General features: G+C 40.0%; 1 protein-coding gene, 1 long non-coding RNA gene and 1 pseudogene across 4 annotated transcripts; 2 read left to right on the forward strand and 1 right to left on the reverse strand.

Annotated features, from left to right (window-relative positions):
• Window positions 1–20861: 20861 nt before the first annotated feature.
• LOC144336386 (uncharacterized) lies at window positions 20862–21895 on the reverse strand. Its single transcript, XR_013408129.1, has 2 exons — window positions 21753–21895; window positions 20862–21103 (listed from the first exon to the last, which is right to left on the reverse strand). It is a non-coding gene; the product is annotated as an uncharacterized LOC144336386 (long non-coding RNA).
• On the forward strand, window positions 21127–219206 carry ARHGAP28 (Rho GTPase activating protein 28). 3 transcript variants are annotated; one of them, XM_077974761.1, is made up of 19 exons: window positions 21674–21976; window positions 47093–47220; window positions 124618–124820; window positions 134804–135021; window positions 155461–155553; window positions 164234–164323; window positions 172858–172942; window positions 175605–175747; window positions 178111–178276; window positions 178385–178476; window positions 180843–180920; window positions 186331–186493; window positions 191320–191402; window positions 194082–194279; window positions 194626–194739; window positions 199060–199116; window positions 200718–200842; window positions 212344–212408; window positions 215511–219206. In XM_077974761.1, the coding sequence occupies exons 2-19, from the start codon at window positions 47204–47206 to the stop codon at window positions 215603–215605; spliced, it is 2085 nt and encodes a 694-aa protein (XP_077830887.1). In that variant the 5' UTR covers window positions 21674–21976; window positions 47093–47203; the 3' UTR covers window positions 215606–219206. The 3 variants fall into 3 exon arrangements, with proteins under 3 accessions (XP_028694045.2, XP_077830887.1, XP_014977057.3); XM_028838212.2 differs by lacking the exon at window positions 47093–47220 and having other exon boundaries at window positions 21127–21976; XM_015121571.3 differs by lacking the exons at window positions 21674–21976; window positions 47093–47220 and adding an exon at window positions 66640–66882.
• On the forward strand, window positions 85578–86606 carry LOC707342 (large ribosomal subunit protein uL30-like 1 pseudogene; annotated as a pseudogene).
• Window positions 219207–237240: the final 18034 nt, after the last annotated feature.

Raw genomic sequence — 237240 nt, forward strand, 5'->3', positions numbered from 1 at the left:
TTTGCACGGCATGAAAGTACTTGCCATGTTCTTGAAAAGGTGGAAGAATTCCTTTGTCTGGATCATCCACCCCAGGTGCGTTTCAGGGAGGAAGGGATAGGAGGACTCAGAGATAACTCCTATAACAAGGGCCAGGAAACTTTTTCTTAAATGTTCAGACTGGAATATGTTAAGCTTGCAGATCGTACGATTTCAGTCACAATTAATGCAGTTTTGCTACTGTACCATGAAAGCAGCCACAGATAATATGTAAACAAATGAGTGTGGCTAAGTTCCAATAAAACTTTATTTACAAAAACAGGTGGCAGTCTGAATTTGGCCCATGTGCCATGGCTTACCAATGCTTTAATTAAAGGATTGGGGTGGGAGAGCAAGTGGGGATATAAGGTGTTAGAAGTACAGCAACGTCTACAAAGTAAAGACAAAAGTCAAAGTAACATCATTGTCTCTATTTTAGTACCTCAAAAAGCTAAGACTTCTAGTATGGCTGTTACCACTTATATAATTTTATAGAAATAACATGATTTCTATAATTTTATAGAAATAAATTTTGGATCAGAATCCTCTTGACCTTTTTTATTGAAAAACAAGAGTTCTGGGAATCAGAGAAGAATGATCTCATTTTTGCCTTGCCCAAGTGGGAACAGTAAATGCTAAATCTTCCAGAAATTTGGGTAATCTTCATGCAGTTATGAGTAAGTCCCACCCTGTGCCAGAACTCTCCCAAAGTGGGGAATTCTGACTTTGGAAATCATCCTCTTAGGTAATTTAGTCAGTAGTGTCATGCTGTTAGTTCAAGTTATAGGAAGCATAAAGGCTGTGCAAGCATTAGATGAAAGTCTGGGCCGGGCGCGGTAGCTCAAGCCTGTAATCCCAGCACTTTGGGAGGCCGAGACGGGTGGATCACGAGGTCAGGAGATCGAGACCATCCTGGCTAACACGGTGAAACCCCGTCTCTACTAAAAAAATACAAAAAACTAGCCGGGCGAGGTGGCGGGCGCCTGTAGTCCCAGCTACTCGGGAGGCTGAGGCAGGAGAATGGTCTAAACCCGGGAGGCGGAGCTTGCAGTGAGCTGAGATCCGGCCACTGCACCCCAGCCTGGGCGACAGAGCAAGACTCTGTCTCAAAAAAAAAAAAAAAAAAAAAAAAAAAAAGAAAGTCTGATGTATTAGATCTGAGAACAAAAGGGAAAAATCTCTTGATGAATTGAATGAAATGGCTAAATTGAGTCTGAAGGTGGATTAGGTGGGGTTTTTTTTTTTTCGAGATGGAGTTTTGCTCCTGTTGCCCAGGCTGGCGTGTGATGGCACAATCTCGACTTGCTGCAATCTCCGCCTCCCAGGTTCAAGCAGTTCTCCCGTCTTAGCCTCCCAAGTACCTGGGATTACACGCATGTGCCCCCATGCCTGGCTAAATTTTTTTTTATTTAGTAGAGATGGGGTTTCACCATGTTGGTCAGGCTGGTCTTGAACTTCTGACCTCAGGTATCTACCCGCCTAGGCCTCCCAAAGTACTGGGACACAGGCATGAGCCACTGCACCTGGCCTGATGGGTTCTAAATATTCTTCAGACTTGCAGATTCCATAAATAGTGACAGCTTATTAAACAGTATATGAGAATGTTTGTTTTTGACTATCATGGAATGGAGAAATTCAGTTGTGTAAATGAATCTTAATTTTGGTAATAGTACAAATAATTATTGATGATCTGTTTCAAATAATCCATCAGTCTGAGTACAAATCTTATTAAGTCACAAGGATGATGATTGTTAAAAATTTATTTTGATCCTAAAGATTAAAAATTTTAACTCTCCACCCCTGAAGGAAAACAATTTAGGAATTATTCAAATGAAAATGGCAATTTTCATCAAGGAGCCAATGATGTTTTCATAATTACTGGTTTTTACATAAATGTTTAAGTCAGTCAATATATAATCACACTTTAATTTCTAGAATTCACTAGAGACAGTGAAGTTAGTTTTTGAGCAGGACAGCTATTGAGAATGTCAGCCAGAAAAAAATTATCTTTCAACAAGATGAAGTTTTCGTGTTAATGATAAGTGAAATCCTCCAATATGTCCCCATATGTTGTGATATATAATTTTTGAAATATAGTGATAAGTAATGGCCATCACATGGTTTCTTCTTATTATTTGTTTAATTTGTCAGGAAAGCAGACATAAAGTGTTTTTTCTTTTTTTCCTAATTATTACTCACTTTGCCTCCTTGGCTCTTTTCTGTCTGCATTATTCTCAACAAATAAGGTTTTTCCTTGCAATAACATCTATTTAAGCTCCCCAGTAGTCGGTGGTCTGTGATCTGGATAAAGGTTTTGCAAGTGATCTCTTGCTTAAACTATCCATTGTTTTTTAAATGTTCACCTCCTAGGCTGCCACCTAAAGATCTCTGATGATGGAGGTGGGGTTGGTGAAGGTGTGGTGTGAGCCAAAAGCTAGAAAGTGATGTTAAAATAATTAACTGGGAGGCCATTTCACTGAAGCAGCTCCAGTGCCGTAGGGACTTGCCTAAGCAAAGCAAAACCCAACACAGTGTACACCGTAAACGGAAACTTAAGCTTAATCGTTAGTCAGAAACCACCAACCAACCTCTAACAGGAAATTTCCACTGGAATGATCCAAAGAAGACTACTGCTTTACTTTAACCAATCAAATATTTTATTTGCCTTTGCTTCTGAGTTCACCCTATCAAAAAAAAAGCCTTCCCTGAACAGTCCTGAACTGCTTGTGGTCTGGAGTTGTCTGCTTCAAGCATTGCTATTTGCTTACTCTTTAATATTTTCATGTGCCTCAGTTTATTTTTCAACAGTAATTGTGAATTAAATATATATTATATCCCAGGCACTAAGTTAAACTCTTTTTATATAGATTTCATTTACTAATCATAGCAACTTGATAACTTAGGTATAATTTTCCTCTTCTATAGGTATAGGAGGCCATGGTTCTGAAGATATTAGAGGAGCTATAGTAAGATGTATCTGATACAAGCATACAGATTGTCTCCATCTTTGTTTTAATGCCTTGGCCAGGACATCCAGTACGATGTTGAATCTGTGTTTTATATCTCATTCAAAAAAATTAAGGCTGGGTGCAGTGGCTGATGCCTGTAATTCCAGCACTTTGAGAGTCCAAGGTGGGCAGATCACTTGAGGTCTGGAATTCAAGACCAGCCTGGCCAACATGTTGAAACTCCACCTGTACCAAAGCTACAAAAATTAGCCGCGTGTGGTGGTGGCCACCTGTAATCCCAGCTACTTGGGAGGCTGAGGCAGGAGAATCGCTTGAACCTGGGAGGCAAAGGTTTCAGTGAGCTGAGATTGTGCCACTGCACTCCTGCCAGGGTGACAGAGTGAGATTCCATCTTAAAAAAAAAAAAATTACTAATGAGTTAATGCATATAGTAAGTGATAATTTCATACCGCTGTTCAGGGCTTCCTCTTCATTCTCTTCTATTCCCCAACCCCCATTGCAACCCAGCACCCAGTAAAATATGCATACTTAAGAATTTCTTTATATCACTTCAAAAGACAGAGTATAAAAGGAGATAAGATGAAGCTAATGAGTAATCACTGTCCAAGCTGGGGAGCAGGGAGACTGGCGTGTTATACTAGTGAGCTTGGTAATAGGGACCAATGGAAGGGCTTTTCCCAGTGGAGTGGCATGATCTGACTTGTGGTTTAGATATATTACTCTAGCAGAAATGTAGGGGTAGGATTTGGGGGGGCCAAGACTGGTAACCAACAAGACTGGTGTGAAGGCTTTTGTAACATCTACATCTGAACGGTGAGGCCTGCACTGGTAGAAGAGATGGAGACAAACAGATTTGAAAATGAGTCAACTGTTATTGAGTGGGGAATACAGGAAGAGGAAAAAGTCAACAACACCTTTCAGATTTCTGGCTTGGATGACTAGGTGGATGATGGTGCCCCTAACTGAGGCAAAGAACACTTCCAGACTCATTAAATGGAACAGTGTTTTCAGCTTTCAAAGTTGGAAATGAAGAGTTGTCTTGTATAAAGTAGCTCTGTCCAACAGAAATATAACGCAAGCAACATATATAATTTTAAGTTTTCTAGAAACATTAAAATAAATAAAAAGAAGCTGGTGAGATTAATTTAAACATTTTATTCAACTCAATATATCAAAAATGTTATAATTTAAACCTGTAACCAATGGAAATTTTTTAATGGTGCATTTTTATCTTATTTTCAAATGAAATGTTTCAAATCTGGCATGTGCTTTTACACGTACAGCATATCTCAATATGCATTAGTTACGCGTCTAATGCTTAGTAGACACATGTGCCTAGTGGCTGCCATGTTGGACAATACACCTGTAATAGGAGAAAAATATTCTTTTTCTTCTTCTTTTTTTTTTTTTTTTTTTTTTTTTTAGAGACAGGGACTGTATCACCCAGGCTGGGGTGCACTGGAACAATCATAGCTCACTGAGGCCTCAAACTCCTGGGCTCAAGTCACCCTCTTGCCTTGGCCTCCCAAGTAGCTGCAACTACAGGCATGCACCATCAGGCTTGGCTGACTTCTTTTTTTTACAGACAGGATCTATGTTGCCCAGGTTAGTCTTGAACTGGCCTCAAGCAATCCTCCTGCCTTGGCCTCCCACAGTACTGGGATTACAGGCCTCTGTGCTCAACCAAGAAAAGCATTCTTTTTCATGAAAGAATCATATAGCATCTGGAAATTGACGACTGCTTAATTAACTAAGATAGGTATTCAAGTACAATAGCTCAGAAAGAAGCCATTCAACTTAACAATAGAATATATTTACAGGAGATGTAATATCTGCTTTCAATTATAATATGGAAGTTGTGTGATTGCTGGTAAGTTAATTTTTTCTGCACCAGAGTGAATCTAAGCTCAGGATTCTTTTCACAGTTTACTTTTACTGACTCGAGGTCCGTGAATTCGCTACATTGTGCGGGTACAGCAGCAGCAATTGTAGTGGTGGTGGCGATGGTGGTGGTGTAGTAGTCATTAAAATGTCACACCTTATACAGCACTCACTGTGTGCCAAGCACTGTTTTAAATACTTCAGATATATTAACCAGCCTAATTATCACAACAACTCAAGGCAATAGATTCAGTTATTATGCTCATTTCACAGGTCAGGAAACTGAAGTACAGAGAGGTTACTAAACAACTAATAGAGCTAGTAGGTTGCAGTTTGGGGTTTCAAATGCAGGTACTCTGTTTCTTCTGTCTGTGCCCTTAACCATTGAGCTATATTGTTCTCTTAGAAGGTAAAAAGAAAAAAAAAGGTATCATTTTCTTGTAAACATCACAAACTTAAATTTTTTTCAAATGTGTGAAAATAATTTCAAAACCACCGCTAGTAAGTTTTGGTCCAACACACTGATTTTCTTGGTTAGCACAGATAATGTGATATGTGCATATTCATCCTTAAAAACACTTTTAATTGTAAAGAAAATAAATTGATTATTACTGCTTTCTCTTTTCTGTAGCAGTTTTGAAGCCAAGCTCTCTTTAAACTATGAAAAGCAACAAGGGCCAATAGGTGGAGTCCAGAAAGTACATATTTCTTCAATAAAGAGATAAATGTCCTCTCAAGAGTTAAAACAAAACAAACAGCTCTTCAGAGCCTGTATGACTCAGCTTCAGCACAGTACTGGCACAACTATGGGGAGCTTCTAGGCTGACCTGTATAGGAGCAGTATGTGGAGGAAGTCACATCCCCAGCCTAGGTATGCAGGAGATTCAGAACCACTGTGAGACTGCACACTTGGAAAGATAATAGGGAATGGGAGCGTTAGAGGCATAAGTAAATATAGCCCATTTAGTGTACTCATCAAAAAGAGAAGAATCCTGCAAGTGCTTCTTTACCAGACACTTGATTTTAATAACCAGTCAGAATACAGGCAGAGAGGGATATTTAACTTGGATGTTTATGGAAGCATCAAAAGCATTTATTGAGGATGACTAAACCCATACTCTATAATAAGGTCTCCATATGATTTAGTACATGGAAAATTAACTATAAAGGAGGCAGAGAATGTTTCGTGCAGCTATCTGTTTCTTCCTCACTGAGGAACTGATGACAATGCTTTATCCATTGTGATTTATTGCTGGCTCCAGCCCCTTTTTCTGCTGCATGCTCCCACATTGCTGCCATAACTCAGAATCTGCCCTGTCCTGGGATGTCTGCTTCTTGGTTCAAAGTCTCTGGTACAAAATCAATCCGTTTCTTCAACATTTGCCCAAAGCCTACTCTGAGTCCTGAGCCTTGTCTGTGCAAGGGGAGGCTGTGGCAGTTTGTAGCTCTTTGAGTCTTTTCTATGACTGCTCCACGTGGACAGTTTCCCAGTACTGTGGTTTCACTGGGGAATGAGTATTCTTCCACCACTGCATCTGGGTTCTCTCAGTATCTTGTTTTAAAACGTTTTGGAGGAACACCTCGTCTTGACTGGTGTCTGTTCTGAAAACAGATGCCCTATTGCCGGGACATTTATTGGGCAATACCGGTAAACGCAAACCCTGCCCACCCCTGTAGCACATGCAATACATACAAATACCTGGAATTGTGCCACTTCTGAAATCATGTGCATTTTACTGGGCCAAAAAAAAATTGGCACAATGAGTCAAACCTCTGAGTCATCCAACTCACTTTTTAGTTTTTTTTGAGTGGGATTGAATAATGGCTGCTGACTCTTTTAATATATATTTTAACTGATAGAGTTCAATCTGTACCCTCTTAAAATTTGCATTTCTTGATTGATTTATCATCTTGATATTTCTTTTCATAAAGCCTCATTCTCTGCTTAATTAGATTGCCCTTTTCTGGGCTTTCATCCCACTCTACTCTGTTTTTCTCAATTGGCATCACATTTCTGAAGTAGGACATTAGCACCTCTGCCCTAGGCTTCATCTACTCTCATTTTAGCCCCATAGGCCCAATTTATAAGCATGAAATGTATTTATTCATTAAAATGTCAATACCAATCATATGCAAAACTTGTAAGATAGAAACTTCTGGCTTCCATGGCCTCACCTTATAACACACTGCTAGATTTTATCCTATTTTTTAATTTCTCTTATTTTATGTATCTTATTTATCTTCACCCAATAGGTTTCACCTTTCTAATATAGTCACAAATCAGATGTATAAACAGTACAGCTATATTCATCTGTCCTTGAACTCAACTTAGCTCTAGGACTATCACTTCAAAGACGCTCAGTCTCTTCCGATTTAAAGCAGGCTTTTTCAGGAACTCATTCAGTTTGCATTTAAGCTCATCAAAGTTCCAAGTTTCTATCATAGTTCTTCTCCCCTGTGGTGGGTTCTTGTCTTCTGCTTGATCTCCTGAGGTTGTACCTGGGCACAGGGGACATTATGTGACATTGTGAGGATGATGCCGTCCTCTAGACTTTGCTCATCTGCTTTAGCTTTTGGTGGGTAGGGGGCTCTGTCCCCACTGCCCCCACTGCTCATGGAGCTACTTGTTCCCTCTATTAGCGTAAGCAGTGCTCCTCAGGAACTCCAACATTTCCCACTGCTCACTAGAGTCCCCACTAGGGATCTCCCGTGGCCTGGCTAGAACTACTCTTTGACTCCTGGCTTGGGCAATGAAATCCTGAGACCATCAGCCACAAGGTCATTTCATCTTGGACAATAGTGATTCCTCAGAGAGTTTGTCAGTCAGTTCTTGCTGGGGGCCCTGGGAAATTCTGGATCCTGTCTGTGCATTTATGAAGGATTCCAGGAGGTGCAGTCTATCTTAGGGTCTCTGCAGGGTTACCTCATCCCAGAGTTTCAGGTGGGCATGGCATATAAACTTCTCCAGCCTCAGGCCCTCAAACCTATTGCTCATATTACCGTGCAACCCAGGAAGGGGCAGATTTGACAGCTCCTATTCCTCTAACACACACCCCCAAAGTATCCTTTACTCCTCTCTTTGCCATCTCCCCAAGATGTGGCAGCAACACTGTCCTTCTCTTTACATCACTGTCTGGTTTTTTGTTTGTTTGTTTGGTTGGTTGGTTTTTTGTTGTTGTTGTTGTTGTTTTTTGAGACAGAGTCTCTCTCTGTCACCTAGGCTGGAGTGCAGTGGTGTGATCTTGACATCACTGTCTGAAGCCTTTCTCGTGGTGGATAAAAAGTTTGGTTCTAGATATTAATGGGAAGGTTTGTTGTTGTTGCGTTTTTTGGTTTTTTGTTTTTTTTGCTTTTTCTTTTTGAGTTGGGGTCTGGGGGATATGTTGCCTACGCTGGCCTCGAACTACTGGGCTCAAGAGATCCTCCCACCTCAGCCTCCTGAGTAGCTGGGACTACAAGTGCCTACCATAGTGCCTGGCTTAATGGGAAGTTTTTAGAATTTAGAAAATCTCAAGTGCTGAGCTCTGGTTATTGAAAGCCCAATTTTCTTGACTAATGTTTCTGGAATGTTCTTCAAGAGCTTATCTTGGAAGTCAAAATCTGAACATCAAAGGTTTAGTCATTTCTCCATTCCACCTGTGACAACTCTATCAATTTCTACATCTGTAAATGTAAACTGTAACTACAGTCCTGTAGTCACTAGAAAATGAAACTATAGGACTGACACCTTACTATGGCTTTCTCAAAAAGTGTGAGGACTCAAAAGTTATCGGAGAGCAGTGCCAGTGGGGCTCAAACCCAGAGAATGTGATACTGTGTAAATTATGCCCATGGATTTGTGCAGTGCAACCTGGTTAGAATGACTTTGAAGTCAGGACTGTAAGGTGAAATTGGCCAGTTGTTGTAGTAATACAACTTCTGTTGAAGGGAGAGGACAATTCCTATTTCTGCTCTGTCACTTGCTAGCCATGAGACTACTACATATATGTTTGGTCTTTACCTGATCCCTCCTTTTGGGGCATCACTCTGAGAGCCTTTATACAGGTACTGTCCTCAGGCCATGTGGTTTGGATTGGGCAAACCCAGCCCTTCTGTCTCAGAGCTTATCACATGACCCAGACCTGGCCTGGCTTATGGCCTGGGTTCAAGAATGGATATGAGACCAAAGCTGGACCACTTCCTTGAGACCTCTGCCATATCTTCAAAGCAAGAACTTTTTCTTTCTCCGTAAATATAATGCATCCCTGGGGCTGCAGGTGGCCACCTTGTGACCAAAAAGCCTATCTGACATATCTGGAAGCCAAGGGGAAATAAGGCTGAGATACTGGGGAGGTTCCTAAAAGCATCATTGGAACCTCTGTTGTAAAGCATTTCTGAAGCAAATACTGCCGCCACCTCTTCTTTTGTTGCTTACGCTAGTGTGAGTTGCATTCTCATTACTTGCAACCACAAGAATAATACCAATAGCTAGCACTTATGTGGCACTTTTAGGTGTCACTGTATTGTTCTAAGCACGTGACTCATCCAGTCCTCACAACAGCTCTATGAAGTAGGTCCCATTATTACCATCCTCTTAGAATCCTCTCCACTTTGCACAGGGGAAACGGAAGCCCGGAGATGTTAGCTTGCCCAAGGTCACAGACCTAAAAAGAGATGTAGGTGGGATTCAATCCAGGTAGTCTGGCACCAGAGTCTAGGGACTTAACTACTCCAGGCTGCCTCTTAATCCTCTAGACTAACACTGTGAACCTGGACAAGTAACTTAACACCTATGAGCCTCCAATGTAAGGAGTAAATGACACAATACTTACCATGGTGGACCCTCAGGAAATAGTTGTGGTTCTAATATTTGTAATTATTTCACAACTTCATGCCATCAGAATTCCTTCTGAATGGTGCTTGGTAGGTGGAAATAAATGAGTTTATGTTTACAAACAGTTTTGAGGATTTGGAATGAAAGTTGGATACTAAGAATTATGATATAGTTTGTTCCCTAAAAGCAAGTAACACTTTTGTTCCTTTATACAGAGAAATAATGAATCACAGTTTGGAACTGATAACTTGATTGTGTCTCTTTCTTTCACCATCATATGTAGGATTAAATGATCACTTGAGGCTTGGCTGTTTTAAAAAAATTCTCCAGAAGTGACTGAAAAGAGGCCTAAGATGATGAGATATTTGAGCAAGAGTTATTATACCCTTTACCACAGTGCTTCAAATAATTTAAAATCTCTTTGTTCTGAATTTATTTCAATAGCCAATGGTAGAAAATGGTACATTTCCTAAATTATATGAATACCTATTATCTACAGATCCCAAATCTGATCCAAATGAAATATAAATCAAAAGGTAATTTAGTAGCAATTTACCTAGGCAACTTCAGACATTTAGAGTCTACTTCATTCATGATTTTTTTTATTTCTGCTCTTGCCCCATTCTTTTGAATCTATTATCCTCTGCAGACACAGGACAAACTAGCTACTTCCCTCTCCTTTTCTGGTTTTCACCTCCAGGTCCCCAGGCAATGAGGAATGTGCTCAGTGCTGGGGCATTCCTGCGGAGAGTCATTTGACTACAGCCATTGAATGGAAAAACCACCCTAATTACTTCCCTAACTATAAAACTACAGTACTAGGGGGTGGGGAGGATACTATATGCAGCTCTCCACTCATTGATTGATTGATTCATTGATTTACATACTAAACATGAGTTTATACATTATACGTTTCTTGAGACCACATATGGCAGACACTATTATGGGTTCTGGGATACAAATGCAATGAAATAACATTACCAAGTTTATTCACATGCTTTCTTTTTTGTATTTCCCAATATCATATTATTCTGACTCACTCAGAGGTTAAATTGCTTTAGTGTGGATTCCCCAAAGGAAGGGATTACGAACAGACAAAAGTAGTATATGATCTCTTGGCTAGCAATTGCCAGAGCAGTGATCAGAATTGTCTTCTCCCTCCAATAGAAGTTTTATTACTACAGCAACTGTCGAATTTCGCCTTACACTCCTGTCTTCAAAGCCATTCCAACTGGCTGCATTGCACAACTCCATGGGCACAATTTACACATCATCACATTATCAAGTTGTGAGACCCATTGGCACATTCTCCTATAATTTTTGAGTTCTCATATATTTTGAGAAAGCCACAGTAAGGTATCAGTCCTGTACTTCTATTTTCTAGTGTCAGTCCTGTAGTTTCATTTCCTAGTAACTACGGTACTGTAGTTACCTTTTACATTTACAGAGGTAGAAACAGAGGATTAAGTGGGAGAGGGCTCCTTCGTTTATGAAGTTTTTTTTTAAGCCAGTATACTATGTACCAGAAGCTATACTGAGTGTGCCTGTAGACTGCTCAGACCCCACTCATAAATGCCTCATCTGGAATGCCAGTGCTGTGAGAGGAGTTGTCCTCTTCAGGACCATGCCAATGTCCTGACCTAGTGACACTGAGACACTCATGCTTTCCAAGACTTTTTGAGCCGAATGATAATCAGTAATAACTAGGTACATCCCTGAATAATGTTTCAACTGACAAACATCCATTTTCTGATTATCTACCTAAATCTGCCCAGTTTCAAAATGTGACTTATGTTAACACAGTCATGACCTTTTCTGTAGAAATATTTATAGTCTTTGGAGTGTATTAAAAATATTTACTGGCTGACTAGTGGTGACTAGAATTCCCCTGGAATCTCCTCCAATAGGTATTGCTAACAAAGTAGAAGGTAAAATAACAATTTCTTGACTGCATAGTGTACTAAAAAGAACTTATGTTTGTTTAGCATTGTGTACACAGCAGTTTTACAACTTACCCTTTTCAAATCGTGGCCAACAACTCTGTGTGGTCGGTATTACCATCTCATTTTACAGATGAGAAAAATCAGGTCCCAGAGAGATTAACTGCTCACAGTCAAACACAGCACAACTCCTATGTCTGTCCTGCTCCAAAGCCTGCCTTTCACCATTTTAACCACCCCTTGTTACTTTCAGATTATACTTTCAACATCTTCAGATCCAGGTGACTCAGTTCAGGTCATGTAAGTCTTATTGAATGATGCAGTCAGCCATATTTGAGGCCTGAGTTAGCCGATGTGGATTTGAAGCTTCCTATTCTCATCACAAAATCTCAGGTTTGTTTGAGTTATCAACTTTGTCACGCAGTTACCCTCTCCTTCTTCAGGGCCTTGTGAAGGCAAAACTGCAAAATGAGCAGGTGCATTATTTCCCTGTGCATCACTTCATCTCACCCTCTGCAAGCACCTCTTCCCTTTCCAGATCCTGGAAATCTTTACCATCCACGTCCTGATTATGCCTTTTTTCAGTGCTTCCAGGTGAGCCCTGCCTCCCTGAGGCTTCACCAAATCCTTCTCTAGTGAATACTGATAATTTGTTGGCATCTATTCTTGCTACCTGAAATCTCCAAGGTGTCAACTTAGAGACTTTCTCCCTCATGGTGTGTGATCTTGTCTTATAATTACAGCAGGGAAGGCAGTCCCTGAAGACCACATCTCTTAAGACTCAGTGGCTACCAAATGGAGGCCTAACCACAGCCAATCTGATGCAATTCTGGTACCCTGTTTCCTGAGAAGAAGGAAGCAAGGATAGAAGAAAGAATTAAAATTTGTTAATTTTGTAAGAAGCACCCCGGCAAGATTGTGTTCTCATTCCTGCTCCAAGAGTTGTCTTTCAATTTTGATCTTCAATCCTGCGCTATTCCTCAGATCTTTCTGAAACATTGTTCTTTGTTTTGGTTAATCAGAAATGTTTCTTTGGTTTACCACCCAAGAATTATCATAATAAACCTTTTCTCTTTGTTGGTAGACCTGCATACTGCATGTCCCAAAGCCTCTCACTGTCCTCTTCTTCCTTCACTGTCTCCTGCTGTGCTCACCCCATCACTTGCCAGGTCAGGTGGTCTGTCCCTCCCCAGGTGAACCAGAACAAAGCAGGCAGCTGATCTGTAATAATGAGCTAGTGACAGAGAGAGGGGATTGCCAGGGTCCTATCCCCAGCTTCCCCTCCAAGACACCTGTGTAATTCTTTAACCTAAATGTCTTTTCAATAGCTATTTAAATTCCATTTATCTCATCTTGGACTTTGTCTTAGGATTCAATTTGGGACTTAGCATGTGGTCGTATATAGTTGGTTTTCTTCTGTATCAGACTTTATTGTATGCTCTTCTCCCAAAAAGGTTGGGAGGCCTAGGAGATGTAGGTCAGAAGAGCTGACTGAAGACCAGCTGGTGCAGAGCCCAGGAGGATGCCTAAAAGCATAAGCTGATTCTGGTGCTACCTTGTTTGGCACCTTCAGTGGATTCCCCATGTGAACTCTTGGATAAAGTTTAAATTCCTCACAAGACATTCAGATGCACCAGGGCCTGGCCTCTGCCTGTCTCCAGCTTTGTCTCCAGGGTTTTCTCCCTTACACTTGACTCTCCAGCAAAGCTAAACTAAAAAGGTTTCCCTGTACATGCTTCACTGTCTTTTTTTCTCTGCGCCTTTTTTCCATCTATTACCTGCCTCTTGAATGCCCTTCCTCACATAGCCTCAGCCACACACACCTACTTGTGAGCTAGCCAACTGTCATTCAGCTTTTAAGAGCATCTCTAACATAACCTCCCCGGGGAAGTGTGTTATTTGATGACCTCCTATACCAACCCCTTCCCCGTTTGCAGAGACCCAGTTAGTCTGTGCTTTCATATTCCTAATTATCTTCATATTCCTGGTGCTTAGCATTGTAGGTATGAGTGACAATTGTAAATTATTGGGGCAGATGGGTGGATGTATGTATGTATGTATGTATGGATGGATGGATACATGGAAGAGTGAGTGAATGAATAAAGCTCTTACGTTATTGCAAAAACATGGCATTGCAGGAAATATTCCATATTGGAAGTACTTTTTGACTAAAACTTTATGCTATGGCTGGTCTGTTCCTTTCCTCTACCCTGCCTGGGTCTATTAGTAGTGATTCATTTCCAATCAATAATGATTCAATTTATCTGTAGAAGTCACTTAAGTAGCTCAGTTATGTCAACCACATAAATAACACAAGTCTTGACCTGGCTGGCTGGCTCTCGTGGTGACTTAATCTACTTAACCCAATTACCAGATTGATCAAAGATCCCAAAACAGTTAATGAAGAAAAATAAGCCTTGATTTCTCTCTAAAAATAGGTGCTAAGAAAGCAATAGGAAAACCAGAGTAGTCTAGAAATTCTGTGTCATCATCAGAGCACCCAGAAAATAAAGTTGTTTAAGTCAAGTAGTGCCAATACATTTTGAAAAATATTTCAGGGTAGCAGATCAAGATTTACCAACTGACCTGATAATGAAAGATTTACACACTACCTTTTAAAATACTTTTAAAATACTTGTCTCATTATTTTCTCTTTATGTAAAATAAATGCAACTTTGTATTCATTCCTTCTAATTTAAACCAGTCTTTCCAGAGGATTTGAGGGCACTGATAACGTATGTAAGATGGAGGGTTTTTTGTTTGTTTCGTTTATTTGTTTGTTCTTTGAGACAGGGTCTTGCTCTGTCTCCCTGGCTGGAGTGCAGTGGTGCCATCACGGCTCATTGCAGCCTTAACCTCCCACGCTCAAGCAATCTCCCCACTTCAGCCTCCTGTGTGGCTGGGACTAAGGGTACACACCACCACGCCAGCTAATTTTTAAACTTTTTGTAGAGATGGGGTCTCCACACATTGCCCAGGCTGGTCTTAAACTCCTGGGCTCAAGCGATCCTCTTGCCTCTTGCCTCCCACAGTGCTGGGATTATAGACGTGAGCCACCCCACCCCGCCAGGTGGAGTTCTAAAAGCAGAATTCGCACGTTCCCTTTGGTAGGTAAGAACTGTGCCTTCATTTCCTGCAAGATAGGGCCAGTGACTATGTTCCCTCAATCCTTGCTAAGAGATTGTCAGTCAGTGGCTGCAAGGACTCATGAGGCTGCAGCTGCTTTCCTGATCTGGTACGAAATGATTATCCTAGCAGCAATGTTACCAGATAAGCAGCGAAGGCCACAAGAAGCACCTTTCTTTTGTGCATGTTAAGGTTTTGCCTAAATGTTTTCTTTTCTTGCCTTTCCTGATGGGGTTGAATATGTTGGAATATCTCTGTATTTCATAGTCCATGCAGCTGGTGGCACTTGGGGACCAGTGTTTGTGAGGCCTCCCCAGGTAGGTTTCATCACATAAATTGAGTCTGACTTATCTCTCAGCAAAGGTTGTGAAAAACCTCTGGAATCCCTGGGTCCAGATTCTTTACTCTTGAGGGTTGAACACAAATCATACTTGCAGAAGGGCTGAGTCAGAGGACAGCTGACAAGGGAGAGTGAAAGACAGAGAAGGGAACCAACATCTACTGAGCATCTAGGCTATGCTTAGTACTGGGCTAGGTGTCTTAAAGATGTGACCTCATTTTAACTTCCCATCAACTCTTGGAGGAGATATTACTGGTCTCTGTTTTTAAAATTAGGAAATGGAAACAGAGAGAAATGAAGGTGACACAGCCAGTAAATAGTAAATCATAATCAAGCTCAAACTCAACTCTGTCTTACTCTCTTTTGTCTACCACTCTGCTTCCCGTTTATGTAGAAAGTGCAGTCTTTGTGCACTTGTGGTTACATATTTCACTATTCTCTAATGCCTTATTTATATGTATCCCCTGACAAATTTACAAGGCAGAATGGAAGATTGAATTATCCTTCAACACATTGTTAACAGTAGTTGATGACAATAATTATGCACACACACATATATTAAGAAACAATAATTTTTGAACGGCCTTAGTAATTTTGAACTACCTTAGTATTGTGCCTTGAAAATACATGTGACTCCCTTCCTTATTATTTTCATCATCATCATTACATACTAGTGATATCTACCCTCCAGTATGCTAAATAGGTTTATGAAAAGCTACCATAGAGAAACATAAATCAAATCCTACCCGTTTCTTTACATTTTACAAGAGGAATATATTTTGAATCTCATCAAACCTTTCATAAAAGAGAAATATAATACTTAAGGACCTAAATTCAGGAGCCAGATTTCCTGGGTTCGAATCCCAGCATTGCCACATCCTAGCCTGGGTAGGACATGGGTAGCCTTGGGAAGTTACTACAGCCAGTGTCTTCAACTATAACATGGAGCTGCCAGCAGTGATACTGATCTCACCTCACAGTCTGCTGCAAGCCTCTCATGAGTTGATGTTCTGATGCCTTAAACAGAGCCAGGCACATGGTAAGTGTTCAATACATGTAGGCTGTTTTATTTCTTTTGTATGTGAAAAAACAGGTCTATAGTTCAGCAGCTTTCTTGGGGTGTCATGCTGGTGGCAGAGTTGGTACTGACATCCACGTCTCTCGATTGTCAGTTCAGTGCTGGGCACTGTGTGACATCCAGAGTAGGACAGCACAGGAAACTGTAAGTTTCCCTCTATCTTTGCCCTTAGTCCAAATGAACTGAAAATGCCATCTACATGTCCACTCTCCAGTGTTGGGCAACCTTTCCCCAGGGCCACCATTTACTCCACTGTCTGGCCAGCTGTCACAGCCCTGTGCTGTCATCCCCTAGCACACTGGATCCCAGCATTGTTTGGAATGCCAGAAATGTAAACAGACTCTATTAAGTCTGAATTTTGAAATTCAGAAATTCTCAAATTTGAATCCTTTTTCATAACTCATTTGACCGCAAGACCTGTTTAGGCCTGAACTTTTTCAAGTGACAAAACATCTGAACTGACATGAGGCTATTTATAATTTGTATTTGACCCTCATAGTGTGAGGGACACTGCCCCACATCCTGGGGCAGCGGGATACATATCAGTCAGGGTCTTGGCAGAAAGAGATGGGACACTCAGCCCAGGTGAATAGAGTTTATTAAAGGGGCTATTTATAAAGGCATGGCTGGAGCGAAGGAATCCTTAATAAGGGGTGCTGCAGAACAGCAGAAGGAGTACTACATGCACCAGGAGCTGTTACCACCCCTGGATCAGGAGGGCCAGATAGAGGCAGGAGTTACCTGAATTTGGAGAAAGCAGCATAGCAGAGGATTGCAGTCAGGAGTGGTAGGTAGAAGGATCTCACGTGCAGCAAAATAGCAAAGAAGCCTGGGAAGTCAGTACTTCACCTTACTTTCCCCTCCCTCTAGGTCTTCTGCTGGTACCTCTCTTTAGTGAACCCTCCCTGAAGCCAGAGGCAAGGGAGTTCATAGATGCAGACCACATGGTGAGCCACTCAGGGTACCAAGCAGGGTAGTGAGGTTGGCAAGTGGATCTGGAGGTCTAATGGAAATAGCCTGCGTAGCATATTCTATAATGTTCAATATATGCACTCTGCCATCTTTCTAAAAGCCAAAAACTTGAGAATACTTAAAAGAGTTATATTTTATTAAGTCAACACCATATAGATATATTTGAAAAATATTAATACATACATGTCAGCTTTTCTTTTCTTTTTTAGACAGAGTCTTGCTGTGTTGCCAGGCTGGAGTGCAGTGGCACCATCTTGGCTCTCTGCAAACTCCGCCTCCCAGGTTCAAGCGATTCTCCTGCCCCGGCCTCCCAAGTAGTTGGGACGACAGGTGCACGCCACCACACCCAGCTGATTTTTGTATTTTTAGTAAAGATGGGGTTTCACCATGTTGGCCAGGATGATCTCAATCTCTTGACCTCATGATCTGCCCACCTTGGCCTCCCAAAGTGCTGGGATTACAGGCGTGAACCACTGCATCCAGCCACATATCAACTTTTTTTTGGTTTACAGTTTCAGTGCCATAGAGACTTATGAGTCATTTATAATAATGCTTTGCTATTGGGGCTCAGAAAACAATACCCCAAAATGAGGGTCTTAGGGGTAGTCTCAGAAGCAAAAGTTTTTTTTTCTTTTCTGACCTTCTTGCTCCTAGTCTCCCAGTGTCATCTTCTAGTTGTAGAAACTAGAATCTCTCTTTTTCAAGGTGGGTCACAGAAACCAGAACCTTTTTTCCCCAAAGACAGCCATAAAACCTGAAAACATTACCCCACCTTTTCCTCCATTGTTCTGTGTAAAAATTGGCCATAAAGAAGTTATCTGACCTACTTGTTTGACTGTAGATTGTAAGACCCCCCATTCTAGAGAGAGTCCTGCCCCATACCCTGAGGGGAGAAATGCATGTTCAGAGAGGCCAAGAAGAATCAAGACAGACAGGCTTTGCTGGGTTTCTCCACTTGTCTCTCAGCATGAGATAATACTCTTTTTGTTCAATCATATTTCTGCATGGCTCTCCATACTATGTTGAAACTAAGCATAAAAATGGATAACTTCCCCTATACTTTTGGGTCTTCATTCTGAAGGCTCCTGTGTTTATACATGAAATACATCTTTATGCCTTTTCTCCAATTAATCTGCCTTCTGTGAGTTAATTTTTCAGTGAACTTTCCGAGGGCAAAGAAGTTTCCCTTTGACCCTTACACTTGGCTACTCTGCAAGGTTGAAACTGCTGCACTAAAGAGTATTATCTCGTTCACTGATTCACTCATTGATTCGTACGTTCATTCTTTCAACAACTATTCCTTATTGAATGCCTACTCTGCAAAACACTACAGGCTCTGGGCTATAAAGACAAAAACATGACCCTCGCCCTTCCAGTAGCTTACAATTTAGTAAAAGACACGAATTTGCTGGAAAATAGTAATACAATCTTGAGTTAGCAAGTAGTTTTCATCTCAAAGCTATCTTGCTGGTTTGGGGTTCTATTTTGAGGTAGCTTTCATGGCCATATCTGGGCTCAGTGGAAAAAAAATGCTAAGATCTGTTAGCAACATCTGCCCTGGGCGCAGGCGTGGAGAATGCACACAGCACAGTGTTTGGCTGACTGTGCTTTAATTACATGGCCGAATGAAATTATTTGTTATAATGAAAGTAAGAGCAATTTCCACAGAAGGGCAGAAGGAGGGTTGCTTTGAATTAGGAACACCTGAGAGGCTTTATAGTGGTATATAGAGGGTTTTCCAGGATTTCCAGACAAGAAATACTAGGTAGAGGCAAAGACAAAGTAAGATCACAGGACAGGCTGGTGTAAGTGGGCCACAGGGCCTTGGGAGTGATGAAGTACTAGGAGATCAAAATAGATTAAGGAGAGGCCACACTAAGGAGTTTGGACTTCAATTTGTAGCAAGTAGGTTACATTTGAGGGCTTTCTGAGAAAGAAGAAGAGGATGTTCTGCATTTTAGGAAAATCACCCAAACAGCATTTTGAAAGGGGATGGGGCTTAAGAGGAAGCTGATGGAAAGTAATCTTTGTGAAGGAAAGATTGCGGCCACCTAGTCAGGAGATGGTGACGAGAGGGCAAAGACATTAGCGGTGGGAATTCAAAGAATGGTTGGCAGATATTTTGAGGAACAAATGACAGATTTGATCATCGATTGGAGGGAGGAGTCCAAAGTGAAACCAGGGCGTCTACAATGTGAATACACAAGAGGAGGAGGGCTCCTTGGCTGGCAGGATGAGGCGTTACTGCAATGCGGGGCATCTAGAGGCCGTGTTACGATCAAAATGTTTATAAGAAAAGACCCTGTAGGTATTTCATATTGTGAGTCTGTAGTTCAGAAAAATAAAAGAAGAATGTCCCATGCCCAGAAAAAGTTCCACTACTATAATTCCTTATGATAATTCTAAAATACTATCAGATAAAAATTACAAGCTTTTATGAAGTTTGGTGCCAAAATTTATTGGGTGATAAACTTGACCTGAACAAATGTGAGGCTATCTATAGACTTTATCCTACTCAAAGTCAATATTCATTTTTCTTTGCTGCAGAAGTAATACACTTAAATATACAATACTGTCCCAAATTTACTGGGCTGAGGGTTTTTTATATTAAATGGTGCATGCATGAAATTATCATTTAAAAATAAAAAGTAGATGTAATTTCTGAAATGCATCTGTTCCCAAGGTTTTAGATGAAGAATTGTGGATACATATCAGTACCTACAGTGGTTTTTCAACTTCACGTTTTAAGAAGGTATTGTCTTAGTTTTATGCATTGGCATAAAGCACAGTAAGTAAACAGATGCCTCTTTTTATCTGAAAACTTTGGAGAATAAAGCATTCTTTGCATGTGTCTTTTCCATACACTCGTGCTTGATAAGTTTCTTTATCCATAAAATTGGGATAATAATACTACCTACCTGTTTAAACAGCTAATGTACACCATTGTTTAAACAGCTAATGTACACCATCTAACACGTTAGTAAATTTAGTCATTATTAGCTTACCGTTTAATTAATAAAACATTTTTTAAAGCATTTTGGATGAAAAACTTATGTTTTCCCAAACTCTGAAAGTGCAATGAAAATAAATGTGTCCCTTCTTGATGAATGTAAAGAGCAAAGAGTACCCCCATTTCTTGAAAACCTAACAGGTACTTGTTGCTTTAATCCTACAAGATGAATGTTATTTTCCCCATTTCACAGAGGCAGCAACACAGATTCCGAGATGTTAAGTAGCATGATCAAGTTGCCCTCCAGTAAGGGATAGATTAACTTGTCTTTCTACTTCATCTAGCTCCTAGGGATGTGTGGAAGAGACAGCAGATAAAACACTGTCCATGTGAGTAAAACATTCACGTGGGCCTCTTCCTAGGCATACTTCTGGTTACTTTTTAATCAGCTATAAGAATGTCGTATTTTTCCATTTGTGCTATTAGTCCTATGTGGATAAGGACATACTTCAGACTCAAGATTTCTAATGATGCCCCTTTTTATCTACCTCGAACCAGTCCCTACATCCTCCCCCACCAACAGTAACTTCTGGAAATAACATCCATTTGGCCTATAATAATAAAGTCTAATTTTCAGACAAGCTGCAAACGGTATCTGTTAATTTGATCATGACTGGGAGGAGGAAAGGGATGTGAGAGTGAGGTAAGAGTCTGGTAGTGAGATTGAGGGTGGGGGAGGGAAGCGTTCCCTTGCTATGAGAGGGAATTACCTGACCCAAAAGGAAATCAAGTTTATTGTAACTTGACTAAGTCAACAGCAAGGTAATCCAGTTCTTCAATTTTTGATGTGGATGCTTTAAATGACAGAGTGTCACATTTTCTCCTTTTCTTCCCCAGAGCACACATTTCAAACCCCGCCTCTCTCCTCAGCCTGAGGTATGGTTTCTTAGTCTCACTCCTTGCAGCCAGGCAGGAAATGTTCCCAGCCACAGGATAAGCCTCCAGTTGGAAGCGGGCTGGGAGGGGGAGTGAGAAAAGGAAAAAAAAAGAAACAATGAAAAACAAACTTTACTAGAGCCGCTAGCAGGAGCCCCAAAGGATCCCGGCCGGTTTCCAGTTTCCTAGAAGCGGGGATCACACCTCCCCCCGCACTCCCGACACATGCGCGCACACGCACACACAGGCGCAAACACACAGGCACACACACGGACACAAAGGCGCGCGCACACACACACACGGACACACACGTACACACGGGCGCGCACACAGAGGCACAAACGCGCACACAGGAACAAACATGGACACCCAAAGGCTTACACACACACACACACACACACACACACGGACACACAAAAGCGCACACACGGACACACAAAGGCGCGCGCACACAGGCACAAACGCACACACAGGCACACACAGGCGTGCAGACATACACAGGCACACAAACAGGCACACACACGCACACACAGGCACGCACGCGCGCGCGCGCGCGCGCGCACACACACACACACACACACACACACACACACACACAATGCCCGCCCCTACTCCAGCCCGTGGGCGTGGTTCCCAGCGTCTGCGAATTCGCGCGCCCGGGGCGGGGCGGGGCGGGGCGGGCCTGCCCGGGGGCCACTGACAGCCGCGGGAGAGAGCGGCTGGTCGCACCTCCGGCCCCGCTGCCCAGCTGCTGACAGCCTCCCGGCGCGCCGGTCCATGCTGGTCCCGGTCTTTGTTCTGGGGCCGGCGCCGAGACATGCGTGGCTGACGATGGAGGTGGAGGACTCGGGCGGCGTGGTGCTGACCGCCTACCACTCGTACGCCCGCGCCCAGCCCCCCAACGCAGAGTCGCGCTGCGCGCCCCGGGCCGCCGCCAGCCACCCGCTCAGCAGGTACCCGGAGCCGCTCCCGCCAGGGCGGCGCAGTCGCGCCGGGCTTGGGGGGTTCGCCGTGCAGCTGCGCCTTCTGCCTGGGCGCAGATAGTTGTTTCAAGTTTTGGTGGACTAGATGAGTGAGCCTGGGGTTCTTTGCATTGTCTTTGACTGGAGGTGGGAAACGCTCGAAGGCTGCACTAGCCTGGGCTGAAGTCGTTGGCTAGCAGAGATTAGCAGCGGGATTGCATTCTTGATACGATTTGAGGATAAGTCATGTGTATATATATATATATATATATATATATATATATATATATACACCCATTTCGGCCAAAGTTGCCTATAAAATCTCGGGAAATTAAAAAATTTTCCAAATGAAACACAAGCAGCACATGAAAAGAAAACATTAAAATACATAACCCTAAATCCTCAAAATACTCCTTTTGAGAGCTTGTTCAGTAACTGCATTTCTGATTTAAAATGTAGGTTGAGAAATTCTCTAAAAAGTACACCTCAGTAGACTTTAAAAGACAATTTTATTTCTACATGTTAAAACCTTTCAACTGTATAAATGCATTGGTGTCATTATTTGATTACTGCTGATGTCAACTCTATGTTGTGAATGCAATTATATTTCCTTTTGGTCAAAAGAAGCCTATACGCATCTCATCCTGTATATTTCAGATTTAATGAGGGATCTATGTTAAATTACTGTGTCAGTGATCATCCATTTGATGCAAGATCAAGGCCAATGAGACTCTCCTTAACTAAAACAAAAATGGTTAAGTGGGTAGACAAAAGTATTGTGATGAGTGAGATGGTTTGGTATTTGATACATATTTGGGGGAAGTTTTATTTGTGTAAATGTGACTATCTGATCCATTGATGAGTGCTTTTCTTTACAAGTGGGCAATTTGAGTGATGTGTTTTCATCATGTTTATTTTTAATCATTTCTTTTTTCTCATACTTTTAACTTTAGTTACGTGATAATGATTGCTTCTGTTTCCTAATTTAATTGATTGTGATTTTAATTGATTTCCTAATTAACAGATTGTGACTTTATTTCAAGGAATACTTTTTGGCTAGTATCCATGGGAAGAACAAACTACATTGGCAAGAGATCTATGTTGGACTTGGCTAACAAAGAAAATGTTGTTTCTTTCAAAAACAGCAGGTTGAGTGAAATCTCACTTTTATATAAAGACAGTGGGAAAATAACATTTTTTTCCAGCTTTAGGAGTTGTGCATATACTTTTAAAGGCTCCTTGAAAATAAAAACTGGCATTTGTCTTTAGGGTATTTTCTTTTCTAAACATAATCATTGGCTGTAAGTACTCAGATTATGACTAACTAAATATATATATATATATGTGTGTGTGTGTGTCTGTGTGTGTGTGTGTGTTGATGAAAAGCATGGGCCGAGTTTGTCCATTTCTTAAACGATTCTAGTGTAGCTGTCCTGTCTATAATTCCCAGCAGCTGTCTCAGAGCACCAGCCAGATTGTGCCATTTGGGCGATTTGAAACTACATCCGTTTCCAAAGCAAACTAGAAGCAGAAGTTCTATTAACTCAGCATGTGGTCTTGTGGAATGATAATACTTGAGAGCAAGCGTTACATGTCAGAGCTAGTATTTCACCTTAAGGTTGCCAATTAGATTCACGTCGTTCCAAGTTTGCATTTTTGGTGACTGCCCTGCACTCTCTGGGAGCCTTGGTACCATTGTCCCTCTGCTGCAGGCCCCCCGGCCCTCTGCAACCCAATCACAAGAGAATAGCTTAATTCCTTGGTTCCTAGTAAAAAAGCAATCAAAAAGAGGTTCCTGTATTTACAAAGAGCCAGAGGACACCATTAATCGTAAGTCTGATAACAGAAATAATCAGGCCCAAGTTATTAACCTTTGACTCACTAACTAACGATCAATACTTCCTTTCAAGCCAAGAAGCAAGATCATATTGTTCTACTTCTGAAGAAAGCACTCTCTCTTTCAAGAATACCCTTTCCTTTAAATTGCTTACACATTTGTAACCTATTTGTGGAGCAATGACCAGAATGGCACTAGAAAGCGTGGACTTTTGTATCTAATTATCATTATTTTTTAGCTCTTGGTGGCATAGGTTCTCAAAGCAAACCATTCTTTTTTATTTTCTAGACCTCTACTACACTTGAGTTTATATGTTTTTAAGGGTTTTTTTCCTAGCCTTTTCCCAGTAAAATAGAATATAATATCTTTCTATTTGGTCATTTTTTTCCACTATTATATCCCCAGAGCAGTATCTGGTACATCGTAGTAGCCCAATAAATATTTGTTGAATAAATTAATGAATTCCTGCCAAGATTACAAAATAGCCAAGATAAAATGGTGGGATTTTTAACTGCCAGCCTCAACCTGTTTGTGCCTACTATGTGCCAGCAACATGTTAGACATTTGGGTTACAAAGATAAATGGGACATAGTCCCTGCCCCAAGAATGTGGTCCTTTACCTTTCAAACCAGCAAGACTTTGAGAAAAAAGATGAAATAAGTATTTCTACATCAAGAGGCTTCAGATGTAAATCTGGATTTTTAGCTAACCATTAAAAAAAAAAAAAGATTGAAGGACGCAGCATCTCAGGCCTGCCCTGCTGCCTGCCATCCCTAGCTGAAGCTGAGCCAAGGCTGCTCCATCATGGGGGCTGCTGTGCTTGTTTGCCATGCTCTCCCTGTTTCCCTTCAACACTGAAGCAATTTCTTTAGGGCCTGCTCATTTTCTTTTATTTTACTAATTTTATTTTGTTTTCCATGTACTTGTCAGTTACTCAGGCTTGAGGTCACATTGGCAGACCCTGACTCTACACCAGTTACTACAGTGTGGCCTTGGGCAATTTACTTCCGCTACTTAGGATATTGACTAAGGTAAAGGAAGCACCAGATATGTTAGCTGTATTCCTACTGTTACCACTTTTAATCAGGTGTTGTTGCTGTAAAGAGGAGAGTCAAACAGTTTTGGTACTTGCATCACTATCAGAAGTGGACAAACAAAACAAGGTTAAGAATTAGCCTTGTTTGTCAAGAAAAAGAAAAGGGACATTTAAAACTCAAATATCTGAGTTTTATAGCTCCGATCTTGCAATTCCGAAGAATCAAAGGAATCATTCCTTCTTACCTCATTTTATAAATTAGTTAAAACTGTGTGTGGAGCATAATGAATGAAACCACCTGAAGTCATATAAATACACTGGCTTTAGAGGGAGTTACGTGTACCTAAAAGATTCTAGGTTGGGATATATTGACAGTAAGGAATCCTCAGATTTAAGTTCTTTTTTTAAAATCGATATTCAGAATATATAAGTTGATACGTTGATTTTTAATAAATAGATTATCCTTTGTCCATCTTGTCCTGTTCTGTTTTTGCCCTTTTAATTTGCATGGGGCAATCTGCTGTGGCATTTAAAATACTGTTATACATATTTCCTTTTGAGCCTTTAGGATTCCTTCCCACACCTCCTGTTTCTTTAAGAATTATTTCCTATTTTTTTATTCAATTTCTGTCACCATATTCCTTGATTCTAATAGAGTGTGAGGATGGATAGACTTGCTTGTTAATTCTCATAATTAATTATATTTTCTCATATTACTTTTATCTTTTAAAGTTTTCTTAGGAATTAATTTCAAGGACCCCACAAAGTCTATTTTGGCTATGACTTTTCAGTAGCATGGCATACTTGTAACACGAATTTTAATTTGTTTCTTTGGAGCTAAAAGGCAAGAAAACCATGAAGATACAACATCTTTCTGTCCCTAATAGGCACACAAACTTTTCAGCAGTTTAAAGCAAGAGCATCATTCCCTCAGAGGAAGTTTTGGCAAACATATTTCATTCTCACTGATTTTCCATTTTGGTCAACTAATTTGATATTACAACAACAACAAAAAACATACTCAGCTTGCGTTTCTGGGCAATTTAGGCTTATTCCTGATGAGGAACACCAAGTGCCTTCTGGGTTTAGCACTTTTATATGCTTAACAGTGGCAGGGAGTCCTACTTGGTGTCTACAGTGCATTTCTAGATCATGGGTGGTTCAAACCACTGCAAAATTTATTCATGCATCGAAGAGACTCACAAGTCATAAGTATTTGTTGGGAGGAAGAGAACTAATTCTTTTTTTCACAGAATTGTGTATCCACATCCTCTTGTAAAGGAAGAAAGAGAATAAAATAACTATAAATGATCAGTTCTGTTAAATGGTTGAAATTAGAATCATGAATTTTAGAGAGGCCAAGCTTCTATTCAGAATCCAGAGTGAGACTATGGACAAACATACAAAATAATTTCACTGATAAAATGAAAGGTAGCCAGGGATAAAGCTAGATATTTTGTTTTTCAAGGGTTTCCTGAGTATATACAAATAATGAAATACAATTTTTTTTAGTGAAGGTATAGTAGAAAATGGCCATGATTATTTCTGAAATTTATCTAGTTATACCATAAACTTCCCGAGAGAGGACAAAAATAGAGGAGGGAAACAGCCAACTCTTCCTCGAAAACAAATATACAAGCTAACCAAGGTTATCCTAGGAATTCTAATTCTACAGCAATGTTTAAACTTCTATGAGGGGGCTATTGTTTCATAACGATTCTTAATAATAAAATAATTTCATTAAAATGAAATTGATGATTAGAAAGTACATATTTTATATTGAGGAAAAACTAAATTTAGCAACTTTTAATGATAGATTTATTGGTACCTTCCTGGACTGAAATTAATTAATTAAGAAGACATTTATTTCCAAGTGTTAACTCTTACTAAGCATTCGTGTAGGCCTGTATGAGTTAAGGTACACATGCACAGGGACACCAAATTCTGGGGGATACTAGGTATGCTTTCTTGAGAGTATTCAAAAACAGTAATGGAAATAAGATTCTTACTAGACAATAGGTATTTGTAGGTCATTCTTTATGTTATGGTTGAAACCAGAGTTGGTGTCTCTGGTTTCTTTTTACAGTGGGATCCCTGCTGAGCGTAGGTTCCTCTGTATGCAGAGCTGTTGGAAAACATCTGGTGCATTTCCTTTGATGGTGTCATATGGCTACATATTTGGCCAGTTGCTGTATCCATTTTTAAGCTGCTCACTTCTCCCTGATCATTAATCTGTAACGTATGCACAAAAATTTAGGGAATTTAGAGTATTGTAGAATCGCCTCATGTAGATGAAGATGATGACTAAAAAGTCGTAACTTTTAACTTTCTATTTGGATGTAATTTTGAAACTTGCAAAAGTAGTCCAGAAAGTTTCTGCGTAACCTTTACCCAGATTCCCCAAATGTTAGCATCTTGCAAAACCAGAATACCATTTGTGAAAACTAAACAAAGTAAAACTGATACAATACTATAAACTACGAACTATGTTCTGATTTCACCAGTTTTCCACTAGAATTGGAATTTTCCTGTTGTAGAATTGAATGTAGGACTCCACACTGAATTTTGTTGTATCTCCTGAGTCTCCTGCAATCTGACAGTCTGTCCTTGTCTTTCATGACACTTTTTGAGAACTGGTTGGTGATTTATAAGAAGTCCTTCAAATTGGGTTGGTCTGATGTTTCTCATGATTAGATTAAGGTTATGGTTTTTTGTTTTGTTTTGTTTTGTTGTTTTTTTTTTTTGAGCCAAGGTCTTGCACTGTCACCCAGGCTGGAGTGTAGTGGTCTAATTACGGCTCACTGTAGCCTCGACCTCCTGGACCTGAGTAATCCTCCCATCTCAGCCTCCTGAGTTGCTGAGGCTACAGGCACATGCCACCATGCCTGGCTTATTTTTGTATTTTTTGTAGAGATGTAGTTTTGCCATGTTGCCCAGACTGGTCTCAAACTTCTGGGCTGAAGTGATCTGCCCACCTTGACCTCCCCAGTTGCGGAGATTACAGATGTGAGCCTTCATGCCTGACCAAGCTGATGCATTTTTGATGAGAAATCTGTGGAAGTAATATTGGGTTCCTCTGAGGGCACCATACAGTGGGTATGCGATGTTGACATCTTACTAATATTGGTGTTAGGTTTGATCATCTGGATAAGGTGGTATCTGCCAGATTTCTGTACTATAAAGTTACTATTTTCCTCTCTATAATTAATAGCTACCTTTGGAGAGATACTTTGAGACTATGGAAATATCTTTTTTCTCTTTAAACTTTCCTTTTAGCATTTATCTGTGGATCTTGTCAGTAAAATTCACTAAGGTGGTGTTCTAAAGGTGACTTTATTTCTCTCATTTCTTCTATATTTGACTGACTTTACATACTATGAAATAGACATCTAGGAGTCTTGCTGATTTTGTTTTTACCCCATTCGTTTTTAAAAAGTCAGCCAAATATAAATAGGCATCAACAGTCATTTAATCCACTCTTTTTTTTTTTTTTCAGTTTTGATACAAAGTGTAAAAAATGATTTAATTTGACCTGGTCTGACTTTATGAAAGCTCTAAAGATAGATTTTCTATTTTTTACAATTTTTTTGGAAGCAAATGTTTATTAAATAGGCTCAAAGAAAATAAATCGGCTGGGTGCAGTGGCTCACACCTATAATCCCAGCACTTTGGGAGGCCGAGGTGAGCGAATCACCTGAGGTTGGGAGTTCAAGACCAACCTGACTAACATGGTGAAGCCCCGTCTCTACTTAGAAAAAAATACAAAATTAGTTGGGCGTGTTGGTGGGCGCCTGTAGTCCCAGCTACTTGGGAGGCTGAGGCAGGAAAATCACTTGAACCCAGGAGGCGGAGGTTGCGGTAAGCCAAGATCACGCCATTGTACTCTAGCCTTGGCAACAAGAGTGAAACTCTGCCTCCAAAAAAAAAAAAGAATCAGAAAGTTGCTAAATTAAATGCTGTGTAAACAGAGTGTAGCTGTTCTTAAATCCCAGTTTGCCTAGAGAGTATTACTGAAACTATCTTTTATTCTTTTAGAATTATCTTTGTACCTGATGGAAAACATTTTCCTCTTACTAGTGTTCCAGAGATGTTATGTGAACATCTGCAAATGTATTTTAACTAAAGTAAACATTCTAATTTGCATGTAATCAGAATTTTTTCACATTCCATCCTCAAACTAAACAATTTTGTTTCTGAGGTAATTGCCATGTTCTTATTTCTCAACCATATGGTCTCTAGATATCAGTTCTAGCCAAGAATAAAAGTAAAATGTTATATAGCAAAGCAAAGGAGATAAATGGAATGTTTTTCAGAAGAAAATTTTGGAAATAAATTCTATCTATTTAGGCAATACACTTTGCTTTGTTTTTAAGCCTCTTTGGATGAAAATAAGTCAGGCATACCCTTAAATAGTGTTAGAAATTAACCTTTTCTTAATAACTATTATCATTAAGACAGCATAATTGCATGTGTTACTAAAGTAAAGGTACCTGTTGAGATGTGTAAGTTTGCTTGCTTTACTAATAGTCTATATTGGTATATTGTTTTATTTCCTAAAAATTGAAATTATTACTTATTTCTTCAGGCAGCTCTGAAAGTCTTTAGCAGTACTTTTATTTCTAATATTGTTACTTTTAACATGCTTTGTAATTTACTTTTGATTAGATAACCAGCTTGTTACAACTATGTAAAGGAAATGCGGTTTAAAGGACTAAAGTGTATACTCTTTTGTTAAAGAATTTGATAGCATTTATTTTGGTTTCTTTGAGAGTTTTTTTTTTTTAGCTTGTTTGCTTTTTGTCTCTTGCTGTGCTCTGGTTATTGAGTTAGTGAGTTTTCCATAATGTATCATTCTTTATCATATGAAGTTTCATACATCATTTCTTTGTGATTACTGTAGGCTGTGCATCAAAACAAAATAATAAAGTGTACAAAAACTTCAAGTTCTTTAGTCTCTAAAGTGGAAAGTAAAGAAAGTAGATTGTTTTGCTATATATGCATCTTCTTAACTATCTGGGGTTTATAACACATTCTTTGAGTATCAAATGTGTGTGTTATGTCACTCTTCAATAAATGCATAATATAGATAAACTATCCATTTGACAGGTAGTTAGTGCCATGTAATTCCAAGGTTGGGAGAACATATACTAAGTATCCCTTAGACAACCAGCTGCCTGTGTCATGTTACTCTTAAAAACTAATTAAATCTATGTATTCCTTTTCTGATCCCTTAGATGAATAGATGATGACTGCATACAAACACACAATACAAAGCACAGGAAGGCGAAACTGGAAACCAAGGACAAAAGTAGTAGGTAGTATTTCTTAAACTGTCAAACACTTGAGATTTATTTGTGCTATTTTAGCAATTGTAAGTTTGGGTACTGATTATCTTTTATGTACCAGAGATAAATCTTTGTATCTTTGTTAAACTTTGTGGTTAGCCACAAAATTTACTTATGTACATTTATAGTGTACAAGGAAAAAAATCCCATTGAAATTTCCTATTGAGTATTCATTTATGAAAATCAATTTAGAAAACACTGACCAATGCTTTTGCCTTAAAAAGAAACCACCTATTAGTGTATTTACCTTTATACAAAGGTCCATCAATTATTTTATGTTTTTGAAGATTAGTGGAGAAATCTGACAGTGACTAGAAAAAATTCTCAACATCCTAAAATGACATTATAACTCATACTATGATATTTGATTTATTTCTTCTCTCCACTTTTCTTCTCACCCTCGCTACAACACAAAAATTTATGTAGTAGCTAAAGTTACATGTCAGTGGTTGGGATTAAATCTATATTTAAATGGCAAGAGATAAAAAGCAGAAAAGAGAGAGAATGAATAAACACAGTCAAAGAAGTGAGGACTAAACTTCTCTGAAGGTTTCCTCGAGAACTGTAGCCAGAAGAGTTCTGGCTACCATGACAGGCTGCCATCTACCACCATAATGCTCATTTGGTAATCAGTCATGCGCTAATCATGCCCTATGGTCCTGTGACGTTGATTCTTTAAAAATAAGTCCTAGCTTTAATCAGAGCTTACAAATGAGGCAAGCACTATGCTAAAAGCTTGACATACATTATCCCAGTTATTCTTTACAGCAGTTCTGTGACACAGGAAGAAACCAAAGCACAGAAGTAACCCAAGATCACACAGCAAGGAGCGCCAACATTCCAACCCAGTCTCTTCTAGAAATGGTGCTTTTAACCTGTCATTTAAATCTTGTAACATTATTAGTATATTATGGATTTATTGTTTCTCTGCCTCAATTTGATTATTGAGAGCGGGGACAATACCGGTATAGCCCTGTTAATAACCAGCAAGTTCAACTTCCACATAGTCGAGGTTATAAATATTCAGTGTTGATTTAGTCTTTCATTTTGCAAACATTTCTATTCTGTTTTAATGGAATAAGCATAGAAGTGGTTATGAATGGATATATGAAATTGATTTAAATATAATAATATATTTGAGAACTGTTATTATCACTTGAAGGAAGTTCAATAATAGGATTTTTAAAAATTTATATTCTTACCCTTCACATAGTCTTATTTAAGACTATATTTAACAGTATTTAAAACTAGACAAAATGTTCTAGGGAAGACATTCAAATTGACTAAGAAGGTAAGATCTAGGCAGTCAGTAACAGGAAATCTTCCTATGGGTGGGCTTTTCTTTCTCTCTCTCTCTCTCTCTCTCTCTCTCTCTCTCGGGCTTTTCTTTCTCTCTCTCTCTCTCTCTCTCTCTCTCTCTCTCGGGCTTTTCTTTCTTTCTCTCTCTCTGTCTCTCTCTCTCTCTCTCTCTCGCAGAAGGAGGGCAGGTGGTTTTAATCCTTTCATCTTTAGGTTTATGTTCTTAGTAACTAGATCTTGTAATTTTTCACTTTAGTTTTATTAGTTGCTTTTTTTTTTTTTTTTTTTTTTTTTTTTTTTTTTTTTTTTTTGAGACGGAGTCTCGCTCTGCCGCCCAGGCTGGAGTGCAGTGGCCGGATCTCAGCTCACTGCAAGCTCCGCCTCCCGGGTTCACGCCATTCTCCTGCCTCAGCCTCCCGAGTAGCTGGGACTACAGGCGCCCGCCACCGGGCCCGGCTAGTTTTTTGTATTTTTTTAGTAGAGACGGGGTTTCACCGTGTTAGCCAGGATGGTCTCAATCTCCCGACCTCGTGATCCGCCCGTCTCGGCCTCCCAAAGTGCTGGGATTACAGGCTTGAGCCACCGCGCCCGGCCTATTAGTTGCTTTTTTAACTACTAAAATATATTTCTATAGTTAAAAACATTTTTTTTTTGCTTAATTCCTTACAGTATGATTTATACCATAAGAATTCTTTGTGTGTGTGTGTGTGTGTGTGTGTGTGTGTGTGTGTGTGTGTGTGTATATGACGAGTTTCGCTCTCGTTGCCCAGGCTGGAGTGCAATGGCGTGATCTTGGCTCACCGCAACTTCTGCCTCCCGAGTTCAACCGATTCTCCTGCCTCAGCCTCCCGAGTAACTGGGATTACAGGCATGTGCCACCATGCTTGGCTAATTTTGTATTTTTAGTAGAGACAAGGTTTCTCCATGTTGATCAGGCTGGTCTGGAACTCCTGACCTCAGGTGATCTGCCCACCTCGGCCTCCCAAAGTGCTGGAATTACAGGCTTGAGCCACCTTGCCCGGCCCTACCAAAAGAATTCTTAATGAACATTGAGAAACAACACTTCATGAGAATTAATGAGTTCTTCCTCTATTCTCTCCCAATTTTCAGTCAAGTTTTCACCTTGACTGAAGGTGAAAACTTGAAGGCAACCAGGGGATCAAGTCAGGTCCTAGACAATGATCATTGTAGAGATCACTGTTCTGTTCTAAATCTTGCTCAAAAATGTAGGCTGTGGAAACTCAGACTCCTGAGCCATCCCTGGTCTCCTGTAAACCCGAGTACAGCCCTTGTCCATCAGTGACCTTGGAGCCATGGATGATGCCAACCTCAGAAGAGCCTCAGATATTTCCATTTAGAAAACGAATCCTAGGCCCATTTTAGTCTGGACCTGAATCTCTGCAAGGTCAGAATCATAATGGCCCTCAGTCTCTGGGCCCTTGTGTTAATTTTTCAAGCTATTCATTTTAATAAACTTAGTTCTTAGGACGCCAGAACTACAGAGATAGGACTATCATTTTCATGATACAATAAATAGTTGTCTGGGCTTTTCTGCTAACTGCCATGTCTTTGGGAGTGTCTTCTCATTATTTTTAACCAGCTAGGGAGTTCAGAGTATGTTGCTAATGAGAACTAAGTTTCATGAAGACCAGTCATGAGTAAGGACAGCCAGGAACAATGTCTGTGCTACAACTGGAAAGCAAAGTATGGAAAAGTGTCTTGCCTAGAGCCTCATAGGGAATTACCAACCTGTCCAGCCAGGTTCAACCACCTGCTTCCCGTCACCATAGCATTCGCGCACACCTACAGCATAGTCTCCTGGGTTCGGGGAAGCAGGCAGGCCAACAGCAAGGAAAACATGGAGGAGGGGAGAACTGGTTCCCTGACTCAGTATGGAGCTAGAGAAAAGGTGGTGTCGATTATGAGAATGGCATTTCCTTAGCTTCCTTTCAAACACTGTTACAACCACCCGTGCACATTATCTTAGTGAGTGTAAGTTGGAGAGTCTTGAAAACATATTTGCTGTGATTTTTCATTGTCATCTTAAAAACAAAAAAATTACTGACCTCAATAGAGTAAGCAATTAATGAGGGAAAGAGCTGACTGTAAGTTTCCACAGATTCTGTTTTGAAAAACAGAGGATGCCTGGCCCTGTGATTTTTAACATACCACAACTGAACTCCTTTCCCTCCTCATTTATAAGGCTCTTGTAATTACAAGGTCAACTTGGCAACTGTTTTCATAAAATCTGAATTGTGCTGAGTTGCAGAAAGCTGCAGGCTGGAGGACTCCCACCTCTTCCAGCTGCTGGAGGCATGGAATTGGAAAAAGCAGGCCAGGCTCTGCATGTCTAAAGCTGTGTCATCCTTCATGAGGCAATGATCCCACACCAGCTAAAATAACATGAGTCATTGCTTATAAGAAGCCCAAGTGAAGCTGATTTCGATTATACCAATCCTAAACAAACATGATACTCCTCTTATCCAGATGATAAAAAAGTTCTTATTGTGGGAGTTAGGAAAAAAAATAGCACCAATTCTCTTTAGAGTTCATGGAAGTGCTTTGCCATTTAGCGGGTTTTAAAGTGTATCTTAAACAGGAATTCGTCATTTAGCCAAATCTTACTCTAGGTTATTCTTGCTTTTGTCTCTTACTCCCCTACCCCCAACCTTGCCCACATCCAGTTTGGCTCATTAGTATTTTAATCTGGTTTGAAAGCTATTTGGATCAAAATCCATAAAATCAAAACTGTAATCTTGTAGCTCTTTGCTTTTATTCTTTTCCAGGATCCCCCAGTCGCTTTATTCCTCTATAGTATGAAAGATGGTTTTCAAGTAGACCACAAAGAGCTGGAGAAATGGTTTAGAAGGGTAATGAAGTAGCTTAAGTAAAGCTGATGAAGGCCTCGGCTGGAGTTGTGGGAATATGGATGAAAGAGACTGAAGGATTCCACGGGGAAAACAAGCAAAGAAGTTGGTATGATTTGGTGATTAAATGCATGCTGAGATCTAGGAACACATGACTTGGTTTTCTTTTTTTTCTTTTTCTTTCTTTTTTTTTTTTTTTTTAAGATGGAGTGTTTTGCTCTTGTTGCCCAGGCTGGAGTTCAGTGGCGTAATCTTGGCTCACTGCAACCTCAACTTACTGGGTTCAAGCGATTCTCCTGCCTCAGCCTCCTGAGTAAGTGGGATTACGGGCACCCACCACCATGCTCTGATAACTGTTTTTGTATTTTTAGTAGAGACAGGGTTTCATCATGTTGGCCAGGCTGGCCTCGAACTCCTGACCTCAGGTGATCCACCTGCCTCGGCCTTCGTGCAGGGATTACAGGCGTGAGCCATTGTGCCTGGCCATGACTTGGTTTTCTGTCTGGGAGTGTTAGGTACTGAAGTTGGGAATTGTGGTGGATGAGCAGATTGTGGATGGGCAGACAATGAGTTTGACATGTGAAATTTCAACCCTTAGGTTCTTGTGGGATAATTAAGTGTATATGCTCGGCAGACAGGTGGCTATACAAGTTGGAAGCCTAGGAGGGAGATCAAGGCTGAAAGTTCTAAGCTATTTATTCATGGGAGACTTAAGCATTTCAGGGATAGTTAAAACTGGGCTTGGATGAGATCTGGCAGGAGAGGGTAAAGTCTCTATAGAGACAGCAGTGGAACAAGGATGGAAACTTGAGTAATGCCAGCTAGGGAAGGGCAGGGCTTGGGAGCCCGTAATGGAGACCAACAGAATGAGAGCTTTCCAGAAGCAAAGGCAGCAGGCTCAGAATGATCAGACAGCCACATCAAAAGTAGCTAAATGACCAATATGGTAAAGAAAATCATCCACCAGATTAAGTAGTGCGGATATCAGTGATGATCTTTGCTATTGTGGGTTTAATACAGTTGTAGAGGTGGAAGCCACTTTGCTGCAAGTTGAAGAGTGATTGTGAGATAAGAAAATATAGGCAGAAAGTAGATATGATTCCTTCTGAAAGCTTAGCTTGTAAGAAGGAAGAGAGAGAAGAGGGAGACTGAAGAGGAGAACTTTAACAAATGTACCCCAAAGAACTAAAATTCTGATAAAAGTCAAGAAAGAAATCTAGCATTTCTAAAATGCAGGACTTAAAAATCCATTTCTTTTTTAACTTAAAATCCTTTGATAATACATTTTTGCATATAGGATAAAACTTTATTCTTAGCCTCAAATAATATGGAAGCATTTCTAGAACAAGAATATTGTCTATTTTCTTCATTACTGGATCCTTAACTACCTTCCCCTCTCCCTCATCAGAGGGCCTGGCACTTACTAGAGTCTTAACAAATGGTTACTGTGGAGGCTGAAGTGTGGAAATGTGATTTCTCTTTTGTTGGAAGCTACCAGGGAAGTCTTCCAAAATCTGAGCATCTCGTCCTTTGCAAAGTCTTTCCTGAGAGAGAAAATACACTAAATTAACCTTTATTCATAGAATCATATATACTATTGATAATATGCTATAGAAATAAGAATAATAAAAAATCAAACTGGCAACAATTATAAACAATAATAGCTTTATACATAAAATTGAGTGCAGCATGGATAGATAATTAATAGAAAGTAAATATATCCCTTGTTTTAAAAGATTAAATTTTACTTGAGTCATTTCACTCATTAAAACAAGAAGAAATTGAGCTCTGATTCTTGCAATAAAAAGTGAAATTAAACAAATATTTATTGAACCTCTTTATGCCATATGTGATTTTGGATGCTGAGGCTACAAAAATGGTTAATAGCTGGTCCTTAAGTGAGAAGTGTGTTCATGATCAATTTCTGCTGCATCCAAAGTTCACTCCTTGAGGACAGAAACTGTCTCTTATCTCTGTATCCTTAGCATTTTAGCCTACTGGCCCAGAATTGACACTCAGTATGTGAATGGTTCAATGAATGAATGATTGAAAAAAAAAATGCATAAGATACTCTAGGAAAGGGGAGAAGATGTAACTAACATTTAGGGCTCGGGTTGGTGAGAGAGGGGTTAAGGAAAACTTCTTGGAGGAGTGGATAGCTCAATTAAGTCTAAAGAATGAGCATGAGTTAGTAGGGGGGGATTTTAAGAGTTGGAAGAGTGTTTTTGGCCGAAGAACCAGCGTAAGGAAGAGGCGTTGCAGCATGTAACCACAGATGCTGGTATTGCTGATACAATGAAATATGAGATGAGGGAGGGAGAGTAGAGACCATTTAATGTGCACTTTGAGTAAAATGATTAGGGTCAGACTGTACTCAGTGACATACCCAATTTCTTCATTTGGATTATGAAGGGGTTCCATTAGTTGACCTCAAGGGTCTTTTCTCACGCTTAAATTCTGTTTTTCCCTATTATTAAGTTGGAAGTGAGGGTAATTAGACAATCCTAGATTTTTAACTAAAACACAGTTTTAGACCTGTGCTAATTTTATGATAACACCTTTCTCCCCTCTCTTTGAACTGTACTTATTTAATTGATCTCTCAGGTACTTTTGCTGTCTGTACAGTAGCATGAAATTGTTACCTAATTTTAGTACATTCCATTACTCAAAGTGGCGCTTGGTTTATTTCAATTAAGCTACCTAAGTCCAGATAATATATTAATAAGATGCTTGTGTTTAAGATTTTCTTTGAAAAATATAGCCTGTCCAATAAGCCAAACTGATTTTTGTTTTTCAGATGATTGTGAATTGACAACTGAATTAATAGGAATGTTAGGGAGTGTTTAAAAATGCTATAGCACCTTATTTTTTTATGTTTTTCAAAGTTAAAGACAGTATTCACTAATAACTTCTTTTTTGAAAGATGTATTTTATGTGCTAGTTTAATAATTTCATTTATACTTAATTACATTTAACTATGTTTATATTTCATTTAATTAAAATACTTTATACTTTATTTTGGCACAAAATTAGAAAAATTTAATAGAATTTAAATTAAACTGGAGACATCCAAGAAACATGGGAGATACTGTTGAATATTTTCCTTGTGTTTTTAATAATTCAATAAAACACACACACACATACATTTTAAGAGGAAAAATCTATTTCACTTTTTTTCCTCATTTTCTGCTTTTGAGTGTCCTCTGACATACTAGGTCCTAAAACTGATATCTGATGACATATTGCAAGAACGTGCCTGGGAAGGAAATGGGCTTAGAGGCTTGACAGGAATTTCCCTGCACCAAGGAACACTTTTTCACCTTTCTTTCCCCCTTCTTCACCTTTCTATCTTCACATCATCTTCTTATCCATTACCATGGAGGGAAAATTATATAATGGTAATGAATCTAAAGACCTCCAGGATTTCTGAAGCCGTACCCACAAACAAATAAAAATAAATGCTTTATTTAGTGATAACAGTCAGTTTAAAAATCGAGATATACTTCCTCTACCATAAAGTGCAGTGTTAAATATTCAGTTCCATGATTTTTGACCCATGTAACTACCATCCAAAACAAGATACAGAACATCTCCCTCACCCCAGACATTTTCTTCATGCACTTTGTTCCTTCAATTACTCCTTCCAGGCAACCCGTTTCTGACTTCTATCACCAGAGATTAGCATTGCCTGTTCGTGGAAGCCATCTAAACGGAGCATCACAGAATGTGTGATTTGTGTCTGGCCCCTTCGCTCGTCATAACGGTTTCTGACGTTCAGACACATCATTTCATCGGAGCCTGAAAGTGCCAGTAATGTGTACAGACCGTTTGGTGGTTTTATCCTGTTATTGTACCTGACTGTCATCCTGCTGTCTGGCAGCTATTGGCTGTTGGGTTAAGAGGGGCTGGGCAAGGAAGCAGGTTTAGAGTAAAACCCATTAAGAGGGGCTGGGCAAGGAAGCAGGTTTAGAGTAAAAGCAGGTTTAGAGTAAAACTGTGAGAAAACTGAACTCAAGAGTCTATTCCCAGGACACTGCATCTGGAGACTCATTTCTCCATTGTAGACCCAGCCAAGATTGGGATGTAAGCAAGTTTATTTTTGTGCCTGATCAATTTACTTTGGCTTCCTGGAGCCCTTCTATTTTCCCTGTAGTGCTCCACTAAGAGATCATTTTGTTCTAGCAAGGAACAGTCTTAGAATTTAAGGTGTTTTACCTTCCCAAAGCATATATACATTTCTTTAAACCTCTAATAGTGAGACTTCAGGTCTCATTCAGGGAACGGAATGTTCTTTAGGCAGTAAGTCACACACCTCGGTGCACGTAATTTAGACCGGGGTAGCACAGTTTTTCTGCAAAGGGTCAGTATTTTAGGCTTCGCTGGTTATATTTTCTCTGTTGGAACTCTACTGTTGTTATCGAAAAAGCAACCATAAACATTACATGAACCAATAGAGTTGATTGTGTTCTGATAAAACTTTATTTCGAGAAACAGGTAGTAGCCTGGATTTGGCCTGTGGGCCATAATGGTATCCGACTCCTTTAGATAGCTTTCTGTTCGGCCTACTCATGAGGCTTGTGTAGCAAGCCTATCCTAGCAAACTACGGAGAATTAGTTTTCCAGAATACAGAAAGCTGAAAGGAACTTGGGGTTGCACCTGTTACAATCTCTCGTTTTTAAGTGAGGACACTGAATCTTAGAGTAGTAAATTTTCAAGGTCACAAGGAATCAGTGAAGAGTCCAGACAATTCAGTCTTCAACAGTTTCTGATAGATATGAGTCATGTTACCTCAAATATAGTATCATGTTGACATTTGGAGAAACTGTCTTAGCTCATGCATTTTAAAGGAATAAAAGTGACAGAGAGAGAAACGGATATAGGAATTCAGGTGGTAGTGTTCTGAAAACTTAAGCAGGGGTCAGCCAAGAAAGGATGAGAGTTATACATTTAGCAAGTAGATTGATTAATGAAACAAAAAACAGCACTGTATAGTGAACACTTTGTCCAAGTCAGTTTTAAAATTATATATGTGATGAATGAATAATAAATAATTTTAACTGAGAAAATAGAGACCTCTAGATTCTGTGATATTCAGTTCATTCATCCATTTACTCTTTCTTTTGATTTTTTTTTTAGCAAACATTCATCAAGTATCTTCTCTTGAAGGTATCATGAAAGAGCAAAGCTAATCAAGACAGAGTTCCTGTGCTTGAGGAGCTGATACTGGAGCCCAGGCATACTGGGAACCATTTCTTGTTTAGTATTGTATCCTCTGAAGAGGAAACAGGGTTTGCTTCACGGAGGACATGATATTTGAGTTGGGCATGTGGATATGCTGTGATATGTGTATATTGGTCTATAGATGAAGGTAGAGGGTAGGGAGAGGGAGTCAGTAATTCAGGTTGGATGTATTTAGGGATTGGCAAGCGAAGTAGCAGTAGTTTTTGTAGATATGTTTGGCAGGGTTTAATTTGTGGGATGAGATTGGCTCAACAGACCACTTGTCAAAGAAATGTCAGTTGTTTCAGCCAAAGCAATTAAAATAAGTTAATAAAAGTGCCTCACTTTGGGAGGTTGTCTTCAACTCTATAGATGCCATATAGTCTATTGAAGTAATTAAAATACTGAATTTAATGTTAATGCATTAATCTGGAAAGAATCAGACTCAAGCAAAAAATTCTTTTAGCGCTCTTGAAGAGTTCATGCTTCCCCACACAAAAAATACCCAAATAACTGGTAGAAGCTACTTTACACATTGGAAGTAGCTGATTTAATAGCTACTGATCATAAACATATGCTGGAATCATAGTGGTTCAGCCAGAGTGCCAGTATTCAGACTCCACATTTAGTAGAGACATGCATAACTCTTACCCCCAATGACTCACACTTTCTGTGTTTACCTTGGCTTGTGGTTGGATGACCCAGCTGGGTATCCAGTGTTGTGCACCAGAGGCACATGGGGCAAGCAGAGGGGGAAGGCTTTCACTTGACACTAATGAAACACTGGCCTGCCTTAGGCATTTTGGTACTTATGTGAATGCAAAAATATTACTAATAACAGAGCATATTTTGGAGGCCATCTCAAACCTGGTCAGCTGCATTTAAGCTCATGGCCACTGGTGCTGTGGAATGCACCCTTGTTTGCTTTGAAAGTGGTGAGGGAGATCTAGTTAGAGATTGTCTGCCTTCCTGGAATGACACCACCCCTAGAATAGAAATCTCCACATTCCCAAACAAGATTCAACCTAAATCAGCAAATACTCAATTCAACAAACCAGTTACTGCATCAATACCTATTTTGGGGAAATTTTACATTCAGGGTATCTTTACATTTATAGATACCATGACTATATTATATACCTGGAGAGAGCTCTCATAGTATTAAGAGTGTTTCTCTAGTACCTGGAGATTAGCTTTGAACAAGTATAGGGCAGTTCAATATAAAAATAGCACATGGCTAACATAGGGCCCGGCTCAAGTGACTGCTGTGTTGGAGGCTGCTGTCTGTGTTGTCTCCTTGAATCAGGACACTTCTGGGCAGCACTGCCATGATGGGCAACTTCTGTGGCTTGGATGTTTCTGGCTGATGTGAGAAAGCTGATGGAGCAGAGGCTAGGAGGACTCTGGGCATACAAGAAAATACCATATGAATAGGATGTTTCTGTTCTCAGAAGTGAAAAATGCTGGCAGTCAACATTTAACAAGGTCAGGGTCCAAGAAGTTACTGCCTTCTAGTCATTTCTCAAGGAAGGTATAGAGGAAGCCGAAGCCTTTCAGTATTTCCCACATGTTTACTGGAAATTATACAAATTGTTGACTAATAGGAAGACAAGGGAAATTAATCCTTTTTTTGACCCTCATGCCCACAATTTGTGGCCCATTTCCTAAATGGGAGTTTGCTCTGTGTTTCTAGTGCCTTCCTTGCTTTCCCATGTGGCTGTGTGATCTGCACAGGAGACCATCAGTCCCTACTCTTGTGTGCCAAGATGGAGGCAAAACATATTTGTTTATGTAAATGTTTATGCATGCAATATGTTTATGCATATTTGTTTATCCTCATTCTGAGGTTGGGGATAAAGTACCAGCACATCTCTGACCAATATAATCATAACATTAGACAAAAATGTTTGAGCTAAAAGTCAAAATCATAACATTAGACAAAAATGTTTGAGCTAAAAGTCAGTCAGTGCAAACAAGTGATCTGATCACTTGTTATATATTATCCATTCAGTAGGCCATAGTATACTCAAAATAGAAATTCAAGAAAGGCTAGCCAAAGTTATAGGTAGCAAATCAGTAGCATATGTTTATAGGAAAGTTAGAAATGTAAAAGCCAGAGATTACTCTCTCTCCTACAGATATTCCTTGGTAGTACTGTCTGGCAAAATGCTGGACTGGAGAGAGATTTTCCTTCACCCAGGGTTTTATAGTCTGCTGTGATTGCATATAGCCTCCCAGCAATCAGTTTATAGGACATTTGAGCCCCAAGGACCCGTAGAAAACATGGAACCTTATTTTGCAAATGAAGAAGCTGAGATATTAATCAACTCAAGTCTCCAATGTTCTAACATTTCTCTGCCATTTTTTTAAATGGGAAGATCTCATCATCATGCTTTTTCACACTGTATTCTTGCCATTCCTTCCTATCTAATATGTGGCATTAGAGAATAGCATCACGCTGTCCACAGAGTGAGAGATAGCTTATATGTATCCAAACACAGATTTTGGGGGAATGCTTAGCATCCATAGATTCAAGATTGTACTCTTTCTCAGGCCTTGGTATAGATGACATATTTAGAGTAGTAATATAATCAGTCTGCCCTTTGAAAGGGAGTATTTTAATGAAAATGAGTGTTCTATTTTAAAATTAAAAATTAGGACATAATTAATTTTCAATGACAGGTTATTCTCAGGTAGTATAGTGTAGGTAGCTTCAAAAATATACCCTCAATGCACATTTAAAGTTCAGTGAAGATTCCAAGAAGGAAAAAGGGATATATTCAAAACGGCATTTGTGATGATCTCCAACTCAGTTTTCTTTTCTGCGTTCCTTCCTTCTGTCTATTAGACTTTTCCTTTTGGAGAAGGCAACTTAAACTCCCATGCCTTACTGGGTGCCCGCTCTCATGTGTCTCTAGGTCTGCATGCATGGTATTAATTGCTAACGTCTACTGAGTGCTTCCTATAAAACAAGCACTATTCCAAATGCTTTACATGTATTAAAGCCCCTACGGTTTATTCCTATGAGGTAGGAATTTTTTTGCTTCTAATTTTACAGATTTAGAAACTGAGATACAGGGTAACTAACTGACCCAAGTGAAGTATGGTAATGTCAACCCAAAACCCATGCTGCTGCTGTTGCTTTTTAAAAATTGTGGTAAAATATACATTCCACAATACAGCTCATGCCTCTTAGCCATCACACTGTGTTCCCTTTCTATACATCCTACTTCTTGGCCTGAAGAGCCTTTTTCCTGGTCTTCACCTGGTAAGTACTATAGTCCTCGGAGATTGGGTCATATGTTACCGTCTTAGTCTGTTTTCTGTTTCTATGAAAGAATATCAAAGACTGGATACTGTATAAAGAAAATAAGTTTGTTTAGCTCATGGTTCTAGAGGCTGGAAAGTCCAAGTGCTTGGTGCTGCATATGGCCAGGGCCTTTGTGCTGTGTCACAACGTGGTGGAGGACATCACGTAGTGAGAGGGAAAGAGTGTGCCAGCTCAGGTCTCTCTTCTTCTTATGAAGCCACAGTCCCATCATGGAGGCCCACCCTGATTACCTTACCTAATCCTAATTACCTTTCAAAGGCTTTACCTCCAAATATCACCAACATATGAATTTGGGGATTAACTTGTCATCACATAAAATTTAAGGGACATATTTAAAACACAGCACTTAACATAATCTAAAGCCTTCCTTAGTACCTTTTCCTGTTTTCTTCCAATCTGGGTCTAGATTATTTCCTTTATGCTACCAGTGAACCCTGGGCCAGTTGCAGCCATAAATTTATTATTTCCAAAGGTAGTTAATGATGCTACTCCTCTGTAGCTGACCCCTACCCCTGCACTGGACTGCAGTTTCCCTGAGAGCAGAAGTCAGGGTTTATCTTTCTGATTTCAGTACCCAGCAACATGCCCTAGAAATATTTGTGGAATAGAGAGAGGGAGGCAATGTATGATTTTTTTAAATTGAAAAACAAAATAACTGACTGCTTAAAATTTTTCAGAGAAGACAATTTTTTACATTTTACAATGTGACATAGAAAATGATACACCAAAGAAACACAGAGAAATGTTAATCTAGGTCAGGTTCCACGTAGCCAGCTCCTGATATTTTCACTTTGTCAGATTTTATCTCTTGTAAAGAAAAAAAAAAATTCCCAGGAGGTGAAAGAGAAAGGAAATGCTTTTGTTTTTCAACTGTGAAACTGGAGTTTCCATGACCTCATTGTGAGGCCATCGCTCTTCTTGGAGGTATTAATAATTTGTCTCTTGTTAGAGTGCAGCTTCTAATTTAGGGCTCAGTGACTTAGGGTGATTTAGAAGGGATCAGAAGACATAATTTTAAAGACTGGAAAATGATGGCCATGAGCAATATACATGGAAATTGATATTATTGGAGTTGGAGTATAGAAAGGCAAAATTCTCTGTGCCAGTTGCGTCAACAAGAAAATATTGTCCCACTGATGAGCACATACAAACTGGTTCTCTATGGGGGTGTCCACCCCTAGAGAGAACTGCCAGCCCCAGCAATAGCAGTTGCTCCCCCCAGCAGCGTCATAGATCACAAAATAAAATAGTGCTGTCTCTTTGTAATTGTGTAAGCCATAACATTTGCTGTATAATTTTCTTTTCTGATTTTAGCTTGATTTTCTGTCCTCAAAATCTCCTAGGGTTATAAACATAATTGGTGATTGCTAAGACAAGAAGCCAATTTTTCCATTATCAGAAATAGCAAAGTACCTTCCGTTTTTGAAGCCTTGCTTACAAAACTTAAAAAAAATTCCAGGCATCTGGGAAATTGAAATTCATAAAATAATGTTTAATTAGAAAGGGAAGGAAGCTACATTTATAGAACAGAGTAATTTGATTATATTTTAACTATTAAATAGATTAATTTTCAAGGTGGTCATTCTTTATTATATGCACTTAATTGACATTAGATTATATTAAGAATTTAAATTTAGCTCCCTTTACAAATTGGCCAATGCCCATTCACCCTTGGTAGACTAATAAGGTTTCTACTAAGCCGTGTTTTTTATTAATCCTCATTACTACTCTCAGAGAAAAGACACAAATAGGGCCAAATGGAATTCTTTCCACTATTGAGTTCAATAAACACAATTTCTGGAGCTGTTTCAACAGAATGTGCGCATTATTATAAATTATTGGAAACTCAGACCCAAATCCAAACAATGAAGCAAAACAGACCTTCCTGCCTGTTCTGATTGCACCACTGTCGTCACAAGTCAATAAACGTCTAGTGCTTCACTTTAAAACTTCTTACGAGCTTTTTCTTGGTTCTCTTTCTCCAACTTGGTCTCTCACAATCTTTTTGTGTCTACATTTGAGGTCATCTGTGTCTTTAGTGCAAACCTCATGCAGAATAACAAAGATTCCAGTTGCAGCAAAACCACAAAGTGCTAAATCCCTCAGCCTCTGCGTGAGGAAGGCCATGTCTAAGGAATACTGTGAAATGGGCTCTGTAGGCTTCTCCTGGGCTCAAAGTCAGTTCTTGCCTGGGAGTGCTGTGTGACACAGCAGGCTTTTCCTCCTCTCAGCTTAAGAGCATGGACCAGTGACAGTGAGGCCCTTTGTCCCTCTCAGCACTCCCTGACCATCCCTGGTCACAGTTCAGGAATGCAGAAGTTGGGCTTCTAAGAAATTAAGCTAGTATCGTTGCACCAAGTCATGGGTTTATGTTTTTGCTTTATATGTTCATAAGCATTTTATTTGCCTTCATTTTTGACCCACTAATTGACAATACTTTTTTTTCTTCTGTTGTTGCTATAAATACTACGTAGGGGTTTTAATGAAGTATTAATAGACCCTCAAGCTTTTCCTAATAAATCACAGGCTTTTGTATCTTACAGAAATGTTGCTTAGTTGAGCGACTCTGGGTCTAAACTAGATGTAATTTGCAAAGACGGAGAGAATAAAGGGATTTGTAATATTTAGGGGCCCAGTTTGAAATGGTACTAATGGATTTATTTTGTATTTTTTTAAGGGAAGAGTCCTTGAAAGAGACTATTAAATAATGTCTACTTATTTTCAGGACAATATTGTAATTGTAGAAGCTTAAAGTAGGAAAATTAGTTTAATGAGTGCCACTGCTCTTGTCTAAAAAGAAATTTCTTCAAATTACTCATTAAATTTTTTGGAGGTATTCCTATTTTATCAAATGTGAAGTGACAATAAGAACAGATACTGTGTTTTTATGAGACCAAATTGAGATCAACTATATTTTTTCTTCTTTGCTATCTGTATGTGTGATTCACAGAATTAATACAATCTTATGATTTACTCTGTAGTATACAAGAAAGTTTCAGTTTGTTCTATAAATGCAGACCACACTTTGAAGAACATAATATATACAACCTCACATCATGTGAGATTTGAGATTGATGTTTAAAGATTATTCTTAGTAAAGTGGGTATTTTCCAAATTAAATGAAACGATAATATTTGGAGAAATTAGATTGAATTGGTTGAGGCATCTTATTTTTGCTGCTGTTTTTAAAGTTTGAGTTCTGATGGTCTTCCAGAGGCATAGCTACTGCATGTTCTGATTCTCTAGTAGCGTTTCATCTTCAAACATTTTACCCCTAGCATACCAATTTTTGTCTTAGTAAATATGGCCTCTGCCCGTAAGAGACAGAAGAGGTTGCTGAAATTCTTAAAGGAATCTAATTGTAAAGCTGACACACAGAACCATGGTCACTTTTTGTGACTAGGATTTGCTCAAATTCTGGTCTATACTAGCACATTTGTTCTTCAGTATTACATCAATAGCTCTAAAATATATTATACAGTCGATCTCGGCAATGATTTCATTTGTTCTTGATGTCTACTTATCTCAAATACGACCATTTGCATGAAAGAACAAGGTAGCATGTAGGAAGAATGACTGTTTAAAACATTACTGTAGAGTGGAATATAGAATTTATTTTTGGCCACGTGACTCTGAAGCTAATTACTTTCCTTGAATCTTTAGTGATACTTATTTCTTTCTATTAAATGTGATCTTCAGTCCTTACTGCGGTTTCTCCCAAAAGGTACCACAAACCCAACAACTATTACAGCAAACCCATTAATGATATGTCATTATCATCAGGAGATTAAACTGTATTTGGATAAATAGGGCCATTTAATGTTGCTAAATTGTACCAGGAGAAGGGAATCGAATACAGTTCTGTACTGGGTATCATAAGCAGGATAAATTTAACTACTAAGATTTTAAGAATCCATGCTGGCTAAGAAAGGGAGAGCATTGTCAAAATTCTCAAGTCACTGAGTAGGATAGAGTTGGCAGTTGTCTCCCTGATACTCATTCACCGATGGCCTGGAGCAACTTTCCAAAACTAGTGACCAACTGTGCCCTCCAACATCCGTAATTTGGTGGACTGAGATAAGGGTAAAGTAATAAAACTTAATGCTTCAAGGCATATGTAAACTGTTCTTCTGCAGAGATAGGACAGGAATTTTCTCCGTTCTTTCTGCAGGTCAAGTTCCCAAGGATCTTCAGAAGTAATATTGTGAAATGAAGCCCTGGAGCTGGGAACCTGAATTTGCCAGCTAAGCTTCCCAAGTAGACTGTATGTCTGAGTGAATAAATGAATTTGATCCAAGGGTAAGGAGGTCAGGGGGTTTCTGTAAGGGGACTAAAAGAAAGTAAATTGGCTGGGAGTAGTGGGACACGCCTGTAATCCCAACATTTTGGGAGGCCAAGACGGGTGGATCACTTGCAGTCAGGAGTTCAAGACCAGCTTGGCCAACATGGTGAAACCTCGTCTCTACCAAAAATACAAAAAAATTAGCCAGGTGTGGTGGTACACGTCTGTAATCCCAGCTACTTGGGAAACTGAGGCACGAGAATCACTTGAACCCAGGAGGCAGAGGCTGCAGTGAGCCGAGATCGCGCCATTGCACTCCAGCCTGGGTGACAGAGTGAGACTCTGTCTCAAAGGAAAAAAAAAAAGTACATTTTTGGAAGAATTTTAATATGATATGGAAAAAGCCTAGATCTCCTAAGGCAAGTGATGAGTGAAAGACAATATGGGAAAGACAATGTGAGAGAGTGAAGTTGAGTAGTGGCACCTTTCCAGAAAGTGACAATGGAATCCTTAAGGATATAAATGCCATTCGGGTCGTTGTAATAGACCAGAAGGCACTGAAGCAGGAGAGGCAGTGATTTGGCAAAAGGACTAGAGGGAAATGAAGTGTTTAAAGGCAGGAAGAGGCAGAAAAAGGAAAAACGGGGAAAAGCATTGTCAAGCTCATGATGGTAAGAACAATTGATTTTAGGATGAGGAAATGAAAGCATCAGAATTATTAAAACCATATAAAAACCAGTAATTATTTAAATTATTAAATTGACTTGTGCCAGTTGCACTGGTTGTGCCTCAGTAAGACAACTGTATATTTTATTATTCAAAATGAGACAACTGTGAGAGTGAACTTAACAATTATGCCTGGACAGCAGGTATAGCCGGGGGTTTTCTGAGCAAACCAGAACATGTGGTCATCTTATACCTGAATCTAAATATCATAAAATGTGGTATTCTATGTTTTCTAATGAGTGTCATCACTGATGAGCATTTGAGCAATTTCTTTTATATCAATAAACACCAAAAATATCAATTAAATCAATATATAGGTCTCAAATATTTTGGTTCATGTATAGAATCACAAAAGAATCAGGGCATTTTGGTTATAAGTCACTGTTATTTCACTTTCAGCCTCATCAGTATTGAAATAATCAACTCTGTTAATTTTGAAAGAAACAGATCTATAGGGAAGGGTAGGAGTCCTTGGAGCCAGACTGTTGGATTGGGATCCAGGCTCTTCTACTGACTGTGGGAACTTGGGCAGGTTATTTAGCCTCAGGGGCTCGGTTTCCTCCCTGGGGATAGTAACAGTATTAATCTCACAGATTTATTCTGAGAATTAAACACATTAATTAAAGACCTCAGAACGACAACTGCAACATAGATCTATGGAGGAACCAACTATTCTTTCATTACATTCTCAGGGTGCCCTGTTCTTTTTTTGCACAGTCCTTTGAATGATCATTCCCTGTCCTCTTTCCCTTCCCTCTCTTCCTACTCCATCTCCATTACTTTAAGGTGTTAAAAATTCCAAATTGAGTAAGGAAAATAACTCTCATAGAAATGACGTTCAGAAAATATCCTTTCTACTTTAGCTTATGTTAGAAGAATAAGATCCCACATAGAAGGGGGATCTTCCAAACCTAATAAATGTAGAGGTTGATTTCTTAATGTCCAAATTATTGATCATGATGATTTAATCGAAACTGAAGGATTAATTTAAATTGAAAAAATGTTCGTTATTTGGTGTATAGTCAGAGTTTTCTAGAAGGACAGAACTAATAGGATATATGTATTTATGAAAGGGAGTTTATTAAGGAGAATTAACTCACACGATCACAAGGTGAAGTACCACAGGGAGCAAGGAAGGTGGTAGTGGCTCAGTCCGAGCCCAAAATCTCAAAAGTAGGGAAGCCGACAGTGCAGCCTTCAATCTGTGGCCAAAGGCTGAGAGCCACTGGTGTAAGTCCAAGAGTCCAAAAGTCAAAGAACTTGGAATCTAACGTTCAAGGGCAGGAAGCATCCAGCATGGGAGAAAGATGAAGACCACAAGACTCTGCAAGTCCACTGCTCCCATCTTCTTCTGCCTGCTTTATTCTAGCTGCGTGGGCAGTTGATTGGATGGTGCCCACCCATACTGAGGGTGGGTCTGCCTCTCCCAGTCCACTGACTCAAATGTTAATCTCCTTTGGCAACACCCTCACAGACACACCAGGAAAAATGCTTTGCATCCTTCAATCCAATCAAGTTGGCACTTAATATTAACCCTCACACTTGGGTCTTGACAATAAAAAGCATTACTTAGAAAATCAAGAAAATATTCTTTCTAACCCTTTGCAAAGAATATGACCTGCTTAATAGTTATCACAAATGGCAAATAGCAGTATTTTTTGGAAACAAGGAAACTGCTTAGTGGAATAAGCCATTATTTCACATGGTGAAGTTTGGAAAACAGGAGAAAACCCTGTTAGACATTTGTAGAGATATGTAGGAAAATAGGGGATAGGGCAATGTGTAAAGCAAGAAGGGAAATAAATGAAATAAAGCAAAAGAAGCAAATTGTCTCTAGAAAGTTGGGTCAGAGGCAGAGATAAATGAGAACAGAAGCTTGACCAGCTTTACATATTGAGAGGAATGTATCTGAAGTAGGAATTCTAGGAACATACCAATGATTCATACAAAACCAGGATTTTACAGTCATTATGATGTTACTTTTTTAGAGAAATAAAATCCATACAGATTTGGTAAAAGGAGCATTCGAAGTTGTGATCAATGTTCTAGCTTACCTATCCTATTGAATTAAGAATCAAGCAGTGACAAGTGTGTATATGTTTCCAAAATTTTGTGATCTCTTTCTCCCTATGTCCTCCTCTCCATCATTGCAAAGTTAATGGGACCTGTGACATCAAAGACAAGAAACAGACCAAGTATCCAATGTTTTCAGCAACTTTGGTAAATTCTTTAAAAACCTGGTGGAGTCAAAGGTCTTTCCAGCATCCAGTAGAATAAAGCATTGAACACAGAGTTAGCTGTTCAAGGCACACAAGCAGGAGTATGGATCAAGCTCACACAGCACTGTCCCGGAAGATAAATGAGCTCTGCCCTTAGATTATCTGCCCAGTCAAAAGACTTAGTACCATGGTTTCCCTGAGACTGGGCCTCAGCATTCCTAAACCGAGCTATAAAGTTTTGACTCTGAGGGCCATTTTCCAAGTACCACTAAGTTATTTTTTGTGCTGTATTAAATAGCTATTTCCCAAGTTTATTGGCGAAGGCTTTGAGAAACAAACTGATGCCTGAGGAATTCTTCTTTTGACCTGTGTTACTGCATGGAGTTGTAGGTTTGCTAGCAATATTATTTCAGATAATCCGAGTGAGACATTCCTGTGGCAAACATACTATAATAAAACCGTCAGATGAGCAATGGGTGAGGGGCTGGGGAACTTGTTAAAAGCCATAAAGCATAACTAAGATTGTCCTTTTTTGCTTTGGTTTAAGGTGTAGCTTCTGCTCTGGAGTCTGGTGCTTGCTTGTCTTTTTTTTTGAAACAATGTCTCACTCCATCGCCCAGGCTGGAGTATGGTGGCATGATCACTGCAACCTCTGCCTCCCAAGTTCAAATGATTCTCCAGCTTCAGCCTCCCGAGTAGCTGGGATTACAAGCACACGCCACTGTGCCCAGCTAATTTTTGTAATTTTAGTAGAGATGGGGTTGCTCCATGTTAGCCAGGCTGGTCTCGAACTCCTGACCTTAGGTGATCCGCCCACCTCGGCCTTCCAAAGTGCTGGGATTACAGGCGTGAGCCACTTCACCCAGCCACTTGCTTGTCTTTTAACATTGTACCAGAAAACCAGAAGGGAAAGGGTGAGAAATACAAATTGTCCAGTTTTCCTCCTAGCTGCTTGGTCTAGTTAAACATTTGTAGGTACCAGACCTGAAAATAAGATTTTATGGTATTTATGATTTTTTTTCTCTATCTAGTCACTTATTATCTCAGATAAATGAGAATCGTGGTCTTCAATTAGAGAAGATCAAAGGCAAATCAGGAAATAGTGATTTATTTATTATAAGAGTCAGGTAATGACATAGTACTGCTTTAGATTTGTTCTGAAATAATATGGAACTTGTTGCTCTATTAGATAGATTTTTATTAATGAGCTTTAAAAATCATACTTAATACACATATGACACAGTAAAATTAAGTTTGAATAAAATCGTTGGTTAAAATCAATTTAAATTTAGTACTTAGTATGTATGGAGTAGGCTTTTCTTTTTAGATACTTACTGTGGTTTGTTATCGGCATTATTTCACCGATGATACCTTACATATAATTTGAAAGGAGGCAAATTCAGATATACTGGCAGCTGGAGATTTAGTTCTTAATCTCAAATCCTTTTAGGCGCAGTTACTCAAATTTCAGAATGTTTTATTAAACAGTTGGTAGGAAAATTTGGAAAAAAGCTAGGCTTTTCAAAAAGTAAAGTTTAATCAAAAAAGGCAAGCCTAGAAATGAATAAGGAAATTCTGCTTTTCACTTAGAACATTCTATTAATGATCCATAAAAGCGTATGTTTAGATATAGTTTTTATTATTTCATATCTTTTCTGTAGTATATAAAGTTACAGGGACTTACCTTCATTTTGGTGGTTCTCTAATTTGTTTTTAAATGCTACTAGTTTTAGTCAGAGTTATGCTGCATAAAATATGGTTGGTTCGTTTTAAAATGTATATTCAGAGCTTGAGCCCTGCACCTAATAGGTTTAAGAATTCAAAATACGCTGGATATGCTTATGGAACATCAGTATTAAATGAGTGAAGAAATTGAAATCTACAACGTTATCTATATGGAAATTACAATAGCAGAAACAAAAAGTAAATAGTAGCTAAAATTGGAGCACTTTCAGATTCCTATCTTATCTTGAAAAACTATGAAAGAATAACAGAGAAACTAGGCTCTTACACCCAGCAGCAAAGTTCCCCTGCTAAAGAATAACCTGACTTGAAATTTCACCCCCACGTCACCGCTTCCCACTGGGTTGAAAAACTGTGGTCACAGGTGATTGATTCCTTTTTCAGAAGGCAGTTCATTGAGATCGGTATCAGAACCTTGTTTGATTCAACAAGAAGGCTATGCTAATTGTTGGGCTATTTTCTCGGCGAGGGGCATCAAACTGTAATCAGGAATTTTAGAGGAAACTTGTGATCAAAACATTTGCATCAGGAGTTCAAACAAAGAATTCAATGTGCCAAAATAATGAAGTGAATCTTCTCTGTCATGGAATTGTATCCTAACTATACCTGCCTATGTAAGTTCAAACACACACACGCACAAGCTACATGTTTTGGAGAATTGCAGTGAACAGATAGTTTTTTTTCCGCGTTAGAAACATTGGGCCACTTTGAAAGTTTGGTGACAGTAAATTTGCAAATAAGATTATTTTCATTTTCCAAGTTAAAAAATTGTAAGTTTCTGATGCTGTGATTGAAAGCAAAAGAAGTATAATTTGTAAGAGAACTCTCAAAGTCAAGATCCTCTTATCCTAAAAACAAGACTACAGTCCCCAGCACACCAAGAAATTCTTAGGTCCAGATAAGAAACAAACTCAGAATTCAGCAAGTACATTGTAAAAGTATACAGTATAGTATAATGAACATACAGTAAAATAATGAAATTTAAATGCATGGCTTCTGTGAAATTATTTTTAAAGAATTTTTAAACTAGCAGAAAAGTTTATTTTTACTGACGGTTCTGTTGTTTTTACAACACATTCAAAACACTTTCTACAGAAGCTTTTAGTTCCTTAGCAAGATAAAAGATTTCTCACTAAGAAAATGGATTGCTGGCCGGGCGCGGTGGCTCAAGCCTGTAATCCCAGCACTTTGGGAGGCCGAGACGGGCGGATCACGAGGTCAGGAGATCGAGACCATCCTGGCTAACACAGTGAAACCCCGTCTCTACTAAAAATACAAAAAACTTAGCCGGGCGAGGTGGCAGGCGCCTGTAGTCCCAGCTACTCGGGAGGCTGAGGCAGGAGAATGGCGTAAACCCGGGAGGCGGAGCTTGCGGTGAGCTGAGATCCGGCCACTGCACTCCAGCCTGGGTGACAGAGCGAGACTCCGTCTCAAAAAAAAAAAAAAAAAAAAAAAAAAGAAAAGAAAATGGATTGCTTTGATAAAGCAATAATTAGCATCGATGTCAAATTTATTATTATCCAAATTATTATCTCAATTTAGCTATTGCAATAGAGCTTTCCCTTTAAAACCTCCATCACCGTTACTATTACTTTACATTCTGATCTTTAATTCATAGGAAGGGATTTGTTACAGTTAGTCTGGGTCAGTGACTCAATCTCTTCAAGAGGACGAAACACCAAAATAGGCCTTGTACTTTCCTGGATTCTTTTCATGTTACTGATTTTACCTGGGTGTAATTCAGAATACAAATGTAGAAGTTGTGTGTATCCATATCAGGGGTCCTTAGAATATGGGAAGATGAGATTGTGGGATTATACTTAGGTCTCTGTATACAACAACCTTTTTTATTTTTCCAAGTGAAATTCAGTCTTTAAAATGCATGTAAACATACACAAAACAGCATATATATTATACAATTCCCTTTATATAGTATACAAAATAAGCAACACTAATTGGGGGTATCAGAAGTAAGGTTAGTAGCATCCTAGAGATGGGGTGGGGGTGAGGGCAGGGGCGGGTAGTGAGTACAAGAGACATGAGGCGAGCTCCTGAGTTACTCTTCTTTTCCTGATTTCAGTGACATTTCATAGGTGTATTCTGTCTGTGAAAACTCATCTGGCGATCCACTTACGGTTCTGTTTTCTCATGTATATTACATTAAAATGTTTTTAAAGGCATGTGCATTAGTAAACATGGAATTTTGGTTCCTCAGCTTGGGTCTTGGATATTCACCCAAATACAAGTTGGAGAGGCTGCTTATATGCACACATATCTCACAGATCTTGGAGTCTAGTCCACAGTGTTAAGTGAAGGAAACAGTATTGATGGAGGCAGACATTGCCACTGCTTAACCCACAGCATGCATCTGGGCTCCTAGGCCCTAGGCTTGGACCATCAGCCGCCCAGCCGTATTATAATCTGTTAGCAGGTGTGGATGAGGACCAAGGATCAGATTCAGGAAGGGCCAGTGGTCAGTGAGGAAATGGGGAAGTAAAGCCAACAAGCCAAGCATTGTTAATGATTGAATGACCTCCAGATATGTACCTTCAGCCCAGCCTCCTTCCTGAGTAGTGGTTTTCAACTTGGGCTCTGCAATTAGGAAGACTCAATTCCTCTTTTAGCTTGGCCATTTTGTAGCTGTGAGCCTTTGGCCAAGTTATGTTATCTCATTAAGGCTGAGCTTCCTTATTTGTAAGAAGATGTATAATAATACAGAGTTGTTGGCACACTCTGTGGTTATATGGGAAAGGTTTAAGAAGGGTAGCGATAGCGAGGATAGTTTCCATCAATAACCAGTGGTCTACAGGCAGTTCCACAGGTTTCTTAATTTCAAGAGGTCCAGTTTTTACTTTGTCATCTCTGCTCACCATTATCTACCCATTTGATGGTAGCATAGGAATCATTCTCCTTTTCTCCTTCCCTCTACCAGTCACCCCATTGATTAGCTTTCCAGTGTGTGTCAGTTTCTTTCATCTGCATGGAGTGACTCAAGCTCTGAGCCTTTCTGGCTTGTCCTACTTCAGATGCCTCCCAGGTGCACATCCTGCTCCAAAAGTTTCTTATAATGCAGACAGTGATTTTTCTAAAATACAAGTTCAACCATGCCACACACACACACACTGCTTGAAATTCTATAATGGTTTTCATTGTCCTTAGGGTAACCTGAACTGCTTAATATTTTATACCACCTTATAAGGCCTTACATGGCCTGATTTGCCGCCACTTCCCTCTCTAGCTTCAAATTTTGCTGTTTCTCTTTTTCAGTCTGTACTGCAAAAGGATGTAATTTCATTCAGTTTCCCCTTCAACATGCTACACATCCTCTTTCAATTCACGCATGATACTCCTTCTGTTAGAAATAGTCTGCTGTGTCTCCCCCATTGTTATGAAATGAACTGTGTTCCCCCAGAATTTATATGTTGAGGTCTAATCCCCTGAATCTCAGAATGTGACTATATTTAGAGATAGGGCCTTTAAATAGTTAGTTAAGTGAAAATAGAGCCTAATCTAGTATCCTGTACTGGTGTCCTTACATGAAGAGAAGATTAGGACAGAGGGAAGACCAAGTGAAAATGTGGGGGGAAGACAGCCATCTATGAGCCAAGGAGAGAAGCCTCAGGAGAAACCAACGCTGTCAGTACCTTGATCTTAGACTTTTAATTTCCAGAACTGTGAGAAAAAAAAAATCTTAAGCCGTCTAGTCTGTGACATTTTGTTATGGCAGCTCGAGCAGAGTAATATTCCCACAATGAATTCACTTCCCTGCTTCGGGACTGAGCGTAGAAATAATGTTTTCTAGGGTACTCTCTGGATCAGGCCAGGTGCCCTCTGATTGGCATAACACCACCAAAACTATATTGACCATTCACCATGCCTTGTATCATCCCATTTAATTTTCACAATAACTTTATGAGAGGGATGGTTTTTTGTTTGTTCGTTTGTTTGTTTTGAGATGGAGTCTTGCACTGTCTCCCAAGCCAGAGTGCAGTGGCGCGATCTCAGCTCGCTGCAACCTCTGCCTCAAGCCATTCTCCTGCCTCAGCCTCCCAAGCAGCTGGGACTACAGGCATGTACCACCATGCCTGCCTCATTTTTGTATTTTTAATAAAGATGGGGTTTCACATGTTGGCCAGGCTGGTCTCGAACTCCTGACCTCAAGTGATTTGCCTGCCTTGGCTTCCCAAAGCGCTTGAATTACAAGCATGAGCCACCACTCCTGGCCACAAGAGATGATTTTATCATCCTAAATTCACCAATTAGAAAACTGGGGAAAAGAGGAGTTGCTAGACATGTACAGATGATCCAATCTCTTTCCTCAGTTCTTATTTGTCAAGGAAGAATATTCCTGCACACCTTTTAGAGTCTGACTTCCAGACTAGCCTTATTACTGTGTCATAGCAGTCATCCTACTTTACTGCAGACACTTGTTTAATTTTCTTCTCTGCTAGTCTCAAAGCTCCAGGAGCACAAAGCCTATGTCTGGATTTTTTTTCTCTGACCCGTATCAGCCAGTGTCCAGCACAATGTGTGTCCCACAAATATGTGCTGGGTGCTCCCAGCTCCAGTGCTGAGACAAGTGAGCTGCCAGTAGTCTCGCCTGGTCCATGGATGGGGAAGGAGAACAGCAGTGCTCTTTAGGTGGGGAGGATACAGGAGCTGAAGTGCAGCGGAGAGGGCATAGGTGAGCACAGCGCTCTGAGCTTCTCCCTCTTCTCTCTCCACAGTTTTTGCAGTTCTCTTTATTTGGTTCTGTTTATTTGGTTTAGAAAAAGAAAGTATGAAAGCAGAGAAATAATTATCAAGAATATGCTATATCCAATCTTTATTCGTCCAATCTAGTTGGCTGTTTTTTCCATCAAACTATAGAAAAAACAGCTTTCTTTAGAAATTAGGAATACGGATGATAAAATCTGATTCCACACACTTTAAGTTGTCCATGGAAGGAGTCCTTGTAGACATGAAAGAATGAGGTAGTCATTTCAGTGAAATGAAGGGCAAATAGCTCAATTACTGAATTGCTTGATATTAGAAAAAAGAACATGAATTGGTACCTTTTCTAGAATTTCACAGGCACTTCCTACAGTCCAAGGTCCATGAATATTAGTGTAAGCCCACGTCCAAAGAGATCAAAGGAAATATTAGCGTATCAACACTGTTTACACTCCCCTACGTTAGTCATTTTAGTAGCTGTCTTGATGATCAGATTGAAAAACCATAGTGTATGTAGAGTTTGGCATTATCGAGGTTTCAGGCATCCTCTAGGGGTCTTGGAGCATATCCCCTGAGGAAAAGGAGGGACCACCCTATATCTTAAGAGAGGCTTAAAGTGTTGTTAGACACTTCTCCAGAGGAAGATGGCTCCTCCCTAGAATCAGGGAAGGCATCAGCCAGAGACTAAGTTGGCCCTGACATTATTGTAGTAACCCCTCTTCAGGAGCTGAAAGCCTGCCACCAGCCTCCCTGAGGCAGCCGGCAGTTCTCTGACTGGATCTGACCTATATGTTAGACCAGTGAAGGAGCTAAGAGAGATTTCATGTTTAAGCCTGCTTTAGAATTCAAATCAAATAAAACTCTTGTAAGGTTATTCTGCATCTTATCCCTATAATGGAGCAATTCAAGCCTGAAAACAATGACTGGACTTTCTGCATGTTAAACTCTGACCTGGGTGCTAAAAAATGCTAATGTTAGAAATTGCGGACAGTTGCGGTCTGACCATTTTATTGCATTACTTTACATTACTTAAACATAAAGTCCTGCGCTATTGAGTTTAAACCAAATGACCAATACAATTGAGGCATTTATCTCCAACGGAGGACTTAAAATGGAAAAAAAAAAAAAAAAAGACTCAACAATAATTATTGCTACAGGCTTTAGCAGTCAGACAGATGTTATCAGGTAATACTAGATTTGATTTGCTAATGTTTTGCTGAGGATTTCTGTGTCTATGTTTGTAAACGATGTGGGTCCGTAGGTTTTTGTTTTGGTAATGTCTTTGTACAGATGGTTTTGGTATCATTATAATCCTGGCTTCTTACAATGAGTTGAGAAGAGTTCCTTTTACCTGTTTTTTGTGCAAGTTTGGTTTCTTCCTTAATGTTTAGTAGCCTATTAGTGAAGCTATCTGGGCTTGGAGTTATCTTTGCGGGAAGGTTTTAAATTATGAATTCAATTTCTTTAATAAATATGGGTTGATCTCATTTCTTCTGTCAGTTCTAATAAATTATCTTTTAAGGCATTTGTCCATTTCATATAAGCTGTTGAATTTCTTGTCATAGAATTCTTCAAAATATGCCCTTATTTTCTGTTTGTAATCTGTAGGATTTTTAGGTACAATCTTCTTTTTTTCCTTTCCAACACTACTTATTTTTGGATCCAGCTGAGCTATAAATTTATTAATTTTACATATCTTTTCCAAATCCTGCTTCTTAAATTTTTTTTCTATTGTTTGCCAGCTTACTGCTTACTGTTTCATCGATTTTTGCTCTTCATTATTTCTTTGCTTCTATTTACTTTTGACTTAATTTAATGCTCTTCTTTTAATAGCTTCCCTAAAGTGGAAGCTTAGATAATTGATTTTGTATCTCCCTTCTATTTTAATATAAACATTTATTACTATAAAATTCCCTCTGAGGATTGCTTTAGCTGCATCCCATATATATTGGTTTGTTGGAGTTTTCTTACTATTGAGTTCAAAATATTTTCTAATTTCTTTTGGGATTTCTTCCTTGACTTTTCTGGATATTTGAAAGTGTGTTGCTTAATTTCCAATCTTTGGGGATTTTCTAGGTATTAAAAAATTAATTTCTAATTTAATTCCATTGTGGTCAAAGAACATACTTTGCATGAATTAAGTCCTTTAAAATTTCTTGAGACTTGTTTTATGGCTTGTCATATGATTTATCTTGGGAATGTTCCCTGGGAACCTAAAAAAGAATGTGTAGTCCACTCTTTGGGATGAAAGTAGTCTATGAAGATCCATTAAGTGAATTTGGCTGATGCTATTGTTTGTTTTCTTTATTTTTCCTGATTTTCTGTCTACTTGTCCTATCCCTTACTGAGAGAAGAGTGTTGAAATCTCCAACTGTAATTGTGCATATGTCTCTCCTTTCAGTTCTGAAGGGTTTTTATTTCAAATACTTTGAAGCACTGTGTTTCAGGACATACCCATTTAGGATTGTTAGGTTTTCTTGATGAATTCAATCATTTATCATAAATAAATATCCCTCTTTGTCGTTAGTCCTAGTTCTTTTTCTGAAGTTGTGACAACCATAGAGTTGTGCTGCTAAGACCTCCTTTCCAAAAGAGTGGAATCCTTAGCCCACAGACTCAGTTGCCACACCTCAGGACCTGCCAGTCTTCCTGTAGTGGCTCTGCTCTCCCCAGGATGCCACTGGCCCATGACTGAGCACAGCATGGTACTAGACCGGGCCGATACAGCCCCAATGCCAGCTCCGCTGGTGGGCAGTTTCAGCTGGGGGATCTCTGTAGGCCTGGCTGAGACTTTTGGGGACCTACACCGCAGTCCCAGACTCTTCCTACTCAAGTCTTTTTCCCATTCTCTGATCATGGTTTTCAGATCTGCAGTCATGTTTGAAGGCTTTTCTGTACCCAGTGTGACTCCCACTTACCTTAATCTTTCATGGCTGTTTCCCCGCAGTACATTTCCTGAGCCTCTGATTCAGTATTGATAACTGCTTCATGCAGGACCCAAGCTGCTGCACAGATCTGCCTGTCTGAGTGATGTGGCCAACCCAGCTTTCTTATGATTCGCGTTTGCATGGCATATCTTGGTCTGTCCTTTACTTTTCCTGTGCCTATGTCTTTATGAAGTGTGAAGACAGCATATATGCTTGGGTTTACTTGAGTTTTGCTTTTTTTTTTTTTTTTTTGTATTTTATTTTATCTCTACTCTTTTAGCTCTCTGTTCATTATTTTTCATGATTGCTGCAGAGTTTACAACGTGACACTTTATCTTATCACATTCCACCTTTGAATAATGCTATCATTTCGTGTATAAGAATCTTATGATTTTTGCTTTCATTTTTTCTTCCTCCCCTTTTTGCTGCTATCATATATTTTATTTATTACATATGTCATAAGCCTTAAAATACATTATTATTTTTGTTTCATACAGTCAATTTTATTTTAAAGAAATCAAAATAAGAAAATAATTTCTTTTATATGTACCCACATGTTTACAATTCCCCATATTTTTATTCTCTTGTAGAGGTCCAAGTTTCCATCTGGTAATATTTTCTTTCTGCTTGAAAAATTTTACATTCTAGTATTTTTTTTCTAGTGCAGATTGGCTGGCTCTGTGCTTTTGTTTGTCTAAAAAAGTATTTATCTAGTCTTCTTTTATGAAGGATAACTTCACTGGATATGGAATTTTAGGTTGATCATTTTTTTCTTTTAACACTTTAAAGATGTTGCTCTACTGCTTTTAGCTTGTGTTGTTCCTGACAAGAAGTTTGCAGTTATTTTTATCTTTGTTCTTCTGTATGTAATATGTCTGTTTTTTCCTACTCTGCTGCTGTCAATATTTTCTCTTTATCCTGTTTTTCAGCAATTACATCATTATATGCCTGTCTGGTTTTGTGTTATCTTTCTTCGTGTTCACTGAGTTTCTTGAACTTGTGATCTATAGTTTTCAACAAACTGGGAAAATTTTCAGTCATTATTTCTTTAAATCAGTTCCCCCTCCCAATCCCCATCCTAGCACTCCAGTACCACATATGTTGGACTACTCCATGTCATCCCACAGGTCACTCAGACTCTATTCAATTTTTCCAAACACTTGTTCCTCGTGTGTTTCAGTTTGAGTATTTTCCATATTTTGTCTCCAAATTTATTGGTCTCTTGTTCTGCAGTGGATTAATGTGCTGATAATTCTATCTAGTATATTTTTCATTTCAGATATTTTGTTCATTTCTAGAAAGTTTTATTTTCTTATCTCCCATTTCTCTCCTCTTATTTTTCTTTTTAAGTCCTTAAATAGTTGAGCATATTTATGATTTCTCTTTTTATGTCCTTGTGTGCTAATTCCACTACTCTCGACTCTGTCATTTCTGAGTCTGTTTTTGTGCCTCATTTTCTTGCTTCTTTGCACGTATGTAGTTTTTCAGTGAATGCTGGACTTGTTATTTTGTTGTTGTTCAATGCAAAGTTTTATTGCCTTTCTTTTAAAGTTTTGTTAAGGGAGGTCTAGAGTAGACTTTCCTTAGGCTGATTTAGTTTCACTAAAGTGAGAGACTTCTGGGGTTTTCACTAAAACCCCAGGTTCTCAACAAAGACTTTCTATTCTGATTGGTCCAAGGTCAAATGCCTCCCAGCCGTTTAGGAGCTCTGGGAATTGCTTAACTTATAGAAGATCTTTTTTTTGGGGGGGTCAGGGGCTGCTCTCTGAAGTTGACCCTGCATATGAGTGACTTAATATTTAGCAACAAACTCAAGGAAACCCATATGGATTAACTGAGCTCTTTGTCTCTATAACTTCTTCCTGTCAGGTACTTTTTCTACCAAATTCCATCTGCCTTAGCCTCCCTGAACTCTGTTCTATGTCCCCTTAACTCAGTGATACCCCAGTGTTCTTGGCTTCCCCTTGCTGTACAGCTCGTCTGAGCCGTTCATCCAGCTGGAAAGCTAGGATGCCTGTAGGACTCACTCACCATTCCCCTTCTCTCAGGCATCACATCTTCTGTTGTGCTTCCTCTCATCCGATGTCTATAAACAGTTTTTTTATGTAGTTTATGTAGTTATCTAGTTATTTATGGTGGCAAGGCTAATCTAATATCAGTCAATCCATTATGGCCAGAAACAATTTCAGCTTTTATAAATATTCTGGGTGTTTCCTTCTAGACATTAAGGTAGCCCTTAAGACCCTCTTTAGAGTTGAGAGAGAAGCAACTTTTTGAGAAGAGACTCCAGGGCCGTTGATTGTGCCCTGGACTGACACAGACTGATACCAGACACAGGACCATAGTTGGGCATCCCAGATAGGAAGGAGATCTGACAACTGGAAGGTGAGGGGTTGCTGTGGCTCCTGCTCCTCCCAGGTCCTGTTTCCCAGTCATATTTCACACATAAGGAATATAAGTCAGGGACAACCTGTACATCCAAACTATTCGAAGAACGTAATTTCCTAACTGGGGCTCCATATCTATCATTTCATTTATGGATGTGAATTTTCTTTCTCCTTTGCATGTCCATGGCAATTTAAATATTTCTTTAATCTTTTTCTTCTGTATCAATGCTCTTTATTTAGGACTTCCAAAAGCGAGGAACTCTGTTAAGGGATTTGCATTCATAAACTCATTTAATTTTCACTGTGACCCACTGAGGTAGGTAATGGTATGATCTCTATTTTATTCATGAGGAAAGCGAGACTTAGAAAGATTAAGAAATTTGCTCAAGATCATGCACCTACGTTGTGCCAAAGCCAGGATTTGCACCCATGTCCTTTTCATTTCGTGCTCCACATTCCTGATGTTAGGCTATCTTTCTGTCTTGTATTTCACACTACCTTTGTACTATAGTTTTTTCTGTGTCTGTCTTTGTAGTTTATGAATTGATTGAGAATAGGAACCCTGTACTTACACATCTTGTGTCTTCACAGCATTAGCTTGCGCACAACAATTTAGAAAGAGAAAAGGGGGAAGAAATGTCTCCTTTATTATTTATTTTGGAAAACAAATAGCCCTAAACTCTTAGAATTAACTTGCCATCAAAATATTTCCTTATCGAGAATATTTTCCTTTCAAGGTAACTTTGTCTTATTTTTATTCCTAACAAATCATAGTTACTGGAATTAGCTGATAGGAAATTAGCTATCCTTCTATAAAACAACAGATGGCAACAAGGAAAAACTCATTTTTATTCTGTTGCAAAGTGTACATAAGCAGTAATTGCAGGCTTTGGGATAATGTGTTCTATGATATTTGTTCCTTTTAGTCATGGACATAAATGATCTTCTCTTACAAGACTGATTTTTGTGTTTTCTGTAGCATTAGATAAATATTTATTAAAATATGATATATGGGCTCAAATAAGGATAGAAATAGCACAAGACCCTATAATCAGTAACTTGAAGTTATCCTTTTGTTTGTGAACCAAATATGCAGTACTGTCTTGATTAAATCTGTCAGTAATCTGGACAATGAAGCACTTCTACAGGAAAAAGCTGACTGGTGCATTGGCATCCCCAGGGTCGGATGTCAGAGCTTCTGGGTGCTTCCAAAGTGTTCTTACATTAGATGAAGAAAAAAGACTTGACTATTGGATGGCAGTTTCCACAATTCATCCCCACCTTCCCCTGGGGTCAAACGTGCTTGTCACAGGCAGCATTTAAGCTGCATCAGATAACCTTCTACAGCTGAGCTCTCTTGCTCCGCATAGACTGGTATTTGTCAGGCCAGAGGCTACTTGTAAGGTGAGAAAGCCTGGCTGCTGGAAGCTGTTAAAAAAATCGATATCAGACTTCTTTAGAATCTTTAATTATTCAATTAAAAAGTGCCTCCAGCTCTTGGGCAGCTGAGTGAGGGGGAGAGGGAAGAGGTGGGAGGTAGGGGGTGGGGAACCACATTGCCCCAGTGTCTGAAACCTTGAATTCAGAAAAATATAAAGAGAATGAAGACTTGTGAAAGTCAACCATTTGTTTTTATTTGACCACACTCTGTTCTTAGAGATTCTTTTTCATCCACCCCAATCTGTAACTTTCAGGTTCAATAATTATGAAACTCTTCTCCGTATTTTGGAACTAAAATGACTTCACTCAGAGTGAGCAACTTTAAATCTTTTTTTGTTTTGTTTTATTTTTATTTTTGAGACAGGGTTTTGCTCTGTCACCCAGGCTGGAGTGCAGTGGTATGATCATGGCTACTGTAGCCTTGTTCTCCTGGGCTCAAGCAATCCTCCTGCCCCAGCCTCCTGGATAGCTAGGACTATGGGTGTGCACAACCACACCCCGTTAATTTTTAGATTTTTTGTAGAGATGAGGGGGGTATCTCACTGTGTTGCCCAGACTGGTCTCAAACTCTTGAGTTCAATTAAATCCCCATGCCTTAGCCTCCTAAAGTGCTGGGGTTACAGTTATAAGCCACTGTGCCTGACCTAAATCTTTATTTTCAATTATTAATGCTCACAAAAAGATCTGTGGTAAGATCGTTCTTGTCCTGTCTAAAATGTGGGAGCCAAGAGAGGGTAGGGAGGAAAAGAGAGATGGGGAGGTTCGTATTTCACAAGCAAAGCAAGAGCACTCCTTAGAAGTGAGAGGGAATTATGTTTCACGTGATCTTTTGAGATTTGGGATCTTTCATCTCTTGGTAATTTTATAAAATGGACAAATAACCACTAAAATCACTTCCTTCGTTACACATAATAGATTAATGAACATTCATCAAGAAATTGATTTGTGGTCCCTAGTGACCTGAACTGGATTCAAGCAATAATGTGAAGGCCCAACACTAAATACCATATGTTGTTTCCAATCCTTGAGACTATCCTGTTGCCCAGTACGTTTTTATGTTAAATATTAGTAGTTGGATCTTAACAACAACAAGAGAACACATGTCATTTTCCTTGTCTGGATAATGCTCTTTATGTAGTTAGATAAAAGGTTAGGACTGCTGTTCAACAGCATATTCGGGTGACTAGCTGGAAGAGAGGAAACATAGAAATGATAAAATTCAAAGTAGTAGATACCTCAGATACCGAGCTGATCATTACACATTCTATGCATGTAACAAAATATCACATGTACCCCATAAATATGTAAAATATTATGTATCAGTACAAAATCCTCTCAAATCCAAAAAACCCCACAAAACCATTAATGAATCCCACTGCCACCAAGCTAGGACTTAAAGGGCAGTGGGTGTTTTCATTTTTAAGGGAAACAAGCCCAAAAAAGGACTTTAGGTATACTTTAAACTAAGCTAAATTGTTTCAGTGAATTAATTCATACTAAATGTTGTACCTAATATTCACACTCCATGAAGTTCACTTGTACATTAACCATCTTAATAGTATGTTTCAACTGGGTGCTCTAACAGAATGTAAGGTCGTATTTATTACATTTGTTTTCAGGAGCTCCAACTTGGCTTAAAGTTGACTACGTTGCATTTTCCCTGGGATGTTTCTCCATAGAAAAACTGTACAGACAGTTCCTGACTTAGGATGGTTCAACTTACAATCTTTTGACTTTACAATCGTGCAAAAGTGATACGTATTCAGTAGAGACCGTACTTTGAGTGCCCATTCAACCATTCTGTTTCTCACTCTCAGTACAGTATTGAATACATTACATGAGATATTCAACACTTTATTATAAAATAAACTTTATGTTAGAGGATTTTACCCAACTGTACGATAATTTAAGATAATGAGCACGTTTATGGTAGGCTAGGCTGAGCTGTGATGCTCTGTAGGTTGGGTTTATTCAATGCATTTTCGACTTATTTGACAGTATTTTCAATTTGTGATGGTTTTCTTTTTTCTTTTTTCTTGTTTTGGAGAAGGAGTTTCGCTCTTGTTGCCCATGCTAGAGTGCAGTGGCACAATCTCAGCTCACTGCAACATCCACCTGCACCTCCCGGGTTCAAGCAATTCTCCTGCCTCAGACTTCTCCCAGATAGCTGGGATTATAGGCATGCATCGCCACACTCAGCTAATTTTTGTGTTATTAGTAGAGATGGGTTTTCACCATGTTGGCTAGGCTGTGCTAGAACTCCTGACCTCAGGTGATCCACCCGCCTCAGCCTCCCAAAGTGCTGGGATTGTGATGGTTTTATCTGGACATAACTCCATAAGTCAAGAAGCATCTGTATTCATTCACTAATTAAATATGTATTTGTTTGAGTTTTACTGTGTGTGGAATGCTGTACTTGACTTTGTCTGAAATTATGCATTTATTCATTCATTCATTTAGCAAATATTTATTGTATGTTAATATATGCCAGGAACAGGTCTTGGTACTGGTAAATCAGCATAGCAAATGAAGTTTCTGTTCCACCTGCGACCTAGGTGCCAGTGAGGAAGTCAGACAGTACACAAGCAACAGATGCATACATAATGCAATTTTGGAGAGAACAGAGGAAATAAATTAGCTCCTTTTACTAATGTCTGATATTGTGTGACAGCAGGTGGAAAATCAGATAATGCGGTATAATAATAGCATGATCTTTTTAGAAGGCCAAGTGTAGGGTCTTTTACAGTCATCTTACGTAGTTCTCATAATAGCTTTGTAAAGTGCGTATTATTAATGCCATTTATTCAGATGGAAAATCTGAGGCCCAAAGAGAATCTGTGAATTTTGGAAGGGCTCAAAGCTAGTAAATGGCAAAGTTTTTTTAATCAGACCCTTGCCTTCTGACCATAAGTTGCGTGGTTTTTCTTGGCATTGCTGCTTGATATGTATTGAATTAATCATCCATGAATTCTTTCCTCTCTACATTTCAGGTTAAAAAGTCTTTTGTGAATAGGAAAACTTTTTGCAATCACAACAGTTATGGTTTTTGCTTTTGACTTTTGAATAAAGCTCCACATTTGTTAAGTGGAGAAAAGAAGGAAGGAAAAACTGTAAAAATTGTCTTCACATGCTGCTTGGGTTTCTATTAATCTCAGCCTTCTTGAGGCTGATTACACTTTGCAGTCTTCCTTAGGAAATGGATAGAAGTTTCAGCTGAGACACAAACAGGAAGGCTCCAGGCAGCATTTGTCCCACAGGCACCACCTCCTTAAATAGCTACTGTGCAGTGGAATTAGTTCTCTGCTTAGTGAAGAAACTCCATTGCTCTTTGTTTCTGGCCCTGCAGGGCTGGAGGCGGTCAGCACTGTCCTGTTCTGGTTGAAGCAACTTTAATGTGTGTGGGGTGCTGAATGTGAGTTGGGGATGGCTTCCCTGCCTTTGGACCATGGGGAGACACCCTTGCAGAGGGGTTTTGTGGGTCTTCCTCCAGAATATCATCCCTGAGATTTTTAACCTGCTAAAAGGTAAGGTTCTAAGCACTTCTTAATAACTTCAGCCACAGACTTCTTTCTGCAGACTGGGTCTTTCTTTTATTTAAAAGAGAAAGGAAGGCACAGATAGCTGTGATAGCTTATTTTCTTTTTAAACTATTTTTAGGGGCTTATAGTTTTATTATTAGTTTATAGGTGCGGCATATCGATAGTAAATTGCCATTTTTTAACCTATCAAAGCAGATTTTTTTGTGGTATGGATATGGATTTTTAAACCTCAAATATAGAAGTTAAGTCCTGTCAGTAATTTGAGAGGACTAGTTAAAATGTGTTCTTAATAGATAGGTAAAAATGAATTGCTTAGAAGTCTTTTGATTCCTATTTCTGTTTGTGTGCTGGAGACTTTAACCCAATCTTTCCAGTTAATTACCTAATTTTAGAAAAATCTACTGAGGTAGATAGAGCTCATTAGCCAAGCAAGCTATTCTATTCTTTAATGGAATTAATGCACGTCTGTAGGCAGACTTACTAAGCCTTTCCTCTTGCTGTCAGCGCTGGGACAGAGGGCACCCACCAGAAGTGGCTGTGTGTGGCCCTGGTCCAACAGGAGATGGATGGGTGGGGAAGGAGTTCTACAGGAAAGAGGTTTGCTGGGGGATTGTGTGACCTGCATCTATCCATTTCTTCTGGTCTTTCTGTGGCCTCTATCTACCCCTCCCTTAAGCACCTTCTTAGAGATTAATTAGCACCTGTGTTAGTGTAGTCTCAAAACCAAGGACCTAATTAGTCTGATCAATAGCACGCAGAGGCTCTTCTTCGGGAAATACAAATGTGTGCTCTTCCCAGAAAGGCTTCCATAATATCGATTAACCTCTTTTCATGTTTAATTTGTAAAGCATTGTCATATATACAGCTACGTTGTCAATGACTCCTTGTTTGTCTTCTATTTCATTTTTGTTCTTGTTCTTGTCGTTTGTGTTGGGTTTGGTTGGAGAGGAGGAGCATTAAGAGAGGTGGTCTTGCTGTTTATGTGAATTTGCTTTTTACAATTAGATTCCAATCACCTGCATCAGAGCATTATGGATTCCTTTTACTTGAGCAGTGTCATCTTTTATATTTACAAAGCTGTGTTTATAGTTTCCTTATTGTTCTTAAGTGTTTTTACTAGAGCATTTTGTATTCAAAAGTCAAGTCTTGTTTGACTCTGTTGAACTTTTTAGATTGGTTTAGAGTGTGTTAAGGAAGCCTTCGATGAAATATTGCTTGTTTTCATAGTGTGGGGAGGAAGGGGTGAGAGCTTTTTGTTTGTTTGTTTTTAATTTTACCTCAGATTTCAGGTGGTGTAAGCAAAACCAAGGGCAATGATAGGCCACGTGATGCTTCGGATGTGACATTCGCTGGATGTGTTCATTTGTGAAAGTAATACAATTTTACACATGCTTTGATGATGATTACTAAATAGGGAGACTTTCTTTGACTTTAAATCTCCTAAGTAATAATGAATTTGCATGATATTTAGAAATTGTTTCACATTCTGTGGTTTCTTTTTGATAGCTGCTATGTGTAATTACTGCTCCTCTCCCATGCCCACTTTGTACGTGTGCCTGTCTTTTACAGACAAATCTTGTGAGGCCCTTGTTAAACTCTGAGCCAAGGGATTAATTGAAGATCAGCTGCACTAATTAAAGACAAGTTTAACAAGATAGGACTCATGTTTAGATTTGAAAATACAAACAAAGGACTTCATTTTTATGATCTTAAAGCTGCAGTGGGGAAAAACAGTGGGAAAACGAACAACACTTAGCCTGCCCAAGCAAGTAGAAACTTTTACTGATAAGGAATCCTGAAGACAATGGGCACAGTAATACAAGGTTCTAAAGACAAGTTTCTGGCTGAAGTTTTAGGAAAAAAAATAACAATATAGCCCCTGAGATGAGCTAAAATAGCCCCTGCGATGAGCTAAAAGGAAATCAATACCTTTCTACGATAAGTAGAATGACAAAGTGAAGTAAGGATTTACTGGAAGGCCTCCTCCTGACTCCAGATGAGCCATGTGCAGGAATGTGTTTTAATGCCTGTTTCAAACCCCAGCGGTGGTGTTTTGAACCAGTGCTGCTGACGTAAACACAGACTGAATGTGGAGATTTTCCAAAAGTGGAGAATGAAAACAGTTCAGTCAAGATGTACAGTATTAATACAGTAAAGGCTTGGTGCAGCAGCTGGCCACCGGCTTGAGTATCACAGCCATTCAACTCTCCCTGAAGGTGCAGTGCTGCTGGCGGTAAGACCGTTCTTAGATAGAGGATTGCATCAAGAAAATTGCAACAATCACCCCAGGCACTCACCTAAACAGATGAAAGGAGAGACTGAGAAAAAGAGAATTGTTTCTTAGTGATGTAGAAGCCTGTGGATCATTTAAGAGGGGAAAAAGGGGCCGGGCACGGTGGCTCACGCCTGTAATTTCAGCACTTTGGGAGGCTGAGGTCGGCGGATCACCTGAGGTCAGGAGTTCGAGACCAGCCTGGCCAACATAGCGAAACCCCGCCTCTACTAAAAATATAAAAATTAGCTGGGTGTGGTGGTGGACGCCTGTAATCCCAGCTACTCAGGAGGCTGAGGCAGGAGAATTGCTTGAACCCAGGAGGCGGAGGCTGCAGTGAGCTGAGATCGCACCACTGTACTCCAGCCTGGGCGACCGAATGAGACTCCCTCTTTAAAAAAAAAAAAAAAAAAAGAGGGGAAAAAGGGTATTGAGAGGGGTGTTTGGGCAAGGTAAATGCTAATTAGATGGGCATTCATTGTTGGGTGACTTTAGTGACAAATGATAGTTTTTTTTGGTAATCTCACTTACCAAACAAACTCAGGGAAGGGAGCAGAGTAAACATAGCTGTCTCTGTTAGCTATGAAGATTAGCTTAAGCGATTCTCTACTTGTCAGATATATTTAAATGAACATGAAAATGTAAACTTTTTTCTTTTTTTTTTATGAAGATACATGGTAAAATTGGGGCCAGACATGGAAAGGCTATTTCTTTTTTTTTTTTTTTTTGAGACGGAGTCTCGCTCTGTCGCCCAGGCTGGAGTGCAGTGGCGCGATCTCGGCTCACTGCAAGCTCCGCCTCCCGGGTTCACGCCATTCTCCTGCCTCAGCCTCCCGAGTAGCTGGGACTACAGGCGCCCACAACCGCGCCCGGCTAATTTTTTGTATTTTTTTTTTAGTAGAGACGGGGTTTCACCGTGGTCTCGATCTCCTGACCTTGTGATCCGCCCGCCTCGGCCTCCCAAAGTGCTGGGATTACAGGCGTGAGCCACCGCGCCCGGCCCCTGGAAAGGCTATTTCTTGCTTAGCTACAGATCACACTAGCTTAGGCTTCCCAAGAGTCCGACTGAGTGCTTCACAAAAATCACCACTGGGAAATGAACAGTCTTTTTTTAAATTATTTTGCTTAAAAAGATGTCTAGAAGGCATACTATTTCAGTTATTTATATACTAAAGTGATATTTAGCTATCTGAAACTTCCAGAGTAAGAAGATGGTGATCAAGATTTTTTGCCCTGTTTTTCTTGCTGTTCTACATTTTGCAGAGCTCATTCCAAATAGTGCTTTCATAAACTTGGAAAGGAATGCTGAAGATGTGGAGCTGGTAACCACAGGGCAGTTTGCAGGAAAGCCCAAGAGCTGACCAGTGTCTGCAATGCTTGAGTAGAACATCTGCAGTAACTTAGAAATATTCAAGGCAGGTGCTTCAGAGCAAATATAACGAAAATAGAGACACATAGACGTGTTCATGTCAAACAATTCTTTTAAAATAATAGCATATTACACATTGTCTTCCAGTTCATGCTTTGCCAACCCTGAATTATTCAGAAGGTATGAATCTTCTAGTATCTTTTTGTTAAAATACTACAGGATTTATCATTTGTTCCATCTCTCATGGCTGCTGTTGCTTTTTTTTTTTTTTTTTTTTTTAACAGAGCAAAACAAAGCACCGTAAAGCATACTCTCTTTTTTAATTAGACGCGTCTGTGGCTATCCTTTACCAATAAGAACTTTCAATCTCTTCACACTGCTTTCTAATCTATGACACAGAAGTAAGCGGAAATCAATATTATACAAACACAGCCAGGTGCGGTGGCTAATGCCACTAATCCCAGCACTCTGGGAGCTGGAAGCAGGTGGATGGCTTGAACCCAGGAGTTCAAGACCAGCCTGGGCAACATGGCAAAACCTCGTCTCTACAAAACCCACAAAAATTAGCAGAGCGTGATGGTATGCCCTTGTGGTCCCAGCTACTATGAGAGGCTGAGGTGGGAGGATTGCTTGAACCTGGGAGGGCAAGGCTGCAGTGAGCTGTTATCACACCACTGCACTCCAGCCTGGGCAACAGCATGAGACCTGTCTCCAAAAAGAGAGAGAGAGAGAAAAGAACAGTCATGTTATAATTTTTAAAAGTATTATACAAATCCATCTTAAAACTTTTCAAGTGATGTAATTTTCAAAGTATCAGAGGTGCCTGAGGTTTCAAGGCATCTATGGCTGGAAATCTGTAGGTTTTTGTGGTAATGGTGGAAGTGGAATTATGGAATGCTGGAGGTAAGACGGGAGATAAAACACTTGACATGGGAGCTTTCTCACTTGGCTTGGGGAAGCACAGGAGGTGGGGATGAGGGTTCCAGGGTAGAAAGCAGAGAAACTGAGTGGCCTCTGGATCCTCATCCATGATTAAACCAGAGCTGCTCTGAATTTATCCCTTTGAAATCCTGGTCTTCTATCCACATTTTTATTTGAACAAGTATCATAATTCAGCCTAGTTTGAAACTGCTGAATAAATCCATTTGCTTGCACCTTGTTGGCTGTGCCTGAGATCTGAACTCTTGGTCTTGCCTGGTTATTCATTTAGAGTCAGCTCCTGCCTTACTCATAAGGCAGGGCATACATTTTGGGGCCCATTTCAAAATAAAACTTCTACATATGCACCCTAAGTGCTACTGTTTATTCAGCACCCTTCAGTGTGAAGGCATTTTACAAATATCGTTTCATTCATCTTCAAAAAACTCCAGGCGGAAGTGATTATCCATAACATACAGATAAGGAAACCGAGGCACAGTGAGGTTAAGTGTTTTGCTCAAGTTTATACAGCTAAGCCTCAGGGCAAGAATGAGGACCAAAGTCTGTTTGCCTCCAGGATCTGGGCACTTTCCCAGACAATGCAGAATGAATGACAAAGTGTGCTCTCTGTGTTTTTCAGTCAATAGGTGGTAGAAAAACTCTGAGGTTTTGGTAGAAGTAGCTGCAGGACTTTGCACAGTCTAAGGAGGCTATTTCTCCTAATTAATGGGGCTCTTATGTGCTCTGTTCTCAAACCATTTTTACTTCCTTTTCCGACTCTTCTCTTGAAGGAGAAGATGGTACTTATTCTTCTCTTCTATTAATATATAAATATCATGGGGGAGTGTGTGTGTATGTGTGCAGAGGGTACTGTTGTGATTACAGAAAGGAAAGGAATCACACACATTCCTTCTTATGAACTGCAGAAGTTTGAGAAAGAATGTATTACAGAGACTTATTATATGTTCTTAAGCCCTAAGTGGATTCTCAGTAATCTGGGTTTTTTGGCTATTACGTGACCACTTCGGATTTGTAAACTGATCCATCTGTCAAAGTCCAGCTCAATTCCCACACCACGTCCCTTTCCTTAAAGCACTCTCACCACCCCCCTCACACTAAAGACTGTGTTGTCAATATGCTTCCTTTAATATTTGCACACTCCCGTACTCAGCGAGGTGAGGATTCTTTTTAGATGCATTCTTCTGTCTCCTTGGCTAGCCTGTAGTCTCTGTTGGCTACTAGGTAAATACCTCTAACGGAGAGCTGGCCTTTAGTATTACTTGATTCATTCACTGTATTATCTGCCCATTGGTTCTATTTCTGAATCTTGAGCCTACATAGATTGTTCTTTCCCAAGACAGTTCTTGAAATTTTTGAAGACTGTGATCCTGCATCCCTGGAGCCTTCTAAATTTCTCCAGTGCTTTCAGCATTTTCCCACATAGCATGACTTCTTGACGGTCTGACTTTGGCCATGCATTCTGAAGTAATTCCTATTAACATTCTCCTTTAAATACGGTGCCTGGAGCTGAATTCCAGTTTTGCTGGATTTAGGACAATCATCTCTCCTTTTCGTGTGATATACTTGTATACTTCTTTGCCACTTAACATCCGGTTAGTTTTATTGGCATTTATGTACTGCTGTTGGGTTGCACTGACCTTTTAGTTGGCCAACATCTCTAGTTTTTTCACATGACCTGTATTCGTGCCAGGAAAAAAATCATCCTAAACATATACTGAAGTTTCTGCACTTCATATTTCTTCCTATTAAATTTCATCCTGTTAGTTTTAGTCCATTAGTTCTCCCAATTGAGAATTTCTTGATTTTTAGATTCATATACATAGTAGATTATTTGAATAGTAAGTAAATGATCAGAGAAAAAAAAATTCTAAGGTTGTAAAAAAATTTTAATCTTTCCAAAGAATATGTCTACTCATGGTACCTTGTTGAGAAACTTGAGGGGCTTTTCACAACCTAGTGGTTAAGGCCCAAAAGCATCTCCAGTGGCACCTGAAGAATCTATACCTGTATCTTCTCCTGCATCACTGGTTGCATGAAACTCCTCATCCATTTCACCCCATTCCCTGACTCCGCGGCTATGTAGCTTTGCTCGCCGGGGGCTTCTGCCTAGAATGCATGTCGTGCCTGTACCATCTCTGCCAGTCAGAGTCCTGCCCACTCTTCTCCTTGATATCTTCCCTGAACCTTTAATAGGAAGTACTTTCTCCTTCCTTTACTTTCTGAAGGCATTGTCTAAAACTCTTAGCGCTTACTGTATTCTATTTTATGCGAGCCTGTATGGTAGCATGGTTGACAGCAGAGATTCTGGGAATGGACAGCTTCTGTGAAAATCCTAGCTGTATCCCCTCATTATGGTATAATCGTGAGCAAGTGAATTTTTCTCTCCAAGCCTCAGTTGTCAGGCCTGTAAAATGGAATAGTAGCACCTACCTTATGGGGTCACTGTAAGGATTAAATGAGTTAGTACGTGTAAGTGCTTAGAATAGTGGCTGGCATGAGTAACTGCTAATAGTTGTTAGCTATATCTATAGGCGCTCAGTAAATAGTTGTGAATTTTACTGAAGAAGCTGAGTAACTTTGGGGCATGATTTCTTAAATCCTCAAAGCTTGGCTATCAGAGGAAACATTTTCAAATTTATAGAGACAGGATATTGGACGGGAACAACGTTTTCCTAAAGAGGCATTGTGTGATGGTCTCCAACTAGAGGCCGTCCTCACAGACTTTTTCACTTGCAGTCAGCTGGAAAGGCAAATATTAGTCAACATTTTTATAAGCACTGTGCATATCTATTGGTATCAAGTAATTCAGATAGCCTGGAGAAATAAGGCCTCCATGTTATAAGCTGTGATTATTAACATTGTAATTAAAATGCTTAATTGCTCTAAGCCCAATTTTAACTTGTATGACTATGGTTCACGCTAATTTGCATTTTGTTTTGTGTAGCACGAGAAAAGAAATTGTAAAATGATTTTTTGCCTTGTATAAAGTGTAATCCTTATTAAAAAAAAATCACAAACACTTCCCTCTAAGGTTTGGTATTTATCTTGGGGATTAGCTATCTTTAGCCTATTGACTGACCCTGACCTCAATATTTATTGAAGATCTACCATGGATCTAGTGTCAGGCTAGGTAATATAGCAATGTTAAGAAGGATAAGGTGAAATTTCTGTACTCAAAAGCTTATTTGGAGATATAACACATAGTAACTAAAATAATAAAATATATATTATAAGAAAGTTCTGTACTCCATTAATTACTAAGTCACTGGTCTAGAAAAGTGGGTACGATGAAAACCTAGAAAGGACATTCCTTAATTGCTACAAACCTATTTCAAGTGTCTTCCTAAATTGCCATTTCAAGAAATGCAGAGAGTAATGGATACAAGCTTTCAGGATAACACCTAAACTAACAATATATTTCTATAAAATGTTTCTTTTTTTGTTGTTGTTTTTCTGAGACAGGGTCTGGCTCTGTGGCCCAGGCTGGAGTGCAGTGGTGTGATCTCAACTCACTGTAACCTCTGCCCCCCGGGCTCAAGCCATCCTGCCACCTCAGCCTCCCCAGTAGCTGGGACTACAGGCACACGTCATCAGGCCCAGCTAATTTTTTTGTATTTTTTGTAGAGATGGGATTCACCATGTTGCCTAGGCTGGTCTCGAGCTCAGTTGATCTGCCTGCCTCTGCCTTGGCCTCCCAGAGTGCCAGGATTATAGGCGTGAGCCACCGTTCCTGGCCCAAAGTGTTTCTTTGATAATTTACTGTATATTAAGTAGTGGATATAAGTACACCTGATGAGGAGGAGGATTATAATAGCTAACACATCTTATGTAGTTATGATGATGACCTTTTTGAGACAAGGAGAAATGGGGTCTCAGAGTGGTACATAGGTTATTCCATCAGTAAGTGGTAGACTGGGGATTCAGTTCACATTGGTTCAACTGCAAAGCTCTCTTTCTTAATGGCCATATCTTGTCCCCCTTGACTCCTATTCAGCAGCCAACTTAAAGGATCCATGATTAGATCATTATGGATGAATTTTAGCATATATGATTGGAGTGGGGGATAGTGGTGAGTTTGAAAAGGTAAGTTGAGGCAGGTTGTGAAGAAGTTTTTATATAACCTGACAAGTGTGGAACATCCTCCCAACAATTGGGGAATTTTTATCAAATGATTGTTAATAAGAGAATGACATATAAATTTTTTGTTTTGCCAACATGACTCTTGCAAGGTATGTAAAGAATATTAAAATGGGAGGAGTTAGGGAACCAGTCAGGTGATGCAATCACCTAGACATATTATAAACTTGAACACTGGGTGTACAACAAAATAGAAAAAGATGTATTTGAGAGATATGTTTAAGGGAGACTCACCTGGATTTGTGAATCTATCTTTAAGGGAGACTCACCTGGATTTGTGAATCTATCTAATATAGAGGGAGTAGTAAAAAAAATGACAAGTATATAATGATGCCATTACTGAGACTGGGAAAGAGGATTACAGTTAGGAGGGGGGTGAGCTTTGGACGAGATGGGTTTCAAGTGAAGGAGAACATGCAGAACACAGTTTGACATCCTGAAGAGTCAGAGATCAAGAGCAATTAGCCCAAAGATTTGCAAGGCTGGGTGCGGTGGCTCACACCTGTAATCCCAGCACTTTGGAGGGCAGAAGTGGGAGGATCACTTGAGCTCAGGAGTTCAAGATCAGCCTGGGCAACATAGTGAGGCCGCATGTCTACAAAAAGTTTTTAAAAATGAGCAGGTCTTGGTAACGTTCACCTTTAGTTCCAGTCGCTTGGAAAGCTGCGGTGGGAGAATCACTTGATCCCAGGAGGTCAAGGCTGCAGTGATCTATGATTGCACCACTGCTTTCCAGCCTGGGCAACAGAGCAAGACCCTGTCTCAGTGAATGAATGAATGAATGAATGAATGAATGAACGAACGAATGAATAAAAGAGTTGTGAACCCTCAGCCTGTAAGTGAAAAGAATGGACAAGGTTGTGGGGAGAGACTGGGGCTGCTTCAAGTAGAAAGATATTGACAGAGTATGAAGGAAAATACCCAAGAACACCATTGGCTTTGAAGGTCTGACCCTCCTTAGCATTTTTCCAATCTGGTGGGGACTCTGATTGGACATAGGTATTTACGGAGCCCTTATCAATATGATTGCCAGCCATTCTTTAGGGTGGTTCCCCTAGGCACTAGCTAAGCCATTGACTCTTGGTTTTTTCCAATATTCTCAGAAGATTAACTCCAAACTTGAGAAAGTTTTGCCCTTTAGAAATCAAGTAAGGATTGGTGTAGTCTGGAGATGTGTATAACTCATTCACAATCATTTGATTAGCTGTATCGACCTTTCTCTAGGATTTTTTTCCATGAAGTTGGCATGTTCACATCTCTAAATTAGTGCAGTGATGACATGAAATAACTGACAGTTTCTTAATGAGCTGCAAGTTTCATGTAAAATATACTGGCAGCCTCCTGTACCCTAAAAATCTGTGAGTTTCTTCATTCTCTTGTGGTGCCCTCTTTCAGTAATGAAGAGAAGAAATTGGTCGTGTTGTCCCTTCATAAGCAGCTTTTTAGCAATGGTCACTGCATCGGAAACAATACTGCAAGTAGCTAATGGGAAAATACCCAAGGCACAGGGTAGAGAGTCCCGGCTCTGAGGTCTGACAGCCTGAGTTAGAATCCTAGCTCTTCCTCTTAATCAGCAATGTGTCTTCAGACCAGTGGCAAACCCTCTTTAAGCCTTCATTTCCTTATCTGTAAATAATACCTATAGGATTTCTCATGGAATTACTGAGGATTTTCAACAGGTATTTTACTTAATACTGGGCACTAGGGAGGGTTACGTGTGACTAATGAGCATTAGTGCATCTTGATTAGAGTTGATTTTGCTCTTTTATTCTCTTTTAAAGACCTTTATGAGTGACTGTCTGGAAATGTTTTTATCTGACTTTCCTGAATACCTCAGTGGTACTGTGAATAATAGATTATCTGATATTAGGGAATATCAGGCTATCACAGCAGTTCATTCTGTTGGATTTGGAAGACTATACTTTTTCAGGGTATTCCTCCCTTCCTCTTACAGAATCACCACTTCACATGTGTAAGCAGAGCGCTGGCTAACTCTGTGGCTTAAGCAGGGGTCAGAACATCTGAAGTGATCTGTAGATATTCTGGTATGTTCATTTTCTTTGTTCTCCAGACCAGGTCACAAGAATGCTTGTCTGAGTCAGTATTGTAGTAGAAGTGTTTCCTTTAATATCCATTACATAGCCTCATGCAGAGCCGAGGCCTTTTTGTAGGCCATTATTCATATCCAACTTTGTTTGGGTCCAGATATTATTGAAGAAGGGTGCACTGTGTACTGCATACGAAAATAATCCTGCATCATGTTATCTGGAAAATTACCCCAAATTGCAGTATTAAGATAGATATGGAAGCTCTGCAGAGTAAGCAGTGAAATCCTCCTCCATCTGCTGATGAGGGTTGTGGAATTTACCTCGTAGAGAAAGGAATAATAGGCTGTGCAAAATAGACATTATCAGGAACTGCATACGTTTATCACATTTCCTTGGGCAGAACAAAATTGCAGGAACCTTTATCATTGCATCTACTTGGTTTTCACAAGCTGAACATGAACACTGTGTTTATATTAGAGGCTTTCCATTTTGTTTTCATCAGAATTCTACAGAGTTTCAGTATATAGCTTCCAAGGTACAGGTGTACCATGATATCCTAAACAGCCATTGTATGACCACTGTCTGCCCCAGTGCTAGGGTGGAGGTCACATTCAAGTGCTTGCCTGTCCTTATGGACAGCAGAAACATCTACTTATTTTTGTACAGCATTTTAAACATCTCTCTCATTATCAGAGAAGCTGTGTTAGGTAATGGTGTAAATCCATTTGTCAAGACTTGTGCAGGCCTCTGACAATTCTTTATTGCTTCAAAATTACTCTGACCCACGTGCATCTTTCTAACAAGCTTCTGGCAGAAATTCAACCATCCTGCTACAAAAGTAAATCAAAGATAACTCAGAACGTCACTAACTTTGAACCTGAGAGTCCCTAGCTTATATAATGATCCCTATGAACTAGAACAGTTAAGGGAACTTCATGGGAAATATGAGGCTTGCAGCAAGACGTTGGAAAGGAGAGGAGAGCAGAAGAGGTCCAGGTGCTTCCAGGCAGGGCTGCTGCTTGTTGGACATGAGCTGGACCTACAAGGCCACCCCAGCTTTCAACTGGAGTTCAGGGAAGCTCAGTGGCAAGGCCGGATGGCTGCCTAGAATCAGCTGGTCGTATGCAGAAGCCAGACCACTGAGCTGCTGCTTCTGGATAGAATTGGATCTTAACCAAACATTCACATAAAGTCAGCCCTTGGTAGCTACAGGTGCTGCATGGGCAGATTGAACCAACCTTGAATCAAAAATATTTGGGGAAAAAAAAACCAATAAAAAATAACAGTATGACAATTAAAAATACAAATTAAAAAACCAATACAGTATAACTCTTTACATAGGATTTACATTGTGTTGGGTATTATACATGATCTAGAGATGACTTAAAGTTTGGGGAGGATGTGCTTAAGTTATATGCAAACACTATGCCATTTTATATACTGGACTTGAGCAGCGGTGGAATTTGGTATTAGTTGGGGGAGGGGGATATGGAACCAGTTCCCCTCAGATGCTGAGGGATGCCTGGATAACATTTAAGCAATGGAGGTGGAGAAAAAAATCAGTCTCTTGGGCCAGGCGCGGAGACTCACGCCTGTAATCCCAGCACTTTGGGAGGCCAAGGTGGGCAAATCACCTGAGGTCAGGAGCTCGAGACCAGCCTGGCCACCATGGCGAAACCCTGTCTCTACTAAAAATACGAAAATTAGCCGGGCGTGGTGGTGGGTGCCTGTAATTCCAGCTACTCATGAGGCTGAGACAGGAGAATCACTTGAACCCGGGAGGTGAAAGTTGCAGTGAGCCGAGATCACCCCATTGCACTGCAGCCTAGGCGGCAAGAACGAAACTCTGTCTCAAGAAAAAAAAAATTCAATCAGTCTTGTAATGCCCATGAATTTCACAGTCACAGAACGTAATTTTCTTTATTTCTGGTAGTAAAATTTATATTCTAACTCTGAGCCCCCACTTCTGACAGACAGCAGAAAAACTCCATCTAATCACAGCCACAGCCAGTCAACTTGATCCAATTTAGCACTTTCTAAGTTGCTTCTGGTTAAAATTCAGGAATATTCAGAATATTTCCCCTTGATTCCCCTCCTTTCCTTCTATTGTTGCTGGAAGCCATTGCATCTGGAGAGGCAGTCAGGGGAGTCAGGCAGACCTGTGTTCTTGACTCAGCCTTCCTCTGCTGTCTGAGCTTTGACCCCAGGGGATTGGACACAGTGCTGTTGGGATGGAAACGTGGATCTGTGGGGTGGTTCCCACCTGGCTCTCTGATATGAGCTGAGCCTTCAGCCTGTTCCAGTTTCTGGAGGGAACTGTTCACTCTGCAGCCCCTGCCACAGGGACCCTTATCTCCAGCCAGGCATATCTGTCAGGCTCTGAGAATCTATCTCTGTCTGCTTCTTTTTCTCTCTCAGCTAAAGTAGGCATCCCTCAGGCTGTGCAGGGAACTCCTGACCCCATCACTCCCCAGCGGGAGCAGGAGCTGCTGTTTCTGCCCATTCTTCTTGCCCTGGTGACATGGGATGTGTCTCTGAGGCTGCTTCCTTAATCACAAAAGAAGGGAAGCAGGAAGCAAGTGTCTTCCTAGATCCTCCCAAACTTGGTGGAGAAGCCTGTGTGGGCCCCAGCTCCCACCTGACAGACACACTGTGGCCTTGTTCTGGGAGTGGAGCACCAAACACATGGCCTCTAATTGCTCATAATGATTTTTTCCTCTCCAAATCCTTTTCTTCTCCCCAGTTTGGATGGGGTGGTAAAAAAAAACTTGTTTTGCCAGTTGATATCTCTTTTCAAAACTATTTTTGTTGCTCTTTTGAACTAGAACCAAGATTCTGGAATCTTTTTGCTGTTTTTATTTTTCTTCCTGACAGTTCTCCCTGGGACAAGTGGTAAACTGGCCAGCCCATATCTCTTGGAATATGGGTTTAGGGATGGGGGCAGGGCGGTGGAGAGAGGGGCACATCAGTCAACAAGCTCTCATATTATCCTGGCAGATCTGACTCATCAGTCAAGGCCCAAGCCAATTTCTCACTTCCTGGAGATTCCAGCTGGTTTTTTTCAGCTGCCTTCCCAGCCTTGGGAAGGTCTGCTATGCTTAGCCGCTGCAACTGATGAGGAGCAGAGCATGTCCTTGGTTTAGGGAGCGGGGGGTTGAGGGGGTGAGATAACCTTGTTTTCTAGGGCGAATGGGTAGAAGAGTGTTCACTGTTTTTTAACACATTGAAAAATCCAAATATGAGGTTACTCTTTCCGTCTTTTAATGTTATTCCTAACAGCCTCGATTAGAGTATTAATGAGGAATCCCTTGAAATATACATATTATATGTCACTATCTGTTATATATAATGCCAAGACATTATTATTTTTATTATTATTTTTGAGATAGAGTCTCTCTCTGTCGCCCAGGCTAGAGTGCAGTTGCACGATCTCGGCTCACTGCAACCTCTGCCTCCTGCATTCACGCGATTCTTGTGCCGCAGCCTCCTGAGTAGCTAGGATTACAGGCGCCTGCCACCACGCCTGGCTAATTTTTTTTTTTTTTTTTTTTAAAGTAGAGATGGGGTTTCACCATGTTTACCAGGCTGGTCTCAAACTCCTGACCTTGGGTGATCCAACTACCTCGGCCTCCTAAAGTGCTGGGATTACAGGTGTGAGCCACCGCACCCAGCCAAGAGATTGTGTGTCATATTTTATATACAATTATATAGTTGTATATGATGTGTGGCCACATATATTTCTCTAACAAACTTCTGATTGGATCTTTTTAGGAGCTGGCTATTTGGTCTTGGTGCTTACTGTTTCTTATTTTCTTTGGGTCTACTTTCTTTCCCAAATCTTGGAAATCCATCAGTAACATAGTATCTAAATTCTAAAAAGGAGCAGGAGGGTTTTAGACCAGGTGCTCCTGAGACCAAAGTGAAAGCTGGTCTTCCCTTAACTGCCACAGCCGGCTCCAACCTGCTAGTCCTGTTTCTCCAAGAGAATCTGTTGAGGCCACTCTGTTCTTCACTTTCTGAGCTGGGCTTTTGATGGCTTCCCAGCACTTGGCCTCAGGCATTCAGCTTGTTTTTCTTTTATCTTTAATGCTGCCCCTACTTATCCACTTGGGGTTCTTTTCATCCTAAAGATTACCTATAGAAATAAACAGGGACTCACTGCAGTTTTTTTTCAATGTCACCCCCCTTGAGAAGTCCAGACTCTGTGTTTTAAGGGTGTTAACTTTTTTTTTTTTTTTTTGAGATGGAGTTTCACTCTTGTTGCTGAGGATGGAGTGCAATGGCGTGATCTTGACTCACTGCAACCTCTGCCTCCCGGGTTCAAGCGATTCTGCTGCCTCAGCCTCCTGAGTAGCTGGGATTACAGGCATGAGCCACCACGCCTGCCTGATTTTGTATTTTTAGTAGAGATGGGATTTCTCCATGTTGGTCAGGCTGGTCTTGAAATCCTGACCTCAGGCGATCTGCCTGCCTCAGCCTCCCAAAGTGCTGGGATTACAGGCGTGAGCCACTGTGACCGGCCTGGGTATTTACCTTTAACCACAGGACATAATGCATTGCTGAATTAATAAAAAGTTCACTCTTACTCTTCTCCACTTTGAGAGGCTCTGGGGGGAGCTTATCCACAAACCCCCCTTGCCCTCTAGTTCCCAGTTGGGTTTGGCCAATGGGAGGCACAAAAGGCAGTCAAGGACTGGGAAGAAAGTGAGACTAGGATGTTTATTCCCCTTTCCCATCCCTATGAAAACTGTGTTTCTCTATTCTGTACCCAAGACCACAGCTCTTTTCATGACTCTGGCCTACTGTTCCTGTTCCAGCTCTCTTTGGTTTGGGTAACCACTCCCTCCCTTTGGGCTTCCAGTCTAGGGCTGGTGATGCCTCATCCTCCTGGTTGCTAACTGTTAAGGTCTTTAATTTTTTCTTCCCCTCATGCCACTCACATTTTGCAAATAGCCAGACAGACTCTTATTAAAGCCTCCTCAGTTACCTCTTTGAGTTTACTGTCTACTTCCTCCCAGGAGCCCAGTCAAATCCATGCAGGTCCCTGGGCTGGCTTGCTCCTGGAGGTGTGTCTAAACTGTAGCCCAGCGGTATTTGTAACCCCTGGCAGCTTTGTTAAAAATGCAGAATGTTAGATTCTGCCCCAGACTTCTTGACTCAGAGTCTGCATTTTAACCAGACTCCCAAGTGATTTATATGCACCTAGAGATTAAGAAGCACTGCTTTAGGGATCAAGTAGCCAGGAGCCTGTTTGGGTTTAAATGGTCTGAATGTAATCACTTTCATTTCTGGGGAAAGCCCACAACTTTTCTTGCTTCTCCTGCCCTCTCTCCAACCTCTTTCCTACCCTCCACCACGGAGCAAATCTCACACTCCTCTTACCTCTTTCCTCATTTATTCCACAAAGTGTTACTGAATCCATTCTAAACTCCAGGCAAGGTGGTAGATGTTAAGGATACAAAGAATAAGGAAGCATGTTCCTGCCCTCAATTCAATTTAGTGAAGGAATGAAGACATGATCATAGTCAATTTCAGTGCAGTAGGAGGTACATCACAGAGATGGGAACAAAATGATGTGAAAACAAAGGCCAAACTTACCCAAAGTTCCTTTGCTTGATGAATGTTAAATCCCTCTGTGAAATTCTTTGAAATGTATTGTGTTTTCTAATTTTAGTCACATGTGAAAATACTGAGTAAAGATATCTGATTTTAATCCCCTGTCCTCAAGCTTTATTCGAGTGTCACATTTGACAAATAGCAGTATCTCTCCCAAGAACAGCTAGCAGTCCGTGGAGTCAGAGCTGTTTGTACTGAGGCAGCTGCTGAGCAGCAAATGCCTGTGGGCAGCCAGAGCCTGAGGAAATTAAGGAGCTGATTTTTTTTTTTTCCAAAAGGAAATTCGTGGAGAAAACACCAAAGGATTCTCTCGTAAGCTGTCTTTGGAATTAATTTCAGTGCTTGTTAAAACACCTAAATCCCTCTTTCAGAAGGATTGTCCGATGACTTCCTAATTAGGTTCTCTTCTTTTATCATCTGCAAGGAACACTCCCCATTCGAGTCCCTGCATAGTTCACATAAGCAAAATAACACAGATTCCAGATTGCCTAAGCAAGAGTGGTGGAACACTCTTTCATATCATTATAACTTTTAAAAAAAATACTGGCTTAGGGCTTTGAATATTAATTTAACTGTTCATTCATTCATTCAAGAGTACCAGGTGTGTCACTCAAAATTTAACTCTTCCCTCCTTCCTGGCACTATCACTCAGTGGTAAAGACAGCTCCATCACTCTGGGTTCTTTCTTTCCACCTCCAATGCATCTTTCTACCTCCAGTGTGTCCTTCTTTATTTTTTATTTATTTATTTTTTTTTTTATTTTATTTTTTGAGACAGAGTCTTGCTCTGTTGCCCAGGCTGGAGTGCAGTGGCTGGATCTCAGCTCACTGCAAGCTCCGCCTCCCAGGTTTACGCCATTCTCCTGCCTTAGCCTCCCGAGTAACTGGGACTACAGGCGCCGCCACCTCGCCCAGCTAGTTTTTTGTATTTTTTAGTAGAGACGGGGTTTCACCGTGTTAGCCAGGGTGGTCTTGATCTCCTGACCTTGTGATCCGCCCATCTCGGTCTCCCAAAGTGCTGGGATTACAGGCTTGAGCCACCGCGCCCAGCCCAGTGCGTCCTTCTTTGGCCCAGCAATCCCTTAGATCAGCACAGTTGCTTCCTCCTCTTTGCTTCCTTAGTTTGTGAGCACCCGGGACTTGGGTTGGCATCTGTGCATGCCTGCAGGAATTGATGCCCTGACTGTGGTCCCGTGCCCCTGCTATGTCGTAACCCTTATTGTATGATAAATGACTAAACCAACCAGCAGGTTTTGAGAATTCCAAGGAAGTGGGTGCAGCTGAGAAACTGAGAAAGGGATGACTGTGCCTGTGATATATAAATGAGCTTCCATGTAGATATGAGCACTAGACTGAGATGGACATTTTCAGGCTTTACTTAGTTTTCCAGTGACTAATACCACACAGTGATAGTGCATGAAATTAGCTTAGTTGGTCAATATCTGCGTTTGAAAAAATGAAATAGAAAAGGAAATAGGTCAGAGTATATCACACATAATGAGACTGCTTCGTGAAATTTTTGTTACATATATGAGGTATGTGTGTGTACTGGGTAGAGATCTAAATTGTGTTTCTTCATATGGGTTGACATTAAACATTTTTTGGAAACCACTCCCTGAGGAAGTGTCTGTTTGAAATTAGGAGAAGTTTTATTGGGAGGAACAATTGGGAGGGAGGTTTGGGAGAGGAAACGTCAGTTGAACAAAACAGTATTTTGACATGGAGTGACCAAGGCAGTGATTTCCAGAGTTATTAATTTGTGCAAGCTAAACTGCAACTAGACATTAGTCCCATTGGGTCGTAAGCTTATAGATTACACCTTCTTCATTGTTTTCTATTTTATTTTTCCCTTTCTTTAGTTTTTAGTGAAGGATGTTTTGACAATTTATCCTGTCATATATACTTAAAGAAAAATTTAACTATGCCAGTCTAAAAGGGCTAGGTGTATACCCAGATCAAGATAAGTTGGTGTCAATGAGGATGAAAATGTGAGAACCCAATGGAGAAGAGCAGTCCATAGGAAGGAACAGTGGAGCTCAGTTTTTCTCACCACTCTCTTCTCCCACCATTCGGGGTCTCCACCATCGTCCCACCGTAACCTTCCAACCACACGCCCCCCAGCATGCCTTTTTGGGATGTGCTGACCACTTCATTCTTTGAAACTATTATTCCAGTGTCCTTGCTATTGATAGGTGAATCCCTGAAAAAAATGATATAAGACCGTACCATTTAAAATTTGATGGAAAGATCAATACAAATTATCCTCACAACAAGAACTGCCATTCAAAACTTTTAAAGTGACCACTAGAAAGATGGCGGAGCAAGAGCAGAGAAAAATCCCTTTGGTTCCAGAAAATCTGCTGCAAAAGAGGAAGGCTTGTCAAGCCCTCCAAGCCACCCAGGCAAAACAGGCACTTTTGGCAAAGAAGCAGCAGAGGAAAGGAAAAAGGCTCAGGTTTAAGGGACTGGAATCATTCCTCCGTGATTCCTGGTGGCAGAAACGCGACAAGGTGCATCTCAGACGACTAGAAGTGAAACCTCACGCCTTGGAATTCCCAGATAACATTCCCTGGCCTTTGTTGTACGCATCGAAAGGATTGATGGCGTGAGTTTACTGGTGCAGAGAACCATTGCAAGACTTCGCCTAAAGAAAATTTTTAGTGGTGTCTTTGTAAAAGTCACCCCCTAGAACCTAAAAATGCTGCGTATAGTGGAACCTTATGTGACCCGGGGATTTCCAAATCTGAAGTCTGTCCAAGAACTCATTTTGAAACGTGGACAAGCCAACGTCAAGAATAAGACCATCCCTCTAACAGACAACACAGTGATTGAGGAGCACCTGGGGAAGTTTGGCTTCATTTGCTTGGAAGACCTCATTCATGAAATTGCCTTCCCAGGGAAGCATTTCCAGGAGATCTCATGGTTCTTGCGCCCTTTCCACCTCTCAGTGGCCCGTAATGCTATCAAAAATAGAGTGGGCTTCCTCAAGGAGATGGGCACACCTGGCTATCGGGGTGAACGCATCAATCAGCTCATCCGTCAGCTGAACTAGACCCAGGTGTCAAACTGTGGTAAATTTTTATCAATGAAGTGGAAGCATGTGTTTAATTGTTTTGGGAATTTTTATCAAGTATCTTCAGAGAAGATTATTTCCTGCTTTATCTTCAAAAACCGGAAAGGAAGGGTCAAAGAAAAGACAGTAGCTGGCCAGGCGTGATGGCTCACGCCTGTAATCCCAACACTTGGGAGGCTGAGGTGGGCGGATCACCTGAGGTTGGGGGTTCGAGACCAGCACGACCAACATGGAGAAATGCCGTCTCTACTAAAAATACAGAAATTAGCCGGGCATGGTGGCATATGCCTGTAATCCCAGCTACTCAGGAGGCTGAGGCAGGAGAATTGCCAGGTGGAGGTTGCAGTGAGCTGAGATCATGCCATTGCACTCCACCCTGGGCAACAAGCGAAACTCCATCTCAAAGAAAAGAAAAGACAGTAGCTTATGTTCATGGCAAGCACCTCTCATCACAGTCCAGTTCCAAGGAAAAATTCCAGTGTTTTCTGCATTGGGTGCTGCATCGTCTGAAATCAGCACATTCCGTGGAGGAAGGAGTCCTGCTTTGTTGCATCTATCTTAGGGTTTAATGTTGGTAAATGAGTCACTCTAGCATTTGTACAAGGCTCCCTAAGACTCCTGCAGCAGTTGACCAAGCCCAGGGACATAACTGAATCTGGAGAGTCCTAGGACCTTGTTTTGAAAAACACTGAAAATACACATAGGAAGAAAGGCATACAAATAGATGTTCACTTGTCTCTGCAAAAAAAAAAAAAAAAAAAAAAAAATTTAAACCTACTTGCTATGGCTATTGATATATAAATATTAATAGCTATAAAAGCTATTTGCTGTGGGGAAAAAAAATCCCTAAAATAGCAAATTTTCTTTTTTCTTTTTTTTTTTTTGAGACGGAGTCTCCCTCTGTCGCCCAGGCTGGAGTGCAGTGGCCAGATCTCTGCTCACTGCAAGCTCCGCCTCCTGGGTTTAGCCATTCTCCTGCCTCAGCCTCCCCAGTAGCTGGGACTACAGGCGCCGGCCACCGCGCCCGGCTAGTTTTTTGTATTTTTTAGTAGAGACGGGGTTTCACCGTGTTAGCTAGGATGGTCTCTATCTCCTGACCTCGTGATCCGCCCATCTCGGCCTCCCAAAGTGCTGGGATTACAGGCTTGAGCCACTGCGCCCGGCCTCCAAATTTTCTTTTCAGAGCTCAGTTTCTTACCAGCAAATTTTTTTATTCTCTAGGCTTTTCCCTTTGGCCTAAAAATATTGAAATGTTCTCATGTGATCATTCATTCACAATTGAAGTTGGGGCCAGGCGCGGTGGTTCATGCCTGTAATCCCAGCACTTTTGGGAGGCTGATGAGGATGGATCACCTGAGGTCAGGAGTTCGAGACCAGCCTGGCCAACATGGTAAAACCCCATCTCTACTAAAAACACAAAAATTAGGCAGGCGTGGTGGTGGACACCTGTAATCCCAACTACTGGGAAGGCTGAGGCAGGAGAATTGCTTGAACCTGGGACGTGGAGGTTGCAGTGAGCCAAGATCGCGCCACTGCACTCCAACCTGGGCGACAAGAGTGAAACTCCATTTAAAAATAATAAAAAGAATTGAAGTTGCCCTTGTAAATGTATTTTGAGGATAAGAAAAAAAAATAAGAATCAGCATCTCTTGAGTGAAGAAAGTTATTTAAACTACATTCTTATTATTTACTTTTCCTTTATACCAATAATATATCATTTGCTTTCATGTTTTAGGTAGAGGTCATAATGAGAATGGTTTTTAAGACTTTTTTTTTCAGGGCTGTAGTCTGTAACTGGGGAAATCTTTCATGTAGATTGGTGGTTTTCAACAGTGGAAGGAAGTTTAAAAAATGCATTCTGTCTGAGCCCCAACCCCTGAAATTCTGATTGTTTTTCTCTAAGATAATATAGCATAATGCCTGTGGCACAGACATTAAGACTTTACAAAGCTGTGATGTGCAGGCAAAGCAATGGCACTTTGAATTTTAAACTGGTGGGTTGGCTTTCCATAGGTGTCCCCATGGGTGTTTTCTGTTTCACTTTCCAAAAACACAGTTTTAACAATGTTATCATTCTCTATTAAAAGTGTTAGACACAACTCTCAAGGACAACTGTATTTTAAATATACAGGCACAAGAGACTTCTTAATGTAAAAGTTTAATTCCAACTTTTAAATAATCTACCTGCTGTCCATCACAGTTGGATTGACAGTTGGATTACTCCAACTGTAATTTCCTCTTTAACTAATTTGAGTAGTTCTGCTTTGTTCCGTGTATTCTGGTTCATTCTGCCTTTTGCCTCGTCAGAAAATACAGGTTGGCTTCAGTTTCTCCTGGCCTTGAGGCATCTGTGTGTCCGTAGTTGATAAGGTCTGGATCTGTGTCCCTGCCCAAATCTCATGTTGAATTGTAATCTGCAGTGCTGGTGGTGGAACCTGGTGGGAGGTGATTGGATTGTGGAGGTGGAGTTCTCATGAACAGTTTAGCACCACCCACCCTTGTTACTGTATAGTGAGTGAGTTCTCGTGAGATCTGGTTGTTCCAAAGTGTGTAGCACCTCCCTCAGCCCCTTCCTCCTGCTCCGGCCAGGTGACGTGCTAACTCCCCCTTTGCCTTTTGCCATGATTGTAAGTTTCCTGAGGCCTCCCCAGAAGCCAAGCAGATGCCAGCATCATGCTTCCTATACAGCCTGTGCAACTGTGAGCAATTAAGCGTCTTTTGTTTATGTAATAAATTACCCAGCCTCAGGCATTTCTTTATAGCAATGCCAGGATGGTGTGCCAGACTGTATCAGAGACAAATGATACAAAGATGACCAAGATACAGTATTTTGCCCAGGAAGAATAATTCCTGTGGCCACCTCTGTCTTATATCAAGAGATAAGTGTGAAACAGCATATCCACAACAGTGTTTGTGAAGACAGTGTGAGTGGCTCCCAACTCTACCAGCAAAGGCTTCAAAGGAGTAATGACATTTGAATTGAGTCTTAAAGGATAAATGTATTATTTGGCCTGACAACGCAGAAGAAAAAGACATTTTTGTCAAAGGTATCAATCTTGTAAAAATGCCACAGTTCATGACTTGTACCAGTGAAGGTAGCAAGGTCTATGTGTTGGTGATGAATTTGCAGGGGATGAGTCTGAAGAAACAAGACTTGGGAGAGAGGGTGTGAGACCTTTTTATGACATGCATAGAGTTGGCACCTCAGCCTTTGCATGGTAGGGAGCCAGCCGAAGGCTACCTCCATGACAGATCTATGCTTTGAAAAGACAGGCTGGGTGCAGTGGTCAGGAGTTCGAGACCAGCCTGGCCAACACAGCAAATCCTGATCTCTACTAAAAAAAATAAAATAATTAGCCAGGCATGGTGGCGCACACCTGTAATCCCAGCTACTAGGGAGGATGAGGCAGAAGAATTGCTTGAACACAGGAGGCGGAGGTTGCAGTGAGCCGAGATTGTGCCACTACACTCCAGCCTGGGCAACAGAGCATGACTCCATCTTAAAAAAAAGGAAGATACAACTAATCTATATTCCTTTTCGCCAGAGATCACCACCACTAACAATTCATTCCAGTCATTTTCCCTGCAGGTTTTACATACGTAGGAAAATTTTACATCCCAATTGTTAATTTAACACTATGAAAATCATTTCTTTTTATAATAAAGACACTCTATTAGTATACTTTTGATGGCTTCAAAATTACTTTTGTATAGATGCAAAATTAAAATATCAATTTTTTTTTTTTTGAGACGAAGTCTCACTCTGTCACCCAGGCTGAAGCGCAGTGGCACGATCTTGGCTCACTGCAAGCTTTTCCTCCCAGGTTAAAGTGATTCTCATGCCTCAGCCTCCCTAGTAGCTGGGACTACAAGTGCACACCACCAACCCTGGCTAATTTTTTGTACTTTTACAAAATACAGAGAGAGACGGGGTTTCACCATGTTGTTCAGGTTGGTCTCTAACTCCTGACCTCAGGCAATCCGCCTGCTTCGGCCTCCCAAAGTGCTGGGATTACAGGCATGGGCCACTGCACCTTGCCTCAAATTGTTTCTTTAATGGTTGTTTCCAAGTTTTCATAAATAACTTTGTACGTAACATTTTTGGGCATAAAGTTGTCTAAAATTATTATTTTCATAGGCTAGATACCTTAAGTACACTTAATGATTTAAATCATACTTAACATTAAGACTTTAATGTTGCTATATTGACTTTTAGTAAAAGTACAAAACTTGCGCTTGAGAGTTTAGACATATTCAGAATATAAGATAGTTTTGTTGGATTTGGTGGACACTTGCCCTAGGAGAATAAAAAATGATGAATTAGTGAAAAATATTCCAGTTTTCTAATTTGCCAGACTCAGTAAATGGTATTATCACCAACCAAGAAACACAGAAGATACAGGGAGAGCAGGTTTTGCAGAAAAGATCAGGAGTTCTGTTTGGGACGTGCTGCCTTTGATATACTGCACTGGGCGAAAATCCAAGTAGAACAGAGTGGACAAGTGAAAATGTGCTATGGAATCAACGAGGGGTGGGGAGTCCACCTACCTAGATTTGAGAGCAGTTTGGCAAATAATTGTTAGTAAATGTCTTAGAAATTCGTGGGAGAGAGAAGTTGATAAGAACAGAGGGGTAGAGGATGTAACGGAGGAACACTGCCACCTCCCAGGGTTGGGTACAAGAGGAGCCAGGGAAACAGACTAAGAAAGAGTGATCAGGGAAACAGGGAGATAGTGTTGTCACGGAAGCCTGGAGTGTGAGATTTTCCAGAAAAGAAAGAAGGAAAGAATGAATGGTCTGTAGATCCGTTACTTAGCACGATCAGACACATTGTCCCCTTTTGTTATCCCATAATGAAGTTTATAGATAATGTAATCTACTTGTGCACAAAATTTTAGAAATTAATATAATGCCCCAACTATAATATGAAGTGTATTAGGGTTCTCTAGAGGGACAGAACTAATAGGAGATATAGATATATAGAGATATAGATATAGATATATACGTATATGTATAGATATAGATATAAAATGGGGAGTTTATAAAGTATTACCTTACACTATTACAAGGTCCCACAATAGACTGTCTGCAAGCTTGAAGAGCAAGGAGAGCCAGGCCGAGTCTCAACACTGAAGAACTTGGAGTCTGATGTTCGAGGGCAGGAAAAATCCAGCACAGGAGAAAGACGCAGGCTGGGAGGCTAGGCCAGTCTCTCCTTTCCATGTTCCTCTGCCTGCTTTATATTCACTGGCAGCTGATTAGATGGTGCCCAACAGATTAAGGGTGGATCTGCCTCCCCCACCCCACTTACTCAAATATTAATCTCTTTTGACAACACCCTCACAGACACACCCAGGATCAACATTTATATCCTTCAATCCAATTAAGCTGACACTCAGAATTAACCATCACATTCAGGAAAAAGTAAAAGGAAAGTATATTTTATATAATAAGTATTTAAATATGTAAACATTGGGACATGACTAAAACTGACTGTACACATTGAAGGAGTCACTTGGTTGGTCTGATGTGCAGAATCACCATGCATGCTGCAAATGGAGAGGGGTCTGCTGAGCTGTATTGCTTGGGGTGCTGCAGATGACTTGAATTTCCAGAATGGTATTTGAACAAAACAACGTATAGTGTTTCCCTCAAATTACACTATGGTTGTATTGCTGTAAAGTCCCATGTATAAAAACATATTTTATGAGTACTTATTGTATGATTCCACTTATTTAGAATTCTATAAAGTGCCAGGTTTTTTTCTTTTGTTATTTATTTATTTATTTTGAGACAGAGTCTCACTCTGTCACCCAGGCTGGATTCTCCTGCCTCAGCCTCCCGAGTAGCTGAGATTACAGGCACCCACCACCATACCCAGCTAGTTTTTGTATTTTTAGTAGAGACAAGGTTGCACCATGTTGGCCAGGCTGGTCTCGAACTCCTGACCTCAGGTGATCTGCCTGCCTCGGCTTCCCAAAGTGCTGGGATTACAGATGTGAACCACTGTGCCTGGCCTAAAGAGCAAATAAATTTGTAGATTCAGAAAACAAATCATGGTTACCTGGAGATGGATGTAGAGGAAGGGATGAAATTACAAATGCATGTGAGAAGACTTTTGTAACTGATAGAGGTGTATGTGTCCTCGACTGTCATGATGGTTTCATATGTGCATACAAACGTCAAAACTCATCAGGTTGGCCGGGCATGGTGGCTCACACCTGTAATACCAGCACCTTGGGAGGCCAAGGTGGGCGGATCATGAGGTCAGGAGATCGAGACCATCCTGGCTAACAGGTGAAACGCCATCTCTACTAAAAATATAAAAAATTAGCCGGGTGCTGTGGCGGGTGCCTGTAGTCCCAGCTACTTGGGAGGCTGAGGCAGGAGAATGGCGTGAACCCGGGCAGTGGAGCTTGCAGTGAGCCACGATAGCGCCACTGCACTCCAGCCTGGGCTAAAGAGCGAGACTTCCGTCTCAACAGAAAACCCAAAACTCATCAGGTTGTACGTTTAATACATGTGCAGTTTATTGTTCATCAGTTATGTTCAATAAATTTTTTTCAATAAATGTTTAGTAAAACTGAGCAAAAAAATACATTGGATAGCTATGTCTAAAACTGCATTAAGCTCTGATAGTTATAAGCAGGTTTTTCTCCTGTGGTGAGTGTCCATCAGGGATTTGAAAGTCCTACATGACACAGGACAGTTCTTTCTTATGCAGGACTGTCCATGCGTTTTAGGACTCCTAGCATTCCTGGCCATGCCAATTAAATGCTAGCCCTTGCAGCAATCAGAAAGCGCTCCCACAGCATTCCAGAACACTCCCTATGGACTGCTACAGTGCAAGGGGAAGCAAGGGTTCACAGCAGCAAGTGCCCCTCCTTCGTTTTAGAGTTCTGGCTGAGCAAGAAATCGGGGAAAATAACATAATGGTAATCGTGACCTCGGTGGGACTCTGTAGTTCTCCCTCCTGTCGGCTGATCGAGTTGTTCCACTGCGTCTACATAAATTGCTCCAATCCCTTTTTTCCTCAGAACTATAGGTTCTTAGGTTAACTCATTAGACATACGAATGTTGCTGTTCCCCTTAGCAATGGCTCTCATCCAGCCAGTTTCCACCCCACTTACAAATGAAATACGTTCCCTAAAGCTACTTCCAGTCTGATGCTCACATTTACCTCATTCAAACTGTATTTCAAACACTAAGCAAGACATAATGAAAACCTTGAAAGAAACAACGTCTTATTCTGCATGATTTGTTGTGGCTTTTATACTGATTGTATTAGGTCCAAAAGTTTTCCGCATTTCTTCCCAAAAGACTATTTTACTTTAAGTCATGACTGGGGCAAGTGATTTGACATCTACAGCTTCTGTTTCTTCATAATTAACACACTTAAGAGACACAATAAATATGGAACCCTAAAATGCTATAAAAGTGTAAGGTCCATCACCAGTGGGCCGTAATTGACTACAGAAGGCCTTGGTATGTAACAATAGGTAAGGTCTTTTTATGCTCAAAATTAGGACAGATGAGGAACATTGCTCCTCTAATAATTCTCTGACCTGTTGTTTTAAGGATTCAGGCCACGGATGCTCTTCTTATATATACCTCTATTTTGTTTCATGTTTATTTTTTCTTCTTCTGCATTCTGTCTTCCTACAGCCAAAGGGAATGGACAGCTTTGAGGTGGACAGAGATAGGGTGGAAGAAGAGAGTTAAATTTAGGGCTCTAAGGTTATACTCTAATTGGAAGAGAACTAAAGAATTACAATTGATTTTCAGGAAACTATTTGAATGTCTTTCCCTATTCACCCTTTTTCCTCCACCTTCATACATATGTAAAGTCAAAATGCAAATTATAAAGTGTTTCTTGGCAGTGACATTTAAAAGATTGTTGGTTACTCTCTGTGTTCATCAGTAATAGATGTATATTGGCTTCTAATATGCTGAGGACTTGATTTAGATTTGTCATTCACTCAAAGGGACCCATGAAGGCTAAGGGTAGTCAAAAAGGATACTAGATGATTTACAATGTAATTGGAAAATATTCTGCTCAGACTCATTTATCAGTATGAGAGTGTCCGAGATTACTTTGCTAAAGGCTCTGTTAGATCATTCATGCAATAGGGATGAAGAGGAGAGAGAGGCTATACTTTGTAAATTCTATATGTTAATAAAATGAGTGCTTGGCCAGGTGCAGTGCCTCAAGCCTGTAATCCCAGCACTTTGGGAGGCCGAGATGGGCAGATCACAAGGTCAGGAGATCGAGACCATCCTGGCTAACATGGTGAAACCCCATCTCTACTGAAAATACAAAAAATTAGCCGGGTGTGATGGCGGGCGCCTGTAAGTCCCAGCTACTCAGGAGGCTGAGGCAGGAGAATGGCGTGAACCCGGGAGGCGGAGCTTGCAGTGAGTCGAGATCATGCCACTGCACTCCAGCCTGGGCAACAGAGCGAGACTCTGTCTCAAAAAACAATTAGTGCTTTATTCATTTTCAGTCAGAAAAAAATAAAAATATTAGATAACAAACAGCATTAAACTGTTTTTCCCGTTAAAAATAAATAATATTTCTCATTAAGAAAAAGTGTACAGTGTGCAGTTCTAGACTTAAGGTGTTGCAAAATAGATGCACAGAAAATTGATTGTGCTTAAAATGGCTGCCACATTTGTTCTGTTTTCTACCACATACCTCACTAGACATGATAAATACTTCTTTCCCAACCTCTTCTGATCCTCCCCACAAATTAAGTTTCATAACAGACTACCAAATTTTGTTCTAGTTCATATTCTTTTTTTTTTTCCTTCATAATACAATGAGTAAACTGTAGTGGCTTTGATTTATGTTTTTGCCTGACTTCAAAAACACTAGAGAAATTGTCCATTCTAAAAATGGGCTCATGGATCTTGAGCAGTTAACAGGAAAATGGGGAGACAGTCCTGTGAATTGCAGAGGAGCCTTGGAACTGCCCATCCTCACCAGGAGGAACTTGGGCCTCTGCTGGCAGGTGACGATGCGCATTACTGCTCTACCCCTCACGGGACACTGCCTTGTCTCCCTTCACCTGTGATTTAAAAAATTCCCAGTGGTCTTCAGTTTTTCTTATAAATTCTTTTAAATTGGCTTTTCGGGTCTAAGCCATTTATTTCTGATCTTGCCTTTTGTTTGTTCAATAGAACTTGAGACTCTGAATTCTAAAATCACATGGTCAATTTAATTTTTTTTATGTTTGGTACAGGGTCTTGCTCTGTTGCCCAGGCTTCAGTGCAGTGACACAGATCATAGTTCACTGCAGCCTCGACCTCCTAGGCTCAAGCAATCTTCCCACCTCAACCTCCAAAACAGCTGGGATGACAGGTGCATGCCACCACTCCTGGCTAATTTTTAAATTTTTTATAGAGACAGAGTTTCACTGTGTTGCCCAGGCTGGTCTCAAACTCCTGGGCTCAAGTGATCCACTCGCCTGGGCCTCCCAAAGTGCTGAGATGACAGGTATGAGCCACCATGCCTGGCCTAATTTTTCAATTGCAATTTTTCTTAGATGCATGAAGAAAAGTTAAACAGATTTAAACAGAGTTTCTGGAGAAATCAACTGAAGCACTGAAGTTTTATTTTCACAGATTATCATTAGACTATTTTCCTGGGTATTCATTTTATTAAGACTAATTTTCTAAATTCAGGAGTGGATCTTAGAGCACTTTCTCTCTTAGGGAGTAGATCTTTACACAAAGATTCAGAATCAGAGTATGAAAAGCAACGTGTTTTCATTGGTTCTCCTATTCTTTCTGAGATCCAGCAAGAAGAGAACTGGAGGGGTCCCTGCGAGAAAGAAGAGGGCTCCAGGAGGGCACAGCCTGTGTGGATGGTGACAAGATGGGAGGGTGTTCTAATAGTCACTCTTCTTGGGGAACAGTGTATTCCCCAAGGCTGGGGAAAGGAGAGGATTTCTCTGTGTGTCCCAGGAAGGCACACACCTGCAGCCTGGGCCTTACACACATTCTTTTGCTCTAGAGCAGGGATTGGCAAACTTTTTCTGTAAAAGACCAGATGTAACTATTTTCTGTTTTGCAGGCCATGTGACCTCTGTTGTAACTACTAACTCCACACGGGCAGCTGGCATGCAGCCACGGACTATACATGAGCAAGTGAGAGGAGCTCTGTGTCACTATGGCTGTGTTTTTAGAAAGCCAGCAGCACTCCAGATTTGTCTGTGGGTTGTAGTTCACTGATCCCTGCTCTAGGTCATGCTTGACATTCTCACTGGGCAAGCTAGGTGTAGCCCCTATGTGAACAGTCAAGTTCCCATTCACAGAAAAGAGTCACCAGATATTTAGAGGCTGGGCTTCCCTAAGTGCCTGTGTTAATCAGGATATGGCCTGGGACATTCCAAGGGAAGTTTTAAAACATGCAGCCAGGTAACAGGTAGATCCTTGCATTTCATATATACCATTGAAGCCTAAATTCAAACTACAGCATATGACAAAAGCCAGACCATCATATCTAAAGCCTATAGGCTTCTCTTGCATTTGAGCAAAGTCTGGCCAATGGATGAATGAATGTGCCTAACAAAATGTATAGCAACATACATGGGTGATATTCCAAATATGTAATAACTCTTAAGAAGGCCCAGGTACCTACCAAGAGAAACGGGCCTTAGCGGTAGACAACCAGCATGATTTTGTACCGGTGAGCACTCGCTGAAAAGCAGTTGTCAATAAATGGTAGCAGAGTGCATGCATGCACGCATTCATCTATTTATAAAAATATATACACATATATACATACATACTTTTGTTTCCAGAGCATATTGAGACCACTTGAGCTTCTCACCATGCATTTCTACATTACAAATCTTCAGCTTCCCTCACCTGCCTCCCCCTAGCACCCCTGCTGGACTCTTCCTCTTTCCCACACATCAACTTCTCCATTTCTAAAAGCTTCCTGGCCCCTGCCTTCAAAGAGGCCAGGATCTTCATTCTGTAACAATAGCCATTTTATTGAATACAATATTTTGTATTTGATGTGTAGGTCATTTTCTTCAGAAAAGGTAGATTGTCATGCAGGCTACGAGATCGGATAACCAATAAACTTCAGTCATTCTGAAGTTAATCTCGCTCTCTTTTCTTTCTTCTCTGAATTGTAAGTTCAGCTTTGTTGTTGTTTTCCAAAAATACATTATTACAACATCCTACGGGTCTTATACATAATGAGATTGGCAAGTGAACCTATTTGGCAAATTCCCATAAAACCTCTGGTGATTTAAAGGATCAAGGTTCCCCATTAGTCTACAATGACCTACTTGTTTTTCTTTCTCCTTTTTTTTTTGGTGTGTACACACACACACACACACACTTTTGTGGTTTTATATTTTATTCAAAAATAATTGAAAAATTTTAAATGATTCTTAAATTAAGAAATAACAAATGGAAAATTAGAAACAGACATTAGCCAGGTGCCTGGTAGGTGGCGGGGTCTGTGAACTGGTGATGACAATTAAATTAGGTTAATTTAAACAAACTTAAGAATTCACCAGAGGGAAAAATTTATATGTATGTGACCAATAAATATTTATTGAAAGTAAACAGACTTTGGGGCCCTATTTGTTTCCTACCTGTTCTTGTCATCCGGGTGTTATATAAGGTTAACTTTCTGGAGTCAGGTGTATCCACTTATAAAATCTGCCTTGATTTGGGAAGAGGTGCGTTTTGTTGTTGTTGTTGTTTTTAACCAGTAACTCCCCACCTGAAGCAAGACTTCAGAAATGGAAAAAAACTGGATCACTCTGTTGCTTTTGGAGTTTTTTCTCTGTCACTTGGAGACTGGAAAAGACAAGATGGCTGCCAACTCAAGGATTTCCGCCTTCTGGAGGCCACGTAGCCCGAGCATCTGTGTTTGCTTCAGAACATTGTCTGAGGCTAAAATGGTCCTGGCAGTTGTGTCTTGGACAATACTTACAACTTAAGGACTCTGCATCTTCCTGAAACTGTATATGATATGTCTCCCCCACCTGCCTCTTCCCAGTCTTCTGTTTCCTTTTGTCTTCTATAATAGCAGAGCTTTGTTATCTTTTTAGAACTGGCACTGCTTGGAACAGATTTCTACAATTTGGAGGCCTATGAGAAGGGAAACTAGAGAACAGTGATTAACTTTAGATGATGTATTTAGGAATACAATTTTTTTTTTTTTTTAGTCAGAGTCTCACTGTGTCGCCCAGGCTGCAGTGCAATGATGCAATCTCGTCTCACTGCAACCTCCGCCTCCTGGGTTCAAGCGATTTTCCTGCCTCAGCCTCCCGAGTAGCTGGGATTATAAGCGCCTGCCACCATGCCTGGCTAATGTTTGTATTTTTAGTAGAGACAGGGTTTTCCCATGTTGGCCAGGCTGGTCTCAAACTCCTGACCTCAGGTGATCCAGCCGCCTCGGCCTTCCAAAGTACTGGAATTATAGGTGTGAGCCACCGTGCCCAGCCTGTAAATTATTAAGCCTACACAATAACTTTCTGAAATATATTTCTTCAATACAGCATTCACTTTAAAAAGCTCATTATTCTAAGCAAAGTAACTCAGGAATGGAAAACCAAATATGATACGTTCTCACTGGGATCTAAGCAACGAGGACGCAAACACATACAGAGTGATATAATGGACTTTGGGGACTTGGAGGGAGGGTGAGGAATAAAAGACTATGTATTGGGTACAGTGCATGCTGCTTAGTTGACTAGTGCACTAAAATCTCAGAATTCAGCATTATAGAATTCAACCATGTAACCAAAAACCACTCGTACCACCAAAGTGATTGAAATAAAAAATAAAAAGCATTTCCATATATACTAAAATTCTTTCATGTTTATGCATTTAATATATACTCGTGTGAAGCATGCATCATGCTAGACCCTGTGACAGACTGAGGGATGTCAGAATTAATCTAATGTCATTTCTAATTCCAAGTAGTTTAAAATTGGATAATTGAGATAAGTCATGTCTTCCAGCCAGTGAACTACAAGATGATAAGTGGTATGTGTTGGCAGATCGTTTTCATCTGGGAGGATCAGGTATGATATCCTAGAGAAAGTACTACTGACTTCAGTTCCTGACTTGTCTGTTCAGATCTTTAGCTCATTAAAAAATACAGTGGTTTCTGCTCAAGGAAATAAGAGCAGATACAAATAAATGGAAAAACATTCCCTGCTCATGGATAGGAAGAATCAGTATTGTGAAAATGGCCATACTGCCCAAAGTAATTTGTAGATTCAGCACTATCTTCATCAAGCTACCATGGACTTTCTTCACAGAATTAGAAAAAAACTACTTTAAATTTCGTATGGAACCAAAAAAGAGCCCATATAGCCAAGAAAATCCTAAGCTAAAAGAACAAAGCTGGAGGCATCATGCTAAAGCCTGACTTCAAACTATACTACAAGGCTACAGTAACCAAAACAGCATGGTACTGGTACCAAAACAGATATATAGACCAATGGAACAGAACAGAGGCCTCAGAAATAATGCCACACATCTACAACCATCTGATCTTTGACAAACCTGACAAAAACAAGCAATGAGGAAAGGATCCCCTATTTAATAAATGGTGTTGAGAAAACTGGCTAGCCATATGCAGAAAACTTAAACTGGACCCCTTCCTTACACCTTATACAAACATTAACTCAAGATGGATTAAAGACTTAAACATAAAACCTAAACCATAAAAACCCTGGAAGAAAACCTAGGCAATGTCATTCAGGACGTAGGCATGGGCAAAGATTTCATGACTAAAACACCAAAAGCAATGGCAACAAAAGCCAAAATTGACAAATGGGATCTAATTAAACTAAAGAGCTTTTGCACAGCAAAAGAAACTATCATGAGTGAACAGGCACCCTACAGAATGGGAGAAAAATTTTACAATCTATCCATCTGACAAAGGGCTAATGTCCAGAATCTACAAAGAACTTAAGGAAATTTACAAGAAAAGAAAAAACCATCAAAAAATGGCTGGAGGGTATGAACAGACACTTCTCAAAAGAAGACATTTGTGTGGCCAACAAACATATGAAAAAAGCTCATCATCATTGGTCATTAGAGAAATCCAAACCAAAACCACAATGAGATACCATCTCATGCCAGTTAGAATGGTGATCATTAAAAAGTCAGGCAACAACAGATGCTTGAGAGGATGTGGAGGAATAGGAACATTTTTACACTGTTGGTGGGAGTGTAAATTAGTTCAACTGTTGTGGAAGACAGTGTGGCAATTCCTCAAGGATCTAGAACAAGAAATACCATTTGATCCAGCAATCCCATTACTGGGTATATTCCCAAAGGATTATAAATCATTCTACTATAAAGACACATGCACACATAAATTTATTGCAGCACTGTTCACAAAAGCAAAGACTTGGAACCAGCCCAAATGCCCATCAGTGATAGACTAGATAAAGAAAATGTGGCACATATACCCCATGGAATACTATGCAGCCATAAAAAAGGATGAGTTCATGTTCTTTGCAGGGACATGGATGAAGCTGGAAACCATCATTCTCAGCAAACTAACACAAGAAAAGAAAACCAAACACCACATGTTCTCACTCATAAATGGGAGTTGAACAATGAGAACACATGGACATACGGAGGGGAACATCACACACTGGGACCTGTCAGGGGATGGGGGTCTAGGGGAGGGATAGCATTAGGAGAAATATGTCATGTAGATGAGGGGTTGATGGGTGCTGCAAACCACCATGGCAAGTGTATACCTATGTAACAAACCTGCATTTTCTGCACATGCATCCCAGAACTTAAATTAATTTAAAAAAATACAGTGGTTTGATTATTACTGAATTTTGAAAGTTCTTTTTGTATTCTAGATGTAAGTACTTTATCAGATATATGATTTGCCAATATTTTATTTGAAGTATGTGGCTTATCTTTTCATTCTTTTGTCAATGTCTTTTGAAGAGCAGAAGAATTGTAAGTCATGGATTGTGCTTTTTGTGTCCTATCTTTGAAATATGCATAAGCCAAGGTCACAAAGATTTTTATTTTCTTTTGTGTTTTCTTCTAGAAGTTTTAAAAGGTTTTAGATTTTACGTTTAGGTCCATGATCCATTTTGAGTTAATTTTTGTATATGGTGTGTGGTATGAAGTATGGATGGAAGGCCTTTAAAATTTTTTTGCATGTGAATTTCTAGTTGTTCCAGTACTATTTATTGAAAAGATGATCTTTTCCACAGTTAGCTGCCTTTGCCCCTTTCTTGAAAATTAATTAACAATATATGCGTTAGTGTATTTTTGGGCTCTATTCTGTTCTAATCTGAGTCTATTTGATGGCAGTACCACATTGCTTTCTTACTATAATTCTATAACAAGTCTTGAGGCACATAGTATAAGTGTGCTGACTTTCTTCTTTTTCACAGTACTTTTGGCTATTTCAGGTTCTTTGCATTTTCATATGAGCTTTAGAAAGCTCATCAATTTATATGAAGAAAGCCTGCTAGGATTTTGGTTGGGATTTCATTTGAATCATTGAATATATTGATCAACTTGGGGAGAATTGACATCTTTTTTTTAATGTGACTTTTAAAATTTGCTATATAATGTACACATTTTGGGGGTACCTAAGATAATATAATACATTGATGTAATTTGTAAAGATCAAATCAGTGTAATTGAGATATCCATAACCTTAAATATTTCTCTTTTCTTTATTCCAGAAACATTCAAATTATTCTCTTCTTAGCTATGTTGAAATGTATGATAAATTATTATAAATTGGCCACTGGTCACCTTACTGATCTATCAAACACTAGATCTTATTTCCTCTAACTGTAAATTTGTACCCGTTAATTAATCTCTCTTCATCCTCTACCCTTTCCAGCCTCTGGTAACTACCAATCTACCCTTTATCTTAATGAGATTCATGGTTTTAGTTCCCACAAATGAGTGAAAACATGAGATATTTGTCTTTCTGTACTTGGCTTATTTCATTTAACATAATGACGTCCAGTTCCATCCATGTTGCTGCAAATGACCAGCTTTTGTTCTTTTAAATGGCTGAGTAATATTCCATTGTGTAGGTATACCACATTTTCCTTATCCATTTATCCTTCCATTGATGAGCATTTAGGTTGATTTCCATATTTGGCTATTGTGCTACAATAAACATGAGAGTGCAAATATCTCTTTGATTTCCTTTTATATATGTGCAGTAGTGGAATTGCTGGATCATAGATCATATGATAGTTCTTTTTTTTTTTTTTTTTAGACAGAGTCTCACTCTGTCACCCAGGCTGGAGTGCAGTGACGAGATCTCAGTTCACTGCAACCTCTGCCTCCTGGATTCAATTAATTCTCCTGCTTCAGTCTTCTGAGTAGCTGGAATTACAGGTGCCCGCCACCACATCTGGCTAATTTTCGTATTTTTAATAGAGACAGGGTTTCACCATGTTGGCCAGGCTGGTTTTGAACTCCTGACCTCAAGTGATCTGCCCACCTTGGCCTCCCAAAGTGCTAAAATTAAAGGCTTTAGCCACCGTGCCTAGCCTATTTTTTGTTTTTTTGAGGAACTTCTATACACTTTTTCATAGTGGCTGTACTAATTTTCTTAAAATACTAAATCTTCCAATCTTTGAACAAGTTATATCTCTTCCTTAATTTAGGTGTTCTTTAATTTCTCAGCAATGTTTGCAGTGTTCACTGTACAGATCTTGTACATCTTTTGTTAGAATATTTCATGCTATTGTAAATGGCATTGTTTTTAAAGTTTTGATTGCTCACTGCTAATACATAGAAATACAATTACTGCTCTTTCTATATTACTCAGGTATCATAACTTTGCTAAATTCACATATTAATTTTAGTTGCTTTTAATGTATTCTATAAGACTTTCTAAATATAAATTTTTTATGATATCTACATATAGATTATTTCTTTCCTATCTGGATACCTTTTCTATCTTTTTCTTGCCTGATTGCATTGGTTAGAACTTTTAGTACAATGTTGAACAGAAGTGGTGAGGGCAATCATCCAGGTCTTCTCTTTGACCCTAAGAAAAAAACATTTAGTCTTTAGTCATTAAATATGATAGTACTGTTTTTCCTAGATTCCCTTTACAGGTTGAGGTAGTACCCTTCTATTCCTAATTTGCTAAGGATTTTTTTACAGGAATGGATGCTGGATTTTGTCAAGTACTTTTTTCCCATATATTGCGATGATCATGTGGTTTTTATTTTTTCCTCTGTTAATATGATGAATTCCATTGATTATTTTTCAAATGTTAAATCATCCTGGTAGTCCCAGGATGAACTCCATTTGGTTATGATGCATTATATTTTTTATATAGAGTTAGATTGATTTGCTAAAATTTTGTTAATTAATACTTGTGTCTATGTATATAGGGGGCATTGGCTGATGGCTTCCTTTTCATGTTATGTCTGTCTTGTTTTGGTATTTTGGTAATGCTGCTCACATAGAATGAGTTAGTGAGTGTTCTCTCCTGTTCGATTTTCTGAAAGAGCTTTTGAAGAACTTTTTTTAAAGAAGAAACATAATAATAAATTATTTTTTTCTTAAATGTTTGTAGTAATTCTCTGACGAAGCCATCTGGACCTGGGGTTTTCTTGGTAGAAAAGTTTTAAATTACAAGTTCAATTTCTTTAATAGATAAAGGGCTATTCAGGTTATCTATTTCTTCTCGAGTGAGCTTTGGTAGATTGTGTTTTACAAGGAATTTATCTTTTACACTAAGTTGGTGAGCTTGTTGGCATAAAGTTATTTGTCATATTCCAATATTTTTCATTTCATATCAGTAAAATTTGTAGTGATGTAACCTCTCTCATTGCTGATATTACTAATTTGTGACTTTCTCTTTTTCCTGATCCATCTGGATAAAGGTTTATTAATTGTATTGATCTTTTCTAAAAACAAGCATTTGGTTTCATTGATTTATTCTTTTTTTTCTGTTTTCTGCTTCATTGTTTTTGGTTCTGGTACTTGTTATTTCCTATTTTTTCTGCTTATTTTGGATTTAGTTTGCTATTTTTCTCTTTTAAGATCAAAGCTGAAGTCATTGCTTGGACATTATAGGTGTTTAATGTTACAAATTTCCCTCCAACCACTGCTTTAGCTATGTCCCACAAATTTTGTTATGGTACAGTTTTAATACTTTCATACTTTCTGGTTTCATTTTTATTTCTCTTTTAACCCATTGGGTAATTAGAAGTATGCTACTTTGTTTCAAAATATTCCAGGATTTTCCAGATATCTTTCCATTATAGATTTGTAACTTAATTTGGTTGTAGTCAAAGAACGTATTTCTATGATTTGGATCCTTTTAAATTTATTGACACTTTTTGCATACACTAAATAGTATCTATACTGGTAAATGTTCTATGGGTACTTGAAAAGAATGTGTATTCTGCTATTAATGGGTGAAATGTTTTATAAATGTCAAATAAGTTGTCTTTTATATACTCACTTATTTAGTATCTACCTGTTCCATAGATTATTGAAAGAGGGTTTTTTAGAAAAAGTTATTTATTTATATTTTTAGAGACATTGTCTTGCTATGTTGCCCAGGCTGGCCTCAAACCTCTGGGCTAACACTGTCTTCCTGCGTCAGTCTCCTGAATAGCCAGAACTACAGGCACATCAGGCACATGCCACCATGCCCAGCTGAAAGAGGGGTTTTGAAATCTTTTACTGTAATTGTGGTTTTTATCTATTTTTCCTGGCTATTCTCTGAGTTTTTGCTGTATTTGTTTTGAAGCTCTTGTTAGTATGTAAAATTTGAAAATTGTTATTTATTCTTCATTGATCATATTGATTATTAGAAAATGATTTGCTTAATCTACAGAAATCTTTTTGCTCTGTAATAAAATTTTTCCTGTATTAATATAGCCACTACAACTTTCATTTGATTTGTTTTAGCATGGCATGGTATTTTTTTATCCTTTAATTTTAAGCTATTTATGTCCAGCATACTGTTCTGTCTTGCTTTTTAATCTGGTCTGATAACCTTTGCCTTTTTTTTTTTTAAATGGAGTTTCACTCTTGTTGCCCAGGCTGGAGTACAATGGCATGATCTCAGCTCACTGCAACCTCTGTCTCCTAGGTTCAAGCAATTCTCTTTCCTCAGCCTCCTGAGTAGCTGAGATTACAGGTGCCTGCCACCACGCCCGGCTAATTTTTGTATTTTTAGTAGAGACAGTGTTTCACCATGTTGGCCAGGCTGGTCTCGAACTCCTGACCTCAGGTGATCTGCCCACCTCAGCCTCCTAAAGTGCTGCGATTACTGGTATGAACCACCACACCTGGCTACCTTTTTTTTTTAATTGAGAGGTTTAGACCATTTATACTTTGATGTGATTATTGATGTGGTTGTGTTTAAATATTATTTTTATTTGCTTTATATTTTTCCTTTTTTTTTAAAAATTTTTTGGAGATGGAGTCTCACTCTGTCGCCAGGCTGGAGTGCAGTGGCAAGATCTCGACTCACTGCAACTTCCGCCTCCCGGGTTCAAGCAATTCTCCTGCCTCAGTCTCCCGAGTAGCTGGGACTACAAGTGCATGCCGCCATGCCCAGCTAATTTTTTTTTTTTTTTTTGTATTTCAGTAGAAATGGGTTTTCACCATGTTGCCCAGGCTAGAGTCGAACTCCTGAGCTCAGGCAATCTGCCCGCCTCGGCCTCCCAAAGTGCTGGGATTATAGGCATGAGCCACTGTGCCTGACTGTTTTTCCTTTTTTCATTCTTTTTCTTCTTTTTTTGGCTTCTTTTGGTTTAACTGAGTATTATTTGCTTAACATCTCTTTGTTGTGTTATTTTAGTGATTCCTTTAAGCTATGTATTATAATTTTTATCAGTTTACCTTGAAGTAAACTGTCTGAGGTTAAAAATAAACTGAGTGGATTAATGGCATAGTAGACAGCACAAGAAAAAGATTAGTGAACTTTTAGGCAAAAGCAGTACAAACTTTCCAAAATAAAATATAAAAAAAGATTGAAATATATATATATGCAAAAAGAATAGTCATATAGTCAAATATGACTATATTGTTATTTGTCATATATATGACAAAAATTTTGTAACAGTCCACTTCTATATCTCCTTCTCCCTTGCAGGCCTTTCTGCTATTGTCATGCATTTTTATTACTTTTGTTTTAAACAATCAATTAACTTTTAAGGAGATTGAAGTAATCAGAAAATAGTTTCATATTTAACCTTGAGGTTATCGTTCCTTATGTTCTTCATTCTCATTATAGATTCATATTTCCATTTGGTATCATTTTCCTTCTGCTTGAAGGATTTCCTTTAACATTTCTTATAGGGAAGATCTGCTGCTGCTGAATCTTTCATCATTTTTATGTCTGAAAAACACTTTATTTCTCTTTTATTTTCGAAGGATATTTTCATTGGGTTGATAGTTTTTCTTCAAGTACTTAAAAGAGGTTGTTATGCTATCTTTCAGATTGTATTGTTTCTGACAAAAACATCTGCTGGCATCCTTGTCTTTATTCCTCTGTACATACAGGATTTTTGTTTGTTTTCCTCTGATTGATTTTTAAGATTTTTTTCTTTATTGCTAATTTAAATAAGTTGATTACACAGCACCATGGTATTGTTTCTTCATGTTTATTATCCTTTGAGTTTATTGAGCTCCTCGAATCTGTGGTTTTTGTGTTTTCATCTTTACATTAGGGTGTTTAGAAAATTTTCCTTGTGTTTTCTTAAGATGTCAGTATTTTTTCTGACTTCTTAAACATATAGAATAAAGTTGTAATAACTGTTTTCATGTCCTTGTGTACTCATTCTGTCACCTGTCATTACTAGGTTCATTTGTAGTGATTGAATTTTCTCCTCATTATTGGTCCTATTCTCTTGCTTATTTGCAAGCCTCGTCATTTTTTTATTGGAATTTGCAGTGTGGATTTTTTTTATTAGGGTCTGGATACTTTTATGGTTCTATAAATATTTTGAGCTTTGTTCTGGCCCTTGAAAACTATTTGATTCTTTCATATCTTACTTTTAAGATTTGTCAGGCAAGACCAGAGCATTTAGTCTAAGAAAAAGCTTTTCCCCACTCTAGAGGCAAAACTCTTCTGAATACTCTATCCAAGGTCCTATAAATTATGAACTTTTCCACTCAGGCTGGTGAGAACACAAATGATTTCTGACCCTCGGTCATCACTGGGATCCTGTTATCTGATTCTTCCAGTGATTTTCCCTGACTGAGGGTAGTTACCATATATGAATTTGCTGATCCTACTCAACTGAAAACTTGATGGGTCTCCTCTGAGGAGCTCCAGAGTTCTCTGTCTTTGGAGATTTCTCTTCACCAGTATCCTGTTCTGTGAGCTCCAGGGCTTCCTTGATTCCTAGCTCTGTTTCCTAAACTCAGACCACCAAGCTCAGCTGGGTTCCTTGCTTCTGTACCATGGCCTGGAAGCTCTCCTTAAGCAATAAACTGGGGCTATTGTAGGGCTCAACTTGTTTATTCCCTGTTCCTCCAAGATCACTGTTTTCAGCTTCCTGACATTCAATATCTTGAGAATCATTTCATATATTTTGTGTATGTATGTGTGTGTGTTTTTCATTTCAAGTGGGAAGTGAGTCTGGTTCCTGTGACTCCATCTTGACTGGAAGTTGACACATTTATGAGGCCATCTGACATCCTCCTATTGGTCACAGGGGCTCTGTTTACTTATTTTTTCACTTTTTTTTCTCTCTGTGTTTCTGTTTATTCACCAATGTGTTTTTTCCACCAGTATCTAATTTATTGTTAATTCCACTCATTGGAGGTATTATTTCACATATTGTATTTTTATGCATAGAAATTTCATCATTTATGTCTTCTTTTTCCTTATTATATTCATGTTGTATTTTAAAGCATTACATGTTTTGAGTATTTTTATTATAGCTGTTTTAACATTTTTTCTGCTAACTCCATCATCTCTGTGTCTTTCTATTGAGATTTTTCTTCTCATTATTTGTTCCTTTTTCTTTCTTCTTCATTTATTAAGTAATTTTCATTGGATTTTGGAAGTTGTCAATTTCAAGTGGATGAGTACTGGGTTTTGTTGTATTTCCTTAAAGAGTGTACAGCTGTATTTTGGCAGCTGGTTCAGTTTTTTGTGGATTTTTTGGTGGGGGTTACATTCTAGAGCAGCCTCTAGCTAGAGCAAATTGAGTTTTCTTAGTACGGCATGAGACTTCTGAGGTTTCCGTTGTATATCTTGTGTATTTGACCATGTCTCTTTACTCTGGCAGGTGTGAAGTCTGTTACTCTGTCATGGTTTAAAGCAGAAGTCCAGTTGATATGTATTTTTTTAGTATACACACCAGTGTATGTACATTTTCCTAGCTCTATATGAGCACTGGGAACTTTTGGATTATAGCTCCCTGGTTCTTTGTGTAGAAGTTAATTTTTGCTTGATCTTGAGACGGTTCAACTCATGCAGCCCTGATGGGCATTCAGCCAGAGTCAAGGGGACCCCCGTGCCAATTCCTGAAGCAATGTCTCTTCATTGATTGTGTTTTTCTGGTGCTCTGACCAGCAGATTCTAGCCGACTCACCTTCCTGAGCTTTGATCTCTGCTCCTCACCTCAGTGAAACTACTGGGCTCTGTGCAGGAACTCCTTCCATGTGCTCTATTTTGGAAATTCCTCTAAGTAGAAAGCCACGTTGATTAGAAGGCTAACTTAATTTGTTTTCTTTCTCCCTGGCATCATAGTCCTGTTTTGCCTCTTGTCAAATCTTAAAACGGTTCCTTCCTCTATTTGTCCAGTTTCTAGTTGTTTACAGTGGGAGAGTAATTTTGATCCCCATTGCTGTCATAGTTGGAAATGGAAATTCACTTTATATATTTTTAACCTATGTACCTGCACAAATGACCATATAAAGTATTTGTTTTGGCTTCATTTGCCTTTACTGAATGAAATAGTAATGAGGGTATGTTAGTCCATTCTCACATTGCTATAAAGACATACCTGAGACTGGGTAATTTATAAAGGAAAGAAGTTTAACCGGCCCACACTTCTGTGGGCTGTACAGACTTCTGCTTCTGGGGAGGCCTCATGAAACTTGCAATCGTGGCAGAAGGTAAAGGGGAAGCAGGCACATATTTACATGGCCAGGAGAAGAGAGAGAAAGAGAAAACAAGCAAGCAAAGGGGGAGGTGCTACATACTTTTAAAACAACCAGATCTTATGAGGACTCTATAATAAAACAGCACTAGGGGGACTAAACCATTAGGGGTGCTAAACCATTAGAAACCACCCCCATGATCCAATCACCTCTCACCAGGCCCCACCTCCATTGGGGATTACAATTCAACATGAGATTTGAGTGGGGACACAGAAACAAACCATATCAGAGGGCTAGGCCTTTTTGTTCATTGCTAGATTTGCAGTACCTAGAATGGTGTCTGGCATCTGGAATCTTGTACCTAGTATTTTTAGGTACTGAATAAATGTTTGTTAAACTAATCATTGTCACTATGTTATAGTCAATAAATTTCTTCAGAAATAAATTTTTAGTCTTCGCTTTGCATGTGTTTCCTAACTCACCTTCACCTCTAAATTAGTGGATACTTTGCAGAAATTTAGTTTTTTCTTTTTTGCTATCAAGCCAGAATTACAGCTGATTATTGAGAAAGTTCAATCTAAGCTTCTGCCTTTATCTCTTTATGAATTCCAAAGCATCTACATACAAATTATTTTTATATTTTTTATGAGATACCAGTAAGTATATTGATAGAAGTATGCTCAGAATTTCATCAGCCCATGTATAAAGGAATGAAGGATGGGTTTGAGAAGTTCTTGCCTTCAGGTGAGGGCACCTAAAATGAATCTTAAATTAAGTCAGATAGCAATGGAAGGAAAGATTCCAAGCCCAGGGAAGGCATGAACAAAGGCACCCAGTCATCAGTCTGTAGGATGTATGGTTGAGTAACTACATCCCATTGTCTTGAGCAGTTTCATGGCAACATCCAGATAGAGATGTCCAGTGGGCATTTTTTTTTTTCTTTTGTAGAGACAGGGTTTCACCATGTTGCCCAGGCTGGTCTCGAACTCTGGGATTCAAGCAATCAGCCCCGCTTCCGAAATATTGGGATTATATACTTTGGCCCAGCCCAGTGGATTGTTAGATGTGAGTCTGAGGGAGTTGTTAAGGATGGGGTTAAGGACTGGAAATATATCATCATATAGGTTAAAGCTAAACTCTAAGGTAGGAAACGCTTTGGGGAGAGGGTGTTATATAGAGTATGGAGAGCTGTGTGCTAGAGGTGGAATTTTGTGAGGCGCCAGTAGATAAAGATTGGTAGATAAAGAGCATTCAGAAAGTAGACAGAGAAGCACTATTCAGAGAGTTTTAGAGAATCAGGAGAGAGTGTTCATTCTGCTAGGAGACAGATCTGTGTTTCTCAAAGTCTGACTCACAAATAAGTGGCACTAGCATTACATAGTGGTCATGGGGTTGGGGTGCTAATAAAAATACATATATTTGGGCCTCTCCTCAAAGTTTCTGAATTGAAATTTCTGTGCGATCAGGGCCCAAAGATCTGTGTTTTATAAAGTTCTGTAAGAAATTTTTAGCAAAGTAAATACTCTGAGCCACTGCACCAGTTTCAAGAGGGAGGGCCTATCAGCTGAGTCATATATAACAGAGTTCTAGTCCAATTGACTGTAAAAGTATCTACAGTATCTGGCCATTCGAAGGATATTCCTGGATTCTTAATCTTCTTGCTGCTGCAACTGGGGTCACCCTTGCCAAGTTTCTACAAACCTACTGATGTGTTAATATAATAAATGTTCATTGACTAAATGAATAAAATATCTAAAATCTTTGATATGAACATTATTAATAACTAATTTGGTAGACCAGACAGAAGAAAAGGTTGAAGAAGCACAAGAATCTTCATTGAACCAGCAATGAATTTGCTGATTGTCATGCATTCGCTTCCCAAAGTGGGAAATGGACCTGGCCACTCTTCCTTTTCAAAGTCTGTTCACCTCTTTCAGTAAACATTTTTGAGGGTTTGCTATGTACAGGTTACCTATTATATGTCTATTAAATACATTCAAACATATTTCCAAGTACAGTGGACCTTAACTAGTCGTGTTCACTGTGTTCAGAAGTGCAGAGGGCTGTGGGAGGACTCTAGAAACTTTGGCTTACCTTCCTTCTAGAGTTCTTAACACTACACGTCTATTTTTTTTCTACTACAATGTATTTATTTTTGTGCCTCCTTTAGAGAAATACATAGTGCTGTTTTTTCTTTTTTTTTTAAATTCTTCCTGGGATAATAAGACCAGAAAATCTTTTGTAAAAGCGTATTTCTCAAAAGGTTACTCAAATAGCCATAAGTAATAGTCACAATCTTTCCCATTAATTATTAATTTTCATCAATGAATTAATATCATTCCACATTTACCACTCACTTAATAAAACTTTTTTCTCAACTATATGATTCCAAAAGTTTGGCTGGAGACAGACATTTTTCGAAAAGAATTCTATAAGGGAAATAAATGGGAAACAATGAGTCACTGACAGAATTCAGGGTCAATGAATACTTTTCCAGGTTGCTTTCTGACTAAGAATGCAGCCTTGCTCCAGTAGCCAAACCATATTTTCCCACAGAGTCTAGTCTTTATTTAATTATTACAGAGGAGCTGTTTGGACTCGTGGGAGCCTTGGTAGAATTTTGTTTTAAACTCTACTCAAACATAGATATTCTGTTAAGCAGAATATGGGTAATTTTTGTTTTAAAGAGGGAGCTTTAGAATGGAAAATGGAAGCAAAATTGAAACCCTTTTCCGATATATCACTTGGCTAGCCATGAAAACCAAAATATTATGAGGCAACTTCTTGTTTTAAATAAATAAATTTATTTTTAAATAAATAAATATTGGAAGTAAATACAGTGAAATGCAAGATCTTACTTCTCTATGTCATTAATGTTTTTAAAAATTGGATGAAAGTTCAGCAGATTTGCTCACAACAGAGTCTATTCAAGGAATGACTGTCATGATGAATGCTGGCCAGTGGTAGAGCAAGGCAGTAACATTACTGGAAAATGAGTGGACAGGAAGGCTTAGGAGGGAAACCTTCCTGATTTGGGTTATTCCTCTTAGAAAGAGCTTCACCTGACTAAGATGACAGAAAATAAATTACTCTCCATGCCCATGGCATCAGCTATTGATCAGAGATTTATAGTTTTTTGTCTGCTGTCAGGGATTAGATGCTGAGCTCCTTAAAGCCATTCACCTCGACTGTGGAAGAGCTTCAGAGATACTGATGACAAGAACCCTACCGTGTGAAGTGTCAGCCAGTATACAATTACTTATTTGATTCTCTTTTGACAGAACTTACAACTCTTGTCTTTCTAACATTCATGTTGACCATGGACATTCAGATTACTGATCTGTGCCTTTCTTTGTCATGCAGTGAGAGGGATTTTGAGGGTCCTAATTATGACTGTTGTTTTCATGGCATTTTTAGACAGCATGAAGTGCTCTGACTGCTGGCTTTGTGGTTTTCTCAAGGAATTTATCTGATGATGAACAGTGTTTTGAGTAAACTGGAGAGGGTGAGGTAGAGAACTAATGTCAAATGCTTTCATTTGGGTGGACGATGATTATTGTCAATGATGTGAATAAGAAGAATGTGGATTTAGAATGTATTGTATTTTAACCTGGCAATAATACTTTGGAAATATCTCTACCTACCACAGGGAAAGCTGAGTACAATGGAAGTCTTAGCTTCTTCCTTGAATTTCTTCCTAAAATAGAAGACATGAATTATTGACACTGTTTCAAGAAACTCCCGTGCATTCTAATAGGTCAACCAATGGGTAAACTTAAATTGTCATTAATGTTTAATAGTGAATATTGCTGATACACTCCTTTTAGATCACATATACAGCAGTTGCTTTTTAATGTACAGTATCTCTCTGTATACAGCTTACATAGTCAGTGTATTTGGTCTGCTACACCTGCCAATTTTATTGGCTCACTTTCAAATTCTTAGAGAGTTTTACATGTATTTTTAAACATCCACATATTTTATGATACTTTTGCATATAGCTCCCTTTGATCTTTAATAAAACTTTTGGCTGGGGATGTATTTCTCAACATATTTTATGGTAAAAAATATACACAATTTGATAACTTATTTTGTCGTATGCTTTTCAGAAATACATTAAGGGAACAAAGAGGGTAATCTCTAATATAAAAGTGTGAAACTTTATTTTTTTTAAGTGAGTGAAGAATATAAAGTATAAATAGGCAGGAGACGGGTGATGGGGGAAAGAGTGTGGAATTAGGGGACCAAATTTGTAGTTCCATTTCTCAATAATTAGCTGTGTCATTTTGGACAACTGACTGCCCCTCTCAGATTTATTTTTCATATCTATAAATGTGGTGGTTTATTCAGGCATTTCTGAAATTCCCTCTCAATCAGAGGATCTCCCTCTCAAACAGAGGATCTCCAATCCTGGAATCCTCTGTTTCATTGGAAACCCTAGTTATGGCTTTCCAGTTCAAAGCTGTTTATGTGGAACTTAGGAAGCAGCCTTCTCAAAGTCAGCCAATGACAACTGATGGAGCAAAAGGTGGTTATTCTCTAGGGGACCCTACAGAGTTAAAACCGTCATGGGGTGAGTCTTAAGAGTGGAAAAAGCATGTTGTGAAAGAAGAAGAATGAGGAAGGTTGATACACCTTCATTCAAATGGCCAACTCACCCCTCATAGAATTTAGTAAGTTTGTGCTTGTGTTTCACTGTGGACTTTGTACGGAATAGTTTGAAGCTGAGCTGAAGTGAGTGCCCATGAGGAAGAAAGCCAGTCCCACTCAGGGAAAGCCTTGTGAAGCTGGACCAAGCTCTGTAAATCCCATCCACCCAAGAATGCCCACATGGGACACCAAGCAGTTCGAGATTGCTGGATAATACCCTTGACCTTGTGATTCTTTTCTGCTGTTATTGAATTTTTGGAGCTGAAGTGAGAAAACAGACAAAAGAAACTGAAAAGCAATACGAGGATACTATCAAGCAGAGTTTACACAGTTCCTGACTGAACATTAATGACTAGGTAATAATGGCAATAATGGAGACCAGAGATTTGGAAGAAAGAGAGACTAAATGGCTGTATTCCAGCAAATACATCACAGCATCAGAGAGGCAGGAGGGAGCTAGAAACTCAAGGTAAATTCTTAGATGATGCTGGAATGGGGGGCTCACTTTTAATCACTTTGAAAGCCATACATAGTAGTGCTAGCTGCAGCAGGCCCCTCAAAACTACGTAATCAAAATATATACTGCAATTTGACATTAAGCAATAGAGAGAACATGTAACTTACTTTTGATATAAAAAGACAATTTTTAAAAAGACGTTTGTCCAGATTACTTGGTGAAGTATAAATTCAGAAGCACAGAACATAGAGTTTACCAAGACTCTTAGAGTGACATGTCGCTGAATGGACAATGGGTAGAATGTTAGTAAAGAGCCAGAAAAAGCTTATTTTTGCTTATATTCTCTTTTATAGATTCCTTCCTGAGTAGCCCCTAATTGGATAAAAAAATATGAGCCTCTGAGCAATGATTAGATGGCACCAAACTAGTTCTCTACTCATAACCTCAATTTATCTTTGAGGATAATGTGTTAAGAGTCACTTGTGGGATTGACTGAGTATTACCAAAATAAATATGTATGTCAAGCTTATAAATTGCATATTAGTTTTAACACAGACAGAACATAAAACGTTCACATTTAGTGATTTACTTTGCCTGCAAAGCAGACATTTTAGCCTGTCCTTATGTAGATGATTATTAGCTGAACAGGGAGCAAGATCATTTCCCACCTCTGACTATTAGCCTTTGCTAAAGGCAACCAGTAACCTGTCATAGAAGTGTCTCTAAATCTTTCTCAACCCATGACCCTTTTGGAAAGCTTTTGCCTTTCCTTAAGAATATTTGAAATCTCAAAGCACTTTTAATTATCAAAATTAAAAAAAAAATTAAAGCAGGGGTAATTCTCATACATATTTAAATTGAGATATAATTCATATAACATAAACTCTACTCCTTTAAAGTGTACAGTTCAGTGATTTTTAGTATATTCACAAAGTTGACATATCACCACTGACTAATATTAGAACATAGTTATCACCCTTCTACCTATTAGCAGTCACTCTCCATCTCTACCTCCCTCAGACAAAGATGGGGAAATTTAAGAAACAGATTATATTTCAATTTGTCATATATAACACACACACATATATAATTTCTGTACAGGCATACCTCAATATATTGTGGGTTTGGTTTTAGACCTCTGCAATAAAGCTAATGAATTTTTGGTTGGAAGTTGTTCATTCTTCCATTGCCACCGTTCCCATTACTTGCATAGTGCTGTACTCAGAAGTTATCCATAAATGCCTAACAACTTAATTACTGATGTGAATGTCATTGGTTTTTTTTTAAAAAAAAGAAAGAAAGAAAGAAAGAATCCAACCCTCCATATTCCCTGCTGTGTAAGTAAAGATTTGTTGGCTGTTTTAAGCCTTCCCAATCTACAAACACATTTTTCTGTATCCTTTGCTGGCAACAGAGAGGTTGAGGCAGACCTGTTTACCTGTTGATGAATAGCTTTGGTCGCTTTCTTCTTTTCCCCTAAGAGAGATGATACCAGCCAGGCAAGTAACAGACAGAGAAAACTGATGGGATGGCAGAAAGATAGAAAAAGAGAGTTGGGAGCCTGGGAATGAAGGCAGAAACCCCTTCTGTGTTCTTGATCCTGTTAGTCTGAAACTATGGCTTCTTTTTATCATTATTGCCTTTCAAGTGCTTTTTTGCAGGACACGCAAGTTGAGTTGTTTATAAACATGTTAGAATCCAAAGATTACTGAGAAGCCAGAGCATAAGAAACAAGGGATTTGTCCTCTTCCTCTATCTGAATGGCCTCCTGAGGAAGCTAAAAGGGCAGACAGCTGTGGAACTGGACTGTGCCAGGGTCTATGCCAGAAAGTCAGTGGTTTCTTTTGAAAAAGCCCTGCTACAGGCTTACTGTAATCAATATCCACGGGAATTTCTCCAGGGGTCCACACCGCGCTGCCACTAGCATCATTCAACGGCAGTGACAAATAATGGAGAACTCAGTCTTTCTCTTCTCTAGTAGAGGGAAGGCGAAATCTTTGGTTTTGGTATAGTCTTCCCAAAGCTCGTGGAATCTGTTCAGTTTGAGAGCAACGTGAAGATATTCCCTGTACATGTAGGTGGGGATATTTTCAGCAGGAAGTTCCATAATGTACTGATCAAAGCCAGACCAAGACATGGGGTTAGGCTGATAATCTGGTAGCCCTTACAATTGAGAATCATTGTGTGAAGGCCAGGTGTGGTGGCTCACACCTGTAATCCCAGCACTTTGGGAGGCTGAGGCAGGAGAATTGCTTGAACTCAGGAGTTCAAGATTAGTCTGGGTAACCCAACAAGACCTCATCTGTACTAAAAACAAAAAATTAGCCAGATGTGGTGGTGCACACCTGTGGTCCCAGCTACGTGGGAGGCTGAGGCAGGGGGATCTCTTGAGTCTAGAAGATTGAGGCTGCAGGTAGCTATGATCGCACCACTGCACTCCAGCCTGGTTGACAGAGACCCTGTCTCGAAAAAAAGTCAGGAGTTCAAGACCAGCCTGGCCAACATGGTGAAACCCCGTCTCTACTAAAAATACAAAAATTAGCTGGGCATGGTGGCGCGTGCCTGTAATCCCAGCTACTCGGGAGGCTGAGGCAGGAGAATAGATTGAACTGGGACCTGGGAGACAGAGGTTTCAGTGAGCCGAGATCGTGCCACTGCACTCCAGCCTGAGCTACAGAGCGAGACTCTGTTCCAAAAAAAAAAAACAAGAAGAGAGAATTGTTAGATGCCACCCACCTTAGGAGGCAGATTGTGTGGACTATAAATTGTTACTTGAATATTTCCCTCAGTGGGGTACACAGGGTGTCCCATCTCACTCTGCCCCAAATGACTTATTAAAGGATTCCTTCTAATCATCCATTAGGAATGATTTTGGCTGCAAATAACAAACATAACTAAGATGAAAGTAGTTTTAAAAAATAGGCATTTATTTTTCTTACATTTCTGGAAGTCCAGAGATAGGCAGCATCTGGTGTTATTTCCAAAACTCAGTAATATCAAGGCCAATTGCTACAATTTCTTGACTTTTCTCATAATGGACAAGGTGGCTACTGCAGCATTCCAAGGAGGGAGAAGGGGAAAGAGAAAGGGGTGGCACCTACATCAGTAAAACAAAGGATTTCACTGAAACCCTGGAGAAGACTTTTACTTATGTGACTTTGGCCAGAATTGTGTCAGATGGCCACTTCTGGGCCAGGGGAGTTGGGACAACAGGGTTGGGAACGGAATTGGGTCAGAGAGCAATTCTGACAAATACAGTTTTATTTATCTCATGATATTTGTAGGGATATTTTTATGTACCTGTTATATTTTAGCACCTGTGATAGCCATACCCTAAATCTAGCTCTGAACATGCTATCAAATTAATTAAATTGTAGCAATCACTAACACATGGGTTGACTATGTGACCGGCGTTTTACGTATATTAATTCACTCCTCGTAACAGCCCCTCGAAGTGCATGTGATTAATATCCCCATTTTGCTGTTTAGGAAATGGAGTCACAGAGGTTCAGTAGTTTGTTCAAGATTATAGAGCTGTAGCCTGCATTCAAACCTGTGCTAGCTGGCTTCAGAGTTTTTGTCTAAATCACCACACTACATCACTTCTCTGCTATAAAAATATTTACAGCTATAAGCAGTTACACAAATACCTGAGGGGGCTTTTGAAATTAAGAACAATTACAGGAGGGAGAGCATTTGGACCGGATGGGGAAAGGTTGACTTCCTGTCCTGGATCCACTGACGCTAGTCATTCATTCGGCAAGTATTTCTGCGTTGTTTTCCTTTGCCACACACTGTGTTAAGAAGACAAACATGGTTCCTCTATATTCTAGTGGGGAAAATAGACCCCCCAAAACAAAGCAAGCAAATGAGTGAATGAAGTGTTTATTATTAATGAATGAGAAGCAGGGAGCACCGAGAGCTGACACAGTGAATAACTGGAGGAATGCTACATTAGAGTGGCCTGGAAAGGACCCCCCAAGAGGTGCCATTTATGTTGCGAGCTGAGTGATGAGAAGCATCTTGCTGCAGAAATCGCTTGGGGAGAAAGAAGGTTCCAGGAAGAAAGAACAGAAAGTAAATTTCCTAAGGGAAGAAAGACCTTGGCTTTTTACAGAAACTGAGGAAAGATTAGCGTGCCCAGTGCTAATGCTGTGGGAGAGTGATGTAAGGTGAGGCTAGCAAAGAAGTTTGAGGACAGGAGGTGCTGAGCCTTGAAGTCACAGAACAGAATTCACATTTACTTATAACTGCAAGGGGAAGCTATGTGTCCCCACTTTACTCCCAGTAACTCTCTCCATTGCTGTGCAATGAGACATATGATACTGGCTTTGGCTACTCCATGGGGTGCATATAAGGATCAAATGATGTAATGTGGATGATAGTAACTCGTTACGTATAAACTTCTCCATAAAATAACAGATAATAAAGGCCTATAGAGTATTTCATAGTAAGAAGTCTGTCTTTTAAAAATATTTTTTGGAATATACTCAACAACTAAACTTGTGGTTACACAGAGCAAGCTGTGCATAAACAAATGCAACTTTTAAAAATATCTGTTATGTTTACAATGTTTTGTGGGAGTTCCGCTACCAGTTAGGATGTAGATTAGTTTGTGACAGACTATCGTTCCCACTGTAGCAGCTAGAGAAAAAAAAGAATAAATATAAAAATCTGTATTTTAAAAACTATATTGAAGAGCTGTGGATACAAAGAAGTCTAAAGGAGCCAAGTTCCAGGGAAGAAGAACTCTTGTGACGTGAGCAGAGCCGAGTGGTCATTACCTCCCTGGGCATGTCTGCTTCCTGAGTTTCTGCACTTCTGGGCCAAAGGTCACACCTGTCTAGGTGGAGGGACTCTACTGGGGCGAGAAGACACCAGTGGAGCTGTTAATGGCTGCCTGCACTAGCACAAGAGATTGGAGTTTGTAGAAGCTCCAAATGCAGAGCTAGTTCTCCCCAGTGAACAACTCTACCCCTTGGGATTTTTGCTGGGAGCCCTGGCAGTACAGGATCCCAGCAACACAGGGGACCAAGCTGTATAGCAGAGAGAGATCTCTGTAGTCCCATGGTGTTTATCCCGAAACCCTTTTAGCAGGAGGGACCTGTAGTACACACAGGACAGATTTCCCCCTTGAAGCATTTCAAACCAGAGATAGATGAAAACTAAAGTAAATTGCAACTCAGCCCAGACCCAGCTCAACTCCTGATTGGATTGACATGCTCTGCCTCTCACTCCATCTACCAAATAGAGGAAAACCTTTCCCTTTCTGGGGGAAACCTGTATTTACTCCAGCTTTCTAGAGTTCTTTTAAAAACAACATTGCCATCTAATAAAAAGTTATGAAATACGTGAAGAAGAAGGAAAACATGACCTATAAACAATTGGTTGATTTTAAATCAATATTTAATCAGACACATTCACAGCACAGATATTGATGTTAACAGATAAGATCTTTCAAATAACAATTATAATTATAATATGTTATAGAAATTAGAGGATAGATGGACAAAAAATTGATAAAAATGTGGATAATGTCAACGGAGAAACTGAATCTCTAAAAAGAACTAATTGGATATTCTTGATATGAAAAAATACAATATTGGAGGCCGGGCGCGGTGGCTCAAGCCTGTAATCCCAGCACTTTGGGAGGCCGAGGCGGGCGGATCACAAGGTCAGGAGATCGAGACCACAGTGAAACCCTGTCTCTACTAAAAATACAAAAAATTAGCCGGGCGCGGTGGCGGGCGCCTGTAGTCCTAGCTACTCAGGAGGCTGAGGCAGGAGAATGGCGTGAACCCGGGAGGCGGAGCTTGCAGTGAGCTGAGATCGCGCCACTGCACTCCAGCCTGGGCTACAGAGCGAGACTCCGTCTCAGAAAAAAAAAAAAAAAAAAAATACAGTATTGGAAGTGAAGTATTCATTGGAAGACTTAGCTAACTGAACACAGTAGAAGTGAGGAAAAATGAAGACAGGGCAATAGAAGTTTTTTAACTGAAGCACAGAGAGAGTTGGGGGAGGGAAGCAAAGCAGATTATGAAGGACATTTGGGGCAACATCAAACAGCCTGACAGTATGTTATTGGAGTTCCAGGAGAGGAGAGAGGAAAAGTGACAGAAGACATACTGGAAGAGAAAATGGATATGGATATATTCCAAAATTGATGAAAGACATTAGCCCACAGATTGAAGCTCAGTAAACCTCAATCAGAATTGAGAACTACACTCAAATTGCTAAAAGCGAAAGATAAAGATAAAATCTATTATGAGCAGATAGAACAGATACTATATTTAAAAGAACATCAGTAAGAATTGTAACTGACTCTCATCAGAATCAATAGACTCAACAATGAATGACTTCTTTAAAAGAATTTAAACAAAAACTGCTATCCTAGAGTTCTATGCCCAGTAAAAAATATTTGTCAAAAATGGAAATAAATTAAAAACATATTCAGAAATAAAGTTGAGGGAATTTGTTGTCAGCAGATCCACAGCACAAGAAATGCTAAGGAATGAGAGAGAAAATGCTCAAGGAAGTTCTCAAAACTGAAGAGAAAGGATCTGTTGTGGAAACACAGATATGTAGGAAGGAATGAAAAACTCTAGAAAAGATAAATATAAAAGACCATGTATTTCGTTTTTCAAAAAACTTACTATTTTAAAGCAACAACGATAATAACTATTGGGGGATGTAAACATGTGAGAAAGGAACATAGATGGCAACAGTAATATAAAGGGTAGAGGGAGAATTATATTCTGTAAGATATTTACACTGTTGTGAAGTTATAAAATACTAATTCCATATGAATAGTAATAAAGTTCTCTGGTATCTACTAAAATATAGTATAAGTTATGACTAAAAAGTCAATGGAAGAAAAAATAGAATAATAAAATCTTTCTTTAATGCCACTTTGAATTTATGATAGTTATCATACACTTAAAATTTAATTCTAAACCTTGTGTTTATCCAACAAAAGTTTCTGTCTAACACAATTGCATTCAATTTGTCATGTAATATTTTCCTAGTATTGTTTGGGAATAAAAAGGCACAAACAGCTAATGAAGCCTAAACTCCCTTTTCTCCTAATATGGTGAGGTATGAAGCTGCCCATTAAGGCTCATCAAACTGTTGGATGGTCCTGAGGGTCAAAATTACGTAATGTTTCAAGAGTGGAAATTCATGGTTCCTTCTCCACCCTGGGGTGAAGGAGAAATATTTGTATCTCTAACCAAAAATGTGAGAGCTCTTCCAAGTGCTCTTATCCCCAAAAATGCTGTCTGACTTCTTTGCCAAAAAAAAGTTGATCATTGTGATTAAAGGATTCTTTGGGTGGACTATTTCAGAAGGAACCAGTGTGTTACTCAGCTGCTCATGACCAATAATATTTCACATCTGTTCTCCCTGTCCCCAGCAGAGTTTTATGAAGCTCTCTTCCCTGAGATTCCATTAGTATACCCTTTGCATGAATAAGAAACAAATGTACTATAATTGAAATATCATTATTAGCCCTAAATCTATCTTCCTCATGTCTTCTGTGATTTACCTATTATTTCACAAATTTTTACTTATGCAAATATTTTCAGTGTTTGGGTATATCTGCTTGTTTGCTTAATTTCTAAGATCTATGATAGTATCCAGGTGCAGCCATTGAGGTGGTATTACCGTATTGGCTTGAAAAAAAAATGTCTGCATGTTTTTGAGTCAGGAAAACAAAGCAGTTTATAGAACAATATCAGTATGATACAGATGGGAGGAAAAGACCTTCTATTTTTGCTTTATACAATTGTATATTAGACATATACGCTTATACTGCATTATAATTTTAAAAATATGGTCCATGTCTACTATTAAGACTATCTTTTTTTTATAAGTCAAGCATATTTATTTTTTAAAGGAATTAACCTAAAAAATCTAGAACTAAGAAAAGTGTTAGATATCCGTATACTCTTTCTGAGTCTGGTACATGGAGGGCAGGAGGCTGATTGCATTTTTAAAAGAAGTAGGTGTTTATATACTAGTACTCTGAATTTGTTAGTGGTTTTCAGTATTAGTCGTATTGCAAAAGGAAGAAGTCTTCAAAGCCTACAAATAATAAAATTAGTAATAACAGTCTTAGTATCTTGTTGATTTTATAGGTATTTCACCTGCTAGAATGTGTCTTGACTTGTTGAACTATAAAGAATACGGTGAAAATTATCACCCAGTTATCAAACAAAACTGCCTAAAATTCTTATTGCACAACACATAAAAAATAAAAGTAGATATTTCATATTTTCCTGAAATGTTTTAGTTTAAAAAATAAATTGGCTATCTTGCTGTTCAGTTAATGTTCAAAACTAGAACTACAGTCAGATACTATGAAACGATCAATGATAAAATTCCAGAAATTGCTACTAAATTTAGATGCAATTTAGAAATCCAGGAGGATTCCTAGATGTGTACAGCTTATGAGCAAATGGAAATTTTGGGGTATTATCATGGAAACATTATTTTGCCTCTCTTTAGGTACTCTCGTGAATATAATGTGCTTTACATTAGCCATGGCTAAATTTGATAACAATCCACTGCTGCTCTGCATGTCAAAAATATAATTGTCCTAAGTCATCATAAAACCCACAGTGGACGTTACTGTGCCATTGGCCTGGTTACCTCTTTCCACCTGGGAGCTCTTGAGTGAAACAGCCCATACATTGCTTAAGAGTTAGTTTTGGTCTTTTTGTCCAATTCCACTTGAACCCAAAGAGAAGAAGGCAAGCTTGGAGGAGGTTCTTTGAAAGGAGTTGCAAACCCACACCAACACGAAGTCCTCATTCCTCCCCACCCCATCCCACTCCTCCCCACCCCATCCCACTCCTCCCCACCCCATCCCACTCCTATCCCCTGGAAGTAGCCATTCTACTTTCTGTCTATGAATTTGACTACTTAGCACCACAAATAAATGAAATCATTTGTCTTTTTGTGAGTGGCTTTTCCACTTAGCACAATGTCTTCAAGTTTCATCCATGTTGTTTATTGTGTCAGAATTTCCTTCCTTTATACACATTTTGCTTGTCCATTCATCCATTGATAGCACTTGGGTTGCTTCTAACTTTTGGCTCTTGGAAGTGGCCAATAGCCAAAACGCTATTACATGAATGCTCTTAGCATGGATGTACAAATATTCCTTTGAGTCCCTGCTCTCAATTCTTTTGAGTATATACCCAGCAGTGGAATTGCTGGGTCTCATGTTGGCTCTATTTTTAATTTTTTGAGACACTGCCATACTGTTTTCCATTGAAAGCTTCCCCATTTTACATTCTCACCAACAGTGCACAAGGGTTGCAATTTCTCTACATGTTCACCAACACTTGTTATTTTCTGTTTTTTTTTTTGTTTGTTTGTTTAATAATAACCACCCTAATGGGTGTGAGCAGCAACTCTTATGCCCTTCTCTGCCTTCACCATAGATAATATACATAAACAAACTTTTACTGTGCATATTTTGACTAGTGTAAGCAACTTTGCATTTTATGAGTGTTTAAAAATTATTAAAAACATTTTCATGTTAATTCCTATATGGCCACGGAGTCATTATAAAGTACAGAGAATTTTTTAGCCAGGTGTGGTGGCTTATGCCTGTAATCCAGCACTTTGGGAGGCTGAGGCAGGCGGATCACAAGGTCAGCAGTTCAAGACCAGCCTGGCCAACATGGTGAAACCCCATCTCTACTAAAAATATAAAAATTAGCTGGGTGTGGTGGTGGGTGCCTGTATTCCCAGCTACTCGGGAGGCGGAAGCAGGAGAATCCCTTGAACCCAGCAGGCGGAGCTTGCAGTGAGCCAAGATCACGCCACTGTACTCCATCCAGCCTGGGCAACAGAGCGAGACTCTGTCTCAAAAAATAATTTTAAAAAATTATACAGTATAGAGAATTTTTTTAAAAGGGCCACGACTGAGTGATTATTCCCTCAAACCCATCTCTACCATGGTAATTCCACTTCTCCATTTAATTTAAACTTAATTAAACTTAAATTCAATTTTGTGACTTTATAACATAAAAGTATAAAAAGTTTTTATTCATAGATATTATTCTTTCCTCAGAAAATCCATTCCTCGCTGCCGAAGAATTAACAGGATGCTCTCCAATGAATCCCTCCATCCTCCTGCCTTCAGCCGTTCCAACTCAGAAGCCTCCGTAGACAGCGCCTCCATGGAGGATTTCTGGCGGGAAATAGAAAGTATTAAAGAGAGCAGCATGGGAGGGCAAGAAGAGCCACCACCAGCTGAGGTCACACCTGCGGATGGTAAGATACTGGATTTGTCTTCCTAAATGCTGACTGGCTGTCTCTCCTGCCCTCTCTTACTCTGTTCATAGGCAGAAATCATCCCACCAGTAGTTTAACCAATGAATCAACAGCATCTGGCATATTGATGATCTACTCCCACTGATTGGTTTATATTACTGTACTGGCTCAGGGTGGCTTTTATCCCAGGTGACATGGCCCGAGGACGGCTGGACCTCAACAAAAATACACATTGATGCCTTCTATACCGCTACTGAGGGATGCTGTGCCTATCTATTGGTTTGATTCATTACCATCAAGCAGATTGAGTATTCTAATTCCGACAGCTTTTACATTTGTCTACTTATTTGTTATTATTAATTAGAGTAATTAATACCTGACTATTAATTACTATTAACTAGAGAGAGAGGAATTTTAGCAGTATAATTGTGAAGAAGAAAAATTTGACTTTAAAGCATTTACTGGTATTACTATATTAGATTGTCTTGTATTCCACCAAATAAAAGACATGTTGTTGTTTTTCCAACTTTTATTTTAGATGCACAAGGGGTACATGTGCGGGTGTCTTACATGGTTATATTGCACTCAGGTAGCGAGCATAGTACCTGGTAGGTAGTTTTTTGACCCATTCCTCTTTACCTATCTCAGCGCTCTAGTAGTCCACAGTGTCTCTTGTTCCCATGTTTATGTTCGTGCGTGCTTAGTGTTTAGCACCCGCTTACAAGTGAGAACATGCAGTATTTAGTTTTCCCTTCCTGTGTTAATTTGTTTAGGATTATGGCCACCAGTTCCATTCTCATTGCTGCAAAGGACATGATTTCACTCTCTTTTATGGCTGCATAGTATCCCATCTTGTATATATACCACATTTTCTTTATCCAGTCCTCCAATGACGGGTAGCTAGGTGGATTCCATGTCTTTGCAGTTGTGAATAGCATGGCAATGAAGATACAAGTGCATGTGTCTTTTTAGTACAATAATCTATTTTGTTTTGGGTTTATACCCAGTAATGGGATTTCTGGGTCAAATGGTAGCTCTCTTTTAAGTTCTTTGAGAAATCTCCAAACTGCTTTCCACAGTGGCTGAACTAATTTACACTCCCACCCACAATAGTACTTAAGCATTCTCTTTTCTCTGCAGCATTGCCAGTGTCTGGTTTTTTTTTTTCTGTTTGTTTGTTTTTTTGACGTTTTTGATAGTAGCCATTCTGACTGGTGTGAGATGATATCTCAGTTTGGTTTTGATTTGCATTTCTCTGATAATTAGTGATGATGAGCATTTTTAAATATATTTGTTGTCTGTTTGTATGTCTTCTTTTGAAAAGTATATGCTCATATTCTTTGCCCATTTTTAATGGAGTTATTTGCTTTTTGCTTATTGATTTGTTTAAACTCCTTATAGATTCTGGATATTAGATCTCTGTCAGATGCATAGTTTGTGAATATTTTCTCCCATTCTCTAGGTTGTCTGTTTACTCTGTTAATGGTTTCTTTTGCTGTGTAGAAGCATGTTAGTTTAATCAGGTCCCACTTGTCAATTTTTGTTTTTATAGAAATTACTTTTGGGGACTTGGCCAAACATTGTGCCAAGACTGATGTCAGGAAGGATGTTTCCTACATTTTCTTCTAGTGTTTTTATAGTTTGAGGTCTTACATTTAAATTTTTAATCCATCTTGAGTTAATTTTTGTATGTGGTGAAAGGTAAGGGTCCAGTTTCATTCTTCTGCATATGGCTAGCCAGTTATCCCAGCACCATTTATTGAATAGGGAGTCCTTTACCCATTGCTTGTGAAACTAAATGGAAGATGGAGGAGTGGGGAAAAAGCACCAATAAACACTATGATTGTCCTTAGTTCTCAAAAACAGCAAAACTACTCACAGTGGATTAAAAGCATAGGTCAGTCATCAATTCCAGGCCCTAACTATCAACAAGCAAATGTGTAAGACATCCAAAAAAGACTAAAGGTAGTTTAGTACGTATACACCTAAGAGTGTTTCCATTAGCCAGTGATTAACCTCAAGACAGCTGGCAGGATAAACTGAACGGTTAGAAAGTATTTTCATTCTTCATTCTCATTTCTGAGTCTCTTTCTCAGGACTAAGAAATCATTAAGATGTACCCCCGTTAACATACATCCAATATTACTTGAAATAAAAAGCCCTGCCACACACTTAACCAAGAATCTATTCAAGGGAACTATCCTCCACCAGTGAAATGTATTCTTACTCCTATTACTTGCTTGCTTAGATTTTGCCTTTTTAGATCCAGAAAGACAGGAAGACACATAAAGGAAAATACCTATTATCCCCTACCCCCTTTTTCTTACTATCTACCCAGCTAGCTAGCTGTTCATATTAAACACCACGAGTTCACAATGATAACCTCCAATTTCAATCCAGCTCCACAGGGCTTGTTGCTGTCTTCCCTTTTTCTGTATTTGGAACTCTCTTCTCTAATGATAAACCTGGCTCCCACTCTGTACTTTGTATTTACTTATTTGCTCAAGCCTAGAATACACAGGAAATATTTTCAGGTTTGCTAACCTAACTGCTCCAAAAGCAGACCTACTAATTACAGTTTGTTATTTATTTGCAGATTTTTTTCCTTGAAGCATTTGCACAGATCTTAAACATACAATTCAATGAGCTTTGACAAATGCGTGCACTCTTATAATCTCACGCTGATCAAGATAGATAACATTTCAATCAACCCAGAAAATTTCTTCATGCTTTTACCCAGTCTCACGCCTCCCAATGACTTGCCAACCCTGGCCAGAGACAACCATTGTTCCCAGTTTTTGCATCATAGATAATTTTGGGGTTCGGCTTCTTTCACTGAGCATGTTTTTGAGATTCTAGTAGGATATCAATAGTTTACTTCTCTTTACTGTTAAGTAGTTTGTTTCAGTTTACTAGGGCTGCTGTAACAGAAAGTCCACAAAACTAGTGGCTTACGTAACAAAGTACCACACTAGTGGCTTGAAACAACAGGACTAGCAGCCCAAAATTAAGGTGTCAAGCTGGGCCGTGCTCTCTTGGGGAGTTCTAGGGGAGAATGCGTTCCATGTCTATCTCAGCTTCTGGTGTTGCTGGCAATCCTTGGTGTTCCTTGACTGTTGACAACACATTGTGCCATTCTCTGTCCTGTAGTTCATAGCATACTCCCTATGTTTGTCTGTGTTTCTTCTCTTCTTATAAAGATACCGGTTATGTTGGATTAAGGGCCCACCCTACTCCAGTATGACATCATCTCAATTTTTTTTTCACTTCATCTATCATTTATTTGTGTTAGGAGCATTCCAGTTCCACTCTATTAGTTATTATAAAATATGCCATAGATTATTATTAACCATAGTCACCCTACTGTGCTACTAAATTCTAGATTTTATTCACCCTTTCTTTTTTTTTCTTTACAATGTTATAATGTGAATGCTATTCTTTTTTTATTATTATACTTTTAAGTTCTGGGGTACATGTGCAGAACGTGCAGTTTTATTATATAGGTATACATGTGCCATGGTGTTTTAATGCATCCATCAACCCTTCACCTACATTGGGTATTTCTCCTAATGCTATCCCTCTCCCAGCCCCCCACCCCTCTACAGGCCCTGGTGTGTGATGTTCCCCTCCCTGTGTCCATGTATTCTCATTGTTCACCTCCCACTTAGGAGTGAGAACATGCAGTGTTTGGTTTTTCTGTTCTTGTGTTAGTTTGCTGAGAAAGATGGTTTCCAGCTTCATCCATGTCCCTGCAAAGGACATGAACTTATCCTTTTTTATGGCTGCATAGTATTCCAACCTCATCTTAATTATGTCTGCAAAAGCTTTGTTTCCAAATAAGGTTATATTCATAGATACCAGGGTTTAAGACTTCAGCATATCTTTTTGGGGGACATAACTCAACCCATAACAGTAATATTCCATTGCATGAATATGCCACAATTTGTTTATCCATCTAATTTTTAATTTGAGCATTGTTTACAATTTTGCTTACGCTGAATAATGCCATTATGAGCAATCTTGTGGAAGTCTTTTTGTATAGATATGTTTTTATTTCTCTTGGACGTATGTATTTTTCACAGAATGTTTAACTACATAAGAAACTGCCAGCATTTTTCCAAAGTAGTTGTACTATTTTACACCCCTTCCAGCAATGTATGACAGACAGTTCCATTTCCACATCATTGCAACACTCAGTGCTTTCATTCTCCATCATATGAGTGATTCTAGTGGATATGTGGGGTATCTCATTATGGTTGTAATTACATTTCCCTGATGACTCACGATGTTGAACTTTTCTCCTGTGCTTATTGTCTTTTCATGCATCTTGCTTTGTGAAAACTCTTGCCTATTTTTTAAAACTTTTAAAAACTTTTTATTACTGTGTATTCTTGATACAAGTCCTTTGTCAGATATATTTATTGCAGATGTTTTCTTACTGTCTGTGACTTGTCTATTCATATTCTCAATGGGGTCTTTTAATTGGGTTCGCCTCTGTCTTTTCAGTTGTTGCTGGCATATAGAAATACAGTTAATTTTTGTATCTTGACGTTACAAACCATTACCTTCCTAAATTCATTTTCTAGTAGTTGTCTACTAGATTTCTTAGGATTATCTCCATAAGCAAAGAGGTCATCTATGAATAGAGACAGTTTTCCTTTCTGATATTTTGTGCTTTTATTTTTGATCTTGCCTTCTTGTACTGGCTAGGGCTTCTAGTACAAATTGAATAGAAGTGGTGACAGCACATGCATATCCTTGTCATGTTCCCAGTTTTATAGGGAACGGGTTCAGTACTCACCACTAGACATGATGGTAATTGTAAACTTTCTGTAAATGCTCTTTACCAGATAGCTTTCTATTCCTAGTTTTTCTGGCAGTAATGTGAATGGGTGTTGAATTATATAATGTGCTTTTCTAGTATGTTGGTTCTTTGAAAACAAATTAATAAAATCTACATCTCCTTTTGTTTATGTTTCTGTGTTTAATTTGCTTTTTTCCTGTGTTAAGATAGAAACCTAGACCATTAATTTTAAATCTTTCGTCTTTTTGAATATGTACAGTTCTTTATAAGCATTGCTATCACTCCATCCCACAAATTTTGATATGTTATATCTTGAAGTCTGCTTCGTCTAGTAATTACATAGTCATTCTGGCTTTCTTAGGGTTTATAGGGTTATTCTTTGCAAGATATATCTTTTTTCATCCATTTACTTTCTACCTGTCTGTCTGTGTTTTTCTTCACAATTTCTTCATAGTTTCTATGCTTACGTTTCAGCTATATTGCTTTAATTGGTTTTGTTGCTGTTCAGGCATTTTAATATTCATCCATAATTTATCATAGTCTACTTAGATAAATACTGTGCGTCTCTATATCAAATATAAGAATCTTGCAGCAGTAGAATTCCATTCTTCTTCCTGCCCGGTGCTTTGTACTATTGTCTTATGTATAGCATCTGCATACGTTGTACATACATCAATGCAATGTTGTCATTTTTGCTTTAAGATGTCATATGTACTTATAGTTTTTAAATTTTGAAATAATCCCAAATGTATAGGGAAGTCACAAGTACAATTTTAAAGACTGCTTGTTTCAGGGACCATTTGAGAGTAACTTGCCATCCTGATGCTCTATCACTCCCAAGTACTTTAGGTATTATATATATATACACGTACATACCTATACAGAGAAAGCCATTCCCTGTATAATCACAGCATACTATTAAAATTAATAAATTGTTTTTAATATATTACTATCATCCAATCCTCAGACTGCTGTCATTTCTATATTACCTTTTATGACAAAAAAAACCCTCTAGTTTAGAATCACTTGTTATGTTTAACTGAAAAACATGTTTCTCTTTCTTCTCTCTCTTTCTCTCTCTCTCTCCTCTTTATAGTCTGGAACAGTTTCTTAGCCTTTCTTTGAATTTTATGACCTTGACACTTGAAAATTATAGGTAATTTTATAGATGCTCCTCTGTATCAGACAATTTGGGTTTGTGTGATGTTTCCCGATGACTTAGACTCAGGTTATACATCTTGGGCAAGTTGTGATATTGTGTTCTCATGGCAGCCTGTCAGGTGGCTCATAATTTTAATTTGTTCTGTCACTGATGATGTCCACTTTAATCAGTTACTTAAGGTGGTATATACATGCAAGTTTCTCCAATGTGAACTTAGTCATTTCATTTTTGTAGTTACTGTTTTCTTGGAAGGTACCTTCACACTATATAAACATCCCACTCTACACCAAATCATTTCTTTGTATCAGAATGTACTCCTGGTTTATTTAGTGGGTTTATCTTTTACTGGCATTCATTTCAATGCTCAGATTTCCCCACATTTTATCTGGGAGTCAGTTAGGGAATATATATGGAGACTCCAAGCATCCCATTTAAAAACAGCTGCTGAAAGCTGTTTTTAACTAACCAAGATTACAGATGTTGCATAGAGCAGGGCAAACAGTGGAGGTTATGAGTCAAGTGAACTGTGGGAACTAAAATGAACTCCCTTTAGAGCAGGATAAGGAATACAGCATCTCCAATAGGGCACTCTGGAAGGTGTTAGTGTTAGAGTGATTTTAAAAAGCAGAATTTTTTTTTCTCTCAAGGAGTTGATAATGTAGTGGAAGAGAAAGTAATTAATGAAATAATATAAATATATTTGGAGGAGAAAACTACTTGAAGGAAGAAGAAACAGCAGTGTTAGGATTGATAGCAGTAGGACATGACCTTATCTGATGGGTGCAGGGAAAAAGAGACTTTCCTGAGAAAAAGATGGAGAAACTGAGATCTGAAAGATGGGTGTCCAGTAATTATGAGGTCAAGTAGAAGGACTGACATGTCCAAAGACCTTGTGACAAAATAGAATGTTGAACTTTTGAGGAATCCAAAGTAGGCCAGTATTGCCAGAGAACAGGAGAGGAGTATGGTATAAGCGTGTCCAGAAATGTAAGCAGTTTCACATCTTGTTGGCTATGTTAGGGGTTTTCTTAGTCATAAGAGCAGGGAAAAACTGTAGAATTATTTTTGTTCATTTGAAAGGGCTCATTTAGTTATAATATGGATAATAGATTAGAAGAGGATCAAGAATGTCATTGGAGGAACTGTTGGGGGTCTATCACAGCAGTCCACGAGAGAGAGGATATAGCTCTGACCTGGGTCATGGCAGAAGATATAAAGGAAGATGGACATTTTGAGCAATAATAAGGGGGCAATATGAAAAGGTCTTGGGGATGTGTTGGAGTTGATGTGTGAAAGAGAGGGAGATGTCAAGAATGCCTCCTGGGTTACTCTCTTGCCTAATTACATTGGATGGTGAGTTTTGTTTGTTGAAATATAGAATCCTGAAAGAGACCTAGAATTGGGAGTGAGAAATACGAGTTCGGGTTTGAAAACAGTGAACAAGACATATGAATGACAGAGCCAAGTGGATATTGACTAGGCAGTCAGATATATGGAATGGGAATTCAAAGGAGTTCTCTGTGTTGAAGTTATACATTTGGCAACTGGTGTGAGCAGCCAACAGGAGTAACACTGATATCTGCCCTGGACGTTTCTTACCTGTGGAAAACATACATCCTACTTAGGCTGCAGTTTAAGGACTTAGACCATCCTCACCTCCGATTTATGTCAACTCCAGTCCTACCAAGTACTCTTTCCTCCCACTCTGTCATTACTCCTTACATAGGTGGAGGAGAAAAACACAACTTTTTAAAATTTTAATATTAACATATTAAATATTAAATTGTACATTTTATCTTCAGAAATTAAAAGCTTATCCATAGCTTAAGGAAGAGCTCCATGTCATAACTCTTAACTTAAAGGGCTTATGATTTAAATTATGGCTGCCAATCATAAATTCACTTTTCATTTTTTGTTAAAGGGACAGCTTATGAAACAAATGAACAATTAAAATAAGATAGCAAATTAAATATTGGCCTAGCTAAGAAGCTGGGCCTGTAAGACACATTCAAGGGTTTGTTTATACACCAGTGATGCAATAATGTAAGCAGAATCCAGTACTCCTAGACTAATGCTTTGGCATGCTGTTTACAAATTAGTCTAATCTGCTCTTTTAACAACGCTCATTTGGGTAATGCCTCCTTAGCACAGTTCCCAGAAACATATATGTAGTAGATTTTCTGTTACAGGACACTGTTATTCTGATTTCCTTATATTTCTATATATTGAGGAATTTTAGGTTTTTGAATTTTCTTCTGAAAAAAGCAATTAACATTCAGAATAAGGAGAAAGGTGGGAGAATGAACATCAATTGAATACCGACTTTGTTCCAGATTCTTTGCTACCTGTCATAAATACATTGATTTTAAAAAAATCCTCATAGGCCCCTAATCCTTTTGTTATTATTACTCTCACTGTTGTGTTTTTCTCTAATTTGGTCTTGAGGTCTCTCTCCGGTGAGTGGCTATAAACTAATCCTGCTCTGATGGAGCTACAGGGGATTTGGTCACTGATGTTTGCCTTTCAAAGGATACCTCTTTATCCTGGTGGGTGGCCTAATACCTTCGTGTTCAAGCCATGACCGGGTGTCCCTCTCACAGGAAGCTCATTTGTACTGGCAGATGCTATAAGAGAGCCCTGACTGGAAATAAGCTAGGTTCAGGTGTGTTGGCCAGGTGAGACACAGAGGAGGCAACTCAGCAAAACACATGAAATAAGAGAAAGGACAGATCTCCGGGAGAAGACGGCAGCTCGTTTCTCAGGGCCAATGGGAAGGGGCAGCCGTCCAGGACACTTGCAATCAACAAGCAGCAGGGAACAGGAAAGAGTGAGAGTGAGTGAGGGACCTGGGGACCAGAGCCTCAATTAGGATCTAAACATTACCGAAGCAGGTTTCCCACCAGGAGTCCTAATTGGCAGGTTTAGAGCAAGCCGGGATTCGCGCTGTGATGGAGAGGTGGTCACTGCACCGTATCTGCGCAGTTCCTGTAGGGGGTGTGGGTTGGAGGGATGCGTCAGGCAGGTTGTATCCAGCTGTCTCATAGGAAGTCATCACCAAGAGGTGATTGTATCAGGCAGATACCTGGATCTGCTCTGTGGAGGAATTGGGAGGAGTTGGACACCTGGAAACCACATCAAGAGTGACTAAGCCCTGCTTCTGGTATGAGAAAGTTAAGCCCATATTCAAAAGGGAGGCAAAACGATGTAAAACTATAGAGGTTCACTATGCTCATTTTGCTGAGAGGACACTGAGGTCTCGAGATATCGTAAGACTTAGGAATCAGGCAGCTGGTGAATGGTGGCCCTGGCATTTGAACCTCCATGTGAGTGATTGAAAAACCAATTTGTGGCCGGGCGCGGTGGCTCAAGCCTGTAATCCCAGCACTTTGGGAGGCCAAGACGGGCGGATCACGAGGTCAGAAGATCGAGACCATCCTGGCTAACACGGTGAAACCCCGTCTCTACTAAAAAATACAAAAAACTAGCCGGGCGAGGTGGCGGGCGCCTGTAGTCCCAGCTACTCGGGAGGCTGAGGCAGGAGAATGGCGTGAACCCGGGAGGCGGAGCTTGCAGTGAGCTGAGATCCGGCCACTGCACTCCAGCCTGGGCGACAGAGCAAGACTCCGTCTCAAAAAAAAAAAGAAAAAAAAAAAAAAAAGAAAAACCAATTTGTATTCCATTAAATCATGTTTTTTTTCTATTACAGTTTTACTTTAAAGATTCATGTTTTATCACTTTTTGAAATTAGTAGGCCAGATATGACTCATGTTTAACTCTCTAGCAGGAAAATTTACCTTACCAAGTCTGCCAATTACCTTACTGTACTAGAAAATACTTTAAAATTTGACTTATTTAAAAAATACAATGCAGACTTACATTCATTCTTGTAGTTCTTTCCCATAATTACTGTAAAAAAAAATACAAATATTATTTACCAATACTTCTTATCTGATATTCACATGGCATCCAATCATACAGAAAATATTCTAACCCTCTCTTGGTAATGTTCTTTTACAGAAGGAGAACTTGAAGCAGAATGGCTGCAAGATGTGGGTTTATCAACTCTGATCTCAGGTGATGAAGAGGAAGATGGCAAAGCCTTGCTCTCTACATTGACTCGAACCCAAGCAGCAGCCGTGGAAAAGAGATACAATACCTATACCCAGACCATGAGGAAAAAGAATAAGCAATCTGTCAGGGATGTCAGAGACATTTTTGGAGTCAGGGAATCTCCTGTAAGTAAGAGCTCAAACATGGCTCAAAAGGTGCTTGGTTTGATTGGGGATGTGGGTAGGGTGGGGCTGGGGTAGAAAAAATATCAGAAATGTCTGGTTGGGTGGTTCCATTCTAACTTTTTGAGAGAACTAAAGCAGACAGCACAGTGCAAATTTTTACAAGTTTGAACTTAAGTGATCATTATCTCCTGTACTGCAGTCTCCCTCAATACTAAACTTACTCCCTTGTTTGTTGAAATCAGAGAGTGACTTCCTTGGCAGTGGAACAAGTCTTTGTGGGTAGAATCCAGGGACCCTTTACTTCAATTTCAGCACTGAATGGAAACTCTGTGGTCGGGCAAAGGAGTCCTAGGGAAGTGGACTTAAGTATTGTACACAAGACCAGGTGGTTTGGTTTGAATGGAGGGTGGGGATGAGAGATCAGGTAGGGTAGCCTTTATGTTCAGATAAATTAAAATGGTCAAAAAATGAAAATACGAGCATTAATTAAGTGGGCAAGAGAATGATTCAGAAAACCATAAGGGAAACATCCCATGTTTTATGATAAATGGCTGGTTGAAGTTCTAGCTTACCCTTAGCAATTTCATGTCCCCAATTTTACATCTAAGGCTATTACTCATGTTTTCCTATGTCTACCTTTGTTTTACTGCTAGCTCTGTCTTACAGCTTACTTGTTCATTTATTCATTGCATAATTGCAATGTTACATTACAATAACTGCATCACAGATGCGAAAGATGCATTATCTGTGCAAGATCCTAGGTTAGGTTCTATGCAGATGGGCTTCTTGAAACATTTTGGATAACTAGTATACAGAAAAAAGGAAATTTGATGTTCAGCTGCAATTAGAGATAAGTTACCTGGGCAAGCTAGTTAATCACTCTGATTTAGGTTTCTTGTCTGATTAATTATAGTATCAGTAATGGCATACATGAAAACTTCAGGGGTATTGAGTAGAAATCATGGTTGAAGACAGTCTCCAATTTGAATTACTTAAGGTTGTCTGTAAATCATATCTTCTTTTAGATAAAGTAATCACATTGGGTAGTTGCCAAGGCAGCTCATATAGGCCCAGTTAACCTTTGCATTTGTGCTAACAGTGTCCTAGAATAGCACTATCCCTTAGAACTTTCTATAGTGATGGAAATGGTCTACTTCTGTCCATTATGGTAGCTCCAGTTACATCTGACTACCAACACTTTAAATGTGGCTAGTGTGAGAAATTGAATTTTTAATTTTTCTTAATCTTAATTGATTTAAATATGAACAGTCACATGTAGCTTGTAGCTTATGTATTGAATAACATAGTTCTAGAATCTTCTGCCATATATAATGATATAACTTATGGTGAGTGCATTTTGAATTCTGAGCTATTTGGACTTTCAACCTAGTGTAAACCTGTGTCTTTCTGGATGGTGGGATTGTCTACAGCTGTAACTGAGTAAAGGTGACTTCCACAATGTGAGGCAAGGACATTAGCTACAGGTGTCCTGACCAAGATGCCTACTATAGTAAAGGGCTGTCTTGCTGGTTTAAATTCCTTGGCCCTGATGTTTTGGTATTTTTCATCTGACCATCCGTATCAGATGTTCTTATTCAGATATCACTCAGCAGCATCATGGCTTGTGATCACAAACTGGTCCTTCTGTCTAGTGGCACTTAGAGTCCTGTATGCTATGACACTGCAGCAGTACCAAGGGATGATTTTATGGGAAATTGGGATAGACTCCATAACAACAACCAAAAAAATGAAGGACAAGTAACGTGTCTTGTGGGTTTTGAAAAGGCTGTTATACTTAACAATCTTTTTGAAAGTCTTCAGGGACTTTCTACTTGAGAAGCAGTAGTCAAATGCTTTGTTTTAGTTAGATTCACATTCACCAACATAATTTTTTTTTTTTTTTTTTTGAGACGGAGTCTCGCTTTGTCGCCCAGGCTGGAGTGCAGTAGCGCAATCTCGGCTCACTGCAAGCTCTGCCTCCTGAGTTCACGCCATTCTCCTGCCTCAGCCTCCTGAGTAACTGGGACTAGAGGTGGCCGCCACCACGCCTGGCTAATTTTGTTTTTGTATTTTTAGTAGAGACGGGGTTTCACCGTGTCAGCCAGGATGGTCTCTATCTCCTGACCTCGTGATCCACCCGCCTCGGCCTCCCAAACTGCTGGGATTACAGGCGTGAACCACCGCGCCCGGCCATAATTTTTTTAGATTAAGAGTTAGTGTAAGTGTCTAAGTCAGCCTCTCCCTTTACATTTTATTTGGTGTTTGAAGAAAGGAAAGAGGAAAGCAAATATGAATTGTACTATTTGTACTAAATCTTTGGGATTTATTGACAAATTTGTTTCAGGATGGTGTATTAGAAAAAGGAAAACTTTGTTTCCTAGCCCGAAGTTCTAATTGATGAATACCTTTCACCTACGATGATCATTCATGTTCATTTGACTTATGATGTACATTTGACTTGTGATAGTCATTCATGTTCATTTGAAATTCATCTTTCAAATGAATTTTCTTTCAAAATACATGAAGAGCAGCTCTCCTTCTTTCCACTTTTAAGCATTCAGGTATGGCAAGCTCAGCTATTCTGCTGGGTTCTAGCTGGAGCACTGGGATACCCTTCTGTTCTGGTGGTTTCTTTCTTCCTTTCTTGTACCCACCAAAGTGGATCCCAAAGATCTACAATACCTAGTAGATTCCAGCTGGTGGGAGACTAGAAAAATTGCAAGTGGGTGATTTGCTATTACTGTAAATAAAAAGAGGGCCTGCGCCTGGAAATTCTTCTGAAAACAAAAAATTCCCTTGATTATTTTTCACTTGTCTCCAGGATCATCTTGAGAGGATCCTAAAATCTTTGCATCCATGCTGTCTTTCTCACTTCTATTTCCAGATACTTCAGACTTTGAATTTTGCTTTTCCCTAGGAAACTGTGAAATTAAAAAGGGTTTCTAGGCTCTTCCCAAATCCTCCATTTACTCAGTGCATTACTAGAGAATGCATAACTATTCTCTTCAGATTTCCTAAGACTTTGGACTTCTAGTAATGGAAAAACAGCAAGATAAAGGGTATTTTTTGTGCACCTTCTTCTTTCATTTAGACCCCAAAGGGAAAGATAAAGTACTCAGTTCCTCAAAATGAAATGTCTTTTGCTTCACTGAGACAGGCAAATGGAATAAACTGGTGTCTAACTCCTGGAAAGACCAAAGGAGGGCCTAACAGGGTGCTTTTGTGGTGAGGAGTGAGGAATGGCCCAGGGTTCTTCCTTATGTCTGCCTTCCTCTCTTTCCTTCCAGTCCTGCTACTGAAGCCTCAGGTCTAGAGAGAATTGAGAATGGGGACTAAGGAAGTGGGTGGGCACAGGAGAAAGAAAGACTATATATTCTAGGGAGTCAAAAGGTCTTGTGCTATCTTGGAAAATAGGGCAGTCAGTGAAATGAAATCAGTGTAAGTTTGGCATTGTCTAAGATGCTTAAAAAATTCAGATTGTTCCTTGTCAGAGATGTAAAAAGCTATATAAACCTAGCTTTTAAAAAAATATTTATAATATATAAGGCCTAAGAAACATCTTCACAGATTTTTTTTCCTAAAAAATTCAGCATCTGTTTTTGCAAGAAATTTGGAAGCTTCTAGAGAATGTACCTAAACTTTTTCAGTTTTCTATTTGAATTTGACAACATAAACACCAATTCCTCTGTTCCTCCTCCTGTCCTGTGTCTCTGGGGTCCATCGCTTTCTCTCTCTCTCTCTCTCTGTCTCTCTTTCTCTCTCTCTCTCTCTCTCTCCCTCCCCCCTCTCTCTTCCCCCCTGCCCCCACCAGTTGTGTGTCCCCCTCCCTATCCCTTCGTTTCCCCCCATCCCTTCTTATTCTTTCTTTGGCATCATTTACCTACATTAATTCAATAATTACCGAAGATTTTCCATTTCACTTTCTTAGTGAAGTCTTATAATCAGTTTCATAAGGAGATTTTGCATTAATCTTAGATGTATAAATTTGACCCAATATACTTATCTAGTAAGGATATAAGTACAAGTAAAATAGATAAGTATAAGATAAATACTTATATCTTTATATTGTATAAAATACTTATAAAGATTTATATTGTATAAAATACTTACAAAGACACAAGTATTTATCTTATACTTATCTATAAATTCAGTAATTTAGAAAATAGATATGTGGATTATATGGTTCTTCTCTTAATTTTTTTCGTATATAGAATCCCATGCTCATGTTCTCACTCATAGGTGGGAACTGAACAATGAGATCACTTGGACCCGGGAAGGGGAACATCACACACCAGGGCCTATCATGGGGAGGGGGGAAGGGGAAGGGATTGCATTGGGAGTTATACCTGATGTAAATGACAAGTTGATGGGTGCTGACGAGTTGATGGGTGCAGCACACCAACATGGCACAAGTATACATATGTAACAAACCTGCACGTTATGCACATGTACCCTAGAACTTAAAGTATTAAAAAAAAAAAAAAAAAAATCCCATGCTCAAAATCACTTGGCTTCAGAGTTTGTAAGATATGGGTCCATTATCTTTTCTTATGTACCATTGCTGTGGGGAAGTACAATGTCTGCATCAATCCTATTCCTTTACATAACAGATGGGAAAGCCTTTGAATTTTATTTTTATTGCTGGAAACTTGAAATTTCACCAACTTTATCTTTTTAAAAAATTCATCCTGGTCAGTACTAAGCGAGCTCTTACAATCTGAGAACTAGTTCTTTTTTCAGGTTCTACATATTTTCTTCTAGCATTTAAAACAAGTGTTTGTTTGTTCATTTTATTTTCTTGATTATCTCCTTCTGAAACTCCTGTTAGATGATTGTTGCACTGTTTGGATTGAACCTCTGTGTCTCTTAAATGTTCTTATATTTTCCAAGCTTATTTTGGCCACGGCTGTTTTAACACTATGCCTTTCATTCCTTAAAAATTTGGCCAGGCATGATGGCTGACACCTGTAATCCCAGCACTTTGGGAGGTTAAGGCAAGAGGATGGCTTGAACTCAGGAGTTTGAGACCAGCCTGGGCAGCATAGCAAGACCATGTCTCTACAAAAGAAAATTTTTTTAATTAGCCAGTTGTGGTGGCACATACCTGCTGTCCCATACCTATTGTTTCAGCTACTCAGGAGGCTGAGGTGGGAGAATCACATGAGCCTGGGAGGTCAAGGCTGCAGTGAGCCATGACTGGGCTACTTAACTCCATCCTGGAAGACAGAATGATAGATCCTGTCTCAAAAAGAAAAAAAATTTAATGGTCATATTGCTAATTTACTGAAGGCCTTCCCCTTGCCCTGACTTCCCTTTCATTATAGCTAGCATCTGTTCTTGTTTCTTTTTTTTTGGCTCTCAGAAAGCATTTATTAAACTTCATTTTACAACATTTTGAAGCTCCCCCAAACACCGTGGCAAACACCACTCAATTAAATTCTCCCAGTAATCCAGGTGTTAAGACACAAAATTTGTGCTGACCCACCAGACCACAGCTGTCTTTGTAAGAGGTTTTTTGAGTCTTCCTGCTACCGTTTGTCACAGCATGGCAAAATCCAAACATTCCCATCACCAAAATACATCCCAATGTTGTAGAACAGTTAAATCTTTCTCAACTACATCACAAACAATAATCCTATATTTCTATGTTTTTATAATACAAAACACTGACTTTGGTCAACAATTAAAAAACATTTACTAAGTTCAATAACAATAGAAGGAGTCCAGGGCATGCCAATCTCATATAAAAGGTGCTCTCACTGATAAAACTGAGAGCCAATAAGGTGATAAATCATTTGCTCAAATACAAAGTCCAACAATATTTTAAAATAAGCCTAAAATCTGAACCTCCTGAAAGGATCTTTTTATTATTATTATTATTATTATTATTATAATACTTTAAGTTCTAGGGTACATGTGCATAACGTGCAGGTTTGTTACATATGTATACTTGTGCCATGTTGGTGTGCTGCACCCATCAACTCGTCAGCACCCATCAACTCGTCATTTACATCAGGTATAACTCCCAATGCAATCCCACCCCTCTCCCCGCTCCCCCCTCCCCCCTCCCCCCTCCCCATGATAGGCCCCAGTGTGTGATGTTCCCCTTCCCGAGTCCAAGTGATCTCATTGTTCAGTTCCCACCTATGAGTGAGAACATGCGGTGCTTGGTTTTCTGTTCTTGTGATAGTTTGCTAAGAATGATGGTTTCCAGCTGCATCCATGTCCCTACAAAGGACACAAACTCATCCTTTTTTATGGCTGCATAGTATTCCATGGTGTATATGTGCCACATTTTCTTAATCCAGTCTGTCACTAATGGACACTTGGGTTGATTCCAAGTCTTTGCTATTGTGAATAGTGCCGCAATAAACATACGTGTGCATGTGTCTTTATGGCAGCATGATTTATAATCCTTTGGGTATATACCCAGTAATGGGATGGCTGGGTCATATGGTACATCTAGTTCTAGATCCTTGAGGAATTGCCATACTGTTTTCCATAATGGTTGAACTAGTTTACAATCCCACCAACAGTGTAAAAGTGTTCCTATTTCTCCACATCCTCTCCAGCACCTGTTGTTTCCTGACTTTTTAATGATCGCCATTCTAACTGGTGTGAGATGGTATCTCATTGTGGTTTTGATTTGCATTTCTCTGATGGCCAGTGATGATGAGCATTTTTTCATGTGTCTGTTGGCTGTCTGAATGTCTTCTTTTGAGAAATGTCTGTTCATATCCTTTGCCCACTTTTTGATGGAGTTGTTTGTTTTTTTCTTGTAAATTTGTTTGAGTTCTTTGTAGGTTCTGGATATTAGCCCTTTGTCAGATGAGTAGATTGCAAAAATGTTCTCCCATTCTGTAGGTTGCCTGTTCACTCTGATGGTAGTTTCTTTTGCTGTGCAGAAGCTCTTTAGTTTAATGAGATCCCATTTGTCAATTTTGGCTTTTGCTGCCATTGCTTTTGGTGTTTTAGATATGAAGTCTTTGCCCATGCCTATGTCCTGAATGGTACTACCTAGGTTTTCCTCTAGGGTTTTTATGGTATTAGGTCTAACATTTAAGTCTCTAATCCATCTTGAATTAATTTTCGTATAAGGAGTAAGGAAAGGATCCAGTTTCAGCTTTCTACTTATGGCTAGCCAATTTTCCCAGCACCATTTATTAAATAGGGAATCCTTTCCCCATTTCTTGTTTCTCTCAGGTTTGTCAAAGATCAGATGGCTGTAGATGTGTGGTATTATTTCTGAGGACTCTATTCTGTTCCATTGGTCTATATCTCTGTTTTGGTACCAGTACCATGCTGTTTTGGTTACTGTAGCCTTGTAGTATAGTTTGAAGTCAGGTAGCGTGATGCCTCCAGCTTTGTTCTTTTGACTTAGGATTGTCTTGGAGATGCGGGCTCTTTTTTGGTTCCATATGAACTTTAAAGCAGTTTTTTCCAATTCTGTGAAGAAACTCATTGGTAGCTTGATGGGGATGGCATTGAATATATAAATAACCTTGGGCAGTATGGCCATTTTCACGATATTGATTCTTCCTATCCATGAGCATGGTATGTTCTTCCATTTGTTTGTGTCCTCTTTGATTTCACTGAGCAGTGGTTTGTAGTTCTCCTTGAAGAGGTCCTTCACATCCCTTGTAAGTTGGATTCCTAGGTATTTTATTCTCTTTGAAGCAATTGTGAATGGAAGTTCATTCATGATTTGGCTCTCTGTTTGTCTGTTACTGGTGTATAAGAATGCTTGTGATTTTTGCACATTAATTTTGTATCCTGAGACTTTGCTGAAGTTGCTTATCAGCTTAAGGAGATTTTGGGCTGAGACGATGGGGTTTTCTAAATATACAATCATGTCATCTCCAAAGAGGGACAATTTGACTTCTTCTTTTCCTAACTGAATACCCTTGATTTCTTTCTCTTGCCTGATTGCCCTAGCCAGAACTTCCAGCACTATGTTGAATAGGAGTGGTGAGAGAGGGCATCCCTGTCTTGTGCCAGTTTTCAAAGGGAATTTTTCCAGTTTTTGCCCATTCAGTATGATATTGGCTGTGGGTTTGTCATAAATAGCTCTTATTATTTTGAGGTACGTTCCATCAATACCGAATTTATTGAGCGTTTTTAGCATGAAGGGCTGTTGAATTTTGTCAAAAGCCTTTTCTGCATCTATTGAGATAATCATGTGGTTCTTGTCTTTGGTTCTGTTTATATGCTGGATTATGTTTATTGATTTGCGAATGTTGAACCAGCCTTGCATCCCAGGGATGAAGCCCACTTGATCATGATGGATAAGCTTTTTGATGTACTGCTGAATCCGGTTTGCCAGTATTTTATTGAGGATTTTTGCATTGATGTTCATCAGGGATATTGGTCTAAAATTCTCTTTTTTTGTTGTGTCTCTGCCAGGCTTTGGTATCAGGATGATGTTGGCCTCATAAAATGAGTTAGGGAGGATTCCCTCTTTTTCTATTGATTGGAATAGTTTCAGAAGGAATGGTACCAGCTCCTCCTTGTACCTCTGGTAGAATTCAGCTGTGAATCCATCTGGTCCTGGACTTTTTTTGGTTGGTAGGCTATTAATTATTGCCCCAATTTCACAGCCTGCTATTGGTCTATTCAGGGATTCAACTTCTTCCTGGTTTAGTCTTGGGAGAGTGTAAGTGTCCAGGAAATTATCCATTTCTTCTAGATTTTCTAGTTTATTTGCGTAGAGGTGTTTATAGTATTCTCTGATGGTAGTTTGTATTTCTGTGGGGTCGGTGGTGATATCCCCTTTATCACTTTTTATTGCGTCTATTTGATTCTTCTCTCTTTTCTTCTTTATTAGTCTCGCTAGTGGTCTGTCAATTTTGTTGATCTTTTCAAAAAACCAACTCCTGGATTCATTGATTTTTTTGGAGGGTTTTTTGTGTCTCTATCTCCTTCAGTTCTGCTCTGATCTTAGTTATTTCTTGCCTTCTGCTAGCTTTTGAATGTGTTTGCTCTTGCTTCTCTAGTTCTTTTAATTGTGATGTTAGAGTGTCAATTTTACATCTTTCCTGCTTTCTCTTGTGGGCATTTAGTGCTGTAAATTTCCCTCTACACACTACTTTAAATGTGTCCCAGAGATTCTGGTATGTTGTATCTTTGTTCTCATTGGTTTCAAAGAACATCTTTATTTCTGCCTTCATTTCGTTATGTACCCAGTAGTCATTCAGGAGCAGGTTGTTCAGTTTCCATGTAGTTGAGCGGTTTTGATTGAGTTTCTTAGTCCTGAGTTCTAGTTTGATTGCACTGTGGTCTGAGAGACAGTTTGTTATAATTTCTGTTCTTGTACATTTGCTGAGGAGTGCTTTACTTCCAATTATGTGGTCAATTTTGGAATAAGTGTGATGTGGTGCTGAGAAGAATGTATATTCTGTTGATTTGGGGTGGAGAGTTCTATAGATGTCTATTAGGTCTGCTTGCTGCAGAGATGAGTTCAATTCCTGGATATCCTTGTTAACTTTCTGTCTCGTTGATCTGTCTAATGTTGACAGTGGAGTGTTGAAGTCTCCCATTATTATTGTATGGGAGTCTAAGTCTCTTTGTAAGTCTCTAAGGACTTGCTTGATGAATCTGGGTGCTCCTGTATTGGGTGCATATATATTTAGGATAGTTAGCTCTTCCTGTTGAATTGATCCCTTTACCATTATGTAATGGCCTTCTTTGTCTCTTTTGATCTTTGATGGTTTAAAGTCTGTTTTATCAGAGACTAGTATTGCAACCCCTGCTTTTTTTTTGTTCTCCATTTGCTTGGTAAATCTTCCTCCATCCCTTTATTTTGAGCCTATGTATGTCTCTGCGTGTGAGATGGGTCTCCTGAATACAGCAGAGTGCTGGGTCTTGACTCTTTATCCAGTTTGCCAGTCTATGTCTTTTAATTGAAGCATTTAGTCCATTTACATTTAAGGTTAAGATTGTTATGTGTGAACTTGATCCTGCCATTATGATATTAACTGGTTATTTTGCTCGTTAGTTGATGCAGTTTCTTCCTAGCCTCGATGGTCTTTACATTTTGGCATGTTTTTGCAATGGCTGGTACCAGTTGTTCCTTTCCATGTTTAGTGCTTCCTTCAGGGTCTCTTGTAAGGCAGGCCTAGTGGTGACAAAATCTCTAAGCATTTGCTTATCTGTAAAGGATTTTATTTCTCCTTCACTTATGAAACTTAGTTTGGCTGGATATGAAATTCTGGGTTTAAAATTCTTTTCTTTAAGAATGTTGAATATTGGCCCCCACTCTCTTCTGGCTTGTAGAGTTTCTGCCAAGAGATCTGCTGTTAGTCTGATGGGCTTCCCTTTGTGGGTAACCCGACCTTTCTCTCTGGCTGCCCTTAAGATTTTTTCCTTCATTTCAACGTTGGTGAATCTGGCAATTATGTGTCTTGGAGTTGCTCTTCTCAAGGAGTATCTTTGTGGCGTTCTCTGTATTTCCTGGATTTGAATGTTGGCCTGCCCTACTAGGTTGGGGAAGTTCTCCTGAATGATATCCTGAAGAGTGTTTTCCAACTTGGTTCCATTTTCCCCCTCACTTTCAGGCACCCCAATCAGACGTAGATTTGGTCTTTTTACATAATCCCATACTTCTTGCAGGCTTTGTTCATTTCTTTTTCTTCTTTTTTCTTTTGGTTTCTCTTCTCGCTTCATTTCATTCATTTGATCCTCAATTGCTGATGCTCTTTCTTCCAGTTGATCGAGTCGGTTACTGAAGCTTGTGCATTTGTCACGTATTTCTCGTGTCATGGTTTTCATCTCTTTCATTTCGTTTATGACCTTCTCTGCATTAATTACTCTAGCCATCAATTCTTCCACTTTTTTTTCAAGATTTTTAGTTTCTTTGCGCTGGGTAGGTAATTCCTCCTTTAGCTCTGAGAAGTTTGATGGACTGAAGCCTTCTTCTCTCATCTCGTCAAAGTCATTCTCCGTCCAGCTTTGATCCGTTGCTGGCGATGAGCTGCGCTCCTTTGCCGGGGGAGATGCGCTCTTATTTTTTGAATTTCCAGCTTTTCTGCCCTGCTTTTTCCCCATCTTTGTGGTTTTATCTGCCTCTGGTCTTTGATGATGGTGACATACTGATGGGGTTTTGGTGTAGGTGTCCTTCCTGTTTGATAGTTTTCCTTTTAACAGTCAGGACCCTCAGCTGTAGGTCTGTTGGAGATTGCTTGAGGTCCACTCCAGACCCTGTTTGCCTGGGTATCAGCAGCAGAGGCTGCAGAAGATAGAATATTTCTGAACAGCGAGTGTACCTGTCTGATTCTTGCTTTGGAAGCTTCCTCTCAGGGGTCTACTCCACCCTGTGAGGTGTGGGGTGTTAGACTGCCCCTAGTGGGGGATGTCTCCCAGTTAGGCTACTCAGGGGTCAGGGACCCACTTGAGCAGGCAGTCTGTCCCTTCTCAGATCTCAACCTCCGTGTTGGGAGATCCACTGCTCTCTTCAAAGCTGTCAGGCAGAGTCGTTTGCGTCCGCAGAGGTTTCTGCTGCTTTTGTTTATCTGTGCTCTGTCCCCAGAGGTGGAGTCTACAGAGACAGGCAGGTTTCCTTGAGCTGCTGTGAGCTCCACCCAGTTCGAGCTTCCCAGCGGCTTTGTAGATCGCGGGCGCCCCTCCCCCAGCCTCACTGCTGCCTTGCGGTTAGATCGTTAGATCGCAGACTGCTGTGTAGCAATGAGGGAGGCTCCGTGGGCGTGGGACCCTCCCGGCCAGGTGTGGGATATAATCTCCTGGTGTGCCCACTTGCGCAGTATTGGGGTGGGAGTTACCCGATTTTCCAGGTGTTGTGTGTCTCAGTTCCCCTGGCTAGGAAAAGGGATTCCCTTCCCCCTTGCGCTTCCCAGGTGAGGCGATGCCTCGTCCTGCTTCAGCTCTTGCTGGTCGGGCTGCAGCAGCTGACCAGCACCGATTGTCCGGCACTCCCTAGTGAGATGAACCCAGTACCTCAGTTGAAAATGCAGAAATCACCGGTCTTCTGTGTCGCTCGCGCTGGGAGTTGGAGACTGGAGCTGTTCCTATGTTCTTGTTTCTTGACTGCAGTAGCCTCTCAGCATTCTGAAGGTAATAACTGAATTAAACCTTAAATTTCAAAGTTCTCTTCTTTTCCTTGAATTTTCTGCTTCCTTCAGAGTCATGTGTTTATTTTAGCGTCGTCGTTTTTCTCTTCCATTGTTGTTGCTCTGTTGACTTTGATCCTTGGGTGTTGATTTATGTTTATTAAGAAAGGATTAGATTGATTGATTGATCAGTATAGGTAATGAGAGTTGTATGGTCCTCTTTTCTCCCAGAACTCTCCTGTGAATAGGAGTCTGGGCCTTTTTGAATGGTGAAGTTTGTTGACTGTCATCCTTCACTTAAGACACATACATTTTGGAGTATGACACCTCTGATTCAAAATATCCCATATACCCCATAAATATGTATACCTACTATGTACCCACAAAAAATAGAAACTAAAAAAATAACAATACAAAACGTTTGACATGTGCCCATTTTACGTTTGTATGAGTCATATTTTCAAGTTTAAAAATTCCATGTTGACAATATAAAAATTTAAAAAATATAAAGTAGTTTTTAAAAGACACGTACATATGGCATCAATGCCAAAGTCATAGGAGTCCTGTAGAACTGTAATTTCCTTTTCAAGCAAACTGAACTTCTCTTCTTAACTCCTGTCCATATTCTTTTAGAAGGCTCCAAGTGAAATGCAATTCAGCCTCTGTCTACAACCACCACACACTCACCGGGACAGCCGCCGCTGCCACCGAGGCAGGCATCACTCATTCCTGAGAGTTAGCTGCTGCCTGCTCTTCAGTGTCTGGGAGGGAAGGGTCTGCCTGGCCTCTTTGTTCGGAAAAATATTTTGCAGTTACTTTTGTCCTTCTGAGTGCGGGGTGCCTCCCTGATCCTTTTATTTTGGTTCTGGAAATGGGCTTTTTCTGGATCAGCCTTTACCTTCTATGCATTTTTCTCTTGTGCCTTTTTACAGGCAGAGGTTTTCCTCTAACCCTATCAAACCATTCCTGCCTGATTTTTATCTGCCAGGAACTTCCAACAATTTCTGTTCTGTTAATGGAAATGTTCAGTGGTTTTTAGAACTGCACATTTAAAAAGATATATCTTTTGACACTTGGAGTAATTTGCAGGGACAGGAGAAGGTAGCCTGTACATTTTCCTATCTTGATTGAATTTTCTTGTGCTGATTTTTCAGTAGTACTTATGCCTTTCAGAAAATAAATGTGTTTTTTCTTACAATGAAAGTAATACATAATTGTTATTGGAAACTTAGAAAATATGGACAGGCAAGGTGAAGAATGACAATTTCTATGGGTTCAAAGAAATGTTATGATTTCACTAAATATCTAATACATTTAGTTTTTCAGTGGAGTTTTTTTATAATAAAGGAACAGACATTTAACCCCTGTTTTACTTGTATACTAAATCAAAAATGTTAAATCAGTCTCTAGATACATCACGCATGGTTTACAGTCCTGTTCATCATGAGCAGAGTTCCAGTACCCAAATACATTTTCCAACATTCAGAAGATCTGAATTAAGTGTTCCTTTCAGTAGCACATTTAACTGGGCAAAATCGATCTAATTTATCTTTAGCTTCATAATTGATAAGCAACTAGCTAAAAGTGGAATTAATGTACAATTGACTATATAAATATACAGTGTGCTGTAAAAATGATTATATAACTTATATATATACATTTGGCTGCACATAACAGAAAACACAAGAGATCATGTGTTACACAAATATGAGTTTGTTTTTCTCTCTGAAGCAGACGATGTAGGTGGTGTTTTTCCCTACCATGAATCCAGTTTCCTTTTGTCTTTCATAAAAACAACCAGAAAACTTAAGGAAGACAACAGGCTGGGTTTGGGGTGCACAGTTGATGGTGTCTTCCACAGAGAATAGTGTCTATTAATGTGCCTGGCATTTAATAGGCGCTCGGTATGGGTTGATAAATTGCTAAATGAAAGGACAAGTGCATAAGTAATCATAGCTATGGTTATCGCCACAAATCTCTATGAATATACACATAGTATACATAACAAGTGATTTATTGCACAATTAAATTTGGGAAACTATAAATAAAATAAAATACACTTTCATTTTTTTCAATAGCCAGATGATTTTTTGTATCCCAGCTCCTCTTTTGGATGTGACTCTGGATAAAGAGGAGGTATTGTCCATTCCCTGTAGAAATGGTCAACTGGTAAATTAAGGCAAGGGAAACCGAGTATAAGGAGGTTAGAAAAAATAATTATTTCAAGACAGAAAAACTAATGGGAAAAAATGCCCACTTATATGGAAACAATGAAGAAAAAAAGAGACTCTTAAAAATAAACTCAGGAATAAATAAATCAATTCACAAATAACTATATGCCCTACCTTTACTAACAGAAAGAATAACACCCACAGTAATAGCTGCAGCCGGAAGTCGAAATGTGGGTGAAGTTGTCAGATCAGTGTTGTTCTCTTGGATGAGCTCACAATGGAAAATCTTGAGTTACCCTCCATATATCCTTTAGTATTAATTTAATTACCACCATAAGAAATATTTTGACATTTCACTTCTTTTCTTTTCATTTTGAGACGGGGTCTTGCTGTCACCCAGGCTGCAGTGCAGTTGCACAGTCACAGCTCACTGTAACCTGGAACTCCTGGGCTCAAGCAATCCTCCCACCTCAGCCACCCTAGTAGCTGGGACTGCAGCTGCACATCGCCATGCCCAGCTAATGTTTAAATTTTTTATAGAGATGAGATCTCATTATGTTGCCCAGGCTGGTCTCAGACTCCTAGCCTCTTCCCTCCTAAAGTGCTGGGATTACAGACATGAGCCTCCATGCCCAGATCAGTTATTTTAAAAAGGTAAATATCTCTTTTTTTGGAATTAGAATTGCATTTTTTTCTTCAGCTTTTATTTTAAGTTCTGGGGTACATGTGCAGTATGTGCAGGTTTGTTACGCAGGTAAACATGTGCCATGGTGGTTTGCTGCACAGATCAACCCATCATGTTGGTATTAAGCTCTGCAGCCATTAGCTATTCTTCTTGATGTTCTCCCTTCCCTGACCCTGAACAGGCCCCAGTGTGTTCTGTTCCCCACCATATGTCCATAGTGTGTTCTCATCGTTCGGCTCCCACTTAGAAGTGAGAACATGCAGTGTTTGGTTTTCTGTTCCTGTGTTAGTTTGCTGAAGATAACAGCTTCCAGCTCCATCCATGTCCCTGCAAAGGACACGATCTCATTCCTTTTTATGGCTGCATAGTATTCCATGGTGTATATGTACCACTCTAAATGTAAATATCATAGGAAGCTGCACTATGTCATTTTAAATGTATAGTGGTAAGTGGGAAAAAGTACACTATCTAGCACAGGAAGTGAACACCTTTCATCAGAGCCCATCTGGTCTGTTTTAGTGCAAAGTTTCAAAGAATGCTAATCTGAGTTCATGACTGCCAATGAATCTGTCTCAGTAGAAGGCTTTAATTCTATGAGATGAATCCCATGCGTGATCTATACCACGTGTCATGAAACTTGGGTCCACCGTTTGAAATGGTGCATCGTGAATACGAGCCATAGAAGGACGGGGTTTGCTGACATCTGCCTCCACCTGGATTTGTGGTGGCAGATTTCTCATTTACAGTCAGAGACTTTCCTCTGTTATACTTCAGTATGTTTCCTTCTCTTTAGCTTTAGTTTTTTTCCTTCCTGTTAGAGGAGAAGGATTCTTTGCTGTTCCAAGAATAATTCCTATTCCCACCCTTGATCGAATGAAGATGGCGATGATGATGATGATAATGATGTTTTGTTTCTTTACAGTTTCTTTTTATGTTATAGAGATTTCATGTGGGGCACTCTATCTGGAAGTAGGTTCTTTGTCTCTCCTAAGAGTCTGCTGAGTGGTTTGAATGTGGCTAGTTTGTGTTCTGGCCACTCTTCTGTTGCCTGAGGGTAGATCGAGGTCTGCATGTGGAGTATAGTCAGCAGGCACTGTGAGCAATCCTGTTTTGCAGATTTTGTCTCTATTTTCTTTTCTAATTTAATCCTTTTTCTAATTTTATTGTATTTTTCCTTCCTCCCCACCAGGACACTTGGCCTGAGGCGTTTGCCCCTCTCTACTGTCCCCATTCCCCTTGCTGCATCCAGTGTCTCACCCCTCAGCCAGAGGAGGGCAAGTCAGAGCAGACACTGAAGCCTTTCTAAAAAATGGGTTTCTGTGAGCTTTGTGTCCCACCTGGCTCTACCTTCTGTTTTGGTTGTCTTCTCTTTGCCCCGGTGGTGAGGGAAAGCTCTCCACCCTTGGATTATGAGAGTGGCTGAACACACAGCACCCGACACTGGTTATGTGTAATCGACAGCAGTTTATTAGTCACGTATCCTCACAGCTTGGGAGAGGGGGACACTGCATGCCACACAGGGCCACATGTAGGCTGCTCCTGGGAACAGGGTGAGCAAGCAGGGTCTGCAGGCTTTGTAGCATTAGGAGGGTAGGCTGTTCCCTGGCTCCCACAGGAGAAAGCGATTGGGTTTTTGAGTAATTCCATGGGCTGGCAGGGAACTGAAATACTACTCAGAGATACACAAGAACTGTCCTCTGGATAAGGAGGGTTGTTTGACTGGGGGAGCTTCTCTGCGGGAGCACAGTGGGGAGAACTTGCTATTATGCCATCTGATCTCACCAGATTTCCAGGCAGCTCATCATATCGAGCCTTAATTTCGATCTCACACCACACGCACACCCCCACCCCTGACTAGGGATTCTCATTATTCTGGATTTCTTTTATGTATTTAATCTTGTATCTTTTTATTCTTATATTCCATCTTTTACCTTCTTCCAAACTAGAGGAAAAATATGGTGAATTTTCACAGAACTTCTTCTCTCTCAGTATATTAGAGGGGGACTTCTGGTTTACAATGGTATGTTGCATCCTTTGTGAGTAGATTTTTAAACTGGACTGCAGACATTGCATCAGGCAAGCAGAGGCCGATAAGGTTTGAAAAATGTACTTCTTACCTTTTTCAAATCTAACCATATGAAACAGAAGATAACAATGTAGATAATCACGAAAGAATGAGATATGGGGGCGGTGTGTGTGTGTGTGTGTGTGTGTGTGTGTGTGTGTAGGTTAGACAAGTGCTAATCTTCAAACACTTATATATGGAATTGTAAAATATATTAGTTTAAATATCAAAAATATATATTCTGGTTTCCTCCTGGGTGAGGGGTTCCCAAGACCATGCCCAGGTTCAGTGGTTTAGAAGGACTCACAGGACGCAGCAAACAGTCCTACCCATGGCTGGAATTGTTACTGCAAACGGATACAGAGCAAAATCTGCAAAGAGAAAGGTGCATGGAGCGAAGTGCAGGGAATCTGCACGAGCTTCCAAGAGTCCTCTCTCAGGGGGGTAACGTAGGACAGGATTAATTCCTCCAGCAGCAAACTGTTTCTACCAGGAAAGTTCAATAAAGCCAAGGAGCCCCAGGTTTTTATCGGGTTGATCACATAGGCACCCTCTACGTAGTAGGCCACAAAATTCCAGACTCCCAGAAGGAAAGCAGGTGTTCAGTATAAGCCATATTGTTTGCACAAATAGTTTAGGATCCATGAGCCAGTCTTAACATTGAGGAAATAGTGGGAACCTCCTGAAACTCAAGTGTGTGTCAGACCTGCTATGGTACTCTTTTTTGCAGATCTCTCAATATAATATATTTCTAGGTGTATGAGGGGTAAAACTTCTTTCATTTGCCTTTACCTTCTCTTCTTCCCTTAAAAAGTGATGATCAGAGTCAGGTTTATAGGGTAATCACCAGGAAACAATTGTAGGTATTTAGTGAACACTCACTAAGTGCCTAGCACTCTAGACAACAGCAGTAAAATAAGGAGACATGGTCCCTGCACACAGGATTTTTATATATTAGCTTAAAAGTAAATTTAAAATGCAAACAAAAGCAATGGCGATGGTTAGAAGGTGAGACGTGGTTATTCACAGTTATCAGGTAAGATAACAGTTGGCCTTTGAATGGAATGTTTACCAAATGATTTCACGTCGGCCAAAGGCGAACATTAACCCACCCTGCGTTTGTCTCCCCTTGGCTGCCACCCACCCCAACCCAACTAAGCTATGCCAACCCATTAGCTGTCACTTTGGGGTAAGTAAAGCAGTTCTGTCTTGAGCTCCATGTGAAAGAGTGAATAATCAAAGTTCCAGAAGGATCTCAGGCATCCGCAGGACGTGCAGACAGAAGCATAATTGCAGCAAGCCTCCTCTGTTCCGTCTCCTTCCCATTCTCCTCATGGGCAAAATGTTCTCTCACGTGGCTTTCACTGTGCCTTTCATTTCAAATCATTGAAGGTCATACCACCTTTTAAAGGTTAATCAGGGCCAGGTGTGGCGGCTTACGCCTGTAATCCTAGCACTTTGGGAGGCCAAGGCAGGAGGCTGTCTTGAGCCCAGGAGTTTGAGACCAACCTGGGCAAAAAAGCAAGACCCTGTCTCTAGAAAAAAAAAAAATTTAAAAATTAGCCAGATGCAATGGCATGTTCCTGTAGTTCTAGCTATTTGGGAGGCTGAGGCGGGAGGATTCCTTGAGCGCAGGTGTTCAAGGTTGCAGTGAGCTATGATCTCACTATTACACTTCAGACTGGGTGACCTTCTCTCAAAAAAAAAAATGTTAGCCGGGGTAAGCATGGTGCCAAACACATGAATAAACTTCTCACTGAGATGGAAGAGAACGCTGAAGTTATTCTAGGCAAACCCGTGAGCTGCTGGACAGTTTATGGAATGAGGTGGCAGGCACTGTCCTGTCCTGCAGAAGGATGATGAAGGAGAATGTAATGAAATGACTACGTAGAACAGTAAAAATACCAACTTACATAATCACATGTATTACAGAATGTTACATCTTCTTAGCAGATTGTGCCTTTTACTCTTTGAGCAAATCTGGCAAGAAATGTCTCTGGATACTAAATTTTTATAATCCAAAAAACTTGAATCCTAAATTGGTGAGTATCAAGATGCTAGGCCCTAAATCGGTTTCCTACAGTAACGTATAGCTATTGGCCCATCTGCTTTTTCATACTGTGTTATTGTTGAGAAGTCTGATGCCTCCTAAAACTTATTCCTTTATTTATATCCTGCTTTCATTTTTATATTTCTGGAAACCTTGTAGGTGTATTTTTATTGTTGGAGAACTGAATATCATTAGGATATGAAATCTTTCTTTTTCTCATCATCATTAGCACTCAGCTTTTTGTTTCTGATAACTTCCTTTCCTTTGAATTCTGAACATTCTTTTCCCATTATTTCTGTAATTATTTCTTTCTCTCCACTTTTTCTGTTCTTCCTTTCACTGCTTGGATTAAACTCACATATCTTAAATTGTCAGTTATTTTCCATATCTTTTTTCTGTTTGTCTGCTAGTAGATTTTGTCTGCATTATTCTTGTAGAGACTTAATTTTAATATTTGCCATGAGTAATTATAACTTGGCCCCTGTTGCATTTATAATTCAACAATCATACTGTTAATTCACAAGAATGCCTCTTTTTCCACTGATTTCCCCTTTATTGTTATACTTAGTTCCTGACTTCTTGTTGCAACTGCCTCTCAAATCTCTCTAAAAAAAAATTATAAATGTTCTTCTCTTTCCTCAATTATCTGCTTTTCGTAGAATGTTTATCACTGTACTTCTTTTTCGTGATGTTGGATTTTCTCTTGATATTGGTTTACAAACCATTGCAAAATACAATCATAAAGTCTCACTTTAAAATAGCATGGTTTTGTCAGTTAGGTCAGACTTAGACAATTAGAGGTTTTCTTGCAAAACAAGAAGCTTAAGGAGGAAGGCCAAGGCTGGTATGGCTGCCCTGGCATGGATCTATCAATTTTTTCTTCTTTCCATTCTGCCCCCCTTAGTGTATGGGCCAATTGTTAATACTTACAGGATGTCTGGACATCACAGGCACCATGTCAATGCTTCTGAAGGAAGCTGACTTCATCCACTTTCACAAGAAAACATTAGCTTTCCTGGACACTCCACCAAGTGGAATTACATTCATATCTTACTGGATATAACCATCAGATGATCACACTCAGTCTTTTTAGTTAGAACATAGCATCTTGGAGCAAAATCATGATATTCATAAGTTAGGAAAGAAAAGAAAGTGGGTTTTGGCAGGAAGCTAGCAGAGTCTGCTTCTGAGACCAATTCTGTTACAGTACATGGCATTTATGAGGATCAGTATAATTATGAATGAATTGGTAAGTGCTGTTATCAATGCCCAGGTAGTCATTAATTGTATATATCTCCAGGCAGCTGTACCTATATATAAAAACTCTAGAGTAATGCATATGTGAATACGCAATCGTATTTGGAAAGATATGCCTAGATAAACGTGGCTTTGATTTCTTCTGTTAGCCTCGTGATAGCTGTGACAACCACACTAATCAGCTGGATGGCACCAAGGAAGAAAGAGAGCTTCCAACAGTTATCAAGGCAAGTGGTTCCATGGTAAGTTATAGTTGGGGGGGATGGTGATAGGCATGAAATAAGCCACTTCTTCAAGACGGTTGAGCAAAACTTGAAAAAAGTGCAATATAATTAAGATGGCTGGACAACCACAGATTTCAACATACTTATCTGCCTTAGATAATTTTTAAGGAAAATATTCAGTGGTAAATGAGCTCAAGTTGAGTAGGTAAGCTCGTGAAAAGGTGCTTAGCATTATTAATGATTATGGAAATGCGAAGAAAGCCACAGTAAGATATTTCTAGATACCCTATGGAATGGCTAAACTTAAAAAGACTGACAATACCAAGCAGTGCCAAAGATTCAGAGCAATTAGAACTTTCATATGTTGTTGTTAGGAATGTAAAATGTTTTATCCACTTGGCAGCATCTTAAAATATTAAGGATATACCTACTATAAGACCCAACCGTTCTACTCATAAGTAATATGTATACACACAAACACTTATCCACAATGTTTATAGCAGCTTTATTTGTAATAGCCCCAAACTGAAAATATCCAGATGGCCATTTGCAGGTAAATGGATAAAAAAATTGTGGTATGTCCACAAAATGGAATATTACTCAGCAATAAAAAGCAACAAACTATTGATATGCACAACACAGATGGATCTCAGAATAATTATACTGTGTGAAAGAAGCCAGACCCAAAAATATTTGATACACACAAAATGATAGAAAATGTAAACTAACCTATAATGGGGGAAAGATGATCATTGATTGGCTCCTGGGGACAGGAGGGAGGGTGAGGAGGGGAGAGAACTAGAGATTCAAAGGAGGCATGAGTCCATTTTGGGGGGTGCTTGTTTTGTTCATTATCTTGACTGTGGTGATGGTTTCATAGGTCTATATAACTGTCAGAACTCATCAAATTGTATGTTATATATACTTTATGTACAGTTAATTGCATATATGATATATCTCAATAATCCTGTTTTTAAAAGTCCATTGAATATCTTATAATCTCATTAATAGACAACATATTTATTTTTCAGTAAGCTACTTACAATAAATGGTCTATTTGTGTGTTAGGTATGAATGACCCTTGACTCTAATCACACATGCTGCTAAACCCAAGCACTTACAAAATGTTTACAATCCAATCTACAGTAGTCAGAAGCCTACCTTACAAATCAATCCCTATATAGATAAAAGAAGACACCTTCCTTATGTACGGTCCACATAAATGAAATGATCTGTCAAGCTGTTCGTTTATTGAAAATGTAAAACAACCCTTTTAGTTTATTTCCAGTGTCTTAAATGATAACCAAATAGCTGTACTTGCTATTGATTCGTAATTTACTGTCAAATACAATCAGACCATTTGTTAAAAATCAGTTATATCTGTTTGCTTCATATAGAAGAAAATCTAAGGAACTTAATTTTAAGCAAGTAGAAGGGTTTTTTTTTAAATCACAAAACTAAGAAATTAATGGCGAATTAACCAAGGCTTGTACAACTGCAAAACAATGTAGTAGTAGCCTTAGCATGGACTGACAACTTTTTCCTTTCGTGTTGCCGCCTTAGCATGTGGACTTAATCCTTATACTTACAGGATGCTTAGGAGGCTCTGATACCTTGTTGATACCTGTTAGTGTCACCAAAGCGAACTGGGTCAGTTTGCCCATGCAAAATGGAAAGAACACTGAAGCACCAAGTTTTGCAGCAAGAAAGGTTTTTTTCAACTCAAATGGCAGGAAGATAGGAGGAAATGCTCAAATCTGTCTCACTGAGCCGGGGATTGGAGCAAGTTTTATAGTTAGAGGGTAATGAGGGGTGATCTGATTGGATCTTGCAATAAGATGATGCCAGGAGGCCTGCTCTGACTGAATCCTGCCATGGGGTGATGCCAGGGCTCAATCTGATTGGATCCTAGATCCTGCCATATGGTGTCTGCTTACTTCAGTCCCTGTTCCTCATTCTGAGCACTTAGGTTCCACCCATGGTTGCATGCTTGGTTCATCTGGTTATGCTCATGTTGCGTGATCTTCAACCTGGGGGTCCATGGTGTAAACCAAAAATAAAATTCTAAGGCCTCCAACTATCTGAATGGACCCCTTCTCTTTGCCAAGGGTATTCCAGAGTTATCTGAAAATCTCATTCAGGCCACAGTGGAAAAGGGGGTTGGACATGCCTCATTATACCCTCTAGCATTAACATCAACACAGACCTTAAGTCTGATAAACATTTACTGTCTATTCTCTCTAAAGCCTGCTACTTGGAGGCTTCATCTGCATGATAAAACCTAGGTCTCCACAACCCCTATCATAACTCAGACATTCCTTTCTACTAATAACCAACTGCCAATCAATTTTTCTTGTTTTTTTGAGACAGAGTTTCACTCTTGTTGGCCAGGCTGGAGTGCAATGGCACGATCTCGGCTAACTGCAACCTCCGCCTCCCGGATGCAAGCGATTGTCCCGCCTCAGCCTCCCAAGTAGCTGCGATTACAGGCATGCACCACTATACCCAGCTAATTTTTTTGTATTTTTAGAAGAGACAGGGTTTCACCATGTTGGTCAGGCTGGGCTCAAACTCCTGACCTCAGGTGGTCCACCCTCTTCGGCCTCCCAAAGTCCTGGGATTACAGGCATGAGCCACTGCGCCCAGCCCATTCAGAAAATTTTTAAATCTACCCATGACCAGGAAGCCCCTGCTTCAAGTTGTTCCACCTTTCCAGATCAAACCAATGTGAATCTTACATGTACTGATTTTGATGTATTATGTCTCCCTAAAATGTATAAAAGCAAGCTGTACTCTGACCACTGTGGGCACATGTTGTCAGGACACCCTGAGACAGTGTCATGGGCACATCCTTAACCTTGACAAAATAAACTTTCTAAATTGATGGAGACCTGTCTCAGATATTTTGGGTTCACAATGGCAACTAAAAAACAACTCACCACTTAGTTACATGAAAGTCGAACCAGACTGGTCTCAGGGAGGGGTTATATTAGGAACATGTGACAACTGACTGTCCATTTTTAAAAGGAAACCTTCACTCTCCTGGAAAACTTGTACACTAGAATTTCTCTCTGTCTCTTTTTTTTTTTTTTTTTTTTTTTGACAAACTGTTACACCCTTAATGTGACCGTAAGTTTTTTCTATTCTTATTTTAGTTGCCTGGACCTCATTCCTTTATAAATAAACTTCTCTAGGTTTTTGTGTTTGTTCTCTCTGCAACTTTTTAAATTTTATAAATTTTGAGTTTATTTTGAACTTATTGCTGGAATTCTGAACTTTCACAAAGATCTTCTTTTTATCTTTTTCATCCTGGTCAGCACATAGTGGGTCTTTTCTGTCTAAGAGTAATTTTCTTTCTTCATTTGCTGGATATTTTCTTCTATTATGTCTTAGATTATTTTTCTCCCCACTCCCATCTTTCAAGAGCACATATTGGATGCTTTGCTTCAATTGAATTTGAATAGCTCCTAAATTTTATTGAAGGCAGGCCCCTCTGGAGCTGCCTCTGCGAAGACACTAGCTACAGCAAGGGAGGTGCAGCCAGGGTTGTGCCTTCTGTGGGGCCAGCAGGAGCCAGGAGCAGGTGGGAGCCCTGCCCCCTACTGAGTTGGCAGGGTGGGAGCCCTGTGCTCCCAGGCGCAGCCACAGTCGTCCACCTGCAGCACTGGACCCGGGCATCTCTGTACTCTTGGTGGCCTGGGAAACCCCTCCTCCCACAGGCTTGGAAGTGCCTGCTCATGCTCCCTGGCCTCTCCCCGCTCCTTTCGCCCACTCCAGTGTGGAGCAAAGTTGTGGCACAGCCTGGGTGCTGTCGCAACCCCACAGGGTGTGCACATGCTCAGGTCAGTGCTTACACTCCAGCCCCCTGCTGCCTTGGCCCTCCTCTGAACTTTGGGCACCAACCAGCATGGGAGGGAGGCCAAGGTGGGTGCTGAGGGCAGCTCAGCACAGCTCTGCAGGTACCCCTCAGCAAGAACAGCCTAGGCACTGTGGATGGCATGTTGATGGTGGGAGGCAAATAGGTTGCTGGGCAGAAAGGGTCAGGTACCTGGTGAAAACCCACCTTCAAGCCAGGAACAGCCTGAAGCCAGGAGGTTGGGCTGCCAGCTCTGAGTGAAGTCCGCTGACCTGACTGAGGACTTCATTGATGACCATTCAGCCAATTGGATAGTGCTTTTTCCAAGCCCGCCCATGGCCACCCATGGACCAGTCAGCATGCACTTCCTCCCTTCTGAGCCCATAAAAACCCCTGACTCAGCCAGTCACACAGATGTCAGGGACTACAAGGCCTACCTGTTTCAGGTCTCTTCAGGATGACCTGTCTGCAGAAAGGAGCTACCCACTGGGGGTCTCCTGAGAGCTGTTCTGTCTTCAGCTTCACTCAGTGAAGCTCCTCTCTGTCTTGCTCACCCTCCCGTTGTCCGTGTACCTCATTTTTCCTGGACCTGGGACTAGAACTTGGGACCCACCAAATGGTGAGACTGAAAGAGCTGTAACACAAACAGGTCTGAAACATGCTTCCCACTTGCCACATTGTGGGCAAACTAGAAGGAGAGAAGAGCTGTGGCCCTTTGGGGAGCCCAGACCTAGGGGCTCTCTGAGCCAGGGCTGTGACACCCTCTTTGGGGCTCTGCATTTCCTCGGATCTCCAAGCTTCTAGGCACCACCTCATTCCCTGGTGCCCACAGTGGAATTCATCTGTGGTACACCTGGTCCAGCCATAGCCTTGTACAGAGCCAGTGCCTGTACTGGCACCTGGAGCTGCCTGCCCTGCTGCAGCCGACATGCCTGGCTCTATGCTGTGGCTGGACCCTGTACTTGCTCACACACTACTTGCCACTCTGCACCTAGCTTGCCCTTGGCAGGCGTGGGATCTGGGCCAGTAGCACAAGCCAAGTGCAGCCTGCTGGGCCAAGTGGGCAGAATGAATCCAGTGGGCCTGAGCAAAACTCGGACAAAGGCAGCACCCGTCACAGAGGCTTCCGGCTAGAAAAGCGACACCCTGAGGATTCTGTGAAATTAGCTCATATTACTCTGTTTGCTCTGTTTTCTAGTTTTCTTCAACTTCATGCTCCAGATTTGAAAATTTTTTTTTGGTCATTATTGTATTTTTATTTAGCTTGTCTCACTCTTTTTATGTTTGGCAAACAAATTATGTCCCAAAGCAATTTTTAATCTCTAATATACCCATTATTATAGCAATATCATCTCAGTTCAAAGCAGCAATGGCCCTTTTAAGTTTCTCAGAAGGTAAGAATTACATTTTTTTTAGAAAATCAAATAATTTTTATGTTTTCTTAAATTGAAGTATAACTTACAAACTATAAGTGCATACATTTTAGATGTATAATTCAGTAATTTCAGTTGTGTTTTTGTTTTTTGTTTTTTAGAGACAGGGTCTCTGTTGTCCAGCCTGGAGAGCACTGGCACAATCATAGCTCACTGCAGCCTCAAACTCCTGGGCTCCAATGATCCTCCCTCCTCAGCCTCTCAAGTAGCTGGGACCACAGGTGTGCACCACCACACCCAGCTTCAGTTAATTTTCACAAATGTTATCACCCATGTAATTACAGTTAATAAAAATATAGAACATCTCCATTACCCAGAAATTTCTCCTGGGCCCTGTCAGTCAGCAGGCCCCCTGTCCTGGAGAAGCAAGCCCAGCTGTGATTTCTAACACCTTAGCTTGGTTTCTCGTTTCATATAAGTCTAATTATAGTATGTTCTTTTATGTCTGGCTTCTTTAATTTATAATAATTTTGATATTCATCCATTTGTTGCATGTTTTAGGAATTTAGTCCATTACTAAATAATATTCCATTGTATAAATACACCACTATTGATGTTCACCTGATGATGGACATTTGGATTGTTTACAGTTTGGAGTTATTACAAATAATTCTGCCCAGAACATTTATGAATATAAATGTAGAATAAAGGATATAAATTCTCATTTCCCTTAGGTAAAGATGCTACATAATTCAGATTGTCAGCAAACACAGCCGCATCTCTCCATTACCCATAGCTGTTAAACTTAGTAAAGAATAATTTAATAGGTAAATCTAAAATAACTAAATTCTATCCTTACAAAAGATCTACAGGCAGAAACAACAACAGAAAATCATTTTCTATTGCATATCCTGTGTGGAGGATATTGTCAACGAAAGCTAGGTCTTCATGGGTTCACACAGAAAAAATAACAGACTCCTGTATAAATATTTTTCCAGTATCAATATAGATATAAACATTTAGTTTTTTCCAAGTTATTTTGGAAATGTAAACATCGCGTGTAGAGAACGCATTAGCTTTTGGAATGTGTGGCAATCTGTGAGTGCACAGTGATGTGAGCACCATGTGGTCAGGGACCTGCACGCCTCCCGCTGGGTGGTAGCGAGTGTTTTCAGGTTTTAGGTTGTGCCTCCAGTGGAGGGAGAGCTTCCGACCACGACTATCAATCCCAGGTGTTTCATCTTGTCCTCCTCCCCAGCCCCTCCCCCAGCCCCGTCTATCAGAATCTTTTACAGCCGGGGGGGGTGATAGGATTCACCCTACGCCTTCACGTAAGGACACAGTGTGTGAAAGGTGTTCTCAAGGCAGAAGCTGTCGGCACGTTGCAGGTAGAAGGAATTACAGCTCACTGGGCCTCTAAAGTTTTCTGCAGAGGCATAGAGCTGGACTTTATTGATTTTTCTGATTGATTTGTATAGGAAATTGTTTCCTTTGCAATTGAGTTTCCTTTGCAGTTGAGTAGATCTGTTTTCCAGAAAGGCCAAAATTGTTGATTGTGTGTTTGTGTGAGTGAGGGGGGCTTAACTTTAACGTGTGTAAAGGGGATAGGCTGGTTAGTACGCAGGCTCCCCAGATGCAAAACCAAACTACTGAGGGAGATAAAAGCTGATTTCATTTCTTGCTCTCCCCTCCATGTCTTTTTTTGTGGCATCCTGAGTTCCTTCTCCCTTAGACTTCTATACTCAAGCTAGGAATTCATTCATCCCCAAGGCAACAGTTTCATTTAATTTAGATCGCATCTTTTTGGTGTTTTTTCCTTGGGTTATATTTAGTTGCTGTCTACATATTTATGGCAAGAGAGGTCAGCCTGGCTCCTATTTTTCTAAACATGTCTTAATTATTTGTCTGCGGCCGTTTCTTACTCTTTGTTCATTTTACGTTATTTGTTTTTCTCTTCCCTTCCTAGACATTTTATCTTATGTTGCTCTTAGGAAGAGATTTTTAACTTACCAAACCAATCTCATTTGCTTTACACCTACATATTTCTCATTTGGCCTGCTGTGGAATTCTTGGCTGGTTTCCAGTGCTATTCAAAACCTTTTCTTTTAAAAAATATATGTTTTTCTGCCATTTGTAGTTATTTGGGTGGCAGGGGAGGTAGATTGTCAGTTTCACCATATTGACTTAAATTTCTTTTTTTTTTTTTTTTGAGACAGAGTTTTATTCTTGTCGCCCATTCTGGAGCACAATGGCACAATCTTGGCTCACTGCAACCTCTGCCTCCCAGGTTCAAGCAATTCTCCTGCCTCAGCTTCCCAACAGGCATGCACCACCACACCCGGCTCATTTTTGTATTTGTAGTAGAGATGGGGTTTCACCATGTTTTCCAGGCTGGTCTCAAACTCCTGACCTCAGGTGATCCTCCTGCCTCAGCCTCCCAAAGTGCTGGGATTACAGGCGTGAGCCACCATGCCCAGCCAACTTAAATTTCTTATACTAGCTCTTGTTTCTTATTTGTTTCTTTAAAAAAGAAAAAAAAGATCTTTGTTCATTTTGTAAAGTAATGTATAATGTCTCTAGAAAATTGAGAAAATACAGTCAAGCAAAATGAAGAATGCCATTTAATCAAATGCATTAAATTTTGCACTGAGTTTTGTTGCTGAAGAAAATAATATTCACATCTTAATTTCAGTGGCACCATACTACACTACAACAAAAATATCTTAGTTCCAGCTTTATTAAAAAACAAAAAACAAACAAACAAAAAAACCTTGATACTATGGCTACTAAATTCTATTCACTACAAAAAACAGTCATTGAATCTGCTAAAAAAGATTATGGGATTAGTCCAGTTAAGTTTGTGTTTGGATACATGTAATCAAAAAGTTGGAGTTATTTTGCTTCACATGGAGACCCTTCAGATGGGTGGCCCATGTCTGATAGGCCAGCTGCATGGACACAGCCAGGCTTGCTTTTCTGTCCCTGGCTTCTTCCCGGTGCCCGTTGTCCTCATTTGTACAAGATGCTTGGCAGCTCCAGGCTGTCATCTGTGGTCCTATCATGAGCATGTATCAGCTGAACCTGTTTTTTTTCTTAGTAAATACACTTGGTAAAGTTTCACTTACACCTTGTTGGCCACGTGACCCCTCTTAACTGCAAATGAGACTGGAAATCAGGTTTTTTGATTCACCCCAATTCCCTGGAACAAAACCAAGATATTGTTTAAGGCAAATAGAGTTTGTGGCAGGCACATCAGTGTCTGCCACAGAGGCCAGTGTCCTTAGAGGGCTAGGCACCTAGGTGGCTCATAGTCCTGCTGCACTAGCAGTTGGATGCAATTGTCTATGCACAGGCAGTCATGATTGCATATATTGCCACCCATATCTCAGTATGAACACAGAACAGAATATACAAACACATTAGAAAGTATTTACCTGAATAAGAATGGTACTTTTATTTCTCCATTTAGCCAGATGATGCTTCTCTCAACAGTACTACCCTGTCTGACGCATCCCAGGATAAAGAAGGGAGTTTTGCAGTTCCCAGGAGTGACTCTGTGGTAAGTCATCCATGTCAGTACAGTTACATGTCAAGGTACAGTTGCAAGTCAATGCAACTAATGTAGGAAGGTAAGAAGAAGCAATTCTTGAAAACATTAAAAAAATACTTGAACTAAGATCGCAAGGAAACCACAGCTGCTGGTAGAATTACTGACTTTGTAAAAATTAGGAAGAAAGAGGCTCAAAATGAAAGAGGACTCCATGAATTAATATATCATTGCAGTGAGAATTCAAAGTGTATATATATATATATATATCTCAATTTGGAGAAATTTGTTAACTTTGGTCTTCTCAGCTGAGTTCACTTAGAAAAATCCCAGAGGTTTGATGATGTGGCTTAACTGCCATCTTAACACAGAAGTTCCTTTTACCCACAGGATAAATTCAAAACTTTCATGTTGATATTGAAGACTCTCCACTATGCCTACATTTCCAGCCTTAATTCTCAAGACTCACTCATGCAAACTCTTTGCCTTCAGATGAATTCATTCACTTGGTCTTAAATAGCAGAACTTGTACTTTTGTTTTGTCAAAAATGTTTGTCATTCCCCCTCCCGTCACCCCCACTGCGAATCCCCAGTCAGTGTCTCTGAGCAGGTGCTCTGCAGGGAGGATATTATAGACCCTCCACAGGAGACAGAGACCCCATTAGATGAGGCAGTGGTTTTCCAGTGGCAGGTTGATGGAAGGCAGCAGTTAGCACAATAGCCACTCAGATGGAGGTGGCACGTTCAAAGGTTCTGCTAGGGCAGTTGTTTCTCAACCCCTGTCCATTTCGAGAAACAAGGAGCTGATGACATTTACATGCATGACACATTCCTAGGAAATCCCTGTTGTTTAGGGAGATAATGCTGTTAGCCCCATATAGATTTGCTTTGTTGTTGTGTTTTTAGATTTTTGTTTATGCTATTGTTTTGTTTTGTTGCACAGTGATCATGTAAGAGGAATAAAATAATGTGAGTGACTTTTATCTTTTACTAATAACTCTGTAGGTTATGGCATAAATAGGCTGAGGGATGCCCACAATATCTGACCCACTGGCTGTAAATCAGCTCTTTCCCATTCAAGACCCAGCGTTGGGATGCAAATGAGTGAGAGTGTCTGTATTTTAGACATCACCTTAAATTCACCCCATTTATTAATGAAAACAAAGTCAGTCATTCACAAAGTCTGGTAACTGTTGGAATAAGGAGTGACCTGCGGTAGATCTTACACAGTTGTGCTGTTCCCTTGTGACTGGGGACTCGTGCTCTGAGGACTTGCCCAAGATCCTTTATCTTCCATTGCAACTTGTGGCACCCATGTGCCCAACAGGCACCCCTGCGTGGCAGCCTCAACTCTGCCTACCTCCTCCCCTCTTCATGCCCATCTCTGAGACCTGTGAATTTCATCATGTAAATGGTTGTAAAATCTTTCTGCTCCCCTCCTGTCTTATACAGCCTCTTAGTACAGAAACTCATCGTTATCCTCCGCACTGCTGCAGCAGCCTCCTGAGTGATCTCCAGACTTTAGCTCTATTCTCTTCAAATCCATCCTTCCCAGAGCCTCAAGTCATTGATCTAAAATACAAGTCTTGCTTACAGCCTGCGGTGGTTCTCCAACACTTTCTAGTTAACGTGGGAGTTCCTGACGTGGTCGGACCCCTTGTCGGCCTCTGTAGTTGGCTTTAACACCCCCATCATTTCGTACAAGCAGCAGCACAGGACTGCATGTGGTTCCACGCACGCACCAGCAGAACTTGAAGGAGGACGATTGTGTGATTGAGTTGCCAAAGAAGAGGATGGTAGGCATGCCTTCCTTTCTAGGTGCTTCCATCCATGGCTGCTCCATGGCCACAATTTTATTTCTGATAAGACTGTTGGTCATATTTTTCTATTTCTTTATTCTTAGCTGCGAACTTCTTCGCATCATTGGTTCATTCAGTCATTCACTCAGCAAATTCTTATTGAGCGCATATGGTCTACAAATAGGCTTCTTGCCAGTTTGAGGGTATAAGAGAAAGAAAACGGTCTTTTGTGGCAGTTATAGAGCTGTCCAGAGTAAGTTAATCACCCAGATTTTGTTTTTATTTTCATTTTGTTTTTTTCTGAAGGTAGATTGAATGCCAGTAATGATATAAATAAAAATTTCAGCAGTATTGGGTCTAAAAAATACCTCACTGGCACTGGCCTTCAACTTACCTTGGATTATTTGTTACTCAGAGTATCTTTTAGAAAAGTTAAACAAAATGGTTATTTGCTGGAGTGGCTCACAGATGCCGAGTTAATGCTTTGGTAACTACATTTAGGGTCCTGTGCTTCTTGGTTATAAGGAACCACAGGGATCCCAGTTTGGTTTCCGAGCCTTCCAGAAGGAAGGATATCCAGTCATCAAATGAAGCAGGGGCCAGGGCTTCAGGGGTCCTGTCTGTGACACCTGTAAAAATAAACTTCTCCTGCCAGGCTAAATTCCTGGGGCCAATTTACTGTCATCCCCAAGACTTCAGGGGGCCCCAGCTACTTGCCCTACTGGAATTTACGTTGTAAAATGGTATGAAGAAGGGAACCTAAATTATCTTTTCCATAAGATACCCATGACCTAACCCGTATCTTTCCCCTAGTCTTTCATCTTTTCTGCACGTTTGAAATGCCAACTTCATGAGAAGTAAAACCGCCAGGTTTGCAGATGTCTGTCTCTATGGTTTGTTTTTGAAATCTGTTAGAGTAGGTTCCCCCTCATCAAAGTCTGCATTAGAATTTCCTTTGGCCCTTCTTAGAAATTTTTTCTTCCAGATAAACATAGAAAAAGGCTAGGACTACCCCGTAAAAAATCTTGTTGTGACTTTATTAAGAATTTCATTGAATTTAAAGATTATTGTTGGAGAGAGAATTCACATCTCAAAACATTGAGTCTTCCCATTGAGGAATAATAATTGTGTTTTTCCATTTATTTATGCCTTCTATCCTTCAGTGAGGTTTCATAATTTATTCCTTTAAGTCTTACACGCATTTTCACACGTGCTAGTTTGCACTGGTATTTAAATCGTAAGATTTTTAATGATATTTTCTAGCTTGTTTTGCAGATATATAAGGAAAGTAGGTTGTTTTGTTTCTTATAACAGTGTCTCCTTTAGCTTCCTTCCTGAAGCTTTTCTACTGCTAAAAATTTTTCATTTAATTTTATGACTTTTCTCAGAACTCATCTGCATATACTGAAAATTTTATTGACTCAATATGTAAAATAATTACTCATCTCATTTTTTTCCCTTAGAGGACTGACCACAATCACTTATAACGTTGATTAATAATTATAAGGATCATTTGATAAGTTCTGGATTTTTCTTATGAATTCTTCTAATGTTTCATCATTAAGGAGAGTATTTATTCTAGGGTTCTGAGCCTTATAAATATTTTAATCAGGAATGGAGTTTGAATTATATCAAATGATTTTCCAATATCTGTTAAGATGAATGTATTGTTTTCCTTCTTTAATCAATTAATTTAGGAAATTACATTGATAGGTTTTTCTTATATTGAACTATAATTATATTTCATTTCTTAGATGAACCCAATTTATTGTGTTATGTTATTCTTTTTTTTTTTTTTTTTTGAGACAGAGTCTCACTCTGTCACCCAGGCTGGAGTACAGTGGCACAATCTCAGCTCACTGCAAGCTCCGCCTCCCGGGTTCACGCCATTCTTCTGCCTCAGCTTCCTGAGTAACTGTGACTACAGGCGCCTGCCACCACACCCAGCTAATTTTTTTTTGTATTTTTAGTAGAGATGAGGTTTCACCATGTTAGCCAGGATGGTCTCGATCTCCTGACCTCGTGATCTGTCCGCCTCGGCCTCCCAAAGTGCTGGGATTACAGGCGTGAGCCGTCGCGCCTGTAGAATTTGATTCACTACTATTTTAGTATTTTAACCTCCGTTCTAGTAAATGGGATTAGTCTATACATACAATTTATTAAAATTTGTTTACAGGGTTATTCTAATCTTTGTACAAATATGTTGAAAACCCTGGGTTCTTTTCAGTACCTTGGAGTCATTTACTGAACTATGATATAAACATATATAAATCTACACATATTTATAATTTATATATATTTCTGATATATTTAATAATTTGTTTAAGAAATCTCCAAAGCCTGGTATCATTGTAGGCATAAAGCTTTGTTTAATTTTTTTTTTGATGGAGTTTTGCTCTTGTCACCCAGGCTGGAGTGCAATGGCACGATCTCGGCACACTGCAACCTCCGCCTCCTGGGTTCAAGTGATTGTCCTTCCTCAGCCTCCTGAGCAGCTGGGATTACAGGTGCCCGCCACCACGACCGGCTAATTTTTTTGTATTTTTAGTAGAGACAGGGTTTCACCATGTTTGTCAGACTGGTCTTGAACTCCTGACCTCAGGTGATCCACCCGCCTCGGCCTCCCAAAGTGCTGGGATTACAGGTGTGAGCTGCTGCGCCCGGCTTGTTTATTTTATTTTATTTTATCTTTTTGAGACGGAGTCTTGCTCTATCACCCAGTCTGGAGTGCAGTGGTGCGATCTTGGCTCACTGCAACCTCTGCCTCCCGGATTCAAGCCATTCTCCTGCCTTGGCCTCCCAAGTAGCTGGGACTACAGGCGCATGCCACCATGCATGGCTAATTTTTGTATTTTTAGTAGAGACTGGGTTTCATCATATTAGCCAGGCTGGTCTCAAACTCCTGACCTCATGATCCACCTGCCTTGGCCTCCCAAAGTGCTGGAATTACAGGTGTGAGCCACCACACTGGGCCTGTTTAATTTTTTTAATGGATGTAATTTAAGGGTTAGATTATTTTCTATCCCAATTTGTATGAATTTTGGTAATGTATATTTGCTTTAGCAAGATATACAATTTATTTCGAATTTCAAGGTATGTTATAAATTTATTGTGTGTGTGTGTATACACACACATATACGTGCACACACATATACAAATGTTTATTTACATTATAATTTTTAAATTACCTGTGATGGTAAATATTATTCATTTTTGTTTCTAAAATGTGTGTGTTATGTCTTAATCAGACTGTAAATAGTTGCCCATATCAGCAATATATTTTAAATTAATAAATGTTATTGTTACTTATTTATTTATTTTTGAGAGAAAGTCTTGCTCTATTACCCAGGCTGGAGTGCAGTGGCGTGATCATGGCTCACTGCAGCCTTGAACAACTGGGTTCAAGCTGTCTGCCTACTTCCGCTTCCCCAGTAACTGGGATTACAGGTGTGCACCACCATGCCCAGCTAAATTTTTTTTTTTTTTAGGTAGAGATGAGGTCTTGCTATGTTGCCCAGGCAGAACTTTATTTTTTAGAGCAGTTTAGGTTCACAGCAAAATTGAGTAGAAAAGTACAGCGATTTCCCCTATCTCACCATTCCTATGTATGCCTAATCTTTCCAGCAGCAATATTTTTAAAGAAATAACTAACTTTATTTAATTGTGCCTATTTTTTCCTATTGCAGTAATTTATTTAAACCTTATTTTTTTTTACATTCTGTCTTGGCTCTACTTGGGTAATTTTTTCTCATCTCTTAGAGTATGAAGATATTTCACTTAATTTTAGTCATTTGCATTAAAGTTAAGAATTTCTGAATAATACTTTGGCTATTCTTATGGATATTTGGTATTTAATATTCTCATTGTCTTGATATTTAGGTAATAATTTCAGATGTGAATTATATTTTAATTCAAGACATCATCAGAATACCTTTAAATTCATGTTGAATAGATTTTGCAAGTGTTTAAAATGTATTGCATATTTGTCAGTGAATGTGGCTTCCTTAAGTTGGTCTCTGGGGAATTTGACAGTGTTTGCTAGTTGTGGATTTGTCCGTTCTGATCTTGGTTGCAGAACAAGAAGATGAGGAGCCTTACTGTCTTTAGTGAATCAAGCACAGGTGACTTTAGTACATGGCGTCATATAGCACAGAAACTCAAACCATGAGCAAACACCAAACCGCCAATCAGAGATATCAGAAACATATTTTGAGTCAATGAAATTTTAAGTAGTGAACAGAGCATTGAAAATGTTTTGTATAATCTTTATTGAATATGGAGGACATACCAGATAACGTTAGTCAAAGTCTAGTTATAAGAGAAAACTATAGCAAATAGTACCAGGCTCCTACAATTTAAACATAATAACCCCTCATACTCTACTTTCCAATCCTAGCTTGGTGTAACTAGGGCAGCAGAGCAACTTTCAGCAGAGGGAAAGCACCCATTGTGATTCTGTCACTTTCCTTAGCAGTGAAAGCCCTGGCGAGAAACACATGTGGTTGAGCACATTAGGGAAACGGTGAGCTCAGTTATGAACAAGCTGGGAAGGTTGCTTTAAATGGGGGTGGTCTTTATATTTAAAATACATTAAAATCACTAGTACAAATAAAAAAACAATGCTAGTTGTAATATGATCCTTAATGAGGAACGGATGTTTTAAAATAATGTATGTCAAACATCTAGCCTTCCTGCTCAATCTACATCCCAACTCAGGTACCATTTACTGGCTGCCACTGTTCCTTCATCTCCACCATGAATCATTCTCCCGCTGTAACACAAGAATGCACATGTGTTTGTCTTGCTCTGTTTTGTTTCTAACCCTGATGATTCTAAGTCTCAACTCCTTGACCTGGCTTTCAAAACCTTCCAGAATTTGCACTGACTCTTCTGATTAATTTATTTCTTGTGTTTTTCTAATACTATGACTCGACTCCCGGTACCCCAGTCTCTTCATGATCCCCGGTGCTGAAATCCTTCAGATATTTCCATGCCTGAAATTTCTGCTTCCATCTCCGTCTGGCCTGAATGCTTCTGCCTGTCTCCTCTGCCTTTGGAAGTCCTTTTCATTATTCCTTAAGTTCCAGCTCAAGTCCAACCACCTCATCAGTGGAAACCTTCTGGGCAGCACCTCTTCCCTCTCAGTCGCTCTCCAATAACATTTGCAGCTGGGATTACAGAAATTAGTTCTTAACAGTGGCTTGATTGTCTTTTCCTAATGCTTTGTAAGTGTTACTCTGTTCTTCTCATTGTAAGTAGCTCAAGAGCAGGGATTATGACTCAAATTTCTGCTTCCCCCAAGAAAGTCCCACAGTGATTTACATTACAAAGAGCAGGCACTCATTCAGTACAATTAACTGGCTAGGGGCCAGTTAAACCGTCAGAGAAAATTAAGAAAATGACATTCAGTAGGTTTAAGTATCCCAAACCGTCCGTTTCAAGGCCTAAATAAATAAAAAAGTCTTATCAATTTTCAAAAGAATCTTCTCGCCCATAGGTAAGTTATTTCAAAGTCTGACAAAGCATTTCTTTGTTGGAAAACTTAAGGAAAGAGAAAAGTGGTCCACATCTCTTTAAGGATTTGAGTGTGTGGGTAATCTTTATTCCGTAATGTTACTTGTAGGGCCACCAAAGATCTGCCAGACAGTGAACCTGCATGACCCTAGACCTTTTTTCAGTTTGTCATTCTTCCACCAATTATAGGAATTGGGCATCTATGTTTCAATAATTGGGCACCTATTCATATGCCATTTACACAATTATAATTGTATCAACTTTTTTGAAATAAAATAGGAATAAAAGGAGATCATGAGGCTCAGAATTCAAGACTCCTTTGTGCAACTTGTAGTATCTGATAAAAGACCTTTCATGAAGCAGGTGTTCAATTATTGCTAAATAAATACAAGAATAAAAAAAAATCAGGCTCTAGGGGAAAACATTTTATGTGTGAATAGCATATAAAATATTCTTGATGGAGTAGCAGATTTCACTATCACATATTCCCAGATAACTCCCATATTAAAATTTATAAGATTTACATGTAAATTGTTTTGATAGGATTTGTGTGTAAATTTTTACTGATACCCATCCAGACATAGGCAGTAGCTTGCTTCACAGGCCTTTACAAGGATAGATACTCAACTTGTGATCATCCTGCAGAGGAGTTCAGTGCTCTGGCAGGATTTCAATTTAAAAAGTACGAAATTAATTAAGAGGGGAAATTGAATTAGAAAAGATACCTAATATTTTGTTAGTTACTATCACTCTGTATTTTGCTGCGAGGGAATTAATATGTTAATGTTATATTAACATAATATAATTAATATAAGTAAGACAAAAATGCATGAAGATTCATTAACAAATGATATTATAATTATCAAATTATGTGACATCAGGCATCATAATTTCTACATCTTAGTGAAGGTATAAGCAGCAATATCAAATTATGTGACATCAGGCCTCATAATTTCTACGTCTTAGCAAAGGTATAAGCAGCAAATATTTAAGAGCTAGGAAAGCACAGTTATATGGACCTTACACTGTTCCCTTTTGTGAAACCTGTGTAAGCTCACCATCCAAACCTAATGCAGAAACAGGAAATCAGATACAGGCCCTTTATGAAACCAAGAATGGCCTTTTTTTTGTGAAAATAACTGTTGGATACTGCAGAACATAAGTCAGGCTGAAATGTGGGGTGGACGGTATTTATGGTACAATGTTTTGTATTCATCTTCCTTTGCTTGGCAGGCTATAGTTGAGACCATTCCAGATCTCCCAGTTCATTCCAATGGATCACCGGAGCCGGGACAGCCAGTGCAGAACGCAGTCAGTGGTGAGTGGCGTGCCTCCCATTGAACTTCAGCTGTGTCTTCTCGCTTTTGTCCTGGCACTCAGTACAGTTAGCAGTGAATTTCTAAAAGCAAAGTGTAAGTGTGCTTTTCTCCCTGTTGTGATTCTGTCACTTCTAGCACTCACTCCTCCCACCCAACTCCGAACACCCCATTGTGTCACACAAGACAAAATTAACTGAGCCAGATTGGAGGCAGAATCTCTTCCTCCTTCACGACCACCTCATCATGTAGAAACTCCTCCTGTGGGTAGTGTGTTTGCTTTAAAGGCTCTTTCCCGAGTGGTGTGGTCTTGTTTCAGGCAGGCCAGGAAGTAGGCCTCTTCTGAGGATCTCTACTTTCTGCTCAGGCATACGCAGCACCAGAGCAGCCTGCCCTGATAAGGCTGCGGGGGACGCTTTTATCTGGACCTCTTCCACTTGAGAGGCGGGCTCCCTAGATGGGCTCCGTATGGAATCTCAGATCCTCCTTGTAGGAAATAGGCCCCTTTAGGCCATACTTTTGTGATTTCTCAGTTTTTCCCAAAATATGTGCATTCTGTTTGTAAATAATGGAGCCTGTACTTTTTTCAGCTTTGGCTTCAAAAATCAAAGATGTTGAGGTGATGAGAATGTTCTACAATTGATCATGGTGATGGTCGTACCACTCCGTGAATATGCTAAAAACCATTGGCAGGTATACTTTAAATGGGCGAATTGAATGGCATGTGAAGTGTATCTCAATAAGGCTGATAAGAAAAAATAAAAAAAGAAGGGACTTGCCAGACATTCGTATTCTACATCATTCTGTTTGTTGCCATACTGTGACTTAGTTGAAATCATGCCACTAAAAGCTAGCCGTCTGCGTGGAATGGTCCTGTGGTTTGGAGCATTGGCCTACATTGCTGCTCTCCAAAGAGTCTCTTCATAGATGCGTAGGTAGTTAGAGTTCTATTTGTTTATCTTCCTCTGTTTTGAATGCAAGCCCCTGTATAACAAGAGAACATCATAGCTCTCCCTTTGCCATTTTCTTTCTTTTATTTTATTTTTTTGAAACAAGAGTTTCGCTCTTGTCACTCAGGCTGGAGTGCAGTGGTGTAATCTCAGCCCACTGTAGCCTCTGCCTGCTGAGTTCAAGTGATTCTCTTGCCTCAGCCTCTCGAGTAACTGGAATTACAGGTGCCTACCACCATGCCTGGCTAATTTTTGTAATTTTAGTAGAGACAGGGTTTCTCCATGTTGGCCAGGCTGTTCTCAAATTCCTGACCTCAGGTGATCTGCCCACCTCGGCCTCCCAAGGTGCTGGGATTGTAGGCGTGAGTCACTGTGCCTGGCGTCCCTTTGCTGTTTTCTAAGTTCTCGCTGTGCTCATTTATTATTGTGTTTTTAATTAGCATCTGAAAAAAACTATTCAGAATTTTTATATCTGTTGACTTACAAATTTCTCCACCTAATTTTAATGTAAAATTAACTAAGTTTTTTAAAATTCTGCCTTTTGTTCCTTTTACTTGGTAGTCCCCTAGTCAGTGCCTACAGCAGAGGGCAAAAGAGAATGAGTTCTTTTTATAATAAAATAATTATTCACTTTGCATGTGAACATGTGAACAGTTTTGCCAGGCAGTGAAACCAGATGACAAGCTGAAATCTGAATCAGAAATCAGGTTAGGATTGCCCAAATGATTTATGGATTCACTTGTTTTTGCTCAATGAATCTTTTTTTTTTTTTTTTTTGAGACGGAGTCTCACGCTGTTGCCCAGGCTGGAGTGCAGTGGCGCGATCTCGGCTCACTGCAAGCTCCGCCTCCTGGGTTCACGCCATTCTCCTGCCTCAGCCTCCTGAGCAGCTAGGACTACAGGCGCCCGCCACCGCGCCCGGCTAATTTTTTGTATTTTTAGTAGAGACGGGGTTTCACTGTGGTCTCGATCTCCTGACCTTGTGATCCGCCCGCCTCGGCCTCCCAAAGTGCTGGGATTACAGGCTTGAGCCACCGCGCCCGGCCTCAATGAATCTTTTGTCTTAATTTTCTAATTAGCTTGAGAAAAACATTTTTAAGGGGTACTACTTATCATCCATTCAGCTTTTTCTCAATGTATGTCATACAAGATCAGTTAACCAATATTAAATAACAAATTCCGATTAATTCACCTACACAGATTTAGCCATGAAATACAAATGGAATTTGAACAAACCTTAGGAGGCAGATATTCCACAGGTGAGGGGAGAAACAAGAGGAGTCAAAGTAGAGAGGAATTCTAGCAGATTCCACCCTTTCTTCCTCTGCTTTAAGCTTCTGCTTACCCATAACAGTGACACTGGGTCTAGATGAGCTTAATTGTAATATCATAAGAATATACATAAATACCCCATTTTGGACTTTCTTTTAATAATCTTCAGCAACTGTCATGAGACGTGCAAATCTAAAATTTAAAACACTCAGATTAAATTGTTTGGGCAAGGATGATGAAAGTATGTCCATGTGGAGGTCTGTGATGCGACATTATTGTTTAACTGAATTCCTCGGGGTGAGTCTGCTGCTTTTCCTTGCATATAAACACTATAACGTGCTTGTGGATTCACTTGTAAATATTTTGAATTTATTTTATAGCAAATAGTATTGATTGATTAAATGGCATATTAAATAGTCTATATTCTTTGTTTTGTCTTTAGATGATGATTATCTAGAAAAGAACATTCCACCAGAGGCTGAAGAGCTGTCATTTGAAGTGTCTTATTCAGAAATGGTTACAGAGGCTCTAAAAAGAAATAAACTTAAGAAATCAGAGATTAAGAAAGAAGACTATGTTTTAACTGTAAGCAAAACCTTTCATGATTATTCCAGGAACTTCCTGTGACTTCACAGGACAAAACTAAGATTTCTTTTTTTAAATATCTCTGTGTGTGCACAAGGGGTTTTGGGAGGCCAGGCCTCACACTGTTCATAGTACCATTTCGGGTGTTATTTGGGCACCACTGATTGTGTCGTGCACAGCCTGCCTGGCTGTACCTGGCGTTCCTGTGTTGAGGAAAGTTGTGAGACCGTAGGCTTGAATACTGTTTTACAAATGAAATAGGATTCTACCTGGCTTGTGAGCCTTCTTGCACTTTACATTCTTACTTTACTTATACATCAATGCAGACCCTACCTTTACACACTTGTGCCTCTGTAAGCCACGTATCAGAAGAGGGGACTGCAAAAAGTCACAGGCATAAGAGGAAGTGAGAGCTCACGGAACAGACAGTAAAAACACATCAAAACCAATTCAAGAACTTCTATTGTTACACGATGGGCAAAGAGAGCTATATACTTTGTTACCCCAAAGTCTAATTATTTAAATCCAGAATGTTATATCCAGGACGCCTCATAGAGAACTATGTAACATTGGTCTATTTGCCATTCAACCAATGCATGTGTGAGAAGTTTATCATGTGGAGTCTTGAATACTCTGTGCTGATTAGGGTTGGAGGCATGATGAGCAGGGCCCAGGCAGTTTCAGAGCTAAAAAAATGAGTCATCCAGAAACAGACTTTTTGTACCAGGTAACTTGAACCGTTCCCAAGAAACCATCCCATGACAGAGGAGAGGAAGAAGAAGGGAAGAACTCTCGGACTCACTGAGTGCCTTCTACAGGCATGACACTGAACTAGGTATTCTATTAATAATGTAAGGTGGACCCTGGTGACTATTCCCATTTTACAGCTGAGGAAACTGAGGCCCAGAAAGGCTGAGTAACATGTCCAAAGCCCGCAGCTAGTGGGAAGCAGAAATAGGATTTGAAACTAAGTGTGTCCCACTTCAAAACCCTTCCTGGTCATTAAGCAGTCTCCAGGTTAGAGGGCAACGTGTGGTGGTCTAGGGAAAAGAGAGAAGCCTGCAGGACTCTGGTTTCAGGGGGAGCCCCTCCTTATCTTAAAGAGAGGCACCCAAGAGAGGATGCTGGCCTCGGCATCTCCTCATCGAAGCCAGCTCCTTCTGAGGTTTGGCTCTTCCCATGAAGAACTTTGCATAGGATTTAGCACATAGTAGTTGGTCAATAAATGACTGCAATTTTTGTTTCTGTTGTTGTTACGTATTACTGATATATGAGGACTTAGCCTCAAAAAGAAGGTAAACTAGCTAAGCGTTTAATAGCACAAGGCATGCCCCAAACCACATCCTACATTTTGTTTTATTTTTAAATACTTGAGGTTCCAAGGAGCAATTATTGAATGAATAAAGGAATGAATTAATGGATAGATTCTTTGACTACCCCAAGGAAGCTCCAATTTGGGAAACTGCTTTGGAAAATGTGAACTTAAAGCTTTATAATTTAAATTTAGGTGTTTATAATTTTATCTATGGGTTTGGGTTTTTTTGTTTACTTCAGCATTTTTTTCAATGCCACCCTTTCTGAGGGCAAAGTGAACCTGTGGGTGTTACATAGGAACCATCTTTTGCTTCTAAAAGGTCTTGCTGCTTACATTCATCACAGTATTTCTGCATCGTTGGAGGATTTGCTGCTGTTGTTGTTTTAGTGTCTTTTGTTTCTTAGTGTGAAAATGGAGAATATGTCAGTCTCATTGTCTTCAAAATCATAGTAGGATTATTTGCACTTTCTCTGTATTTTGCTTTTTTAAGAATTTGGAATCATTTAAATTTAATTTTTATGGTAGAATAGCTGTTGTCTCAGCAAGCATATATAATCAGTTTAAACTGGGAGTTTCCTAAAGTGTGCAGTATGGGATAGATAAACCTTGATTTAAAGATTGACTGTCCAAGAAGGAAAAAAAAACACGTTTGGAGCTCTCCTGGGATATACCTAGGTGTGTTTCCTGGTATGTGTGTGTCACATGTAGTTCCAATTAAGGGCCATGGTGTGTGCATTCCATGTGGTGCCTGACATATATGTTGTTTGACTATATCGGGTGTTCCTTGTAAAGAAGGCAGTCCTCACAGTTGCGATGGCAATGTTATCATATACTTTAGACTGCTGTTTTGCTTCTAATTAGCATAGTGGTGATCTGCAAATGTTCTAAACCACATATTCATATTTCTAGGATGCAGCATGCTCCTTAGAGATATTTTGCAAAGAACATGTTCTACTCCATAGATTTAGAGTGTCCAGGTGGCATTTGAGTGAAGGTATAATAATTTTCCTTTACCAGAAAAAATAAATGCCCTCACTGTGTGTTTTAGAAATTTATTGTTCAGAAAACCAGATTCGGCTTAACTGAAGCGGGAGATCTGTCTGCTGAAGACATGAAGAAAATCCGCCATCTCTCTCTCATTGAATTGACTGCCTTTTTTGATGCCTTTGGAATTCAACTGAAAAGAAACAAAACAGAGAAAGTAAAAGGACGAGGTAACTAAGAAGACTGATTGCTTCTGGCTTTAACACTTTGACACAGTGGAATAAGATAATGCTTTTCTGAGTCTTTTTTCTTTCTCCCTTTACTGTCTCACAACGAAGACAATGGGATTTTTGGAGTTCCGCTTACAGTCCTCCTGGACAGTGACCGAAAGAAAGACCCTGGAGTGAAAGTTCCCCTGGTATTACAAAAAGTGAGTAGCAGGCAAACGAAAGGGGAATTCACAGAGCCTCATGCTTATGATTTGTTACTTTGTAAACCCACAAATAAATTTTCTTTTAGATTTAAAGACACTGTCGCCCTATTAGGACCCAGGCCCCTGGTGATTTTCAGCTTTATTCCATGAACCGCGTAACAGCCCATGGCTCCTGGACGAGTTGGCCTTGCTGCATTCTTTTGGAGCCTGTTACTTTTTATTTGCTCATAACACATCAGGTGATGGACACAGATGTTCTGACCCAGGGCACAAACAGTCACATTTTTTTCCAATATTTTTTCAAATGTTATTTGCCCCTATGAATGTGTTTGTGTATTTGATTATTCTGTCTAGATAAAGATGACCATTAATTATCACCATGCATATATAAACCATACAAATATTTGCTGAGATATAGCATAGGCTGGGTTTTAAAAATATGTATATGTGTAATCATTTTATCAATTTTCCAAACCAAGTTTAATAAAATCTAAAAGCCAGCATGTTCCGGCCATTTTCCTGTGTGTCTGGTCAGATAGGATACAGTTAGACAAAGAGAATAATTTGGGTGGAAGGAGGTTTTGAAGGTGGTGTTATCTGAACTATGAAATGCTAATGTCTCTGTGACTATTGTTGCTGAATACCTGATTTACTTTTAAGTCATGTTGTTTTATAGCCAACAATTTACAGTGGTTTTTACCTAAGTGTGCATTTATTCAACAGTGACATCCAGTGGCACAATTAAAACTCCTAGTCCTTAACACAAATCTTGTTGAATTTTAAATCAAGTTTTTAAATGATAAAAATGATAAATACTGTCTAAGAAGCATATACTTACTTGACACTGCTAATCGTACATCACTTGTTTAACTTCCTCTATTTTGTTACCAGTGCCTCAAAATGAGATAATTCTCAAGTCAGGTGACTGATTGGCTGGAGATAGGAGCCAGGAAGATGGCACCCAGATGGCCAAAGCATGCAAGCAACACCTTTGGACACACGGGCCGTCTGTGGGTGACTTACCTAGGCAGGGCTGTGCCAGTGCTGTTTATGTAATGTCATGTCTAGTCAGCACGGAGCAGCCCAAGGAGGCTGGTGTTACCATTGCCCTTTTACTGATGAGGCAACTGAGGGATAGGAGAGTGAGATAACTTACCCAGGACACACAGTCAGCAAGAGGTGGAGTGGGAACAGGAGCAGAGCGTATAGCAAAGTCCAGAGTCCATGGTGACGCTGAAATTTTCTTTCCTTCATTAAAACCAGCATTTTGTCCTGTATGTGAAGGACAGAGTTTAAAATATTCATCAAAATCAAAGACGATTCAGCACATGAGTTTATAATACTGTGTAGGTACAAACATCTAGCATAGAACTTAGCAAATAGAAAGTACTCAGTAAGTGCTAGTTGAACTAAATCTGGATTTATATCATATTAGCAACATGTTAGTTGTTATTACTACTGGATGTTAAGTGTTCCTCACTACGGCACCTCAAGATAGTACTCTCCCGCTCCTACAAGACAGGCTTTTCTTACAGACATGTTTCTTCTTCCTAAATATCTATTTGTCTCCGTACCTAAAAGAATTACCTTAGTTCCAGGCACCATCCACCATCATTTCTTGAAAGGAAAATAGCAGAGACGCTGGATCCCCTTCTTACTGGGTGAACTTGGCCAAGTTATTATCCTTTCCAGAGATGCACTGTGAGCTGCTTTATTACAGCGAATTGAACTGTTTTCCTTAGACTCCTTAGCAGTAGAATAGGGGTAACGAGAGTACCTACCTCATAGGGTTATTGTGAGGATTAGATGCGTTAATGTAGGTAAAGGACTGAGAATAGGATCTTACACATAATCAGTGCACAGTACATGGTAGTGTTTATTACTTTTTTAACACCCATCACCAGCCTTAGAACTCGTGAAAGCTATTAATCTTTACCCCGTCTAAACTCCTTGATCAGACATCTAGAATTCCTACCGTTTCTTAGAGTGATTGCAACCAATGACAGTAGATTTAGAATCTCTTGTTACTGATCAGTCTGCAGAAAGAGTTATAGTAATCAGATCTTAAAAATGGTTAAGAGGCATATGTAATTTTAGAGGTGGTTAAGAGCACAAACGAGTCGGTGCCATTACTTACAAGGTTGATCTCGGGAAAGTTGTATAACTACTATAAATCTCTACTTTCTCATTTGCATGTTGGAGGATAATGTTGGCAGCATAGGATGGTTATGAACATTTAACAGCATTCAAGCGTCAGGCACGTATATGCTTGGTCACTTATTGATTCATGTCATCATTGTTACTGTTTTATATGTTTATGATCACAGAGGCACTTATTCTTGTAATATATCATTGCTTTCTAGTTTTTTGAGAAAGTTGAGGAATCAGGTCTGGAATCTGAAGGAATTTTTCGACTTTCGGGATGTACTGCTAAAGTCAAGGTACTGAACATTTTGTCTCTTCCTAGGTAGAGTTCTAAGCTAGCTAGACCCCGTTCACATAAGCATCGGGTATCTAGTCTTTGTTGTTGTTTATTAGATTATCACTTGGTCCTTCCTAGTATTCCTTGGTACCTGTGGTAACATGTTTGTTCCAGAGTGTTTTCATGATCCAGAATTTTAAAAATCAAGGCAGAAACATTAAAAAACCAAAAACAACAATGAAATAGCACATCAATTCACCATAAAAAACTGCTGCTTCCCTTTAGTTTGGAAAAGTTGAAACGTCTCACCACTGTTTTGGAGGTTAAACACCTTAGTTTGTTGTGTTCCTCTCAGCCATGGAATTCACTAAGCCAATGTTATATGAGCCTTTATTTCCATCATTCGTTGGTTTAAACATTCCTTGGCTCTCCCTTTAGTGAAAGCTGTTACAGGAATTTGTAGCAGTGGCTATATAACCACTAGAATACTCACTCAGCAGTTCCAAAACCCAGTTCCACTTACGGTAATGTTAACATCCACATCTAAAACCAGCTGTTCAGTGTGAATCTTCTTCCTTTGCTTCCTTACTTCCATGAGGTGACCAACTCTACAGTATAATAGCGCAAAGAATTATTAGAAAAGAAAAGCTTTTCTCATAAAAATCCACCAAAATATCCCACTGTGTCTGTGGTAGGCATCCACCATGGAGAGCTCCTTCCTGCAGTTGGATCACTCCCTGGCTTGCAAATGTGAAAACCTGAGCAGTTTTAAAAGATGGATCCCTGAGCAAACAGTCTCGGGGCAGGGGAAAACAAATGTGGTAATGTTTATCAAAAAGACATTTGTAGAGGCAAAACAGCGTCTCTTCATTAATTCATTTTGGTACATGCTTTGGGAAATTCTATTTGTATCAGTCTCACAGTTTTTATATAGAAGTGTGATGAGAGGTTTTTCTAAGTGGAAACTGAGAATAGATAGGCTGTGTCTACTGGATCCTCCAGAAAGCAGATGCTGAGATGGGTGAGGAGCAGAGGAGGGTCATGGCAGTACTGCTTCTGCAGGATGAAAGGGGCAGGAATCAGGATTGGCTGGGGTGAGGCTCCGACCACGGTGCAGGTCTGACAATTCCTAATCGTGGAGGAGCTGTGTGCTGGGCAGAATGGGCCAGGCCCTAGTACCCGTGCCTCCCTCCGTCGTGGGCTGGGGCTTCCTGCAGAAAATATGGCTGAGCCACATCTGGAAGGGGCCTGCAGCTGGGAGAGTCTGCTACCTGAGCTTTTGCACATGAGGGCGAGGTCTTCCGTGAAGGGAGGTCAGAGCAGGGCACCAGGACTCAGGGCTCCAGGCATGTTGAGGGGTTACGACTTCCCTGAGAGTGGAGTTGGCTGAATGCTGGCACAAGTTCTTGTGGAAGGCAGGGAGAAGCCCAACGGCTCCTTAAGGTTTATGCTTTCTAAGTTGAATCTGCTTTTTGTCTCCATTTCTCGTGTGTTTGGTTCCTACATACTCTTCTAAACAGATGTATCCTACACGTAAGGATGAAAACCATTACTTATTTTGGTTAAATCTTTGGTTATATCTGCAGAGTCAGAGAACCAAAATGAAAGAAAGAAATTTCCTAAACAGAAACATATTCCATCTCTTGAAACCTCTGTCCATAATTGGGAAACTATTTGCATATGTTCTTCCTGGTTCCTCTGTGTGTGTGTGTGTGTGTGCGCGCGCACGTGCGTGCGTGCGTGTACACACGCATGCATGGGTGTATAACATGCATAATGGATATGACTTAAATGTCTTGTTTCTAAATCACCAAAAGGAGAAAACATTACAGGGCATTTCTTATGTGCACAAAGTTTAATGTCATAGCAGCAGTTACCTTTCTTTGTCTAATCTTCCACTGAAAAATGCTTCTCAAAGGCTAATCATTCCTTCAGAATGTTCTTATAGGCACATGCATTCCTGGACCACATATAGGTCAAAGTCTTTTTTCTCCCCAGTTTTACGTAGTTTCAGCCTATTTATTCCATCACTTATTAGTGGAAAATGTAATCCAGATGTTTTCATGGTTTGAGCCCCAGGAAGGCCAATGTGAAAGAAATCTGGGCAAGTGAACAGAAACCGGGAAACACTGCAGTTAGAAAGACATTGAAACGTGATGCGTTAAAGGGCTCTTTATTCCTCTCCTTCATTCAAGCTTTTTATTTAAGCTACCTCCTTTTTTGTAATTCATCCACTGAACTACTGAAAACTCCATTATAATAATCCTCGAATTGAACCACGTTGATGACTCCAGCCCTGTAGTCCGCTAGTGTATCATTACTGTGAACGGTCTGGCCTGGCTTTGTGCTTAAATGCTTGGGGAGGCTGACAGGGAAGCAGCCCTGGGAGGAAGCTGCTGGTTTTAGCCAAACAGGGAACACGCAGCTGCGGAGCCAAGTCCCAGACTCGAGGCCTCAGCTCATTTGGAACCAATTTAATGCTTTGGTTGGTGTTTGCAATGATTTTCTTTCAAAAATGACAGAAATTTGAGCCGAACACCGGGGAATATATTTTATGGAAAGAGACAGACTGTTTGACATGCGAGTTTTTCTTTTTTGACTAGTTCGAATCATTCCAAGGCTGTTCTAAATGTTTTATAATTACCTCACCTGGCTTATTTAGGCTGGTCATTTGCATTTGTATAAAACTACCTCCAAAATAGAGTCAGGTTGCATTTTTGCTGAAGGGAGTTTTAATGACAAGACTTCTCATCCTTGCCTAGTGCTCTCAGTAACAGGGGTCAGAAAAACAGGGCTTCGGAACCTCTAAGTGCTCCCTGTCTTTGGCAAGGTAAACTCACACCTGGTTGACATGGTTTCACATTGGGACCACCATATAAGGTCAGCTCTGTTCAGAACCAAAAAACAGACATTCTTTCTCTCAGCGTTGCTTTATACCAGCCATCCAGACAAGATGACGCAGTATTATTCCCTAAACAGTCACACCGCATACGTGTGGGGTTCCCATAGTAATGACACTGCGGGTTAGAAGAGACCTGAGAGTGGGGGCGGGGCAAGCAGTCAGTGCGGCATTTATTGGGAGCTGTCAGCAGGACCTGCCACTTGTTTTGATCTTGGGAATGTCGTTTTAATGTTCCATTGTACATTGGGAAGCTTGAAGCACAGACCATACCCTAGTCAGCTGCAGAGTCAGGATAAAATCCTAAAGGATCTGGTTGTAGCACCTGCCCTTGACCCAGGTGCCCTGTTGCCCCTTAGGTGACTGGGCACTACTCACAGGTTAGGATGGCCACATTCGTGATTCAGATAGATTCCTTTGGCAGAGGTATGTGGAAAATGAATTTGAATTCTTCTCCTCTCGCTGGTGCTTCCTGTGCACTTGGAAAACAATGTCCCCTTTGCTTTACTGCAGTGGTACCAGGCGACTGATGGGAAATGCTTACTCCTCCTCCTGTATTTTTCCTATTAACAACACTGCCATCTGCCCATTACAAATCAGATGGAAATCATCTTGGAAAATCATCTCTGATGATTATTTCTCCCTCTGAGTCTCATATTCAATCCATCACTGATTCTTGAGAATTTTCCCTCCTGGGCATTTCTTAAATGCCTCCTCTCCTTTCTATCCTACAACTGTTTATCCAGATTAGTCCTTAGTTATCCGTCCCTGGAAGTGGTGCCGTGGCCTGATAACTGGGTTCTTTGCCTGTCACTTGCTTCCACCCACCTGACCTGTGCCAAGCTCCACGCTCCCCCAAATCATTTTCCCATCTGGCTGTCAGAAAAGATAAATTTACCCTTGCCATTCCTGTGCTTAGAGATGTTCCAGTCTGCCTCATTGCCTACAGGGTGAAGGCTAGTCCCCTTAGCACTGGCGCTGGCTGCTCTCCAGCCTCATTCCTTGCCCTTGATGTGCCAGCAAGGCTGAATGAACTGGAGTTCCGCAGACACTGGATCTGCTGGCATTTGTATCACTGCTTGAGCAGGATCCCCTTCGATTTCCTCTCTCCTGTAATCCTCAAGACTTGGCCCTAGCAGCGTTTGACTCCTCTCTTTCCTGGCTGCATAGCACCAATACATGACTTTTCTTACAGCATGTGCACTCTGAATTCGTAATATCAGCCCATGAAATAGTCCCACCCACTAGATTACAGGACACCGAAAGGCAAAGAATGGATCTCATACATCCTCCTCTTTTCAGAGCCCACTATATATCTTTCATTCTAGAAAGAACTTTATATTTATGCTTAAGATTTTGTAAAGTGTATTTATCACCAAAGCGTTTCTTGATTAGCTGAAGTATTCCTGTAAGATTGAAAGCTTCTCCAGGACAAGAAGAAAATCTCCTTTTGATATTATCAGTAGGGGTTAGAGGGTGCATCATAATCACGTGTATCTCTGTAAGAAACTTGTGCTGCCAGGGACCTCCAGTTTGCAGGCTCTGGGAGCCAAGAGAGTGATTATGGCTGGCTGGTTAATGAGCTGATCCTTATTAGGAAAAGGTCAGATGTGCACACTGACTCTGGCTGTGCATGCTCAAGGCCAGAAGAATTAGGCTTCTCATGAGAATAAAGCAGAGGTCTTAAAGAAACAGAGCTTTTAGAGTTCCCTTTCTAAGTGTCCTTTCTGGAGCAGTTAGTGTCAGCGGGGAGACTGACTATAACTGCTAGCATTATAGGTAAACCTTGTAGTTCAAAGGAGCAGTAAAAAATGAGTTTGCCTTTGAAAAGAAACATGAAGCCTGAGTGGCACTGATAATCAGATGAATTAATAATGTAAAATTTGTAAGCCAAGTAGAACTTACAGAGGCTTAGAGATCTTTTTAAAAGTATTTGCACAGTGTTCCAAACCTTACGAAGGATTGGGCAAGCGTGCAAACATGTGGAAGACGTGTCTGTCTTGGAATAAAACTTTGCTGTCACTGCTCCAGGAAGATGTCATAGGTTTGCATGTTGCAGTGAGGTCAGAGTTACTTTGTTGGGATAGTTCTCATTCTGTATGTGAACTGGCTAAGAGGCAAACCTTCTTGATCTAATTTAGAAATAGAGGATAGCAGAAGGCATTATGAAATAGGGGGAACGGAGACTTTGTCAGAATCCAACAGTGTATTTATCATGTGGGAATAGTGGTATTCTGCCAAAACCACAGAAATGAAACTGTGATCAGAGTAGAGAACTTCTATATTTGTGTAGAATTAGAAAATTATTTCAAGATTAACATTATCTTTTAAATATTTTAGAAAATTGTTTTTAAAAATTCATCCTCACATAGCTATTTCCCTTAATCCCTTTGAAAAAAATTACTCTTAGGAGACATTACCTTACCAGTCTGTTTACAAAAATACTTTATATAAGAACAGTTTTGGAAGGGGAAAATGGGGTCACGTGGTAAAAACACATTGAATATTGACTGTTTTCCTTGATTTACAGCAATACCGTGAAGAACTTGATGCCAAGTTTAATGCTGATAAATTTAAGTGGGACAAAATGTGCCATAGAGAAGCTGCAGTAATGTTGAAAGCATTTTTCAGAGAACTACCCACCTCTCTCTTCCCTGTGGAATACATACCTGCCTTCATCAGTCTAATGGAAAGTAGGTGGAAGACGTCAAATGTGAATACGCTAAGATATAAGGTCATTAAAGTGAGAGCAGAAGAGAGATGCTGAATCAAATGTGCTCATGTATAGATCTGCTGTGTCCTGACAGTGCTTGGTGGAATATTAAGTTTGATGACAAACAGTCACCTACTTACATACTTATATACTTAAGCCTGGTTTAGAGGGTTTTATAATCATTAAAAGGCAGAGGGGTTTGCAGAAAGACCAGGCTCTTGAGATTTGGATTCCTGTGCCACCATCTGTTAGCCATGCAATCAAACCTTCTGAGCCTCAGTTACTACGTCTGTAAATTACAGATCATAATTACTTGTCAGGGTAGCCATGGATATTGAATGAAGTCATTTAGAATAGAGCCTGGTGTGTGGTAATGCATCAAAAAATAGGACATCACTCCCTTTCTTAAATCTGAGGTCCTAGGTCTGATGATGCAGCATGCAATAAATACTTCACAGAAGATAATTTGTCTCTGAAAATTACAAAGTCACATCACGTTTCTGAAAATTACAAAGTCATATAGATTAGGCCTTTAAGTGAAATGTGTGGGCAAAAGCACAAAAATTATAAAGTGTGTGTCGTAATTGACAGGAATCATTTGGCATGGTTTGAGCATAAAGGTTGAATATTGTGGAGGATGTAACAAGAGAAAAGTTTGGAAAAGTAGAATGGGGGTACATAGTGGGGGCTTTAACTGTTAACCTGGGGAGTTCAGGGTTCAGAAGTCTAAATATGTATGAGCATGCTAAGTAAATGTTGATTCTACATGGACCGAAAAGGTCTGTGTCCAAACTGAGAGGACACACCCCATCTAGAGACACTGACCACTGCTTGGTTCTCGATAGTAGTTGCTGTGCCAGACTGAGCCAAATCCAGGCTTTAATGGGAAAACCTAATTTGAGAATGTCAGCCACTAATTTTTTTTGTTTGTTTGAGACAGAGTCTTGCACTGTTGCCCAGGCCGGAGTGCAGTGGCGCAATCTTGGCTCATTGCAACCTCCGCCCCCTGGATTCAAGTGATTCTCCTGCCTCAGCCTCCCAAGTAGCTGGGATTACAGGTGTGCGCCACCACACCTGGCTGATTCTTGTATTTTTAGTAGAGATGGGGTTTTGCCATGTTGGCCAGGCTCGTCTCAAACTCCTAGCCTCAAGTGATCTCCCCACCTCGCCCTCCAAAGTGCTGGGATTATAGGCATGAGCCACCATACCTGGCCCAGCCACTAATTTAAATTTTAAAATGTTGTGTGGACTTAACAGGTGATGTCTGTATCTGCCAGTTTACAATCTTCTGCAGTTTGGCCAGAACTACAAAATCATTAAAATTACAATGAAAGAAAATAATAGATCCTAAGTTGTATGACAAAATCTGTCCTAAAATATATGTAGGTTCTAAATCTTTGAATGTTTTAACTAAACCAGATTCATAAAATAATCTTTTGTGTCTTAAGAGAATAAGGCAGGCAAGGCAGTTGTTTTCTAAGCTTTAATTCACATGCTGTCCGTGACTAGTATCTCTTTTCTTTGTAAGCTTACTGTTTTTATTTTATGAGAAAAACTTGCTAAGAGAGAAGAGCTACTAATTTCCTTCATTCATGTTTATTTCAGATATTGTATTTTTTCAGTTCTAGAATTTTCAGTTGGTGCTTTTAAAATACTTTCTGTTTTTCTGTTGACGTGACCTATCTCTTCATGCATTAGAATCGTATTTTCCTTCACAGCATTGAGCACAGGTACAATAGCTGCTTCAGAATTGGCAGCAGGTGCAGTGGCTCACGCCTGTAGTCACAGCACTTTGGGAGGCCGAGGCGGGCGGATCACAAGGTCAGGAGATCGAGACTATCCTGGCTAACACGGTGAAACCCCGTCTCTACTAAAAATATAAGAAATTAGCAGGGCATGGTGGCGAGCGCCTGTAGTCCCAGCTACTCGGGAGGCTGAGGCAGGAGAATGGTGTGAACCCAGGAGGTGGAGCTTGCAGTGAGCCGAGATCGCACCACTGCACTCCAGCCTGGGTGACAGAGCAAGACTCTTGTCTCAAAAAAAAAAAAAAAAAAAAAAAAAATCCTGTTGGCTAGTTCCAACCCCTGGGATATCTCAGGGTTGATCTCTGTCTTCTCTAAGAGTAGGTTACACTTTCCTGTTACCTTGTATGTGAAGTAAGTTTAAAGCTTATTCCGAACGTTATGAATATAGTGTTTGGAGACCAGGGATTCTGAAGTATTTCTCCAAAGAATGTTGTTTGGTTTCTTTTTCTATTGTTGCTCTTTGAAGCAGGCAGTTTGCTTGGCCGGACTCAAATTGCCAGTGGTCTTTTGGGCAGGAGCTCGATTCTCCGTTCAGTTGTTCAGTCCTTTGCCGTGTTACCCCACACACATGGTTTGTGGCTCAGCCAGAGATTTGGGTGAAGTGTATACCAGAATTAGGGTCTTCCATCTCTGGATCACTCATTTGTTTTTGTTTTTTGGTATTTTGAATTATGTAAGGAGGATTCAAAACCTCTAATTCCAGATCTGTTCAGAGAATCATATTTAAGAAGGGTATATGAATATATTAATTTTCATCTTCCAAAATATTCAATCCTTATGTTCAAACCATGCCAAATGATTCCCTGTCAGTTACAAAACATACTTCATAGTTTTTGTGCTTTTACCCAAATACTTCACTTAAGACCTAATCTGTATGACTTTGTAATTTTCAGAAATGTTGTGTGACGTACTTTTCAGAGACAAATTACCTTCTGTGTAGCGTTTACTGCATGCTGCATCATCATTGCTGCCTATCTGACTGCAGCCAGTACATTTCACTGAAGGGAGAGGTTCTGAGAAATATCCTGAAAGGGTTCACAAAGGAGTCCACATTCCTTCGTATAGCTTTGAAAGTGAAAAATACTATATTGCAGGTGGTTGATTTGATACCAGCGAACCCTGCAGGAAGCCCAGAGTTCTGGCCTGCTACCAGCAGGAAATAATGGCCTTTTTGCCACCTAAGTAAGCTCTAGTTGTAACAAGATTTTCTGAAGGGGAGGACTGTGAACAAGTGCATGTGTGTGTGTTTAAGCTGTGCCTCTCAATACCGTCAGATGGAGCTCAGAGAACACAGAGCCTTTCCCACTAATATTACTTTCTCTTTTCAAACTTGACCCCAACCTTGACTGTAAAATTAAGGACTAGTAGTTCATCAATCAAGCCTCGGATGCTTTCATTACTTGCTTAGTAACTTTCTGGGGAAATAACGACCTCAGGAAAGGGAATACTCGTGGCTGGGATGTATTAAATGAATTAACTACAAAACTATTAACCACAAAACAGTGTTTCCTAAGTAAAATGAAAAGGGAATATTTGCAAAATTAAACTCAATCTTAAAAGAGCTTCATAATTTCTCTGAAATTAATGGACACACAGTGGTCCCAAGCCTGTATCTGCGTCTCTTGGTTTTTTCCCCCAGAGTTGTTTTTTTTTTTTTTTTAATTGCGTTGGAAGATTAGAGACCGTTCTCAGACTGCAGTTTATGCACTAACATAATGTCTTATCTGCCCCTAAATGCTTTGCACTGAGACTTGCTCTTAAAGTTTCTATTATTCAGGCAAGCTCACATCAACCTGTATTTGCTGTTTTCAGTAACATCCTGGACCTGTGTCATTATAAATTTGATACAAGTATCTACAAATCCACACGTGGATTTTTCTTCAACAATATGATCCTCCCACTCTCGCCATATGACTTGGTTGTATACACTTGTCATCTACTCCTGAACTCTAGCACACACAGCTCCAGTAACCTAGTAGCTTGTCACAAGTGTTTCCACTGCTGTACAGCTCAGTTAACTTGACCGGCAGCTGACTGCCTTCCAGCCACTGAATAGAAACAGATAGATTTTCCTTCAACTGGAGAACTCCCCAGAGATTCCTGAACATAATGCTTTCCTACAGGAACTCCCCACCAAGACACCATTTTGAAGAGAATACAGAGGGACAAAGGAAAGCCTAGATTCTCTGGTGTATTCTAAATTTTCAGCACAGCTGGTCGTGGATTATCCAGCTGTGGATGGAATCCCAGAGTATAAATGCCAACCCTCTGGCGCCATCTTGTGTCATTATTGAGGAAGAAAATCCTCAACAATCTCCAAAGATCCAACTACAGTCGTCACCTTCCCTAAGCGTCCATGAAAGATCTAGAATAAGTGTCATAGATCGTAAAAAAAAAAAAAGCAAACATGTAGAAAGATAACTATGTACAGGTACTGATTTAAGCACTCTACCTATATTAACTCATTTAATCCTCATAACAGCCTGTGAGGTAGGTACAATGACTATTCCTATTTTACAGATAATCAAGTAGATACGGCAGGGATTAAATAACCTGCCCCAGGTCACACAGCGACTAAATAGTAGACCAGGATTGGAACCTGGTTCTAAATCTGTGTTCCTAATACTTACACTTTTCTGCCTCATTATATGGAAGCAAGGTTTTTTTCCTCTTATATTGAGCTTTACTTCTATTTATAGTATTAAAGGAAGGGAAGGTCTGTGAAAGTACTTTGAAAGGGAAGTGCTATCCAACTTCAGAATTATTCTGAGGATCTCGTTGGCCACCTGCCTCAACAATGGCATGGTGGGATGGGAAAAGGAACTTGATGGACAGAGGCGCCTGTCCAAGTGAAGAAATTTACATTGCTGGGCACAAAACCTGAGTCTTTACCACCACAAGCTGTCAGGAGCCCTCCTGTGCCACCAGATGCTAGCAAGAAATGCTGTCGGGATGCATCAGGGTTATTTAAAATGTATGCCTATTTCTGTTTTCTTGTTAGGAGGGCCTCACGTCAAAGTACAGTTTCAAGCCTTACACCTCATGATCATGGCGCTGCCTGATGCCAACAGGGATACAGCTGAGGTACGTCGTGTCCACCTCACGGCTTGTCAGGGGGCTCTTATTGCTCAGAGGATGTGGCTCATATAGGAAAATGAAAGTGGAGATGCAACTCACTGAGCCACCTGAGCATGCTGCAAACACACGGCCTTTCTGCGCTCCCACTGCCCTTCTCCTCAGGAAGACAAGAAAGAGTGGAGATCTTGGTATCTTCTTTTTTTTTTGAGAGACAGAGTTTCGCTTTGTCACCCAGGCTGGAGTGCAGTGGCACGATCACAACTCACTGCAGCATTGACTTCCCAAGGCCAGGTGACTCTCTCATCCCAGCCTTCCAAGTAGCTGGGACTACAGGCGTGCGCCACCACACCCGGCTTTTTTTTGTAGAGACAGGGTTTCGCCATGTTGCTCAGGCTGGTCTCAACTCCAGGGCTCAAGTAATCCTCCTGCCTCAGCCTCCCAAAGTGCTGGGATTACAAGTGTGAGCCACCACACCCGAGTGATATCTTTAACTTTCATTCACTCTATTCATCCCAGAGATATTGGCTGTCTATCCTGTGTCAGGCACAGGGCAAGGTGTTAGGAGTAGGAGAAGAGGCAAAGATGAAGGCTTAAATGGGACAATGTCAGAAGTCAATAAGACCATTATGTAACTTGTAAAATAGACTCTAGAATTGCTGGTTCTCAGCTACTCTACTCATGTTAGTCTGATGTACAGAAGTGGAAAGAAAACTCTGATGAGCGTCCTCGGGGAGGAATTGGAAATCACTAGTTTAAATTATATTTCCAACATGTTCACGTTTTTAAATTTGTGAAAATAATTCAATTTAAATACTTCTAGAATTTCAGAATTTTAGAGATCATCTGATAGAATTTGGTCATTTTACATATTAGGAAAATGAAGCAGAAAAGTGATTTCTCCACTAATATATAATAGAACATTTGATAGAATCATATTCTATAGTTTCATCCCCAATTTTTCTCCCTTTATTTCACATTTATTCTTTGCTGTATGTTGGTAAAAATCAAAGTTTCTCTTGCTCTCTGGATAATCATTCTATATACAATAGGAAATTTATTTTTTAAGTACAACAGGTATTTGGAATCTTTGAAATGAAATTGAGATAAGGATGAGTTGAAAAGAGATGGTAATTTTGAGGCCAGTAAACATAATGCTGAAAACAAAGATGGTTGTTAGTGCTGCCTCTTATCACACATTTCAGTGTTCTAAGGACCTTCCTCCTACACAGCGAAAATATCTATGTCAATTATAATGTATGTCAGTCATATTATATCCTTGAGGCGAGGGCAGAGATCAGCTATGACATAAAAATGACCTTTTCTAATATAATTCAGTAATTTTTCAAAAGCTGAAAATTTATTAGCTTGTTTTTTGGCTTTGTGTACACAGTGTTCTTTTATCAAAAACAATCCATCTGATGTCAAATATCTGAGTTAAAACATCATCTACCCTTTCATACAACTGAGGATGCAGCATTTATCAAATAATTTAATACATTTCTAACAAAAGGTCCCCCCAGAACATCACAGGACTGGTGAGGATGTTACACACATGCGCTCGCTCTCTCTCTGTCTCCCCCTCCCTCCCTCCCTCTCTCTCAATTTTTTATTCTAAATTGTGACTGGAGCTAAGATTGCGGCTGTTGTGAGTTAGAGGTCAAGAACTCTAACTGAAGAATTGGTTCCTTTGGTTCAGATCCTGGCTCTGCCACTTAATTAACTGATGCTGGGCAAAGCTGCTTAGCCCCTTTCCACCCTGGGTCTCTTCATCTGTGAAATAATAATAGTACCTACCTCACAGGGTTTGAATGATGATCCGTGAATATATATAAAATACTAAGGGTAACGCCTGGCTCACAGCAAACCCTCAAATGAATGCTGACTATTATTACTCTTCAGTGCTGTTTTTCTCATTGCGAATACCGTGTAGTGGAATTCAAACTCGGAAAGCCAAAGAGCACTTCTTTTGGGGATTTCATTTGTCTTGGTGAACTTCAGAAGTTTCTGATAAGTATTTATACTTCGGTAGCACAGCAAACTTGTATTAAGCTTTGTCAATTCTTTTTTTTTTTTTTTTATTGCTTCAAATACCTGCACACAAACATTTGCTTTTGGCCAGCTGACAATTTCCAAGTTGAAAAGCATAGAAAAATAGCACCCAAAAAGTCCATTTTTTTAATTGTTTAGTTGAGTTTACATTCAGGCTGAGGAATGAGACACTCCTGTTGTTTAAGTGGATTTTCCTCTCCCTAGGAAATGGTAAATAGTTTTCAACAACAATGCTTTAAGGTAAGGGTATTTTTCAGAATTACTTTTCTTCACAACAAAACTACCTTTCGTGTTTATTGAACTGCAGCGTTTTCTCTTCCTGGTTTATATTTAATTTTAACACTTGTCAAACTCTTTTAGGATAAAAGAAAAGAAAATGCAAACCATATTTATAGAAACTGCAATATAATAAAATCCATTAAAATGGCCACTTTTACGAAGCAGACATTTGAATATACTGCTCACATTTCTTCTCGGTGCTTTTAACCAGTTAGAGGGGAAACATGGTACGTTTAACCATTCTGTACTTCTGACAGTTCTCTGGCAGCAGAGTGAATGGGAACAGAATGAACGATAGCAATCAGGGGCACCTTTTGACGGTGTGCAATTGTATGACACGATGCTGTTTCTTCTTAGGCCCTCATGACATTCTTCAGTAAAGTGATCGCCAATGAATCAAAAAACCGAATGAGTCTGTGGAACATTTCTACAGTGATGGCACCAAACCTTTTCTTCAGTAGAAGCAAACACTCTGATTATGAAGAATTACTGTTAGCAAACACTGCGGCCCACATCATCCGCCTAATGCTTAAGTACCAGAAAATTTTGTGGAAGGTGAGTGACATTGTGATGACAGGTCCTCCTCGGAAGTCCATGGCCTCAGGAAATGTAAAGGCTCCGTGACTGGGCAACTCCCTTGGTCATAGGGAAGAAATATGAGAAGATAACCCCAGGTGGCTGTGACATCCTTACAGCTTCCGGAAGGGCTACTCTTTATCACAGTTTCCCTTTGAAACAGGGATCCACATAATTTTTTCTAAACTTTATAAGGACGATGTCACCATTTCTGGCTCCAGGATACCGAGTGACTGGGAGGAGTTGCCATGCCTGAAGACAGAATCTGCTAGGGAGGTTGAATTCAAGTGTTTTCCATCCAGTCCAAGCTATTTTTCTTCTCCAGGTTCCATCTTTTTTGATCACTCAAGTAAGAAGAATGAATGAAGCCACGATGCTGTTAAAGAAGCAGCTCCCGAGTGTCAGGAAGCTGCTCAGGAGGAGGACCCTTGAGCGGGAGGTAAGACAGCGAACGAGGCACGGCGATTGTCCGCTGCCTAGATTTGTACTCCTCCAAGGGAGGCGCAAAGTAGCTTGTCATTGAGAACCAAGCGTTTTATATTCTTAAGGATCAGGGAGTGTTGTAACTATAAACATCGTGGAAAGTGGGTCCATGACAGAGTATCGGGGTCTTTGCATCTTGTTGAGAGTTATGTGCCTTTTGGTTAAAGTCCTTGAAATATCTCAGTCAGGAAGATTGTTTGATATCCCACCAGAAAGGCTAAAACGGTTCTCGCAAAAGCTGAAAGTCAACATTTTAGTCCCTGTCAACTTGATTTAAGGGCAATCCAGTATCCAAATGTCTAATACTTGGGAAAAGAGATTTCTTCATTGATCAGATAGTAAAGGAATAGCTAATCCTTAAATTATTTTGTGTAAATTCATTCAGAGTCTTGTTTTAACACAGTTATTTGTGTGGAGGCACATAATGGAAACAAGTTTTAGAAGAATTATTTTTACTGCTTTTATTTAACTCGAGGGTGATCACAAGTGCCAGATACTGCATTCAACCTTGAGGAGGATGTGGAGATACCTGAAATTTACTTTGCCCTCAAAGGAATTTATACCTAATGTGGGAGACAAATGTATGTAAGAGCCCCAGGGACCCAGCAGGGAAGCACCAGGCCCGCTGTGCCAGGGCCATGCAGAGGACAAGGAAATGTGCTGTAGCGTGGGAGACTGTGGATGGCTTCATTGAGGATGCAACATTGGAGCTGCATTGTTTTTGAGACAGAGTCTTGCTCCTCCGCCTCCCGAGTTCAATTGATTCTCCTGCCTCAGCCTCCTGAGTAGCTGGGACTACAGGCATGCGCCACCCTGCCCACCTAATATTTTTATTTTCAGTAGAGATGGGGTATTTTTAGTAGAGTAGGGGTTTCATCACGTTGGCCAGGCTGATCTCAAACTTCTGACCTCAGGTGATCCACCCGCCTCAGCCTCTCGAAGTGCTGAGATTACAGACATGAGCCACTGTGCCCTGCCTGGAGCTACACTTCTTTTTATAGAGTTGGAGTCTTGCTCTGTCACCCAGGCTGGAGTGCAGTGGCATGATCATGGCTCACTGCAACCTCGAACTCCTGGGCTCAAGTGATGCTCCTGCCTCAGCCTCTGCAGTAGCTAGGACTATAGATGCATACCACCACACCTGGCTACCTTTAAAACAATTTTTATAGAGACAGCTGTCTCTATAAAAAAAATTTTATATTGCCCAGGCTGGTCTTGAACTCGTGGCCTCAAGCGACCCTCCCACTTTGGCCTCCCAAAGTGCTGGGATTATAGATGTGAGCCACTGTGCCTGGTTGGAGTTGTATCTTGAAGGATGGATACCACTGCAAAAGGAGAAAGTCCAGGGAAAAGGACAGTAAATACCAAGGCAGCAAGGTGGGAGGGAGTGTCGTTGATTTATCATAATCGTGATGAAAGAGTGTATTCTCTGACTCATGATAGGCAAAGTGACTTCATATCAAGTAAAACCAATACTTTTATTTAGAAATGAAATTTTTTAAAATTTGTTTTAATTGAGAAAAAAAATCACATAATATAAAATTCACTATGTTAAGCATTTGAAATTGTACCAATTCAGTGTGTTTTAGTATATTCACAATGTTCTGCAACCATCTCAGCTCACTGCAAGCTCTGCTTGCCAGGTTCAAGTGATTCTCCTGCCTCAGTCTCCCAAGTAGCTAGGATTATAGGTGCCTGCCATCATGCCTGGCTAATTTTTGTTATATTTTTAGTAGAGATAGGGTTTCACCATATTGGCCAGGCTGGTTTTGAACTCCTGACCTCAGGTGATCTGCCCGCCTCGGCCTCTCAAAGTGCTGGGATTGCAGGCGTGAACCACCACACCCAGCCTGAAGACTTTTTCTAGTAAGTCCAATGTCTGGACTTCCTTAGACAGTTTCTTCAGAAACTGTTGCTTTTTCTCCTTGTATAGGAGCAATATTTCCTTGACTTTTTTACCTAACAGCTGTTTGTTAAAGACTGGACATTTTGAGTATTATAATGTGGCAACTTTGGAAATCAGATTCTTCTCCCTCCTCAGGGTTTGTTGCTTCTGCTCTTATACCTATTGTTTGTTTGCTTCATGACTTTTCTCGTGAACTGATTTTGTAAAGTCTGTATGCTTTGTTTTGTGTGGCTATGGAAGTCTATGTTCCATTAGTTTAATGATAACTAATGATCAGACAGAGATTCTCTTAAATGCCTGGAACTAAAAAACCTCCCAGTCTTTGCAGATGAGCAGTGTGTGTGCTGGGGCACACCTTTAGCAGTCAGCAAAGCAGTTTCTAACTCTGCCTGAGCCCTCGCTTCCTGCTTGCACAGAACCTGAGGATCAGCCAGAAGTTTATGTTTCCAGCTCCTTCTCAGTCATGTGGCCTTTATATTCTCAGGAATATTTTAAGGCTTTTTACAACCTTTATTTTCCAAAGCATCTCAATCTCCAGCCTTGCCTCCCAAGCTTTTTAGTTATCTCTTGTTTTCCTCAATTCTGATCCACTGCATCAGGCAACTGTGACAAAAAACACTTGTCTGTAAACGTTTTTGACATTACACCCCTTTAGCACCCATCAAGTTCCAAGTTAGGCAAGGTAAAGGCAAGCCTTTTGAGCCAGTCTTTGAGGGAGCCACCAGACAGATGAGAGCAAATCATTAGAATTCTTGAGCGAGGTTCATTCTGCTCCCTGCAGTACCCATGCCAGAAATGCAGGCCGTTATTTTCAAGGCTATCACTGAATTGGAGAGCAGGGGTGGAAAAGCATAAGTAAAAATGACACACGGCTCTTTCTCTTACTTAAGCACTCCCCTAGTTGAAGCCTTTGGATTTGTGTCCAGAGTTCTAAAAGAGTCAATACTGATAGATTTTGCCAGTTCATCCATTGCTTCGATGGAGGGGCAGCCGTTTTCACTCTGGAAAACCATAATAGTATAATTAAATGTGTGGAACAGAGGTCAGGTCAGGCCTTGTCAGTCACTACCCATATGAGCCTGGACAAACTACATTCTTTCTTTGAGCCTCAATGTTCTTATTTCATAAATTGGGAGGGAGGGCAGATAATGATCTGTTTCACAAAGCTGTCATTAGGACGGACTCACATGTCCGTCACATGTTCACACAGTTCACACAATGTATGTGAACTGTACATTGCTATATCCATGTCACTTTAATGTTTTATTGTAAATAGAACCAAGATAGAATGTAAAGGTTATAAATACCATAGAAGCAAACACTTAAAGAAATAGTTTTTCTTTCATACTGTTGTACTATACTGCTTTTTGGTTTTTCTGTTTTTATTTTTGTTTTTGTCTGTTTTTTTTGAGATGGAGTCTTGCTCTGCCGCCCAGGCTGGAGTGCAGTGGCGCGATCTCGGCTCACTGCAACATCCACATCCTGGGTTCAAGCGATTCTTCTGCCTCAGCCTCCCGAGTAGTTGGGACTACAGGCATGTGCCACCACCCTCGGCTAATTTTTTTGTATTTTTAGTAGAGACGGGGTTTCACCATGTTAGCCAGGATGGTCTAGATCTCCTGATCTCATGATCTCCCCACCTCGGCTTCCCAAAGTGCTCGGATTATAGGCGTGAGCCACCGCGCCCAGCCGCTATATTGTGTTTTTAATTCTTAATTTTGATTGGAATAGACAGTTCATTAACAAGTTACAAATTTAGAAGTCAGGAAAGACCATGGAATAAAAATCAGCCACCTCCAACTTCCCCTCCTGGAGACAAATAGTATCACCACGGCAGGGTGTGTGTACAGGAACATGCGGGTATGTAAACCTTATGAGATGCTCTATCCGCTTACCAGCAAATATCAATGTATGTTCTTTCCCTTTTAACATGAATGTAGCATACAGGAAACACTGTCCTGAGTCCTGCTTTACTGACTTAACAAATCATGGGGGATTATTTTATATCAGTCCACAAAGCCGGTACCTTTGCTTCTCTGCTTCTTTTGCATGCTATTCCATAGACACACAGTAAGTTATTTCAGCAGTCTCATATTGGTGAACAGTTTGTGTCTAATCTTTTGCTGTTACAATCCATGAGTCAGAGAACAAACATCTATATACATCATTGTTCACAAATGAAGTATATTTATAGGATAAATGCATAGATGTGGAGCTGTTGGATTAAAGTGCATATACATTTTATAATTTTATAAATATTGCCAAAATGTTCTCCATAAAGATTGTACCAGTTTACACTTCCAAAAGCAACATATGCTTGTTTTCTCAACATTACTCCAACATTACTCCTAAAGACTGTGTTTCCTTTAGACTGCAAGCCCCAAGACTTCAAAGGTACTACAAAAATCACCCTCGGCAAGAAGAATGGTAAGAAAAATAATTTCCTTTCCCTTCCATTAACTCCCTATATAGTCTTCTCTGGCAACATCCACCACATTTATGTATAATGTTTGTCATGAACTATCCTTCAAACTTGACATTTTCAATGTGGCACATAAAGGAATGGTAGAGGGACCTGACTGGCTGATGATTCAGAATGTGTGCCTGGGCCTCCTATACACAGCTACAATGTTGTGGAAAGTTATAGAAGGAACGAGATTATTACGATCATCGGTCAGTAGTGTCAGAGTGTGCAATCTATTGTATAGGGAGAGGCGTCTGCAGAGCTGATGAAATAGGACATAGACAATTAAAGGCGTACTTTAGGAGTACAGTCTTGGCTGCAGTGAGCCTGGGACTTGGCCCCCATCCAGATGCAAATCCCTCAGTATCTTTTCCTGAACTCCTGCTCTCATGGTTCTTGCTGGTAATGTTAGGAGAATACTGTAAGAACTGACTCTGTTCTAAAATATTGTGTGTTAGTTCCTTAGGGCTGCCCTAACAAGGTACCACAAATGAGGTGGCATAAAACAATAGACATTTATGATTCTTTCACAGTTCTTGAGGCTGAAAGTCCAAAATCAGGGTGTCAGCAAGCTTGGCGCCTTCTGAAGCCTGTGAGAGAAGCACCTGCTTCTTGCCCCTCTTTAGCTTTTGGCGATGCCAGTAATCCTCGGCATTCCTCAGCTGGTCTCAGCCTCCATCTTCACATGGCATTCTTTCTTGTGTCTCTTCTTATAAGGATGCAAGTCACTTGGGTTAAGGGCACACCTTACTGCAGTTTAGACCTCTTATGTAATGGCCTCATCTTAACTAATTACATCTGCAATGACGTATTTCCAAATAAGGTCACGTTTCGAGGTACTGAGGGGTTAGGGCTTCAATTTGTCTTTTGGGGAGACACAGTTCAGCCCATAACATATTTTTTCTAGGGTATCAATAGAATATTGATAGAATGTGACTCTAAGGAGTCCATTTATATAAATCATCTACATCAACAGCACTATCCTTTGAGAAGGTACAGATTTAAAACAATTAAGAGACACCATCTTTCCCACAGCCACTTACCCTGCTCTGCAGTGTTTTCAGTGCACTTTGAGGGGTCCCGTTTCAAGTGCCCCTGTGGAATTGAATTCGGGCCAGCCACTCATGGCTGCTAACTAAAGAAAGAGGGTATTGGAGAAGCCATATTTTCTAATTGACTCTTAACATTTTCAAAAGTTTGGTCTTCTTAAAATATATTGAAGTACAGAATTCTGCTTAAAGCAGGGTCAGTTAGGAGTTTGTCCAAGAAATGCATGAATAGAAACATTTGATCTTTGTCATAACCCAGTTTTTCCCCCTCATGATTTTATGTCATTATAGCAAGACCTGCCCATGTGCACTGAAAGTAAAATCCCAGGTTAAGCTTAGTCATGAGTGAGCCTCCAGCCGAGAAAGAAAGTAGTGTTCCATTCTGGTTAATGTTGATCATAGTGACGTGTTTTCCCAATTCAGAGTAGCACTGATTTTCATAGCTCTTAAGTGCATCATTGAGCTGATATTCACCCTAGTTTGACAGAATGTACTGAATTTCTCCTCCTTGGCAGTCTGACGTGCCGGAAGGAGTCATACGGGTCCATGCTCCACTTCTCTCCAAGGTGTCCATGGCCATTCAACTCAACAATCAAACCAAAGCCAAAGACATATTGGCAAAATTTCAATATGAAAACAGGTAAGTCAATGTGAATGAAGGTCTCTGCACAAGAAGGAAAACATTTACCAGACGAATAACTTTCTAGGCATTTACAAATTTGACCTTTTGTAAAATAGAACCTGTTACTTTAGGGAGTTTACCAGTGGATTACTAGAATGAAAAGAGAATGAATGAAGTTAGATATATGATTGCTAACAACAAAAGTTGTTTTTCAAAGGAATTTCTAGAAATGGGATTCTTAATAGGTATTGTCTATCTTGGTAGCTTCATTTATTCAGTGAGTTTTACCTTTTATTTTATTTTATTTTATTTATTTATTTATTGAGATGGAGTTTTGCTCTTTTTGCCCAGGCTAGAGTGCAGTTGCACAATCTTGGCTCACTGCAACCTGCACCTCCTGGGTTCAAGTGATTCTCCTCCCTCAGCCTCCCAAGTAGCTGGGATTACAGGCACGCACCACATGCCTGGCTAATATTTTTGTACTTTATTAGTAGAGATGGAGTCTCACCATATTGGCCAGCCTAGTCTCAAACTCCTGACCTCAGGTGATCCGCCCACCTTGGCCTCCCAAAGTGCTGGGATTAGAGGCATGAGCCACTGCGCCTGCCCGAGTTTTACCTTTTATTTGAATGAAAATATAGCAAGTTAGTTTTGTGGATATCTTGATAGTCCTTCAAGAATAACATTTTCCTAGGCTTGCATTGGCTTTAACATGCCTGTATCAGATAGAGATTATGTAGTTAAGTGGATACCATAGCTGTTACTTTCCTTAAAACATACTACTAATAATTCTTAGAATCAGGATGATACTTACAAAAATTCTTTTTGCAAATCTGCCATGGTCACCTTGAAGGGGCACAGATCATGATAATTTTTGTCTGGACATGCTTACTAAAGAATAAACATTTGTCTTCTGGTTTATAAAGGATGAGAAGCACTCGTTTATCCATTGTAGAGCATGTATGATTTGCTGTCTCTAGTAAGACTGATGGATGGGCCTTAAAATGAAAGCATTCCAGTCATGTTGAAAACAAGTAGCCTTTTTGAGCAAAAAGCCAATTGAAAAAGTTAACATATTGCACAATTCCATTTGTGTAACATTTTTGAAATTAAATTTTATTGTTGGAGGATAGATTAGTTGCCAGAGGTTGGGAGGGTTGATTTGGAAGGGAGATGGTTTTGGTCACTAAAGGCCAACATGAAGGACCCTTATGGTGTTGGAACTTGTGGTGTTGGGATCTTGACTGTGGTGATGTTAGATAACTGACCCTCTATAAAATCCTATTGCAATTAATACACACACACACACACACAAATGAGTACAAGTAAAACGGGGAAATCTGAATAAGATAGGTAGATTGTATTAATATCAGTATCCTGATTGTGACATTATGCTGTAGTTGTGTGAATTGCTACCATTGGGGAAAATGGCAGAATACAAAGAATCTCTCTGTATTATGTCTTACAACCACATGTGAATCTACAATTATCTCAATAAAATTTAAATTAAAAGAAAAACAAGTAGCCAGTAAAAGTCATCTATGGTGTGAGGTCAGGATTTTCTACCATCAGGAGAAAAACTCGGGAGATGGGTGCACCAAAATCTCAGAAATTACCACTAAAGGGGGTAGTGGAAGGTAGGGGGTGGAGGAAGGCATAGCGACCAGAAAGGCATGCTGATGGCCTTGGAAGTTTTTTTTTTCTTTTGGTATTAGATTATATGATGTGTTCACTTTGTGAAAATTCATCAAGTTGTGTACTTCTGACTTGTGCATTTTACGTATAATATATACACACACGTTAACCCGTTTCCCACTTGCCCCAACAATACTGCACTGAGAGCAAGCTGCACTTTCCTTCCTAAATGGGAAATGGGTTAAAAAAAAGAAGAGTAGACAGAGGTCAACAGGAGCCCCAAACATGTATTCCTCTTTGCTATTGGCCTGGACACCTCCACGTAGGCAGTCATATAGAGGCTTGAAATACCATTCAAGGGATTTGGGTATCCAGTAGACTTCTAGTTACAGATAATACAAAGCTGACTTTGTACTCTCAAGTAGACCTTTTGTAGAAAGAAAATGTTTCTAATAAAAATAAATTAGAACCAATGACTCCTGATAGACTCAAATCTTTTATAACAACCTCTTCGAAAAATCTTAGTAACTCAGGAATGGAAAACCAAACATCATATGTTCTCGCTTGTAAGTGGGAGCTAAGCTATGAGGATGTAAGGCATAAGAATGACATAGTGGACTTTGGGGACTCAGGGGGAAAAGGGGGAAGAGGGTGAGGAATAAAAGACTACAAATTGGGTTCATTGTATACTGCTTGGGAGATGCGCACACCAAAATCTCAGAAATTACCACTACATAATTTACTCTTGTAACCAAATACCTGTTCCCAAAAAACCTATGGAAATAAAAAACTTTTAAAATAATAATTTTTTAAAAATTGTGCCCTATCCGTTCTCTTTACTTGTTAGAACTATGGCCTATTTCAGTTTAAGTGTTGTAAACTGGCCCTGATTTTGCGTCTTTCACTAGAGGCTTATTTCTGACTGCCTACTCAGACCCCCATGTGTTTAAGTTAAAACAGGAGGGAGAAGACCCATTCCTTTCAGGTACTCTCCCTTACAACTAGTAAACCCTGGACAGTAACACAACAAAAAGCAGAGAAAGACTCTGAAAGGTGGAAAGACGAGGCCTTGAGAAATGACACGGTGGTGAGTTCTGGGAGTTTCCTTATCACCTCCCATGCATCCCAGACAGAACACTGTGGAAACTTCCAACCTGCAACTGACAATAGGCACAGATGAAAAAGAGCTCTAAGGAAAGCCTAGCCAAAGGGTTAGGTAAAGGGGTGGCCTAACCACAGAAAATCGTTTCTGGCAATATCTGCCCTACTCCAGCCAAACACCAACAGAAAAAACGCGCCACCGCCCCATGGTTTCAGTGGATCCAAGCAGGGAGTGGATCTGCCATCCACCACGTGCCACCTAACACAACCAGGTGGGTGGTCTGATTCCAAGCCAGGGTCGTGTCTGCAGGGTCCTGCAGTGAGCTAAGCTTTCCCCTTCACCCAGCAGCAATGAAACCCAGCAGCAATGAAACACAGTAGCAGTGAGGCAGTGCAAGGCAGGCCATTTAGCACAAGTGTCAGTAAGGCCCTGAGGGAGCTGAGCCTCTTCCCTCGACCATATGAGCAAAACTGAACAAGGCAGGCCAAAGCAGAGCTTCCCTGGTGCCCTTACTAGTATCAGTCAGCCCCAGTGGGGAGCTGAGCCTCCACCTGACACCTGGTGGAAAGGGGTAAGATGTGGGAACAGTTGACACTCTGCTCCCTCCCCTCCTCTTTTCTGGTGTCAGTGGGGCCCAGTGAGGAGCTGAGCTTCACCCTCAGCCTGCAGCAACAAGGCAGTGTTAGCTTCTGTTTTCCACCACCCTGGTGGCAGCAGAGCCCAGCAGGGAGCTGATCTCACACTCCCAATTGGAGGCAATGAGGCAGAGCCAGTTGCTGTCCTGCTTTCAATGGGGCCCAGCAAGAAGCTGAACATACATGCCAACCCAGACCTTGTGCTAAACCTCAACAGGAAGACTACATGCCAAAAAATGAAGATTAAATAAGCCCCAGAGTCTCATCGTGTCATATCCAAAATGTTCACAATACAACCCAAAATCACTCATTAAGACAAAACCACAACATGAATGAGAAAAAAGAAACCACAATGTCAACACTAAACTAAATCAAATTTTAGAATTTTCTGACAAGAATGTTATAGCAACTGTCACAAAAAGTACTTCCACAAGCAATTATGAATTCTGAAACAAATGAAAAAGTAGAAAATATCAGCAAAGAAATAGATGTTATTTAAAAATACAACAAATGGAAATTTACAGAACTGAAAAATGCAAAAACTGAAGTAAAAAACTTGCTGAATGGGTGAAAAAACTTGTTCAGTAGTAGGGTGAAGATAATAGAGGATAGAATTAGCAAACTTGAGGACATATCAATAGTTTATCGATTATGAACAACAGAAAGGAAATAAACCAGAAAAAAAATGAACATAGCCTCAAGGACCTATGGGAGTCTAACAAGTGAGCTACATGTCATACAGAATCCCAAAAGGAGAGGAAATACAGAGTGAGACCTGTCAACTGTGAATTCTATATTCAGCAAAAATGTCCTTCTGGAAATGAGGGAGATATAAAGACATTCTCAGATGAAGGAAAACTAAGATTTGTTGCTAACAAATTGACCCATAAAGGATGGCTGAAGAAAGTTCTTTAAACAGAAAGGAAATTATAACAAGGCTTAGAACATCAGAAAGGAAAGGAGAACATCAGAGTGGGTACAAAGAGGGCTATAAACTATCCTACTTCTCATGCATTTTTAAAATCACATTTGGTGAGAGAAGCAAAAATTATATCATCTGATATATTGCTCATTGTATGTAGAGGACACACTTAAGACAATTACATTTTAAAATGGTGGTGCACCCCCACTCCCTAAATGTGGTCTATGCAGAGTGACTTCCTTCCAAAAACTAGTGTGTAAAAAGGGAAAAAGCAACTTTACACCGAAGAAATCTGACCTCAGTTAGGTGATCGGGTTAATATTAGCAGTGATGTCATGTTGATAATATCCAAGTACACCCTTGATACGATACAAACAGCCCTTTATCTCCGTGGTCTTCCTCCAAGAACACATAATTCCAATCTAAACATGAGAAAAACTTCAGAAAAATCCCAATTGAGGAACATTCTGTAAAATACCCTAGCAGTACTCCTTGAAACTGTTCAGGTCATCAAAAAAAAGGCAACTGTGAGAAATTATCAGAGCAGTCTAAGGAGACCCAACTACTATATTAATTTCCCAGTGCTGCCATAACAAATGACCACAAATTGGGTAGCTTAAAAGGTGGAAATGTATTCTCTCACAGTTCAAGAGTCCAGAAGTCTGAAATAAAGATGTCAGGTAGATTCCTTCTAAAAGCTCAGCGGGAGAAACTCTGCCATGCCTCCCTCGTAACTTTTGGTGGTTGACAGCAATCTTGGCATTCCATGGCTTACACATCATTTCAATCTCTTCTCCCATCTTCACATCATCTTTACTCATTTTAGGTGCCACCTAAATCCAGGATGATTTAGTCTCACGATCTTTAACTAATTACATCTCTAAATGCCCTATTTCCAAATAAGGTCAAATTATGAACTTCAGGGCGGGCATGAATTTTGGGGGACACTGTTCAGCCCACTACAATTATTAAATGTAATGTGAAATTCTGGATAGGATCCTTGAACTGAAAATGAGTATTAGGTTAAAATGAAGGTAATCTGAATAAAGTATGGACTTTAGTTAATAATAATGTATCAATATTGGTTCATTAATTGTAACAAATGTACTACATTAATATTAGATGTTTATAACGGGGGGAGCAGTGTGGGGCATATGGGATCTGCCTATACCATCTTCATAGTTTTTCTGTAAATCTAAAAGAGTTCTAAAATTAAATATTTATTTTAAAATTGTTTCCAGGATCTTACCAGTTTTTTTAAAACTACCACTTTTCAATGGTAAAATAATTTCAGAGTAAAATAGGTAAAATTTAGTTATGCCAGAATATCAGGATTATCTTTCCATTTTAAAAATGAAATCTATGCATGCATCAGTGGTCCTCCTTTAACTTACGTGATTTTGAATTCAAAGAACTGAGAATAAATAGAACTATCACACTCATTTGAATAGCTACTACCTTAAAAAAAAAAAGAAGAAAAAAACAATTGCTGGTGAGGATGAGAAGAAATCAGAAATCTTGTGCACCACTGGTGGGAAGTGGGGGTGTAAAAAATGCTACAGCCACTGTAGAAAACAGTATGGTGATTCCTCAAAATGTTACAAATAGAATTACCATATGATGCAGCAATTCCACCTGTGGGTACATGGCCAAAAAATTAAAAGCAGGGCCTCATGGAGACATTTTACTCTGATGTTCACAGCATTGTTCACAATAGTTAAAACATGGAAGCATCCTAAGTATTCATCAACAGATGAACGGATAAGCCAAATATGTATATACATATAAGGAAATACGATTCAGCCATAAAAAGGAAAGAAATTCTGACATATGCTACAACATGGATGAACTTCAAGAACGTTATGCTGATGAAATAAGCCAGTCACAAGAGGATAAACACTATATGACTCCACTTAGTTATGGTCAGAATCATAGAGACAGAATAGAATGGTGGTTGCTAGGGCCTAAGAGAGAGGGGAAATGGGGAATTATTGTTTAATAGGCATACGGTTTCAGTTTTACAGATAAAACGAGTTCTGAAAACAGATGCTGGTTATGGTTGTTCAACATTATGAATGTATTTAATACCACTGAACTATACACTTAAAAATTGCTAATATAATATGTTTTGTTATATGTATTTTACCATGATAGAAATATAAAAACTTTTAAAGGAATAAATATCATTAATTTTTAAGTGTGAGGATAAAAACTAATAAAAGTACATATCATTTATTAGTAATAACATCAATATCAGTAAACTGCAATAAGTTACACATGTTCTGTAATATCCAGAGAAACCACAAAGCCATACAAAGCAATATACTAAAAAATTCTATAAATAAAACAAGATAGAATCCAGAAAGATAGGCTGAGCACGATGACTCATGCCTGTAATTCCAGCACTTTGGGAGGCTGAGGTGGGTGGATCACGAGGTCAGGAGTTCGAGATCAGCCTGGCCAACAGTGAAATGCCGTCTCTACTAAAAATACAAAAATGAGCCAGGCATGGTGGCAGTCAACTGTCATCTCAGCTACTCAGGTGTCTGAGGCAGGAGAATCACTTGAACCCGGGAGGCAGAGTTTGCAGTGAGCCGAAACCCCACCACTGCACTCCAGCCTGGGTGACAGAGTGAGACTCCGTCTCAAAAATGAATACATAAATAAAATTTTAAAAATAAAATTATGTGGGATGCAACTAAAGCTGTGCTGAGAGAAAAATTTATAGCAGTAAATGCTTATGATAGAAATGAAAGATCTCAAATCCACTGTCCAAGTTCCTACCTCTAAAAACTACAAAAATAAGAGCAAAATATACCTAAAACAACCTGAAGGAAGAAATTAATAAAGATAAGCAGAAATAAGTGAAATTAAAAACAGGAAAATGATAAAGATCAGTGAAACAAAAAGTTGCTTTTTTAAAAAAGCAATAAAATTGATAAACTCCTAGAAAGACTAACAAAGATAAAGAGATGACAAACATCAAGGATATCTAAAGTCAAATGGAGTATCACTGTACAGTACTTCCATTGAAGGGATAAAAAGGATTCCTGTAACAACTTCACAGCTCATAAATTCAAAACTTAGAATGTACCAATTCCTCGAAAAACACTAATTACCAAAATACAACCCAAATGAAATTGACTAGCTGAATAGTGCTATAGCCATTAAAGAAATTGAATCTATAATTTTAAAGTTTTTAAAATCTCTGGAAGCCCAGATGGTTTTGCTGGAGAAAACTAGCAAATGTTTAAAGAATTAAGAGTAATCTAGAACAATCTTTTCTAGAAAATAGAAGAGGGAGGAATACTCCTTAACTCATTTTATGAAGCTTGTATTAATACCCTAATACCAAAAAATAAAAATTATATTAAAAAAAACAAACAAAAGCCCTAGAGACCAATATCTCATAAATTTAGATTTTAAAAATTATCAGCAAAATAACAAATCTAACCTAGCATTTATTAAAAGAATTATATACCGTAAACCAACGGATTTTTTTCAGGCATGCAAGGTTGATTTACCATTAAAAAATCAATCAATGTGATTAGTCATATCAATAGGAGAAAAACCATACAGTCATCTCAATTGATACAGAAAAAAAGCCTTTGACAAAATCCAGCACCGAGTCATGATAAAAACTCTCAGAAAACTAGAAAAAGAGGAGAACTTACTCAACCTGATAAAGATGATCTACAAAACCTACAGCTAACATCATACTTAACAATGAAAGATTGAATACTTTCCCTCTAAGAGCAAGAATAAGGATGCCCACTTTCTTCAATCTCTTTCAACATACTTCTGGAATATTAAGTCACTGCAGTAAGGCAAAGAAAAGAAAAGGCACACAGGTTATAAAGGAAGAAATAAAATGGTCTCTATTTGCAGATGACCTGAATATCTACATTAAAAATTTCATAAAATAAAAACTTAAAAAGACCTAGAACTAATAAGTCAGTTCAGTAAGATCACAGGATACAAGATTAACACACAAAAATCAGTCACACTGGAATATTGGAATACATTTTAAATGTGGAAACCGAATTTAAAACCAAAAGTAAAAACACAATACCCTTTACAGTCACTCTAAAAATAAATACTTAAGCATGAACTTAAGTAAACCTTCACAAGATCTATACGTTGAAAATTACAAAATGCTGGTGAAAGAAATTAAAGAAGACCTAAAGAAATGGAGAGACATACCATTTTCATGGATTGGAAGATAACACGGTAAAGTTATCAGTTCTCCCCAAATTGATCTATGGGTTTAATGCAATTCCTGTCAAAATTCCAGCAAGTTACTTTGTAAACATGCACAAGCTTATTCTAAAAATATATATGGAAAAGCGCAGGTGCTAGAATAAAATGATACTGAAAAAGAAGAACAAAGTAGGAGGAATCACTTTACTAGATATTAAGGCTGATTATATAAAAGGTAGAGTAATCAAGATAGTATGGTGCCGGTGGAGGGATAGACACTTAGATCAATGGAATAGAATAGAGAACCCAGAAACTGACCTACACAAATAGGCCCATCTGATTTTTAAAAGATTTTTATTGTAAACTATACGTAACATAAAAGTCTGTTTTAACCATTTCAAAGGGACAGTTCAGCGGCACTAAGTACATTCACATTGTTGTGCAACCATCACCATCATTCATACCCAAAATCTTTTTTATCATCCCACACGGAGACTCTATCCCCATTCACCCTGCCTTTAGCCACTGGCAACCATTCTTCTCCTTTCTGTCTCTATGAATTTGGCTATTCCAGCAACTGATTTTGAGAAAAGTACAAAAGCAATTCGATGGAGGAAGCCTTTTCAGTAAATGGTGTTGAAGCAATGGACGTCCATAGGCAAAAAATAAATAAACCTCGATCTAAACCTCACACCTATTCAAAAATTAACTCAAAACGGATCACAGACTTAAGTGTGTAGTGTAAAACTATAAAACCCTTAGAAAATAATGTAGGAGAAAATATTTGTGATCTAAAACTGAAGAGTTCTTAGAGCTTGACATCAAAAATGTGACCCATAAGAAATAAAATTGATAAATTAGACTTCATCAAAATGGAAAACTTACATTCTAAAAGACCACGTGAATAGGATGAAAAGACAAACTAAGGACTGGAATGAAGTATTTGCAAAACCATGTATCCAACAAAGGACTAGTATCTGGAATATATAAATAAAACACTCAAAATTCAACAGTTAAAAAAACAAACAATCCAGTTTGAAAGTGGGCAAAAGACATGAACAGACACTACCAAAGAGATACAGATTACATTTCACCAAAGAGATAAACAAATGGCAACTATGGAAAGATGTTCAACATCGTTGGCCATTATGGAAATGCTAGTTAAAACCACAATTACATATGACTATACACCTGTGAGAATGGCTAAAATAAAAAATACTGACAACACCAAATACTGACAAAGATACAGAGAAACGGGGTCGCTCGTGCATTTCTGGCGGGAATGTCAATAGTGTAGTCACTCCATGAAATAGTTTGGCAGTTTCTTAAAAAAACTAAATCTCCAGCTGCCATATGACCCGGCATTCACACTCCTGGGCATTTATCCCGAAGAAATGAAGAGCGTGTTCACACAAAAACCAGTACACAAATGCCGATGGCGGCTTTATTTACACAGTCAAAAACTGGCAAGGTTGGGGGGAAAAAGCCTAGGTGTCCTTCAGCAGGTGAGTGACTACAGAACTGGCTCCTCTATACCGTGGAATACTACTCAGCAATAAAAATGCAGCAACTTGGGTGGATCTCTAGGGATTTATGCCAAGTTGGAGAAAAAAAAAAAAAAAAAAGCTAGTACAAAAATGTGTCATACTGTATGTTTCCATTTGTTTAACCTTTGTGAAATGACCAATTTATAGAACTGTAGAATAGGGTAGTGCTGCCGGGGTAAGGGATGGGGATAGGGTAGGATGGGGAGAAGGAGTGAATGTGGCTACAAAGGGGCAGCAGGGGGTGCCTTGTGGGGCTGGAAATGTTCTGCATCTTCCCTGAATGGGTGTCAACATTCTGGTCGTGATACTGCACTAGAGTTTTATGAGATGTTGCTATCGAGAGAAATCGGTATAGGGTGCACAGGATGCGCTTTTATTATTTCTTACAACTACGTGTGAATCTACAGCATCTCAAATGAAAGTTCGATTAAATAAAAAAAACAACAAAAAAAGAGGGCACACTTGCATCTTCCTCACAGTGGAGAGGCCAGGACAATTATTGAAGGAACCAAGCTGAAAGTCGCTCCTTGATGGGGATGGAGGTCAGCGATAGTCTTTTAGACTCTTCTAACACAGCATTCTAGTCTGGGGTGGAAAAATTAAATTGAGTGGTAGTTTCCTGTGACTTTATTTTATTTTATTTTATTTTATTTATTTTATTTTATTTTATTTTCAAGATGGAGTTTCGCTCTGTCGCCCAGGCTGGAGTGCAATGGCGTGATCACCCACTGCAACCTCCTCTTACTGGGTTCAAGCAATTCTCCTGCCTCAGCCTCCCGGGTAGCCGGAACTACAGGCACACGCCACCACGCTCAGCTAATTTTTTGTATTTTTAGTAAAGACGAGGTTTTACAATGTTAGCCAGGCTGGTCTCGAACTCCTGACCTCAGATGATCCACCCGCCTCAACCTCCCAAAGTGCTAGAATTACAGGCATGAGCCACCGTGCCCGGCCGTGACTTGCTTTTATTAAGGGGCACAGACTTGCAATGAAGTCAGCCTTAGACACCTTGCAAAGCATGAGGCAAACTGAGAAATGTGACATGGGCTGATAATCCCATTCAATTTTTTGGCAAATGCAGAAATAAAACCTGACTTCTTTTGGATTGAGAGTAATACGGCCAATGACAAGGCAGCTTTAAACATGCAGCTGCTCCGTGGCCAGCCTTGATGTGTCAGTAACAGTAACTACCCTGAAATGGAGCTGGCAGCTGTGGCCTCAGTGGGCTCTATGTGGTGGAGCACTGCGGCTTCCCAACCTGGTGGGTGCAGTCCCGTCCTCCCGGGGCCTCAGCTTCTTGTCTGTGCCAGACAGAAAAACAATTGTTTTTATCATAACTTCAGTCATGATACAGTTTTGTGGGATATATTTCGTCAAGGTAGAATGAAGTATTTTTGCCTGGTTGTTTAACATGCACTTTTACCTCAGATCAGGATAGAGTGCTAAAATTACATTACTTTCTCTTTTTTTTTTTTCAGTCATGGTTCATCAGAATGTATTAAGATTCAGAACCAAAGGTTATATGAAATTGGAGGAAATATAGGTAAGCATACTGTAATAATTTCTACTGCTCAATTCTCTGATTACTCTAAAAGAAATATGTTGATATTACCATAAAGGTATATTTTCTAAATCTCTCAGATAAAAACTAAAAATCAGTAGGTTTCTGATATTTTTATCTCATGTGAGAACAGTTGCACAACTTTTCTAAAATATTTTCAAAATTTAAATGAGAATATTTTAGTGTTGATATGGAGTAGGCTTGGATCTTTTCCTGTTTTGTTATTGTTGTTGTTTTTGTTTTGTTTTGTTTTGTTTTTGAGATGGAACCTTGCTCTGTTGCCCAGGTTGGAATGCATTGGCATGATCTTGGCTCACTGCAACCTCCACCTCCCAGGTTCAAGTGATTCTCCTGCCTCAGCCTCCCTAGTAGCTGGGATTGCAGGTGCCCACCACCATGCCCAGACAATTATTTTATTTTTAGTAGAGATGGGGTTTCACCATGTTGGCCAGGCTGCTCTCGAACTCCTGACCTCAAGTGATCTGCCCACCTCAGCCTCCCAAAGTGCTGAGGTTACAGGTGTGAGCCACTGCGCCTCGCTGGCTTGGGTCTCTTCAATAGTGATCCGCCCACCTCGGCCTCCCAAAGTGCTGAGATTACAGGTGTGAGCCCCTGCGCCTCGCTGGCCTGGGTCTTTTCAGTGTAACTTGAAGTTGGAAAGTCTCTCTGGAGACTCGATGCAAAACAAAGCGGAGAAGACTGTAAGAACTTTCGGAGGCATGACACCATTTTGATTAACTTCCCTATTTTCACTCTCCTCCCAAATTCATTCTTTCTATTTCCCTGGGGGAGCAGGGGAGGAATCAACAAAACTTCCCCGCTTGGTCTGTGAATATCTTCACAGTCCCATGGGCGCTCTGTGCTCCCACTGAGGACAGCACCTCCTCTCGCCAGCACCCTCCGCTCTCCGACACCATCAACCTTTCCCTCCCAGCTGCAGCATCTCCATCTGCATTTAAAAAACTGGCAATTTCCCTCACCTTTACAAAATTTTCTTGACCCCCTTTTAAGTCTACTCCCGTTTCTCTGTTCCACCTTACAGGAAAAGCTTCTTGAATCAGTGTCTACACTCCAATTTCTTCCTCCTTGTTCTCTCTTGAAGCCACTCCAGGCACGCTCTGTCCCTCAGCACTTACACCAGAATCACCCTCTTGTCATGGTCACCACACAATTCGTCTGTTTTTAGAACTGCCTGAGTTGATCTTTCCCTCCTTTGAAGAACACTTTCTTCACCTGACTTCAGGGACGCCCTAAGCTTCTGACTGTCTTCCCACTTTTCCTTGGCTGTGCTGCTGGAGCCCCTGTGCCCCTTATTTCTTGTCCTCTCAGCCTCTCAAGGTTGGAGAACGGTAGGGTTCAGTCCTCGGAACTCTCCTCTCTTTGCACTTACCTTCCTTGGCGAGCTTGATCCATCTCACTGCTTTAAATCCACCTGTATGTGGATGCCCCTGAAATTTCTATCCCACGGGTCCCTTCAAACACTAAACCTGTAAATACAATCACCTGGCAGGCTTGGATTTGGGGCCTCTGCATGTGCTCTGACTTTTCCCCAGGATGCCCTCCCTCCAGACAGCCTCACTTCTCAGTCCCTGGCCTCTGCCAGGTCTTTGCCGATAAATCAGCTTCTCAGCGAGACCCCCCTTCCTCACACCCTCCCGAACATGCCTTCCATGCTTGGCCTTTCTCTCATGTTCTTATCACCAGCGGACTTACTTGATATTATATGTGTTTGTTAGTTGCCTTATGCTGCTCTTAGAATGTTTTTGACTGATACATGGCTGTAAACCCAGCCCCTGGAATAATGCCTGGCACATGATTAATATTTGGTAAGTGAATGAATCAAACAACCGAGCATGCAGGCAGCTCTTGGTAGTTTTGTTTGAGACTTCAGCATACGTTTCAAGCACACTGCACGTAAAGACTTTCGAATACGTTTGCCCCAGGGAATGATGATCTTTTAGTTGTTACCATTTTGGGATTTCCTACCTATGGGCTTTACATCCGTAGTGAAGAAACAAAATGACCATTCCTAAAACGAACTTGACTTGAATCTTCTCTAGCTCTGGTCAAGTACCTATCTGTAAAACCACTGGAGGAGGCCGGGCGCGGTGGCTCAAGCCTGTAATCCCAGCACTTTGGGAGGCCGAGACGGGCAGATCACGAGGTCAGGAGATCGAGACCATCCTGGCTAACATGGTGAAACCCCGTCTCTACTAAAAATACAAAAAACTAGCCGGGCGAGGTGGCGGGCGCCTGTAGTCCCAGCTACTCCGGAGGCTGAGGCAGGAGAATGGCTTGAACCCGGGAGGCGGAGCTTGCAGTGAGCTGAGATCCGGCCACTGCACTCCAGCCGGGGCTACAGAGCAAGACTCCGTCTCAAAAAAAAAAAAAAAAACCACTGGAGGACATGTATTAGCATATGAATGATGAGTTTATACCTGAAACAAGTTCTTGCCATAGTTTTCTTTTCTTTTTTCTTTTTTTGGAGACAGGATCTCACTCTGTCACCCAGACTGGAGTGCAGTAGTACGATCTTGGCTCACTGCAACCTCGGCCTCCCGGGTTCAAGTGATTCTCCTGCCTCAGCCTCCCCAGTAGCTGGGATTACAGGCACCTGCCACCACACCTGGCTAATTTTTGTATTTTTAATAGACATGGGGTTTCACCATGTTGTCCAGGCTGGTCTCAAATTCCTGACCTCAAGTGATCTGCCCGCCTCAGCCTCCCAAAGTGCTGGAGTTACAGGTGTGAGGCACCGCACCCAGCCCTTGCCATAATTTTCTAATTGATGCCATGAAGCAAGGGAACAATTTGCCTGTGATGGTATGTCTGCTTTCTTCCACAATTTCACATGAGATTTATTTGATATACCCATACTTCACAGTCTAAAAGAAAAAAAAAAAAGGAAGGGAGAGAGGGAGAAGAGGGAAGAAGAGTTTGTTAAGAAACCTTAACATATGTCTACTTACTTTGGCCAAGAGAACTATATTAACCTTATTTGAACCTCACACACACATACACGTGTGCACACGCACGCACACACACACACAAATGTACACTTATTCTCTGATCTTTTTCTTTTAGGAGAGCATTGCTTGGATCCAGATGCTTATATATTGGATGTATATCGTATAAATCCTCAAGCAGAATGGGTGATTAAACCCCAACCAAGTTCTTAAAATATCCTCAAGATAGCTGCTATCATGTATTATATGCCAAAAAGATCCTACATTTTGGTAGGGAAAAAACAACACTGTGTTTGACATATTTGTTCCTACAGCCTTCTCAGTATTTCTGGCCCTCCGCAGTGGACATTGTCAGCATGAACTATGGAAGGGGCACTGGTTCACCAATTCAGCTGAAGCTTTCTCATGATTTTTTTTTTTTTATAAAAGTAAAGGAAAGATGATGTGGTCCTTCCAGAAGAAAGACCAATCTAGAATATGGAACTCTAATCACTTCTAGTATTTCAGCTTCCTAGCAGAAATGAACTTGGCCCTAGACCGAGGGATAAGCAATGTTCTTTATGTAGCCAGTGCTACCCAACGAGAGAGGTGAGAGAGACCCTTTTTTATACTTAATGTACATATTTGACTTTTTGAGCAAGAATGCCAGAAATAGCCTTCATTTCTACCCTGCAAAATAATCCAGATATGCTTTTTAAAGAGAATCGGTTTCTAAAGTGAAACATACAATATTTATGCTCTGACTGACTCCTGAATTGGAGGAGGAAGAACTTCTGTTTAAAGAAACTGTATTGTTATGTACATCAGGCTGTGTATTGTGACTATCAGCATTCTGGTGCAAATGAACTTTTCTCTATCATCGACTGTGGAAAATTGATACTTTTAAAGCATATTCTTCTATGAGCACAGGTCCTCCTAGTGAAGCTTAGTTTGACAAAGGGTGTCATATGTATTAACATTCACAGAGCCTCTATTTTCTCATTATGGTTATGGTGCTCAGTATCTTTCCAAGTGCCAGGCACAGGCTTCCTTTTCTGATCAAACGTACCATTTTTTTATATTTCACAACTATAGACAGTCACTTCTGCAGTCCCAGTTTAAAAATGCAGAACTGCTTTATCCAAGAATGCTGAAAAATACTGTTCTATCCGGGTTTTATAAACTATAAAAGCAGATTTTGCTTTTGTTTGTTAATCATAAGCATGGCCGAGCATCATGGATTAGCATGAGGCTTAAAATCAGATGCCTGTCTGGTAAGATGACCACTATCTCACTATCAAGAGCCTGCAGAGCCATATTCCAGACCTGTGACCGCCCAGAACACATAGTCCCCACATTTCTAATTTGGAGCAAATCTAAAAGGTTCTGAGGGATTGGACAGCTCTGCCTTTCCTCTTGAGACTGTGGATATAGTCCTTCTCGGATTAGCTGGAAATGCGGACAGAGTTCTCATTTATCCCAGACAAGATTTTGATGAATTTATATTGGTTGTAATGAGGCCCAAATGACTCTCTCTTAACAATTCAAGCAGTAGACAGAGTTGCTCACAAATACCAAAAACATCTTTTTGTCTACTTCGCAGGTCTCAAAACATGGTAATATTTAAGCCCATTTGTAGAGGAAATCTTTTATATGCTATATTACACCTTGATATCTATATGAAACGTTGCTTATATTAAAACATGTAGATAACTTGCTGGAATTTAGGATTTTGTTATTTTTTATAGAAAACACAAGATCCATTCATTTGATTTGTTCATTTGAGAATTTTTTTTTTTTTTGCCTGAAAACCCATTAAAAGGAAACGTGCCTTCTGCATAAGTTTTATATTTATTCCTACATTTTATTCATTTTTAATGTATGGGCAATTGGTGGCACGTGGCTACATCATGAATTTCTAGAGTCTGAAAAAAATGCTGTCATCATTTTTGCAATTCAGACAACAGGGGTAAACATTTTACTTTATGTAATTGCCACGTCCCAAGATGTAAAATGGCAGTAATTTATGACCACATATGGAAGAAATTCTTCAAATAGCTACCTTATGTTTCTGCATGTATATGAAAACTGAGTGATATTTCTCAGTGTATTTCCTTGCATTCAAATAGTTCAATTCTGTTGTGTTTATATAATTCACAAATCTGTTCATTAAATTTTTTATTTGAGAATTTTTATTTCTTTTGACCAAAAACACATTAGAACCTGTGAGTAAATTCTGAAGGTTTTAAGATTTACTTCAGTTTGTCATCAGTTTCAAATAAATCCCTAATAGGTAACAGGTAAAATACAGTTTCTTGTCCACTTTCATGTGGTTTTACATGGCAGAGACTTAGCTGAGTCAATAAGTATAATCACTCTAGTTTATTCAAGGATGTTTAACAACTTTCAACTTCCATATATATATATGAAGGCCATGTCAATACTAGTATCATTGGATATAACTTTTATTCTTAATCAGAGGGCGAATTGATTAGAGAAGAATTTTTAGTAGATACACAGACTAATATTTGTGTGATTAAAGAGGTTCTTTTGACCAATTTTATTCTTCAGAATAAACAAACCCCTACAGTTAAAATGCAAAGATGCCTGTCATCTAAGTATTGAAAGAATTTTTGCCTTATCAAGAGTTGTTTTTAAAAAGTTTAATGAATTCATTGCAATTCTTTGCAAACAAAAGAAGGGCAGATACTGGGCTTCTACATGCTATCCTTAAGAGCTTCTCCCCCTCACCCATTCCTAGTGCTCTTGGTATACACTTGGGAAAATTATGTCCTCCAGGAGAAAGTGTTAGAGGGAACTGACATTTTAGGAATGCTTATTCAGAAAAAAATCCTAGAGTTGATTCATTTTTTTCCTCCATTCTGCAAAAGAAGATCCCTTTGTTAAGCAGCTCACTTGGGAATATGATTCTTGGAGTCAATGATCTCTAAACAAACTGGATTATCAACTATTTACAACGTCTATACAGTATAAACTACCTCACTCGCCTTTCTTGGGAAAAAAAAAAATGAATGGACTTTAACAATTGTTGTTACAAACTGTGCCTGAATCTTATTATTTAAATCCCTTCAATTAGCTTTCAGTGTATGTTTAATAATATACATTTAATGACGAAAAACGTTTTCAGCAAAGCTTTAAAAGCAGAAGTACTGTGTAACTGTGATCTGTGTGGTATACTCTGAGAGAATTCTGTGTGGTATACTCTGAGAGAATTCTGTGTGGTATACTCTGAGAGAATTCTGTGTGGTATACTCAGAGAATTCTGTGCCCTGCTCATTGTCTTGAGTTTCTAACCACGTGCAGACGCGAGTGTTCAGGAGTAGGAATTAATGTCCATCTTTTCTTTCAGGCATTTTCATCTGGTGTCCACCTATTTCACTTGACTGAAAGCTCACATGAGTTAAAATGTCCCTTCTTCCTAGCGGGCGTATTTCAACTGTTCTTCATAAATGTTTATTTGCCTTAAAAGACTTTGTGTTAAGGGATTAAATAGTTTCTCTGACAGGCAGTTTTTAACTATTTTCTACAAATAAAAATAATACGACATGGGATTAGAGTGTGTGTTTTCAAGCATTTTTAACAGTTTTACACACTTACATACACCTTAAAAATTTTTGTTTCTGTCAGACATTTACCAACTATTTTCTAAAACTAATTTGATTGACAAATCATGACACTAGAAAACACCAATGTTTTAAGTCTTTGCCCATCTCAAAAGCTAATAATGATTCTTCTGTTCCATCAGCTTTCATTGTTAAGTAGAATATGTATGTTGCATTTTATCCTTAAGAAATAAAGAGAAAAACACTAAAAACATTGTATGAGAATTCTTCTACTTGGCTATTCCAAGGGCACAGTGATGCTAGGGATGATTTTTGCCTTAAGGAAATATTTGGCAATACCTGGAAACAGATGTTTCCAAATGTTCTTGTTTTTGAAGAGTAACTTACCAGATTCTCACCACCAGGGGGTGAGAGGGCGCTGCCAGCCTCTGGTGGGTGAGAAGCCAAGGATGGTGCCGATCCCACTCCAGTGCACAGGACAGCCCTGCAACATAGAATTATCCAGCCTGGCCCTGGCACAGTGGCTCACACCTGTAATCCAGCACTTTGGGAGGTGAGGCGGGTGGATCACTTGAGGTCAGGAGTTCGAGACCAGCCTGGCCAACATGGTGAAACCCCATCTTTAGTAAAAATACAAAAATTAGCCAGGCACAGTGGTGTGTGCCTATAATCCTAGCTACTCGGGAGGATGAGGCAGGAGAATCACTTGAACCCAGGAGGCGGAGGTGGCAGTGAGCCAAGATGGTACCACTGCACTCTAGCCTGGAAGAAACAGCAAGACTCTGTCCAAAAAAAAAAAGAATTATTCAGTAGTGCCAAGATTGAATAAATGTGCCCTGAGATAACAAATAAGGTAAGAGTGTCTGTTTTTGCTATTTTTGTTTAACACTGTACAGGAGATCCTATCTAGGGCTATAAATCAAGAAAAGGCAAAAAGTGTTGAAAGGAATAAGTATAAAAATGTTTAATTTGCAGATGATATGACTATATGATTATGTAAAGGAAATCATAAGGAATTAATAGTTAAAATTACTAGAAGTAATAAGTACATTTAGCAGCATCACAGGATACAAGGTCATTCACAAAAATCAATTGTGTTCCATGTATTAGCTATAAAGACAGCTGGGAAAGAAAATTATAAAAGCAATACCACTTACAATAGCATCAACAAATATAAAATATAGAAAAATAAATTTAGTGCAAGATAAGCAGGGCCTAATTACTGAAAACTATAAACATTGCCAAGGGAAATTAAATACGAACTCAATGAATGGAAGGATAGTCCACGTTCCTGAATTGCAAGATTCAATGTTGTTAAGGCATGCATTCTCCCCCAAAAGGATCTGCAGACACAACGAAATCCAAAAAAAATTCCAGGAGTCTTTTTTGTTGTAGAAATTGAGAAGCTGATTTTAAAATGTATATGGAGACTGTCTGGGGGCGTGGTTCCAAGACAGCTGAATAGGAACAGCTCCAGCCTCCAGCTCCCAGCGTGAGCGACACAGAAGACAGGTGATTTCTGCATTTCCAACTGAGGTACCAGGTTCATCTCATGGGGGCGTGTCAGACAGTGGGTGCAGCCCACCAAGCAAGAGCCGAAGCAGGGCAAGGCATCGCCTCACCCGGGAAGCACAAGGGGGAAGGAAATTCCCTTTCCTAGTCAAGGGAAACTGACACACAACACCTGGAAAATTGGGTCACTCCCACCCTAATACTGCGCTTTTCCAAGGGTCTTAGCAAATGGCACACGAGGAGATTATATCCTGCGCCCAGCTCAGAGGGTCCCACGCCCACACAGCTTCCCTCATTGCTAGCACGGCAGTCTGAGATCTAACTGCAAGGCAGCAGCGAGGCTTCGGGAGGAGCACCTGCCATTGCTGAGGCTTGGGTAGGTAAACAAAGCTGCGGGAAGCTCAAGGAGGCTTGCCTGCCTCTGTAGACTCTACCTCTGGGGACAGGGCATAGCCAAACAAAAGGCAGCAGAAACCTCTATAGATTTAAATGTCCCTCTCTGACAGCTTTGAAGAGAATAGTGGTTCTCCCGGCACAGAGTCTGAGATCTGAGAACAGACAGACTGCCTGCTCAAGTGGGTCCCTGACCCCTGAGTAGCCTAACTGGGAGACACTCCCCACTAGGGTCACACTGACACCTCACACGGCCAGGTACCCCTCTGAGATGAAGCTTCCAGAGGAACGATCAGGCAGCAACATTTGCTGTTCAGCAATGTTCACTCTTCTGCAGCCTCTGCTGCTGATACCCAGGCAAACAGGGTCTGGAGTGGACCTCTAGCAAACTCCAACAGACCTACAGCTGAAGGTCCTGACTGTTAGAAGGAAAACTAACAAACAAAAAGGACATCCACACCAAAACTCCACTTGTACGACACCATCATCAAAGACCAAAGGTAGATAAAACCACAAAGATTAGGAAAAAACAAAGCAGAAAAACTCAAAATTCTAAAAATCAGAGTGGCTCTCCCCCTCCAAAGGAACACAGCTCCTCACCAGCAATGGAAGCAAACTGGATGGAGAATTACTTTGACTAGTTGAGAGCAGGAGGCTTCAGATGATCAAACTTCTCCGAGCTAAAGGAGGAAGTTCGAGCCCATCACCAACAACCTAAAAACCTTGAAAAAAGATTTGACGAATGGCTAACTAGAATAACAAATGTAGAGAAGTCCTTAAATGACCTGATAGAGCTGAAAACTATGGCACGAGAATTATGTGACAAATGCACAAGCTTCAGTAACCAATTCGATCAACTGGAAGAAAGGGTATCAGTGATTGAAAATCAAAGGAATGAAATGAAGCGAGAAGAGAAGTTTCGAGAAAAAAGAGTAAAAAGAAACAAAGCCTCTAAAAAATACGAGATTATGTGGACACACCAAATCTACGTCTGATGGGTGTACCTGAAAGTGACGGGGTAAACGGAACCAATTTGGAAAACACTCTGCAGGATATTATCCAGGAGAACTTCCCCAACCTAGCAAGGCAGGCCAACATTCAAATTCAGGAAATACAGAGAATGCTACAAAGATACTCCTCAAGAAGAGCAACTCCAAGACACGTAATTGTCAAATTCACCAAAGTTGAAATGAAGGAAAAAATGTTAAGGGCAGCCAGAGAGAAAGGTTGGGTTACCCACAAAGGGAAGCCCATCAGACTAATAGCAGATCTCTTGGCAGAAACTCTACAAGCCAGAAGAGAGTGGGGGCCAATATTCAGCATTCTTACAGAAAAGAATTTTAAACCCAGAATTTCATATCCAGCCAAACTAAGTTTCATACATGAAGGAGAAATAAAATCCTTTATAGACAAGCAAATGCTGAGAGATTTTGTCACCATTAGGCCTGCCCTACAAGAGATCCTGAAGGAAGCACTAAACATGGAAAGAAACAACCGGTACCAGCCACTGCAAAAACATGCCAGATGTAAAAACCATCGATGCTAGGAAGAAACTGCATCAACTAATGAACAAAATAACCAGCTAAAACATAATGACAGGATCAAGTTCACACATAACAATATTAAGCTTAAATATAAGTGGGCTAAATGCTCCAATTAAAAGACACAGACTGGCAAATTGGATAAAGAGTCAAGACCCATCAGTTTGCTGTATTCAGGAGACCCATCTCAAGTGCAGAGACACACATAGGCTCAAACCAAAGGGATGGAGGAAGATCTACCAAGCAAATGGAAAACAAAAAAAGGCAGGGGTTGCAATCCTAGTCTCTGATAAAAACAGACTTTAAACCAATAAAGATCAAAAGAGACAAGGCAATTACATAATGGGAAAGGGATCAATTCAACAAGAAAAGCTAACTCTCTTAAATATATATGCGCCCAATACAGGAGCACCCAGATTCATAAAGCAAGTCCTTAGAGACTTACAAAGATACTTGGACTCCCACACAATAATAGTGGGAGACTTTAACACCCCACTGTCAACATTAGACAGATCAATGAGATAGAAAGTTAACAAGGATATCCAGGAATTGAACTCAGCTCTACACCAAGTGGACCTAATAACTACAGGACTCTCCACCCCAAATCAACAGAATATATGTTCTTCTTAAAACCACATCACACTGATTCAAAAATTGATCACATAGTTGGAAATAAAGCACTCCTCAGCAAGTGTAAAAGAATAGAAATTATAACAAACTGTCTCTTAGATCACGGTGAAATCAAACTAGAACTCAGGATTAAGAAAATCAATCAAAACTGCTCAACTACATGGAAACTGAACAACCTGCTCCTGAATGACTACTGGGTAAATAACGAAATGACGGCAGAAATAAAGATGTTCTTTGAAACCAATGAGAACAGATACAACATACCAGAGCCTCTGGGACACATTTAAAGCAGTGTGTAGAGGGAAACTTATAGCACTAAATGCCCACAAGAGAAAGCTGGAAAGATCTTAAATTGACAACCTAACATCACAATTAAAAGAACTAGAGAAGCAAGAGCAAACACATTCAAAAGCTAGCAGAAGGCAATAAATAACTAAGATCAGAGCAGACCTGAAGGAGATAGAGACACAAAAAACCCTTCAAAAAATCAATGAATCCAAGAGCTGTTGTTTTGAAAAGATCAACAAAATTGATAGACCGCTAGGAAGACTAATAAAGAAGAAAAGAGAGAAGAATCAAATAGATGCAATAAAAAATGTTAAAGGGGATATCACCATTGACCCCACAGAAATACAAACTACCATCAGAGAATACTATAATCACCTCCATGCAAATAAACTAGAAAACCTAAAAGAAATGGATAAATTCCTGGACACATACACCCTCCCAAGACTAAACCAGGAAGAAGTTGATTCCCTGAATAGACCAATAACAAGCTCTGAAATTGAAGCAATAATAGCCTACCAACCAAAAAAAGTCCAGGACCAGACGGATTCACAGCCGAATTCTACCAGAGGTACAAGGAGGAGCTGATACCATTCCTTTTGAAACTATTCCAATCAATAGAAAGGAGGGAATCCTCCCTAACTCATTTTATGAGGCCAACATCATCCTGATCCCAAAACCTGGCAAAGGCACAACAAGAAAAGAGAATTTTAGACCAATATCCCTGATGAACATCGATGCGACAATCCTCAACAAAATACTGGCAAACCGTATCCAGCAGTACATCAAAAAGCTTATCTACCATGATCAAGTGGGCTTCATCCCTGGGATGCAAGGCTGGTTCAACATATGCAAATCAATAAACATAGTCCATCATAGAAACAGAACCAAAGACAAAAACCACATGATTATCTCAATAGATGCAGAAAAGGCCTTTGACAAAATTCAACAGCCCCTCATGCTAAAAACTCTCAATAAATTCGGTATTGATAGAATGTATCTCAAAATAATAAGAGCTATTTATGACAAACCCACAGCCAATATCATACTGAATGGGCAAAAACTGGAAGTGTTCCCTTCGAAAACTGGAACAAGACAGGGATGCCCTCTCTCACCACTCCTATTCAACATAGTGTTGGAAGTTCTGGCCAGGACAATCAGGCAGGAGAAAGAAATAAAGGGTATTCAATTAGGAAAAGAAGAAGCCAAATTGTCCCTGTTTGCAGATGACATGATTGTATATTTAGAACACCCTGTCATCTCAGCCCAAAATCTCCTTAAGCTGATTAGCAACTTCAGCAAAGTCTCAGGATACAAAATCAAAGTGCAAAAATCACAAGCTTTCCTATACACCAATAACAGACAAACAGAGAGCCGAATCATGACTGAACTCCCATTCACAATTGCTTCAAAGAGAATAAAATACCTAGGAATCCAGCTTACAAGGGATGTGAAGGACCTCTTCAAGAAGAACTACAAACCACTGCTTAATGAAATAAAAGAGGACACAAACAAATGGAAGAATGTTCCATGCTCATGGATAGGACAAATCGATATCGTGAAAATGGCCATACTGCCTAAGGTAATTTATATATTCAATGACACCCCCATCAAGCTACCAATGACTTTCTTCACAAAATTGGAAAAAAACTACTTTAAAGTTCATATGGAACCAAAAAAGAACCTACATCGCCAAGACAATCCTACGCCAAAAGAACAAAGCTGGAGGCATCACGCTACCTGACTTCAAACTATACTACAAGGCTACAGTAACCAAAGCAGCAAAGTACTGGTACCAAAACAGAGATATAGACCAATGGAACAGAACAGAGCCCTCAGAAATAATACCACACATCTGCAACCATCTGATCTTTGACAAACCTGAAAAAACAAGAAATGGGGAAAGGATTCCCTATTTAATAAATGGTGCTGGGAAAACTGGCTAGCTGTAAGTAGAAAGCTGAAACTGGATATCTTCCTTACACCTTATACAAAAATTAATTCAAAATGGATTAGAGACTTAAATGTTAGACCTAAAACCATAAAAACCCTAGAAGAAAACCTAGCCAATACCATTCAGGACATAGGCATGGGCAAGGACTTCATATCTAAAACACCAAAAGCAATGGAAACAAAAGCCAAAATTGACAAATGGGATGTAATTAAACTAAAGAGCTTCTGCACAGCAAAAGAAACTACCATCAGAGTGAACAGGCAACCTACAGAATGAGAGAAAATTTTTGCAATCTACTCATCTGACAAAGGGCTAATATCCAGAACCTACAAAGAACTCAAACAAATTTACAAGAAAAAAACAACCGCATCAAAAAGTGGGCAAAGGATATGAACAGACACTTCTCAAAAGAAGGTATTTATGCAGCCAACAGACACATGAAAAAATGCTCATCATCACTAGCCATCAGCGAAATGCAAATCGAAATTACAATGAGATACCATCTCACACCAGTTAGAATGGTGATCATTAAAAAGTCAGGAAACAACAGGTTTGGAAAGGATGTGGAGAAATAGGAATGCTTTTATGCTGTTGGTGGGACTATGAACTAGTTCAACCATTGTGGAAGACAGTGTGGCGATTCCTCATGGATCTAGAACTAGAAATACCATTTGACTCAGCCATCCCATTACTTGGTATACACCTAAAGGATTATAAATCACACTGCTATAAAGACACGTGCACACATATGTTTATGTGGCACTATTCACAGTAGCAAAGACTTGGAACCAACCCAAATGTCCATCAATGACAGATTGGATTAAGAAAATGTGGCACATATACACCATGGAACACTAGGCAGTCATAAAAAAGGATGAGTTCGTGTCCTTTATAGGGACATGGGTGCAGCTGGAAACCATCATTCTCAGCAAACTATCACAAGAACAGAAAACCAAACACCGCAAGTTCTCACTCATAAGTGGGAATTGAACAATGAGAACACTTGGACACAGGAAGGGGAACATGACACACCAGGGCCTGTTGTGGGGTGGGGGGAAGGGGGAGGGATAGCATTAGGAGATATACCTAATGTAAATGACGAGTTAATGGGTGCAGTACACCAACATGGCACATGTATACATATGTAACAAACCTGAACATTGTGCACATGTACCCTAGAACATAAAGTATAATCAAAGAAATTTAAAAATATATAAAATGTATATGGAAATTCAAAGGACTTAGAATAATCAAAGAGTTTTGAGAAAGGACAATATATTTGAAGGACATATTACTTGTTTCCAGACTTATTACAAAGCTACAGTAATCAGTACAGTGTGGTATCAGTGTAAGGATAAGCAGAAGGATCGCTGGAACAGACTACAGTTAAGAAACAGACACATACATGCATAGTCGATTTTTCACAAAATGCCAAGGCAATTCAGTGGGGAATGGAAATTCTCTTTAAAATACAGTGCTGTGATTCCTGGGTGTGATAGTTAACTTTAGGTGTCATGTTGACTGGATTGAGGAATGCCTAGATGCCTGGTGATGCATTGTCTCTGGGTGTTTCTGCTAGGCTCTTTCTAGAGTAGACTGGCCTTTGAGTCAGTGGACTGAGAGAAGCCCCACCCTCAATATGAGTGGGCACAATTCAAGGCACTGGAGGTTTGGCTGGGACAAACAGGTGGAAGAAAGGGGAATTCTCTGCTCTCTCCTCTCTGTTCTCTCTCTCTCCCTTCCAGAGACGGATGCCTTTTTTCCTTCTGCCCCATCAGACTCCAGGTTCTTCAGGTTTGGACTCAGGGAGTTGCAGCACAAGACTCCTGAGGGGCTCTCAGACTTTAGGTCTCAGACTGGGGACTGCTTCCAGAATGAGCTATGCTATGGGTTTATCTGGTCTTCAATTTGCAGACCCCCCTATGGTGGGAATTTTCCACCTCTCATTGATTTTAGGAGGCAATTCCTCCTAATAAATCCCTTCCCATATATCCGATTGGTTCTCTATGGAGAACTCTGACTAATACACTGGGACATCCCTTTAGGGGGGGAAAAAAAAAACATGATCAACCTTGACTTCTATTTCACAAAAGTACAAAATATGCAAGTTAGATCACAAGCTTTAATGTGAAAGCTAAAAGTACAGTCTTCCAGAAGAAGACTTTGGGGAGGTTATGACTTTGAAGTAAGTAACTTTCCTTAGACAACGTTGCAAGACATCTTCTCAATTCCAAAGTTCTCTTCAAAATATTATTTCTTTGATGACAACACATACGAACAGATGGAAGAGAATCAGGAGTTGGGGCAACGCGGGGCTGCCCTTGGATGTTTCATTTATCTCTGCCATCATAAATCATACTTTCTCTCAATCCCTGCAGACGCAGGGTAAGAAGTGAGGAGAATTGGTGGGGGTATGCTTTTGAAAGATTTTACCATATGTGTACTCTTACAATGTGTTTATGAACTTGTACCTAACAATAATTCATTCTGGAGCTTTGCTCTGCAATCTCGTAGCATTTTTATAACTGCAGGTGCAAGCCTGTGCTAGAGTGTAGACTCCACCACCCCAGGGCACCAATCCAATCACATAACAATCTGCATGTATAAGTACCAAAATCAGTACTACCATGCCCATCAGTAATAGTCCGACAGTTCACCAATCTAAAAACCTACTGCCCAACAGGGTTGTGGGAGCTAGTTTCTACTTCCATAAGTCTTTCAATGCTGCACCTTTTTGTTTTCGAACAGTAACAGTTTGGTTTCAACAACAGCTATTTCGCAAATGGTTAACAATGTAATCCAGTTCTCACAAGTAATCCATAGTTATTCTGTTGTCAATTACATTATCAGTGACCGTATTTCTAACCCTACAACTCTTGACTCAGTAATGAAATCGTTCAAGTATGATTTAGTGATGCACATGATAAGCACAAAATATACTGCACATAAACAGTTAGCATCCCTCTACATTAATTTGGCAAGTTAACATCACCCCATGCCATTTTGCCAACAGTTGTAAGCAAAAGGATTCATAAATGATAATCCTGGGATGCTATTCTTAGCCACCTCTATTTGAAGAAGAATATGAATTTACAAGCCTGGAGAGATTCCTTGGTCACAACACCAAATAGCAGTCACTTGTTCATCTTTTGAACACAGTGTAATGTCATGCAGAGATTTCAAAGTGCACATCCAGGAGTAAGGCAGGGCCAGGCACAATTGTCCTCAGCAGTTTACAGAGGGATGAGTCTGGGGAGTTAATCTCCATGGTCCTTCTGTGCCCACTAGAGCTAGAACCAGAATTTCACGTCAATACATTGCGCTACCCATCCAGTTGAGGAAAAGTCTTTTCTGTTTCAGGACAGAAAGGTTACGAAGACCATAGTTTGAAAAGATACATCCTAAGATCTGCCATTCTTTTCCTAAAAGCAGTGCTCTCAAGCAAACATTCATGTCACCAGGTTCCCAGGGGAAAGGAGGTAGACAGCCTACAGTCAGATTTTCACAGAGATGGAGAAAAGATTATGTTAACCCTTTATTCAGTCCTTCCACCATGTGATGTAGGTTCAATCCACTTAACATACAAATATGCAAAGTGATATACATATGAGAACCAGCATTTGACTTTTTCTGTGGGACAGTAATCTCCCTTTCACTTCTTGCCCAATCCAATTACTTAATGTCCAAGTTATTTCAACAGGACTCCAATATTTTTATCCTGGGGATTACGGGTATATTTACATCAAATAACTGCATGACAATGTTTAACATATCAAATTATAGTACAGCATAATTTTTTTGGTTTTCAAGTAATGTTTCATTTTTATTTAAAAAAAATAAGTCGTGGCCGGGCGCGGTGGCTCAAGCCTGTAATCCTAACACTTTGGGAGGCCGAGACGGGCGGATCACGAGGTCAGGAGATCGAAATCATCCTGGCTAATACGGTGAAACCCCGTCTCTACTAAAAAATACGAAAAACTAGCCGGGCGAGGTGGCGGGTGCCTGTGGTCCCAGCTACTCGGGAGGCTGAGGCAGGAGAATGGCGTGAACCCGGGAGGCAGAGCTTGCAGTGAGCCGAGATCTGGCCACTGCACTCCAGGCTGGGCGACAAAGCGAGACTCTGTCTCAAAAAAATAAAAAAATTTTTTAAAAATCATGTATATTTAAGGTATTCAACATGATATTATAAGATGTATCTAGTGAAATGGTTACTGTAGTGGAACAAATTAACATATCCATCATCTCACATAGTTATCCTTGTGGCAAGAGCAGCTATAATCTACTGATTTGGCAAAAATCATTAACACAACACACTATAGAAACTACAGTCCTGATGTTGTTCATTAGGTCTTTTGACTTGTTCCTCCTACATACTTGCTACTTTGTATCCTTTGACCTAAAAGGGAACACTTGCTAACCTGGAGACAGCACAATTATTGTTCAGTTTAGCAAGTATCCCCTTAAAAACATTCCAATTTAGCATGTTTCAAACTGTATTTTTAAATCTTTATGCCCAAATCCGTTCCACCCACATTAAAAAAAAAAAAAAAAAAAAATCTCAGTTAACAGTGGCTTTTTCAGTTTCTCAAGTCCGAAATCTTGGAGTCCCTTGACAACTTTCTTCTTGTCACATCCAACACCAGCCCCTTAGCAAGTGTGGGGTGACCCAGTTCAAGGCACTGTCATGAACACAGCATGCCCAGGTTCTTCTGGCTTGCACTTTTAAACCTTTAGACATCACTTTTTGCCTCTTAAACAGCTTGCCTTATTATATTCTGCTTTCCTGGTATTCGTTGCTAGATGGCAGTAGAGGATTTTGATTGGACTCCAAATTGGTTGGTTAAAGCAGCCTGTGCTGCTCAGAGGGAAGTTGTGGTTGTGTGTGGTTGTGGTTGTGGTGTGTTGCGGTGTGTAGTTGTGGTGGTGTGTAGTGGTGGTGTGTGGTTGGTGTGGTGGTGGTGTGTGGTTGTGGTGGTGTGTAGTGGTAGTGTGTGGTTGGTGTGGTGGTGATGTGTGGTTGTGTGTAGTGGTGTGTGGTTGTGGTGGTGTGTGGTGTGGTGGTGGTGGTGTGTGATGGTGTGTGGTTGTGGTGTGTGGTTGTGGTGGTGTGTGGTGGTGTGTGGTTGTGGTGTGTGATGTGTGGTGTGTGGTTGTGGTGTGTGGTTGTGGTGGTGTGTGGTGTGTTGTGGTGGTGTGTGGTTGTGGTGGTGTGTGGTGGTGTGTGGTTGTGGTGGTGTGTGGTGGTGGTGTGTGGTGGTGTGTGGTGACTGTGGTGGTGTGTAGTTGTGGTGTGTGGTTGTGGTGGTGTGTGGTTGTGGTGGTGTGGTGGTGGTGGTGTATGGTTGTGGTGGTGTGTGGTTGTGGTGGTGAGTGGTTGTGGTGTGTGGTTGTGGTGGTGTGTGGTTGTGGTGGTGTGTGGTTGTGGTAGTGTGGTGGTGTGTGGTTGTGGTGGTGTGTGGTTGTGGTGGTGAGTGGTTGTGGTGGTGTGTGGTTGTGGTAGTGTGTGGTGGTGGTCATGTGATGGTGGCAGTGTGTGGTTGTGTGTGCTTGTGGTTGTGGTGGTGTGTGGTGGTGGTGTGTAGTTGTAGTGGTGTGTGGTGGTGGTGGTGGTGGTGTGTGGTGGTGTGTAGTTGTGGTGGTGGTGTGTGGTGGTGTGTAGTTGTAGTGGTGTGTGGTGGTGGTGTGTGGTTGTGGTGGTGGTGTGTGGTGGTGTATGGTGGTGCGTAGTTGCCAGGCTCTCTTTAATAACCAGCTCTGGAGGGAACTGATTATGTCAGAACTCACTCATTGCCATGAGGACAGCACCAAGCCCTTCATGAATGATCCATCTCCATGATCCAAACACCTTCCACCAGGCCCCACCTCCAACAATGGGGACTAAATTTCAACATGAGGTTTGGAGGGTCAAACATTCAAACTATAGCATCAGCCAAAATTATAGCTGCAGGGAAATTAGAAGAAAAACTGGCAAGATGAACAAAGATTTAGTGAAATATAACACATTAGAGAATAAAAAGGGGAGTCAATAGTCAATAGGTAGAGTCATTAGAGAATAAAAAGGGGAATAAAAAGGGGTGCAATCATAGTTGATTGTACGTTTTTGCATAACTGGTTAGTTCAATTAACTGTTACAGGTATTTTACTGAGGATTTTAACATCTGAATAGTTAAAAGTGTTCTCTAATTGTCTTATAATTTCCTTACCTTGTTTGGGAGTCAGGATTATAACAGCTTTGATAAATGTGTAGGGAAGCTATCTTACGTCTTGTCTTTTGGGAAAAAGTGCATTAAGTGTTTGAGGGGTGAAAGGGAGGGGCTGCAAAGGGCATGGGAAAACTTTCCGGGGTAATGGGCATATTCATTATCTTCAATGTGGTGATGGTTGCAAGGGTGTATACAAATGCCCAAACTCATAAATCGTACACTTTAAATATTCAAGTTTATTGTACGTCAATTATACTTCAATAGAGCTGTTTGTTGTTGTTTTGTTTTGTTTTTAAACCCTCACAATTTCGTTCTGGGCTCTGTGCTTGGGCTCTGAAATTTGGGAGCAGTGACCTGAATCTCCATGCCCACTATAACAGAGCAGAAGCACCATCCTCTCGGACAAACACCACCACTTTAAGTTCCAGCTCCCTTTCTAGCCTCATGCATTTCAAGAAAATCACTTCTTTTCTAACAAAAAGCAGACAGAAAGAGCAGACAGTAAAACATAGATAAGACAGCTCGGGCACAGAAGGAGGTGGGGGGAAAGTCTCTTGGGTAACTGCCGAACTTCACCCTCATACATTGGGCCCCAGTAAAACAGTGAGCCTTAATAAGCACATTCCTTTCCCTTCAGGTGCACTAAGATAGGGAAGCTAAAAGCAGACTTGGGGGTATGCCTGCAGCTGCAGGAAGATGTATGGGAACAGACACACAACTCTCCCTCCCAGGTAAGCACAGCAAAGAGACACAGAAGTCGTCTAAGCCTCTGATAAACTCTCCCACCCTGAATCCTTAAAAACTCTGTCTGTAAGAAAGCATGCCTCTGATCTTAGTCAGAAGCCACTCTCGGGTTTGTTTTCTTTAAAATAAACCTGTGCTTGACCATCAAGCCATCATGTTTCTTTCCTCTTTCTTTAACTCTTACACACTGGAGCCTAGGGAAAGGATCATTCTCTGCCCACTTCCATTACCTGAGAAAAGAACACCAGAAAAAGAAGCCCTGGAGAAAACATTAAGATTTGCAGCCAGGCATGGCAGCTGATACCTGTAATGCCAGCACTTAGGGAGGTTGAGGTAGAGGATTGTTTGAGGCCAGGAGTTTGAGCCTAGCCTGGGCAACATAGTGAGACCCTGTCTCTACAAAAAAAAAATCTTTAATAAATTATCTTGGCCTGGCGGCAAGTGCCTGTAGTCCCAGCTACTCAGGAGGCCGAGATGGGAAGATCCCTTGAACTCAGTACAGCTTAGGCTGCAGTGAGCTATGATGGCACCACTGCACTCCAGCCCGGGTGACAGAGCAAAACCCTGTCTCAAAAAAAAAAAAAAAAAAAAAAAAAGATTTGTAGACTGTCAAAAGGGACATCAAGAACGTCCCCTGTGAGCCCGGGCATGGTAGCTCACATCTGTAATCCCAAGCACTTTGAGAAGCCATGGCAGGAGGATTACTTGAGCCCAGGAATTTGAGACCAGCCTAGGCAAGATAAACCTTGTCTCTACAAATAAGAATAATTAGCCAGGCGTGGTGCAGGCCTGTGGCCCCAGCTACCAGGGGACTGAGGTGGGAGGATTGCTTGAGCAGTCCTCAGGCAGTGGAGGCACCAGTGACCTGTGGTGACAACACTGCACTCCAGCCTGGGCGATAGAGTGAGACCCTGTCTCAAAAGAAAATAAATAAAACAGAATGTCTCCTATGGAAAATGAGAACTTCCAGTAGAACAACTGTGGGAAAGAGACAGGATCTTTCTGTTCTTTCCACAGTATTTCAGATTTCAGACCGCTCGAGATTCCTCTACTAACGACTTCACAGTTGGTAAAAGCAAGTTACCTTCACAATGGTTCTTCAGCGTCTATTATGACAGTTCTTAGAACTATGCGTGCCAGATTACAGTTCACACCTGATGGTAGTGATAGTGGAAATGCCTTTAGGAGGCTTGCAGATGCCTTGGACCCAGAAAATACAACTTTTTGAGACATTTGGGAGAAAAAAGAGTGTTTTACATCAGCCTTCCCTGGGGTTCCACAAACAGTGAATGGATCTGAAGACACACCTTCAACATTCTTTAAGAAGGAACCATGAAAGCCAACCTTAAATCATTTAAAGAGAGAATGAAACTTGAAGCAATGCACAGGAAGAACCCTTACCTGATCTGCTCTGCAGCTACTGGAAACGTGAAGGAGACAGTTTACACTTCAGTGGATGGGGGTGGTGGCTTAGGCCTGTATGCTAGTGCTTTGGAAGGCAGAGTGGGGAGGACTGCTTGAGGGAGAGTTCAAGGTTGCAGTGAGCTGTGATCCAGCCTCGGCAACAGAGCGAGACCCTGTATGTAAAAAAAGAAAGAAAAGAAAAGTTTACATTACATTTGGAGACTGGAGAGGAGCTTCTGAATACTGCTGCGATTCTTCAGATAGTCTCCTAACTGGGTAGGTAGTATTGCTTGACAAATGTCTTACAACTATCAGAAAACAATGTTCCCATTACAATCAGTAGAGCGAAAGCACAATCTTCTCCTTCCCACGTGGCTCAGCATTCAGTGCAGGCTCTGTAGAAAACTCACCCAGTTAGCCGGGCGCGGTGGCTCACGCCTGTAATCCCAGCACTTTGGGAGGCCGAGACGGGCGGATCACAAGGTCAGGAGATCGAGACCATCCTGGCTAACAAGGTGAAACCCCATCTCTACTAAAAAATACAAAAAACTAGCCGGGCGAGGTGGTGGGCGCCTGTAGTCCCAGCTACTCGGGAGGCTGAGGCAGGAGAATGGCGTGAACCCGGGAGGCGGAGCTTGCAGTGAGCTGAGATCCGGCAACTGCACCCCAGCCTGGGCGACAGAGCGAGACTCCGTCTCAAAAAAAAAAAAAAAAAGAAAACTCACCCAGTAACTCAGCTCAAGAAATCAGGCTGGGTTAAACCACCTGCACAGCTTTCCCCCCCACAAGGAAAGAAATCAGGCTGGGTTAAACCACCTGCACAGCTTTCCCCACCACGAGGAAAGAAATCAGGCTGGGTTAAACCACCTGCACAGCTTTCCCCACCACGAGGAAAGAAATCAGGCTGGGTTAAACCACCTGCACAGCTTTCCCCACCACGAGGAAAGAAATCAGGCTGGGTTAAACCACCTGCACAGCTTTCCCCACCACGAGGAAAGAAATCAGGCTGGGTTAAACCACCTGCACAGCTTTCCTCCCCACGAAGGAAAGGTTTCTTAAAAATGATTCCCTGACAAAGATCAGCGTTCATAACTAAAAGAGGCCCAAAATGAGAAAAAGGAAACATTGTCTTCCTGTTTTGTGTTCTCCTCCATCTCTATTCACGTAGTTGCTAGAAAGAGACCTTGGCCTTCCACTAGATCTGGGATGACATTGCCGGGACCGTGAATGCAGCGATGTCTGCAGTCTGTTTCTTTGCAAGCAAACAGGGGACTCCATGCTCACCTGCTTCAGAAGAGAGCCCCGGCTGGCCCCGTGGGTGTGGAGCTCTGGTGGACCATGCAGACCTGTGTGGATTGTGCCTTCCAGGCTGTGACAGAGGAGTTAAAAAGAAATTATTTAGGCAGATAGTGAGAATAAGGAAGCCCTTGGTAAGGTTTTCCTTTTAATGAAAAGCAGCCCCCAAATCATTTTGTTTTCTAGCAAAGAGCAACCTGTAAAATCAAGCTGCAGACATAGACAAGCAAGCTGGAAGCCTGCATAGGCCAATGCTGGTGGTTGTGCCAATAGAGAAAGGTTACCTGGGAATAGGCACATTCAAAATGGTGGCTCCATCATCTCCTCTCTTTGCCACCCACGTGTACAGTAAGGAGCAGACAAGATGGCGCTGGCCAAGTAGAAAGCCAATTTGTATAATAAGATCAGGGTGGGATGACCAGCCTTCCCCGAGTACCATGTAAATGTCACACCTGATTAAACCAATCTGTGGGCCCTGTGTAAATCAGACACCACCTCCTCAAGCCTGCCTATAAAGTCTGCTGTGGTCCACCTCAGGCTGGCTTTTTCCCTTTTGGATGCCTCTCTCTAGAAAGAGAGAGAAAGCTGCTCTCCGCTTCTTCCGCCTGTTAAACTTTCCGCTCCTTAACCTACTCACATGTGTTCATGTCTTTAACCTTCCTGGTGCAAGACAGTGAACCCCAGGTATTTACCCCAGACAATGATGCTGCTTCAGCCGGACGGCTCTTGAATGCCTCCATAGAGGAGACGTGGTCGCTGCCTCCTCTGGTGGGGAAAAACGTTCTACCTCCTTTCAGTGATTAACACCTCCTCAAGATAAAAACGGTAAAAACCAATCAGCAGAGGCAGACATACCAGTGAACAAGAGAGCCAACTGATGCTCTCAGAACCCTCCATCATATGTCATTCCTCTCTCACCTAAGGACCCCACATAGAAGTACATGCGCCACAGGCAGAAATATTGTCTTATGAGGACAGACATGCCAGAAGAGCACAGGCTTTCAGAAAACCACCAATGCAGCAAACTAACTCCCTGAGCATGGACTGGGGAAATTTCTCAGCTCTCTTAACTATAGGAATTATTTTCAGCCTGTGTCAGCGACGCTGAGCTCATCCCCAGTTCTGAATAAGCTATCACTGACTTCTACCAAGGACAATTATATGAAGTCAGCAAAATCCACATGCAGAGGAGATGGACACCCAATTCAACAAGTGAATGTGACCTCAGTGTACTGAAAACAAGCTTCCAGGAAGGACATTCACATTGGTTTGTGGATAAAGTAAAATAATTTGTGAAAGAGATAGATCCTCAGACTTTGGCATTACTGGAAAAGCTCGTCAGGAGACCTGAAGTTGGTGGGAGTTTCTGCTGTGTCTGAGGAGCTGACATGAGGATGAAATACATAAGACTAACATCAAGCCCGGCGTGAAAGCTAGGCCACTGCCCTAAAAGACTTAACGAAAAGAATGTTTTGTATATGTTCAGGCTGTACTTACTTCTCGGATGTACTGATGCCTTAAATAATATTTTTGTTGCTCTAAGCAGTCTTCCTTTAGCAAAGGGTTGCCCTGAAGATTGCAGAACTTAACCGGCTTCTCTAAACACTATTAAGGTGGGAGAAATCTTGCACATTAAACTTGGGAATTCTTTCACTTTTTTTTTTTTTTTTTTTGAGACAGAGGCTCGTTCTGTCACCCAGGCTGGAGTGCAGTGGCACAATCTCAGCTCACTGCAAGCTCCGCCTCCTGGGTTCACACCATTCTCCTGCCTCAGCCTCCCGAGTAGCTGTGACTACAGGCACCCACCACCCCGCCAGGCAAATTTTTTTTTTTTTTTTTTTTGTATTTTTAGTAGACACAGGGTTTCACTGTGGGAGCCAGGATGGTCTCAATCTTCTGACCTCATGATCCACCTGCTTCGGCCTCCTAAAGTACTGGGACTACAGGTGTGAGCCACCACGCCTGGCCTCTTTTACTTTTATTAATTGTACAGTTTATAAGTATATTTTAAATAGGAAATCAGAAAATTTTATTGATTTTAATCAATATTTATATATAGAACAGCTAAACCCCAATGGGTAAAACATCAGGGACTGACTATATACAGAAATCCACAACAATTTTACCTTAGAAGAGAACTTAAAGATGCAAATAAATCATGGTTTCTCATCCCGACACGGTGGACATTTTGGACAATTCTTTGTGGCTGGGAGTGTCCTGTGCGTGGTGGAATATTTAGCAGCATCTCTGGCCTCCCCACTCACTAGAAGCCAGTACTATGTCACATACACACACCCATTGTGACAATCGAAAATGTTTCCAA

Source organism: Macaca mulatta, chromosome 18, assembly GCF_049350105.2.
Source record: "Macaca mulatta isolate MMU2019108-1 chromosome 18, T2T-MMU8v2.0, whole genome shotgun sequence".
Taxonomy (NCBI): domain Eukaryota; kingdom Metazoa; phylum Chordata; class Mammalia; order Primates; family Cercopithecidae; genus Macaca; species Macaca mulatta.

What these genes read in the sequence shown, in the direction of transcription:
- ARHGAP28 (XM_028838212.2), top strand. Translation starts at nt 21,249, where the DNA reads ATGCGCGCACACGCACACACAGGCGCAAACACACAGGCACACACACGG. An exon ending in TGAGGTCACACCTGCGGATG is followed by an intron (nt 124,821 to 134,803) that starts GTAAGATACTGG and finishes GTTCTTTTACAG; the next exon opens with AAGGAGAACTTGAAGCAGAA. An exon ending in CACCCTCGGCAAGAAGAATG is followed by an intron (nt 199,117 to 200,717) that starts GTAAGAAAAATA and finishes CCTCCTTGGCAG; the next exon opens with TCTGACGTGCCGGAAGGAGT.